The sequence below is a fragment of the Notolepis coatsorum genome (genome assembly GCF_963971535.1).
Source record: "Notolepis coatsorum genome assembly, chromosome: 9".
Taxonomy (NCBI): domain Eukaryota; kingdom Metazoa; phylum Chordata; class Actinopteri; order Aulopiformes; family Paralepididae; genus Notolepis; species Notolepis coatsorum.
Window position 1 is genome coordinate 60,906,706 of NC_140173.1, and position 288,358 is coordinate 61,195,063.

The window sequence follows — 288,358 nt, forward strand, 5'->3', positions numbered from 1 at the left end:
AGTTAAAACATTTAAATAGTTATTAGTAAAACAAATAAAATAAAATACAGAATAAAAATAAGATAAAAATAGAACATAGTTAATTAAAAACATAGTATAAACAGAAAGTTTAAAAATCAACAGCACAAGAAAATAAAAATAAAAAGCGAACAGTCAAAGGCCTTTTTGAACAGATAGATTTTCAGGCCTGCTTTAAAAGAGTCCAGGCTCTGTGGTGCCCTCAGCTGGATGGGGAGGCTGTTCCACAGGCGTGGTGCAGCCGTGCAGAAGGCTCGGTCAACAATGTCAGCATCACACTTTTTGCAAAACAATACACACAATGATTTGCAAAACACTAAACACACTTGCATTACATTAGACACAGAATGTCAAATTACCACACATACTGTATGAACCAATTGGCTAAACACAGCCATCAGGTGCACAAACATATGATTGCATAATTATAGACACAATGTGTTATTTATCTCGCTTTTATTCTGTTCGTATTGCTAACCCTTTTTTTACACATGATTTTAGCCTGTACCTGTACCTTCTGGCAGGGGGACTGCCAATGGAAATGAGCCTTTTGGCAAAAATTGGGTGCATTTACGTTTTTAAAATGTTTATTAATGTACACTATCCCCCTTGAACAAATAAAGTAAAAGTAAACCTAAACCTAAACCAATCAGGTTTAAGCACTATAAAAATGCAGCAGGTGAGTGCACCTGTCTTCAACCAAAATCTAAGGAGAGTGAAGTACACAGAGAATGTGCAAACTGCAAATATACAATAATAATGGGTGGGCGGGTGGTGTAGCGGACTAAGCGTCTGTCCACCACCACAGAGACAGTGGGATCGAATCCAGCTGTGGTGCTTCCGGGTTGGCCGGCCGTCCATACTAACACGATTGGCAGTGTTAGAGGGTGGGAAACCCGGTGAGGGTGGGTCCTGGTCGTTGTAAACAGCGACTCCTACAGTTCGGTCAGGGCGCCTGCACAGCAAGGGAAGGATCTAAGAGAGGTAGTGTGACCTTCCACATGTTACACTCTCTCAGTGAGAGTCCGCGTTGCCAGGTGAAAAGAAGCGGTGGGCTGGGTACACATGTGTCGGAGGAAGCATGTGATAGTCTCCGCCCTCCCCAACCGACGGTAGGGGGTAGAGTGCGCAACGTCCAGGAAGGGGATTGGGAATTGGCATAACGACTAACATTGGGATGGGAGAAAAACGGAAAAAAGGAGGAAAAAGATAATTAATTTTTTTTTATATATATACAATAATAATAATAATAATTCATTTATTTTGTATAGCGCTTTTCAATGACCCAAAGTCGCTGCAATACAGTCACCAAACACTACACAAGACCAATGATGCAGACTGATGAAAATATAATTGCTCTCTCCATATACCCAAATCAGTCAACATGGAGAATAAAACAAAACATGTCCCAGTTTCCCATAAATTCTCTGGCCAGATCCAGCTAGGCGAAGAGATAATGTCTATTATACAATGGCATGCAAATTTCTCGATTCTGATTGGCTGAAACAGTCAAGTTAGGGTTAGACGTTGTTATTTATCATAACACACGCTTGTGATCCCAGAATGTTGGATTATGTAATTGGTTGGTCATGACTCATTGTGGAGCAAAATATTAATTGCGCGAAGTGTGCTGTTAGATGCCATTTGTCAATAACTGTTAATACAAATTTAAATCAATCAATCAATCAATCCAATAACACACGCTCACTTCACTGTTAGATGGCATGCTTTGAAGCCTTGTTGTTTCGAACTGGTTATGCTTTGGCCCTCTTTCGAGGTCGGTTATGCTTAGAGTTTATCTTTAGAGCAGGGCGATAGACCACCAGCCCTGATTCCAAACTCTAAGCATAACCGACTTCGAAAGAGAGCCAAAGCATAACCAGTTCGAAACATTAATAAAAATGTCAATCAATCAATCAATCAATCAATCAATCCAATAACACACGCTCACTTCATTCTTAGATGGCATGCTTTGAAACAGTGCACCTCCGAGCTGCTTCTATAGAATGTAGGTAAAAACAAAAAAAAGAGAAGTTGCCTCCCTATCTGGGGATGGTTTTGTGAATAAATCTCCATTATGCTTCAATTAATGTGTGTTTATTGTATAGCAATAAGGTTGAATGAATTCGGCAATTGTATAAAGATGTAAGCACTGTCTATCTGTAATAACATTTTCAATCAATCAATCCAATAACACACACTCACTTCATTCTTAGATGGCATGCCTTGAAACAGTGCACCAACTTCTCTTATTTTTTTTTTGAACAACTTTTTCTGCGGATGGTTTTGTTAATAAATCTTCAATTAATGTGTGTTTATTGTATAGCAATAAGGTTGGATGAATGCGCCAATTGTATAAAAGCCATTACACCACTTGTAGTCATGTGTTATGAGAATTAGAGCATGCCTAGGCGGGTCTAACAACCCTCGGCTGCGCATCGGGCCTAACAACCACCCCTAGGCATGCTCTAATTCTCATAACACACTCCTGCGCGTGATGTAATGCTTAAGTATTTTCTGTACTTAATAGTTTTTTTTTGTTTTACTGTAATTGTAACCTGTAATGGATACAGTATTTTATGTTTGTCTGATATTTGCTGAGCTTACAGTGTTCTGTTCCATTAGGGGCTCTGCTTGGCATCAGACGGCCGCTGCAGCCCTTGACCTCACCTTGTGGTGAAAGCTTGGGAAGGAGGAGAGCATGTGACCACACACCTGCTTATGAAGGTAAGCTGATGAGGGGTGTGGTCAGACTAATACTGGTATTAAAGGTACATTTGTGGAATTTATTCAGTGCGCATGCACGTACGCGAGATAGTGCAGTGTGATGCCAAGCGTCACCCCTAATTAACAGAACTTGGTTATAGTCATAACCTAACGTTATGCACACTACTGTAGTAGCATGAGAACTGGGACATGTTTTGTTGTGATTCTCCATGTTGACTGATTCGGGTATATGGAGTCTGCAGCATTGGTCTTGTGTAGTGTTTGGTGAATTGATTGTATATTTGCACATTCTCTGTGTACTTCACTTTCCGTACTCTAATCACTGAAAAGTATAATTGCTAAAAGTGTTTTAGATTAAGCACAGCAGTGTTTAACTGGTTCAAACTGAATTAAGTAGGGGTGTAAAGGTACACATATCCGTACCGAACCGTTTCAGTGTGTACTGTACCGTACCGAACGGCTGTGTACCGAAAGAATACAACGGTATGTTAACCACTAACGACTGCCGTTTTCACAATCTAATATAATTATTATTATAATTTTTTTAATTTACAAGTCGATTATTAATTTCAATCTAGAATAATCATTGACAGCCCTACAAGTACAATTAGTACTACACTACATCACCACTGAGTGGAACATGGAAAGCCAAACTTTCCACCACTGTACCAAAAACCCGTACCGAACCTTGACTTCAAAACCGAGGTAAATTTTTTTTTATTTAAAAAAAAAAAAAATTGAGATCGATGTCATACTGTGACACTGAAATGAAAATATTTCATCAACTAAAATATTTAGTCAACAAAAATATTTCTTCAACTAAAATATACAGTACGTTACACCCCGCGCCTCTCCCTGCCGTCTGCAAGTGGCTAATCTTGAGTTTCCGACCCCCCAGTAAGCTAACCATAGATAAATCCAAAAAAAGGAAAGTCTGAGGAAAATAGAGGGTTTAATTCAGTGTGGACAGATTAATTTGCTTTCACGACTAACGATGCAGGCTTACCTGTATGCAAGAACATTATTCATCTCCCCAAGGACACAATGTTTGCTTTGCTATCGTGCTGCTATCATGCTGCTATTGTGGTGCTATTGTGCTGCTATTGTGTTTCTACTATTGTGTTGCTATTGTGCTGCTATTGTGTTGCTACTATTGTGTTGCTATTGTGTTGCTATTGTGTTGCTATTGTGCTGCTATTGTGTTGCTATTGTCTTGCTATTGTGTTGCTACTATTGTGTTGCTATTGTGTTGCTATTGTGTTGCTATTGTGGTGCTATTGTGCTGCTTTCATGCTGCTATCATGCTGCTATGGTGGTGCTATTGTGCTGCTATTGTGTTGCTATTGTCTTGCTATTGTGTTGCTATTGTGCTGCTATTGTGTTGCTATTGTGTTGCTATTGTGGTGCTATTGTGTTGCTATTGTGTTGCTATTGTGTTTCTATTGTGCTGCTATTGTGTTGCTATTGTGTTGCTATTGTGTTGCTATTGTGTTTATATTGTGCTGCTATTGTGTTGCTATTGTGCTGCTATTGTGTTGCTATTGTGTTGCTATTGTGCTGCTATTGTGTTGCTATTGTACTGCTATTGTGTTGCTATTGTGTTGCTATTGTGCTGCTATTGTGCTGCTATTGTGTTGCTATTGTGTTGCTATTGTGCTGCTATTGTGTTGCTATTGTGCTGCTATTGTGCTGCTATTGTGATGCTATTGTGTTGCTATTGTGTTGCTATTGTGTTGCTATTGTGTTGCTATTGTGCTGCTATTGTGTTGCTATTGTGCTGCTATTGTGCTGCTATTGTGGTGCTATTGTGCTGCTATTGTGCTGCTATTGTGCTGCTATTGTGCTGCTATTGTGTTGCTATTGTGCTGCTATTGTTCTGCTATTGTGCTGCTATTGTGTTGCTATTGTGCTGCTATTGTGTTGCTATTTGTGTTGCTATTGTGCTGCTATTATGCTGCTATTGTGCCAACTCTGAGTCTGAGATACATGGGGTGAAGGGAGGTGCAGCTGAGGGGTGTCTTCATCAAACCGTCTGATCTGCCGACATCATCATCATTTAGAAGATCAGGGTCATATTGTTGTTTCATCTTACTTCCCTGCTTTTCAGAGACACCTATCTGTGTGTGTGTGTGTGTGTGTGTGTGTGTATTTGTGTCTGTGTGTGTGTCAGTGTGTGTGTGTCAGTGTGTGTGTGTGTGTGTGTGTGTGTGTGTGTGTGTGTGTGTGTGTGTGTGTGTGTGTGTGTGTGTGTGTGCGTGTGTGTGTGCTCGTGCGTGCGTGCGTGCGTGTGTGTGCGTAAGTGTGTGTGTGCGTGTGTGTGTGTGTGTGGTTGGTGTTCACAAGCAGCTTGGCTGCTCTGCAGTGTAAGACAGCAGCAGCAGTTCCTCAGGGAGGATGCTGAGTGTGTGACCTCACCTGCTGTCACCATCTGTCATCCCATGTGTCAACACACAGTATCGTGACCCTTGACCCTGTGACCATGGTACAGAACAGTTGAGCCTGCATCATTTAGCAGCTAGGTCAGAGGTTAGAGGTCACAACAGTCCGCTTCCCTGCTCTACCCCGAGCTGAGAAAGGGTGAAAAGTTCAACCTGGCTGTTTGGAACGCTATTAGTAGATTTAGATTACAGTATGCAAAAACACAAAAGCACCCATGGTGCAGTCTGTTAATATCCATAATGAAGGAAAACTAGCTGGAATGAATACAAAAAAAATAAAAAATAAATTGTTGGTTATACAGTCTTTAGGATTTTCTATTTCTATTCATATCTGTGATATAATCATCCCTCGCAGGAGTCCTCTTCCTATCTAGCGTCTGTGTAAACATAAACAACCGAGGCCAATATTATTCAACCTTGTGGAGCCTGTGTGAAGTGAGCTCTCCTGAAGGCAGAGGCGGAGGTGGCAGCCTGTGGTGGGGGTGGTGTGTTGGTGGTACTAGTGGTGGTGATGGTGGTAGTGGTGGTGTTGGTGGTAGTAGTGGTGGTAGTGGTGGTGTTGGTGGTAGTAGTGGTAGAAGTGGTGGTGTTGGTGGTAGTGGTGGTGTTGGTAGTAGTAGTGGTAGTAGTAGTGGTGGTGGTAGTGGTAGTAGTGGTGTTGGTGGTAGTGGTGGTGTTGGTGGTAGTAGTGGTGTTGGTGGTAGTAGTGGTAGTAGTAGTGGTGGTGGTAGTGGTAGTAGTGGTGTTGGTGGTAGTAGTGGTAGTAGTGGTAGTATAGTGGTGATGCCGGTGGTAGTGGTAGTAGTGGTGTTGGTGGTAGTGGTGGTGTTGGTGGTAGTAGTGGTGTTGGTGGTAGTAGTGGTAGTAGTAGTGGTAGTAGTAGTGGTAGTAGTAGTTGTAACTGAGGGGTACAATTCCCTGACTGTATTGTTAGATATGATACTTACTACCACTACCTCTTGTACTTTAGACTCTGGCCACCCAGTACTAGGCATAAATAATTATGGTAAACACTCCCACGTAGATGAAACGATCCAACACAAATGTACCAAGTCGAAAGTCTGCGTTTAATAATAATTAATACATAGCAAAAGGTATGTAGAGCAATCACTTAATTACATTTATGATTTGAAATAGGATGCACTTTTATGGCAAATGAGTATTCGTTGGTATATCAATAGAGAACGTCCAATCTCTGGTGGCGCAGGCGGTAAATATACAACCTGGAATATTTAAGGAATAATAGCAATGATACTTTAATGATTATAGAACTGGATACACTAGGGGGGGATTCCGGTCGCTTGTAAGACAACTGGAGAAGGGGGGGGGGGGTAGAGTCTGGCTGTATCCGTCTGGCCGAGGGTATCCTGGGAGAACCCACGGTTGTGCGGCTCGGTGCCTCAGCGATCCTCGATCCACAGATGAAAGCAGTTGGACTCTCTGTGGGCCGGCTTCCTCCGGTCCACGATGGAGAGACGTGAAGCGACCTCGTCGTGTAGAGCGTCTCCTCACCTGTCGTCCTCTCCGGGGGGGGGGGTTCCAACACACGGCAGTGTTGGTCTTTATCCATAGAATAATCACTGTATACAAAGCATAATCCGTGCCTGGGAAGGCGGGCTGTCGTCGGTAGAATAATCCGGTATGCAGGTCCACTCGCTCGTCGGCTCTGGGGCTCCTCGGGTGCAGCCTCACATGGGGTCGGCCACCCTGGATAAGCAGCCAGTTCTACCCGAAACGATGGGGGTACTGACTACGATAGTATTCTCACCGCACGAAGCACTACATATGAATAGACTATTATTAGCTTAATAGACTACGTCCAACTCGACGATATAGTGCCAAATATGACTATTCCAATATTAATATACACGATGTCTCAATACCGATGGTAGGCCGAACTTGGCCTTACTCCCACACGTGGCGTCGCGGGGAGGCTTTACGTCTGTCACTCTATTGGAGGGTAAGAAACTGGACTAAAAAGGAAGTCCTACTTTAGTAGCGCAGTATATATACGCACTATGAACAAATAGTACCATTAGTGGTGCGGTAGCCAGATTCCTACGCGGAACTAGGACTTGTTCGTACATGTTGAGCGGTACGTTTGAACTGGGTCTGGGGGGTATGGCAGCCTGGCACCAAGGTCTCGACCAATAGTAGAATGGAGACTATTATGGGATGTTCAGTAGGCTAGAATGGATATTCAATGCATATTGTACAAGGAATATACAAGGGATATCAGGGAATATTAGAGAATATACAAATACAATTAAATATATATATATAAATAAATATATATATTCGGTTTAATCTGGCCCTTCACAACAGCCACCCCCTGATTGGTCCCAGACCTAATCAGTTAAGCAGAGACAGATTAATCGCGTTGTCTATTTACACATAAGGGTTTGCTGTAGGGGTCAGTCAACTTCACAAAGTCATAGGGTTATAGGGTCATGGTCATCATCGATTGTGTCTGGGAGTCGGGGCAGTTCTATGAGCCTCGCCACGGGACGGGTGTAAGTGCGACCCTGGACAAGCACTTCAGCTGCTCGGACCTTGCCGTCGGCACCGGTGATCACTTTGCTTACGCGGCCGGCCGGCCACATAGCTCTGGGCAGTGATTGATCAATAATCATGACGACTGTTCCTTCTGTCAAATTGTCTCTCTCCTTTACCCACTTCTGGCGGGTCTGTAGAGACGGTAGGTAGTGCAGTAGGAATGTCCTTTGTTGTGCACTCTCTATGGTAGTGCAATCATCTATGTTGGGGTCTGCGGAGATAACAGTGCTCAATCCACAGAACATAGGTTTCTTATTCTCAGCCTCCTCTTGACTGGCTTCCCTCGGGATAGGCGTGGGCCACTCTCCTTCCGGGAGCTTTAGGAATGCTGGGCCGTCACTGTAGACATTGCGACGGGTGAGGTCATCTAGGGGCATTCCCCGGGTGATGACGTCAGCTGGGTTCTGTTTTGTATCAACGTAGCGCCACTCTGTTTCTCCGGTTAACTCTTCGGTTAAGTCTTGAATCTCGGTGACTCTGACTCCCACGAAGACTTTGTACTTGCAGAGTCCGATTTGATCCAGGCGAGTACTGTCGTGGAATCTGACCACAGGATTGTTCTAGACACCGGTATGGTGAGCTCACGTTGGATGAGCGTGGCTAGGTGCGCTCCGGCTAGGGCTGCGCAGAGCTCTAGACGTGGGATAGATTGTTGCTTGCGTGGGGTTATTCTCGAGCGGGCGAGGACAAATGCTGTGTAGATCTCTCCCCCCTCTTCTTGGGCCCGCAAGTAGGCTACTGATCCGTATGCGACCTCTGAGGCGTCACTGAAGACGTGTAAGTCCATTTTACATGTCTCTGGCCTCACCGTGGGTGGGAAGTAGCTTCGGCGCATGTTAACGCCTGGGAGTGAGTGGAGCTCCATCTCCCACTCTCTCCAGGTGGATGCAAGGTGTGCGGGAATGGGGTCGTCCCAGCCCTGGTCCTTGTCCCACAATGCTCGTACAATCATTTTTGCCCTGGTGGTGTACGGTAGAATACATCCTAGCGGGTCATATTGTCGGGCGAGTGTTGTGTACACACTCCGTCTGGTGGTCGGCGCCGCCGCCGGCCTTCCCTGCTCCGTAGTCAGGGGCTTGTGTCTGTAGTGAAGCGAATCTGTTTTGAATCGCCACACCAATCCCAGGGTCATCTCCTGGGCTTCTCCCGGGATTGTAGCCATCCAGGTCTCGCTGCTGGCTGCCTTGTCCTCGGAGGAGAGGCTGCGCAGTACTTGCGGATCGCTGCTGGCCCACTGCCTGAGATCAAAGCCGCCTTTGATCAATGAGGCACGGAGTTTAGTCAGGAGAGCCTCGGCTTCTTCCTGGGTTGAAAGGCTTTGTAGACAGTTGTCTACGTAGAAGCTGTTCTTTACGCTGTGTCGGACCTCTTCGTCCGCTGCTGGGTCCTCTGCTACATGTTTCTGTAGTGCAAATGTAGCACAGCAGGGGCTGCACGTCGTTCCGAAGGGGAGGACTTCCCATTGGTAGATGGCTGGGTGCTCATCTCCTGGCTTCTCTCTCCATAGGAACCGTAACAGGGGCTTGTCCTCCTCTACTAATCTCACCTGCAGGAACATTCCTTTAATGTCCCCGCTGATGGCCACCTTTTCCTGGCGGAAGCGGAGTAGAACGCCGAGTAGGGAGGGGCCGAGTGTGGGACCGGGCAGTAACTCTTTATTCAGATTTTGGGATCCGATCTGGTAGCTGCAGTTAAATACTATGCGGTCTTTACCGTTGTGATGGACCTTGTGGTGAGGCACGTACCACGATTCAGTGGTCTGGTCAGCCTCTTTAATGTCCATCTTTGTGACGTGTCCCGCTGTGATGAGCTTCTCAATCTCAGCGCGGTATACACTCTCTTGGGCGGGGTTCTTGGCTAAGCGCCGCTCCGTGTTCAGCAGGTACCGTTCTGTGGCGTCTGTCTTGGCGTGGAAAGTAGGCATTCCTTCTCGCCGCAGGAGTGGCGTGGCGTATCTCAACACGCCGTTGACCGGGACTCTCTTGGTCCCTGTCTCGAGGAGGTGAATGGCGTAAATGTCATCTTTAGAGCGAATGTCTTTCTTTCCGTTCTTAAAGGGCATTTGTTCCAAGGTCCATAGCCGCTCTACGTGTTGCAGGAGTGCGGTTTCTCCCTCTGTGACTCGGGAGTGGAGACATCTAGTGGCTGTACTTCGGTTGAGAGATTTGGCGAGCGGGCCTTGGAGAGTCCATCCCAAACGGGTCTCGACTGCTGCAGGACAGCCTCGGGGTCCGGTATGAACCCGGTCTATCGGGACAATGAGGTCTGCATGGTCGGAGCCTATCAACAGGGTCGGCATAGCATTGTCTATGAGCGGGATCGGTAACTTGCGCAGATGTGCATATTTCTCCATCAGCTTGGCGACGGGGTATGTGTACCGCGACAGTCCTATTTCTTGGCTGGTGAAAGCGTCTGTAATCTGGTACCGTCGCTCAGGCTGGCCGCTTGCTGCGATAGAGAATGAGACATTCTCGCCCTTTATCGTCTTCAAATCTCGTCTTATTGTCCGAATTGTCATTTGGGTTTCGCTTCCCCGCAGCCCTAGCTGGGCCGCAGCGGAGGCGAGCAGAAGGGTCTTCTCTGACCCGTCATCGAGGACTGCGTAAGTGTCCAGGACTTTATTCTGGTAGCTTAGTGTCACACGCACTACTTTTAGGAGTACTCGGGCTCCACTGCTGCTGGCGGGATCGATGTACATGACGCTCGCTTTGCTGCTGGATGGTGCGGGTGAAGGGCGCCGTCTGTTACTGTCGTGAAGTATGTCCAGATGGGCTCCATCGCACTTGGTGCACCTTTTCTTTAAGCGGCATTCGGCTGCCATGTGGGAGCGCGCACAGCGAAAACAGCGCTTGTTGGACTTTATCCATTGACTTGCTTCCTCCGCGTTCAGCTTGGGGAAGGAGTCACATTGCGCTAGCCAGTGTTCTTTCTCACAGTAGGGGCACACTATCTTCCACTTCTCCGTTCTGGAGGGGGTACTGTGGCTCCTGCTGCTCGGTACTGACTCCGATTGGTGCATCACAGTCACCGATCTTCTTCCATCATTTAGTCGTCTGGTTCCTTCTCTGGAGCCAGGGGTGCTCCGTCCGAATGTATCTAGCCGTAGGCTGCTGACTTCTCTCGCCAGGAAGTCTGCTAGATCGAGGAGGTTCGGTTCGGGGCCATTCGGGTCTCGGTGGTCTCTCTGCCGCCTAAAACGCTCCTGTCGAGCGGGCGGCAGCTTCTCCAAGATCCTTTCCACATTTGAGTTGGCGTAAAGTTCATGCCTCCCCTTCTCTCTCTGCGCTCCCAACATCCCTACCAGGGACTGCACTCTGATGGACAGGTCGTCCAGTGCTCGATTGTCTATTGCTGGGGGTAAGCGGTCGATGTGTCGGATCTCCTGGATCACGTAATCCCATATGCGCCCATACCTCTGGTCCAATGCTACCAGCGCTGCTGTGTATGGGGTGGTGGAAGTCGCGTAGGCGAGCGCTATATTATGTGCGCGGGGTACCTTTAAGTGCTTCAGTAGGATGGCGTATTTATGGCGTTCATCCAATACATCCACCAACATGGTCTCCAGACACATGCGGAGGTCTGTATACTGGGCCCGGTTCTCTTGGGTGAAGTCGGGTACCATAGGCGTGCCAATGTATGACGCTGACTGTGGATACATCGGCGAGCGTTGGGGGAGAGGCCTCCTAGGCGAGTCTCCTCCCGCTCCTTGGTATGGGCTGGTACCGGCAGTGTACCATGGCCCGCTTGTCCAGGTGCTGTTCCTCGGTGCGGGTCGTGCGTCGTGCTCACCCGTGTATAGAGTCGGGGGTCTGTAGCGCAGCTCCGCGGGAGTATAGCCTGGGCTGTACCGGACCTCCTGGTCCGGTAGAGTACTGTGCTGTCGTCGGGCGCGGTTCTCCTCCTCTTCCTCTTCGTCTTCAGTTAGGTCATCCAGTGCTTGTAGTCTCTGGTTTAGCCTCTCCACAGGATATGCTGCTCCTTCCCGGTTGCTAGGTCTCGCTTGGACCGGTGGGGGGAGGTGGTCTGTGGGGGGTATAGACCTCGTCTGTTGGTCAAGTTCAGGGTTGTTTACTCGGCTAGGGGATGCCGCCCTGGAGGTGTGTCTAGACGAGTTCCTGGAGCCTCTGGCGGAGGGAGAGGGTGTTGTCCGTCTGATCAGCTGTTCTATTAGTTGCGCTTGCTGTCTGTCGCGCTCTGCGTCCCGTAGAGCACCAGCAGCTGCTCGCTGGCTGTCTGCTCGGTCTCGGGCCACATTCTCTTCCATCTGAATGCGTCTTATTTCTAGACGTATATGCTCTTCTTCGCTCCGCTGCTGGATCTGCAGTCGGTCGCGTTCAGCAGCGGCGTTCAGGCTGATGAGGAAGGCCTGCTGTAGGGTCCTCTCTGCCTCGCTGGGAGAAGGCGGTTGTATAGGGGAGCCTTCCCTCGGGGTACTCCTTGCGGAGCCTTGGAGCTCTATCTCCACGGTGCTCTCCCCGTCTTCTTCCGTGCCGAGTTCTCTCTCGGTAGCGTTGTATTCCTCCCGGGACTCATCGGGGACTACTTCTTCAGTACTGGCGGGGTGTGAAGTCATGTCTGGTTCCCACTGGTCCCCACCGTGAGCTGGGTCAGTTACATTAGAACCTGTAGGGGCCTCTATGGTCGGGGTAGTCTGGGCGTTGGGGTTAGACATACTTTTACATTCTAGTTTTACCGCGTTTACTGTTAGTAGAAGACTAGGTTGTTGACTGACAGCGTAAGCCTCTAAGTACTGAGGGAGCCGTCGTTCGCGCTGCGGGCGTTGGTTAGGAGGATCGTTTCGTGGAGTGTTCATCATAGGCCATTTCAATATTAATAACACTATATTAATATTACACTAATTACCCTCCGGCTCGAAGGACCAATTGTAACTGAGGGGTACAATTCCCTGACTGTATTGTTAGATATGATACTTACTACCACTACCTCTTGTACTTTAGACTCTGGCCACCCAGTACTAGGCATAAATAATTATGGTAAACACTCCCACGTAGATGAAACGATCCAACACAAATGTACCAAGTCGAAAGTCTGCGTTTAATAATAATTAATACATAGCAAAAGGTATGTAGAGCAATCACTTAATTACATTTATGATTTGAAATAGGATGCACTTTTATGGCAAATGAGTATTCGTTGGTATATCAATAGAGAACGTCCAATCTCTGGTGGCGCAGGCGGTAAATATACAACCTGGAATATTTAAGGAATAATAGCAATGATACTTTAATGATTATAGAACTGGATACACTAGGGGGGGATTCCGGTCGCTTGTAAGACAACTGGAGAAGGGGGGGGGGGTAGAGTCTGGCTGTATCCGTCTGGCCGAGGGTATCCTGGGAGAACCCACGGTTGTGCGGCTCGGTGCCTCAGCGATCCTCGATCCACAGATGAAAGCAGTTGGACTCTCTGTGGGCCGGCTTCCTCCGGTCCACGATGGAGAGACGTGAAGCGACCTCGTCGTGTAGAGCGTCTCCTCACCTGTCGTCCTCTCCGGGGGGGGGGGTTTCCAACACACGGCAGTGTTGGTCTTTATCCATAGAATAATCACTGTATACAAAGCATAATCCGTGCCTGGGAAGGCGGGCTGTCGTTGGTAGAATAATCCGGTATGCAGGTCCACTCGCTCGTCGGCTCTGGGGCTCCTCGGGTGCAGCCTCACATGGGGTCGGCCACCCTGGATAAGCAGCCAGTTCTACCCGAAACGATGGGGGTACTGACTACGATAGTATTCTCACCGCACGAAGCACTACATATGAATAGACTATTATTAGCTTAATAGACTACGTCCAACTCGACGATATAGTGCCAAATATGACTATTCCAATATTAATATACACGATGTCTCAATACCGATGGTAGGCCGAACTTGGCCTTACTCCCACACGTGGCGTCGCGGGGAGGCTTTACGTCTGTCACTCTATTGGAGGGTAAGAAACTGGACTAAAAAGGAAGTCCTACTTTAGTAGCGCAGTATATATACGCACTATGAACAAATAGTACCATTAGTGGTGCGGTAGCCAGATTCCTATGCGGAACTAGGACTTGTTCGTACATGTTGAGCGGTACGTTTGAACTGGGTCTGGGGGGTATGGCAGCCTGGCACCAAGGTCTCGACCAATAGTAGAATGGAGACTATTATGGGATGTTCAGTAGGCTAGAATGGATATTCAATGCATATTGTACAAGGAATATACAAGGGATATCAGGGAATATTAGAGAATATACAAATACAATTAAATATATATATATAAATAAATATATATATTCGGTTTAATCTGGCCCTTCACAACAGTAGTGGTAGTAGTGGTAGTAGTAGTGGTGGTGGTATTGGTAGTAGTGGTGTTGGTGGTAGTAGTGGTAGTGGTGGTGGTAGTAGTGGTGTTCGTGGTAGTAGTGGTGGTAGTAGTAGTAGTGGTGGTAGTAGTGGTAGTAGTAGTGGTGTTGGTGGTAGTAGTGGTAGTAGTGGTAGTAGTAGTGGTGGTAGTAGTGGTAGTAGTAGTTGTAACTGAGGGGTACAATTCCCTGACTGTATTGTTAGATATGATACTTACTACCACTACCTCTTGTACTTTAGACTCTGGCCACCCAGTACTAGGCATAAATAATTATGGTAAACACTCCCACGTAGATGAAACGATCCAACACAAATGTACCAAGTCGAAAGTCTGCGTTTAATAATAATTAATACATAGCAAAAGGTATGTAGAGCAATCACTTAATTACATTTATGATTTGAAATAGGATGCACTTTTATGGCAAATGAGTATTCGTTGGTATATCAATAGAGAACGTCCAATCTCTGGTGGCGCAGGCGGTAAATATACAACCTGGAATATTTAAGGAATAATAGCAATGATACTTTAATGATTATAGAACTGGATACACTAGGGGGGGATTCCGGTCGCTTGTAAGACAACTGGAGAAGGGGGGGGGGGGGTAGAGTCTGGCTGTATCCGTCTGGCCGAGGGTATCCTGGGAGAACCCACGGTTGTGCGGCTCGGTGCCTCAGCGATCCTCGATCCACAGATGAAAGCAGTTGGACTCTCTGTGGGCCGGCTTCCTCCGGTCCACGATGGAGAGACGTGAAGCGACCTCGTCGTGTAGAGCGTCTCCTCACCTGTCGTCCTCTCCGGGGGGGGGGGTTCCAACACACGGCAGTGTTGGTCTTTATCCATAGAATAATCACTGTATACAAAGCATAATCCGTGCCTGGGAAGGCGGGCTGTCGTCGGTAGAATAATCCGGTATGCAGGTCCACTCGCTCGTCGGCTCTGGGGCTCCTCGGGTGCAGCCTCACATGGGGTCGGCCACCCTGGATAAGCAGCCAGTTCTACCCGAAACGATGGGGGTACTGACTACGATAGTATTCTCACCGCACGAAGCACTACATATGAATAGACTATTATTAGCTTAATAGACTACGTCCAACTCGACGATATAGTGCCAAATATGACTATTCCAATATTAATATACACGATGTCTCAATACCGATGGTAGGCCGAACTTGGCCTTACTCCCACACGTGGCGTCGCGGGGAGGCTTTACGTCTGTCACTCTATTGGAGGGTAAGAAACTGGACTAAAAAGGAAGTCCTACTTTAGTAGCGCAGTATATATACGCACTATGAACAAATAGTACCATTAGTGGTGCGGTAGCCAGATTCCTACGCGGAACTAGGACTTGTTCGTACATGTTGAGCGGTACGTTTGAACTGGGTCTGGGGGGTATGGCAGCCTGGCACCAAGGTCTCGACCAATAGTAGAATGGAGACTATTATGGGATGTTCAGTAGGCTAGAATGGATATTCAATGCATATTGTACAAGGAATATACAAGGGATATCAGGGAATATTAGAGAATATACAAATACAATTAAATATATATATATAAATAAATATATATATTCGGTTTAATCTGGCCCTTCACAACAGCCACCCCCTGATTGGTCCCAGACCTAATCAGTTAAGCAGAGACAGATTAATCGCGTTGTCTATTTACACATAAGGGTTTGCTGTAGGGGTCAGTCAACTTCACAAAGTCATAGGGTTATAGGGTCATGGTCATCATCGATTGTGTCTGGGAGTCGGGGCAGTTCTATGAGCCTCGCCACGGGACGGGTGTAAGTGCGACCCTGGACAAGCACTTCAGCTGCTCGGACCTTGCCGTCGGCACCGGTGATCACTTTGCTTACGCGGCCGGCCGGCCACATAGCTCTGGGCAGTGATTGATCAATAATCATGACGACTGTTCCTTCTGTCAAATTGTCTCTCTCCTTTACCCACTTCTGGCGGGTCTGTAGAGACGGTAGGTAGTGCAGTAGGAATGTCCTTTGTTGTGCACTCTCTATGGTAGTGCAATCATCTATGTTGGGGTCTGCGGAGATAACAGTGCTCAATCCACAGAACATAGGTTTCTTATTCTCAGCCTCCTCTTGACTGGCTTCCCTCGGGATAGGCGTGGGCCACTCTCCTTCCGGGAGCTTTAGGAATGCTGGGCCGTCACTGTAGACATTGCGACGGGTGAGGTCATCTAGGGGCATTCCCCGGGTGATGACGTCAGCTGGGTTCTGTTTTGTATCAACGTAGCGCCACTCTGTTTCTCCGGTTAACTCTTCGGTTAAGTCTTGAATCTCGGTGACTCTGACTCCCACGAAGACTTTGTACTTGCAGAGTCCGATTTGATCCAGGCGAGTACTGTCGTGGAATCTGACCACAGGATTGTTCTAGACACCGGTATGGTGAGCTCACGTTGGATGAGCGTGGCTAGGTGCGCTCCGGCTAGGGCTGCGCAGAGCTCTAGACGTGGGATAGATTGTTGCTTGCGTGGGGTTATTCTCGAGCGGGCGAGGACAAATGCTGTGTAGATCTCTCCCCCCTCTTCTTGGGCCCGCAAGTAGGCTACTGATCCGTATGCGACCTCTGAGGCGTCACTGAAGACGTGTAAGTCCATTTTACATGTCTCTGGCCTCACCGTGGGTGGGAAGTAGCTTCGGCGCATGTTAACGCCTGGGAGTGAGTGGAGCTCCATCTCCCACTCTCTCCAGGTGGATGCAAGGTGTGCGGGAATGGGGTCGTCCCAGCCCTGGTCCTTGTCCCACAATGCTCGTACAATCATTTTTGCCCTGGTGGTGTACGGTAGAATACATCCTAGCGGGTCATATTGTCGGGCGAGTGTTGTGTACACACTCCGTCTGGTGGTCGGCGCCGCCGCCGGCCTTCCCTGCTCCGTAGTCAGGGGCTTGTGTCTGTAGTGAAGCGAATCTGTTTTGAATCGCCACACCAATCCCAGGGTCATCTCCTGGGCTTCTCCCGGGATTGTAGCCATCCAGGTCTCGCTGCTGGCTGCCTTGTCCTCGGAGGAGAGGCTGCGCAGTACTTGCGGATCGCTGCTGGCCCACTGCCTGAGATCAAAGCCGCCTTTGATCAATGAGGCACGGAGTTTAGTCAGGAGAGCCTCGGCTTCTTCCTGGGTTGAAAGGCTTTGTAGACAGTTGTCTACGTAGAAGCTGTTCTTTACGCTGTGTCGGACCTCTTCGTCCGCTGCTGGGTCCTCTGCTACATGTTTCTGTAGTGCAAATGTAGCACAGCAGGGGCTGCACGTCGTTCCGAAGGGGAGGACTTCCCATTGGTAGATGGCTGGGTGCTCATCTCCTGGCTTCTCTCTCCATAGGAACCGTAACAGGGGCTTGTCCTCCTCTACTAATCTCACCTGCAGGAACATTCCTTTAATGTCCCCGCTGATGGCCACCTTTTCCTGGCGGAAGCGGAGTAGAACGCCGAGTAGGGAGGGGCCGAGTGTGGGACCGGGCAGTAACTCTTTATTCAGATTTTGGGATCCGATCTGGTAGCTGCAGTTAAATACTATGCGGTCTTTACCGTTGTGATGGACCTTGTGGTGAGGCACGTACCACGATTCAGTGGTCTGGTCAGCCTCTTTAATGTCCATCTTTGTGACGTGTCCCGCTGTGATGAGCTTCTCAATCTCAGCGCGGTATACACTCTCTTGGGCGGGGTTCTTGGCTAAGCGCCGCTCCGTGTTCAGCAGGTACCGTTCTGTGGCGTCTGTCTTGGCGTGGAAAGTAGGCATTCCTTCTCGCCGCAGGAGTGGCGTGGCGTATCTCAACACGCCGTTGACCGGGACTCTCTTGGTCCCTGTCTCGAGGAGGTGAATGGCGTAAATGTCATCTTTAGAGCGAATGTCTTTCTTTCCGTTCTTAAAGGGCATTTGTTCCAAGGTCCATAGCCGCTCTACGTGTTGCAGGAGTGCGGTTTCTCCCTCTGTGACTCGGGAGTGGAGACATCTAGTGGCTGTACTTCGGTTGAGAGATTTGGCGAGCGGGCCTTGGAGAGTCCATCCCAAACGGGTCTCGACTGCTGCAGGACAGCCTCGGGGTCCGGTATGAACCCGGTCTATCGGGACAATGAGGTCTGCATGGTCGGAGCCTATCAACAGGGTCGGCATAGCATTGTCTATGAGCGGGATCGGTAACTTGCGCAGATGTGCATATTTCTCCATCAGCTTGGCGACGGGGTATGTGTACCGCGACAGTCCTATTTCTTGGCTGGTGAAAGCGTCTGTAATCTGGTACCGTCGCTCAGGCTGGCCGCTTGCTGCGATAGAGAATGAGACATTCTCGCCCTTTATCGTCTTCAAATCTCGTCTTATTGTCCGAATTGTCATTTGGGTTTCGCTTCCCCGCAGCCCTAGCTGGGCCGCAGCGGAGGCGAGCAGAAGGGTCTTCTCTGACCCGTCATCGAGGACTGCGTAAGTGTCCAGGACTTTATTCTGGTAGCTTAGTGTCACACGCACTACTTTTAGGAGTACTCGGGCTCCACTGCTGCTGGCGGGATCGATGTACATGACGCTCGCTTTGCTGCTGGATGGTGCGGGTGAAGGGCGCCGTCTGTTACTGTCGTGAAGTATGTCCAGATGGGCTCCATCGCACTTGGTGCACCTTTTCTTTAAGCGGCATTCGGCTGCCATGTGGGAGCGCGCACAGCGAAAACAGCGCTTGTTGGACTTTATCCATTGACTTGCTTCCTCCGCGTTCAGCTTGGGGAAGGAGTCACATTGCGCTAGCCAGTGTTCTTTCTCACAGTAGAGGCACACTATCTTCCACTTCTCCGTTCTGGAGGGGGTACTGTGGCTCCTGCTGCTCGGTACTGACTCCGATTGGTGCATCACAGTCACCGATCTTCTTCCATCATTTAGTCGTCTGGTTCCTTCTCTGGAGCCAGGGGTGCTCCGTCCGAATGTATCTAGCCGTAGGCTGCTGACTTCTCTCGCCAGGAAGTCTGCTAGATCGAGGAGGTTCGGTTCGGGGCCATTCGGGTCTCGGTGGTCTCTCTGCCGCCTAAAACGCTCCTGTCGAGCGGGCGGCAGCTTCTCCAAGATCCTTTCCACATTTGAGTTGGCGTAAAGTTCATGCCTCCCCTTCTCTCTCTGCGCTCCCAACATCCCTACCAGGGACTGCACTCTGATGGACAGGTCGTCCAGTGCTCGATTGTCTATTGCTGGGGGTAAGCGGTCGATGTGTCGGATCTCCTGGATCACGTAATCCCATATGCGCCCATACCTCTGGTCCAATGCTACCAGCGCTGCTGTGTATGGGGTGGTGGAAGTCGCGTAGGCGAGCGCTATATTATGTGCGCGGGGTACCTTTAAGTGCTTCAGTAGGATGGCGTATTTATGGCGTTCATCCAATACATCCACCAACATGGTCTCCAGACACATGCGGAGGTCTGTATACTGGGCCCGGTTCTCTTGGGTGAAGTCGGGTACCATAGGCGTGCCAATGTATGACGCTGACTGTGGATACATCGGCGAGCGTTGGGGGAGAGGCCTCCTAGGCGAGTCTCCTCCCGCTCCTTGGTATGGGCTGGTACCGGCAGTGTACCATGGCCCGCTTGTCCAGGTGCTGTTCCTCGGTGCGGGTCGTGCGTCGTGCTCACCCGTGTATAGAGTCGGGGGTCTGTAGCGCAGCTCCGCGGGAGTATAGCCTGGGCTGTACCGGACCTCCTGGTCCGGTAGAGTACTGTGCTGTCGTCGGGCGCGGTTCTCCTCCTCTTCCTCTTCGTCTTCAGTTAGGTCATCCAGTGCTTGTAGTCTCTGGTTTAGCCTCTCCACAGGATATGCTGCTCCTTCCCGGTTGCTAGGTCTCGCTTGGACCGGTGGGGGGAGGTGGTCTGTGGGGGGTATAGACCTCGTCTGTTGGTCAAGTTCAGGGTTGTTTACTCGGCTAGGGGATGCCGCCCTGGAGGTGTGTCTAGACGAGTTCCTGGAGCCTCTGGCGGAGGGAGAGGGTGTTGTCCGTCTGATCAGCTGTTCTATTAGTTGCGCTTGCTGTCTGTCGCGCTCTGCGTCCCGTAGAGCACCAGCAGCTGCTCGCTGGCTGTCTGCTCGGTCTCGGGCCACATTCTCTTCCATCTGAATGCGTCTTATTTCTAGACGTATATGCTCTTCTTCGCTCCGCTGCTGGATCTGCAGTCGGTCGCGTTCAGCAGCGGCGTTCAGGCTGATGAGGAAGGCCTGCTGTAGGGTCCTCTCTGCCTCGCTGGGAGAAGGCGGTTGTATAGGGGAGCCTTCCCTCGGGGTACTCCTTGCGGAGCCTTGGAGCTCTATCTCCACGGTGCTCTCCCCGTCTTCTTCCGTGCCGAGTTCTCTCTCGGTAGCGTTGTATTCCTCCCGGGACTCATCGGGGACTACTTCTTCAGTACTGGCGGGGTGTGAAGTCATGTCTGGTTCCCACTGGTCCCCACCGTGAGCTGGGTCAGTTACATTAGAACCTGTAGGGGCCTCTATGGTCGGGGTAGTCTGGGCGTTGGGGTTAGACATACTTTTACATTCTAGTTTTACCGCGTTTACTGTTAGTAGAAGACTAGGTTGTTGACTGACAGCGTAAGCCTCTAAGTACTGAGGGAGCCGTCGTTCGCGCTGCGGGCGTTGGTTAGGAGGATCGTTTCGTGGAGTGTTCATCATAGGCCATTTCAATATTAATAACACTATATTAATATTACACTAATTACCCTCCGGCTCGAAGGACCAATTGTAACTGAGGGGTACAATTCCCTGACTGTATTGTTAGATATGATACTTACTACCACTACCTCTTGTACTTTAGACTCTGGCCACCCAGTACTAGGCATAAATAATTATGGTAAACACTCCCACGTAGATGAAACGATCCAACACAAATGTACCAAGTCGAAAGTCTGCGTTTAATAATAATTAATACATAGCAAAAGGTATGTAGAGCAATCACTTAATTACATTTATGATTTGAAATAGGATGCACTTTTATGGCAAATGAGTATTCGTTGGTATATCAATAGAGAACGTCCAATCTCTGGTGGCGCAGGCGGTAAATATACAACCTGGAATATTTAAGGAATAATAGCAATGATACTTTAATGATTATAGAACTGGATACACTAGGGGGGGATTCCGGTCGCTTGTAAGACAACTGGAGAAGGGGGGGGGGGTAGAGTCTGGCTGTATCCGTCTGGCCGAGGGTATCCTGGGAGAACCCACGGTTGTGCGGCTCGGTGCCTCAGCGATCCTCGATCCACAGATGAAAGCAGTTGGACTCTCTGTGGGCCGGCTTCCTCCGGTCCACGATGGAGAGACGTGAAGCGACCTCGTCGTGTAGAGCGTCTCCTCACCTGTCGTCCTCTCCGGGGGGGGGGGGTTTCCAACACACGGCAGTGTTGGTCTTTATCCATAGAATAATCACTGTATACAAAGCATAATCCGTGCCTGGGAAGGCGGGCTGTCGTTGGTAGAATAATCCGGTATGCAGGTCCACTCGCTCGTCGGCTCTGGGGCTCCTCGGGTGCAGCCTCACATGGGGTCGGCCACCCTGGATAAGCAGCCAGTTCTACCCGAAACGATGGGGGTACTGACTACGATAGTATTCTCACCGCACGAAGCACTACATATGAATAGACTATTATTAGCTTAATAGACTACGTCCAACTCGACGATATAGTGCCAAATATGACTATTCCAATATTAATATACACGATGTCTCAATACCGATGGTAGGCCGAACTTGGCCTTACTCCCACACGTGGCGTCGCGGGGAGGCTTTACGTCTGTCACTCTATTGGAGGGTAAGAAACTGGACTAAAAAGGAAGTCCTACTTTAGTAGCGCAGTATATATACGCACTATGAACAAATAGTACCATTAGTGGTGCGGTAGCCAGATTCCTATGCGGAACTAGGACTTGTTCGTACATGTTGAGCGGTACGTTTGAACTGGGTCTGGGGGGTATGGCAGCCTGGCACCAAGGTCTCGACCAATAGTAGAATGGAGACTATTATGGGATGTTCAGTAGGCTAGAATGGATATTCAATGCATATTGTACAAGGAATATACAAGGGATATCAGGGAATATTAGAGAATATACAAATACAATTAAATATATATATATAAATAAATATATATATTCGGTTTAATCTGGCCCTTCACAACAGTAGTGGTAGTAGTGGTAGTAGTAGTGGTGGTGGTATTGGTAGTAGTGGTGTTGGTGGTAGTAGTGGTAGTGGTGGTGGTAGTAGTGGTGTTCGTGGTAGTAGTGGTGGTAGTAGTAGTAGTGGTGGTAGTAGTGGTAGTAGTAGTGGTGTTGGTGGTAGTAGTGGTAGTAGTGGTAGTAGTAGTGGTGGTAGTAGTGGTATTAGTAGTGGTGGTAGTAGTGGTAGTAGTGGTAGTAGTAGTGGTGGTGGTAGTGGTAGTAGTGGTAGAAGTGGTGGTGTTGGTGGTAGTGGTGGTGTTGGTAGTAGTAGTGGTAGTAGTAGTGGTGGTGGTAGTGGTAGTAGTGGTGTTGGTGGTAGTGGTGGTGTTGGTGGTAGTAGTGGTGTTGGTGGTAGTAGTAGTGGTAGTAGTAGTGGTGGTAGTAGTGGTGGTGGTGGTAGTAGTGGTAGTAGTGGTAGTAGTGGTGTTGGTGGTAGTGGTGGTGTTGGTGGTAGTAGTGGTGTTGGTGGTAGTAGTGGTGTTGGTGGTAGTAGTAGTGGTGGTGGTAGTGGTGGTGTTGGTGGTAGTAGTGGTGTTGGTGGTAGTAGTGGTAGTAGTGGTGGTAGTACTGGTGGTGGTGGTAGTAGTGGTAGTAGTGGTGTTGGTGGTAGTAGTGGTAGTAGTAGTGGTGGTGGTAGTGGTGGTGGTAGTAGTGGTAGTAGTGGTAGTAGTGGTGTTGGTGGTAGTAGTGGTAGTAGTAGTAGTAGTAGTAGTAGTAGTAGTAGTAGTAGTAGTAGTGGTGGTGGTAGTGGTGGTGGTGGTAGTAGTGGTGTTGGTGGTAGTAGTGGTGTTGGTGATAGTAGTGGTGTTGGTGATAGTAGTGGTAGTAGTGGTGTTGGTGGTAGTAGTGGTGGTGTTGGTGGTAGTAGTGGTGGTGGTAGTAGTGGTGTTGGTGGTAGTAGTAGTGGTGGTGGTAGTGGTGGTGGTGGTAGTAGTAGTGGTGTTGGTGGTAGTAGTGGTGTTGGTGATACTAGTGGTGTTGGTGATAGTAGTGGTAGTAGTGGTGTTGGTGGTAGTAGTGGTGGTGTTGGTGGTAGTAGTGGTGTTGGTGGTAGTAGTGGTAGTAGTGGTGTTGGTGGTAGTAGTGGTAGTAGTGGTGGTGGTAGTAGTGGTGTTGGTGGTAGTAGTGATAGTAGTGGTGGTGTTGGTGGTAGTAGTGGTGTTGGTGATAGTAGTGGTGTTGGTGGTAGTAGTGGTAGTAGTGGTGGTGTTGGTAGTAGTGGTGTTGGTGGTAGTAGTGATAGTAGTGGTGTTGGTGGTAGTAGTGGTAGTAGTGGTGGTGTTGGTAGTAGTAGTGGTGGTAGTAGTGGTGGTGTTGGTAGTAGTGGTGTTGGTGGTAGTAGTGGTAGTAGTGGTGGTGGTGGTAGTAGTGATAGTAGTGGTGTTGGTGGTAGTAGTGGTAGTAGTGGTGGTGTTGGTGGTAGTAGTGGTGGTGGTAGTAGTGGTGTTGGTGGTAGTAGTGGTGTTGGTGGTACAGTAGTAGTGGTAGTAGTGGTGTTGGTTGTAGGGTGACCAGGTGTCCCCCTTTTGGTTGTACTGTCCCACCATTTGACCGAACGTCCCACATATTGAGAGGATGTCCCTCTTTTTGAAGCAAAAAAAAACATTGGTCTCGGTGAAGACCATGTTATTCTAATAAAAAAAATTACATTATCTATCTGTCCCACTTTGTCCCACTTTCTCCCACCAAAATCTTACTGTTGTCCTGCTTTTGGACTTTTTGCATCTGGTCATCCTAGTTGGTGGTAGTAGTGGTAATAATAATAATAATAATAATAATAATAATAATAATAATAATAATAATAATAATAATAATAATAATAATAATAATAATAATAATAATAATAATAATAATAATAATAATAATAATAATAATAATAATAATAATAATAATAATGGTGTAGTGGTGTTGGTGGTAGTGGTGGTGTTGGTGGTAGTAGTGGTGTTGGTGGTAGTAGTGGTAGTAGTGGTGGTAGTAGTGGTGGTAGTAGTGGTGTTGGTGGTAGTAGTAGTGGTGGTGGTAGTGGTGGTGTTGGTGGTAGTAGTGGTGTTGGTGGTAGTAGTGGTAGTAGTGGTGGTAGTAGTGGTGGTGGTGGTAGTAGTGGTAGTAGTGGTGTTGGTGGTAGTAGTGGTAGTAGTAGTGGTGGTGGTAGTGGTGGTGGTAGTAGTGGTAGTAGTGGTAGTAGTGGTGTTGGTGGTAGTAGTGGTAGTAGTAGTAGTAGTAGTAGTAGTAGTAGTAGTAGTAGTAGTAGTAGTAGTGGTGGTGGTAGTGGTGGTGGTGGTAGTAGTGGTGTTGGTGGTAGTAGTGGTGTTGGTGATAGTAGTGGTGTTGGTGATAGTAGTGGTAGTAGTGGTGTTGGTGGTAGTAGTGGTGGTGTTGGTGGTAGTAGTGGTGGTGGTAGTAGTGGTGTTGGTGGTAGTAGTAGTGGTGGTGGTAGTGGTGGTGGTGGTAGTAGTAGTGGTGTTGGTGGTAGTAGTGGTGTTGGTGATACTAGTGGTGTTGGTGATAGTAGTGGTAGTAGTGGTGTTGGTGGTAGTAGTGGTGGTGTTGGTGGTAGTAGTGGTGTTGGTGGTAGTAGTGGTAGTAGTGGTGTTGGTGGTAGTAGTGGTAGTAGTGGTGGTGGTAGTAGTGGTGTTGGTGGTAGTAGTGATAGTAGTGGTGGTGTTGGTGGTAGTAGTGGTGTTGGTGATAGTAGTGGTGTTGGTGGTAGTAGTGGTAGTAGTGGTGGTGTTGGTAGTAGTGGTGTTGGTGGTAGTAGTGATAGTAGTGGTGTTGGTGGTAGTAGTGGTAGTAGTGGTGGTGTTGGTAGTAGTAGTGGTGGTAGTAGTGGTGGTGTTGGTAGTAGTGGTGTTGGTGGTAGTAGTGGTAGTAGTGGTGGTGGTGGTAGTAGTGATAGTAGTGGTGTTGGTGGTAGTAGTGGTAGTAGTGGTGGTGTTGGTGGTAGTAGTGGTGGTGGTAGTAGTGGTGTTGGTGGTAGTAGTGGTGTTGGTGGTACAGTAGTAGTGGTAGTAGTGGTGTTGGTTGTAGGGTGACCAGGTGTCCCCCTTTTGGTTGTACTGTCCCACCATTTGACCGAACGTCCCACATATTGAGAGGATGTCCCTCTTTTTGAAGCAAAAAAAAACATTGGTCTCGGTGAAGACCATGTTATTCTAATAAAAAAAATTACATTATCTATCTGTCCCACTTTGTCCCACTTTCTCCCACCAAAATCTTACTGTTGTCCTGCTTTTGGACTTTTTGCATCTGGTCATCCTAGTTGGTGGTAGTAGTGGTAATAATAATAATAATAATAATAATAATAATAATAATAATAATAATAATAATAATAATAATAATAATAATAATAATAATAATAATAATAATAATAATAATAATAATAATAATAATAATAATAATAATAATAATAATAATAATAATAATAATAATAAATAATAATAATAATAATAATAATAATAATAATAATAATAATAATAATAATAATAATAATAATAATAATACACTTTATTTGTATAGCACCTTTCATACAGAAACTGCAGCTCAAAGTGCTTCACAACAGAAAAAAGACACATAAATAAATGAGCACATAAAGTGCAGACATATAAAATCACAGTTTTTCACATTAGGATCTAACATCCCAACAGGCCTAGTTTATGGTTTGATTCAGTTTTAAATAGACAATAATAAAAGGAGCAAGATAAAATAGACAGAGTAAAATAGTGCAATAGTGCAGAAATCCGCGATAATATCCCTTTAGTGGGGTCCTACTAATCACCCCAAAGTACCACAAAATACCAGAAAATACCAGAAACTACCCCAAAATACCCCAAAGTATACCCCAAAATACCAGAAACTACCCCAAAATACCCCAAAATACCAGAAAATACCAGAAACTACCCCAAAATACCCCAAAGTATACCCCAAAATACCAGAAACTACCCCAAAATACCCCAAAATACCAGAAAATACCCCAAAATACCCCAAAATACCCCAAAGTATACCCCAAAATACCAGAAACTACCCCAAAATACCAGAAAATACCAGAAACTACCCCAAAATACCCCAAAGTATACCCCAAAATACCAGAAACTACCCCAAAATACCAGAAACGACCCCAAAATACCCCAAAGTATACCCCAAAATACCAGAAACTACCCCAAAATACCAGAAAATACCAGAAAATACCCCCAAATACCCCAAAGTATACCCCAAAATACCAGAAACTACCCCAAAATACCAGAAAATACCAGAAAATACCAGAAACTACCCCGAAATACCCCAAAGTATACCCCAAAATACCAGAAACTACCCCAAAATACCCCAAAATACCAGAAAATACCAGAAAATACCAGAAACTACCCCAAAATACCCCAAAGTATACCCCAAAATACCAGAAACTACCCCAAAATACCCCAAAATACCAGAAAATACCAGAAAATACCAGAAACTACCCCAAAATACCCCAAAGTATACCCCAAAATACCAGAAACTACCCCAAAATACCCCAAAATACCAGAAAATACCAGAAACTACCCCAAAATACCCCAAAGTATACCCCAAAATACCAGAAACTACCCCAAAATACCCCAAAATACCAGAAAATACCCCAAAATACCCCAAAGTATACCCCAAAATACCAGAAACTACCCCAAAATACCCCAAAATACTAGAAACTACCCCAAAATACCCCAAAGTATACCCCAAAATACCAGAAACTACCCCAAAATACCAGAAAATACCTGAAAATACCAGAAACGACCCCAAAATACCAGAAAATACCCCCAAATACCCCAAAGTATACCCCAAAATACCAGAAACTACCCCAAAATACCAGAAAATACCAGAAACTACCCCAAAATACCCCAAAGTATACCCCAAAATACCAGAAACTACCCCAAAATACCCCAAAATACCAGAAAATACCAGAAAATACCAGAAACTACCCCAAAATACCCCAAAGTATACCCCAAAATACCAGAAACTACCCCAAAATACCCCAAAATACCAGACAATACCCCAAAATACCCCAAAGTATACCCCAAAATACCAGAAACTACCCCAAAATACCCCAAAATACCAGAAAATACCAGAAACTACCCCAAAATACCCCAAAGTATACCCCAAAATACCAGAAACTACCCCAAAATACCAGAAAATACCAGAAACTACCCCAAAATACCCCAAAGTATACCCCAAAATACCAGAAACTACCCCAAAATACCCCAAAATACCAGAAAATACCAGAAAATACCCCCAAATACCCCAAAGTATACCCCAAAAAACCAGAAACTACCCCAAAATACCAGAAAATACCTGAAAATACCAGAAACGACCCCAAAATACCAGAAAATACCAGAAAATACCAGAAAATACCAGAAACTACCCCAGAATACCCCAAAGTATACCCCCAAATACCAGAAACTACCCCAAAATACCCCAAAATACCAGAAAATACCAGAAAATACCCCAAAATACCCCAAAGTATACCCCAAAATACCAGAAACTACACCAAAATACCCCAAAATACCAGAAAATATCAGAAAATACCAGAAACTACCCCAGAGTATACCCCAAAATACCAGAAACTACCCCAAAATACCAGAAAATACCAGAAAATACCAGAAAATACCCCAAAATACCCCAAAGTATACCCCAAAATACCAGAAACTACCCCAAAATACCAGAAAATACCCCAAAGTATACCCCAAAATACCAGAAACTACCCCAAAATACCAGAAAATACCAGAAAATACCATAAAATACCCCAAAGTACCCCAAAGTATACCCCAAAATACCCCAAAATACCAGAAAATACCCCAAAATACCAGAAAATACCCCAAAATACCAGAAAATACCCCAAAATACCCCAAAGTATACCCCAAAATACCAGAAACTACCCCAAAATACCAGAAAATACCAGAAAATACCAGAAAATACCAGAAACTACCCCAGAATACCCCAAATTATACCCCAAAATACCAGAAACTACCCCAAAATACCCCAAAATACCAGAAAATACCAGAAAATACCAGAAACTACCCCAAAATACCCCAAAGTATACCCCAAAATACCAGAAACTACCCCAAAATACCAGAAAATATCAGAAAATACCAGAAACTACCCCAAAGTATACCCCAAAATACCAGAAACTACCCCAAAATACCCCAAAATACCAGAAAATACCAGAAAATACCCCAAAATACCCCAAAGTATACCCCAAAATACCAGAAACTACCCCAAAATACCAGAAAATACCCCAAAATACCCCAAAGTATACCCCAAAATACCAGAAACTACCCCAAAATACCAGAAAATACCCTAAAATACCCCAAAGTACCCCAAAGTATACCCCAAATACCCCAAAATACCAGAAAATACCCCAAAATACCAGAAAATACCCCAAAATACCAGAAAATACCCCAAAATACCCCAAAGTATACCCCAAAATACCAGGAACTACCCCAAAATACCAGAAAATACCCCAAAATACCCCAAAGTATACCCCAAATACCAGAAAATACCCCGAAATACACCAAAGTATACCCCAAAATACCAGAAACTACCCCAAAATACCCCAACATACCATAAAATACCCCAAAGTATACCCCAAAGTACCAGAAAATACCAGAAAATACCCCCAAAATACCCCAAAATACAGTATTGTATATTTGCACATCTTGTATGTCACAAATGTAACAGTACTGTATATCTGTATGTCATGTATGTCATAAATGTCATGATTAGATTAGATTAGATGATTAGATTAGATTTTTATATCTGTATCTGTATGTTGTGTATGTCATAAATGTCATTAATGAATTGAAAATGGGGGATCCTGATATAAACAAGACGGTCTGCATCCCCTTAACAATTGTGTGTATTGAGTTGTTATTTTGGGGTATACTTTGGTGTATTTTGGGGTATTTTCTGGTATTTTGGGGTATTTTGGGGTAGTTTCTGGTATTTTGGGGTATACTTTGGGGTATTTTGGGGTATTTTGGGGTATTTTCTGGTATTTTCTGGTATTTTGGGGTATTTTGGGGTAGTTTCTGGTATTTCGGGGTAGTTTCTGGTATTTCTGGTATTTTGGGGTATTTTGGGGTAGTTTCTGGTATTTTGGGGTATACTTTGGGGTATTTTGGGGTAGTTTCTGGTATTTTCTGGTATTTTCTGGTATTTTGGGGTATTTTGGGGTCGTTTCTGGTATTTTGGGGTATACTTTGGGGTATTTTGGGGTAGTTTCTGGTATTTTCTGGTATTTTGGGGTATTTTGGGGTAGTTTCTGGTATTTTGGGGTATACTTTGGGGTATTTTGGGGTAGTTTCTGGTATTTTGGGGTATACTTTGGTATTTTGTGGTATTTTGGGGTAGTTTCTGGTATTTTGGGGTATACTTTGGGTATTTTGGGGTATTTTCTGGTATTTTGGGGTAGTTTCTGGTATTTTGGGGTATACTTTGGGGTATTTTGGGGTAGTTTCTGGTATTTTGGGGTAGTTTCTGGTATTTTGGGGTATACTTTGGGGTATTTTGGGGTAGTTTCTGGTATTTTCTGGTATTTTCTGGTATTTTGGGGTAGTTTCTGGTATTTTGGGGTATACTTTGGGGTATTTTGGGGTAGTTTCTGGTATTTTCTGGTATTTTCTGGTACTTTGGGGTGATTAGTAGGACCCCTTTAGGGTAATACACAAAACACGTTGTCATTTTTCGGCAGATTTTATGAATAGTTTTCAAATAAATTCTAGATTATCAACATGTGGCCTTATGCATGCTAGAGAAGCGGGCTGAAAAAATCGATTATCCGTGCCTTGGTCAGCGCTAACGGCACGCGCACACACACACACACACACGCGCGCGGAGAAAGGAACATCTGATTAACCCAAGACTGGTAAAATAGAGTCCTTACCTCACATCAGATGTTCTGTAAAAAGATTAATCCAATTTCTGATCGCCATTCCAAATATTGATCGCGTTTATTGATCCAACGTTATAGTCCAAAACAGATAATCAACGCTGCTCCCAGCCTCCCCAGTGAATGTGGTAACACGATACTGCTTGCCCGAGAAGGGAAACCCCTGGACCGGATATTTTTTTCTGATGCACAGTCCCAGCCAATCCAATCCAATGATGTGCAATACCATCCGGGAGACGATTGGCGGCGGTATTTGCCCTTTGCGAGCTCAGACCCATTCCCAATGATAACGTCAGGCTGGATGGATGAAAAATGAATGGATATCGCTAATAAAAGAAATAACGATTAAAACCCGACTATACTCGTGATTGGCACGCAACGCATGGCGAGTTAACCCGACTATACTCGTGGTTGGCACTGAATGGGTTAATCAGCTGTGATCTGGCAAATGGTAAATGGTGCATCTATTTTATCCAAAGCGCTTTACAATTTGTTCCTCATAACCTAAAGCTAACTCATTCGCTCACACATTCACACACAGACCGGTGGAGGTGACCATGCAAGGTGCCAATCTGCTCATTGGGAGCAGTTAGAGGTTTAAGTGTCTTGCTCAAGGACACTTCGACACCCTGCCATAATCGAACCGGGAACCTTCGGATTACCAGGCGACTACTTTACCTCCTGATCCACTGTCGGCCCAAGTGCGGATGTATAGACAGCAAAACAACAAAGGAGATGATTGTGGACTTTAGGAGGTCGGGGTCAGGGACTACAGCCCCCTCAGCATCGACGGGACACCGGTTGAGAGAGTGCACAGTTTTAAGTACCTCGGAGTCCACATATCCGAGGACTTGACATCGACCACACACATTGACAGTGTAACAGGGACGTGCACAGGACTTTAGAAAGGCAGGTGCCGAAAAAGGAGAAAAGGGCATCAATTATTAAATGCAATGCGAGCACGCATAGCGCGCAAGCCCGATTTTTTAGGTTAATACAAGTCTATGGTACATTCAGTTTCACCGATAGATGTCACCAAAACTACATAGTGTCCCTTTAATAACACAATATGCGCTCCAGACCAACAGCTGCGGGCGCTGTGTTGAGAGAGCAAGAGAGAGAGAGAGAGAGAGAGAGAGAGAGAGAGAGAGAGAGAGAGAGAGAGAGAGAGAGAGAGAGAGAGAGAGAGAGAGAGAGAGAAAGAGAGACCGCATTAACTCACTTGTTAGTTGAAATGTGGTCCAGGTCAGGAGGGCTTGATGAAGTATTATGTCCACTGTCCCACAGTCACAGACTGTTGTCTTGATGTATATCCACTGTCCAGACTGCATCCAGCCAAATAGCTTATTGTTAGCAGTTAGCACAACACAAGTACTGATGAGCTGTGTCTACTGTCTGTCTTTGCCCATTTCCACGTCGAACAGCCTGCAAACTACCTGGCGTTCTATCGCCATGCTCTAAGACAAACTCTAACCTTAACCTACTTCGAAGAGTGGCTAGGCTAACCAGTGTAGAAACTGGCGTCGGCCAATCAGAGAGCGTCTGCCAGAAATGCGACTACGGAAAGTATACAGGCGTCTGGCAGCGCGCGTAAATAATAGGTCCTTCCAGTTCCAGGAGAGGGGTAGGGGCATTTATCTCTCTTTCTTTACCTAATATTTAGATTCTATCATGACATCTTTCATTTGGAAGGGCAGGGCAGTCTATCTATATGTGCAACAGTAAAAAAAAAAAAATTTAAAAAGGGGCATAAAAAGGGCACTTTCTAATGAAAAATGAAAAAGGCAGGTGCCCGGGCACCCCTTGACGTCTATGTGTGCACGTGCCTGCAGTGTAATCAAGAAGGCACAGCAACGCCTCTACTTCCTTAGGCGCCTAAGGAAGTTCAAAGTGAGTCCGAAGATCCTTAAGAACTTCTACTCATGCACAATAGAGAGCCTCCTGGTTTGGGAATAGCACCGCACAAGACCGTAGCAGACTATATTAGAGAGTGGCCCATTCAGCTGAACGCACAATTGGAGGTGGGCTTCCCACTCTGAGAGAGACTCAGAAGGAGCTTCTATCCCCAGGCCATCAGGATGCTCAATGACAATAACACCATGTAACAAACCATCAAATACACTCACAGCACACACATCCACACGCACACACTCACTTAAATAAACAACTCACTGTAGCACCTACTTTACCCACTTTAGACACTTTAACACACTTTATATTTATATTTATTGGTAAAGAGATTTGCACTACAACCCATACATCATACCTCATTGCACCTTACCCTAAGTTGTACCTCATCCCATTTCTGCATTTTACTTTATATTGTATTGTAACTCAGTTACAAAATTGTTTCTACTCTGTATTGTACAGTATATTGTATGTATATTGAAAACTTTTTTTTGTATCTACTTTTTCTCCCAATTTTTCTATTTTTCTCCCTTCCCCAATTTCATATTGTCCAATTCTCGAACGTTGTTAGGCCATGCCTCCCACAAGCCAGCTGCAATGTGGACGAAGCCTTGCATCACGTGTCCCCTCCGGTACTCGAGGAGGCAGCCGTCGCATCTTTTCACCTGCACAGCGCGATCTCTCAGCGGCGAGGGTCTGCGTGAGAGGGACACGCCGCCCCCGTCGCTTCCTGATTCTACTGCGCAGGCGCACAAACCGACCTGTAGGAGTCGCTGTCCACAACGTCCGATCCCCACCCACCAGCTTCCAATACCAATTGTATTAGTATGAACGACCAGCCAAGCTGGTAGCAACGCTGAGAGCTGGGCTCGAACCCAGCATCTCCTGCGTTGGTGGCAAGCGCATTGACACTGGATGCGCATTGCCTTATTGAACACTTTTGTTGAACACTTTTGTTTACACTTACAACTCTATTTTTTACTTATCTTTTTTATTTTTATCTAGCACACTAGCAGAACAGGAAAAAGCATTTCATATAAAAGTATTCTGTATTTTTGTATGACAATTAATAAAGAAACTTGAAACTTGAAACAGCAGGGAGCCACTTTGTCGATGGCAGACGGCGATATACACACAGGAATATAGTGGCTCTGTCTTAGCAGAGAGGGAGAGACATACACACACAGGAATAGAGTGCTCTGTCTGAGCAGAGAGGGAGAAACACACTCATGAATAGAGTGGCTCTGTCTGAGCGGAGAGGGAGAGCTCTTCCTTCCTCTTTCATTGTGACAGATATAAGCCTGAGATAGGAGCTATCTCGCTGAACACAATGGACCGGTGCAGGTCTTTGATGCAGATAAGGCATCAAACCAACATCCTTTCATCTGGGCTTATCCAAGAGGGACAGCGGCCCACTTTTCACTGTGCCGGACACAGTCGATCCAGAAAGTACGATTAGGCAGGCGGAACGTATATGGAAAAATTAAGCACTGCGATACGAATACACTATTCCTTATTAGAGCCTACTGTGCTTACAGAATCGTGGCTGAATGATAACACCCCGGACAGTATCATTGAACAAGAGGGCTTCACGGCGGTGCGCGCCGACAGGGGTAAACAAAGCAGCAAGAGTAGAGGCGGAGGGCTTGCTGTCTTCGTTAACTCCAAATGGTGCCACCCTGGGCACATCACGTTAAGGAATGCATCTGTTCCCCCGACATCGAACTATTGGCACTGAGTCTGCGTCCATACTATTTACAGCAAGAAATAACACATGTGCTGGCTCTGACTGTTTACATTCCACCGAGCGTGGTGGCGGCGCAGGCAGGGAGCGAAATTAACTTTTTTACTCACCGGCCAGTGGCGGGTAGATGGGAAGAGTCTACCCGCCAAGCATATTTCTTACCTGCCAAAATTTTTTTGATTAAAAAAAATATATATATATTTTATATACATTTTTTTTTAAATAACATATATATTATATAATCATACTTGTAGTTGTATTATCTGCGAGACATCGCCACCACGCAATAAGTCAAAATGCTTGCTATCTGCAAACAGCTCCACTGTCTGTGTGTGTATACTTGAGTAGCCTCCAGCTCCAGCAAGGATTCTCCGGCCCTGCAGCTAGACCCTATATTCAGCTAGACCCTACATTCAGCATGCAAGGATTCTCCGGCGATGCAGCTGGACCCCAATTATAACGTTACTGTTCTTGTGTCAAATCACATTCAACATGCCCTCAGCTAGAATACGCATTCAATCAATGTTATAAGACATTGATATCAGGAGCTATCTGTAGCTACTGCTAGCCCGGTAGATAACGTTAAGACAATTTAGTTTACTGGGACAGATCGACTAACGTGAGCTAGCTAACGCGAGCTAACGAGGGAACGGAGGTATTATGCACTCGACTATTGCTGGAGCATTTGTTGATATCAGCAGCTATCAGTAGCTAGCCAGCTAGATACCGTTAGACAATGCCTCGTCATGTATTAAACTAAAAGTGAATAGTTGACTGGGTCATTGTTTAAACAGTAACGGAGGTCCGCTCTTCTAGAGCAGACTGCCTGTGTTGACATGAGCACTGCGAGCAGAAGCCCTTAGCCAATAGTATCCCGCTGCAGGGCTGGGCGGATATGACTCGTTGCCACGTTTTTTTTTCAAAATAAAAGTATCATACGAACCTAATTGTTGCTAACTGCCAGAGCCATCGATATTATGACTGGAGATGCGCTTGGGGCGGAAATGAGACCCGCACAGATTTTCAAAATAAGAGTATCGTTATGAACTTGATTGATTACACGTCACACGGCGGGCAGCCCTCTAAGTGTCAAGCGCCAACGGTAAAAACTGACCGCCCCTGGCGGGCGGCGGGCTTTAGTTTCGGTCCCTGGGCGCAGGCGAGTGACGTCATACACTCCACAGTCACTGGACTTCAGACAAAACACCCGGACGCATTTATTTTTATCAACGGGGACTTCAACCATGTCAGACTGAAAAAGACCCTGACAAACTTTACCCAGTATGTCACCTGCAAAACCAGGGCAGACAAAACACTGGACCTCCTGTATGCTAATGTCAGGAGGCTTTCAGCGCGACTCCCCTGCCCCCCCTTGGCCAGTCAGACCACAACCTAGTGAGGCTTGTACCTACATACAGGCCTATCATTAAGAGACAGCCACGGACCACCAGGTCTGTCCCACAGTGGTCTGACGATGTCGAGGAGGAGCTACGGGAGTGTTTCAGGTCGACAGACTGGGACATGTTTGAGAGGGTCCATGGAGATGACATTGATGGACTATCCCACTGCATCACAGACTAAATCAGATTATGTGAGGAGAGCATCGTACCCACAAAAAAGGTATGTTGCTTTTCAAACAACAAACCCTGGATTAACAAGGACATTAAACACCTGCTAAACAGAAAGAAGAGGGCCTTCATGGCAGGGGACACTGAGCAGGCCAGGGCTGTCCAAAGGGATCTAAAAAAAGAGCTAAGGGCAGCCAAGGACAATTACAAGGACAGGCTGGAGGGCAGACTACAGGCCAACAACACCAGGGAGGTGTGGGCGGGTGTCAGGAAGATCACTGGGTTCAAACAGCAGGGCATGGCTGTTGAGGGCCCCACAGAGCGTGCAAACGACTTTAACATGTTCTTCAACCGTTTTGACCAGAGTGGCCTTTCTACACCCCTCCCCCCACCCATCAACACCAGCACCGCTTCCCACCTATCAAGTACCGCCCCCCCACCCACACCCATCAGCACCGGCACCCCACCCCCAACAGCAGCAGCAGCAGCCTGCCCATCACCCACAAACTCCAACCCCACCACCCCAGCCAACAGCACACTACCTACAGAGACATCAGCCCCAACCCTGACCATCACTAACAGCCAGGTCAGGAGGCAGCTCTCCAAGATTAGTGTGAATAAGGCCAGAGGACCGGACAACACCAATCCCAGCTGGCAGCACCGCTCCAACATCTCTTCAACCTCTCCCTGGAGAGGGTGCCCCAGCTCTGGAAAACCTCCTGCATTGTCCCGGTGCCCAAGAAGGGACGACCCAGCACCCTCAATGACTACAGGCCAGTCACTCTGATGTCACATGTCATGAAGATGTTTGAGAGACTGGTCCTGCAACACCTCAAGCCCCTGGTGAAAGACTCCCTCGACCCCCTGCAGTTTGCATACCAGGCAAACATCGGGGTGGAGGACGCCATCATCTATATGCTCCACAGAGCGTACACGCACCTGGAGAAGCCGCACAGCTCAGTGAGGATTATGTTCTTTGATTTCTCCAGTGCCTTCAACACCATCCAGCCATCACTGCTAGTGGAGAAGCTCTCTGTGATGCAGCTGGAGCACGGCTTGGTGGCCTGGATCAAGGACTACCTCACTGAGAGACTGCAGTATGTCAGACTAAAGGACAGTCAGTCTGACATACTGGTGAGCAACACCAGCACCCCCCAAGGAACTGTGCTGTCACCCTTACTCTTCACCCTCTATACCTCAGACTTCTGCCGCAACTCAAGCGGGTGCCACCTGCAGAAGTTCTCTGACGACTCCTCAATTGTAAACTACATCACAGACGATGATGAGGAGGAGTATAGAGCCCTGGTGGAGAGCTTTGTGGGGTGGAGCGACAGCAACCACCTCCAACTCAACACCAGTAAGACCAAGGAGCTGGTGGTGGACTTCCGGAGGGGCAAGAAGAGGCCCCCCCGATTCCCATCACCATCCGAGGGGAGGAGGTTGAGGTGGTGGAGTCATATAAGTTCCTTGGGGTACACCTGAACAATAAACTGGACTGGTCGGACAACACAGAGGCCCTCTACCGGAAGGGACAGAGCAGGCTGATCTTCCTGAGGAGACTCAGGTCCTTCAACGTGTGCAATAGACTGCTGCAGTCATTTTACCAGTTTTACCATTATAGCTATGGATACAATACTATGGTCATTTGACAGTCAGTAACTATCTTCTGTCCAAGATGCAAAAAAGATAATTTTTTTCTTGCATACGTTTGCGCGTTATCCCGTGGTGAATATAAGTATAGTTTCGGAATGATCCGGGCTCATTCCTGGGAAACTGAGTTAAAGCATGCTACGTGAATTATATTGTCTTAAATGACTTGATTTCAGCTGCTGATGCAGGTAACCCATCCCTACTACACAGTACATTTCACAAAGTAAATTTTACTCAAACTGAGTCCATTTGAGCCCAAGTGAGAACATTTTTACTCAGTTTGAGTCAAATTTACTCTGTACTACTCCTTGACCTCACAGCCGCCTTTGATACGGTAGATCACAACATCCTTTTAGCTCGCCTCGAGCATCATGTAGGCCTTAGACTGGTTCCAGTCATATTTAAGCAACCGGACCTTCTCTGTCCAACTTGGTGACTTCACCTCCTCTGTGGCCCCCCTCACCTGTGGGGTGCCCCAAGGCTCGATATTGGGTCCCACCCTCTTCCTCTTATATATACTCCCCCTAGGCCAGATCCTGGCAAAACACAACAACTCTTTCCATTGCTTTGCCAATGACGTGCAGGTCTACCTCACCTTGATTGCCTGGCAGAGATCAAGTGCTGGATGTCTGAAAACTCCCTGACACTGAACGAAGGGAAAACAGAGGTCATTGTTTTTAATAGCGCCCCCCCCGGCCCCCCTCATCGGTGCACTTGGTCCCTTGGGTCCAAACCTCTCCACCTCTGTCAGGAACCTCTGAGTTATTTTTTACAGCAATTTTAAATTCGATAAACAGGTCAGCGCCGTAGCCAAAAATAGCTTTTACCACCTCAGACTCCTGGCGAAGACAAAGGCATACCTCTCTCAAAACAACCTAGAGACGGTGATGCATGCCTTTGTCACCACCCGCCTCGACTACTACAATGCTCTCTACACAGGGATTGACAAATCCCTGCTCCGCCGCCTACAGCTGGTGCAGAATGCAGCCGCGCGCCTCCTCACCAAAACAAAAAAAATACAAGCACATCAGCCCAGTTCTGACCTCGCTCCACTGGCTGCCTGTTCATTTCAGGATAGATTTTAAATTAGCCCTAAGTGTTTTTATATCACTTAACACTTTGATTGCCACGCAGTATGCCCATCATTATACCCAGTCTGCCACCGCTGTAAGCCTATGGAGATGTTTACCTTCTTTGCAGGGCTATAACTTTTAAAATGTTATAGCTAAATTGACATTACTATGGCCCATTCATCATCGGGTATCTATCGTTCCGGATGTGGGAACATTATATTTTTTCATTCATACATTGTTGTGTTAATAGCCCTGCTTTACCCCCCAGGGTCGGTACCGACCCCTAAATGACATTATGATCATAGATCCATATATTTCAGAGTGATGCAAAAAATGTGCGATTTTAAAATCAAACGTTTTCAAGTATTAACATCACTAACATGACACAAAAGCATGTAGAATGTATATTATCATCAATACGTTAGTTTAGCAATAGGTTAAATGTGTTAAAAGATAGTTTTAAGTTTTCGTTTTTCGATCGCCATTCCAAGCTTGAAAAAAATAATTATATTATGAACCATGGGAACTGTAGTCTTTTTGTGGCCATTTCGTAGAGGACATGCACGGCTGTCGACCAGCGTTGGAATTTTTCCGAACTACATTTCCCTTCAAGTTCTATGGGGGTTCAAAGTTCAGAGTTGAATTATGAATATGTCAATAACTGTTATTATTCGCGATAATAAGCCACAAAAGGTAACGTTTTTGACAAATATTGAAATGCAGTTAGTTTCTCCTCCATATTGTTAGCATGTAGGAACAATTCGATCTGAAATTAGTTTCAAAACGGTTGCACTATGGGGAAAATAAAAAAGTACACTAGATTACAGTAGATATCATTATCTGTTCTTATGCACGCCTGGTGATACTAAATCCAAATTGAACTCGGGCATTTGAAAGATAATATATGTATATATATATATATATATATATATAAATGTGCGAATTGGCTATAATAAGGTAATGTATAAGCATCTATTCTATATTCTATAATAATATTTCAAATTGCATTGATCCGGATGGGAGAATTCAGTACTGTATCTACAGAACCTTCGGTTTTATCATCTTCCCTTTATTAATTTCCTTTGATTTATTTGTACACATGATCTCAAGAGGGTACTGAACGAGGTCAGTGGCAGTTTTTTAAGTTTGGTCATTATTATCATGGTGTTATTCACTGTCAAAGATGCAAAGAAAAATCATAATTCATATTCTCCTTTGTTTCATCAAAATTTAAGCAAGCCTAGTAATAGACACAATATTTCTGACACTGTGAATACATTCCCTGAGGTCCATAGATGTACCTAGATACCAAGAATATGCAAATAGCCCTTGTAGAAGTGGAGCAATATTCCATTTACCTAGGTATATATTTTATGCAGATTTTCACATCGTGTGGAACAGGTTTTAATAGCGTCGAGAATATAAGTATGTTTTTAAGCTTTTCTGCTGTAATTCCAAAAACGCAAGTTATAGGCCCTGAAGCATATGATAGATTATCGATTGGCGTTTATTTCCTATACATGCTATATTAAAAAATATACATTATGCTTCATCATGCGTGAAGGAAAGGGGGGGGGGGGGGTCGTTTATAAAACGGCTTTATTTAGTATGGGTTGATATGTTGAGCAGATGGTTTGCAGTGAAATGAATAAACAATCGGGCTGAAAATAACCTTATATTCCTCTTACCGTTCGCCGATGAGACTGGAGGCAAAATATTCCAATTATTTGACGTCAATCTGCTAGATCCATTTCCCATTTGTATGACGCAATAAACGCCGAAATCATATAGATTATTGCGTTTCAAAAGTGATCCCATGCACTCGATTGTGTCTCTTGATCCACGTAACAAGATAGTACTGCCGGATGGATTTCCTCGATGCACCAGCGCCACTTCCGGTTTGGTGTGGAGTGTAACTCGCCCGATCATCGACCAGGCAGGGTGCCGCTGCAGTCCCGGAGGGAGGCTGGATGAATTATGAATGCCATGGTGGAAAAAATGATATTGATCCCAACAACGAATTACGCCATTGTTGGCGTTCAACGCATGGAGGGCAATAACGAATTACAACGTTGTTGGCGACCAATGTGTTAATGGCACGGCTCCTCCCTATTTATCCGAGCTCCTGCACCGCCACCCCCCCCACAGATCAGCTGACCAGCTGCTATTGGTGGTGCCTAGAACTAGGCTCAAGATTATGGGAGATAAAGCCTTCTCAGCCGCAGCGCCTAGACTGTGGAACAGCCTCCCCCTCAAAATACAGGCCGCTCAGACCTTGCAGGTTTTTAAATCACTTTTAAAAACCTATCTGTTCTCCCTGGCCTTCCCCCCCACTTAATCACCACTAGACCCCTGGCCCCTTTTTATCTTCTTTGCCTTACTGTGTCCTACCTGGTTTTATTACATTCATTGTTTTACTGTGTTTTTTTATTTTATATCTTGCATTGTAATATTTTTGTCTTTTATCAACCTGCCTGTGAAGCACTTTGGTGCCAGCTGCCCCTGCCTAGAAATGTTCTATATAAATAAAATTGACTTGACTTGACTACTAAAAGCATTGGCGTTTCATCCATGGACACGCTACTATTTCAAAATCAACTGTATATAATAGGTATTATGTTTCATCATGAATGCATGAAAGGGGGGGGGGGGTCGTTTCTGATGCTTTGATTACCAGTAACGGCATTCATTATAAACACCACACACGCCGATCAGCCGGATCGGTACGAAATCCTCTTATGATCAGGCTGGAATTTACATCAGATAGTCCTTACCTGTGGTCGGGGGTATTCCAAAAATAATATTCCAATAGTTTGATCGCCATCTGGTCCACGACATAATACGGCACAACACATGCATCGTGGGGCCCGGACCCGTTTCAATGCGACCGAGTGAATCTCTAGGCTTCCCTGAAAAGACTGCGCCCGGAGCGGTTTAAACGTAACACCCGGTCTGGAACAGGGTTTACTGCACTCTCGATACTGCCACCTGGCAGGATCTGGCCGGTACTGCACCCTCGGGATCCCAGTATGCCTTTTAACCCATTCAGTGCCAACCATGAGTATAGTCGGGTTAACTCGCCATCGCTTCCGTGCCAATCAAGAGTATAGTCGGGTTTTAATCGTTATTTCTTTTATTTGCGATATCCATTCATTTTCATCCATCCAACCTGATGTTATCGTTGGGAATGGGTCTGAGCTCGCAAAAGGGCAAATGCCGCCGCCTATCGTCTCCCGGATGGTATTGCACATCATTGGATTAGATTGGCTGGGTATGTGCATCAGAAAAAAAACTCCGGTCCGGGTTTCCATTCTCGGGCATGCAGCTGGATACTATTGCAGCTTGGTCGAGTCAGGGGGGCAGCTTGGATTATGTGTTTTGGACTATAACGTTGGATCAATGGACGCGATCGATATTTGGAATGGCGATCAGGAATTGGATTAATCTTTTTGCATGACATCAGATGTGAGGTAAGGCCTTTATGTTACAAATCTTGGGGTAATCAGATGTTCCTTTCTCCGCCATCGGAGCGTGTGTGTGTGTGTGTTTGAGGTTCGCGCCGACCAAAGTACGGAGAAGCGATTTTTCAGACCCGCTTCTCTTCGTGCATGAGGACACATACTATCGATAATCTAGCTGTTATGGTTTGTAACCGACCCCAATCGCACAACACAAGACAGGTATGAGAGTAAGCCAAGAACGGGTATTTATTGAAAACAATCAGAAAAAAAGGCACTGTCCCTTTAAGGGAGAACAAGAAAAGGGAAAGGCCCAGTGCCTTTAAGAGGCGAGCTGGCTAAGGGGAAGGCAAAGGGAAGGCTAAAGGAAACAGGGCCGGGGCAAGGGACAAGGCAGGAACAGGGAGGAACTAGGAGGAACTGGACAGGGAGGACTAGGAGGACTAGAGAGGGGAGACAGGGACAGAGGCCCGCGGAGGCGGGCTGGGGACAGGGAGGACTGGGAGGACTAGAGTGGGGAAAACAGGGAACAGAGACCCGCGGAGGCGGGCTGGGGAGTGGGATGACTGGGAGGACTAGATAGGGAGGACTAGGAGGACTAGGGAAAAACAGGGTAAGGCCTTGGAACAGGGCGAGGGCTGGAGCTGCATACTGGGACAGAGAAAACAGGGTAAGGCCTAGGAAAAAGCATTAATGAAGTTGCTGCTCTGCAGCTTCTCCCGGGATGGTAGACTGGGGAAGCAGGTGGGAACATCAGAGCCGCTCTGCAGACTTCTCTCGGCAGATCTCCGAGGTGGGTAAACGGGACCGAGAGGGAGAGAGGGAGTGGGTTAACTCAGTGCAGTTGGAACAGAGCAGGTGACAGGAGAGGTGACTTGTAACCAAAAACAGAGTTATCCAAGTGAGAGAATCTTCGGTGTATATACACACTGTGAGTAAACGTCCCAAACACAAATCCACGTGATGAATATCTTCGGTGTGTAAACACACAGTGAGTCAACGTCCCAAACACAAAACCACGTGATAAATATCTTCGGTGTGAAAACACACAGTGAGGCGATGTAAAGGCCAAAATATTATCCCAATGAAAACAATCCAAAAAAGGCTAAAACGCTGGGTGAGTGACTGTCTAATAAAAAGCTGGAAATCTTCAGTGTTTTATAAACACACGAAAAACGGAATTGGATCAAAGACAGTCATAAAAAACTCACCCAGGCGTTGTGCGTAAAGAGCGTTGGAACAGAACGGGGCGAGAGCGTCGCCACCGGGGAACCGGTTGTCCAAGCGGAGGTCAGAGTGGTGCGCGACTGCTTGGAGTGCACGCCGGTACAGAGGACGCATCTGGAGTGCGTCTGCGCGGAAGAGCGTGCCAGGCTCGGAGGTCTGGATGGTGCGCGTCTGCTCCGTGGAGGTCTGGATGCGCGCCTGGAGTGAAGAGCGCATCAGCTGCGTCGAGGTCTGGATGCGCGCCTGGAGTGACGAGCGCATCTGCTGCATGGAGGTCTGGATGCGTGCCTGGTTGGAAGCTGCGCGGAGGTCTGGATGAGCATCAGGACGTCTGCTGCGCGGGGGTCTGAAGTGGAACACTGGGAAGCCTCCCGTGGAAGTCTAGAGAGCGCAGTCCAGTGTCTACCTCAGGCAACGGCGACAGGAGGCGAAGGCTGGAGCGCATGTCACGCCGGAGATGAAAACAGCATAAACAGACAGAGGACCTCCCGAAGGAGTCCTGGTGATAGAGAATATGATACCGAATGAAACGGCATGTTATGGCACGACCCGACGAGGAACAGAGGGGAAGAGCCAGGTACTTAAAGCCCAAAGGGGTGCTAATTAGAATACACATCAGGTGCGGGAGGTAATTGATAATCGAACTAGAAGTGAGAGTTCGGCACCAGACCAATCAAACACATAATGACAGGTAGTACAAGGGTGTGGCTGCTGAGAGCAAACGAGAGTAACGAACGCGAGGGTGGGGGCTAGTGAGGTGAGTGAGAAGGGAATTCCTTAACAGTAGGCTTAAAGGAACAGAGAGAGTAGGTGAGCAGCGGACAAAACCTCACAGTACCCCCCCCTCAACGGGAGCCACCCGGCGACCCAAAAATACAGACAGAGTGGCAGGGGACAAAACAAGGCAAAAAACAAAAGGTACTGGGCCAAGCCAGCAGGGGAAGCCACAACAAAAGTGGGGCTAGCAAAAGAACAGGGTAGCCGAGGGGTAACTAGGGTAGCAGAGGGGCAACTGGAGGAGCTGAGGGGTAACCAGAGGAGCTGAGGGGTAACTAGAGGAGCAGAGGGGTAATCATGGTAGCTGAGGGGTAACCAGAGGAGCCGAGGGGTAACCATGGTAGCTGAGGGGTAAGTAGGGTAGCTGAGGGGTAACCAAGAGGAGCACCGGGAAAAGGGCTAGCAGAGGGAAAGGGTAGCTGCCAGGGCACTGATAGCTACAGGGCCTATGCTAGCTGTACTGCTACATCAACATAGAGGCTGCGCTAGCTGCCGGAGCTAGGCTAGCAGAGGGAAAAGGTAGCTGCCAGGGCACTGAATAGCTACAGGGCCTATGCTAGCTGTACTGCTACATTAACATAGAGGCTGCGCTAGCTGCCGGAGCTAGGCTGGCAGACAGGGCTGGACCAGCATGAGAGAACAAGCTAGCTGGAAGGACAGTCCTAGCTGTGGGGAACTGACCTTGCTAGCTGAAGGGGCAGTCCTAGCAGTGGGAGAAAAACTGACACTGCTAGCTGAAAGGGCAGTCCTAGCAGTGGGAGAACAACTGACCCTGCTAGCTGAAAGGGCAGTCCTAGCAGTGGGAAAAACTGACCTTGCTAGCTGAAAAGGCAGTCCTAGCAGTGGGAAAAAACTGACCATGCTAGCTGAAGGGGCAGTCCTAGCAGTGGGAGAACTGACCTTGCTAGCTGCAAGGGCAGTCCTATCAGTGGGAAGGCTACACAAAAAGTGGAGGCCATGCAGAGGGACCGGGTTAGCTGCCTGGGCATGGCTAGCTACAGGGCCTATGCCAGCTGCAAGGACTGCATTAACATAGAGGCTGTGCTAACAGCCGGGGCTAAGCTAGCTGACTGGGGCCATGCAGAGGGACTAGGTTAGCTGCCAGGGCATGGCTAGCTACAGGGCCCATGCCAGCAGCAAGGGCTGCATTAACATACAGGCTGTGCTAGCAGCCGGGGCAAAGCTAGCAGACAGGGGCCATGCTGGTAGTAGAGGCCTAACAAGCTGCAGGGGAGCTAACGAGGCTAACAGGGAAGCAAACAGGGGAGTCAACAGGCTAACAGGGGAGCTAAACAGGGCTAACAGGGAAGCTAACAGGGCTAACAGGGGAGCTAGAGGGGAACTAGAGGGAACAAGAAAAAAAAAGGCAAACTCAACATACACCGTCTGTGCTGGCTGGGGTCGTCGATTTGGTCGGGTCGTACTGTTATGGTTTGTAACCGACCCCAATCGCACAACACAAGACAGGTATGAGAGTAAGCCAAGAACGGGTATTTATTGAAAACAATCAGAAAAAAAGGCACTGTCCCTTTAAGGGAGAACACCAATACTGGAGAAACAAGAAAAGGGAAAGGCCCAGTGTCTTTAAGAGGCGAGCTGGCTAAGGGGAAGGCAAAGGGAAGGCTAAAGGAAACAGGGCCGGGGCAAGGGACAAGGCAGGAACAGGGAGGAACTAGGAGGAACTGGACAGGGAGGACTAGGAGGACTAGAGAGGGGAGACAGGGACAGAGGCCCGCGGAGGCGGGCTGGGGACAGGGAGGACTGGGAGGACTAGAGTGGGGAAAACAGGGAACAGAGACCCGCGGAGGCGGGCTGGGGAGTGGGAGGACTGGGAGGACTAGATAGGGAGGACTAGGAGGACTAGGGAAAAACAGGGTAAGGCCTTGGAACAGGGCGAGGGCTGGAGCTGCATACTGGGACAGAGAAAACAGGGTAAGGCCTAGGAAAAAGCATTAATGAAGTTGCTGCTCTGCAGCTTCTCCCGGGATGGTAGACTGGGGAAGCAGGTGGGAACATCAGAGCCGCTCTGCAGACTTCTCTCGGCAGATCTCCGAGGTGGGTAAACGGGACCGAGAGGGAGAGAGGGAGTGGGTTAACTCAGTGCAGTTGGAACAGAGCAGGTGACAGGAGAGGTGACTTGTAACCAAAAACAGAGTTATCCAAGTGAGAGAATCTTCGGTGTATATACACACTGTGAGTAAACGTCCCAAACACAAATCCACGTGATGAATATCTTCGGTGTGTAAACACACAGTGAGTCAACGTCCCCAACACAAAACCACGTGATAAATATCTTCGGTGTGAAAACACACAGTGAGGCGATGTAAAGGCCAAAATATTATCCCAATGAAAACAATCCAAAAAAGGCTAAAACGCTGGGTGAGTGACTGTCTAATAAAAAGCTGGAAATCTTCAGTGTTTTATAAACACACGAAAAACGGAATTGGATCAAAGACAGTCATAAAAAACTCACCCAGGCGTTGTGCGTAAAGAGCGTTGGAACAGAACGGGGCGAGAGCGTCGCCACCGGGGAACCGGTTGTCCAAGCGGATGTCAGAGTGGTGCGCGACTGCTTGGAGTGCGCGCCGGTACAGAGGACGCATCTGGAGTGCGTCTGCGCGGAAGAGCGTGCCAGGCTCGGAGGTCTGGATGGTGCGCGTCTGCTCCGTGGAGGTCTGGATGCGCGCCTGGAGTGAAGAGCGCATCAGCTGCGTCGAGGTCTGGATGCGCGCCTGGAGTGACGAGCGCATCTGCTGCGTGGAGGTCTGGATGCGCGCCTGGTTGGAAGCTGCGCGGAGGTCTGGATGAGCGTCAGGACGTCTGCTGCGCGGGGGTCTGAAGTGGAACACTGGGAAGCCTCCCGTGGAAGTCTAGAGAGCGCAGTCCAGTGTCTACCTCAGGCAACGGCGACAGGAGGCGAAGGCTGGAGCGCATGTCACGCCGGAGATGAAAACAGCATAAACAGACAGAGGACCTCCCGAAGGAGTCCTGGTGATAGAGAATATGATACCGAATGAAACGGCATGTTACGGCACGACCCGACGAGGAACAGAGGGGAAGAGCCAGGTACTTAAAGCCCAAAGGGGTGCTAATTAGAATACACATCAGGTGCGGGAGGTAATTGATAATCGAACTAGAAGTGAGAGTTTGGCACCAGACCAATCAAACACATAATGACAGGTAGTACAAGGGTGTGGCTGCTGAGAGCAAACGAGAGTAACGAACGCGAGGGTGGGGGCTAGTGAGGTGAGTGAGAAGGGAATTCCTTAACAGTAGGCTTAAAGGAACAGAGAGAGTAGGTGAGCAGCGGACAAAACCTCACACTAGCGTTTATTTGAAAACGATTCATAAATCAAGCGACAAATGGCACGCTTTCTAAGGAAATACATTTAAGCTCGATTTGCTGGAGTTTATTGAGATGAGACAGAATGCCCTAGAAATATATTGATATTCATCATGGTATAAAATGGAAATGTATGTATGAAAAAATTATCTGTTTCGTGCATGTTGACTGGAAGCAACTCATTGGCGATCACGTGTTATTTAGATCTATTGCTATTATATTTGATATGTTTTATGCACTCGCAAATAAGTCCTATTCTCCATTGGATAAAGCGTTGGCACGGAAAGGGCCATCAGCAGAGGGCGCTGTTGGCCCGGAATGAGTTACCGGCAACATACAGGTCCGTGACATTGAATAGAATATTAAAATCGAAAAAAAGGAAAAACAATCAAATAACGAGTATACTCATTGTTGGAGTTCAAAGGATGGCGTCCAATAACGAGTATAATCTTTGTTGGCGGGGAATGAGTTAACATGCACATACACTATACGCATGACACTTTCTCTTCACTTTTCTTACTTAATTTTATATTTTATATTTTATTTGATCCTACTACTACTACTTATTGTTACCATTCTTGTATTCATTGTTGTTTCTTAACTGTGCACTGTGACTATAAATAATAATAATAATAATAATAATAATAATAATAATAATAATAATAATAATAATAATAATCTTAATTTTATATAGCACCTTTCATACACGGAGTGCAACTCAAAGTGCTTAACAGAGACACGTCTTCTTTAAACAAGTCAAGAAGAAACAACACAATAAGTCAAAAAAAAACAAGAATACCATAAGGTCCAAAAAATTATAATAAACTCAAAATAAATAAATGAATGCATGCATGCATGCAACACTCCCAGACATACCCCACGAGAAGGTAAGGAAAAACTCACTAAAACCTAACAATAGGAAAAAATGCACCACAGGCAATGTGGAGGAGAGAAACCTTAGAAGGGCCGTTCAAGGGGGGATCTCCCTTCTTAGATGTCGGTGATATTAGTGTTGCATGTTGCATTAAAAACAGGCGAACAGTTGGTAAGCATGCACCCATGTGTGTAGTGAAACACAGATGAGTGCATGCGATAGCAACTGAACATTTTGAAAAATTTAATATAGAGCTGATAGTGATAACAACTGAACATTTTATAAGATTAAAGATAGAACCTACCTATAATTTATGTGGGTTTTATTTCATCTTTCTGTGAGGGATGGCTGTCTATTTCGTCTTTCTATGAGGGATGGCTGTCTATTTCATCTTTCTGTGAGGGACAGCTGTCAATCACTGGCCTCTGCAGTTAATTGCCATGCGGCATGGCAGGTGTGTGGGCTAGATTGTGTGTATTGAGCTGTACTGTATTGTACCCATTCTGCAATCTGTTAATACAATTTTCGGGTCGGACTGTGATCGCAGACGTTACTGTAGCCTTTAGTAGGCCTTGTGTTGTGTATGTATGTATGTATGTATGTATGTGACAAATAAACCTCTTGAATCCTATCATATATTCAATCAGTTTCAATAACTACAGAACACATAAGACAACTCACTTGTTGATGTAGTTGTGGTCCGGCCGTCTGCACAGCACGTTCCATGATAAAAAAAAGTATCCATTTAGTTAGATAGATGATAGATCCAACACTGTCTACAATTATTTCTACAAGTATCTCGTGATTATCTCTCAGACTCCTGTTCTGATACGACCGCAGCAGGTGCCGGTGTTCTGCAAAATTCTACTCTTCCTCGAATTCTGCTGCCAGCAGTCCCCACCACCGCAGCAGCAGCAGGTGTAACGGTGTCGCCTGTAGATGATCCCGCCTCCTGCTGCTTCACTTTCATCGTGAAACCAAAATTGGTTAGGCTTACTTGTTGCATTTTTCGTTTAGACATTATCCATTCCTGAATGACCTTATTTACCTGTCAAAACTATCACTGTCAAGTCAACAAGTCACAGGTTACAACGTGCGGGTCAAGTTTGATTTGTGCCGTGCGTGCAGGCTGCAGTGCCCCCGCGCTCCGAATGGTAATTGCAAGAATAGCATGCATGTTGCCATAATACGTGTGTGAATTAGTGCGCAAATCATTAATCATACATCCAAAATAGCATACGTTTATTATTATACACGATGATGATACAGAAAATTACAGAAAAATGAGAAATGCATGGCAAAAGTAGCATTTATTTTCAGTAATTTAGAGACCCCCCAAAAAAATCACAAATCATGTTTTCAGGGGAGCTGATGTCTGATCTAAGGGAGCCATGGCTCCCCCAGCTCCCCCGTGGAACGCACCCTGTATCTATATACTTACCTTTCAGATACAACCCATGCAAGCCAGTTAACAGTTGCACACATGATGCAATGAAACAATCAATATGCAAAGAATGAAATTGAGCAGACATTACCTTGTTAGTTACCTGGAGGAAATGAGACAGAAGGGAGATAGATAGAGGCGGTTTTGAAGGAGATAGCGAGGGAAAACTGGCAGAGCGCCAAGCCGCCAACAGAACAGCGTGAGCTGTATGGCAGATTGGTTGGACTGGTTTGGTTGACACGGTGTTGGGCATACTCCTGAAATGTATGTATAACACTTCTTTGAAGGGAGTGGGTTAGGGGTTAGGGGTTAAGGGTTAAGGGTTAAGGGTTAGGGTTTGGAGCACCCTCAGACGATTATTAGTTTCTCCTACAGAATGGGTGATGATTTGAAGGAAGATGGCGCGATGTCAGAACAACATGAGTCATTATTCCCAGGTTTTACATATCGGAGATGATGGCATAAGAGGTTTCTTTTTTTCTTAATTTAAGATCCTATTTTAAAACTACAAGGCATCTGGCATATCTGAATTGGATTCTTGTCACAAGTATGTTACCGATAACATTTAGCAAATGCACGGAAAACAATTCAGTATCTTGATTTTTTATTATTGTATTTTGCTCAATACAATGCAACCGCATGCTCTAATATTACCATGGATAACTTTGATTATGTCACCATCCTGGCAGGTGGTGGATGGAGGGCGTATGAGAGCATGGGGGGGTGCTAGCACTGTATTCATTCCTTCAAACCATTATTTATTCTCGAAAGGGACAATTGAGGTCACCCTCATTTTCGAGACTTACCAGACATGTCAATGCAAACCTTTTACAATATGTACATAGTGATACAATAAAATAAATAGTTTACTTAGTAAACATATACTGTACATAGATGAAGTGCATTAAAAGGAAGAACACCATATCACTTATATAGTGTACTAAGTAAGTTATAAACAGTTACAGACTGTTTGGAGGCAGGCATGCAAAGTAAACCTCTAAGCTTCCCCTGCGTTATAAGCAGTGTTGGGCAAGTTACTTTAAAAACGTAACTAGTTACAGTTACTAGTTACTTCTTCCAAAAAGTAACTAAATTACTTACTCAGTTACAAATTATAAAAGTAACTAGTTACTTCAGAAAGAAACTATTGCGTTACTTTCAAGTACATTTTTAACAAACAATGTACACAAATCTAAACTATTTTAATGTTGCTGTGGGACAAAGTGAGACTAGCCTCCAATCAAATGCCATGTATGTAGATATTATAATTACTATGTTTATATAGTGGATCATACAAATACAAACACAATAGATCTTTTGGAACTTTTGATATGTATTGCCCCTCAACAGGCTACAACTGGGCAACATTAAATTATGCTTGTTAAGCACTATACCAAAAATAAATAACAAATATATACTCATTGATTGATTGAACATTTTAATTAACAGATTGCAGAATGGGTACAGTACAGTACAGCTCAATACATACAATTGTTAAGGGGATGCAGACCAGAGAAATTCTTTTGTCTTGTTTACATCAGGGTCCCCCATTTTCAATTCATCATGACATTTATGACATACACAACGAACATACAGATACAGAAATAATAATCGAATCGAATCATCTAAACTAATCTAATCATGACAATTAAGACATAGGCTACAGATATACTCTTTGTAGTGCAAATAAAACAAAAAAACAGATGTGTCGTGTGTGTCTCTCTCTCTTTCTGTATCTCTCTAGTTCTGTCTCTCTCTCTGAGCACCTGAAGACTGTGCTATTAAACCAGGAAGTGCAGCACTATGTTGATAAGGCTGTCAGCAGTAGAGCCTCCACTACTGTAGTGCCCTGCGCTGCAACACAACAAACACAAGAGTGAACAAAAAACGGTCATGGACCCGTCTCTCATTGACTGACTCGCTTGTGTTGTTCGTTGGATTCGTTTTGGATTATTTGGGCTTGCCAAACAAACTATCAAAACGTACACGGACCCGCGGACCGCGGTCTCTCGACTCGCTTGTGTTGTCGCTGTGTGTCAGACTGTGCATGCTTTCGAACACCCGCCCAACTCTATCTCTGATTGGCTTACCATGAAATTGTAAGCACGTATGCGCTTGTCTCGCGCACTGCCCACTAACCAAGGAAGAACAGTTAAAAAAAAGTATTGCCTCTCAGCACAGAGATCTAGTTGGTCTGATGAAAAAAACTGCTTCAATCATAGTAACGCGCCACATTTTTTGGCAGTAACAGTAACAGCGTTATTAAGATTGGAAGAGTAATCCGTTAGATTACTTGTTACTGAAAAAAGTAACGCCGTTATTTATAACGCCGTTATTTCCATCACTGGTTATACAGTAAGTCGTTTTATCTTCAGCGAGAGCGCCATGTAGTAGGGGCACTATAATAAAAGGATGATTTTCCAAGTTGGGTCTGTATATGGGGGACCTCCAGTGTAAACCAGCCATTTGAGTGTGCTATATAGGGTCTAGAGTTCCAAACCAGTAGTGATGTGAGATAAGGAGGTAATTTCCTGTGTGTGATTGTGTGTGTGTGTGTGTGTGTGTGTGTGTGTGTGTGTGTGTGTGTGTGTGTGTGTGTGTGTGTGTGTGTGTGAGCCTGTGTGTGTGTGTGTGTGTGTGTGTGTGTGTGTGTGTGTGTGTGTGTGTGTGTGCGTGTGTGTGTGTGTGTGAGCCTGTGTGTGTGTGTGAGCCTGTGTGTGTGTGTGTGTGTGTGTGAGCCTGTGTGAGCCTGTGTGTGTGTGTGTGTGAGCCTGTGTGTGTGTGTGTGTGTGTGTGCAGTGGCGGACTGGCCATCGGGACGTTCGGGACGAATCCCGATGGGCCGGAACCAAAGTGGGCTGGTCCAAAAAAAAAAAAAAAAAAAAAATATATATATATATATATATATATATATATATATATATATATAATTTTTTTTTTTTTTTTTTTTTTTTGGGGGGGGGGGGGGGGGCAGTGCGTGGGCCACTAATGTGGGCCGGTGTGTGGGCCAGTGTGTGGGCCAGTGTGTGGGCCACTAATGTGGGCCAGTGTGTGGGCCGGTGTGTGAGTCGGTGTGTGGGCCACTAATGTGGGCCAGTGTGTGGGCCAGTGTGTGGGCCAGTATGTGGGCCGGTGTGTGGGCCGGTATGTGGGCCAGTGTGTGGGCCAGTGTGTGGGCCACTAATGTGGGCCAGTGTGTGGGCCGGTGTGTGAGTCGGTGTGTGGGCCACTAATGTGGGCCAGTGTGTGGGCCGGTGTGTGGGCCAGTATGTGGGCCGGTGTGTGGGCCGGTGTGTGGGCCAGTATGTGGGCCATTGTGTGGGCCGGCAATAAAACAATAAACAAGTTGCATAAACTAAATCAGATTAAAAATGATCACAGTTCTGGTTTGCCTTAAGATGCAGTTTAAGATGGGTCTTGAACATGGAGTATGTAGGGCACTCTCTAATCACAACTGGTAGGCTATTCCAGTAGTTACCACCTTTAACAGAGAACACAGTTTTTGCAAAGGTAGTATACCGAAAAGGCACCTTACAGTCCCCTCTACTGATGGCCCTGGTGGTAATGCCAGTGTCTGCTTTCTGTTGGATGAACTCATTCAATGGGGGAGGGGCAAGTCCATGCAGAACCTTGTTGCATGTTATGTTTTTCTAAAACATTACAGTGATGAAATGAAATTGGTTTCCTATCAAATACTTTTATGGCTTTTTTGTAGAGTAATTCTATTGGTGTAAGAGTAGTGACATATGAAAGAGACCAGTTGATAAAACAGTACTCGATGTGTGATAAAATCATTGAATGCAGAAACATCCTTGCAGCATTAACTGGCAGGCAGGGCCTGATCTGCCTGAAGTTTTCGATGTTAAACTTGACTGTTTGTCACTTTCTTCACATGACTTTTTGAAGGTCAATGTAGAGTCCAATGTGACCCCAAGATACTTGAATTAATGGGATCATCCTTATGTTCCCCGGGTCCTATGTTCCCCGCTTGATTGATTAATAGATTGACATTTTTATTAATTTTTATTATTTTATTAATTATGAATGTCCGCCTTGTTTCGAACTGGTTAAGCTTAGGCCCTCTTTCGAACTGGTTACGGTTAGAGTTTGGAATCAGGGCTGGTGGTCTAAAAATTTCAATCAATCAAAGCGGGGAACATAGAACCCGGGGAACATAGGACCCGGGGAACATAGGACCCGGGGAACATAGACATGCTCCCGAATTAATGTACAATGTCCAGCTCCGCCTCTCCCAGAAACACATTAGAGTGAGTGACCTCTACTGGTGACTTTGTGAACATCATAGACACTGTTTTCTTGGTGTTAAGTGAAAGACATGCTTTTGTTTTTGTCTTGAATGAGACATGAGACATCAGTGAATGAGATTCACGTTTCCTCCCAACCGCGAGTAGGCCTAGAAGCGCAGAAATGAAAAAAAAAAAAAAAAAAAAGTGGAGCTGAAAAAGCTAGAATAAAAAAAAATTGCTAGTAAAAGACGCAGAACAATGTTCTAAAATTACAGACATGTTTAGTAGAGGAAGGGCTCTCATTAGAGTAGCTGCTGCTGCTAATAATGATGAAGTTCAAGTGGAAGGAACCAACAGTAACATGACAGGTGCGTGCAGTAGCCTAGTGCATATTCTACTGTTGGTGTCTGCCGGTTCATGAGGGCTAGCTAGCCTATACTAGCTCTTGCAGTGATTTCAGTCATTCTATTACAAGACAATGTGCTTTCCGTATTCCTGATTCCTTACAGCACGTGGACATAAATAGTCGTGACTCGTGAAGTTTTTTCTCTGACTAAAAGTTTAGTTAGCAATGTTAGGACTAGTGCCCACCACAGCATCAGAAGCTAAAGTGCTAACCTAGAGAGCCAATCAGAACCTAGGACGGGCTGCAAATTAATCGGCTACTAATATTATAATAGTAAATACTAAAATAAAATACTATTATGTTCCCTTCCAAATTTTCATGTTGATATAATATTGGTAATCTAATTGATTGAATTGATTAGTTGCCATTTTACATGCTTAAATAAGATGTACCTTAGAATTCCCAACTGTTAGCCATGTTCTCGATATGATTAGTCTCATCTACATGTTTGTAAATAACCACAGCTAACTAGCTTAAGCTAACAACTCGGTCAACTACTACCCCGTAGTTAAACAAATGTGATTGCATATAACAGCTAACTGCTACAGCTAAGTTGGTAGTTAGCCTATTCCATTAATGTTGAATGTATTTATGAAGGTTGTTGATGGTGGTTGGCGCTGAATAGCAGACATGATTCCGTCAGTCTGCCACAGGGCAGCTGTGTTTGCTGATGCTGCTCATGACCACCAGTAGCGTGTGTGAGTGTGAATGCAGAGAGAGAGAGAGAGAGAGAGAGAGAGAGAGAGAGAGAGAGAGAGAGAGAGAGAGAGAGAGAGAGAGAGAGAGAGAGAGAGAGATGGCAAGCAGCCATGATGAAGTTGAGCTTCATCCAGTAGAATGAAAACGTTTATAAAAGACACCTAGATCATGACATTACTTTTCAAATTGTGTATTATAATGTGTATATTTTAGTGATGTCCGATATTATCAGCCTACCGATATTGGCATTAAAATGTGATATCGGAAATTATCGGTATCTGTTTTCAAAAAAAGAAAAATTAAATATTTTTATTTTTTATATTTATTTAACCTTTATTTACCCAGGCAAGCAAGTAAGAACAAATTCTGATTTTATTTATTGTCAAAAGTATGCATAATGTTGTGTTAATTCCACAACAAGAGATATGTAATGTTAATTACCTGAAATTATTCGTTTTTTGGGGGGGAAACCCTGCATATATTGGTATCTGTTGATATCGGTATCGGAAATTTAAGTGTTGGACTATATCGGATATCGTTAAAAAAGCCAATATCGAACATCCCTAGTATATTTAGCCAATATCGAACATCCCTAGTATATTTGTATCTTCTTCCTTACTGCCCCCACTACTGGGTCCATCACTACTAGCACAGATTTCAACTTTATTTTCAATTCTAGTGAAGATAACATGTTTTTCTCTATTGGATGAAATGGTGCAGCGATAAAAACATTGTATTCAAACATTTTATTCAATAAAGCCTCAACAAAGAGTTGGAACAGCATACAGAATATAGATGTGATGTCAGTCTGAATCAGAGCATTCTCTGCCTCATTGAATTCTGAATAATCAGATTCCAATGAACCCTCAAATTCTGAAAATGGGAGTAGTCACCACTCACCAACTTCCCCATCTTCTCTAGTCACCCCCACACCTTCTATTTGACCCATGACTTCTCAGCAGAGCCCAGACAAAACTTCCCTTTTCCTATCAACTCTGCTAATACTGAGTCACTATTGAGGAGAGAGAGAGAGAGAGAGAGAGAGAGAGAGAGAGAGAGAGAGAGAGAGAGAGAGAGAGAGAGAGAGAGAGAGAGAGAGAGAGAGAGAGAGAGAGAGAGAGAGAGAGAGAGAGAGAGAGAGAGAGAGAGAGAGAGAGAGAGAGAGAGACTGAGACTCTCTTGGAATGGGTGTCTGGGAGGAAGTGGGGGGTCTTTCGATGTTGATTAAACGGCAAGCGACTAATGTCATGAGTGCCAAATTAAAGGACAATAAATCCAATCTAACTGAAATTGTGTAGCACAGACCTTTCTATGGATCAAAACCTCAATATTATTATGGTGTAGTTAATACTTCATGTATCCTTAATCCCTAGGCTAATGAGGCACTAAGATGTTACTAAAAAGTAAAAAGCCAAAGTAACGGTATATGTATGTGTGTGTGTGTGCACTGTGCACGAGTGCACATCTAGGGGCGGGGTGTAGATTTGGTCTCCCTGATGTTGACTCCTTAGCCACAGCCTTGGGTTGTTTAATACTGGACAAGTGTTTCATAACGGCCGTTGTGTGGGCCGGTTTCGGGGCCGGTGCGTGGGCCGGTGTGTGGGCTGGTGCGTCTGAATGTCCCGGGCTGAATTTGTGTCCCAGTCCGCCACTGTGTGTGTGTGTGTGTGTGTGTGTGTGTGTGTGTGTGTGTGTGTTGTGTGTGTGTGTGTGTGTGTGTGTGTGTGTGTGTGTGTGTGTGTGTGTGTGTGTGTGTGTGTGTGTGTGTGTGTGTGTGTGAGAGCCTGTGTGTGTGTGTGTGTGGGTGGGTTATCCTCCTGAGGATGTGATGCTGTTCCTGCGAGGACCAACATGCTAATTGCTTATCTAATTACAGAGCAATGTAGTATTTACTGTCTGACCTAATTTAGCTGAAAGTGAGGCAGGCAGATGTTTCCCCCTCTCTCTCTCTGGCTGCTGCGCATCATCATAATCATCATCATATCATCATCATCATCACCATCATCATCATCATCATCGTCGTCGCATCTGGCCATCTGTTGAACTCAGTCTGGAGTGGCGTGGTCATAGTTCAGAGGAGATTTATGAATATGGATGGAGAAAGTGACTCCTCTGGTGTACTGACCTTTGCTCATGGAATAAATTAGCCCCAGTGTGCATTATTGCTCATTATTGGGCTCTTTTCTTAATGTTGGAGGAAGTTCATTGGGTGTTATTATACAGTATGTACCCCCAATGCTGTAATGAAAAGGCTGCATTGATTGAGAAAATAAGTGCATGGATCAAAGAGTGTGAGTGCCACGCCCCTTCCGGGAAGTGACCTGCCGTCCATTAACCCCATGTAAACGTAGTTGTAGTTTGTAGAGCTAAACCTATATTTTATATTATAGCTATGGGTCTAATAATGCCGTTGAGTGTCAGTGAGTTGCTTCCAGTCAACCTGCAAAAAACAGATTTTTCATCCGTACATTTCCGTTTTATACCGTTTTGAATATGAATATAGTTTGGGTGCTTCTGAGTCATTCCAGGAAAAAGACGCGAAAACAGCGTTTTTGTGTAATTCAATAAACACTAGGGGTGTAACGGTACGTGTATTCGTCCCGCGAATTTACGGTACGGCCATCACGGTGCGCGGTGCGGTACATCCAGCCATATGCCGAATACGTCTCAGATGACAAGCGGACAGAATTAACAACAGCGCGCACTGACACTCTGCACTCGGCTCCCCTCCTCCTCTCCTGTTTACTACAGCCTATTTGTCCCTAAAACAAAACATGATGAATTAATTAAATGTTTAACACAGCAGGGTCATTACAATTTTGCAGTTTTCTTTAGTTTCTTGTTTGCCCAATAATGTTAACCAAAAGACACACACGCGCGCGCGAACACACTTTTCCGGCGGACCGCGGAGTCTCACAGCTGATCGGAGAAAAATAAAAGCACAACATACCACCAGATCATCTGAGCTCCTCTCCAGTTGCTGCTGCCTGCTACTGTTTAAATCCAAAATATTGATAATCCTCTGCCATTGTTGTGTAACATCTAGAATTCTTCAGTCTCGGCTTCACGTGAAGTTAAATCCTCTCTATAAGTGAAACTGAAACTAAGTTGTTGTGCAGTAGGCAATTAATTAATTAATTTACTCTGTGGATGCCTGAACACAGAATGACACCAGTAGCACTGACTACTACAGCAAGCCTATAGAATAGGCTTAATAATAATAATTATAATAATTATTATAAATATATAATAATAAATATTTTTTTCCTGTTGTACCGAAATCGTACCGAACCGTGACCGCAATACCGAGGTACGTATACCGAACAGTGGCTTCTGTGTACCGTTACACCCCTAATAAACACGTTGTCATTTTTCGCCTGATTATCGAATCTTCCTGAAATCGACGCTAGATCATCATTATTATCCTTCCTCGTGCAAGCATGCAATGTGGTTTTGACCGGCGCCCCCCCCCCCCCCCTCCCTCCTGCACCCAACGGAAAACAGCCACAAACATAAAACACAGATAGCTTCAATCGGGGTAGAAATAAATATCAGATCAATGATCAAATTTATATATAGTGTTCTTACCTTGTATCTGATGTAATGCAAAATAAATAATCCAATGATCTGATCGCCATTCCAGTTATCCACAGCGATCCTGTCTCCGACGTTGTTGGGCATTGTAACATGAACGGGGGGGCGGGGTCAGTTGTCCAAACCATCCGTACAAGCGTGTGTTTTGCCGGAGTGTTTAGGACCCGCCCCCATGCCACAGCTCGGTAGAGAAAAGAAACTAACCCGTTTCTAATGGGGTGCAATAATGGCCGAAGGCGTTAGAGGGCAGTATAAGACCGTCTGCCAGCTCAGACACACTCAGAACAGTATGCACAAGGTGCCCCGCTGAATTATGAATGGCAATAGCGATTAAAATAAATACCGTGAGAAAAACGTAGATCTACGTTTCCGGCACTCAACGGTTGGGCGACAGAAACATAGATCTACGTTAACGGCACCCAACGTGTTAAGAGAACCAGGCCGTTGTCAAGGCAACATGTCATCGTTCCTCCTGCCCTGTGGATGGTGTGTGACAGGTGGATGAAGCATCCTACTACCATGATCTTACAACAGAATAAGCCCTGACCCAACCAACCCAGCCACGCTGTGCCGTCTAAATGGTTTGCCCTGACAGAATTCAATCTGATTGGGTCTTTTTAGATATGCCTTTTTAGATACAGTATATGATTGGACCAACGCACTGAGCCATTTCTAACTTCTGAACAGCAGCGGCTCAGGAGGTTAGAGCGGTTGTCTGGTAATCGGAAGGTTCCCGCTTCGATTCTGGCTGTTCCCAGTAGGGCTGACCCCTATTAGTCGATTAGTCGACTAATCGGTCGAAAGGAGCCGTAGTCGACTGGCCAACCTCTTAGTCGAATATATATATTACATTTTATTATTATTTTTTTTTACATTCTTTCCAAAAGAAAAGAGGCCTAGAAGCGTGGCTAACGCTAATGGCACGCATACCAGAGGCTAACTGCCTACGAAAACAGGCACAGAGGCACTGAAAGAGGATTTCACCCATCTAATGAACACACTAGACTAGACAAATATCAAGATGTATCCATCAGTGGACCAATTGCATGCTTTTGCAGAGGACAAGAAGCCTTCAGTCGACTCCCTCAGACATTAAGAACCCCCCACAGCCCAAATGGAATGATACAATTTAAAAAAGAAATAATAATATTATACTTGTTTTTTTTATTTTTATTTTCGGCCAATAGTCGACTAGCGGCAAATTTTGGCCAATCATAGTCGACCATCCAAATCCTTAGTCGGGGACAGCCCTAGTTCCCAGGCAATGTGTCAGACCGACAAGCAGTTTAAATCAGTGTCAGAGGGGCGAGAGTGGCTCGGAAAGTAGAGCAGTCGTCTGGTAATCCGGAGGTTCCCGGTTCGATTCCCGCTCCTCCCGGGCAGCCGGTCGATGTGTCCTTGAGCAAGACACTTAACCCCTAATTGTTCCTGATGAGCAGGTTGGCACCTTGCATGGTTGCCTCCACCATCGGTCTGTGAATGTGTGAGTGAATGGGTCAAATGTGAGGAACAACTTGTAAAGGGCTTTGGATAAAAACGCTATATAAATGCAGCCATTTATAGGGAGTAAAATCGTTTTAATCATATATACCCTTCTCACCTAACCACCTAATCTTCTCACCTAACCACATAATCTTCTCACCTAACCTTCTCACATAACCTTCTCACTTAACCTTCTCACCTAACCACATAATCTTCTCACCTAACTTTCTCACCTAACCTTCTCACATAACCTTCTCACCTAACCTAACCACCTAACCTTCTCACCTAACCTCCTCACATAACCACCTAACCTCCTCACATAACCACCTAACCTTCTCACCTAACCACCTAATATTCTCACCTAACCTTCTCACCTTCCCACACAACCTTCTCACCTAACCACACAACCTTCTAACCTTACCACCTAACCTTCTCACCTAACCACACAACATACTCACCTAACCACCTAACCTTCTCACTTAACCACACAACCTTCTCACCTAACCTTCTCACCTAACCTTGGCCCACAACCGTTGAATGCCAACCAATGCCAACCAATATTTTTAATTATTTATCCAGGGACCTCGGTGTTACCATAGGGCAGGGATCGGCAATAGGCGGCCCGCGGGCCGACATTGGCCCGCCAGCAATAATTTCTGGCCCGTCAGATTATTTTGAGAATATGATATTTATGTGACGCGCAGGAAATATTCACTCGGGACGCCAGGGTGTCTTTTATTGTGAAGCTGCATCTATCTACCGGTAGTCATCATGTCTGTCACTATAGCCAATTGAAATGCTAGAAATGGTCACGTGGACTGGGAGAACCAATGGAATAGTCCCACCGGGCCTGTGTATATTTCCCGAACGCACGTTCACTTCCGCGTTCGAGATGCGAGCGAGTTAAAAAGAAAACGGGGAAATATAACGCTTCTTTTAATAAACAGGAGCAATACTTAAAATACGGGTTTATCGCAACAGGTCGGTGATTCTTGCGTGCCGAGCCGACGTCCTCTCTGCATAATATGTGGCGACAACAACAACAACAACAACAACGAGGCAATGATGACAACTGTGTTCAAGTTGGCAGATAAAGTTCAGATAAAGCATTCAACGCCAATCTGGAATTGGAGGGCGGCGAGTGGATATGACATGTTTCAAACATTAGCAGGGATTTTGGAGGACTTAACAACAAACAAGGTATGGTGAGTCGTGTTTTCATGCATTTTGATCTGTGTTCATCACACGCCGCTGTGATCTGCAACAGCTGATCTGCTGTTCATGATGAATGAATGAATGAATGAATGAAAACTTTATTTAACAGATTGCAGAATGGGTTATGGGTACAATACAGTACGGCGCAATACACACAATTGTTAAGGGGATGCAGACCAGAGAAAAACGTTTGTCTTTTTTCAATATCAGTATATTAAATTAGCCATTGTTTTTGATCCTGGCCCGTGAAGCAACGGCTTGGGGAAAATCTGGCCCGCGGCCAAAACTAATTGGCGACCCCTGCCATAGGGAATGAGTCTGAGATTGCCAAATCCAGCTAGATGGCGGTATCGAGCACCCTTTGAAACCTTGTATCTTGGCCTGTACAACGGTCAAATGTCACCGGGCTCACTTTTCTTTGTCGGGCGAATGGAGCGGTTATAACGATCGGATTGAGACGCGTCAAATGCTCCCGATGGATGATGTGTGGTGGATTATGTTGGCGACACGATCGACACCAATACTGGGACTCGCAATCAGATAATTGTAATATTCTTTTTGGAGTACATCCTAGTGAAGGTAAGGGCTATATGATATCAATCCTGCGTTAATCCAACCATGTCTTCACCCCGATCGCAACATATGTGTGTAACGTTACTCCACAACGTATGCCGTTGGTGACGATCAAAGCATCAAACCCCCCCCCCCCCCTCCCTTTCATGCATGCATGATGAAACATAATACCTATGATATAGATTTGATTTGGGAATAATAGCGTGTACAGGCAAGAAACGGCAACGTTTATAGTAGAATTGACGTATAAGCCTATTACTCAGCCTTTCGGGAATTACCCCAGACCACGCTATAACGATACTTATATTCACCACGGTATAACACGGGAACGTATGGATGGAAAAATGTATTCTTTTTCACATATTGAATGATAGATAGGTGATGTCAAATGGGCCATAGTATTGTATCCATAGCTATAATATAGAATATAGGGCTTGACGTTGACACCTGCCCACCTGCCCAATGCGGGTAGAATTCGTCATTGGCGGGTAGATGCGTCATTCTACCCGCCAATCGGGAAAAAAAACATTGTAGTCTACAAAAGGCATCTGGAATAATGAAGTCAATCCAGCTCATACTATATAAATACTACAACTCCCACAGGACTGGGTGCGCACAGTGTGCTCATTCATTGGCCCATCCACTTCGCCCGGACCCTATCGCGCGCGTCGTGTTGCTTCCGTGTTGTGTGTCTGGCAGCTGACAGCTGAACGAACGCTGTTAACATTAATAGCTCAACTGGTTACAATACAGACAGTTAGCTAACGTTACGTTACAATGTGGCGGCATATTGTGGGTGTGAAAAGACCCGGTGAACCAAACCACCAACAAACAAAAAAATAGAAAAGATAATGAGACAGAGTCCGAAAACACGAACAAAGTAGAGGAGGCGAATAAAAGAAAGCGGGTGTTCATTGAAAAGTGGCACTCAGGTCGCGAGTGGCTAGGATATGACAAGATCTCTCTGCTAATCTACCAGGGGAATCCGACTGTTTAATTAAAACAAAGCATTGCGAAGGCCCGAGGTGGGTGTTGACGCAATGTGATTTCTGCCCAGTGCTCTGAATGTCAAAGTGAAGAAATTCAATGAAGCGCGGGTAAACGGCGGTAGTAACTATGACTCTCTTAATACTAGCCAAATGCCCCTCTTATTTTATCACACACCACACTACTGACACTTTGGATTAGATATTATTTTAGCACACACCACACTACTGACATTTTGGATTAGATGTTATTTTAGATGTTTCTGTTCAAATAAAATCATATGTCCAAACAAATGCTTGCAGTTACATTGTCCAATGACCTATATTTATAACTTTTTGGGTGGGGGCGCGAGTGCGGGGATTTTTGGCTGGTGAAAATGCTGAGTGGCTACTGGCTAGTCACTTTGGAAAACCACTAGCCACAGTGGCTAGTGAGCCAAAAAGTTTACGTCACAAACAAGGTGACGCACTCCTATCTTTTAAAGCGTGGTAGTGCTAGAACGAGGCCCCATCTAATCCCCGGCGATCAATGAGTTAATTAAGATTCGAATTCCAACGTAACGAACGAAGGTCCGAACGTTCAGCCCTACCTCATTCTACAGTTTACCCTTATACTCTTTATGATAGCATGTACAACAGTGCTGTATATACCACATATTTACATTTCTATTTTTACTGCATATATATATATATCCATATTCATCTGAATATCCCTGCATATAATCATTCTATATATTTACATATACGCCTGCATATAACCCATAACTCTGTATGATAGCATGTACAATAATGCTGTATATATATATATATTTATTCTCACTGTATATATATATATATTATATATATGTAGAAGGGTGGATTATCCCTGCTTGTGGGAGTAGTAGTACACAGCCACTGGGTAGCAGGATACTATAGAATTGGATCTATATGTACCCCCGTCTTTGGCCCGGAACGTCGTTCTGGAGGGCTTGCAGCAGGAGTGGATGGGGCCCAGGATTTACTAACCTGGGGAATGGTACTCTGGTCTCCCTCGCCTTCCAAGGCGGTCAGCAGTAGCTCCCCACACACTCTCATTTCCCCCAGTACCTCCGACAGCCCTCCCACACCCGGTGACTGTCAGTTCAATAGTATTATTGGGCTTCCCTGTAAGCAGTACCCTTCCTTGACCACCTGTATAGATCCTTCAAATGCTATTCTGTGAATGGGGTGTAAGGGTTAAATAATTATGCAGTCACAGTATTACCCAGGGGTTAGGTTAGCAAATGGAAGAAACAGACACACACACAGTGCTCCCAATTATATCTACTTTGTATTTAAGCCTGGGCAGGTTATCAGTTACAGGTTGTACTTCAGATTTATTCAGATAGCACTTATTCATAAATGGCACCGGGTGCTCTCACTGCAGTGGCGGCTGGCCACTAGGGGCGCTCGGAGCGCCGACCCCCCTGCTTAACCCTGGTTAAAAGAGAGAAGAACAAGAAATATTTTTGTTTTGTTTTTTGTTTTATAGCCCTATAAATAATATAAACATGTTTAAAATGAATAATATTTACTCATTTTAAGTATGTTTGTGTTTCCAATGCACTATATAACGTTAATATATCAAATATAAATAATCGTTTTCCTGAACAGGAAGTGACTCACTGTCTGTAGCCGCATTTCTCCTAGCCGTATTTCTCTCGTCTCGGGCTAGACGCAATAGCGCTCTGAGTGTGCGTGCACGCCGTGCACTGTTTCATCGCTGTATCCGTCGCAGCCAATCAGTGCGTAACGCGCTGTGCGTTGAAATATGATGTTTATGATGGAAGCCGGGCGCGATTTGAAGCGGTCTAAGCCAGCAGCCTTAGCAGCGTCTATAATTTCCGTAGCCGCATTTCGTGGAGACGCTCTCTGATTGGCCGACGTCAGTTTTTTTTCCGTAGCCGCATTTCGCGGAGACGCTCTCTGATTGGCCGACGCCAGTTTCTGTTGTGTAACTTGTGTTGTTGTGAGATGCAGCTATTTGTCTCAGAGCGTGACGGCAAGTTTTTTCGACGGTTAAGCTTAGGCACTCTTTCAAAGTTGGTTAAGGTTAGAGTTTGTCTTAGAGCAGGGCGATAGAACGTCAGGTAGTTTGCAGGCTGTTTGACAAGGAAATGGGCAAAGACACAGCTTGTCACTCACACAGTACTTGTTGGCTAACTTGGCTAACAAGAAGCTATATATGGATTGCAGTGTGGACATGCATGGACATCAACACAGTCTGGACAGTGGAGTGGATATACTTTATCAAGCCCTTCTGCCTGCTGGACCACTGTGCGTTTCAACTTAACAACAACAAGGTAGAGTTGCGATATCTCTCTCTCTCGCTCGCTCTCTCTCTCTCTCTCGCTCTCTCACTCTCTCTCTCTCTCTCTCTCTCTCTCTCTCTCTCTCTCTCTCTCTCTCTCTCTCTCACTCTCTCTGATTGTGTAGGGCATATTGGCTGCATTTGACTGACTGTGATCATAATTGATTGATGGCAATGGTGACAGTTGTACCCAATTAAATATTCGCTAATGCGTGGTACATGTTTGCAAAATGTTTGGTATAGCGCCCCCCATGGAGAAGAATGTACGGGCCGCCACTGTCTCACTGATAATGTAGGGGAACACTATTCCCACCATAGGCACCGCGTGCTCAATACATTAATAACACCCCGCTTGTACTAGGGGAGACCCAGGCATAAAGTAGAGAAACATTGGGAATTCAAACAACAAGAATAATAAAAATACAAAAGAAACCAAGCAAATGTGGGCCCACGTTACCAAAATAAAACCTACACTAAAGCCGGCTTATATTGTTTGGGGTACCCCTTAGACACTGGTTGTTAGCGTTCACTTGAATGGACGTTGATGTGGATACACGAGGTACCGTTCGTACTTAGCCAAGATGGCGGACCCACTCTTATCACCTCTCGTCCAGGTGACAAGATGGCGTCAGGCGATCCCGCGAGCACAGCCAGCGGGCTAGGGCGAACAGCATGGGCAGTGGTGAACTGGAGGAGCGTGCTGTGATGGCGACCTCTGCTGGTGGGAAGAGGCGTCCTCTGCGACGTCGGGGAGACGTCCACTGCTGGCTGTTGCTTGCTGCTGTCGCGCGAGCTAATACTGTTGGCTACCCTAAACACAGCTAAACTTTGGGTCTGGATGCACCCTCCTGCTATATCGGTTGTACTAACGCAACGTGGCTGACTGTACCACCGGTATTCAGCGCCGCGCGCCCTGTAGTCTACTGGAGTCAGACGGAGCCGTTAGCAGCATGCTAATACACCGCACACTTACTACTATAACCCGTTAACTATAGACGTTAGTCCCGTTAACTATGGACGTTAGTCCTTCGTTCTGTATCGCTTACTCACACACTATCACTGGTACTTCTAGGATAACACGTCAACTAGCAAGTACTTCTTATCACCCGTCGCTCTCCAACGGGGCTCTCTTCTTATCACCCGTCGCTCTCCAACGGGGCTCTTCAACAGCACTCCTTCAACGGGGCTCGTTTGAGCACACGCCCGCTGCGACTGTTCACGGTCGAGTTCACTGCCGAAGAGAGCTTCCTGGTCCTCTCGCCCCCAGGTAATTCCCTCTTCCTCGTTGCTTCCCTCTCTCCTCCGCTCCACCTGCCACCACTGCCACTCCGCCCCCTGCTGGCAACCGCCACTGATCCCACTCTAGGACCACTCCAGAAAGGGAGAAAGGTGCTTCAATGTTATTGTTAGTGATCCATACTGAAGCCAGTGGCGTCGCGTGGGTAAAATAACAGGGTAAGCCAAAAAAAAATTATTAAAAAAAAAATTATTAAATATTTTTATTAATGTTTTTTTTTTTTTTGTCAAGCAGTCACCATGTACACTACAGTATGGCTCGGCGGCCAGTCAAACTTTCTTTTTATTTATTTAACAGATTGCAGAATGGGTACAATACAGTACGGCTCAAAGTCAATACACACAATTGTAAGGGGATGCAGACCAGAGAAAGACGTTTGTCTTGTTTACATCAGGGTCATTAATACTGCTGGAGCATTGGTTCATTTTTGGTCCGATCTTTCCTTGCACGATTTTGCGCGCCGCGTGGGAGCAAATTCGAGACACATATTCGGTTGCAAAAAGGTGTCCCACGGTCTCCTCTATGGCCGTGAATATTTTCACGCGGATCGGAATCACAGCGCGCCCGTGGGACACTTTTCCGTTTTGGCGAGTTTATTCCACGCTTTCGGCTTTCCTTTTCTAAGCATTTACGGGGCTACATGTGAATGAGTAAAAGTTGCGGGACGCCCAGATGTTTCCACGATAGAAAGCTCGCGTGGATCCCATAATAGGCTCACTTAATACAGCGTTTTTAAAATCACTCAACATTTTCAGGGTCGCGAGCCGACCTTTTCCCCTCGTTTTCGATGATGGAAGTGATTTAGGAAGAGCTTCGGCACGCCGAGAGGTACCCGTGGATTTAATCTCGCGAGGATCGGGGCAATATTCGGCCCGTGGGAGCAGTCACGGGTTAATACAATTTTCAGAGTGCAGAGGGGAGGTGTGCAGAGGGGATGCCAGACTAATTATTCTGCTCACAGCCCCGTTTTAAACTTTTAAGGTGTGGCAGTCAGCTCGAATCTGATTGGCTAGTATCGGTTTTGGACTCTACATACATGAATCACATGGTTGAGGCTGGAGAAAGACACCTACCCCCTGCCTCTCCTCTAGCTGCAGTGAGCATAGTGAGTCTGACCAGGGGTGCAGTCGTAATATGGGCGGAGGCCAAACGGTATCCTATTATTATGCAAAGTCTAGGCACTTATCACCTAGACTTTGCATAATAATAGGATGCGCGCACTTCGAAGCCCAAACGCTGTTTGACCGCGGTTGCCCAGCACTGCACCACTGAGTCTGACAGTGTGTTAGAGAGAGTGAGAAGGAGAAGAGGGAGACATTAAAAAAATAAAAATAAAAAATTATAACACAGATGAAAAAGAATGTAAACTATATTAAAAAAAAATTATATATATATATATTTTTTCTTTTTTTCTTTTCATATTTCATATTTGATATTAATTCATATTTTGATAGGGAGGCCTGGCTTCCGTTGGCTTCCATAAAGATTCGCCACTGACTGAAGCCGGAGAAGAGTAGCACCTCACCTCGTTATTAGACCGGGCGAGATATCAAAAGAAACACTGTTTATCACACTTTATACACACACAGGGAAAGCAACAGTTAGTTAGCACTTCTGAATACTTAGTAGAATATTCAGGCTGCTACATATATATCCACACTTGTCTGTACTTTTGTTCATCCGGTTGAATTATTCCAATTCTAAAATCACACACATACTGTACAGTATTGCATGAAGTCTTTTAAATGGAAGAGGCAGTGTGAGTGGGTCTGAGAACAGCAACGCTGCATTTTACAAATAATTTTTTTTACCAGCTCCTCTGCGTGAAAGAAGGGGTTTTATAATGGAGTCTACCGTCCCTTCCTTTAATTTGCCCCAGGCCATATCGAACTCTAGCGTTTTGTAAGGCTAAGGAAATGTGGCGATAGTCGCCTATTCTTTTTTTTCTTCTTTTTTTTCCGATTCTATTTAAAAAAAATTATCATTCCATTTGGGCTGTGGTTAAAGTGCTTAACACTTTCAGTGCCAGGGACGTCATAACTCGTTTTATTAGCCCCCCCCACTGAGTGCCGATGACGACAAATATAGTTTTATTGTTTTATTAGCGATCTGAAATCATATTTCATCAACCGAGTCTCCCGTTGGTACAGCAGCCCCTACAGGAGCTCAGAATGGAGAAAAGCGCCCCCTATCGTCTATCCCTGTGTAACTGCAGGTCAGTCGCTTAGACTGACCTGGGATCTGTAGATATGTAGGGGCGGAGCCAGCTGGTTCCTTGTGCTGGCGAGCAGTCTGATCAACATGGAAGTCATCGCAGGACGGGAATCAGCCTGGAATATATATTTACAGCAGCCAATACTCAATCAATAAGCGTGATCGATATTTGGAATGGCGATCAGGAATTGGAATGATCTTTTTGGAGAACATCTGATCTGAGGTAAGGAATCTATTTTACCAGTCTTGGGATAATCAGAGTTGTATTCGCTGAGATCTCAGCGTTTGCCCTATGTGTGTGTGTGTGTGTGTGTGTGGGCGATCGCTTTGAGGAAATAAGAGAATCGATTTTTCAGATCGCCTCTATACCGTGCATACGTACACATTATACTATCGATAATCTAGCGTTTTATTTGAAAACGATTCATAAATAGGCCGAAAAATTACAACGTTTTTGTGTATTCTAGAATATTCCAGTAAATGTCTTTTATCATGGAATCTTTATATTTTCCTTGAAAACGAGGGCTTTTCAAAATGCTATAAAACGAAAATGAACCGATAAAAAAACAATCCGCTTCGACAATGTTGACTGGAAAACAAGTCATTGATAAGCGACGGGCAGATTAGACACATAGCCATAATTTAAAACATAGATTAGGCGTTTTTAATGCTAACATTGAAGTGGGTCGCAGCATCCAAGGAGGTTCCGGGGCACCGAGCTCCGGCACGGAAAGTGTTAATGTCTGAAGGAGTCGACTGAAGGCTTCTTCTGCATTCGACTAAGAGGTTGGCAGTCGACTACAACTCCTTTCGATCGATTAGTCGACTATTACTATTCAACTAATCGGGGTCAGCACTAGCATTTTGCCCCCCCAGCTCTTCTGTCTGACTGTCAGGCTGACCTCCGTACCATCCCCTCCTCCTCAGTGACAGGGATACTGATATCCTGTCAAATGTTGGTCTCCACCCGTCGCTGGACTTTATCCCACTGACTTTATCAAGAAGTAGTGATCAATGCGGCCAACCAGCACTCCCTCAGCCCTAACCTCTACCAAGACTTCTTCCTCCCCTGATGGATTATAAGGCCTTTTACTGATGTTACTTTCTGCTTATTTCCCTCTACCGCTCCACCCCTGTCCTCCATTGACACATTCAATGAATGAAGAAATTATAACAGAAACACAAGTGTGTACCCACAACCACACATGAAGAGAGAGAGAGAGAGAGAGAGAGAGAGAGAGAGAGAGAGAGAGAGAGAGAGAGAGAGAGAGAGAGAGAGAGAGAGAGAGAGAGAGAGAGAGAGACTGTAGTGGAATTCTCAGTCCAAACTGTCCAATCATTATGGAAATATTATGTTGGTTGAATATTGAGTCCCACAGGTCAACAGCTGTTGGGAGATGGTAATCGATATGGTCAGAACACCCACACATAGGCTAGTCTCATAAAGTAAACCCAGAAAACATTCTGATATAGTTCAATATAACTCTGGCCCAATTCTGCTGTGATTCAATAGATTCACTCTGTTATTGATATATAAAGTTCTGATATTCTCCCCAACAGTTAGTTAAAATACATGGGTTTTAGAAGTCTCACATTAGATCAGTGGTAAGTGATTGATTAAATTAGGCACTGGAAGAATGTCAGTTGGTCTGGGTAAACTGAACCTAACACTATATGTAAATACGACAGGATACTGGTCACGCTGGTCGGCCAGCTTTGAAATGAGAACAAACGGCTGTGTTTACCAAAAACAGGATGCTGAATAGGGCTGTCAGCAGACCCCCGTTTATTACTATACAAGCTTCCAAGTTTCTATTTAAAACCAGAGATAACATCTCCCTGAGAACAGTTGGTTATCTCACTTCAAAGGAGTATCGGGTTAGGGAGGGGATTAGGCACCCCGAACCTCTAGCCCAAAACAGGCGGCAGTGGGCTCGCAAGAGTCTGGGCGCACGTTAAACACAATCCTATAGTGCTGGGGAGTTACTGAAGGCCTCCGTGCGTAACGAGGTATGAATTAACATACAACACATGGCCGCCTAGTTATAGTTGAAAGTGGGGGTGCAATATATTTTCTTTTTTCTTTTTTTTAACATGCAAGGGGTGGTTTGGCACGACCCCCTCCACGGCAGATATTTTTTTCATTTAATGAACCTGTACGTGCAATTTCCTGCAATATAGAGCCTTCAATCTTGACCAATAAAGCTGCTCTTTTCACTATAAAACTCAGTTTATATTGCAGTATGATAGCCAATTACTATAATAATAATATATTAATATATATATATTTATATACTGTATATATACTGTATTTTTTTTTTTGCTCTTTTATTTTTATTAAATCAATCTCCTTTCAAATAGGCCAAGTTTTTAATAAGAAAGAGAGAAAAAATACCAACAAGGAACAATAACAGGGTCTGCTGTAAATATAGCCTATTTTGTGTCTTAATTTGTTATGTTATCCTACACTTTAAGCTGTCTGATATTTCCATTACCTGTAACTCTTGGGTCTCTTTCTCTCCTTCTCTGCCTCCTCCCTGAGTCTGCACAGTCACCATATCATTCTACATTAAGGAGAGCAATACACTTATGAATACACTGAACATCATTATGAAACATTTCTATTGCACCCTTACTTACAATTCATTATGAATTGAAAATGGGGAACCCTGATGTAAACAAGACGAAAGTCTTTCTCTGGTCTGCATCCCCTTAACAATTGTGTGTATTGAGCCGTACTGTACTGTACCCATTCTGCAATCTGTTATTGATTGATTAAAAATGTTATTAACATATTGCAGAATGGGTACAATATAGTAAGGCTCAATACACACAATTGTTAAGGGATTGCAGACCAGAGAAAGACTTTTGTTTTGTTTACATCAGGGTCCCCCATTTACAATTCATAATGAATTGTAAGTAAAGGTGCAATTAACACCGTGCAATCCATTATTTGTGGAGCCCGCCCTTTAAGTCTTTGAGCTATTAGGCTACTAGGGTTCTTACTTTGCGTTTTGGTGTACTGAAAAATGCTCCGATGTCTGTATTCTTTCTTTTTTCTGCCATGTTACCTGGTTGGCTGGACACACACACACATTTTCATTTCAGGTATTGTACCTTAAGATAATTGAACATCTTGATTTACCGTAAATCCTCAAATATAGGACGGGTCTTCTATTTACCTCAGCTGCAAAGAGCACCAGGCCTTTATTAGAGAGGCTTATATAAGAGGCAGGCCTTAATTTCAAAAAATGACACTCATGGACATAATCCCTTCATTTTCAGACTTTTATTGCATTATTATTATTATAAAAAAAAAAAAAAAAGTAAAATATATATATATATTTTTTTGTCACTAAAGGCCCACGGGCCGCGGCCGTCGTTAATCCGGCCCTGCTCGCGAACGTTAAAATTTGCAAACGAAGTCAACGTTATCCAGCTGACGACATATATCTAGATATATGACAACGTTAGCTAGCGGCTAGCACTAAAGCTAATGCCAACCAAATTCATTCTAAATTCATGCTATATTATGTTATTATGTTATTTGATACTATCTTGTCTAGCACAGTCTCTGGAGCGTAACAGTAAGAAGCATTTTGTATGAAAGTATTCTGTACTTCTGTATGACAACTATTAAAGAACTTGAACTTGAGAACTTGACACTCTGTTATTATTATTATTATTATTATTGGTATGACCAGATGGCATTTCGGGATGTGAAACACTTTTATTGTATTGCGTGGTAGAACCTCTACCACTCAATAGTAAACGACATGTCTAACATAAATAATCTTAACAATCATAAACAACTTACTGGAAAATCCTGCCTGCCACCAAATGACACACTTCTGTGGCCTTTGAATTTACACTCAGCCTACCTGCAGCCCAGCGCCGTGCGCCACTACTGTCTGCTCTGCTGGGGGTTGGACTTGGAGAGGCACTGGATCAAACCATATGGGGGAGCAGGGGGGGGGTCGCAATCTTTGGAAACTTAAAAACTTGCTATTAAGTGTCATTGCGTATTATTAATTTGATTGAAATTACGTAGTTATGGTTAGATTTATATATGGGAGGGGGGGGGGTATATCATATTTTTCATATGATCAAAAAGTGGGGGAGCAAAATCAGACGTTTGCCCCCCCATGTTCAATAGTCGTAGAGCAGCTGCTTCCCGTGCTCTATTGCGCAGGCGTCTATGACTGTGGTACCGTCTAGTCGGCCCAGGAAACGTTGCACGTAAGTTGGTGTGGGCACTGGGTGGTACGTGGACGACAGTCCACACCTAGGAGCAGGGCGGTGCACCGGAGGGGGCACGGCTCCTGCCGTGAACAGGCTAGGCTGGCGAAAACTGTCAATATTTCCATGCCCAGAGCAAGCGGGGTGGGGACAAGACCGTCGGTTTCTAAACTGAGTGGCTGATAGGTACTACGGACATCAGCCGCTTGGGGTCCTGACTTGATGATGGACTATGAGGTCGCTATCGACTGGGTCGCCAGCTGGTCAGGAGAGCGTTATGACCCCTGCTTATAGTCACAGAAACGCAGGAAGTGGGACTGTGAGGTGACTGGACAGTATTGGCATAAATGCACTTGGCTCAATGTACAGTCAGGCCACAGTAACCTTACTAGCCGGTACAGGGTTAGTAGGCGAGTTGTGCTTCTGTGATCAGTGTTTTTGAAAAGAAAATGCTGGGAAGCAGAGGGATGAGGGGTGTCAATTCAGAGGAATCTGGATTGTCTCTCCTAAGATTGGAAAGGGACCCAGCCTTAAACTGCACCTGAAGGTAAAATAAGGGGACTTCTTCTGTTCATGAGAGGAGACCTTAGCCTGGAAGTGGAGGCCTGTATCCCTGTTGGGTGAGAGGGGGTCCGGTGTAGGAGGCAATGCGGCCCTGAAAAGCCGGTTTCCCCACACTTTGCACCTCCTAAACTTGTTTGGGGAGAGGTGCATCTGAGTAGGGCAAGGAGTGCATCCGAACGGGAGGAGGGTACTCTTAACTGGAAGGAGGTTAAAAGGGTCAAATCGGTCCCAACAGACGCACCGGCATTTTCATGTGACCACCTGGTTTTCTCCTGTCTTGCTGGGCAGTGAATAGTGTGTGTTCACTAAACAGTGGAGGTGCCTGTTAAATCTTGCAAAAACATCCTGTGGGCTCTGTAGAAGAGACCACCTCTAACTGATAAGGGATAATGATTAAAATACACTAGGAGGTCACCATTTGGCTTGTCTTAGGAAAATTAGGCTCTTCTGAGTCTAATGATATGAAATATGCAATGTTTATGAATAAGAATCACAGAGTTTGAAATTAAACCACTTCTGAAACTTCATTGGGAAAATACTTACCGTGCTGAATAATACCTGTATAAAATAGATATTGATGTAAGTTAAAAGAATATGATTAGGACACTATACAAGTGGAATTAATGATAAAAGACTGTGATTCTGGTCAAGTATAAAGCTGTTTTGAGTAGAAAATGGTATCCATGTGTTCATCTGGTTATCCCCGATTCAAAAATACACATCTTGAATTATGAAACCGAACTGTACCGTAAATATAGACAATGAAACTATTCTTTGATTGGAAACAAAGTGGGCGCCAGGGGACGGCCCTTCTTTCGAATTCAAACTCAGGGGGCCCATGATTGGAGGAACACATCTGCTTGACGTCACTCCGGTGACATCACGCAGACACTCCAGGCTTTTGATATAAGGGGGGGTGTTGTGACTGTGGAGACACTCTGAAACGGAACAACACAGGACAACACCCACCTTTTCACACGAGACACGGAACAGAACGAGAACACGACAACAACAACACGGCCAGCAAGCAGGGCGCTTGCTTTTTCCTCAGATCCCCACTAGAGCTGATGTCGGCGAGCATCAGCGAAACCAACGAGGAGGAGCCAAGAAGAACTGTTTTAATTATAGTAAATTAGTCTGATTTTCTAATGATCCCTCGGCATAGAGATTGCAACCATTGGAAATCATTGCACACTTTAAGCTTACTGTTATTTCACTCTTTGATGGTTTAAAATAAACAACCATTCCTACAGTAGCAAACTCTCCTCGCTTCATTTCAATTCTCCTGCTGCCGCCGTCGTGTGTAACAGAAGACCATTTATAGCTCTTCTTTGAGTAACAGGGCGTTTAGACGGAGACACAACACAGAGTAGTTTAACTGGTTCTTTATGCAGAACCATCGAGCCCTGTTACCTCAAGAGAGAGAGAGAGAGAGAGAGAGAGAGAGAGAGAGAGAGAGCCATGGGGGATAAACAAAGCTGTTTATCAAAGACATCATGGTTTCGTTTGTATGTAAACACATAACACAGATTTATGATTCACTGCCCACCTATCACTATACTCAAATGTTCCATTCAGAAGTAATAGCCTGCCATGAAATACACAAATCACACCTGTCTCAACCCAGGGATCCGGGAGGTCGATTGAGATGTTCTGACATGTGGAGACTTCAGTAATGGATCAACCTTGAGACCTCAGTAATGGATCAACCTTGAGACTTCAGTAATGGATCAACGTTGAGACTGTGACCTTAGGGACTACCGTTCCTGCACATGTATGCCCCCCACCTCTCTCTCTCTCTCTTTCAGGATGACTTATTAGAGAAATTTGGTAGACTCTGTGATGCATGTTGCAGAGTTAATTAATAGTCTCATATCATCTAATTTCCCACACAACCACACCTACTCACAATACCAACAACCCACATGTGAAGGCAGCATTAAGGCTCTGAGATGAGGCTGTTTCTCACCCAGACAAATCTAGAAACGGGATAGCTGGTATTGCACTCCATTGGGAATGGTGTAGTTTCTTTTCTGGGACGATCCGAGCCGTGCGGGCGGGGTTTAAATACTCAGGCGAGGTATGTCTATACAATGATGGCATGGAACAGTAAGCCCGCCCGCCCGCCCATATGTAACGGTCGGTAATGTGGTACGGACCTCCAGGAGCAGTATTTGGAATGGCGATCAGATAATTGGATTATTAATTTTGCATTACATCAGATACAAGGTGAGAACACTATATATAAATTTGATCGTTGATCTGATATTTATTTCTACCCCGATCGAAGCTGTCTCTGTGTGGGTGTGTGTGTGGCTGTGTGCCGTTGGGTGCAGGAGGTGGGGGTGGGGCACTGCGGTCCAGGGCTCTTTTCATTCTTGCACGAGGAAGGATAATAATGATGATCTAGCGTTGATTTCAGGAAGATTCTATAATCAGGCGAAAAATGACAACGTGTTTAGTGTATTCCACTAAAGGGCTATTATCCCGTCTTTTCCTGGAATTACTAAGAATCACCAAAACTATACTCATATTCAAAATGGTATAAAACGGAAATGTATAGATGAAAAAACAATCCGTTTTGTACATGTTGACTGGAAGCAACTCACTGATAATCGACGGGTGTATTAGACCCGCTTAAAATATATCTTAAATTATAGCCATGGGACCCATAGCTATAATTTAAGATATATTTTAAGCACTCGCAAATCTCGCAGTCCCCCCATTGATTAAAGCGGTGGCGTTCTAGCGCCCTCTCGCACACTTAAGCAATGGCGCAGAATGATTTAATCCATACAGTCTGTAGACACGGATAATAATAATAATGGATTGGATTTATATAGCGCTCTTCATGACACCCCAGTGACCCCAGAGCGCTTACAGAGTCCATTATTCGTTCATACACAGTCATACCAGTGGTGGTAAGCTACAATTGCAGCCAGAGCTGCCCTGAGGCAGACTCACGGAAGCGTGGCAAATAATCATCGCCTACGGCCCCTCCGACCACCACCAACATTCATTCACATGCATACACATTCATACGAGGCAAGTAGGTTAAGTGTCTTGCCCAAGGACACAATGGCAATGGGATGGACATGGGCTTGAGCGGGATTCGAACCACCAACCCTTCGATCATTGGACGACCCGCTCTACCCCTGAGCCAAAGCCGCCCCACAGGATGTATGATGTGATGTAATCTGCGGTCCGCCGACGGACCACTCGGGCTAAAGAGGTTAAAGTGTTATTTAGTGAAATATGAGTTGTGGAAATCTCAGGGCATTGAGTCTGAAAAAGGAGAGGTTTGACACGGGGATTTGGCGCAACATAACTTGAGTGTAGTCTTTTGAGAGAAGAGACTACACTTCCCAGCTCACGCCAGCCCCTGTCAATCATCTGACTTCTTTTTCAGGTTTTTCTTCCCTCTTCATTTTCGGGATCATATCTCATGGTGGCTACAAACCTGAAAGTTATTGCCATAAATTAGAACGCGGATAGTTTCTCTACCTTTCTGTAAACGTATAGCAAAAACGGTGTTGCAATACGATGAAAATGGCAGAGAAATGTACATTATAAAAAAGTTACTGTACTTACAGTAGATTTCATTCACGGTTTTTTCTGCACGCCTGGTGATACTAGATCCAGATTGAACTCTGCGATTGGAAAGGGGAGATTTGGCCTGATCCATAGATGTGTGACTTAGCCATAATAAGGTAATTTATAGGCCTGATATTCTATATTCTATAATAATATTTCAAATTGCATGCGTCCGGATCGCATAATTCAGTACTGTATCTACAAAACCTTCTGTTTAATCATCTTCCCTTTATTCATTTGCTTAGATTTTTTTGTACATGTGATCTCAAGAAGGTGCTGAATTTTTCATGTCTGGTACATTTTAGCATAGTGTTATTCACCATCAAAGATGAAAATAAATGTATATTCTCTTTTGGTTCATTATAATTTACTCAAGCCTAGTAACAGACACAGTCACTGGGAATACATTCCCTGAGATCCATAGATGTCCCTAGATACCTGCAAAGAACATGCAAATGGACCTTGTAGAAGTGGAGCAATCTTCCATTTACTTAGGTATGTATATTTAGGCGGATTTTCAGAAAATAGGGCTAGGGCTTAACTCAATGGACGCCACGCAGTTGAGCATCATTTGTACTTACCACGCCAAGCTCTAAGAGATAGGAATAAGTGGCGGTGTTTGCAGGGCTATAACTATATTCTATATTATAGCTATGGATACAATACTATGGCCCATTTGACATCGACTATCTATCGTTCAATATGTGTTAAAGAAATAATTTTTTCATCCATACATTCCCGTTTTATACTGTGGTAAATATGAGTATAGTTTTTAGAGTAATCCTGTCTAATCCCAGAAAACGACGCTATGCAGCAATACTCTCAATACTCATTTCACTAAAAACGTTGCTGTTTCTCGCCTGCACACGCTACTATTTCTATATCAATTCTATATTATCGGTATTATAGTAGGGTCATCTGTGGCACTTCCGTGACCGTGGAGAGCGAAGGTCCGTTTCTCAATGGATTTGTCATCTAGGAGGGTTAACACTATGGTCGCCGAAAACGCCTTTGGACGTCTTTCCTAGCCATGCTCATTCTGCCGAAGACGCCGTAACTCGTCTTTGATGTCAATATTTCAAAAATCTGTGATCGAAATCATATTTCTCCTCTGGGGACCTGAGATGTACAGCTGAGCTCCACTCAACTCTCTAGCGGTTCAAGAGCGCCATCTGGTGGCCGATCGGCAGATCGCCAACAGGAAGTGACTCGTCAAACAGGAAGTGCTCATCCATATTTCGTCCGGGCACTCGCGATCATTAGCAGGACTCTATCTCAACACACTGGATAATCAATCGCTCGCCCTAACTCAATAAACAACGTTATTTGGACGTATATAGTATTATACAACCTGGAAATGGTTTATCAGGATCAACATCCCATAATCGAAAACTGTCTACTCCACGCTGATCGCCCAACGGCCCGAGGAGACTGGGGTGAGTTTTAGCGTGTATTATTACCGTGTTCGATATAAACTGCTATGATGATCATATGACCCACACTAGATGAATCATCTAACGCTGCCCACGGAATTATAAACGACCCCCCGCCCATCCGGTCAATATCAGATGATACGTAGTAACTTCTAGAAGTACCTCCAGTTGAAATTTTTCATCTGGCACCGATCGCTACCAAACTGTATTTGATCATCAATATAATGCATTTGGGGCTATAAATCAAGTTCTGGAGAAAGCTGCAGAAAACGATAAAAACATACTTATACTTTAGACCATATTTTAGTATGAATATGTGAATGAAAAAGTTTAACGTTGCTACACCCTGAACAATGGATATAGGACATTGCATGGGCCATAATAATGTCAATTTAGCAATAGAATTAAAAAAGTTATAGCCCTGCAAAGAAGGGGAACTTCTCCATAGACAAATAGAGCTGGCTAGGGATGGTAAATTATGAATTTAACCATGGCGATCAAAGTGTTAATAAACAAATTTAGCTGGGGTGTATTTTTTAAAAAGGCGGGGGAAATTCGTGAGACACCAAAATCCAAAATGGCTGCCGTGGAAATGAACTTTTTAATGGTTTTGATGGTAGATGGCATAGATGTAGGACATCAGCTGGTGGAAATATCTGAGGATTGGGATGATGTCCTTGAAAATTTCTGGATACTCCGCCTTGAGCTGAGTGATCGTCTTGTAGGTGGGCAGGTCACCAACAAGAAAGAATGGAATATTCTTCAGCCGCATGGCTTCCACATGTTTCACCATGATGATGTCATTCACCACTGACTTGCTTGGAGGTTCATTGTATGTTGTGTGGTAGTAAGTCTTGCTCTTGTTGGGTGGTGGATGACAGCAGGACTGGGCACCACTGTATCCTGGAACTCGCTGCTCTTCAGGTGGTGGTCTTGTACCATGATTGTCTACACGAGACAGTGTATGTATCACAGAGCGAGCACGCTGCGGAGCTGACCCATCCACTGGTGGATCTACCCTGGGACGAGCAGGTGGCTCACTCTTGCTACCAGGGGGGCATCTGTACTGGCAAACCTTTGTCAGTTCTGCACACTTCTGCTTTAGCTGTGCAGAGATTTTCTTCGTCTTGGTGAGCGTTTCAGCAGTCTCTTTGCCTGGTTTCTTTTCATAGCTCTCTGGCTGCACGTACATGACATTTGTTGGATGGGCTCCTGTAGAGTCACCTGTCATTGTGTCAATCTTCGTCATCATTGTCGATGATCACGATAGCTGGCTTGCTGTCTGCGATCTCCTGTGGGCAGGTTGCTGATGCCTCCACATCCATCAGAGCCCAGTGGTCATAGAGGAGCAGTATAATTATCTGCATAGCTGATGCAGACACCACTCTTGTGCAGAGTGTCTACCAGATCTTTACTCCTTGTCATGCCATGGACATTTACGCCCAGGTTGATAGCAGTGGTAGTGCGCTGTCCAGTGATGTGGTACTGGATCATGGAGGCCAGACTGAGTGTGGCTGAGCTGAGGTCAGCAGTTTTTCTCTCCGGCTGTTTTAGCCAAGTCAAAAGCTTCAACAGCAACTCACACAACTGTTCGCCTTCCTCAAGATGATCAATGCGCGGTGGCCAGGGAGCAGTAGGAGTATCTTTGATTTTCTTTGATAGCCGTGGTGCCATGTTCTGGAGGAGCTGCTCATCGCTGATGCATGACACTGCAGCCTCTATGTAGTCACCACCACCCTCAACATCATAGACCCACTCGCTCTTTTTAAGTTCACTCCTGTCTTTGAAGCCAATTTTATCTTGATACTCATTAATGAGCAGACTTTTGACGTAAGATGATTTGACCCCGCCCACTGGATAGTCACTGACGATGCGATGCGTCTGTAGTCTGCTAAAAGAGACTGCAGTGAACGGATCTCGCGCTCATCAAAGATGACAGTATCAACGTGTCTAAAGAACAAATGATTTGCCTCTGAGAGAGACACGTGTCGTATATTATGCTATTTAAGCTCATAAAACATGTTGAGAACATGTCCTTAAGGAAATACAACTGTGTGAAATATGAAGGCATTATATTTCTCGTTTTAAAACAATCAATGATCACCTCAATTATATTAAGGAATGCATAGGTAATCAGGAACAGCATAGTGTGTGTGTGAATACAGACTGTGGCTGTGGATCACCCCGAGCTAAATTTACATTTAGGGTGTTGGTCACACAGCTGGAACAGTAGTGGGACTTCAGTTGCCATAGAGTGTGTGTGTGTTCAATTTACATATAGTCAAGAACTTTATTTACAACAGGAACTGCGGCCCAGCTGCCTTGCAAAAGTCAAGCCTTAAGACAATAGGCTCTGTTGATCAAAACAAAATACCAATAGGTCACATGACTCTGTTATCTCGCTGGGGTCTCTCGTGACACACAGAGATAGGCAGCTGTTAGAAGGATGGCCTAGTTTCAGGATTACAGAAGAACTCATATACTCTCTTGCCGAAAATTGATTTTGTTCTAATGTGGGCACAGACAACGGGAGCTGATATCATTATAATTTCCGAGACTTGGTTAAACAAATCTATTTCTGATAACGACATTTCCATTGATGGCTATAATTTAAGTCGTACTGATCGTCCTAAACATGGTGGTGGCATAGCTGTCTATGTTAAATCCAAATACCACACCAAAGTGTTAGTAACGAAATCTATACCTAAGCAGTTAGAAATAATCGCCTTACAAATTGAATTATCAAAGGGTTGCAATGTCACGGTTGTCGGCTGTTACAGACCTAATTCTGCTGTAAAGGAAACGTTAGCCGCAATATCTGACATTATTTCCCAATTAACGGACAATGAAATAGTCATAGTTGGTGATTTCAATTGGGACTGGTTATCTCCGGCGTCAGATGAATTTAAAGCATATTGCAATTCAATTAATTTTTACGCAATTAATACACTCCCCAACTCGCCCAAATCTGAAATGTCCTGAAAAATCTACACTTATTGACTTGTTCTTAACAAATAATCCTCATAAGTATACCTCGATAGGCATGTTTCCTAATGACGTGAGTGACCATTGTGTTATTGCGGGTGTTAGGGATACAAAGATATTAAAGTCAAAACCTCGCTACATTATTAAACGTGATACAAAGCACTTTTTTGAACAGGGATTTTGGCAGGATATGTACCTAAATGATTGGAGCAGGGTCTCTTTAATACCTGACGTTGAATTAGCATGGAATCTCTTCCTGGATATGTTTTTGCCAATTGTAGACAGACACGCCCCCTTTAGGAAGTATAGAGTTAGGGGCAGGGATAACCCCTGGTTTTCTAAAGATTTATCCAACCTCATACGAGAAAGGAATCTCATCTGGGCCAAGGCAAGGAAGGCAAACTCTGAAGCTCTCTGGACCACTTTTAGATGTTTAAGAAATAAAAGTACTTCCTTAGTAAAGAAGGCCAAATCAAGTTTTTATCTCACTCTCACAACAGAAAACCTAAATAACCCACAGAAATTTTGGCAGACAATAAAATCCTTATCCCCAAATAGCACATCTGGTCTTCCACCCTGTATTGTATCTGGTCTATCTACTGTGTATGAGAAAACTGAGATGCTCAATTGCTTTAACAAACACTTTGTTTCTTCTGGGTTTCTCTTTGATCAAGTAACAAACAATACCACAACACAGGTCCCACTTGAATCTGAGCCCCCTTCACATAATACATTTGATTTTTCAGCTCTTCTCTATTGGTGAAGTGCATAAAGCCCTTAATAATTTGAATCCTAAAAAACGGGCTGCGCCAGACAAACTGGATCCCTATTATTTAAAGCTTTCTGCTGATTTTATTGCAGAACCTCTAACTTATATTTTTAACTTAACCTTGACTTGTAATGAAATACCCAAAATTTGAAAAAGGCTCATGTTCTACCCCTGTTAAAAGGTGGTGAGCCTTCAAACCCCAACAACTACAGGCCAATTTCTAATTTGTCAGCTTTAGCCAAGATACTGGAAACTCTGGTAAGTAATCAGCTGAAGGAGTTCTTATATAACAATGCTATTTTATCTTGTGATCAATCTGGTTTTAGGAAATGTCACAGTACCGTTACAGCAGCTACAAATGTAGTAAACGACATAATTGGGGCTTTAGATAGGAAACAACATTGTGCTTCCCTTTTTATTGATTTTTCAAAGGCATTTGATACTGTGGACCATAATATAATGAAGCATAGGCTAATTAATGTAGGACTGTCTGACTCTGCTGTTGGCTGGTTCTGTAATTATCTTACTGACAGGACTCAATGTGTTCAGGCTGATGGTTTTTATTCTGATGTTTTATCTGTCCACAAAGGGGTGCCACAAGGTTCTGTTCTAGGACCATTGTTATTTACAATCTATATCAATAATCTAGGCAAAAATGTTCCAGATGCAAACTTTCATTTTTATGCTAATGACACTGTAATTGACTGTTGTGCTAATACTTTGACAAAAGCTCTGGAAAGTTTGCAAAATACGTTTAAAGAAATAGAATCCCAACTTCAGCAACTAAAGCTTCTTTTAAATCCGGAAAAAACAAAAATTATGATTTTTACTAAATCCAAAACAAAAGTGCCTTGTCTTGCCTATATACACACATCGCAAGGCATTCCAATTCAGATTGTGTCGACTTTTAAATACCTTGGCTTTTTACTTGATGACAGCTTGTCTTTTAAACCACACGTTGAAAGCCTGCATGGTCAAGAGGCTAAAAGTGAGGTTGGGTTTCTTTTTCAGAAACAAATCTAGGCCTGAGTCTCTTGCTCCTCAGAACCCCGAGATAAATGACGCAACAAACAGATATTGTCAGCAACATTTAACGAGTGAGACGGTAAGAAGTCTAAAGATGAGCCAGAAGAAACGAAATGCTAAAAGAAAGACCAAAACCGACTCTGGAAATGAGAAAGATGTCACGCCTGAACAGGCTTGTCAAACCAGCTCTTCCGACACCGACGAGGAAACAGAGAGAGAGGAATCCGCGATTCTAAAATAATTAAAAGATCTAAGGAGAGAGAATAAAGAATCACATAATGCCACTCAGTCTTCAGTGAGCAAACTTGAAACATCTATGTCGCAAGTAACTGAATGGATTGACAAAACAGAAGGTAGAATTACGTACATTGAATCAGAAATCACTAAACTGGATGATAGAGGAATGAGACACCAGAGGGCGCTCAAATACCTTGTAAGAAGAGATGCAGAGATGACGGCAATATGTGAAGATTTGCAAAACAGACTCAGATGCAACAATATCCGGATCTACCAAGTCCCTGAAGGTAGCGAGGACAAGGATACTAAAGAGTTTCTGAAGCAGCTATTGACAACATCCCTGAAAATAACACCTGAACTTGAGTCTGAGATTAAGATAGAAAGAGCGCACAGATCACTGATGGCCAAACCGAGAGATTCTAGCGCCCCCCCCGCGCTCTATCATTGTGCGCTTTCTAGATTTCAATATCAAAGAACAGGTATTACAGCTAGCATGGGGACAACCCGTCACGTTTCAAGGGAAAAGGATCTATTTTGATCACGATTACTCCCCAGACCTGCAAAAGAAGAGGGGACAGGTGCGTCACGTCATCAAACAGCTGAAGGAAAAAGGGATACGCGCTAATTGCCCATACCCGGCACGACTCAGGATGACAACAGAATCGGGAACGAAGGTGTTCGACTCCCTGGTGGATGCAATTCCAACACTGAAAGAACTGGGAATTCATGTCCAAATCGACGACAGAGAGAAACTACAAAGAGAACTGACAAGAGACAGGTGGCGAACACAAAGAAGCGGGCGAGAGCAGCGAACGAAAGGAGCCATGATGTCACTATCTGGCGCAGACCTAAGATCATTCATGGACGATAAAGATCAGTAAACCAGTTAGATATAGTAGACTCTGACTCACGAAATGTTTACAATAAGTGTAAAACACAAGAAATAATGGACATGCTGCTGACTAATATGATTATTCTTTACCCTGAGTATTAATTACCTGTTGGGAAAATTTAAATATATCAAATCTACTTTAGTTTATATGTGGTTCTGAGGCCAGAGACTGAGCCATAGACGGATCACACTTAGCCTGTGTTATCAGGCAAAGGTTAACCCTATACGTTCGTGGTTAGCTTCTCTGCACTTAGTGCAATATGCTCCCTGAGAGAGAAAGCTACACCTCTCTAGAACATCAGGAGATTATTTCATTTGTGATTTATGTAAAACAGCTTACTGGAAAATTGGAAGCCCTAGGTTTTCCCTTACAAGTGAATAGGGGACCATTTTGTTTTGTTTTTTATGTTGTATACTCTTTGACAAATGCCTCAAGCTCATATTTTACATCATTGGGGGACCCTGATGTAAACAAGACGAAAGTCTTTCTCTGGTCTGCATCCCCTTAACAATTGTGTGTATTGAGCTGTACTGTATTGTACCCATTCTGCAATCTGTTAATAAAGTTTTCAATCAATCAATCAATCAATATACTATGGAAGATAGATCTATGTTGTACATAAGAAATACAATGACATTATATCAAGCCTTAAATGTATTAGTTACAATGTAAATGGTCTTAACAACCCAATAAAGAGGAAAAAACGTTTTGGACAACTTAAGAAAATGCAGTGCTCTATAGCATTCATTCAAGAAACGCACTTATCAATAAACGAACACCAGAAACTGAAGAGAGAATCGGTGGGCCAGGTGTATAGTGCGTCCTGTCAAACAGGGAAAACGAGAGGAGTGGCTATTCTATTTAACAAATCAGTATACTTCACCAAAGAAAAGGAAATTGCAGATGACCAGGGCAGATATGTTATGGTCCTGGGGTCAATAGGAGGATCAATCATAACCTTTCTAAATATATATGCACCAAATGAAGACTGCCCCAATTTCTTTAAAGGTATAGCCTCACTTTTGGCAGGTAACGCCAAAGGAATTATCCTTATGGCCGGTGATTTCAACTGTGTACTAAATCCAAAAGTAGACAAACTTCCTGTAGATTGTGGACCCATTTCAAAAAAATCTAGATCACTGAATGCAATGATAAAAGAACTTGGACTTATAGATGCATGGCGTTTCCACCATCCTAGGCAGAAAGACTTTACCTTTAGGTCTGGGGTCCATGGTAGCTACTCTCGGATAGATTACTTCTGTATTTCCAAGCAAGATATTTACAAGGTTGAATCATGTATCATTGAACCAGCGACCATCTCAGATCATGGACCTCTAACTCTTCAACTTAACCTCAGTACCAATAAGATCTTTAAATATTGGAGGCTCAATGTATCCATGCTGTCTGACTCTCACACACGGGAGAGGATAAGTGAAGAACTGAAGAGTTATTTTGATCTCAACAATAAGGGGGATGTCTCACCATCAATTTTATGGGACGCGGCAAAGGCTGTAATGAGAGGTAAAATTATCTCAATTTCAAGTGCACTAAAGAAACAGCGAAATGAAAAACAGCAGAACCTAGAAAATAAGTAAAAAATACTAGAAAGGAAACATACACTGAACAGAGATGAGGAAGACTTAAAAGCTCTACTAACCTGCAGACAAAAACTAGATGACCTGTTGACATACAAAGCGGAAGGAGCCCTTAGATTTGCTGGTAGGAATTACTATGAGATGGGAAATAGGGCAAGCAAGCTACTGTCATTCCAGCTCCACAAAATACAGTCAAGTCGGATAGTTCCAAAGATTAAACACCCCAGCACACACATGGAAGTAATGCAAACACAAGAAATTGCTAATGCATTTGCAGATTACTATACCGACCTCTACAAAGCACAGCAATTGGAAAAGAAGAAAGAAAAAATCAACAACTTCATAGATAACCTTAAACTTTCTAAACTATTCCCAGATGAGGCGGATGAGCTGACCTCCCCTATTACGGAGAAGGAGATAGGGGAAACTATTCAGATGCTTAAGAACAATAAATCACCAGGTACAGATGGGTTTTCAAATGAATTTTATAAACATTTCACTGAACAGTTAACACCAGTATTAAGTGTAGTTTATAACTATGCCCTATCTGTGAGAGACCCACCAGGAAGCTGGTCAGAAGCTATTGTCTCGGTAATACATAAATAAGGTAAAGACCCCACAAGATGTAGTTCCTATAGGCCCATAAGTCTCCTTTGCAACGATTTCAAGATATTGACATCTATACTTAAAAAAAGAATACAGAAACATATAATAAAACTGATCCACCCAGACCAGACTGGCTTTATCACTGGTCGACAGGGTGCTAACAACATCAGAAGAACTTTAAATCTGCAAACAGTGGCTGGATCTCGAAAAGAACCATCAATGCTTCTCGGCTTAGATGCCGAGAAGGCATTTGATAGAGTTGATTGGCTGTACCTTGAACTAACATTGAAAGGTATGGGATTCAATAACACATTTATAGATTGGATAAAATGTTTATATAAAAATCCTAAATCTAGAGTAAGGGTGAATGGTCACTGCTCTCACTTCTTTGAGATACAGAGAGGGACACGCCAAGGAGACGTTTTGTCTCCGTTACTATTCGCGATTGGCATAGAGCCACTAGCGGAGATGATTAGATCAAACCCTCAGATACAGGGAATAGATGACCAAAAAGGCATTACACACAAGATCTCGTTATTTGCTGATGACATTTTACTTTATATCAAAAACCCTTTAGAATCAATTCCAAACATAATGATGGATTTAAGAAATTACGGCAAACTGTCGGGTTATAAGATAAATGAGACCAAATCAGAAGCCATGATGATAGTGGGAACATGGCCAACACATCTGAATAGTATAGCACCCTTCCATTGGGCTAGAGACGGATTCAGGTATTTAGGAATCATTCTGACTCCCAGCAGCAATCAGTTATATCAAGCAAACTACGAAAAGTTGATTGTACAAATCAAATCAGACATGGCCAGATGGGACATTTTACCTCTCTCCCTAGTGGGAAGAATAGAATCAATTCGAATGAATGTGCTACCTAGACTTATTTTCCTCTTCCAGTCTCTACCTATACCAATACCTGCCACTACCTTTAAAAGGTTAGATAAACTCCTATCCAAATGTATCTGGCAGAGGAAAAGACCTAGAGTAAGGCTCAAAACACTATGTTTGCCAAAGAACAAGGGTGGTCTTGGTCTGCCAAACCTAAGAAACTACTACTGGGCAGCTCAATTACGCATACTTGTGCATTGGATACAAAAGGACCTAGACTCTGGATGGGTACAGATTGAGCAAAACTCAATTCCAAAGACTCCTCTCAGATCCATAATATTCCTGGGGAAAGCATACTGGAAAAAAATTAAGATTGGTAACAAATGGATTACAAATACATTAAAGGTGTGGGAAAGTGTAAGGAAAAAGGGGGGAGGTCCATGATCAATATCTAGGGCCATGCCAATAGCAGACAATACAGAGTTCCGGCCAGCTATGGAGGATGGGGTTTTTAAAAAGTGGGCGGATTTGGGCCTGGTTACTATCAATCAATTAATGGAAGGAGACTGTTTTAAATCGTTTGCACAGTTACAGCAATGTTTTGATCTACCTTCGAAAGACATGTTTAGATACTTTCAAATAAGACACTATGTAATGACTCACAGTGAGTGGGAAGCAATTAAGAGACCGCCAACAAATGTGGAGCGGTACTTTATTAACACAATAGAAAAAAACTTGATGGAAAGAAAGCAGATATCCAATATTTACAACATGTTACAACTAGACGATCCAGGAGACACCACCTATATTAAAGAAAAATGGGAGTTGGAAGCTAATGTGATCATAGAAAATGAAGAATGGGAGGACAGCCATTCAAGCAATCATAAAATCACAAATAGCCCAATGTGGAAGGAGTTTGACTGGAAGGTCAAGGTCAGGTACTTTAGGACTCCTCAAGTTCTCTCCGGATTTGCTGGTGGGTCCTCACCACTATGTTGGAGAGGATGTGGAATGATCGGAGATCATACACATATTGTCTGGGACTGTCCAAGGGTGCAGACATTTTGGGTGAATATAAAAAATGAGCCATTCTAGATCTTGACTTACCGCTGAATCCATCGTACTATATCTTGGGATGTATACCGAAAGTCACATACTATGGAGATACATTATACATCTTGAGAGTGATACTATTAATAGCAAGGAAAATGATAACTATGGCATGGTTACAAAATCAACCACCGACAATCAAACAATGTACCAAGAGACTGAGACAGATGTATACAATGGAAGAAATGACTGCACAATTGCAACTGAAAAAAGATATGTTTATGCAAATGTAGCAGGGTGGATTATCCCTGCTTCGTGGGAACGGTTGCTGGCAGTCAGGAGGTAGCTGGACACAGTAGAACTCTGTCTGACTGCACCCTCGTCTTTGGGCCTGGGGTGTCGACTGGAGGCTGGTAGTGTGAGTGGATGGGGCCCGGGATTTACCAACCTGGTCTGGTACTCTGGTCTTCCTTCCCTGCCGCAGGGCGGTCAGCAGTACTCCCCAACACGCTCCCACTCCTCCCAGTTGCTCCTTAGACCCTCCCACACCTCGTGACTGAATTGTAATCAAATACTCTGAGTTCCCCCCGCAAGCAGTACCCTCCCTCAATGACCCTAGAAACCTTACAATGGAGATGGAAGGTGGAATAGGAAAGGGTTAATTATATTAACATTACCCACACCAAAAGGGTTAAGATAGGCTCAATAAAAGACACACACACCGTGCTCCCATTCACTATGATTATTATTGTATCATTGGCCTAGTTACACAATAGCTACGTCTGGTGATTATTGCACCATAGTTATTGTTACACAATAATTACAGTCTGATAATTATGTAATCACGCCTAGGCACCAAGTGCTCTCGCTATACCCAGACTAAATGCTGCCCACGTCTGGGCTAGTCACAGTATCACTACCTTCCCTAAGGATTTATATATACTGCTCTCGTACTCCGTAATATGGGGAAAGAAGGGGGAACATAGAGGAGGAAAGACGGATTCACTGAATGGGAAATATTATTACATCACACATGTTATCACGCTCAAAGGAAATGAAAATAAAACAAAATGTGAGCCCACAATTACCAAAACAAAAGCCCTATGCTAATGCCGGCATGTAATGTTTGGGGTCTGTCATTAGCAACGTTAACTTCGCCCGCAGGCTGCACCACACTGTGTATGGTGTAAGGATCCGGAGCATAGACGCTCGTTTATACTCATCGAAAATGGCTGCCTCGCCGCGCCACTGTTGTCCGTGAGGCAAGATGGCGTCGAACACTCTCGGCGAGGACACCAGCGGGCGGAGCTGTAGCAGAGAGGCAGTGCTGGCTGAGCTTGTGCTGGGCGATGACGACCTCTGCTGGTGGGAAAGAACTCCCGTGTCCTGCAGGCAGCCAGGAGCAGGTCTGCTGTAGAACGCCGGTGCAGACAGCTGTTGACGCCCGGGGCAGACGGCTTGTAGGTCCCGCACGTATCTGGGTTCGCAATCTATACCGGCACAGTAACTGCTATGACCCGACTACTGTGCACTCAGACATATTATTAGCCGCACGCTACCTATACCGCTCACTGTAACTGCTATAACCCAATACTGTTAGTCCTGTGTTCTGTACCGTTTGCTCTTACACTATCACTGGTACTTCTAGGATATCACATCCACTAGTAAGTACTTTCTATCACCCGTCACTATTCCACGGGGCTCTTCAACAGGGCTCGTCCAGAGCACACGCCTGCTGCGACTGTTCGTGTTCCAAGTTCACTGCCGAAGAGAGCGTCTTCCGTTTCTCTCCTCCATATATCTCCTTCCATCTCCCTCCGACACTCTCTGCCTGCTACTGCCCCCTGCTGGTCCCGCCTGCCAGTCACAAGGGAAAAGCATTGTAGAATATGATCCAATAATGTCGTTTATAATCCATATTCCAGTGCTCTTCGGAAGGGGACGCTTGTGTCATTGTTCGTGTGAATATCAATGAAACTAGTTAGAATGTCTTTGTGTACAAAATGGATATAAAACACCAGTCAGCAGTTCTGAATAATATACCATATTTTCCAGACTGCTACACAGAGATGGTCACTTGTAACCTTGTACCTGGAGATACACTAGCATGAGTCTGACCGTCCTGACTCCCTCTTTTTTTTTTTTTTTTTGTTAAATATTTTTTTTTTCCTTTTGCTAAATTTATTTTTCTATTTATTTTTTCATTTCTTATCCTACTGTATGTCCTTAAAAAAATGTAAAAATCCCCCCCCCTGGGTTGTTCATGAGGCGTACTCGGATTATACAGCTTATTTTGATTATGCTGAATACTTTGAAAACAAATTGAAGAAGATGGAAGAGCCTGAGTAACAAATGTCATTGACTATGTGAATCAAGTATATTATACTGTATGATTAATGGAATGTGATGTTCATTATGACACAAAATAAAAGAAAGTTAAAAAAAAACAAATCATGCTTTTCTTTTAATGCAAAGAAGCAACTAGTTGCTGCCACTTTTTTACCAGTATTAGATTATGGTGATGTTTTATACATGAATGCCTGTTCCACCTCACTACACATGTTGGACACTGCTTACCATGGTGTATTAAGATTTATTTCTGGATATAGATCACTTACCCATCATTGCACTCTGTATGCTAAAGTTAACTGGCCGTCCTTGACTGCCCGTAGACTGCTTCATTGGTACACATTCATTTATAAAGCAATTATTGGTCAGCTCCCTTTTTACATCAAACCCATTTTACAGCTTACGATCCCAGGACTATTTATATGCCTCAGTACCCAGAACCCGCACAGAGTTTGGGAAAAGGGCCTTCATGTTCTCTGCTCCCTCTGCCTGGAATGGACTTCAAAAAACTTTGAAACTACAGGCCCTCACTACCATATCTGATTTTAAAGTTCAAATTAAGGGCATTTTAAAGAATGAGATGGGAGAATGTCGCTGCTTCACTGCATAATGTGCTGTTATATTTTATATTTAACCTGACCTTCTCTCCCCAGCAACCTCCTGCAAAGCCTCACCTTCCATCCTCTTTCTACCTTTTTACCCTACCCTCCAATCTCCCCCAATCCCATTCAATCTAATTTGCTGCAGCTCAAATGTATCCCCTTGCCCCACTTTGCCTTTTATTTCTCTGTCTGTGTTTTGTGTATTTTGTATGTTTGTTTTTGTTTTTGCTGCCATTTTGGCCAGGTCTTGCTCGAAAAAGAGATCTTTGATCTCAAGTGACTACCTGGTAAAATAAAGGTAAAATAAAGTAAAATAAATATCCTCAATGAAGCTGTTTTGAGTCTAATGATATCTTTGTGTTTATTTGGTCATCCCTGATTTAGAAATATACATATTGAATGGGAAAACAGAAGTAATAAGCTTATTTGGTAAAACAGAAGTAATAAGCTTATTTTAGTGTAATCTATTTCTCTAAGTTGGAACAATGCCAGAGAAACGGTTGGGCTGCTAAGCACCACCTACTTTTAGATTCAAACTGTGAAAGCTTGTGATTGGTGGAAACCGTCTGCTTGACGTCACGAATTTCCCCAAGGGGATTAATAAAGGAATATCTTATCTTATCTTATCTTATCTTGGTGACATCACGCCGAGATCCTCTACTCATTGATAAAAGAACAGACTGAGCAAGGAGGAAACTAAGACTCTGACTCCGACACGCACATCCAGGGAGACCACACGGAGGGAAACCCCTCACCATGGAAACCTGAACCAAAACAACAACAGATCAATCGAGGAGAGCTTCTGGCTCCACGAGAACAAAGAACTTTATGACTTAGCTAGAAGATCCAATGCTGCTGTGAACATTCTCTTGATGGACTCCTCTCAGTAGAAACTCATGCTGAGTTTGCTGAAAGCCTAACCTTTAGATTAGTTATGTGTTGTTTTTGATGCAATTAAACGCATTGATGTTTGATTTGAGCTGCGATCCGTCTGCCAATTCATTCCACCGCCGTCCAAGGCCTGATTCTTCTCCTGTATCTGGTAAATGCAGCAAGTAGAATATTGTACACAACAACGGCAGAGTACTCATAATAGTATGACTATAGATCACAAGACAAACTAGTTCTGTTACGAAACACACTCTGGAGATGCATAGCATTCTGTCTTGAAGACTGTGTGGTGGATATGCTTCATCCAACAGGCATAGTGGTACATTATATAATTTGCATAATGATCTGACAGTGTTGTCGTAGACTCAATTAGTCGTGTGAGACGATCCCTGAGCTCCTCATCTTCTATGAGGATTGTGTGGCGCTTGAAGGAGTGCTATGCTGACGGTGTGTTGATTCTTAACAGCTTGCCTTGTTTCCTGTTCAGGTGGCTCATGTCTGTACCTTGCATACACCACACATTTAGTTTTGTCATGGAGAGGCCCACCCACTGACGAAGGTGCTTTGGTGACGGTCCCTCTGCCTCTTGTCCTGATTAATTGAAAATGGGGGACCCTGATGTAAACAACACGAAAGTCTTTCTCTGGTCTGCATCCCCTTAACAATTGTGTGTATTGAGCTGTACTGTATTGTACCCATTCTGCAATCTGTTAATAAAGTTTTCAATCAATCAATCAAGCAATCTTCATCACATAAAGCACTCTGAGCAGGCATTTCAGATCTTGAACACTGAGCATTTTTACTTTAGTTGTCTTTGCGTCGCCTGGCGTGCTTAAGCACCGCTGAAGATGAGATAGAAATATAACATGACAAATGCATGTAGTGATTGGTTGGCCCATCTTCCCAGGAGGTGGTCGTGTAAACATCACCAAATTTATCAAGTCCTGGCCAGTTTTGGGCTTTTAATTGTATGCTGTCCCATTTGCCTTGATTTATAGTATCGGTGGGCTTACAAGGCTTGCCACATTTTAGGACAAATTTTATAGGACATTGTGTGCTTTGTCTTTCATTGGGAGGGAAAGCAACTTGCGTAGCCGCTGGTGGTAGCATTTCTAACACATTAGGAGTGAATGGGATCCTTTAACAATTAAATAGGCTTACACTTTGAGCAATGCAGAATTAGTAACGTTAGGTTTGATATGTTCTTGATGGTAGAACTATCTTTAGACTAGTGAATAACGTTGATATCCAAGTGTCTTAAAGTGTGTAACGCTAACGTTAGTTAGAGAAAAAGCGAGTTTGCGCAAGTGCTGACACTCTGACTGCTTCACAGACTGACTGAGCGGGAGCATGTCTATGTTCCCCGGGTCCTATGTTCCCCGGGTTCTATGTTCCCCGCTTTGATTGATTGATTGATTGATTGATTGATTGAAAATGTTAGACCACCAGCCCTGATTCCAAACTCACCAGTTCGAAACAAGGCGGACATTAATAATTAATAAAATAATAAAAATTAATAAAATGTTCAATCTATTAATCAATCAAGCGGGGAACATAGGACCCGGGGAACATTATAGGACCCGGGGAACATAGGGATGATCCCGACTGAGTTTGACTGAAAAAGGGGCGTTGCAACAAGGTCAAGATTACACACTCGTACACACACAGAGACACACTTACACACATGCACGCACACACACACACACACACACACACACACACACACACACACACACACACACACACACACACACACACACACACACACACACACACACACACACACACACACACACACACACACACAAGTTCATTCTGATATATTGATTTATTTCCATAATACAGTTCTAAAACCCACAAGGCAGTTTACTCAATAAAGTGTCTTCATATATTAGCCTGTTATAATCAGATTGCATAAATATTTACCCATTTTCTTCAATATGGGGAACAGCATGAATGAATATAATCCTATTTTCGATTGAATAAGGCTGTGTCCACTCAAAGCCTTTTTTTCAAGGCGGACCGCTTTGAAAAAAAAAAAAAAAAGCTCAGAGCGTTTTTTCTGAGGCTCGCGCCAGCCGCGGCTCCACCCCTTCCTCGATGAGTTACATTGATGAGCGCGCTCCTTTTCCAAAAGTTGAACTAGTTTCAACTTTATGAGCTGGGAGCGCTCCGCCAAAAACGCTGCCGCCCAGAGCTCATAAAACGCGAGGCGCGTTGCTGGGAAGAGGAGCGCGCCTGTCGCTTCTCCAGCATAGAAATGAATGACAGAAAAGTGCTGACAACTCATAAAACGTCGGCTATGGACACAAGCCCTAAATGGATATATTGTGTCTTGGGGCTATATGGGGATATATAAAATAAGGTTTGATATGGGGACTGGTTATGATAAGTTAGTAATGAAGTACAAAACTGGATAATAATCCTTCTTTTTGGTACTGAGTTACACAGCGGGTCCATTCGGACCGAGAGTTTTTGTTAACACCAAAGTAAGATAAATAAATAAGCAGTGCACAAGGGTTAAATTCAGCTCAAGCAACTAACCTTGCTAGCTTTGCATACAGAATACTATTTTATGTTAGGCTACAGTGCAAAATTATTTTTGGTTCATTATGAAAATGTGATGGGATGAACTGGACACCATATTCTCAGTAGCCTACCCTATTTAACACTTTGATTGCCCAAGGTTAAATTCATGATATACCATCCCTTGCCAGCTCTATTTAACATGGAGAAGTTCCCCTTCTTTGCAGGGCTATAACTTTTTAAATTATATTGCTAGATTGCCATTATTAGGGCCCATTCAATGTCCTATATGTATTGTTCATGGTGTAGCAACGTTAAACTTTTTCATTCACATATTCATACTAAAATATGGTCTAAAGTATAAGTATGTTTTCATCTCTTTCTGCAGCTTTCTCCAGAACGTGATTTATAGCCCCAAATGCATTATATTGATGATCAAATACAGTTTGGTAGGAATCTGTGCGAGATCAAACATTTCAACTGGACGTACTTCTAGAATTTACTACACGTCATCTGATGTTGAGCGGATGGGCGAGGGGGCGTTTATAATTCCGTGGGCAACGTTATACCATTCATCTAATGTGGGTCATATGTTCATCATAGCAGTTTATATCGAACATGGTAATACTACACGCTAAAACTCACCCCAGTCTCCTCGGGCCGTTGGGCAATCAGCGTGGAGTAGACAGTTTTCGATTATGGGATGTTGAAATGCCCGATCTATTTCCAGGTTGTATAATAGTATATACGTCCAAATCATGTTGTTTTTTCGAGTTATTTCCACCGATCGATGTTCACTGTGTGAAGACAGAGTCTCTCTAACATTAGCGAGTGCCCGGACCCCATATGGAGTGAGTCCTGCCGGGTTAAAGGTTGATATCCGGTTTCGATCTGCCGATCGGCCACCAGATGGCGCTCTTGAACCGCTAGAGGGTTGAGAGGAGATCAGCACTGTGTGTCAAGGCTCCGGAACGGAAATATGATTTCGATCACAGATTTTTGAAATATTGATATCAAAGACGAGTTACGGCGTCCTCGGCAACTTGAGCATGGTGGGGAATGACGAGTTCCGGCGTTTTCGGCAGTTAAAGTGTTAATGGAAAACCGCAAATCAGCAACTGTTGTTTACACACAACATTGACTTTATTGACCTCAGAGATTACTTCTGTGTACTATACTGTATATTATTCAACTCATCATGAGCAGAGATTTCATTAGAGCCTAATATGAAGGCTCTGTGACGATTTTGAAAAAAATTCTTTTTGGAGCTCAAAATTGGCAGCCATCTTGCATTTGAAGGTCAACAATAGGTCAAATCATTATATAAACAACAAATATGTATTCCTTGATCAAAATAAGCTCTGAAACCATGTATTGTGCATCATTGTAGATCAAACCATTAAAAAGTTCATTTCCATGGCAGCCATTTTGAATTCTGGGGTTTCCCCCACCCTTTAAAAAAATACATCCTAGCTAAATTAGTTTATTAACCCTCCTAGATGACAAATCCATTGAGAAACTGACCTTCGCTCTCCACGGTCACGGAAGTGCCACAGATGAACCTACTATTATGTTTCATCATGAATGCATGAAAGGGTGGGGGGTCACAGTCATGGTTGGATCACAGCAGGATTGATACCATATAGTCCTTACCTTCACTAGGATGTACCCCAAAAAGAATATTCCAATTATCTGATCGCAAGTCCCAGTATTGGTGTCGATCGCGTCGCCAACATAATCCGCCACTTTTGATTGATGCACAGGCCAAGATATAATGTTTATACGGGTGCTCGATACTGCCACCTGGGTGGATGTGGCCGGTATTGCACTTTGGCATTCTCAGGATGATTCCCCATGTTAACTTTCGATATGGAAATATCGAATAAAAGAAATAACAATGAAAACCCGACTATACTCGGGTCTGGCACTGACCGGTTGGCGAGTTAACTCGACTTTACTCAGGCCTGGTGCTGATTGAGTTAAGAGGTTAAGTTCCGCACACCGAAAAAAGTTCTGCATGTGCGTTCCGTTAACGTTGCATTTGTTTGGTAGACCGTGCATACTGAATCGAAGGTCCCGTACTGAAGCGGTTTGGTATGAATACGTGTACCGTTACACCCCTAGTAGATACCGAGTGTTTTAGCCTAGTATCGTTTTAATAAGTTGGACCATTTCAACAACTTTCGGGTAAGTGTTTGACAAATAAGTGGCCCAGATTTTATGATTAGGTAATATAAAATGCTTCTGAGTAAGTCATGTAAAATTACATGACATACTGTTGCCCGGGAGATTCTCTAAATTTCACTTCAGTCTATGTTAATTTGCCTGGCTGTAATATGACGTGATAAAAGTGTAGCAGTACATATACGACTGTGATATGAAGTGAGCAAAGCATAGCAGTGCATCTATACAGCTGTAATATGAAGTGAGCAAAGCGTAGCAGCACATAGCTGTGATATGAAGTGAGCAAAGCATAGTGGTACATATATAGCTGTGATATGAAGTGAGCAAAGCATAGCAGTGCATATACAGTACAGCTGTGATATGAAGCTAGCAAAGCATACCAGTACATATACAGCTGTGATATGAAGCCAGCAAAGCGCAGTGATACATATACAGCTGTGATATGAAGAGAGCGTAGCAGTACACATACAGCTGTGATATGAAGAGGGCAAAGCGTAGCAGTACACATACAGCTGTGATATGAAGAGAGCAAAGCGTAGCAGTACACATACAGCTGTGATATGAAGAGAGCCAAGCGTAGCAGTACACATACAGCTGTGATATGAAGAGAGCCAAGCGTAGCAGTACACATACAGCTGTGATATGAAGAGAGCAAAGCATAGCAGTACACATACAGCTGTGATATGAAGAGAGCAAAGCGTAGCAGTACACATACAGCTGTTATATTAAGAGAGCAAAGCGTAGCAGTACACATACAGCTGTGATATGAAGAGAGCAAAGCGTAGTACACATACAGCTGTTATATTAAGAGAGCAAAGCGTAGCAGTACACATACAGCTGTGATATGAAGAGAGCCAAGCGTAGCAGTACACATACAGCTGTTATATTAAGAGAGCAAAGCGTAGCAGTACACATACAGCTGTGATATGAAGAGAGCAAAGCGTAGCAGTGCATACAGTATCCAGCTGGGAACTTGCAAACCTTCATGATGATATTGTCACACATTCCACCCATTATAATTCAAGCATTTCCATTTGAATAGGAAGGCCATTCTGCACATTCCAGCTCTATGGATGTACCCCAAGAGAGCAGGGACCTTCGGCACACGGTACACCACCTCTCAGCAATAATGAGTGTCCGGGATCTTTTTCCTTAACGAGTTTCCTCCACGGTGAATGCCTCCCTACCCAATTAGTAGCTGGGGCTGGCTAGCTAATGAGGGTGAAGGTTTGGTTAATCCCATTTGCACAAGAGCGATGGAATTATAGGCCTCAATGCATTAACATAAGTAGACATGGTCATACGTAGCGGTTTGCCCTGTCTTGGGTTGTCATCGCACTTGTCGCCAACGTGTCATCATTATGGCAAGTTGGCAGTACGGTGAGAACACTGGTAAAGTGATGCAGGTTGGTGTCTTGCGTTCCCTGCCAGACAGGAACAAAACTAGTAATCCATTCCTTACCATGATTTCTACTGCGCTCAGTATTCCTCTGCAGTCCTCTTCCCCTGAGTCCTGTTCATTGTTTAATTCATACCATTTGATGGGATTGCATTGGGAGATTATTAAAATTAGATTAGATTAGATTAAAATCAACCATCACTGTTTCGTTGTACTGTACAGGTACAGTACAACGAAAATAAGTTTGGCCTCCAGAGTGCAAATGTAACAGTAAAGTGCAATAGTAATATACAATGTAGGCTACAGGTGAAACTGGGTATAAAATATATTAGTACTACTAATTACAGTGATACAGGTATAAAGACAACAAATAAATATATCTATGTGGTATACAGCATTACTGTCCTACAATAGCAAGGCTTTAGGTCATGTACAAAATGTACAACACTGGTACTAAGCGTCTTACAGGAATCAGAACATAATTACTGTATGCTCCATCTACGGCCAGCTGCTTACCAGCACGCTTGGAGGGCTTATTGATAAATTGGTAAACTTGCCACGTCCGGATCTGGCAATGTAATTTCAGCGCTTTTGTGTTCCAGGAAATGTGGCAGCACATCAGTTGGTTGTTTAAATGATAGCGAGCCAGGCGGCTGTGGAGGCTTCAGTCTTGATCTCACCGCCTGTCCCAATACTGTGATCACTGCTGGGGGGACCAGAGAGGGCCGTCATGCAAACAGACCCTGAATGCTCCACCAAGCCATTTCATTTCCACTGCTATTGATTGCTTAGAGTCCCACTGGCACCGCAGGAAATAGCTGCTTCAGCACAATCTCCAGCCCTGATTGGGTTCTTGAGAGACAAAAAGCAAACAAAAAAGGTTTGACCTTCATGGCCCTGTAAACAATTGCACCGTGTTCAGAACCCATGCGACGAGATAAAGCCCCTCTTTTGAAGGATGGAGGTAATACAGCCTTTGTACCTCGGCTGGCAAGAAGAGTGTGAAGGCCTCACAGATATGAAATGTAATAGTTTTGCCCCATGCTGTTCAAATGCCCCATGCTGTCTGTGTTTAAATGCCCCATGCTGTCTGTGTGCATGTTAGGCAGGGACTACAGATGCTCATTAGCTAATTCTGGCACATTTACATTGATGTGGAAACGGAAGATGTTGATTAATGTGCACTGTGCCTGGGTAATCTTTTTTTAATTAAACTTGAAATGCCCACGGTAATAGCAGCTAATAAGCTAACAGATCCCTGTGAATATAAGTAGTTAGATAGACAGTCAGAGGAGAGGAGAGAGAGGGAGAGAGAAAAGATAGATAGATCAATAGATAGATATATTGATTGATTAAAAGAAAGAGCAGAGATAAAGAGATAAATAAAGTGTCAAAGAGAGAGAAATAGGTGGAAAGAGAGAGAGAGAAAGAGAGAGCATTTTAAGCTAATGATTAGAGGTGGAAAGAGAGAAAGAGAGGGAGGGAGAGAGAGAAAGAAAGAGAGAGCATTTTAAGCTAATGATTACTGTCAGATTGTGTGGTTGATAATTACCATGTTGTTTTCACACATAATTCTGACGGTTCCTCATGACAGGAACAACAGGAGGACAGACCATGCCCACCAATAATGTCAGTGTGATACTGAGGCCTATCAGTGACGTGGTGTGCTGCCGGTGTAACCACGGCGACGTGCCACCGGCACAGAGAGTGATAGGCAGCGCTCCTGCTGAGCTGGAGACGACTCACGCCCCACATGCTCCATTTAGCAGCGAGCACAGAAACTTGCCTGGGAAGAGGTTATGGATTTTGTCATCTGACTATAATCCTGAAATGAAATGAGGAAAACTTAGTGTCTCTGTCTGATTGATTGATTGATTGATTGATTGATTGATTGATTGATTGATTGATTGATTGATTGATTGAAAACTTTATTAACAGATTGCAGAATGGGTACAGTACATCTCAATACATACAATTGTTGAGGGGATGCAGACCAGAGAAAGACTTTCGTCTTGTTTACATCAGGGTCCCCCATTTTTCATCATAACATATATGACATACAGTCATACACGACATACAGATAGACAGTACTGCTACATCTATACATTTATGACATACCAGATTTGCAAATACAGTACTGTTTGTGATACAAAAAGAGTCCAGAAAAGAGAGTATATACATTTGACGTAGAAACTGTACATTGGAGGAGGTTGGGTAGGTGGGGTGGGGTTGGGGGGGTGGGGGGGGACTGTACATTGGAGGTGGTTGGGTGGGTGGGGGTGGGGGTTGGGTAGGAGGGGTGAGTGGCTGCGGGACACTGTACAACTGTACAAGCAAAACTGTATACATTGGAATATTGACAAAACCATAGTTGGTAATTTACTGTACATTGGAGGGGGTTGGGTTAGGACATTTACAGGGGCCAGTTTCGAATTGCAGTCTCCCGTAGGTGTTCTTTGAGAGTGTTTTTGAAAGTGGGTAGTGATTCACATTCCTTTACAGCTTTGGGTAGGGCGTTCCACATTGATGTGGCATAATTGCGAAACGTGTTTAGTCCCTTGTTTGAGCCGAATCTGGGTTCACACATGATTTGTGGAGCTCCCTCTGGTGTTGTGGTCGTGGTATTCACTGACCTTTGGGAAGTATTTTGACATGTACATGGGTACCTTGGTCATGTAGTGTATCTTGTAGACCAGGCCCATTGCAAGTTGCTGTACTCTGTCGTCTACTCTAAGCCATCCTAGGTTGTCAACAAGTGGGCAGGGGTGAGGTGGGTTCTAGGAGTAAGGTCAAGCAGTAGTCTGACCAGTTTGTTTTGAGATGTTTGTAATTTTGTTTTTAGCGCCTTTGAGGTGCTTTGGTACCATGAGGTGCAAGCATAGTCGTAGTACCCTTGAATGAGTGCTCCTGCCAGAGTCTTCAGGGTATTCTTGTTTACCAGTGAGGAGATCTGGTACAAGAATCGAGTTCGTTGGTTGACTTTTTTTTATTACATTGGATGCCATTTTGTCACAGGAAAGATTTGCCTCTAGGATGGAACCCAGGTAGGTAATTTCTTCTTTCCTTGTGACAATATTGTCACCCACTGTAACTGAGAAGCCGTCGGTCCTGCTGAGTTTGTTATTTGAACCGAAGATAATGGATTCTGTTTTGCCCATGTTTAATGATAGTTTGTTATCAGCGAGCCATATGCAGATTTTGCCTAGTTCCGAGCTGAGGGTTTTTTCAACCTGTAACTTGTTATTGTCAGAGACCAGCAGGGCTGATTCATCCGCAAACAGGAACAAGTTGCAGTCACAAGCTGACGACATGTCATTTGCATAAATTAGGAACAGTAGCGGTCCTAGTATGCTTCCTTGTGGAACACCACAGCTCACTGTGAGGGGGGGGGGGGGGGGGGGGGGGGTAGAGTACCGTTTACCTCCACCATCTGTTCTCTCCCCTCCAGGTAGGATTGCATCCAGCTCACTGATAGACTATCAAAACCAATTGCTTTTAGCTTGTCAATCAGAATGGTGTGATTGACAGTGTCGAAGGCCTTTTGTAGGTCCAGCATGACCATGCCGCAGTCTGCATCTGTCTTCCCTTTCAATGGGTTGGCCCCTCAATCTGAAATTGCACATGGGCATTGAGTATTGGCATCGTCAGGGACTGATGAATTCTATTTGACCATTTACCCAAGTCACGCTGTTTGAAGAAAACTGTCCGTCTGTATCCATTTTCCTCCTGAATGAGTTGGCCACTCAATCTGAAATTGCTCATGGTTGACAGAACCTCATCCGATGCCCTTGTTTTTTCTTTTACTAAGACTGTGGTCGATTTTTGCCCAGGTTGTGTGAAGGCCTGACTGAGAACATTAACATTGAACCTTGATTTCCATATGAGAGCCAGCTGGACTATGTAATTGGACTAATTGGGGATGTTATTGTTTAGGGCCAGGGCCGCCTCAGGGTGTGTGCGAGCAGTGCGGTCGCACAGGGCCTCGCGGGAAGGGGGGCCTCGCACAAAAACTAAACTAAACTAAAATCTAGTTTTGCTTATATGCTTATATATTTCACATTAGACACGTTTGTAGAATGTGTCTGACTTGTTCCTGGCTCTGCGGCTCTGCAGCAGACATACTCACTATTGGAGCTCTGGGGCTCTGCAGCAGACATACTATTGGTTTCAACGAAGGGAGGGGTTACGTTACATGTGTACAGATGGCCGGCGTGCGTCAGCTGCGTTTGACTATTTTGCACGTGCAGCATTGCTTAGTTATGCCAGCCAAGACGAAGAGGACGGTCATTCGGCAGATGGACTGAAGATGAAAGTTGTTGCATGTTAGACAGTTCAGTCAGGCTAGCCATGTCGGCTTAGCTAAAGGCAGGGACAGCTAGTTAGCTTTAGCTACGTTATAATATCGAGTGCTAACGTGTGGTTCAGTCGGGATAGCCATGATGATGTCGGCTAGTAGCTAGCTTAGCTAAAGGCTAACTAGCGTTAGCCAACCTAGAGAGAGCGCGTGCAGCATTGTTATGCCAAGATGAAGAGGACGGTCATTCGGCAGATCAACTTCGTCAACTCCACGAGGTTGTCTCCATCCTCTTGGACGTTTGGTGAGTTTTTAATGCACTCTATTCTATTCCCGCCGTGGATATATCTCTCTCTCTCTCTCTCTCTCTCTCGGGAGCCAAACGGGCCAGCTAGCTGTTGTAGCTAATGTTATATTCAGCCAAGCGGGCCGGCTAGCTAACGTAGCTAATGTTATATTGAGCCAAACGGGCCGGCTAGCTGTTGTAGCTAATGTTATATTGAGCCAAAGCGGGCCGGCTAGCTAACGTAGCTAACGTTATATTGAGCCAAACGGGCCGGCTAGCTGTTGTAGTAGCTAACGGTGTGTGGCCTCGTGTCAGTACCTGGCTACTCTATTTGCAGTTAGCCTATTTAGCTGATGTCGGCCATTGGCTCCTTGCTACTTTGTTTTCTCTGGTATAGACCCTCTTCTCTTTGGATTTAAGTGTTGATCTTTGTCCTTTTGGATCTATGTATATTCATGTTGCCTTTGTGAAGTTATCTTTTCCTTCTGTTTTGTTCTTCCATTAAAAGTTGAATATCCTTTAGTTTAGGGGCTCATCTTTGCTTATCTCTCTCATACATGCTCTCTCTCTAACACACACAGACATGCTCTCTCTCTCTCTAACACACAAACACACATGCTCTCTCTCTCTCTTTCTAACACACACAGACATGCTCTATATCTCTCTCTAACACACAAAATGACATGCTCTCTCTCTATATTTCTCTCTCTTTCTAACACACATATACATGCTCTCTCTCTAACACACACACACAAACAGACATGCTCTCTCTCTATCTCTCTCTTTCTAACACACACAGACATGCTCTATCTATCTCTCTCTCTTCAATTCAAATGGGCTTTATTTCACATTCTTGTATTTCTCCCAGTAGGTATGGGAGTTTTGAGTTATTGTCCATGTTTTCAAAGTCTCTTTGGGTGTTTGCAATTTGTGGGAAGTATATGTCTTGGTATAGTGGGCAGGTTGTTAAGAAGTGGAGCTCGGTTTCCACCTCATCTTGTGTGCAGTGGGTCTGTCTTCGCTTGGGAGCCAGGTCTGCCTATGGCGGCCTTTCTCGATGGCTAGGCTGTGCTCGCTGAGTCTGTACCTAGTCAAGGATCTTCTTAGTATTGGGTCAGTCACAGTGCTCAGGTATTCTGCCACTGTGTACTCTCTGTTTAGGGCCAAATAGCATTTTAATTTGCTCTGGTTTTGGGTTGTTTCTTTCCAATGTGTCTCTCTCTCTCTCTCTCTCTCTCTCTCTCTCTCTCTCTCTCTCTGGCCTTGCTCTGGTGGAGGTTCAGGGGCATTGCCGGGTCTGTGCAGCGATAACACTGTATATTGACTGTAGAACGGGAGCTCTCTCTCGCTCTCTCGCTCTCTCTCTTGCTATATGTTGACTGTATCATGCCCAGCCTCGGGCAGCGCTATTATTTAAGAATATGTTGACTGTATGAAAAAAAAAAAAAAAAAAAAAAATAATATATATATATTTTTTTTTTACCTTTTAGGGGGGGGGGGGGGGTCGCGTTTAAATCTTGCACAGGGCCTCGCATTTCTCCCAGGCGGCCCTGTTTAGGGCTATTGGCTATTATATTTGTATGCCTGCCTCTTTCCCCTCCTGCTGTCTCTCTAAGCATTACCATAGGAAGATGATGACATCACAGGCCTAAACCTTGGAAATAAAAGCAGGGAGGAGAAATGGAGTGGCAATCTGGTTCCCACAGGAGGTCTCCTGCTACATGACGTATCTTCACATGATCGATTGGTTCCAGATGCAGAATTACATGTGGCCTACTGTGTGTCTGCATGCTATGTAGCACAGCTGATATTTGAGTGTTCTGCCTTGTGGCTTCCTGGCGGATGCTTAGATGTCATGCCCCTAAGATACTAACCCACACAGTGCAGTTAGTGGGCATGATACTATTTGTGTGTTACTGTCTCATGTTAGCTGCCTAGCCTAGTGCCAGGTCCTATAAAGCAGTATGGGGACTGTAGCCCACACACACTACTGCTGCCTGTTCACCAGGTCGCCCTCCCCTCTGCTCCAAACGGGACATTACCCCCAGTTGTTTAATTATGTGTAAATAAAGTTGTTATTCCATTTTCTATCTGTTGTGGCTGTGTACTCTGTTGGGAACCTACTATGGTCATCTGGATTTGATTGCCTTGACTTGTAACATAGGCAGGGACAGACTAAGCACATTTTCCCAAATTTGTTCTTTATGAGCATTGTTGGCAAGTCTGCACAGCATTGTGGTGCACACATCAACAAGTATGCATGCGCACCCCCAGACTAGTATGGACTAATTATGGTTTATCAATGGTTTGGTTGTGTGGCGAAGGTTGAAAGTTACTATATTACTATTAATGAGGGTTGTTACTTGTTAGACACTACAGTAACCCACATACATTAACATGTTATGCCCTAGCCCTATTTTCAGAAAATCCGCCTAAAAATACATACAGTACCTAAGTAAATGGAAGAATGCCACTTCTACAAGTCTATTTGCATGTTCTTGGTATCTAGGGACATCTATGGATCTCATGGAATGTAATCCCAGTGTCAGAAATATTGTGTCTGTTACTAGGCTTGAGTAAATGTGATGAAACAAAGGAGAATATAAATTATGATTTTTCTTTGCATCTTTGACAGTGAATAACACCATGCTAAAAATGACCAGGCATGAAAAATGGCCACTGAGTTCGTTCAGCACCTTCTTGAGATCATGTGGGGCGGCGTGGCTCAGGGGTAGAGCGGGTCGTCCAATGATCGAAGGGTTGGTGGTTTGAATCCCGCTCAAGCCCATGTCCATCCCACTGCCGTTGTGTCCTTGGGCAAGACACTTAACCTACTTGCCTCGTATGCATGTGAATGAATGTTGGTGGTGGTCGGAGGGGCCGTAGGCGTTGATTATTCGCCACAATAATCTAAGCAAATTAATAAAGGGAAGATGATTAAACATAATGTTTTGTAGATACAGTACTGAATTCTCCCATCCGGACACATCCGCAATTTGAAATAATATTATAGAATATAGAATATCAGGCCTGGTTTGGAAACAGCACGGCCCAGGACAGGAAGGCCCTACAGAGAGTGGTGCGCTCAGCAGAGCGTACTATGGGTATTGCACTACCACCCATGCAGGACTTACTGTATATAACAGGAGGTGAAAATCCAGAGCCTGCAGAATAATGAAAGACCCCCACCACCCCAACAACAGCCTGTTCAAGCTGGTGGCAAGCACCTACGCACACACGCAGATACACTAAGGCTCAGCTTCTTCCCCCAGGCCATCAGAACATTGAACACTGATCTCTCCATACACAAGTACACATGAGCACACACATACACACAAGTACACATTCTGCACTCGCTCACACACAAACGGTCACTTTAAACACAAGAAAAGGACACTTTAAAGGAAGGAGAAAAAAAAGGTCACTTTAAGGAAAGAACTGTTGTGGTTCTTGTATAGTATAGTCAGTAATAGCAAGTATATTGCTAAGTATATAAGTATATAAACTATATATTGTATAGTAGTATACTAGGGCTGTCCCGACAAAGGATTTGTACAGTCGACTTTGATAGGCCAACATTTGCCCATAGTCGACTGTTAGTCGACTATGAAAAAAGAATAATAATAAAAAAAAGTGTAATTGTTTTTTATTCCATTTGGGCTGTGGCCGTGCTTAATGTCTGAAGGAGTCTACTGAATTCTTATTGTCCTCTACGAAAGCATGCAATTGGTCCACTGATGGATACATCTTGATATTTGTCTAGTCTAGTGTGTTCATTAGACAGGTGAAATCCTCTTTCAGTGCCACTGTGCCCGTTTTCTTAGGCAGTTAGCCTCTCTGGTATGCGCACCATTAGTGTTAGCCACACTTCTACACTGTAAGAAAAAAATCGGTAAAAAAACAGTAAATGTCTGGCAGCTTGGCAGCCAGAGATTTACTGTAAAATTACATTGAAATACCCGAATTAAAATAAAGTGGAAAAGCAATAAATTTACAGAAAATTCTGTTTATTATTTTTGCAGAGAACCACTGTTCTGTATCATAGTGGATCCGCTCGGCGTCACTCATGCACTGTCCTCGCACACGTGCACGCGCACTGAATAAAGACCACAATGTACCTTTATATCCCAATATTTGTCTGACCACACCCCTATCAGCTTACCTACATAAGCAGGTGTGTGGTCACCTGCTCTCCTCCTTCTCGCTTTCACCACAAGGTAGTGCCTCGGTAGATCCCCACTTGACGTGATGTGATGGTAGGAGAAGAGTTGGAAAACAAGAGACGTTGACATCATATCTTTATTTTCTCTCTCACTTTTTTCGAGAAAAAACGGCGATATTGTCTTCGTCACTGGAGTGTCTGGAAGATGATGATCATTCTAAAAAACCTCCACCGGTTTTCGTATTGGGAGTTTGCGCCGCTACATGCCTTCCAACTGCAGTCCTTGCTGTGGCTGGTTGCGGTAAAAGCACAGCTGGACTGTAGGACGCGCCGCTGTTGTGAGAAGCGGTGGGTTCCAGGTTGGTGAGTAATGTTTTGCTTGCGAGCTCCACTTGTCTGTTAGTGCTATGGGGGCTAGCTGACAATGCTTTTTCTTAGGCAACGGCGGAAGACCTTGGTCTGAAGCCCATTATAGTTAACTAGTGGGCCACGGCCAATAACACTGGTGATCCCTGTGTTTTCTGGACGAGTGGATGTTTCTCTGTCACCGTGAGGCCCCGTCTTTCATATACAAATGAGAGTATTCCCTCACGAGGAAATATGGGCATGGATGTTCGTTAGCGGAAGATCTGTGTTCAAGTCAGCTACAGCCCAGATGGGAATTGTGCTGGCTCCATCGGGTGTTTGTAAAATCACTGTTGTAAACTGTGTTAACATCTTGTTTCTCTTTTCTCTTAAAAAGTGAGGAGGGTTTCAGAACGGCGGCCTGTCTGAGTGTCTTCTTGTATCGTTGTGTACGAGTTCTGGTGGTAGCTAATTAGCTTGCGTGCTAGTTGTGGCCTACTGTGTTAGCCAGTCAGCTGTTAGCTGCGGCGCTAGCTCGCTGTGTTTACCAAGCCTGTTGTGCTTGCTGCTATCGGCCGAGAGCGGCCGTTGGCTTAATGCTACACTGTTGAACGTGCTGTGACGATAACATGTTTTTAACACTCTTGACTACGACGTCATCTTTGACAGAGGATGTTCGTCGAACCTGCCCTGAGCCAGGCCGGCGAGGACTGCGTCAACAAGGAGCACCGTGGCGGCGGGTTGGAGCAGCGAGCTGCCCGTGTCGTCAAACACAGGAGGCTGTGTTTACTTCGGTGCCATGTTAGAGACTGCAAATTGCTTGATCTGCGCTCCTGGTAGGCAAGGTCCTGACCAGACCTTGAACACTTCTTCTTGCTTTCCCTTCTAAATGTTTTGTAAATAACGATGTTTTCCAAAACGAGTGTTGCTGCACTACATTTAGGATACGATGCGAGTTATGTGTGAATTGTCTTGTCACTGGTATTTAGCTTCTCCATGCAAATCGGGTTGTTTGTTACAGATGTGAAAATGATCTGGTTTGTTGTGTTGAGAAACATCATGTGTGTTTATGTACTGTGTACTCACAACTAAGGGGGTTAAACTAACCTATAAAGCTATGCTTAGTGACATATGAGTAAAGAATGATTCTTTTCTCAGCCTGTAATGACAATGAACAGTGTGTTCACATATTAACAGGTTTACCTGTTTAACTGGCCGTATTAAGGGTAAAGTAGGAGGGTTGTGTTTCCCCCCGGTTCCCTGGGGACTTCTTCATCCTCCTCTCAGACATGTTGTTACACTATATTGTGTCACTGTGTGGTAGGGATACGATGTAACCCTTAGCTTGATTGCTGAGGTTGTGCTAAAACTGCTTGAGAAACTTTATTTTCCTAAAAGAAAAGATTGTTTGGTCGCTTTTCGTGTGTATTCTCTCATTATGAAAAACGGCGTTCCTCTGTAGAGTGTTTTTGCCATTTTTTGTAGGTGATAATGGGTTGTGTGTGTCGTGTGACCTACAACTGGGTTGGGCTGGCCACAGAAGCACATGTGTAAGTTTGGTACCGGGGCTCTTGGAGGGCCCTCTCTATTCTGTGTTTTTTCCTTAGTAAAAATCAGATAGCAGGTTAGCACATGCGCTGTGTGAAGCTGTTAGACGCTTCATGGAGCTGACTATGACTGCGTCATACTCTTTTTGTCATTACATCGTATCATGGGTGTGGGGTCGTAAAGGGGTGAACTGGTAACCTTTCCTCCCCCTTTTTTCTGTTGGTCAGGGGTAAACCCACCTGTCCTTCAAGGTTCCTGTCACGTTGCGGTTCGGCACGTTACAGGGTGAGGGGGGGGGGGGTTTCCTGGTCCCACGCCCTGGAATATTGGGCGTGTGCACCGCAGAAATTCCCCCGCCATAGAGTACGTCACTGTGCGCGTCTCTGTTGGTAGGACTTCCGTGTGCTGTTCAGGTCCATATGATGGATCTGTTTCGGGGGGTGGTCAGGGCTCCTCCTCACGAAGCTCCTATTCAGGCCTTCTGTGAGTTGGGACTCTCCTTCCATTTGAGGGAGCCTCCTCAGAGTACAGAGCCTCCTCCTCAGATTGTCAAGGTGAGTGGAACCTCAAGAAGGAGTCCTACTCTATTGTGTGTGTATTCGATTCAATTCGATTATTGAGTGTGTATGGGTTCAGTGCGTCCTCCCCGGAGAGCCCTAAAACCAAACTTTTACATGGCTCAAGGTGCAATATATTCTTTTCAATCTGTACAGCTCGCGTGGGAAGTCTCTCTGGGGATTTCCGTCTCCTTCCTATGGGAGGGTGGTGGGATGTAAAAATGTGAAATTTTTTTACCCCCGGCTGTGTAGACTGGGATACATACTGTTGGAAGTGAATATCAAGAAGGCAGCAGGACCGGACGGCATCCCCGGCCGCGTCCTAAAAGTCTGTGCCGACCAACTGACCCCGGTATTCACTGACATCTTCAACCTGTCCTTGGAACAGGCTGTCATCCCCACCTGTCTGAAGAAGTCCACCATCATCCCTGTACCCAAAAAATCTACGCCCGCTTGCCTCAACGACTACCGCCCTGTAGCCCTCACCTCCATAGCCATGAAGTGCTTTGAGAAGCTAGTGAAGGGCTACATCTGTTCCTCCCTCCCCATCAACCTCGACCCTCTGCAATTTGCATATCGCCCCAACAGGTCCACGGAGGACGCCATAGCCCATGTGCTGCACACAGCAGCATCACACCTGGACAAGAGGCAGGGGAACTATGTGAGAATGCTGTTCATCGACTACAGCTCAGCATTCAATACCATAGTCCCCTCCAAACTCATAGCCAAGCTCAGGGACCTGGGCTTGAACTATGACCTCTGCCAGTGGGTCTTGGACTTCCTGACGGGCAGACCCCAGGTGGTAAGAGCAGGCAACTGCACCTCCTCATCCATCACGCTCAACATAGGGGCCCCCCAGGGCTGTGTTCTGAGCCCCCTCCTCTACTCCCTGTACACACATGACTGCGTAGCACAGCGGAACAACAACACCATCATCAAATTTGCTGATGACACAGTAGTGGTGGGCCTGATCTCTGCCAACGACGAAAGGGCCTACCTGGAAGAGGTAGAGAACCTGTCACAGTGGTGTCAGGAGAACTGCCTCTCCCTGAACGTCAGAAAAACAAAAGAGATGATTGTGGACTTCAGGAGGTCGGGGGTCAAGGACTACAGCCCCCTCAGCATCGACGGGGCACCGGTTGAGAGAGTGAACAGTTTCAAGTACCTCGGAGCCCACATATCCGAGGATTTGACATGGACCACACACACTGACAGTGTTGTGAAGAAGGCACGACAACGCCTCTACTTCTTCAGGCGCCTAAGGAAGTTCCAAGTCAGTCAGAAGATCCTTAGGAACTTCTACTCATGTACAATAGAGAGCATCCTGACCGGCAACATCACCTCCTGGTTTGGGAATAGCACTGCACAAGACCGTAGCAGACTACAAAGAGTGACACGTTCAGCCGAACGCACAATTGGAGGGGGGCTTCCCACCCTCCAGAACATTTACAACAAGCGGTGCAAGGGGAAGGCTAAGAGAATTATTAAGGACTCGAGCCACCCGAACAACTGCCTCTTTGAACTTCTGCGGTCAGGCAAGCGATACCGGAGTCTTAAGGCGAGCACAGAAAGACTCAGAAGAAGCTTCTATCCCCAGGCCATCAGGCTGCTAAACGAACAATAAACACTATGCAACAACCATCAAATGCACACAGCACACACACCCACATGCACACACTCACTTAAACAAACAACACACTGCAGCACCCACTCTCCACACTTTAGATCACACAAACACACTTTATATTTATTGATAAAGGATTTGCACTACAACTCGTACACCTACTGTAAATTGTACCTAAATTGCACCTCATCCCATTTCTGCCTTGCACTATATATTATTGTATATTAGTACACTGCACAGTATTGTATATTATATGGTAACTCAGTTACGTCTATTCTGCATCGAACATTGTACATATGTCTAAACTGAACACTGTGACCTCATTTTTTTTTACTTCTAATTTACATGCTATACTACAGTATGTTATTTTATTTCATACTTATCTTGTCTTGCACAGTCTCTGGAGCGTAACAGTAAGAAGCATTTTGTATAAAAGTATTCTGTACTTCTGTATGACAACTATTAAAGAAACTTGAAACTTGTTGCTTCCTTCTTTTCTATTAAAAATAGTTGGAGTTAGGAAGTATCACACCCCTCTTGTCGTTCACCTGGGCGCCTTCGGGATTCAATAACAGGTCTAAATAGCCTGTTCATTGATGTGGTTGTGTCCCGACGGCGTGTACCTGTTCCGCAACAGTAAGTGACTTCCGGGGTAGGCCTGATTGGCCCCGACAGGCACGTGACGCGGCAAACTCAGGACGCGCAACGAGGCTGCTGAGAGCTGTCGCGTGGAAATAGGCTGTCTATTGCCATTCTCTAACACAAACTCTAACCTTAACCAGCTCCTTAACAGCGCCTAAACTTAACCGTTCTAACCTTAACCAACTCCGAAACAATGCCTAACCTTAACCTTAACCTTAACCATGCCTAACCTTAACCATAGAAAGAATATTGCCATTCTCTAAGACAAACTCTAACCTTAACCAGCTCCTTAACAGCGCCTAAACTTAACCGTTCTAACCTTAACCAACTCCGAAACAATGCCTAACCTTAACCTTAACCTTAACCATGCCTAACCTTAACCGGCGAAAGAATACACGTTAAAAAAAAATCACGTTAAAAAAAAAAGATTTGATGGGATTCGAACTGACCAACAACGGACCGCAGGATCGCAGGACCGCTGCTCTGCCAGGTGAGCTATAGCGCCGAATGAGAGTCATGGCGTATTTGGACGGTTACGTAATTCCGTAAGCTCTGCCGCTCGGCTCCGCGGAGCGTGCCGCGCGGCAGAGAAAGTTGCGCGTCACGTGCCTGTCGGGGCCAATCAGGCCTACCCCGGAAGTCACTTACTGTTGCGGAACAGTTACACGCGTCCCGACGCACGCATAGTGCTAGCTCGGGGTGTTCTGTAATCAGGCGACTGACTGGCACGCCTTGGTTGCTTGAGGTTAAAACGGCGTTTTTATAAAGCAACTGGGATGGAGGATTTTCCGTTTTGGTTGTCGACGGATTCTCGTTCATATCTGGGGGATTATGACGGAATGGATCTGAACATATGTAGAGGGGTCTCATGCCCTGGGGGTGGGCCACCGGGCGCGGTTCGCCCCGAACGTCTGGGTGGCGCCTTCTTTTCATGTTTAAGATCAACACGCATATCTGCCCCTTCTCCTGGAGTAGGCATGTCGGCGTGGTTAGGGCACGGGCCTGGTTCTGGTCACGCTGGTCCGGATCAGTTAAACCCGTTGTCCGCCGGGGATGCAAATCTGCTGTTCTGGTACCCTGAGGGACTTGGGCTTTTTTCAGGGGGAAAAATTCCAGGTCGTCCGGGTGTCACAGGGTTAAGCGCTATGGAGACCCTGGTTGGGTACATTTTGTACTCTGCACTGTCGTAATGGCTTACGGCCATGCCAACCTGTACACGCTCGATCTCGTCAGATCTCGGCCGCTACGCAGGTTGGTCCTGGTTAGTACTTGGTTGGGAGACCGCCTGGGAATACCAAGTACGGTGTGCTTGGGGCTGGTTCTCCATTCTTTTCGCTCCTCTCTCACGCATGGCAAAGAGGGGCCTGTTGGGGTGGTCTTTGACCTCCTCTGGTGACCCTGTGCTTCCCGTATCGCCGGGCCCGGTCCGAAGTAATGTTTCGTCGACCCGTAGGCCTGGGTTAACCCTTTTTTGAAAACTGAAACACTTGTACTGCGGTATAGCCGGTGTATACCCGCAGGTGTGTTTTGGAGTTTTTTCTTGAGGGGTTATAGGAACAACCACCGCATTGGGTAACACCAAGGTGGTTGATTCCCTGGTGTGTTGGAGCAGTGTCGACTCCCGGGTTACCCGGTTGAGGGTGCCCCTGCACGTTCATGACGTCTGCCAATCGTGTCAGCCTTCTCTGCCTCAACCCCTCTGGGTGGGTTTTTTTTAAATGGAGGCTTGGTCATGCAACAACGCCAGCATACGCCCCTTCCGCCGGGGCGGCTGTGTTCAGCTGTCCCCTCTGGCGCCTGTCTCGTCCGCAGTCTCCAGGCTCGGGTTAACAGCCTGTTGCCTGGTTTTTCCCCGGTGCGCTGCCTGCTTCCGTTGGTTAACCTTTTTTGTGTGCTTACGGCCATGCTGACTGCCTGTTCTGCAGGGTCAGTGTGCTAGGCGGTGTACTATTGGGGGGACAGGGCCCGCTCGGCTGAGGGGCGTTTGTCCGAATACGCTGGCGATGTGGGGGGCGGGGTCACTAAGTGCCCACCGGGTGGGGTCTTGATGCTGGCATCATGGACCACTCCGGGCCCCCGTTCCAGGGGGTCCAGTCCCTTTGGTGGGTCTGGGCCTTCCTTCGCGCTCCGCTGCTACGGCCTTGCCATGGGGTTGGGTTTGCCCTTGACCCTGTGATTCTGGGGGCAGTAACGAGGTTGTTCCCTCCGTTCGTTCCCGGGTGGCATGCGGGTTGTGTGTGTGTGTAGTCGTGGGGTCAGGCCACGGTCTGCTCACGCTGTGCGTTGAGTTGCTTGAGTGCCTCTTCGCACGGTCGGGTCCGTCGCCCTCCCGGGAAACCTCCAATAGGGGGGGTGCCCTCCATTAGGGGGGGTCGGGGGGGCTCGGCCCTCCCTGTTCTGATGGTTGTGGGGGGCCTTCAGCGGGGTGTATTTGTCGGCCGGTGGCTCCGCTCGGCCTCCCTTGTGCATGAGTGACGCCGAGCGGATCCACTATGATACAGAACGATAGGTTATGACTATAACCAAGTTCTGTTAATAGTGGTGACGCTCGGCGTCCGACGCCGCTGCAGCCCTTGATCTCACCTTGTGGTGAAAGCTTGGGAAGGAGGAGAGCAGGTGACCACACACCTGCTTATGTAGGTAAGCTGATAGGGGTGTGGTCAAACAAATATTGGGATATAAAGGTACATTGTGGTCTTTATTCAGTGCGCGTGCACGTGTGCGAGGACAGTGCATGAGTGACGCTGAGCGTCACCACTATTAACAGAACGTTAATTGACAGGTTAGGTTCAGCAGTGAAACACTGTTATTTTACAGGTTTTTTCCTACATTATTATGATCAAACACCTTCAATAAAGTGACAGAACTTAAAGTTCAGCAGTGAAACACTGTTATTTCACAAGTTTTCCCTACATTTACGATGAAACACCTTCAATTAAGTGACATAACTTAAGTTCAGCAGTGAAACACTGTTATTTTACAGGTTTTCCCATAATTATTACAATCAAACTCCTTCAATTAAGTGACAAAACTCAAAGTTCAGCAGTGAAACACTGTTATTTCACAGGTTTTTCCTAAATTATTACGATCAAACTCCTTCAATAAATTGACAGAACTCAAAGTTCAGCAGTGAAACACTGTTGTTTCACAGGTTTTTCCTAAATTATTACAATCAAACTCCTTCAATTAAGTGACAGAACTCAAAGTTCAGCAGTGAAACACTGTTATTTCACAGGTTTTTCCTAAATTATTACGATCAAACTCCTTCAATAAAGTGACAGAACTTAAAGTTCAGCAGTGAAACTGTTATTTCACAGGTTTTTTCTAAATTATTACGATCAAACTCCTTCAATAAAGTGACAGAACTTAAAGTTCAGCAGTGAAACACTGTTATTTTACAGGTCTTCCCATAATTATTACAATCAAACTCCTTCAATTAAGTGACAGAACTCAAAGTTCAGCAGTGAAACACTGTTATTTCACAGGTTTTTCCTAAATTATTACAATCAAACTCCTTCAATAAAGTGACAGAACTTAAAGTTCAGCAGTGAAACACTGTTATTTTACAGGTCTTCCCATAATTATTACAATCAAACTCCTTCAATTAAGTGACAGAACTCAAAGTTCAAAAGTGAAACACTGTTATTTCACAGGTTTTTCCTAAATTATTACGATCAAACTCCTTCAATAAAGTGACATAACTTAAAGTTCAGCAGTGAAACACTGTTATTTCACAGGTTCTTCCTAAATTATTACGATCAAACTCCTTCAATAAAGTGACAGAACTTAAAGTTCAGCAGTGAAACACTGTTATTTGGCCGGTTTTTCCAAAATTATTACAATCAAACTCCTTCAATAAAGTGACAGAACTTAGTTCAGCAGTGAAACACTGTTATTTTACAGGTTTTTCCTAAATTGTTACAATCAAACTCCTTCAATAAAGTGACAGAACTTAACGTTCAGCAGTGAAACACTGTTATTCCACAAGTTTTTCCAAAATTATTACGATGAAACAGTGAAACACTGTTATTTGGCCGGTTTTTCCTAAATTATTACAATCAAACTCCTTCAATAAAGTGACAGAACTTGAAACACTGTTATTTTACAGATTTTTCCTAACTTATTACAATCAAACCCCTTCAATAAAGTTATGCCACTAAAAACTCAGCAGAGAAACACTGTTATTTTACAGATTTCTCCTAAATGATTATCAAACATATTTAATAAAGTGGCACCACTAAAAGTTAAGCAGACAAACACTTTTATTGTACAGATTGTTAGAAACAAAAAGCTTCAAGTGTTAACAAGTGTTTATTTTGGAAGCAAGTGTGCTGTATAAAACAGATTAAAATGATTTCAACCTTTAGCTTGCAGTGTTTGTTCAAATGTAATGTTTAAATACAGTATGTAAAGTTAAAAACCTATAGAAGTACAATCTAAACACACTATTTATGGATCAATATGCATGGCAGCTGCCACCATTGGTGTGTGAATGTGTGTGAATAGGTGAATGAGAGGCCATACGCACTTTGGATAAAAGCGCTTGTGAGAACTGGAGTCTGGAGCACAGCCCAATTGCTGAATACACGAGAAGAGAAAGGGAGCGGTTTCAAGGGTGTTTAATTGAATTTAGCAACACAGGAATTGGGGGGGAAAATAGAACGGGGTTAATGTTCTGTCCTGTGGCTGCCACGGCGGCAGTGAGCGAGCAAGCGGTCCTGGTGCTTGTCGGGGGAGCTGCTGGGGGGGCAGCGGGTGAATAGGGGTTCCTCTCGGGAACAGGTGACGTCCAGCAACTCCCGGACCACGTAGGCCGGGTGGTCGTCTATCACCAGCGGAGGAGGGGGCTCTGGAGCAGGGGGAGACAGGGGACTGGAGACCACCGGTTTGAGCTGGGAGACATGGAAGGAAGGGTGAATGCGCATATGGGGGGGGGAGCTGGAGCTTGACAACAGAGGGATTAATGAGGGACAGGACCTTGTAGGGCCCCACGAAACGGGGGGTTAGCTTTCGTGAGACTGATTTGAGAGGCAGGTCCCGAGACGAGAGCCATACCATCTGACCTGGCACATAGGCGGGAGCCGGGGTCCGGTGGCGGTCGGCGAAGCGCCGGTTCTGGTCCGCAGTCCGGAGCAACGCAGCCCTCGTCTCCTCCCAGATCGTCCTGCAGCGACGGAGATGGTCCTGCACCGATGGTACGGCGATCTCCTCTTCCTGGGCAGGGAACAGCGGGGGTTGGTAGCCCAAAGATGACTCAAAGGGGGACTGACCTGTGGCCACCGAAGAGAGGGAATTGTGGGCGTATTCCACCCACGGCAGGAAGGCGCTCCAGCCGGAGGGGTCCCGGGCTGTCACGCAGCGGAGTGCGGATCCCAGGTCCTGGTTGGCCCGCTCCGACTGGCCGTTGGTCTGAGGGTGGAACCCGGAGGAGAGGCTGACCGTGGCCCCCAGAGCCCGACAGAACGCCCTCCAGGCCTGGGATATGAACTGAGGGCCCCTGTCGGAGACGATGTCAGCTGGGATCCCATGGAGCCGGAAGACGTGGAGTACCATCAGGTCAGCAGTCTCTGCAGCAGAGGGGAGTTTGGGGAGAGCAACGAAGTGCACAGCCTTTGAGAAACGGTCAACAATGGTGAGGATGGCAGTGTTACCGTGTGAGAGGGGAAGGCCGGTGACGAAGTCCAGGGCGACGTGCGACCAGGGCCGACCGGGGACTGGGAGTGGACGAAGGAGTCTGGCGGGCGGTCGGTGGGAGGCCTTCGCACGAGCACACACGGTGCACGCCAGCACGAAAGCGCGGGTGTCCTCTCTCATGGTGACCCACCAGAAGTGCCTCTTCAGCAGAGATAGTGTCCGGTCGATCCCCGGGTGGCACGTGAACCGGGAAGCGTGAACCCACTCGAGCACCAGGGAGCGGACGAGGTCAGGGACAAAAAGCCGGTTAGGTGGACCGTTACCTGGGTCCGGCTGGGCACGCTGTGCCTCCCTGACGACGGACTGGATCTCCCAGGTGGCGGTGGCCACCAGACAGGAGGTAGAGAGGATGGTGTCGGGGTGTGTGGACCCTTCCTCAGGGACGAACTGCCGGGAGAGGGCGTCTGGCTTGGTGTTCTTGGAACCAGGCCGGTAGGTCAGGGTGAAGTTAAACCTAGCGAAGAACAGCGCCCAGTGAGCCTGGCGAGAGTTCAGGCGCTTGGCCGTTGAGACGTAGGCGAGGTTCTTGTGGTCCGTCCAAACCAGGAAGGGGACCTCCGATCCCTCCAGCCAGTGCTTCCATTCCTCCAGGGCTAGCTTGACCGCGTCGATGAGGTTCTCGTCGGCCCCTGTGTCAACCAGAGCAGATAACGGGAGTGTTTGGTTATTCAGACACAGCGTGGCGCGGAATAGCATGTTTGGGCCAGAGCTGGGAGCGATATCTAAACTCGAACAGACGCCCAGCGCTACTGTCGAGCCCCGTCGTTTGGGCGAAGCGAGCAGGAGGCAACTGAGTGACCCGTTTGACCGCAGTACAGGCATGCTCCAGTAGCGAGCCTGTGTCGGCGTTCGCTGGGAGGGAGACGTGAGCGGTCGAGATCCATGGGCTCGGAGGACCTATTTTCTTCGGCGCGGGCAGCGCAACGAGGCGGACCGGTTACAGGCGGACGAGTGGTGCTAGCTTTCTCCCAACGACGTTCCCGAAGGCGCAGGTCCAGTTCTCTGGCCAAATGGATTAATTCGCCCAGGGAGGTGGGTCTTTCTTTGGACGCAAGCTCGTCTTTAATAGTGTCGTTCAAGCCCTGGCGAAAGGCGCCTCGCAACGGTGTGTGTCCCCAGTCGGAGCCGGCGGTGAGGATGTGGAAATCGATAGCGTATTCGCTTACGCTGCGGCTTCCCTGGTGGATAGAAAACAAGCCGGAGGCCCCCTCTGAGTCATCTGGAGGGTGGTCAAACACCTTACGCATGTCGTCGACGTATTGTGAGTACGAATTGCAGAGGAAGGAATTGTTGAAGTGGAGAGCGGTGGCCCATCTCAACGCCGCGCCTCTGAGCAGCGCCGACAGGTAAGCCACTTTAGACCTATCGCTGTGAAATGTGTGGGGTTGTTGTTCGAACACTAATGAGCACTGGAACAAAAACGCACGGCATTTGGAGACGCTTCCGTCATAATGTTCCGGTGCGGGGACAGGGTGTTCCCTATGCGGGGGGCTTGGTGCAGCGGGGGTAGCGGCTGATGAGCCCTGCTGTGACAAGTGTGCCTCGATAAGTTGACACTGTTTCTCTCGCTCAACGGAGTCGAGGGCGAGAGCGGCCAGCTGTGCCGTGACGGCATCTAGGGAGTGGGCGAGTTGGTCTACCCGGACGGTCTGGCCGTTAATGATACTCACAGACTGCTTCTGAAACTTTTTCCATTCCTCGGTCTCGTGTACAGCTGGTGCTGTCATCTTGGTCGTGGTATTCTGTGAGAACTGGAGTCTGGAGCACAGCCCAATTGCTGAATACACGAGAAGAGAAAGGGAGCGGTTTCAAGGGTGTTTAATTGAATTGAGCAACACAGGAATTGGGGGGGAAAATAGAACGGGGTTAATGTTCTGTCCTGTGGCTGCCACGGCGGCAGTGAGCGAGCAAGCGGTCCTGGTGCTTGTCGGGGGAGCTGCTGGGGGCGCAGCGGGTGAATAGGGGTTCCTCTCTGGAACAGGTGACTTCCAGACAGGGACGCTGGAGCTGCTGGGTGGCAGCGGGAGATAGGTGTTCCTCTCGGGAACAGGTGACGTCCAGACAGGCACGCTGGAGCTGCTGGGTGGCAGCGGGAGATAGGTGTTCCTCTCGGGAACAGGTGACGTCCAGACAGGGACGGCGGTCCTGGGCAGTGGTAATTAATACCACGACAGCTTCTGGTCAGCGTCGAGGTGTAGATATAGTCCCCTCATCAGGGGAGGATAGGGTGCAGCTGGTGGAGTGGTGTGCTTGCCCGTGTGTGAATTAGGGGGATGGAATACAGCTGGGTGAATGAGGGTGAAGGAAGGGGTGACTGAAGAAAGAGAGGATGAAGAGGAGCGTGTGGAGGACGTGAGGGGAAAAGGAGGGGGAGTGAAGTAGGCCCGTGCTGTGATTATGACAGCGCTATTGCTATATATAAGTGCAGTCCATTGAACATAACATAATGGCCAAGTAGTAAATTAAACTTTATGTCCACAATTCTGAACTATCCCTTCAATGTCATCAGATGATTTCAACTTTTAAAAGCAGAGAAAGCAACATATTGTGCTGTTGAACCGAGGGGGTTGTGGTCAGGTCTACAGTTTTTTAGCTTTACCATTTCAGTTTTCCACAATATTCTCCCGACCCCTGGGGGCTCCATAATATGTGTGAACATTATACTTTTAATTTAAGTTTAATTCAGAATCCCAACTATACAGTGTATTACTAAGTCAAATCAAAACATACCACACCACAAAAGGTCAATGAATCGGTGGCACAAGTGAAGAGCATAATCCTCCAGATTGGCAGTAATCAGCTGGATCCTTGGTGCATGGTGCATCTGGGAAAATGAAGAAAAAGGACACTATGATTCACTGGAAAGTCCTTGAAAAGTAGGATTTAATGGGTTACCATTCCTCAAACTTTATTCAATAGTCTGTACCGACATTTGCCACTATTACACATTTTGTAAATGTGAACAGAGTACCGTCAGCTTTGAGAGTGCTAGTTGCATGTTTGTTTAGCAATAAAAACATGCACCTAATGCACGTCCTTGTCAGATAAAATTGAATCACCAAAAGAAGGAAGACGTGGATTCACAACACCGGATACCAAGCCACCGGGGCTGTCAAACATTTTGAGCGAGTAGCCAATCTCGGTATTGATCGTCACATGACACTTTTAGGGGCAAACATACCTTTTCCCATAGACATACATGGGTAAAGAAACGGCTGGGGAAATCACTCAGGCGTCGCACAAAGTCCAAAACTACTCTTAACCCTTGTGTCTGAAAACTAAAGCGTTACTCAATTGTCCTCTTCAAAAACACAATACAAATATTATACTATGTTGAAGGTGATAGTGGTGTATTTTTTAGACCCTCTTGCTTTGCTGCTGGGAGGGGGGCTCCTTCATCTCCTCTCACTACCGCAGGTGAGACACCACTAGGTTGCTCGTGGTAAACAGGGCTTCTACCACTAGTGGGACGGAACCATGGACTAAACTCCTCTGATGCTGCTTCCACTTTCACTTTTGAGGTTAGCTCACAGGAAATTCAATTGAATAGCCTATATTAATATAAATTATATTAATAATGATTTGAAGATGTTTACACTTTTTTTTACAACCCTACTGTTCTCCCAAGAATTAAATAAAGGTTTGATGATGATGACATGTGCTCGAAGAGAGATATAGATAGAGTGGGTGTGTTTGTACATGCAAGTTATACTCACATCAGCTTAAGGGAGATGCCATCCATGTCAATTCAGCATAGGATGATTCAATGGCCTTGTGGTCAGCAGGGTCCCCCCCTCTGGCTGCTGGCCTCTGGTAGAGGTGTAGATCACCAGTGGCATCCCTCTGAGAACACAATTAGACTTTAGACGGTGGCTTGCGAGCACGATGAGCCTCATTTTCTAATTTTGAGATTGCTCTATCTATCCGATCTCATTACAAAATACTTGCCTCCTAGATCACTAAATGCGGGGCTCCTATCGATCCCTAGGGTAAAATGCATGCATGGGCTGAGCTCCCAAAGCGCCATGTGAGTTGCAATACCAAGCTTGGCCTCTAAGCCCTTGTTGCTTTAACACTGGACCATCTGTCACAAAAATTACAGGGGATCTGGGGGAGATAGTGTGAACCTCTGCATGCGTTACGTTCCCCCAGTGAAACTCCTCACTGTCAGGTGAAAAGAAGCGGCTGGCGACTCCACATGTACTGTACCCTCCCCAGGCCGACAATTGGGCAACGCGTGCAACGACCAGGAAGGGAATTGGCATAGCAACTAAATTGCAATGGGTGAGAAATAAAAGGAAGCCCAAAAATGGAATTAAAAAAGAAATGACCATTGTATATAATTAGAAATAATCTTCTCTAAAGTGTTATTCAGTGGACTTCTCCTTTAAAAAGGAACACACCAACTTTGTGGGAAATTTGCTTATCCCCTGGAGTTAGACAAGCAGATTGATCAGTTAGCCTCATAGCAAAATTGCCTAAGTAATTTTTTGGCCAAATTGATATTTCTGCCTAACTCTACTCTCCTCACTGCTGCACCACCCTGGCTTAGTGGCTGTGTCCTCAGCCAATCAGGACCTTGATAAAAAATGGGCTGTTTAAGGAATTCCAGGCCTTGACTTTTTTATTTTATTTTTTTATCAAGCATTTTAAGCACTTCAAGGACCTTGTGCGAACCCTGGATATATACTCTGAACTATTTTTTGCCGAACCGCTGCTGCCTGACCGCAGTGATTTCATCACCTCAAAAGCCCACTTAAAAAAAAAAAAAAGCGTATTTCGTGACTGTTGGGAACTAGGCTACACTGACACACCTACTTCCAGTGAATGACGCTAAGCTAGGCTAACAGCGCCGTTGTTCCCTAAGCCTAATGCATGTACAGAGAAGAAAAGGGTATCTGCTTGTCCAACTCTAGGTAGATGGCAAATAAGCTAATTTCCCAAAAAGTTGCCGCGTTCCTTTAAGCCTCCAAAGAGACCTTTGCTGGAGTGGTCACAGCTAAAAATGTCAACGCATACTGTACACTTTTAATTACTACACTCTCCTGGAACAGGGCAGGCCAGTTGAACTCAGACCAGGGGCCTCTCCTCCACAATCTGCATTCGCCTGTAGGATAATGTTTTTTCCATTTTCACTTCAATGACGACTTCATTGTCATGCTTTTTCCTATAAGATCACTCATGTTTGGAAAAAGACACATTCTTGGAAAAATACACATTCTTGATTACTTACCATCATAGTAGGAGGCTGCAAAAGCTGTTTACTGTGTTATTTGGACTGCCTGAAAAGGAGAAGAGAACATTGAACACATTAGAAGAGCTTCTTGTTCCTGCATTGAGTGTTTAGTGCAGGGGTCAGCAACCTTTACTATCAAAAGAGCCACTTTTCCCCCCTCCCACAAAATAAAATGCTCAGGGAGCCGCACAACCTATTTACCCTTAAAATGAAGATAACACAGTGTATAACGTTTTATATATCCCCAAGCATACCCCACATTTAGCATAAAACGTCTGACAATTGCCCAAAGTCATTTGCGATTTATTATACTTTATACTTATAGGCTATAGCACACAGTTTGTTGCATAATTTTGACTTTTTATTGCTGTTTTTACCTGTTATAACAAAGGAAAACCTCAAACTCTTATGAAGAGGAGACAAAATACTGGCTGTGTAGACCTATTTTTAAATAAAACACAGAGGAGGAGACAAAACACTGGTGTCTATAGACTGACTTTGAAATAAAACCCTGAACTATTCGGGTATATTTGAGTCCTTCCCTTATTTGTGGAACATTTATAAAATAAAAAGTAGTCCACTTTGAAAAAAGACTACCATGTGTAGACCTACTTTGAAATAAAACACAGAAAAGGAGAAAAAACACTGGCATCTCACAGTGTTTAGAGGGTCTATCACAGTGTTTAGAGGGTATATCACAGTGTTTGTAGGGTTTGTAATCACTCGTTTAGCATTTCAAATATTTAAATAAATAAAACGTACATCAACTCCGAGCAGCAGTTTCTCTATAGGCTCCTTGAAGTACACCATAAGGAGTCTTCTCTGAAGCCTCTGGATCATATCTGGCCAGAACTTCCCTGATCTCCGGGTTGTCCAGTTTCTGGCAGAACTGCAGGATGGTCCGTCCTCTCTGACCCAGGGCATCTTGGATCTTTTGAAGGGCATCAGTGTCTGTCAGGAGGCCAAAGTGGGAGAAAAGCCCCACCAAAAGTAAAGTAGATTGCATGCCTGAGTAGATGTTCCGCAGATCCCTTTTCAAAGCCCCCAAGGCTTCCTCTATCTCCCCGTCCGGTATGTCTGCTGGGCCCCACCTCACACACCTAGGGATAGGAAGGAATCATAGGTTAACTCAATACTATTGGGGGAAATTATATTTTACAAAATCTATACATAATTTAAACATTCAATCCAAATAACCTAAGTTAGTCTAGCATGGCAGTGCCCCTGTAACCCCTAATTGCTCCCAATGGAGTGTGAATGGAGAGGACACTGGCGCTGTTTTGCCACCCCTACACATACCCGTATTGGTTGACAGGACCTCTCGTCAGTCTGGACTCCCCTGCCACTCCAGTGTGTCGTCTTCCCTCTCTGCGGCGTCTAGCCTTCTTTAAATACAAGGAGACTAACACTAAACAGCAAAAAAAATTATGATGCTGTTAAATGATAAGTTCACAATTTGACTTTAGACCCCTCTACCATGAACCTGAAACACAGAACCAATAATTTCACTCATCACTGCAGTGTTGAGCTTACTTCTGTTCATCACCTATGGGACATAAGATCTCTCCCTGTGCAACCTATTAAAGAAAAGAATTTTTTTTTTGAATCAGTGAAGCAAATGTGACCACTGTGTTTCTGTCCTGTGTAAATAATGGACACAGGAGTCGAGATGGATGCAGCACTTACTGAGCTGTGAATGGGACACACAACCAGCAGTTTAACCTGTTCCACCCGAGTGTTGCATAAAATTTGCGTTTTTAATATCAAACGTATTCAAGTATTAACATCACCAACATGTCACAAAAGCATGTAGAATGTATATTATCATCAATACGTTAGTTTAGCAATAGGTTAAAAGTGCCATTAGATAGATTTAACTTTTCGATTTGCTGAAGTATATTCTGAGAGGGCGACCATTTTGAAAATTTTGAACCGTGGGAATTTTTCTGAACTACACTTCCTGGAAGATTATAATGGGATTCAAGGTTCAGAGTTCTATATCAATTATTTCAATAACTGTATTCGGGATAATCAGGGTTTGTACACCTTTTCCAAGGCAAAATGCAAGCACTTTTCAAGCATTTTCAAGGTGCATTTTCAAGATTTTCCAGCATCTTATGCGGCTGTGGTAAATTAAATATTTACTCAAAATGATTATTTCAATTCTTCCATCACATTAAATCAGATGTTATTGTGCTATAAACAACCAAAAGTATGTAGACTTGGCATCATATATAATACATTATATTAACTTGTCAACCTACCTCGGGTAGCAACAGAATCCAGCAGCATTCGTGATCTGCTTTCGCGGTGCAGCGAGAACACTAGGGTCAGCAGCTGGTTCAGGCGGTTCTTTAGCTGCTGGGCCAGGCGGTTCCTCAGCTGCTGCTCCTGGCGGTACCTCAGCTGCTGCTGCCGGGCCAGGCGGTTCCACAGCTGCTGCTCCCAGCTGTACCTCAGCTGCTGCTGCTGGGCCAGGCGGTTCCTCAGCTGCTGCTCCCGGCGGTACCTCAGCTGCTGCTGCCGGGCCAGGCGGTTCCTCAGCTGCTGCTGCTGGGCCAGGCGGTTCCTCAGCTGCTGCTCCCGGCGGTACCTCAGCTGCTGCTGCTGGGCCAGGTGGTTCCTCAGCTGCTGCTCCCGGCGGTACCTCAGCTGCTGCTGCTGGGCCAGGCGGTTCCTCAGCTGCTGCTCCCGGCGGTACCTCAGCTGCTGCTGCTGGGCCAGGCGGTTCCTCAGCTGCTGCTCCCGGCGGTACCTCAGCTGCTGCTGCTGGGCCAGGCGGTTCCTCAGCTGCTGCTCCCGGCGGTAACTCCGCTGCTGCTCCGGGGACAGACCCTGAACCACGGCCTCCCACTCTGGTAGGACCTGCTGCTGCTTTCCCTCATAAATATACCACTATATACATTCATTTCTTATATTAGTTTTAAAATGACCATTTAACAGTGCTCTGAAAATGCTCTGACAACATCATTCACTGTTTTAAGCACGAACACATAAGGGAGGGAAGGAGAGAGACAGGAGGGAGAGACAGGCCCTGCATGCCTGCACCCTCCACAAATCATGTTAAACCCAGATTCGGCTCAAACAAGGGACTAAACACGTTTCGCAATTATGCCACATCAATGTGGAACGCCCTACCCAAAGCTGTAAAGGAATGTGAATCACTACCCACTTTCAAAAACACTCTCAAAGAACACCTAAGGGAGACTGCAATTCGAAACTGGCCCCTGTAAATGTCCTAACCCAACCCCAGTCTGGCTGGAGACGGAGCTACAAACTAACATGGAAGCTAACACGATGAATAATTATGCAAGTTAGCATTCGGATCAGGCTAGTAGGAACAATACAGAATGCTAACGATGCTAACATGCAAATCAACACGCAGGCTGGAATCGATGCAATTCAGAATATTCAGAGGAACATGGAGGCTAATTCATAAGAAATAAAAACGTTAGACAACAGCGAGGCTGGAGACGAAGCTACAAGCTAACATGGAAGCTAACACAATGAATATGCAAGTTAGCATCAGGCTAGAAGCAATACGGAATGCTAACAACACGCAGACAGGACTCGATGCAATACAGAATATTCAGAGGAGCATGGAGGCTAATTCAAAGCATATAAGCATAAGCCTTCTGACAACATTTTGAAACCTTACTCATAACATAATACTCATACAACATAATATCAACATTATTGGCAGTACTACCTACTTGTTCGATGCAACAGACACACGAGGTGGAACGCAGGAAGAAGCCACACAGGTGCAGTGCAGTCTGGGAGGCAGAGGCGGAGCACAGGTGCAATGCATTCTGGGTGAACAAGTCTGAACTCACCTTTGATTGATTGATTGAAAACTTTATTAACAGATTGCAGAATGGGTACAGTACAGTACAGCTCAATACATACAATTGTTAAGGGGATGCAGACCAGAGAAAGACTTTCGTCTTGTTTACATCAGGGTCCACCATTTTCAATTCATCATAACATATATGACATACACGACATACAGATAGACAGTACTGCTAAATCTATACATTTAGGACATACCAGATTTACAAATACAGTACTGTATTTACAAAAAAAAGAAAAAAAATAGAGTACATTTGACGAATAAACTGTACATTGGGGGAGGTGGGTGGGGGTTGGGTATAGGTGGGGTGGGGGGGGGACTATTTTATTGTGAAATAATAATTTAATTATGTGAAATATTCATAATGCTACTGTGAGATTACAACATCTGATGTGATATTACAGAGGCTAGCTGGAGTGGCTAGCAGCTGGTGTGGCTAGCTGGTGTTGCTAGTGTGGTGGATTTCTCTGTCCAAACTGTCCAACCATTATGGAAATATGGGTATGTTGGTTGAATCTTGAGTCACACAGGTCAACAGCTACTGGGAGATTGAAGGGGTATGATCAGTACAAACACACGTGGGCTAGTCTCATAGTAGTCGGAACAACATAACAATACTAGGGGGTTTGACTGTTAAGAGTGGCCCTGGGGGAGAAATGGATTAGCATTTAAACCTCTGTTCCCCCTGGGGGGAAGTAGGCCACCTCACCAGTTCAAAGGCCGGTGATATTTACACAAGCCGATGGAGACACTATTTAAAATAGGGTAACAGCTGAAGACAGTTGGTTTCACCAAGAGTCCATTGATAACATCTCACTGAACGAATTTACATACAAGTGTCACAAAGCAGGTGGGGCAATAGACCGTTTGGTCACAATGCCTGTTAGATCTTGCAGGCATCCTGTAAGGCCCCAAGTAGAGACGAGATGTCTAGGGCGGAGTTAAGCTTCACTACTTCAGTAATTAAAGTAAGTTTATAGTCATTAAAGAAACTCCAAATTAAACTACAAATATTACAGTTATGTTGTGCTAATGAGGCTGGACGTAATGATATGAAACATGCATTGTTCATACCCAAAGTGAGCACCAAAGTTGCCATAAAACGCTTTCTTAACCAATCTTTAGAATAACCATAAATACTGACAACTAGCTGTTTATAATAAGCATTACTTTTGATTGATAACTTGATAAATCTAAATGCCAGATACATTTAAACGTTAAACTAAAGAATTCTCTAATCAAGAAACAGTCTATGTACATCTAAGCAAAGATATGCCCTCATAAGGTGGTATCCGGTTTTAGACGACAGGCCTGCTCAAAATGGCCGCTTTAGGGGTTCAACCAATCGGCATCTCTCTCTCTTCTTAAGAGGGCCTCCCATCTGACGTAAGACTAGCATGAGCAGAAGGGGAGGAGTAAAAGCGTTAAAAATAGCAGTTTGCGAGAGCAGAAGCAGAACGGACAGGAACGAAACTACAGACACATGCTTTTTCCCCTCATCCCCACACGGAAGCTGATGACGACGAGCTGAGAGGAAAACCAACAAACAGCGAGGAGACGAGAAGAGATACTTTAATTGTAGTGAATTAGTCTGAAACAAAGGTCTGAGGGCATAGTCTCGGGAATCTATTGTTTCATTGCACGTTTTTGAATTCAAGCCTTTTTGTTATGGTTTGTAACCAACCTCAAACGCAACGGCACAGACAGGTAGTTCAGAGTTAGCCAAATACTAGGGCGTATTTATTTACAGAGTCAAAAAAAGGGTAAAGTACAATTATCAAACAAACAGGGAGACTGCCTTCGGCAGAGTCATCTGCGGCTCTGCAGAATCCTCCTGGTGATAGCGGTGGGGAAATGGCATGTGACATTGTAGCGGCTCTGCAGATACTCCCAGCTTTTACTCAAGGTGGAAAATGGAGAGAGAGAGAGGTATCAGAAACAGTCCAATGAAACACAGAGGCAGTGTGGTTCCCTCCTCCCTTAGCTGTGTCCAGAACCAATTGACAGTGACAGTCTTCAGTGTTCCCCACAACACACAATTAGAATAATCCAGAGGGGTAACGAAATCTTCAGTGTCTCTTCTAAAACACACAATCAGAATAATCCAGAGGGGTTTGGTTCCACTCACCCAAGCGCAACGCGTAAAGCGGGAAAACGAGGCGCAGCTCCAAACGGGGAACAAGGTTCTCAACAGCGGTTCTCCACAGAAAGGTCCTGGAGAGTAAGTAGACCAGGAACAGCAACGGGGAAAAAGCAGGCAAATGCAGTTGTATTCCAGAACGACCCGACAACGATAGAAGGAAGGTCCAGGTATATAAATCCCTCTGGGGCGCTAATCACAAACTATGACAGCTGCGTGATGAAAGTGGCAATCGCTCAAAAAGCATGTGGCGGGGAATGCACCAATCAGCACCGTAACTCAGGAGAGCGTGTGACGGGGAACGAACCAAACCTCACAGTACCCCCCCCTCCACGGGAGCCACCCGGCGACCAGCCCGACCCGGCTTGCCCGGATGGGCACGATGGAAGTCGGTGATCAGGCCGGGATCCACGATGAGCTGGCGGGAGACCCAGCTCCGTTCCTCCGGGCCGTACCCCTCCCAGTCCACCAGGTACTGGAACCCCCGACCCCGCCGTCGAACGCCCATCAACCGGCGGAACTGCCACTGGGGGTGACCGTCCACCATCACGGGAGGAGGTGGTTCCGGAGCAGGAGGCATCAGGGGACTGAGAGAGACAGGCTTAACCCGGGACACATGGAAAACGGGGTGAATGTGCATGGACGCAGGAAGCTTAAGACTCACCGCCGCCGGACTGAGTACCTTCAGAACCTCAAAAGGACAGACGAACCGGGGGTTAAGCTTCTTGGCCGAGGACCGAAGCGGAAGGTCCTTTGCGGAAAGCCACACCCTCTGCCCAGGGTGGTACGTCGGCGCAGGGACCCGGCGCCGGTCAGCCCCACGACTGGCGCACTCCGATGACCGGAGCAGCGCAGTCCTGGTGATCTCCCAGACCCGACGGCACCGGTCGAGGTGGTCCTGTACGGAGGGAACTGCCACCTCCGACTCCTGTGCAGGGAAAAGAGGGGGTTTGTAGCCCAGGGATACCTCAAAAGGTGAGAGGCCGGTGGCGTAACTGACCATGGAGTTGATGGAGTACTCGACCCAGGGAAGGAAACGGCTCCAAGAAGCGGGTTTCTCGGCAGCCACACACCGAAGAGCAGTCTCCACACTCTGGTTCATCCTCTCCGTTTGTCCGTTAGTCTGGGGATGATAACCAGAGGAAAGACTGACCGTTGCCCCCAATCCCTTGCAAAAAGCCCGCCATACCTGGGAAGTGAACTGGGGCCCCGGGTCAGAGACGACGTCCTGGGGAAACCCATGGAGGCGAAAGAGACGATGAACCGGTACATTGCCTGGAGCGCGATGGAAGCATAGGGCACGCCTTACCACGCCCTCGATGCCCAAGGTGACTACTCCTACCACCCTGGCCTCTGGGAGGATGGGAGTCGGGTCCTCAGTGGTTGGAGCCCCCTTGGAGTGTAACCGGGACAGGGAGTCGGCCTTCGTGTTGCGGGAACCAGGGCGAAACGTCAGCGAGAAGTCGAACCGACTGAGGAAGCTGGCCCATCTTGCCTGCCGGCCATTGAGGCGCTTGGAAGCACGGATGTACGTCAGGTTCTTGTGGTCCATCCAAATGGTAAATGGCTCCTCTGCCCCCTCTAGCCAATGACGCCACTCCTCCAAGGCAGCCACAACCGCCAGCAGCTCCCGATTGCCGATGTCGTAGTTCTTCTCGGCAGGGAGGAAACGACGCGAGTAGAAGGCGCACGGATGTACCTTCTGGTCCGTTGCCGACCGCTGGGATAAGATAGCTCCTAGTCCAGTATCCGAGGCATCCACCTCTACGATGAACTGTCTCTTGGGGTCTGGATGGAGCAAGACCGGGGCGGAAGTGAACCTCTTCTTGAGGGAGCGGAACGCAGCACACGCCGCTGAGGACCAGTCGAACGGCAGGGCGGGAGAGGTCAGCCTGGTAAGTGGTTCCGCCACCTGACTGTAGTTCCGGATGAATCTTCGGTAGAAGTTGGCGAACCCGAGGAAGCTCTGTAACTCCTTCCGAGAGGTGGCTTCCGGCCACTCCTCCACGGCCCGGATCTTGCGAGGGTCAGCTCGGGTCAAGCCTCTCTCCATGATGAAGCCCAGGTAATCGACGGAGTCGGAGTGGAATCGGCACTTCTCTGCCTTGACGAAGAGCCGATTGTGGAGGAGGCGCTCCAGCACACGGCGGACATGCTGGATGTGTTCCTCGAGGGTCTTGGAGAAAATGAGGATGTCGTCTAGGTATACTACCACAAACTCCTCCAGCATGTCACGAAGGACGTCGTTCATGAGCGCCTGGAATACCGCCGGAGCGTTGGTGAGGCCGAACGGCATTACCAGGTACTCGTAGTGGCCCCTGGGAGTCTTGAAGGCGGTCTTCCACTCATCGCCCTCTCGGATACGGACCAGATGGTAGGCACTCCGGAGGTCCAGCTTGGTAAAGACGGTAGCCTGGGTGAGAGGCTCGAAGGTGGAGTTCATGAGAGGAAGAGGGTACTTGTTCCTAATGGTGATCTTGTTGAGCTGGCGATAGTCGATGCAGGGTCGAAGGTCTCCGTCGTTCTTCCCAACAAAGAAGAAACCGGCCGCCACAGGGGAGGAGGAAGGCCGAATGAGTCCTGCTTCCAAGGACTCAAAGATATATTGATCCATCGCTGCCTTCTCAGGGACGGTCAGACTGTAGAGGCGGCTGCCGGGAAGGGGAGCCCCTGAGCGGAGGTCGATGGCACAGTCGTAAGGCCGGTGAGGCGGAAGGGCCTGAGCCCTGGACTTACTGAAAACCTCCTCGAGGTCGTGGTACTCGGGGGGTATGGTCGAGAGGTCCGGAGGCGGCTCACAAACGGATCTCCGGGGCGAGGGACAGGACGCCGCCTGAAGACATGACAGGAGGAGCTCCACCCCCTGATGGTACCGGAGGACCAGGCGATGTGGGGCTCATGCAGCGCGAGCCAGGGCCGGCCCAGGACTACTGGGACAAGAGGGGATCTGGTGATAAAAAACTGGAGTCTCTCAACGTGGTTACCAGCAATGGTGAGCAGGACAGGACAGGTGCGTTGAGTGATGTCAGCCAGGCGGTGTTGGTCCAATGCGAACACCTCCAATGGCCTCACAAGGTCCTCTAGTGGAATGTTGGCCCGGGTAGCAAACTCGAAGTCTAGGAAACTCTCGTCAGCACCCGAGGTCAATGAGGCCAGGGTGACGCTCATCAGACGGCTAGGTGGTGCACGGCTCTGGGAATGAGAAAAACTGCTCACCAGGATCTCCCGGGGTCCCGGCGAGCCTGGTCTCTTTTGGCCGGGTGGGGCAGTTGGAGATACGGTGTCCATCCCGACCGCAGTAGAGGCAAAGGCCGGACCTGAACCTTGCCTCCTGTTCAGCTAGGCTAAGATGTGAACGTCCCAGCTGCATGGGTTCCTCCCCGGGCACCGAACGGGAGGGGAAGGAACCACCAGTTGTGTTGGGAGCAGGGCGGACCGCAGTACCGTCACGAGTACGGGGGGTCTGGGGAACCTCTGGAGGTCCCGGTCGGGTTCTCTCACGTCTTCTCTCCTGGAGGCGTCCGTCGATGCGAATGGCGAGGCTGAATAGGTCATCGAGGGACTCAGGTTCCGCACGGGTCGCGAGCTGGTCCCTGACAGCGTCGTTGAGCCCCCTCATGATGGTGAGACGAAGCGCTTGATCGTTCCAACCGCTCTCCGTTGCCACCAGTCTGAACTCCAGCACGTAGTCAGTGACCCCGCCACTGCCCTGCCGGAAGGTGCCCAACCGAGCTCCAGGGTCCTGGCCACGGGCTGGGTGGTGGAAAACCCTGCGGAGCTCAGCCACGAAGTCTGGGTAGGAAAAACAGAAATCAGCCCCCATTGCCCAGGAGGCAGTAACCCACTGTGCTGCCCGGCCTGAGAGCAGGTTAGTCATGTAAGCCACTCTGCTCCCCTTGAAGTGAATCGGCTGTGTTGATGACGAAAAACCAACTCACATTGCATGATGAATGTGGCACAATCCTCGAAGTTACCATTGAACAACCGTGGTTCGGAGAGACGGGGCTCCCGAGGTGCGGGATCGGGAGGCGCGGGGCCTGCCACGGCTGCGGGTGATGCTCCGGCCGAGGCTCCTGTAGTAGGTGGGGTTACAAGCAAGGTGTTAACGGCTTCACTCAGCGCTTGTAATTGGTGGAGAATATTAGTCTGCTGATTACCCTGGGCTGTCTGCAGGCTAGCCAGAGAGCCAAGGGACTCCTGAATAGGCAGGACCTGGTCTCGGAGCTCCTGTACAGCAGCCGCAGCCGCACCTAGCTGTAGGCTGTGGTCGTTGGTTAATTCAATCTGGACCGCCAACGCTGTTCTGACCCTGTCTGTGTCGGCTGAGGTCGTCATGGTCGGGTCGTAATGTTATGGTTTGTAACCGACCTCAAACGCAACGGCACAGACAGGTAGTTCAGAGTTAGCCAAATACTAGGGCGTATTTATTTACAGAGTCAAAAAAAGGGTAAAGTACAATTATCAAACAAACAGGGAGACTGCCTTCGGCAGAGTCATCTGCGGCTCTGCAGAATCCTCCTGGTGATAGCGGTGGGGAAATGGCATGTGACGTTGTAGCGGCTCTGCAGATACTCCCAGCTTTTACTCAAGGTGGAAAATGGAGAGAGAGAGAGGTATCAGAAACAGTCCAACGAAACACAGAGGCAGTGTGGTTCCCTCCTCCCTTAGCTGTGTCCAGAACCAATTGACAGTGAGAGTCTTCAGTGTTCCCCACAACACACAATTAGAATAATCCAGAGGGGTAACGAAATCTTCAGTGTCTCTTCTAAAACACACAATCAGAATAATCCAGAGGGGTAACGAAATCTTCAGTGTCTCTTCTAAAACACACAATCAGAATAATCCAGAGGGGTTTGGTTCCACTCACCCAAGCGCAACGCGTAAAGCGGGAAAACGAGGCGCAGCTCCAAACGGGGAACAAGGTTCTCAACAGCGGTTCTCCACAGAAAGGTCCTGGAGAGAAAGTAGACCAGGAACAGCAACGGGGAAAAAGCAGGCAAATGCAGTTGTATTCCAGAACGACCCGACAACGATGAAGGAAGGTCCAGGTATATAAATCCCTCTGGGGCGCTAATCACAAACTATGACAGCTGCGTGATGAAAGTGGCAATCGCTCAAAAAGCGTGTGGTGGGGAATGCACCAATCAGCACCGTACCTCAGGAGAGCGTGTGGCGGGGAACGAACCAAACCTCACACTTTTGTTATTTCACTTTTGAAATAAAGCTGCATCTGAGAACAAGCAAACTCTCATCTCTTCATTTCAGTCTCCTGCTCTCCGCCGTCGTTACAAGGCCATTTCCTGGCCTTTTTGAGTAACAGGGAATTAGTAACGGACAACACACAACGCAGAGTAGCTTAAAGGGGAACTCCAACATTTTGGGAAATTAGCTTATTTAGCATCTTCCCTGGAGTTAGACAAGAAGATACATACCTTTTTTGTCTCTGTGCGTGCATTTTAGCTTTGGGAATAGACGCTCCGTTAGCATAGCTTAGCTTCATCACTGGAAGTGAGGCAGGACAGTAGCCTTACAGTGCCTTACAGTGTATTGCAAGGTCTGACATTGACCAAATCTGATATGCATGACCTTGGTGGGCTCTAGGTCAACTCCTGAAAAGGGGGTCAATGTCAGACCTTGCAATCAAAAGTTAGGGGGCGCACTGAAATTATGGCAAGGGTTATTAGCCCCCTAACTTTTGATTGCAAAGTCTGACTTTGACCCCCTTTTCAGGAGTTGACCTAGAGCCCACCAAGGTCATGCATATCAAGTTTGGTCAATGTCAGACCTTGCAATACACTGTAAGGCACTGTAAGGCTACTGTCCTGCCTCACTTCCAGTGATGAAGCTAAGCTATGCTAACGGAGCATCTATTCCCAAAGCTAAAATGCACGCACAGAGACAAAAAAGGTATGTATCTTCTTGTCTAACTCCAGGGAAGATGTTAAATAAGCTAATTTCCCAAAATGTTGGAGTTCCCCTTTAAGCTGGTTCTTTATATCAGAACCATAGACCCTTGTTACTTCACTAGATAGATAGATAGATAGATAGATAGATAGATAGATAGATAGATAGATAGATAGATAGATAGATAGATAGATAGATAGATAGATAGATAGATAGATAGATAGATAGATAGATAGATAGATAGATAGATAGATAGATAGATAGATAGATAGATAGATAGATAGATAGATAGATAGATAGATAGATAGATAGATAGATAGATAGATAGATAGATAGATAGATAGATAGATAGATAGATAGATAGATAGATAGATAGATAGATAGATAGATAGATAGATAGATAGATAGATAGATAGATAGATAGATAGATAGATAGATAGATACTTTATTAATCCCCTTGAGGAAATTCAGGGTATCTCGCAGCTCATACATAGAAACTGTACATTGAAGGAGGTTGGGTAGGTGGAGTGGGGGGGGGACTGTACATTGGAGGTGGTTGGGTGGGTGGGGTGGGGGGGGTTGGGTAGGAGGGGTGGGTGGGGGACACTGTACAACTGTACATAAATATTACAGTGACAGTCCAGTTGAGTTAATGGATGGAGGGGGGGGGGGGGGGGGGGGGGGGGTTGACTTGCAATGGATGGAATAGTGTATAGTGCAGCAATGCAAGTCCGGTTCACAGTTATTGTTGTAATGGAGGAGTGGGAGTTTATGTCACGGGGGTTGGGGACAGACGGTGCGAGGGTGTGTGTGTGTGTGTGTGTGTGTGTGTGTGTGTGTGTGTGTGTGTGTGTGTGTGTGTGTGTGTGTGTGTGTGTGTGTGTGTGTGTGTGTGTGTGTGTGTGTGTGTGTGTGTGTGTGTGTGTGTGTGTGTGTGTGTGTGTGTGTGTGTGTGTGCGTGCGTGCGTGTGTGTGTGTGTTCTGTATGTGAGTTCCAAGGCCTCGGCAGAACGGCACATCAAATCAGCCATTTCCCCCTCTGATAAGCATCTTCCCAGATCTCATAGTTGCTCCCTACTGCTTCCAGTCCTTGTGCTAAGCTAGTACAGGGTGAATAAAAAGGGTGCCAATACAGTTCCCTGGGGGGCTCCAGCGTTGCAGATCAGCACGTCGGAGTGGCACCCCTGCAGTTTGACAGACTGTGGTCTGCCAGTGAGGTAGTTGAAGATCCAGGCCACCAAGTCGTCCTCCACCCCCATCACTGACAGCTTCTCAGCTAGTAGTGGAGGCTGAATAGTGTTGAAGGCTCTAGAAAAGTCAAAGAATGTTACCCTCACTGAGCTGCCCGGCTTCTCCAGATGTAGATAGGCCTTGTGGACCATGTAGATTATGGCATCCTCCACACCGATGTTCTGCTGATATGCAAACTGCAGCTTGTGCTAAGCTATAGGCTAGCTGGTATGCAAACTGCAGCTTGTGCTAAGCTAGGCTAGCTGGTCCCTACTGCTTCCAGCCCTTGTGCTAAGCTAGACTAGCTGCTCCCGGGAGCATGTCTATGTTCCCCGGGTCCTATGTTCCCCGGGTTCTATGTTCCCCGCTTTGATTGATTGATTGAACATTTTAGACCACCAGCCCTGATTCCAAACTCTAACCGTAACCAGTTCGAAAGAGGGCCTAAGCTTAACCAGTTCGAAACAAGGCGGACATTAATTAATAAAATAATAAAAATGTATTAAAATTTCAATCTATTAATCAATCAAGCGGGGAACATAGGACACGGGGAACATAGGGATGATCCCCTGCTCCCTACTGCTTCCCGTCCTTGTGCTAAGCTAGGCTAGCTGCTTCCTACTGCTTCCAGTCCTTGTGCTAAGCTAGGCTAGTTGCTCCCTACTGCTTCCAGTCCTTGTGCTAAGCTAGGTAGGCTAGCTGGTCCCTACTGCTTCCAGCCCTTGTGCTAAGCTATAGGCTAGCTGCTCCCTACTGCTTCCAGTCCTTGTGCTAAGCTAGGTAGGCTAGCTGGTCCCTACTGCTTCCAGCCCTTGTGCTAATCTAGGCTAGCTGCTCCCTACTGCTTCCAGCCCTTGTGCTAAGCTAGGCTAGCTGCTCCCTACTGCTTCCAGTCCTTGTGCTAAGCTAGGCTAGTTGCTCCCTACTGCTTCCAGTCCTTGTGCTAAGCTAGGCTAGTTGCTCCCTACTGCTTCCAGTCCTTGTGCTAAGCTAGGCTAGTTGCTCCCTACTGCTTCCAGTCCTTGTGCTAAGCTAGGCTAGCTGGTCCCTACTGCTTCCAGCCCTTGTACTAAGCTATAGGCTAGCTGCTCCCTACTGCTTCCAGTCCTTGTGCTAAGCTAGGTATGCTAGCTGGTCCCTACTGCGTCCAGTCCTTGTGCTAAGCTAGGTAGGCTAGCTGGTCCCTACTGCTTCCAGCCCTTGTGCTAAGCTAGGCTAGCTGTTCCCTACTGCTTCCAGCCCTTGTGCTAAGCTAGGCTAGCTGCTCCCTACTGCTTTCAGTCCTTGTGCTAAGCTAGGATAGCTGGTCCCTACTGCTTCCAGCCCTTGTGCTAAGCTAGGCTAGCTGCTCCCTACTGCTTCCAGCCCTTGTGCTAAGCTAGGCTAGCTGCTCCCTACTGCTTCCAGTCCTTGTGCTAAGCTAGGCTAGTTGCTCCCTACTGCTTCCAGTCCTTGTGCTAAGCTAGGTAGGCTAGCTGGTACCTACTGCTTCCAGCCCTTGTGCTAAGCTATAGGCTAGCTGCTCCCTACTGCTTCCAGTCCTTGTGCTAAGCTAGGTAGGCTAGCTGGTCCCTACTGCTTCCATTCCTTGTGCTAAGCTAGGCTAGTTGCTCCCTACTGCTTCCAGTCCTTGTGCTAAGCTAGGCTAGCTGGTCCCTACTGCTTCCAGCCCTTGTGCTAAGCTAGGCTAGCTGCTCCCTACTGCTTCCAGCCCTTGTGCTAAGCTAGGCTAGCTGCTCCCTACTGCTTCCAGTCCTTGTGCTAAGCTAGGCTGGCTAGCTGGTCCCTACTGCTTCCAGTCCTTGTGCTAAGCTAGGCTAGCTGCTCCCTACTGCTTCCAGTCCTTGTGCTAAGCTAGGCTAGCTGGTCCCTACTGCTTCCAGCCCTTGTGCTAAGCTAGGCTAGCTAATAATTTAGGAAAAAACTGTCAAATAACAGTGTTTCACTGCTGAACTTTAAGTACTGTCACTTAATTGAAGGTGTTTCATCTTAAATGTAGGAAAAACCTGTGAAATAACAGTGTTTCACTGCTGAACTTTGAGTTCTGTCACTTAATTGAAAGGGTTTGATTGTAATAATAATGGGAAAACCTGTAAAATAACAGTGTTTCACTGCTGAACTGTAAGTGCTGTCACTTAATTGAAGGAGTTTGATTGTAATAATTATGGGAAAACCTGTAAAATAACAGTGTTTCATTGCTGAACTTTAAGTTCTGTCACTTAATTGAAGGTGTTTCATCGTAAATGTAGGAAAAACCTGTGAAATAACAGTGTTTCACTGCTGAACTTTAAGTTCTGTCACTTTATTGAAGGAGTTTGATTGTAATAATTTAGGAAAAAACTGTCAAATAACAGTGTTTCACTGCTGAACTTTAAGTTCTGTCACTTAATTGAAGGTGTTTCATCTTAAATGTAGGAAAAACCTGTGAAATAACATTGTTTCACTGCTGAACTTTGTGTTCTGTCACTTAATTGAAGGGGTTTGATTGTAATAATAATGGGAAAACCTGTAAAATAACAGTGTTTCACTGCTGAACTTTAAGTGCTGTCACTTAATTGAAGGTGTTTCATCTTAAATGTAGGAAAAACCTGTGAAATAACAGTGTTTCACTGCTGAACTTTGAGTTCTGTCACTTAATTGAAAGGGTTTGATTGTAATAATAATGGGAAAACCTGTAAAATAACAGTGTTTCACTGCTGAACTTTAAGTGCTGTCACTTAATTGAAGGAGTTTGATTGTAATAATTATGGGAAAACCTGTAAAATAACAGTGTTTCACTGCTGAACTTTAAGTTCTGTCACTTAATTGAAGGTGTTTCATTGTAAATGTAGGAAAAAACCTGTGAAATAACAGTGTTTCACTGCTGAACTTTAAGTTCTGTCACTTTATTGAAGGAGTTTGATTGTAATAATTTAGGAAAAAACTGTCAAATAACAGTGTTTCACTGCTGAACTTTAAGTTATGTCACTTAATTGAAGGTGTTTCATCTTAAATGTAGGAAAAACCTGTGAAATAACAGTGTTTCACTGCTGAACTTTGAGTTCTGTCACTTAATTGAAGGGGTTTGATCATAACTTTTTTTAAATACTGAAAGTTGCCTTATTTTCACATACAGTAAAATGATGAGTATCTTATGTGTTTTTACATACAATTCAATGTCATTTAACATTCAACACAATTAAGCAAATACATGTATTTAAAAAGAATTACCTGTAGAATAACTGAAGGTTTTTACTGTTTTTTAATTATATTATTTTCTTTTTTAACATTATTTAACATTACATTTAAAGTTTAACAGCAAAAAAACAGAAAGTTGCCTTATTTTCACATTCAGTAAAATGATGTATATTCTAGGTGTTTTACATGTAATTTAACATTCAAGACAATTAAGCAATGGAATAATCCTGTAAAAAAAAGATAATTTCTTATTAAATCAATTTACAGATTACAACCTTTATTTAATGGTTAATATTTGTATTAAAGGTTATTTACTGTATTTTTATGGCATTTACTGTATTTTTATGGCATTTACACTTAAAGTAGAAAAACAAAAGTAATCTGTAAAATAATACATTGAAAGTCCCGTAAAAATACATTTTTTAAGAGTGTAGGCCTCTTTGCTTTTAGAAAGAATGAAAACAAAATAATAATAATAATAATAATAATAATAATAATAATAATAATAATAATAATAATAATAATAATAATAATAATAATAATAATAATAATAATAATAATAATAATAATAATAATAATAATAATAATAATAATAATAATAATAATAATAATAATAATAATAATAATAATAATAATATTATAATAATATAAAAAAGAAATTGCATTAGACTAAGAGGTTGGCAGTCGACTACGGCTCCTTTTTATCTATTAGTCGACTATTCGACTAATGCGGGTCAGCCCTATAGTGTACATAGGACCCAGTGCCTTCAATTCGTATTGTTGGATCCTCTGTAATCAGCCAATCTCATCTCGTCATCTCCTTCGTGACTCTCCCCATCTGCGTTGTGTTTGTTTTCAATACTTCACATTGGCTGTCACACCCACTGTATCAACCCCTGTTAGTACATCCGTGGTCAGAAGAAACAACACTGCAACGTGATCTCTTTCCTTAGATCCTCATGTTTATTTTGATAAACATAGCCTCATACCAGATGTAACTAATTCTGTAATGTCCTTGCACAGTCTTAATTCATTCTTCTCCACCGTCTCTTATGCTATTAGTCCAATGGTTCTGGGCCTCGTTGTCGGCCAAAACCTCCCCTGTTAGCCGAAGCTAGCGATGATGTGGCATATTCCCCTCCCCCACCCAGCAAAGGGTGAGGAGGGATCTCGAAGTCTCTGATCAGCGCGTCTGCTCGATTGTGCGTTGTGTCTCAATCTAACTTACCCCGGAAGGAACTCACATCTTATAACGGTTTCCCCCTAGGAACGGGCCGCACCCCCTCTTCTCGTTACTACGCGACACGCTACCATGGCACCGGCTGGTCACCTTTAACACACTAACTGTCCGTCTCTATCGATGTCAAACTCCCCGTAGCTCTGACCAAACCTGCCTCCACCAGTGCTTATCAGTGTTTATGTTAACAAGCTGCCGATGACCTCAGAGCCCAGGGCTCTATTAGAACTGGCTTCTCAGTCTAACTTGAAAACACACACCACTAAATACTGTCCTCCTCATGTGAGATCTAATAGCAGATGCTGTCATCCACCATATATTTACATTATATACACATTGAAAAACATAGATTCCTTCAGTATCTAACATTGCATTGCATTTATCTCAGACGTTTAACATGTCTATTTTATCATGTCTATTTTATGTCAATTTTTTTATCTTCTACTTATTGTATTAATAATTATTTACTATTGTATTATTGCACAATCGAAGAGGGCATAGCCACCCGCATTTCACTGTATGCCCTGGTATGTACAGTATGTGACAAATAAACCTCTTGAATCTTGAATCTTGAATCTATAAATTACCTTATTATAGCCAAGTTGCACATCTATGGATTGGGCCAAATCTACTCGTTCCAATGGCAGAGTTCAATTTGGATTTAGTACCACCAGGCGTGCAGCAAGAACTGTGAATGAAATCTACTGTATGTGTAACGGTTGTGACATTGTCACCTTAAACTTCGATGCCCCGAGGGAGTTTCGAACCTGTGGTCTTCCACACTGCGGGAAACAGGGCAGACCGCTATACCAAGAAGTGAACTCACTGCTTTGTAACGTGTCTATGTGTCTTTTGAGGATGAGAGTGAGTTTAACCCATAGCACCGCTACTTGCCCCAGTCACTTCACAATATTGGAAGTCCATCGTGACTGCGCTTTGCGGTACCATCTGTTACACTCACCCTCCTTAAACTCACTCCACTCCACCCAAGGCATGCGGGTCACAGCACCAATGTAACGGTTGTGACATCGTCACCTTAACTTCGATGCCCTGAGGGAGTTTCAAACCTGTGGTCTCCCACAACGCGGGCAACAGCACAGACCGCTATACCAAGAAGTGAACTCACTGCTTTGTAACATGTCTCTGTACTACATTCTGTTGTGGAAGGACAGCTCATTCACTGAGAGACTTACACTGCATCAGGGTAAGACATTTTAAGTAATTTAGTAATATCTTTAAACTGAGACTTGATTGCTGACTTGACCAGCTGACTTGATTAAGACATTTTAAGTAATTTAGTAATATCTTTAAACTGAGACTTGATTGCTGACTTGACCAGCTGACTTGATTAAGGGGCGTGTTTAAAGCGGCCATTTTGTTTCCTTAAGTGACCCATTAAGGGCCAGGTGTTAGAAAGCACTAATTAGTGATAGGGATTTAAAGGCCTGCTGGCTTAGCGTCAGCGAAGCGTCGAGAAACGAAGAGGGACAAAGAGGAGTTTTCCTGGAGTTATCTGCAGAGGGATCCAGGGATCCACCCAGTGCTAAGTACATCATAATCCTATCTTACACTCCACTCTGAAAAATCTCCCTTTCCCTCCCACTCTGCTATTCCTCTACTTCCTCCCTGCCACTCTTGACACCACAATGTGTCTCATATCCACAATCTGCTCCCCCAGAACAGACTCAACCCACCCACGGCAGTTTGCTAGCAACCCGGCTAATCTATCCTACCCTCCTACAGCCACTAATACACCTGTCACAGTACAGGGAGGCCTATGGAATTGTCAATCAGCAGTCAAGAAAGCTGACTTCATTACTGCCTACGCCCATAGTCAAAATCTGCAGCTCCTGGCTCTAACTGAGACCTGGATAACCCCCAATAACTCATCAACACCTGCAGCATTATCTACAAACTATAACTTCACTCACACACCTCGACCTTCCAGGCGGGGTGGAGGCACTGGCCTCATGACATCTCCTTCATGGACTACAAACGTAACACCCCTCCCAGCACTGTCACTCTCCTCTTTTGAATATCATGCAGTATCTGTCTCTAATCCTTTCAATCTCACCATTGTTACACTCTACCGCCCTCCAGGTCCGCTCGATCACTTCACAGATGAGCTGGACATGCTTCTAAGCTCCTTACCGGAAGATGGTACCCCTCTCCTTCTATTGGGCGACTTCAACCTGCCTGACTCATCTCAGTCAGTCATAGTAGTCTCCCTCCTACAATCATTTGACCTGACTCCCACTGCCATGCCTCCCACCCACAAAGCAGGCAACTCCTTGGATCTCATATTTTCACGTAACTCCAGCATCATTAACACCACGGTAACTCCCCTACATGTATCTGACCATTCCTTCATATCCTTCTCACTAACTCTCATGCTTAACCGAAAGGTCTTCACCCCAACTCAAACCGTCTCACTCAGACGCAACCTGCCCTCCCTATCCCCCTCCACCCTCTCCTCTGACATACTATCCACTCTACCTTTGAGTGACACCTTCTCTGCTCTCTCCACAGAGATGGCAACCTCCACCCTCCTCTCAGCCCTTGCAACCTCCTTCGACAAGCTCTGTCCCCTCGTTGAGAAACCTGCCCGCCGTTCCCCACCCAGTCCATGGCTGACAGATCCAGTGAGAGAACAAAGACAGGTCCTGAGAGCAGCTGAAAGGAAGTATAGAAAGTCACGCCTCACTGCTGACATCGACACATATCACAACCTCTTGTTAACATTCTCCAAAACCATTACTAATGCCAAAGCTTCTTTCTTTCACCATAGGATCGAGGCCTCTGCCAAGAATCTTCGCAAACTGCATGCTACCATGTCCTCCCTCCTCACTCCCCCCCCACCCCCCCCTCCCTCATCTTTCTCTGCCGAAGACTTTGCGATCTTCTTTGAGGAAAAAGTGGAGAACATCCGCAGCTCCTTCTCCCAACCCCCACCCATTCCAAATGCTGAATCGAGAACCTCATCCTTCACTCTGTCATCTTTCTCTCCCATTACAGAAGCCGAGACCCTGACACTGGTAACGTCGAACCGTCCAACTACATGCCAGCTGGACCGGCTACCTTCCCCACTCCTCCAGTCCATAGCACCAGACATCCTCCCATTCCTAACTGCAACCATCAACTCCTCACTCAACTCGGGGGTGGTCCCCACCTCCCTAAAACAAGCCAGAGTCACGCCCCTCATAAAAAAACCATCCCTGAACCCTACCGTCATAGGCAACTACCGTCCTGTCTCTCTTCTCTCCTTCCTTTCTAAAACACTTGAACGTGCTGTATCCAACCAACTTACTGCTTATCTCTTACAGAATGACCTCCTAGACCCTAATCAGTCAGGCTTCAGGACTGGTCACTCCACAGAGACAGCCCTCATTGCGGTCACAGAGGCACTTCACTTAGCAAAAGCGAAAGGCCTCTCCTCTGTCCTGATTCTCCTAGATCTATCTGCAGCCTTCGACACAGTCAACCACCAGATCCTCCTCGCGGCCCTCGCAGGAATGGGAGTGGCTGGCTCTGCGCTGACATGGTTGTCATCATACCTCAATGACCGCTCCTACCAAGTGTCATGGAGAGGGACCCTGTCGGCCACCCGCCCCCTGCGGACGGGTGTCCCCCAGGGCTCGGTTTTAGGACCCCTTCTCTTCTCCCTCTACACTAAATCACTGGGTAACATTATCACGTCTCATGGCTTCTCCTACCACTGTTATGCCGACGATACTCAACTCTTCCTCTCCTTCCCTCCCTCAGATATCCACGTCTCTGAGCGGATCTCGGCCTGTCTGTCCGACATCTCCGCCTGGATGACGACCAACCACCTCAAACTGAACCTAAGCAAAACAGAATTGCTCCACCTGCCGGCCAAATCCTCCCCCCTGACCGACCTTTCCATCACAGTCGAGAATGCAGCTGTGACCGCGTCCCCGACCGCCAAGAACCTTGGTGTTGTCCTCGACGACCAGTTGAACTTCTCTGCTCACATCGCAGCGACAACCAGAACCTGCCGATTCCTCCTGAGCAACGTCAGAAGGATACGCCCCTTCCTGACAAAAGAAACCACCCAACTCCTCGTCCAATCAACAGTCATCTCCCGCCTCGACTACTGCAACGCACTGCTCGCTGGCCTCCCGGCCACTGCCACTAAGCCTCTTCAACTCATTCAGAACGCAGCGGCCCGCCTGATCTCAAACCTACCGAAGTCGGCCCATGTCACCCCACTTCTTAGGGACCTGCACTGGCTCCCCATTGCTGCACGAATCCGCTTCAAGGCCCTTGACCTAGCATACCGTGCGGCAAAGGGAACTGCTCCCGCCTACCTCCGGTCAATGGTCTCTAACTACACACCCTCAAGACCCCTACGCTCTGCATCTTCTGGCCGCCTCAGACCTACTCCTATCCAAGCTCCGGGAGGGTCATCAAAGAGAAGTCGCCTATTCTCAGTCCTTGCCCCACAATGGTGGAATGAACTACCCACCCCAGTTAGGACAGCCGAAACACGTCCAATCTTTCGCCGTCGACTAAAGACTCACTTCTTCAACCATTATCTGAATAAAAAAAAAAAAAAAAAAAAAAAATCTAACCCTAACTAACCATACTGTCATGCACTTGTCCTAATAAACTAACCTACACTGTAGCACTCAACACTTTGATGAACATTGTTACTCAGCTGATAGAGTTGTGCTCTTCCTGATGGCTTGTCGTACAGAACTTGTAAGTCGCTTTGGATAAAAGCGTCAGCTAAATGACTAAATGTAAATGTAAATGTAAATGTGTCTTTTGAGGATAAGAGTGAGTTTAACCCATAGCACCGCTACTCGCCCCAGTCACTTCGCAACAGCGGAAGTCAATCGTGACTGCACTTCGCGGTACCATCCGTTACATATGTACAGTTCCTTTCTTATAATAGATATGGCTCTGCCATTTTGCAACTCGGATTCTTGCTAAACGTCCACAGAAGGTAGACACACTAACTGTGCTCCCATATATGCCAATAACATTCAGTTTTGTGGTAGATAATCCAGAGAAATAAGATAAATTAAAAAAGAATTAATCGACAAGTAATTTGCTTGCAGGAAGCTGAGCTGTGTAATGTAGTTTTTCGAAATTTCAACGCTCATTGAGAGCTCTGGATGTCTTCTCCTCATATGACTACAAACCAAATTGTGACGCATTTATGGGTGTCGCCGATGAAATTTCGTCTCTGCACTTGACCGGGAGCAGACATGGGTGGATGGTGCCCACCAAGAGTTACAAGCAATGAACAAAGGGGTTTCTAGACCCCCTTTACACAAGGCATTAAGGGGGCTTTCACACTTGGGACCCAGGCCTGGATCCAAGTACTCTTGACTCTAAAGTCCAGTTTGTACTCAGCCACGGTATGAAGCAATCGTAACCTAATATGAAAACACACACATATAATGTGTGTCTCGAGTGATCGGATTGCAACCTCATAGACTGAACTGCTGAAACACACAGGTGGAAACGCCTCATAGACTGAACAGCAGAAAGAACCAAGGGAAACGCCTCATAGACACATTGAGGACTGATTTCAATCTGCAATATTTATTACATTTATTTTATTCTCGAAGAGACATTAATTAAGGTTTCCCTCATTTTCCAATGCATTGAGATTACAGGCATATTAAAACAAAACACAAAATAAACACGAAGGACATTTGTTAAGTTTAATAAGTTACAAACTGAAGCAGGGAGATTTGTAATCATGTTTTTAAATTGTCCATAGGATAGTGGGGTATTTCTTTTTAGCATATTAAGTTGAAGATCATTCCAAGACGCCAGAGGATTAAAACAAAAGGCTGACTTTTCAAGTTCAGTCTGTTACTCAGCAGACCTTTGAGAAGGTCAGACAGGGTCCTGGTGATGCGTTGGAGTTTTCACCACCCTCTCTACAGTGCTTTCCGATCAGAGGCAGTGCAGTTGCCATACCAGACTGTGATGCAGTTGGTGAGTATGCTTTCTATGGCACATCGGTCAAAGTTCAACAGAATATGAGGAGACAGGTGGGCTTTCCTCAGTCTCCTGTTGAAGTGTTGAAGTTCCAAGAGAGGTCCTCAGAGATGTGCATTCCCAGGCATTTTAACCTGGAGACATACTCCACCTCCGTCCCGCTGATGTGGACAGGGTCATGCACGCTGGCTCTAGTCTTTCTGAAGTCCATGATGAGCTCCTTTTGTTGGTGTTGAGGGCCAGGTTGTTGTTGACGCACCACGCCACCAGTTACTGGACCTCCTCCATATAGGCTGACTCCTTGTTGTTTTTGACGAGGCCTAACTTGATCATGGTGTTGGTGCTATGTATAGGAGTCCAGTCGTGGGTGAAGACGAAGTAGAGAAGGGGGCTCAGCACGCAGCCTTGAGATTGGCCGGTGTTCAGGGTGAGGGTGGAGGCCACAGCAGTGCTTCCTGGGGTCCAGGCGCGGACTGGCCATCAGGAAATTCAGGAATGTTCCCGATGGGCCAGTGTTCTATGCTACCTACCGAGCAGTGCTACCAGCGGCCCTGCACTTGCGCACGCATGCGCATGACCCACAATCGTTTTCAGTTTTTTCACCCATAAATCTATGCTACCTTGCTGTCAAGAGTCTCGCTGATGTTGAGCAATATCTTAAAATATTTTTTTCATTGCACCTTTTGAACTGTAACGGAAACCCATACGGTTGCACTTTTTGACAACACAAATCGACAGAACACCGGTCGATCTCCACTTGTGAGTTTTTCCTTTTTCTTTTTTACAGACATATTATTTCTTGCCGGTTTCTATGTATGATATGTCTACATCAGGGGTCCCCAATAGGCGGCCCGCGGGCCACATCAGGAAAATAAAAAAGACTATGCACGTTTCTCCTATGACAATAGCGGACACTTTTATTATGAAATTTGTAGCGCAGAGAACTTTTATTATGAAACAGGAAACATCTCCACCAATGCCTCCGCCTCACCACTGCACATCAAAACACCCACCACAAGGGAAGCAGATGAGATTTGGCTTCAGACCAATCAAATGGCATTAAAAGCTAAACGTCATCATAGCCTTCGTTCTAGCTAACGGAACGTAGACCAATCTCGGTCACTCTCTTTGTCTGGGAACGCCCAAAACCAAATTCGGTCACGGCCCATTTTGCGTGACATCCAGGCTTTTTTTTACTGTCAGCGTTTGGGAATTTCATGTCGACAGGTAGGTGAAGTTAAATTATACTTATTTTAGAATATATATATCAAATTTCATGAGTATTCATCTATATTTAGTCATCTAAAGACTATTAGATATGAACGTATGTACCAGTAAAAAGTGGGAATCTCTAGAATGTGTTTTGGGCGACGGTGTAAAGTGCGGGTAGACTATCAACTTAACGTTATACAGAACACTTTCTGTTGTCAGTAGATGGCAGCATTGGTTTAAAAGGTGAAAATGTTATGACTACAAAATTACTACAAATCCCAAGACCTTTAGCACCTAGTTCACAGGTCAGCACCGGATTAGGAAAACGTGATCTGAACACGCAGCGTTAAACTATTAATGCAACCTGAATATAGTGACCGAGAATGGTCACCTAATTATCTTAACAAAAGTGCATCATTAGCATTATGTTTGTTGTCTGAAGGGGAACATAATGGTACAATTTAAGATTTTAATGTTATCCGCATATAAAGGACAAATAAAACATTGTTAATTTGTAAGAAACCCCAATGAAAACGGCGCAGGGTAAATTATATTCGCTATTGTTATGAAAATGTAATCGAATCCTATAAAAATGGGGACGAATTTGGTCACTGTGACGTTAGCTAAACTATCCATGGTGACGGAGATGTAGAGTTTCTGATAGTAAACAATTTCATAAAGTTACGATTTGAACAACAATTGAAAATTTAAGAAAATGGAAGGCAGACACCGCAATTGTTCAGACGAGAGGGAGTAGTAAGGGACACCGTTCTTTTAATATCAAAAACTACAAACAGAATGGCTAACTGGATCGGCTAAGAGAGGGAAGCTATTTTGCTATTGAAAGAGAGAAGGATGTCATTCCTTCTTAGTAGCATGGGGTGAGTGATTTTATTTTATGTTTTTAAACACACACACAAACTTGTGTGCTTTAGCTCGGTTTATTTTATGTTTTCTTCCATCTTTGCTGAAACTGATGGTTATAGGCATGGTGGGATAGGAAGGACATTTATCTAGCCTTGACTGGGGGCATATTCTGCAGATTCATTAAAGTTTGTGATATTTGTAACTGTGAGGGTTTCTGCTCCTTCACCTGCCATGTTCATATGCGGTATACATCTTCCTCCACACAAATAAAGCCTGTTCGTTTAGTTCCTTTCATGTGAATAGTTTATTTAAGCGTAATTCATAATACCAGCTAACTTCTCCTTCACTGCAACAAAAGACATCCTCTTACGGTTCGCGCCACAATGATGCAGCCAACGTAAACATCACGTTTTTCATGAATTGCACTTACAAAAATAAACCTAAATCTTATAATAGAGGTGCACCACATTTCAATAAAAAACATGTACTATGAGCGCATACTCATTTGAACATAAACATAATATCATAACAAACATAACATATGATCTTTTTATTTGACATTATGAGAACATATATCTCAATACCCCCAGTTATTCTCATCATCTCAAGCTGAAAATGACAATACTCATGTTAGTCCCCCCCCCCCCAAAAAAAATCTTGCATTTACTAAAGTTGAACTTAACTACCGGCTTTGAAAGTATATCTGCAGCCATATCTTCTGTTGGGCAGTAAACAATATATTTTTTCCCTTCGCTGAGTGCCTCACGAATAAAGTCATACTTTATTCGTCAATGTGTTTGGACCTCTGTCTGTTCACTGGGTGCTTACTGAGTGCGATACATGCTTTCCTGAGTAGTAGTTCCTGATGTATTCAGCCTCACATGTTGAGAGTGCTACTGTGGGTTGTTTCTTTGACTTCCAGGATATTGCAGGGCCTTGTTTAGTCAGGCTAAACAGTATCCTGTTGTACTACATCTATCTTCCACAGAAGATGCCCACTCAGAATCACTGTAAGCTATATAAGACTTGAGTCTTCATCAGATTTCTTGAAGCACAACTCGTAGTCACTGGTCCCATTTATGTATCTCAAAACATGTTTAGCAGCTACTAGGTTCTCTGCTTTTGGCTTTGCCAGTGTTTGTGATAGTTTACTAACAATCCAGCTAATATCTAGATAAAACTGCCTATGATCTCATGGTATTCTTTGGTAACATTGTTGGTGTCACTCTCCTCATTTCGATCACCTTCCACTTTTAATTCACATGGTGTATATCTAGGTTTACAGTTTGACATTTCAAATCTATCAAGCATTTTTAGAATGTATGTTTTCGGATTCATTTTGATTTCTTCTCCCTCTTGTTCAAAATGCCCAGGAAGGATGATATTTTCCCCAGATCTTTCATGTTAAACTGGGCTTTCATGTTTTCTTTGAAACTGTTCAGAAGTTTGTTACTGCTAGCGGCGATGATTAAATCATCAACCCAGATGAGTACGATAATAGTTTAATCTCTTTTAATTTTTTTTGTATCTACTTTTTCTCCCCATTTTCTATTTTTCTCCCATCCCAATTTCGTATTGTCCAATTATACCCTCCCCTGTCTCGAACGTTGTTAGACCATGCCTCCCACTGGTCGGCTGCAATGTGGACGAAGCCTTGCATCACATGTCCCCTCCGGTACACGAGGAGGCAGCCGTCGCATCTTTTCACCTGTACAGCGCAATCTCTCAGCGGCGAGGAGTAACACGTGGGAAGCTCAAGCTGCCCCCGTTGCTTCCTGATTCTGCTGTACAGGCGCACCAACCTACCTGTAGGAGTTGCTGTCCACAACGTCCGATCCCCACCCACCGGCTTTCCCACTCCCTAATACTGCCAATTGTATTAGTATGAACGACCAGCCAAGCCGGAAGCAACGCCGAGAGCTGGGCTCGAACCCAGCATATCCTGCGTTAGTGGCGAGTACCTTGCCCACTGCGCCACTTAGCCGGCCCTCCCATCTCTTTTCTATATACACAGTGATCACATAGATTTCTTGTAAAGTTGTCTTTCTCTAGATGATCATTTAGGAGTTTGTACCAGTTCCTTCCGGAATGTTTCAGACTGTAACGGGATTTCTTTAACTTACATACCAACTTCTTCCCAGTCTCCGACACCTCTTCATAACCCTCAGGTTGTTCTAGGAATATGACTTCCTCTATATAGGAGCATGCAAGTATGCTGTTTTGACATCCATCTGATGGACAATGAGGTCATATTGTACTGCGACCTGCATCAACGCCCGTACTGAAGTAAGGTTTGCTGTTGGGGCAAACGTCTCATGGTAGTCTATGCCTTCTGTTTGGTTGTAACCCTTAGCAACATATCTAGCTCTATATGTTTTGCCTCTTTCAGCATTTTCTGTAATGGCATAGACCCATCTCCCTCCACTGTATTCCTGCCCTCAGGCAAAGAGGTCAGTTCAAAAGTGTTGTTTTCTCTCAGTGAGTCGATCTCATCGCTCATCGCTTGTTGCCATCCGGGTGCCTCTGGTGACATCAGGGCTTCTATAGGTTTGAGGGACTCTGGTGACCTCAGGGCTTCTATAGGTTTGAGGGACTCTGGTGACCTCAGGGCTTCTATAGGTTTGAGGGACTCTGGTCCCATCAGAGCTTCTATAGGTTTGAGGGACTCTGGTGACATCTGAGCTTCTATATGTTTGAGGGACTCTGGTGACATCAGAGCTTCTATATGTTTGAGGGACTCTGGTGACATCAGGGCTTCTATAGGTTTGAGGGACTCTGGTGACCTCAGGGCTTCTATAGGTTTGAGGGACTCTGGTGACCTCAGGGCTTCTATAGGTTTGAGGGACTCTGGTGACCTCAGGGCTTCTATAGGTTTGAGGGACTCTGGTCCCATCAGAGCTTCTATAGGTTTGAGAGACTCTGGTGACCTCAGAGCTTCTATAGGTTTGAGGGACTCTGGTGACATCAGGGCTTCTATAGGTTTGAGGGACTCTGGTGACATCAGGGCTTCTATAGGTTTGAGGGACTCTGGTGACCTCAGAGCTTCTATAGGTTTGAGGGACTCTGGTGACATCAGGGCTTCTCTATAGGTTTGACTCCACATACCGCCCCCTGCAACAATAATCAACACATGCATCGGTTACATCCTCATCTGTAAAGTCTGATGAGTAGTCGTTTAAGTATTGTGGTTTCCTCCTCTCTTTTTGGATAGCTGTGTTTTTTACTATGATTAGGTTGTGGATCTGCATTGTTTTCATCCTGTTTATCTGTATTTAGTCTTGTCGCTCCTCTAGAACCTCCCTGTGTTCTCTTCACCCTGTGGAAAATGAGTGCTGTTCTCACTACCTCTCTGTGTTCTCTGTGGTACATGAGTGCTGTTCTCACTACTTCTCTGTGTTCTCTGTGGAACATGAGTGCTGTTCTCACTACCTCTCTGTGTTCTCTGTGGAACATGAGTGCTGTTCTCACTACCTCTCTGTGTTCTCTGTGGTACATGAGTGCTGTTCTCACTACCTCTCTGTGTTCTCTGTGGAACATGAGTGCTGTTCTCACTACCTCTCTGTGTTCTCTGTGGTACATGAGTGCTGTTCTCACTACCTCTCTGTGTTCTCTGTGGTACATGACTGCTGTTCTCACTACCTCTCTGTGTTCTCTGTGGTACATGAGTGCTGTTCTCACTACCTCTCTGTGTTCTCTGTGGTACATGAGTGTTGTTTTCACTACCTCTCTGTGTTCTCTGTGGTACATGAGTGCTGTTCTCACTACCTCTCTGTGTTCTCTGTGGTACATGAGTGTTGTTCTCACTACCTCTCTGTGTTCTCCTTCTCTGTTACATGAGTGCTGTTCTCACTACCTCTCTGTGTTCTCTGTGGAACAGGAGTGCTGTTCTCACTACCTCTCTGTGTTCTCTGTGGTACATGAGTGCTGTTCTCACTACCTCTCTGTGTTCTCTGTGGAACATGAGTGCTGTTCTCACTACCTCTCTGTGTTCTCTGTTCTGACATTGCTCAGAAGGAATCGGCAGGTTCTGGTTGTTGCGGCGATGTGAGCGGGGAAGTTCAGCCAATCGTCAAGGACTACACCAAGGCATGAGGCCACTAAGAAAGTAATTACAGCTGACATTGAAACGGAAGCCATGAAAACAGTAAAGTCTGAAGGCTTTCTAGTTATCTTCCTCTAGACTTTCAGTAAAATTACTTTTAAATTTTAGTTTTGCAGCATGGCAACTAGGATTATAAGAAGAGGACAGGTCATAGCCCCAATGTTCTCAAGGTATTCAGCGCTGTGAGTCAACACTTCTTTTCCAGTGATTTTCCAAGGGAAACCATTTTCTATTGCGACACTAAACCATACTTTTCTTAGTCTATTATATCTAGGAAGGCAATATGAACCCAAATCCTGACTGGGGTGTATGATGTAATTTCCAGTCAAAGGCTTAGAGCTTTTGAGTTTACACTTGTTTTTCCGCGTTTCAAAAGAGCTGTCCTGATTATAAAAGCAACGGATCATAAATTGTGTCTCTATTCATGCCGGGGAATGCAGTCAAAATAAGCTGAAGACCAAAGACCAAAACCAGCAATGCATTTCTTACTTACAAGTATGATCCATCCAGCCATCACCAGAGTATAGCTCATACCCAGTAATCACCTCCAGTCTGAACCAGAACTACTGTATGAACCAGAACTACTGTCTGAACCAGAACTACTGTCTGAACCAGAACTACTGTCTGAACCAGAACTACTGTATGAACCAGAACTACTGTATGAACCAGAACTACTGTATGAAGAGACAGTGATCTCCAGTCTGAACCAGAACTACTGTATGAACCAGAACTACTGTCTGAACCAGAACTACTGTCTGAACCAGAACTACTGTCTGAACCAGAACTACAGTCTGAACCAGAACTACTGTATGAACCAGAACTACAGTCTGAACCAGAACTACTGTCTGAACCAGAACTACAGTCTGAACCAGAACTACTGTCTGAACCAGAACTACAGTCTGAACCAGAACTACTGTCTGAACCAGAACTACTGTCTGAACCAGAACTACTGTATGAAGAGACAGTGATCTCCTCCAGTCTGAACCAGAACTTCTGTAAGAAGAGACAGTGATCTCCTCCAGTCTGAACCAGAACTTCTGTAAGAAGAGACAGTGATCTCCTCCAGTCTGAACCAGAACTACTGTATGAAGAGACAGTGATCTCCAGTCTGAACCAGAACTACTGTATGAAGAGACAGTGATCACCTCCAGTCTGAACCAGAACTACTGTATGAAGAGACAGTGATCTCCAGTCTGAACCAGAACTACTGTATGAAGAGACAGTGATCACCTCCAGATCACCTCCAGTCCATGTTCTGGAGGATTATCCGGTTGCTCTGTGGATTACCTGTGTTTTCTCCCCATGGCTGTGTGGCCAGGACTGTGATAATGAACAGATTAGTGAACAAGTGGCCACAGCTGTGGGTTGTAGTACTGTAATACACAATGTACCTAGTCTATCATAGGCGTGGGCGTGATGATGTAATGACCTGCACACTTGAGCTTTATCATGGCAGCCCAGTCAAGGACAGATGATACCTGGGTGGACTGAGGTCTCACGATGCTGCACGGTCAGATCCAGTGTCCACCATCCATCTTCCAGCTTCAAACCATCTGTGCTGACAACGCATCATCACCCCCCCCCCCCCCCGTTAACCCTTTCACTGCCACACGACAGCCGGTTAACCCTTTCACTGTGACAATACAGAAGGTTAGCCCTTTACTATCACACAACCGACGGCGATGCTCCATCATTAGCATCATTAGCTCCGTGGATGCGGAGCTAATGATGCTAATGATGGAGCATCGGCGTCGGTTGTGTGATAGTAAAGGGCTAACCTTCTGTCGTGTGGCAGTGAAAGGGTTAAGTGTCTTCTTGGTTGGTTGGATATGGTTGGATATTAAACTGTGAACAGCAAGCTATTTACTGAGGTATTTTCCCCAGCTAGATTGCCTCTGTGACCAGGTGTAGCCGGAACCAATGGTACCGGTTTCACACAGAGATTACACCACAACACACTGTTGTTTTGGTAGTCTGCCCTGTGTGAGCTAGCTGTGCTGTGCTGACTGAGCTGTTACACAAACATCATCTTCTTTGCTACACTGCCTGGCTACGTATTACAATAGAGATGGAACTAAATAACTGTCTGGCTACTTATTACAGTAGATATGGAAATAAATAACAGTCTGGCTACTTATTACAGTAGAGATGCAACTAAATAACAGTCTGGCTACTTATTACAGTTGAGATGGAACTAAATAACAGTCTGGCTACTTATTACAGTAGAGATGGAACTAAATAACAGCCTGGCTACTTATTACAGTAGAGATGGAACTAAATAACAGGCTGGCTACTTATTACAGTTGAGATGGAACTAAATAACAGTCTGGCTACTTATTACAGTAGAGATGGAACTAAATAACAGTCTGGCTACTTATTACAGTAGAGATCGAACTAAATCACACTGTTTGGCTACTTATTACAGTAGAGATTAAACTAAATCACACTGTTTGGCTACTTATTACAGTAGAGATGGAACTAAGTAACACTGTCTGGCTACTTATTACAGTAGAGATGGAACTAAATAACACCTTCTGGCTACTTATTACAGTAGAGATGGAACTAAATAACACCTTCTGGCTACTTATTGCAGTAGAGATGGAACTAAATCACACTGGTTGGCTACTTATTACAGTAGAGATGGAACTAAATCACACTGTTTGGCTACTTATTACAGTAGAGATGGAACTAAATAACACTGTCTGGCTACTTATTACAGTAGAGATAGAACTAAATAACACAGTCTGGCTACTTATTACAGTAGAGAATAAACTAAACCACACTGTCTGGCTACTCTATCTAATCTATTATATTTTATTATTTGTATTACTGAAAAACTGTGATTTACCTTACCTTGCTACCTCTCTATCTTTTTGTATTTAATTTTTTATGCTCGCTTATGCCGCTTATGCCAGTATTTTTTACTGTTGTGAAGCACTTTGAACTGCAATTTCTGTATGAAAAGTGCTAACAAATAAAGTTATTATTATTATTACTTATTAACCAGAGGTGGGACCAAGTCATTGTTTTGCAAGTCTCAAGTCAGTCTCAAGTCTTGGTACTCAAGTCCCGAGTCAAGTCCCAAGTCAAGACTGACAAGTCCCAAGTCGAGTCCCAAGTCCTAACCTTTGAGTTTCGAGTCCTAAGTCATAATGCAAGCTTCACCAAATGTAGTACAATTTTAATTACCAGAGTAATAATATATTACATTTACACAATGTAATGCATGAATGGTTTTTTTTTTTATTTGTATTTTATTACTTTCCAAATAAACTTCCATGGAAATACATGGGTAGCCATGAGAACATCAATATGACAACAAAATAAAACTGTCATATAGGCTAATTACAATAATTTAGTCAAAGGTCTGTTAAAACAAGTGTGACTGAACTTAATAAAAAAAACAAGTAGTGCAAACAAAGAAGCAGCATTTTATCTTATTTTCCAAATAAAATGTATTTTCATTCAAAAGGTATCAATGACCCCCCCCCCCCCCATACCACACTAACCAACTCCTATATTCTCCCTTGTTCTCTAATGATATACTCTAGACACCTAAAACAAGTTCCTGCCATAAAGTTACATTTATTATAAGGCACATCAAAACAACTGCTACTGACCTTCAAGTAGGCCTACAATTTGAACACCAGCCTGAAATGTATGAGAAAAACCATGCAGATCCCAGATAACCTGATTCATGGGGGGGGGCAAGCGGACAGCTGACCAAGTGGACAGCTGACTCGACATAACGTTACCAACGTTAAGTCGAGTTAATTCATATTACACTAGTACACGTATGATCAATGCAATAATGAACACATATATATATCTTGTCATTTTAAACAAGTTACCATTCATTCATTCATCCATTATGCGTCACCCGCTGCGAAATTAACAACAACAGAGAGAGAGAGAGCGAGAGAGAGAGAGAGAGAGAGAGAGAGAGAGAGAGAGAGAGAGAGAGAGAGAGAGAGCGAGAGAGAGAGAGCGAGAGAGAGAGAGAGAGAGAGAGCAAGAGAGAGAGAGAGAGCGAGAGAGAGAGAGAGAGAGAGAGAGAGAGAGAGAGAGCGAGAGAGAGAGAGAGAGAGAGCGAGAGAGAGAGAGAGAGAGAGAGAGAGAGAGAGAGAGAGAGAGAGAGAGAGAGACCGCATTAACTCACTGTTTAGTTGAAACGTGGTCCAGGAGGGCTTGATAAAGTGTATATGTCCACTGTTGTCCCACAGTCCCAGACTGTTGATGTATATCCACTGTCCAGTGCTAACAAGTAGCTTCTTGTTAGCACAACACAACAGTACTGTGATGAGCTGTGTTACTGTCCTTGCCCATTTCCGCGTCGAACAGCCTGCAAACTACCTGGCGTTCTATCGCCCTGCTCTAAGACAAACTCTAACCTTAACCAACTTTGAAAGAGTGCCTAAGCTTAACCGTCGAAAGAACTTGCCGTCACGCTCTAAGACAAACTCTAACCTTAACCAACTTCGGAGAGTAACTAAGCCTAACCAGAAACTGACGTCGGACAATCAGAGAGCGTCTCCGAGAAATGCGGCTACGGAAAGTACTGGCGTCGGCCAATCAGAGAGCGTCTCCGAGAAATGCGGCTACGGAAATTACTGGCGTCGGCCAATCAGAGAGCGTCTCCGAGAAATGCGGCTACGGAAAGTATAGACGCTGCTTGCTTAGATGATAATAGATCGCTTGAAAACGCGCCCGGCTTCCATCATAATACATCATATTTCAACGCATATCGCGTTACGCACTGATTGGCTGCGACGGATACAGCGATGAAACCAGTGCACGCCCACTGTAAGCGCTATTGTGTCTAGCCCGAGAGAAATGCGGCTACGGCTAGCCCGAGAGAAATGCGGCTACGGAAAGTATTCTCTATCAGACAGTCACTTCCTGTTAATGAAAACAATTATTTATATTTGATATATTAACGTTATATTGTGCATTGGAAACACAAACATACTTAAAATGAGTATATATTATTCATTCATTTTAAACATGTTTATTTTATTTATAGGGCTCTAAAAAAATATATATCTTCTTTTAACCAGGGAGGGCGGCGCTCTAGCGCCCACTATCGGCCGGCCGTCACTGGTGTGTGTGTGTGTGTGTGTGTGTGTGTGTGTGTGTGTGTGTGTGTGTGTGTGTGTGTGTGTGTGTGTGTGTGTGTGTGTGTGTGTGTGTGTGTGTGTGTGTGTGTGTGTGTGTGTGTGTGTGTGTGTGTGTGTGTGTGTGTGTGTATGTGTGTGTGTGTGTGTGTGTGTGTGTGTGTGTTTTTCTGTTATCCTAGGACCTAGGGCATGATGCATTGCATTTGCAAAAGACCAAATTGGCCAAAAGTCTGTCACTCATTTGTGCACGATGGGGCCGCAGTATGATGCCACCATGGCTGAAAACCCGCTCCACTGGAGCACTGGAGGCAGGCACTGCCAAGACCCTGATGGCCACTCGGAACAGTGAAGGAAGAGCCCTCGTGTTCATTGCCCAGAACAAGAGGGCGTTCTGTCCTTCGGATATGTCAAAGTAGTGACTTAACTGTAGTGCTGGAGTGGTCCCAACACCCTTCTTCTGCCTCTTATGGTATGCAGCAAACAGGCCTCCCACTTGTCCAAGGGTATCTCTCGCTCTTCCTCATCCTCATCAACAAGAGGCACAGGTGGCTCAGTCTCTGCAGCATCTTGCGGGATCAGTTCTGGCAAAACATGTAAACGCATAGCAGAAACAAAAGAGCCCTTATTACTATTAAGAGTGTTGGTGATGCAGTGGGTTAAACTTAAAAGTATTATTGTTGCAGTCCTTTAGTTTATATCATAATTCATAATCAAATTATGAGGGGGAAAAAAGTTACATTAAACTCAATAACACTTACCTTTCACTGTTTGTGCCACCTCTGCTTTGACCTCACGATTGACCAGCACATGGTGCTCCACCCACATCAGAGTAAAGGCTGGATCCAAGGCCACTGCTTTGAGGTAGACTGGATCTGAAAAGGGGCCAGTGATTCCATCTTGTGTCCTGGCCATTTTCACATTGATGAAGATTCCAAGAAATCTTTTGTTCAGGGATGCCTGGAGACTTCTGAGTTTAGGCTTCAGCTTCTCAAGGTGGTGATTCAGGGACAGGATAGATGGAACAACAGCACTGATTGTGACTATCTTCTCCCCCTGTGTCAAATCTGTTGCTTCTCCAAACGGCTTCAGGATGTCCACCGCCTCCTTCAACAGATTCCACTCCTGTGCTGTGAACAACAACTCCTTGTGCCCAGCCTTTTCTACAACACGACAGAGCTTTAGATTATCACATTGGAGAACTGCCTTCACTTGTCTCAGTGTTGAGTTCCATCTTGTGTTGACAGCAGCAGGGATGCCTCTTTCCCCAAACTCAGCCTCAAACACATCTTTGAATGTTGTGCTTGTGTGCAGCAGTGAGCTGAGTTTTGATAACTTTGAAAGAGAAGGAGTCATCACTTTAGTTTCTTTCAAACCATCTCCCACAACCAGCTGGAGAGTGTGGGCAAAACACTGCAAGCGTTGTTTTTTTTGCCATAGCTGCATCTACGGTTTGCTGAGCCTCCAGGGTTAGGTCATTCCAGAGCTCTGGGTCATCAAGATGATCGTCGTCATGTACTTCATCTTCTTGTTCAGTGGGGAAGCACACTGTGAATGCTTTCCGCATGTTGGCGACATTGTCACTAATAATATAGTCCAATTTATCTTTGATGTTGTACTCATCACATATAGCCTCAAATTGCTCACAGATTCTTTAGGCTGTGTGTGAGCCTTTGAAGCGGTCACAGGCCAAGAGATTGGACTTTAGCTGTATCCTCTCTGCATCTTTCTCGGTCCAGTGCACAGTGACCCCAAGGAACCCCCTCATCTTTCGGTCGGACCAAATGCCCACTATCAGTGAGCTGGATGCAATCCTACCTTGAGGGGAGGGAACAGATGGTGGAGGTAAACGGTACCCTATCCCCCCCCCCTCACAGTGAGCTGTGGTGTTCCACAAGGAAGCATACTAGGACCGCTACTGTTCCTAATTTATGCAAATGACATGTCGTCAGCTTGTGACTGCAACTTGTTCCTGTTTGCGGACGACTCAGCCCTGCTGGTCTCTGACAAGAACAAGTTACAGGTTGAAAAAACCCTCAGCTCGGAACTAGGCAGAATCTGCATATGGCTCGCTGATAACAAACTATCATTACACATGGGCAAAACAGAGTCCATTCTCTTCGGTTCAAATAACAAACTCAGCAAGACCGACGGCTTCTCAGTTACAGTGGGTGACAATATTGTCACAAGGAAAGATGAAATTACCTACCTGGGTTCCATCCTAGAGGCTAATCTCTCCTGTGACAAAATGTTATCCAATGTAATAAAAAAAAGTCAACCAACGAACTCGATTCTTGTACCGGATCTCCTCTCTGGTAAACAAGAATACCCTGAAGACTCTGGCAGGAGCACTCATTCAGGGGTACTACGACTATGCTTGCACCTCATGGTACCAAAGCACCTCAAAGGCGCTAAAAACAAAATTACAAACATCTCAAAACAAACTGGTCAGACTACTGCTTGACCTTACTCCTAGAACCCACCTCACCCCTGCCCACTTTGACAACCTAGGATGGCTTAGAGTAGACGACAGAGTACAGCAACTTGCAATGGGCCTGGTCTACAAGATACACTACACGACCAAGGTACCCATGTACATGTCAAAATACTTCCCAAAGGTCAGTGAATACCACGATCACAACACCAGAGGGAGCTCCACAAATCATGTTAAACCCAGATTCGGCTCAAATAAGGGACTAAACACGTTTCGCAATTATGCCACATCAATGTGGAACGCCCTACCCAAAGCTGTAAAGGAATGTGGATCACTACCCACTTTCAAAACCTCTCTCAAGGGACACCTACGGGAGACTGCAATTCAACACTGGCCCCTGTAAATATCCTAACCCAACCCCCTCCAATGTACAGTCATTTACCTAGTATGGTTTTGTCAATAGTCCAATGTACAATTTTGTTTGTTTGTACAGTGTCTCCCCCCCCCCCCCCCCCTCAATGTACAGTTTTGCCAATGTACAGTCATTTACCTAGTATGGTTTTGTCAATAGTCCAATGTACAATTTTGTTTGTTTGTACAGTGTCTCCCCCCCCCCCCCCCCCCTCAATGTACAGTTTTGCTTGTTTATACAGTGTGCCCCCCCCCCCCCCCAACCACCTCCAATGTAGATTACCCAGTATGGTTGTCAATATCCCAGTGTACCCAACCCCCCCCACCCAACCTCCTCCAATGTACAGTTTCTACGTCAAATGTATATACTCCCTTTTCCTGACTCCTTCTGTATCACAAACAGTACTGTATTTGCAAATCTGGTATGTCATAAATGTATAGATGTAGCAGTACTGACTATCTGTATGTCATGTATGTCATATATGTCCTGATGAATTGAAAATGGGGGACCCTGATGTAAACAAGACGAAAGTCTTTCTCTGGTCTGCATCCCCTTAACAATTGTGTGTATTGAGCTGTACTGTATTGTACCCATTCTGCAATCTGTTAATAAAGTTTTCAATCAATCAATCAATCAACTGAAACATGGTCTGTGTTGCTCAACTGAGTTTTAAGTTTTGAACGTTCTCCACTTTTGATGTCAATGTTCTGCGACACACTGGGCTGTACTTACTGTCAACTACTGTCAGAAAGTGCCGAAAACTCTTGTTTTCCACAATAGACAGGGGCAAGTTGCAATCAATAACCAAGTCGGACAGTATTGCATTGGTGATGGCTTTCTGCTGTGGATGATTCATGCTATACTGCCCTACGCGGATCCCCATGAACTGGGAGATTGAAGGCTGTTGTGGTTCATCTGTGATGCTTTTGTTCATCTGGTATTCTTCAAATCTGTAAGAGGTAAGCATATTAAACAGATGTCAGAATGTGTACATGTAACCTGTGATCTCTCTCTTGTATTGTGATACTGAAGTGCATACATTGTCTACACTGGCTTCCTTGATTCTAAACATGTCCAGAACATACTAGTTTAAATGTTTAATTCAATGATAATCTGACAAAATTGTACAATTATTAAAATGATAATACTTTTAATACTTTTATTAATATTAATTAGGCTACTGCTGGCCATTCATCAAGCGAGACATTGCTGATTGTTTATGTATTTTATAAGACAAGACTACAGCAGCCGTGTATCTTGGATGTAATGATTGATTGAAAATTGTATTAATAGATTGCAGAATGGGTACAATACAGTACAGCTCAATACATACAATTGTTAAGGGGATGCAGACCAGAGAAAGACTTTCCTCTTGTTTACATCAGGGTCCCTCATTTTCAATTCATCATTACATTTATGACATACACAACATACAGATAGACAGTACTGCTACATCTACATTTATGACATACCAGATTTACAAATACAGTACTGTTTGTGATACAAAAAGAGTCTAAAAAAGTGTATGATAGATTTATGAAGAGTATGATAACGTTAGCATGTTTGCCATGTTACGTTGTCGATGGTTCATTGATTTAACTGTAGCAAGCCAAGTTACTTACATGATATGTATCTGTATGTCATGTATGTCATAAATGTCATGATGCATTGAAAATGGGGGACCCTGATGTAAACAAGACGTAAGTCTTTCTCTGGTCTGCATCCCCTTAACAAATTGTGTGTATTGAGCCGTACTGTATTGTACGGTACCCATTCTGCAATCTGTTCAATAAAGTTTTCATTCACTTACCGATCTTTGTACAGCTTTAAGTGTCGAACGAAGTTGGACGTTGTTGCGTCTCCGTCAGTGATCCTCGAACCGCACATTTTGCATACTGCGATTCGTTTTTTGTTTCTCACCATATAGTTTTTATAACCAAATGCAACAATCCTGGGTATCATTTTACATTTCCAACTGGATGCGGCGTTCTGAATGAGTGAACTCAGCTGTAACGTTACTTCCTGACTGTGGATCGCTCGTGCTATTGTAACCCAGGTTTCAGATTCATAACTATTTAATCATAGGAACATAAATAGTTAATGCCATTGAATAAGAACATAAATAGTTATTGCTATTATGTAACAACATAAGTAGTTAATATTATTGGGTACCAAGTCCTTTGAATTACAGCACTGCCCTTTAATTTACTTCATGACGCAAGATAGATATCACGACAGCCACGCCTTGCTTTACAGCAGGTGAGTCTTGCACTACGCGCAGATGAGACACATAATACACCTCCTGATAGACACCATGTCTTTTGCGAGGTAGTGTTATGGCATTCTTTATCTCACGGTGCCTTTGTGAGCCCTTTTCATGCGGTGTAACAGCCACGAACGACTCTGAAAAAATTGTTTGCTTAACGTTATACTGGGCTTGAGGACTTTCATTTAACTTGTTAATGCTTCTGGCCGTGCACTCGTCATATGCTGATACAGGTTTGTGGTGTTGCCTCGCGAAGTAGCGACTGTTCCACGACAAATTGTGCACTGTAGTGACTACAGTATTGGTTCGTGTTCATCTTCTGACTATGTTGTGTAGTGGGAGGGAACTAATGATCTGGCACCGCGGCCAGAGGGGACATCTATTGCGGTTGCACTGGCTGTTATTCATTCATTACTGTGCTGGCGATTCATGTGCTTGTGTTCTTGTTTACTGACGTGGCTTTGTACATTAAACAAACATTACGTTACCTCCGTTTATTCCTCTTTCCTCCGGGCACTACACTGGTGACCCCGATGTGGATTTTTGTTACGGCGAATTGTGTACAATAATCAGCGAACGAACATTCTTTCAAAATGTCCGGACGAGGAAGACGTTCTGGCCATCGGCAGCCATCACCATCCCCCGTCAGGGAAGCGCGTGGTGCCTTTGAGAATGGCGCTGCAACGTCCGGCTGCCTTTCTGTTCGCTCCGTCGAGACTGTGCTTACTTTTGTTAATATTTATAGTTTTAAGAGTTTTGTCTGTACCAACAGTAGGTGCATTTAATGTGTATGACCGTCAGTCACTTATAGACATCGGATTATGGGAAACTTACCGATTGGATTACTCACTGGACCAGCTTTCCGAACCGCAACAATGGCCTGAGGAGATTCTCCGGAGAATGGGACCAGAGCCTTTGTTCCTTTTGTCCCAGGAACAAAGGAACCAGACGGCGTGGGAAGAGAGCTGGGATCCGTAACAGGCTGAGATCCAGACGCCACCGAACGCCATTGCCCAGTATATTGCTAGCCAATGTACAATCAATTGACAATAAACTGGATGACATCCGAGCAAGGATTCAATACCAAAGAGACGTTAGGGACTGCAACGTTCTCTGCTTCACCGAAACGTGGCTCACGTCGGACGTTCCAGACCACGCAATCCAACCAGCTGAACACTTCTTTATCCACCGCAAGGATCGACAGCAGAGTCCGGTAAACAACGTGGAGGAGGTATTGCCTTCATGTTTAACAACAATTGGAGCGATCCAACTAACGTGAAGGAATTATCCAACCACTGCTGCCCAGACCTGGAATATATAACCATCAAGTGTCGTCCTTTCTTCCTCCTTGTAGGAGTGTATATTCCACCGCAAGCCAGCAACAACGTCGCGCTCTCCAGACTCCACGACGAGGTAAATAGAATACAAGCGGCGAACGTTAACGCCGCCATTTTAGTGCTGGGTGATTTCAATAGCGCCAATCTGAGAAAGGTATTACCTGACTTCTATCAGCATGTGACTTGCAACACCAGAGGCGGTAACATCCTAGATCACTGTTACACGCAATTTAAAGGTGGCTACAAGGCTCATTCTGATAGTGGCTTTGGTAAATCAGATCACGCGTCCATCTTTCTTTCACCAATGTACAAACAGAGAATCAAAAGTACTCCTGTAGTCTCGCGAGAGGTGCAGAAATGGGATTTGACGTCAGAGGAGACGCTCCAGTCTGCGTTTCACTGCACAGACTGGAATGTGTTCCGCGACACAGATAACATTAATGTCTACACGGAGACAGTGCTGGACTATGTTTGTACTTTGGTGGAAGAAACAATCCCCACTACCAAAATGAGAGTTTACCCAAATCAAAAACCCTGGGTAGACAAATCCGTCCGTGAAGCTCTGAGAGAGCGCACCAAAGCATACAACGACGGCCTAGTGGCAGGCAACATGAATGACCACAAGGTGGCGCGATACAACGTAAGGAGGACAGTGTCAGAGGCCAAACGGCGCTACAGGGATAAAATTGAACTCCAGTTTGAACAAGCTGACTCTAGAGCTATGTGGCAGGGGCTCAAAACGATGACAGACTACAAAGGCGCCTCCCTCAAACTGAACAGTGACATCTCCTTAGCAAATGACCTCAATACCTTCTATGCGAGGTTTGATGCTGGTAATAACAACACCAGCTCACAAGCCACGGCAATGGGGGGGGGGGGTCGGCTGCTGATGGAGGCGCAGTGTTCAGGGTAACAGAGCATGAGGTGAGGCGGACCTTTAAAAAAGTGAATATCAGGAAGGCAGCAGGTCCGGACGGCATCCCCGGCCGCGTCCTAAAAGTCTGTGCCGACCAACTGGCCCCAGTATTCACTGACATATTTAACCTGTCCTTAGAACAGGCTGTCATCCCCACCTGCCTGAAGAAGTCCACTATTATCCCTGTACCCAAAAAATCCAAGCCTGCTTGCCTCAACGACTACCGCCCTGTAGCTCTCACCTCCATAGCCATGAAGTGCTTTGAGAAGCTAGTAAAGGGCTACATCTGCTCCTCCCTCCCCATCAACATGGACCCCCTGCAATTTGCATACCGCCCCAACAGGTCCACGGAGGACGCCATAGCCCATGTGCTGCACACAGCAGCATCACACCTGGACAAGAGGCAGGGGAAATATGTGAGAATGCTATTCATCGACTACAGCTCGGCATTCAATACCATAGTCCCCTCCATACTCATAGCCAAGCTCAGGGACCTGGGCTTGAACTATGACCTCTGCCAGTGGGTCTTGGACTTCCTGACTGGCAGACCCCAGGTGGTGAGAGCAGGCAACTGCACCTCCTCATCCATCACCCTCAACATAGGGGCCCCCCAGGGCTGTGTTCTGAGTCCCCTCCTCTACTCCCTGTACACACACGACTGTGTGGCTCAGCGGAGTAGCAATACAATCATCAAATTTGCTGACGACACAGTGGTGGTGGGCCTGATCTCTGCCAACGACGAGAGGGCCTACCTGGAAGAGGTCAAGGTCCTGGCGGGATGGTGCCAGGAAAACAGCCTCTCCCTGAACGTCAGCAAAACAAAGGAGATGATTGTGGACTTCAGGAGGTCGGGGGTCAAGGACTACAGCCCCCTCAGCATCGACGGGGCACCGGTTGAGAGAGTCAACAGCTTTAAGTACCTCGGAGCCTACATATCCGAGGACTTGACATGGACCACACACATTGACAGTGTTGTGAAGAAGGCACAAACAACGCCTCTACTTCCTCAGGCGCCTAAGGAAGTTCCAAGTCAGTCAGAAGATCCTTAAGAACTTCTACTCATGTACAATAGAGAGCATCTTGACCGGCAACATCACCTCCTGGTTTGGGAATAGCACTGCACAAGACCGAAGCAGACTACAAAGAGTGACACGTTCAGCCGAACGCACAATTGGAGGGGGGCTCCCCACCCTCCAGAACATTTACAACAAGCGTTGCAAGGGCAAGGCTAAGAGAATCATTAAAGACTCCAGTCACCCGAACAACTGCCTCTTTGAACTGCTGCGGTCAGGCAAGCGATACCGGAGTCTCAAGGCGAGCACAGAAAGACTCAGAAGAAGCTTCTATCCCCAGGCCATCAGGCTGCTAAACGAACAATGAACACTACACAACAACAACCACCAAGCGCACATAGCACACACATCCACACGCACACACTCACTTTAAACAAACACACTGTAGCACCCACTCCACACACTTTATAGCACACACCCACTTTAAACAAACACACTGTAGCACACACTCCCCACACTTTATATTTATTGATGAAGGATTGCACTACAACTCGTACACCTTACTGTAAATTGTACCTAAATTGTACCTCATCCCATTTCTGCTTTGCACTATATAGTACTGTACATTAGTACACTGCATAGTATTGTATATTATATGGTAACTCAGAACATTGTACATATGTCTATACCGAACACTGTGACCTCATCTTCTTCTTCTAAATTACATGCTATACTATGTTATTTGATACTATCTTGTCTAGCACAGTCTCTGGAGCGTAACAGTAAGAAGCATTTTGTATGAAAGTATTCTGTACTTCTGTATGACAACTATTAAAGAAACTTGAAACTTGCGCGCACGCCCACGCTCAAACTACCTGAGTTCTGGGAGGCGGCTCCGGCTGCATGGTTTGCTATTGTGGAGGCAAACTTCAACAAGAGCAACGTGGATGACGACGACGACCGGTACAACCACACGGTGGCAGTGTTGGGCTGCTCCACCGCAGCTCGAGTGGTAGGTTTTTTGTCTGATCCCCCGGCGACGAACAAATATGAGCGCCTCAAGACCCTACTGCTAGATACATTTGAACTGTCCGCTGCAGAGAGGGTGCGCCGCTTATTTGCTATGTCGGAATTGGGAGACGAGAGACCTTCTGCCCGCATGGAGAGGATGCTGAATCTGCTGGGGACAGAAGACCCCATGATCCTCTTTACGGAGCTGTTCATGCGCACGCTGCCGGCACAAGTGAGGATGGCACTGGCCAACACCGACATCGTGGGCCCCCGCGCCCTGGCCAGGGAGGCGGACCGTTTCGTTTTGGCCATGCCTCAGCGGTCCACCGACCTGCTCGCTCCCGCGACCGCCCCGCCACCGGACCGTCGCAGGAGAGCGAGGGATGACGCCAGGCCTTCTGGTCAGCACAGTAACGCAGCGGGCCATTGCTTCTTCCATGCCACGTTTGGCGCCAAGGCCAGACGGTGCCGCTCACCCTGCACCTTCGGACCTACGGGAAACGGCGGGGCCGGCGCTCAGTAGTGGCCCTGAGCGCTGGCGTAACCAACAGGCTGCTCTTCATCCGAGACACCGCCTCTGGTCGCAGTTTCCTTTGCGACACGGGTGCCCAGTGGAGCATCATTCCGGCAGAGAGGTCGGATGTGGCAAAAGAAGAGCGCGGTCCGCAGTTGGCGGGTGCGGACGGCACGCCCATCCGCTCTTACGGCACAAGGGCGGTGGACGTATGCTTCGGAGGACAATGTTTTTCGTGGGATTTTGTCGTTGCGGCTGTCACATTCCCCCTCCTTGGTGCGGATTTTCTGTGCGCCCACAACCTGCTAGTGGACGTGGGGTGGAAGCGGTGTACGAGCAGTGGGTTGGGGACGCCTGGCAGCCGCTTGCCTTCTTCAGCCGCCAGCTGTCGCCCAGGGAACAGAGGTACAGCACGTTCGACAGGGAGCTCCTCGGGCTGTGGCTTGCTGTCAGGCACTTCAAGTTCAAGTTCAAGTTCTTTAATAGTTGTCATACAGAAGTACAGAATACTTTCATACAAAATGCTTCTTACTGTTACGCTCCAGAGACTGTGCTAGACAAGATAGTATCAAATAACATAATAACATAATATAGCATGAATTTAGAAGAAGAAAATGAGGTCACAGTGTTCGGTATAGACATATGTACAATGTTCTGAGTTACCATATAATATACAATACACAATACTATGCAGTGTACTAATGTACAGTACTATCTAGTGCAAAGCAGAAATGGGATGAGGTACAATTTTAGGTACAATTTACAGTAAGGTGTACGAGTTGTAGTGCAATCCTTCATCCATAAATATAAAGTGTGGGGAGTGGGTGCTACAGTGTGTTTGTTTAAAGTGGGTGTGTGCTATAAAGTGTGTGGAGTGGGTGCTACAGTGTGTTTGTTTAAAGTGAGTGTGTGCGTGTGGATGTGTGTGCTATGTGTGTTTGGTGGTTGTTGTTGTGTAGTGTTCATTCATTGTTCGTTTAGCAGCCTGATGGCCTGGGGATAGAAGCTACTTCTGAGTCTTTCTGTGCTCGCCTTGAGACTCCTGTATCGCTTGCCTGACGGCAGCAGTTCAAAGAGGCAGTTGTTCGGGTGGCTCGAGTCCTTAATAATTCTCTTAGCCTTCCCCTTGCAACGCTTGTAGTAAATGTTCTGGAGGGTGGGGAGCCCCCCTCCAATTGTGCGTTCGGCTGAACGTATCACTCTTTGTAGTCTGCTTTGGTCTTTTGCAGTGCTATTCCCAAACCAGGAGGTGATGTTGCCGGTCAAGATGCTCTCTATTGTACATGAGTAGAAGTTCTTAAGGATCTTCTGGCTGACTTGGAACTTCCTTAGGCGCCTGAGGAAGTAGAGGCGTTGTCGTGCCTTCTTCACCACACTGTTAATGTGTGTGGTCCATGTCAAGTCCTCGGACTTCCGTTTCTTGCTGGAGGGACACGAGTTTACGGCCTACGTGGACCATAAGCCGCTCACGCACGCCATGTTCAAGGCGGTGGAGCCGTGGTCCGACCGCCAGCAGCGCCAGCTCGCCTACGTGTCCGAGTTCACCACGGACATCCAGCACGTTGCTGGGAAGTCCAACCAGGTGGCGGATTGTCTCTCCAGGGCGGTGGTCGGTGCGGTGCAGCTGGGTTTGGACTACGTCAGCATGGCTGCGGACCAGGCCGCCGATCCTGCCGTCCAAGCTCTCAAGTCGTCGGACACTGGACTGCGACTGGAGGAGGTAGTGTTTGGTGACGCGGGGGCTACGCTCTTGTGCGACGTCTCCATGGGTCAGCCACGGCCGGTGGTCCCCGCCAACTGGAGGCGCCCTGCCTTCGAGGCCATACACGGCTTGTCTCACCCTGGCAGGAAGCCGTCCTTGCGACTGGTGTCGGAGAAATTTGTGTGGCAGGGGCTCAAGAGGGATGTGAGAGCCTGGGTCGACACGTGCACCGCCTGCCAGCGCGCCAAGGTGCATCGGCACATCAAGGCCCCCCTGGAACAGTTCTCTGTGCCCGAGCGGAGGTTCGACCATGTCAACGTGGACCTGGTGGGACCGCTGCCCCCCTCGCACGGATACAACTACGTTTTCACCATGGTGGACAGGACGACTCGCTGGCCGGAGGCGGTCCCGCTCTCCTCAACGACGGCCCCCGACCTGGCCCGGGCATTCATCGCGGTGTGGGTCTCCCGCTACGGCACCCCGGCTGATCTCTCCTCTGACCGTGGCTCACAGTTCACTTCGGAACTGTGGGCGGCGGTGGCGGGGAGTCTGGGGGTCAAGCTCCACCGTACAACCGCCTACAATCCGCAGGCAAATGGGCTCTGCGAGCGTTTTCATCGCTCCATGAAGGCCGCCCTTCGAGCCAGCCTTACGGACGGCGACTGGCTGGACAAGCTCCCGTGGGTCATGCTGGGGCTCAGGACGGCGCCAAAGGAGGACCTCCAGTCGTCGTCGGCCGAGCTGGTTTTTGGACAACCGCTACGGGTCCCCGGTGACTTTATTCCCAGGTCGACAGAGCCCTGGTCTGCCGCTGCTCAGCGCGCCTCGCTGCTGGACAGCGCCAGGACTTTCGTCCCGGTCCCGACTACGCAGCATGGGGTTCCTACGTCGAGGATGCCCCCGGAGCTGCACTCGGCGAGGTTCGTGTTCATCCGTCACGATGGCCACAGGACTCCGCTACGCCCTCCTTACGACGGACCCTTCCGCGTCATCGAGGCCAGGGCCAAGAACTTTGTGGTCGACGTGGGGGGTAGGCCTGAGTGTGTGTCCGTGGATCGCCTCAAGCCGGCACACTTGGACCTTGAACTGCCCCTGGACTTGGCCCTGCCGCCGCGCAGGGGCCGGCCCCCGGTCCTGCCTCCCCTGCCACGCCGGGGCCATTCCCCCCTGCGACCCCTCGGACACCCTGCCGCTCGTGAGCGTCTGGTCACTGACCCCCATCCTGCTCGGCAGGAGGATGTGACAGACGCTGTCACACCCCCTCCCGCACCTCCTGACTTTACCTACAGTCGTAGGGGCCGGGCCATACGCCCTCCTCACCGCGAGGATTTCGTATATTGAGGTGAACACTGGGGGGGCTGGTGTAGTGACTACAGTATTGGTTCATGTTCATCTTCTGACTATGTTGTGTAGTGGGAGGGAACTAATGATCTGGCACCGCGGCCAGAGGGGACATCTATTGCGGTTGCACTGGCTGTTATTCATTCATTACTGTGCTGGCGATTCATGTGCTTGTGTTCTTGTTTACTGACGTGGCTTTGTACATTAAACAAACATTACATTACCTCCGTTTATTCCTCTTTCCTCCGGGCACTACAGCACGATACCTGCTTTTGTTGCACATCTTGAACCCGAAATACTTCCATACAACCGAAGTGCTACTTTTCTTTGGAACTAAATTGTCCAACGTTGCTTCTGGCTCTGTTGAAGCCATTCATCCGCACCATGAAAGTTGTTGCTAGCTAGTAGGCAGTAACGTCACATGCTGTTGTTGTTGGGCGTATACTACAGTAGCTACTGTTTCAGTATATCTTTTATTAAACTGAGGTTACAGCAGTGCGCATGTCAACACATCACATCCGGTCAAGCACCACTAGGTGTCCCTCTAACACAGGCTATAAACATATGCCTGTAACATCTCCTTTCCTTTAGCTGTTTGCAAATAATGATATGCTTGCATCTTGTTTATCAATCACAACTTCAAATGACATTCTAACATAACATTGCCCAACTGTTTCCTTTTTTTCTCTTTTTTTTTTTTTTCAAAGTCCAGTCATCATAATAACATTACTTCGATGACATTCTAACATAACATTGCCCAACTTTACTCTCAAAAAAAATTACAAGTCCAGTCGTTGTGGTGGCCGTGACAGGCGGCCACTCCGTGAGTAGACACCATGGCCTGCCGTGTCAGTACCCCTTGTCGTCACGCCCGTCACCGGTGTCCTCGGTGCGTGTGGCGTGCAGGGATGTTCCTCGCCACCTACCTCCCCTTGACTTGGGACAATCTGCGTCCCGGCAGAGGCTGTCACTCCAGTGACATGAGCTTGGTCAGGACTGCTTTGCTCCGGCCGTAGTATGTCCGACTGTTGTGCTTGGGCTGAGCGCTCCGCAACACGCAGATCCACTCGGTTGCGTCTGTAGTGTGTGCCGTCCACATCCACCACAAATGAGCGAGGAGCGACCCTCTGGAGGCATTGGCCCAGGCGCCACCTCCCTGTGCGATCACCGGGCAGAGGCTTCATCCTTATGTGATCTCCAACATTAAGCTCTGGAAGGTCCCTGGCAGCCGTGTCGTAGAATGATTTTGCGATCCGCCTTTTCCACCGCAGCTTCTCTGCTACTCCGTCCACCACCCGTGGTAGAAGCAGGCTGTCTGTGACCGGCAGTGAAGTCTTGAGCCTGCGTGCCATTAAGCGCTGGGCCGGGCTGCTGTCCATCCCCTCGGTGGGTGTGTTACGCCAGTGAAGGATGGCCAACCATGTATCCGTGCCATCCAATTTTGCCCGCTTACAGAGTGATTTGACAATCTTAACGGCCGACTCCGCCTTGCCGTTGGATTGAGGATGTCGGGGTGAAGACGTGACATGGGAAAACCCCCAGGTCGCTGCAAACCTCCTGAACCGCTCGCACGCAAACTGTGGGCCATTATCTGAGATCACCCTGTCTGGCTGTCCATAACGTGCAAACTGAGCTTTGCATCGTGTGATGAGTGTGTCAGCAGACAGATCCGGCAGATGATCGATTTCCCAGAAGTCTGAGTATTGATCTACAATGATAAGATAGTCCTTTCCCGCATATGAGAAAACGTCCATGCTTACTGCTTGCCACGGGCGTGCTGGTATGTCATGCGACATCATAGATTCCTTCTGCTGGACTTGTGCATACTCGTTGCATGCGGAGCAGTTTGCCACAAAGTCCTTTATTTCCGCTCTCATGTTTGGCCAGAAAAGGGTATCCCTGGCACGCCTGTAACATGCCTCCCCACCAATGTGGCTAGTGTGTATGCGTTTGAGCAGTTCAGACCTCATGGCTTTTGGTATAATGACACACTGTCCCCTGTATAACACTCCATCTTGAACACTCAGCTCGTCTCTGAAGGGCCAGTATTCCCGCACTGCCAGTGGGGTGTCCTCTTTAAAGTCTGGCCAGCCACTGAGAATCACAGACGCCAGCTCCTGGAGCACATCATCTGTCTCTGTGTGCTGCACAATCTGGCCAAATCTAAAAGCCGTAACATTCAGGTGCTGCGCCTGGTCCAGTTGTGAATACTCTGCCTGGGTGCTGTCCACAGCGCACACAGCATGCTGCACGTACGGGGTGTCAGACCCATGGCACGGCAGGGTGGCCCTGCTCAGGGTGTCGCTGACATACATCTCGGGGCCAGGCTTGTAGACCACATCAAGATTATAGTTCTGCAGCTGCAGCAACATACCCTGGAGACGTTTCGGTGCACTCAGGAGGGGCTTCTTGAATATTGTGATCAGCGGCTTATGGTCAGTCTCTGCGGTGATAGTGTTCCTGCCATATAGGTACTGGTGGAATCTCTGGCAGGCGAAGACTATGCTCAGACACTCTTTCTCGATCTGAGCGTAGTTTTGCTCTGTCTGCGTCAGTGCCCTCGAGGCGAAAGCCACGGGCTGTCCCCCTTGCAACAAACAGCCCCCCAGCCCGGTCATGCTGGCGTCGCTCTGGATCGTAACAGGCTTTGTGATGTCATAATATTTGAGTACAGGTGTGCTGGTGACCATTCGCTTCACTTCACGCACCGCATCTTCGTGTTTTGGCAACCAATGCCACATGACGTCTTTATCCAAGAGCCTGCGGAGCGGCTCACAGACCTCAGAGAGTTTTGGCAGAAACCTTGCTAGATACGTCACAAATCCAATAAAGCGCTGTACCGCTTTCACGTCTGTGGGCATCGGCATTTCCAGCACGGCACGTGTTTTCTCTGGGTCAATTTTCAGTCCCTCCGCAGACAGTATGTGGCCGTGGAAGTGTACGGCCTTGAGTTTGAATTGCAGCTTGCGCTCACTCAGCCTGAGTCCCACTGCTCTGCATCGTTCCATGAGAGCACTCAAGTTTTTGTCGTGGTCCAGTTCGGCTTCGGCATCCGTATCGCCACATCCGACCACCAGGATGTCATCAGCGATCGGTTCGATACCGGCCAAGCCCGTTAGCAGCTCATGTTGTTTGCGCTGATATATCTCAGGCGCAACAGAGACTCCGAAAGGGAGCTTGAGCCATCTCATCCGACCCCACGGCGTCCAAAAGGTCGTCAGACGGCTGCTCTCGTCGTCAAGTTTGCACTGTAAAAAGGCATCGCGAGCATCCGCCAGTGTGAAGAGGCGGGCCTTTGGTAACTTGTACAACACATCTTCCAGTGTAGGCATATGGTAGTGAGACCTCCGCAGCGCTTGGTTGAGAGGCTTCGGGTCGATACAAATCCTTATTTTATCTGGCTTTGCCACCGTCACCATGTTACTTATCCATGGTGTGGGCTCAGTCACAGGCGTGATGTTGCCGACCCTGACATGTCTGTCAAGTTCCTCCTTGACTCTCTCCTTCAGAGCCACTGGGACATTCCTTGGTGCGCACTGCACCGGCACCACTTCAGGATCCAGCTCAAAGTGTATCACTCCCGGGACCGACTCGATTGGGTCATTAAAAACATCATGATAGTCTCTCAGCAGCTGCACTTTTGTGAGGGGCATAGGTGGACTTATATCAACTTTATTAAGTTCATCCGGAACCGTGAAGCTCACGAGGCCCAGACGTTCGCACGTGCTCCCCCCGAGAAGAGGCTTCTGCTCGGTGTCGACTACCTCAAATGTGAGATTGTGCTTTTCTCCACGGATGACACATTCAGTGTGAAATTTTCCCAGTGATGGCATGATTTCCCCAGAGTATAGTTTCAACCTGGCCGTGCTCTGGTGTAGCGCCGCTCTGGGTGACAGCTTCTCTTTAATCCTGCGGCCCATGACATTGCAGGTAGAGCCTGTGTCCAGCTGGCACTGCTGCTTTTTTTTATTTAGGCTTAGATTCACAAACCACTTGCGCCCCTGCTGGGCCTTTGCAGTATTTACACATTCAGTGACTTGAAACAGTCTATCATCTGTATCTGAGTATTCCCCCTTCTTGTCATCATCTTCAAGCACATTTATCTTTTTTGCTCTGTCAGACCTGCTACCAGCCTGGCATACCTTGGCAAAGTGATTTGCTATGCCACATATCCGGCAGGTTTTACTATAGGCTGGGCACTGCTCTCTGCCCCGTTTGTGGCTCCCCCCACAATATTTACAGCTCCACTGGGGCTCCCTCTCCGCTGGCGCCGCCCTCCTTTGAAATGCGCGCCTCTCGCTCTGTCTGTCAGCGGCATTCACACTGTCTGTCTGCGCTGGCGGGGCCATCACCCTTATATGTCTCTCGGTCAGTTCAGCGAGCCGACAGATTTCAGTCGCCGCTAGTAACGTTAACTCACGTTCCCGCAGTAAGCGCCTCCTGGTGCCTTCATTTGCGACACCCAACACGAGCCTGTCCCGAATCAGCTCGTCCTTCAGTGCGCGGTATTCACATGCTGACGCTCTCTCCTTTAGCCTCGTCAGGAAACAGTCTATTGGCTCATCAGTCTCCTGTTTGCAACATCCAAACATGTATCTTTCATAGATCACATTCTTCGCAGGCTTGAAATGATCCCTCAATGCGCGCAAAATATCAGCTGGGTCCTTGCGTTGATCATCCGTCAACGCGAGGCTGTGTGTATAAACATGACGGCACTCACTTCCCATTAGCCGTCTCAGCGTGGCTGCTTGAACTGGCTTCGGCTTTTCATTCAGACCGGTAGCTAGCAAAAAATCATCAAACTCTGCCCTGAAAACATCCCAGTTCTTAGCCAAATCCCCAGACATGCGCATGCCCTCGGGCGCTGGGATGCTGTTGCTCGCCATGGCGTGGTTTTATTCCTTATACGTTTATTTCTTTCGGAGCTCCCGCTTCTGACACCATGTTTCAGTATATCTTTTATTAAACTGAGGTTACAGCAGTGCGCATGTCAACACATCACATCCGGTCAAGCACCACTAGGTGTCCCTCTAACACAGGCTATAAACATATGCCTGTAACAGCTACCTTGGGCTAATTCTGATTGGTAAGCAATGGCTGGTACACGTAGAGCAAGAAAAAACATTGAATCAGACTCGCCATATAATGTCTCCCAAATCGCAGGCTTTGCGATTTGCTAACTGCATCATTTCAAATTGCGATTTCAATAAAGAAAACGATTAATCGTTCAGCCCTAATCTACTGGTACCTACAACCAACAACACCACCTCAACATCTACAAGTACCTACAACCAACAACACTACCTCAACATCTACAAGTACCTACAACCAACAACACCACCTCAACATCTACAAGTACCTACAACCAACAACACTACCTCAACATCTACAAGTACCTACAACCAACAACACCACCTCAACATCTACAAGTACCTACAACCAACAACACCACCTCAACATCTACAGGAACCTACAACCAACAACACCACCTCAACATCTACAGGAACCTACAACCAACAACACTACCTCAACATCTACAGGTACCTACAACCAACAACACTACCTCAACATCTACAGGAACCTACAACCAACAACACTACCTCAACATCTACAGGAACCTACAACCAACAACACTACCTCAACATCTACAGGAACCTACAACCAACAACACTACCTCAACATCTACAGGAACCTACAACCAACAACACCACCTCAACATCTACAGGAACCTACAACCAACAACACTACCTCAACATCTACAGGAACCTACAACCAACAACACTACCTCAACATCTACAGGAACCTACAACCAACAACACTACCTCAACATCTACTGGTACCTACAACCAACAACACTACCTCAACATCTACAAGTACCTACAACCAACAACACTACCTCAACATCTACAAGTACCTACAACCAACAACACTACCTCAACATCTACAAGTACCTACAACCAACAACACCACCTCAACATCTACAGGTACCTACAACCAACAACACCACCTCAACATCTACAGGTACCTACAACCAACAACACTACCTCAACATCTACAGGAACCTACAACCAACAACACTACCTCAACATCTACAGGAACCTACAACCAACAACACTACCTCAACATCTACAGGAACCTACAACCAACAACACTACCTCAACATCTACAGGAATCTACAACCAACAGCACTACCTCAACATCTACAGGAACCTACAACCAACAACACTACCTCAACATCTACAGGAACCTACAACCAACAACACTACCTCAACATCTACTGGTACCTACAACCAACAACACTACCTCAACATCTACAAGAACCTACAACCAACAACACTACCTCAACATCTACAAGTACCTACAACCAACAACACCACCTCAACATCTACAAGTACCTACAACCAACAACACCACCTCAACATCTACAGGTACCTACAACCAACAACACTACCTCAACATCTACAAGTACCTACAACCAACAACACTACCTCAACATCTACAAGTACCTACAACCAACAACACTACCTCAACATCTACAAGTACCTACAACCAACAACACTACCTCAACATCTACAAGTACCTACAACCAACAGCACTACCTCAACATCTACAGGAACCTACAACCAACAGCACTACCTCAACATCTACAAGTACCTACAACCAACAACACCACCTCAACATCTACAAGTACCTACAACCAACAGCACTACCTCAACATCTACAAGTACCTACAACCAACAACACCACCTCAACATCTACAGAGGTACCTACAACCAACAACACCACCTCAACATCTACAGGTACCTAAGACACTACCTCAACATGTACAAGTACCTACAACCAACAACACTACCTCAACATCTACAGGTACCTAAGACACTACCTCAACATGTACAAGTACCTACAACCAACAACACTACCTCAACATGTACAGGTACCTACAACCAACAACACCACCTCAACATCTACATACAACCAACAATACTACCTCAATATCTACAGGTACCTACAACCAACAATACTACCTCAATATCTACAGGTACCTACAACCTCCCAGCCAACAATACCAATACTCAACATCTACAGGTACATGTCAGCAAACCGTCGTCAGCAATCTGTCTTCATCATCCACACAACCATACAGGAACAAAACATCCGTCATTGTCACAAATAATTGCAAATGTATTTCTTGGAGTTTATTTTTGTAGTGCAGACACATTCTACTTCACAAATATACTTTCCAGTCTCGTACACGCCGTCTCAGAACACAATGTTGTTTCCGATAAATCACATCAAGGAGAATCAAATGTGTACGCTGTTCATTGTCGATCCAGTGTCCCCGTTCAACAAAAATATCAATAGAGCTACCCAGACATAGTTAGTAATATGAGGATATGTATTTGAGTCACCACAGAATACAAAAAAGGCAGAGGGGAAAATGTGTTTGGAATAGAATAACAGCCCATCAGCATTCATTCACCTTCGCAACAGGCCACTCTAGTATGAGCAATATTAAATGAAAAGGTTGTTGTCTCACGTCCAGCCGGAGGTTTTATTAGCATCACCGGGAGAGAGAGCGAAAAACAACAGGCAGAATTTCGATAGCAGGGCCCCGGTCGCAACACAGAAAGAACCCCCCCGGATCTCATGAAGAAAGACCATGAATAATTCAATCTGAAATATGAGGTCATATTTTATTAAGGAGCTTTAAGTTTAGCTGAGGCTATGCATCACCCACGCTTCCCAGCGTAGAGAACAATGAAGTGACAGAGAACATGTCATCTGGAGCAGAATCATGAGGAGTGTGCCTCATAAAGGGATGTTCTGCTGATAACTCACCATGATATTGGTATATCTTCATTTGAACTTTACTTACATAACGTACATTTAATATATCTGCACTTGAAGTTGCGGCCAACAGTTTCAGAGAACTTGTTGTTGAAGAGAGCTGGCTACTAATTTGCCATGCAACTTGTGGGTGTGATATATATATAATAACTAATTCCGCGGTCAATATAAGTCTCTGTGATACTTTCTGAATATGATTTGGGAATGGGCAGGGTTATATTAGAAGAAAGACAGTGTAAACAATATAATTAACTCTGAATATAATAATGACGAAAAATAAACAGGATACACAACACAACAAGGTACACTACCCTGTTTATTTTTCCTCATTATTATATTCAGAGTTAATTATATTGTTTACACTGTCTTTCTTCTAATATAACCCTGCCCATTCCCAAATCATATTCAGAAAGTATCACAGAGACTTATATTGACCGCGGAATTAGTTATTATTAGTAAGACACAACATTTCCGTAGTAATTGACCACCAGACTCTTTCTCTTAAGGCATTAACTGGGTTAATTAATATAAATGTTATATTGTAACTGTCTAGTTACACATTGGTTCCGAAACATGTATGTTCCAGGCTGCAATTTTGAATCTGAGAGAGCTCTGGTCAGCGAAGCCGATGCCGTTCGCGAATCGCGACCTCCATGTTTTGGGGCTATTCATCAGAAAACTCGGATCCCGATTCGGCTCCCATCCGTCGGGCAAGAACTGCAGGTTTTCAGCCTCTCTCTCTGGAGCTTAACGGAGTTTCGAGTTTGGGATTCACGGTGTTGAATGGGGCGTCTGAACTAAGCGAGGACCTCATGCGCATGCGCGGCGAAGAATGCGGAAGCGCCCTTGCACTCTTCCGCTGTCATTAAGCAACACGCGACCCAACCACCTCCTATGTACAGTCCCCCCCCACCCCACCCCACCTACCCAACCCCACCTACCTGAAAAGACAGCAGGTGTCGATCGCAGAAATCCTGATTTTCTAACGGCATTGATTGATTGATTGATTGAAAACTTTATTAACAGATTGCAGAATGGGTACAATACAGTACGGCTCAATAGCCTCGCCGACAAATTAAATGCATAATCTATAGGCTAATTTTAAGTCCCTCATTACCCCAATCAATCAGATTATATTTCTTTAAATGTGCCTGCTGGCAGTAGGCTTAATGGAATGAATAATTGAATGAGATCTTGCTAGCGAAAATAATGAGTTAAACTATTTCAGATAAGTAGACAAAAACAAGCCCAAAGAGTATCTAATTGATACGAATTAATAGATACTATATATATAATATATAAATTAGTGCTGTCAATCGATTAAAATATTTAACTCGATTAATCGCATGATTGTCCATAGTTAACTCGCGATTAATCGCAAATTAATCGCATTTTCTTTCTTTTTTTCTTAAACTGATCTTTTTCAAGTTCCAAGTTTTAATAGTCTTATCAACATGTGAGTCAACAAATGCTTGCTTTATGCAGCCATTTAACACAAAAGGATGACCCTCATGCATTGCAAATTTGCATCAAATTCAAAACAGAGTGATGCACAAAATAACTTAAAAGAAAATAATAATTTAAAACAATGAATAAAGTGTGCATGAAATAATAGGGGAAATAAAACGTTAGAAACTTGTTACATTCACCCACACAAGGGCTGATTAATCACACACCCCCCCTCTCTCTCTCTCTCTCTCTCTCTCTCTCACACACACACACTCTCTGAGCTCTCTTTCTCTCTTGCCCCTTCCTCATCTCTCTCACCCCCCTCTCTCTCTCTATATCTCACAAAACACACACACACACACACACACACACACACACACACACACGTCAGAAACAAACATAGTATCAATGAGAGCATCAATAATACACCTGAGTGAAGTCTAGTAAAAAAAAAAAAGATTTTTTTTAAGTTAATCGTGAGTAAAAAAAAATAGTGCGGTTAATAGAATCGGGTGATAACGCGTTAATACCGCGTTAACTTTGACAGCCTTAAAGGATAACTCCACTATTTTGGGAAATTAGCTTATTTAACATCTTCCCTGGAGTTAGACAAGAAGATGCATACCTTTTTTGTCTCTGTGCGTGCATTTTAGCTTTGGGAATAGATGCTCCGTTAGCATAGCTTAGCTTCATCACTGGAAGTGAGGCAGGACAGTAGCCTTACAGTGCCTTACAGTGTATTGCAAGGTCTGACATTGACCAAACTTGATATGCATGACCTTGGTGGGCTCTAGGTCAACTCCTGAAAAGGGGGTCAATGTCAGACCTTGCAATCAAAAGTTAGGGGCGCACTGAAATTATGGCAAGGGTTATTAGCCCCCTAACTTTTGATTGCAAAGTCTGACATTGACCCCCTGTTCAGGAGTTGACCTAGAGCCCACCAAGGTCATGCATATCAAGTTTGGTCAATGTCAGACCTTGCAATACACTGTAAGGCACTGTAAGGCTACTGTCCTGCCTCACTTCCAGTGATGAAGCTAAGCTATGCTAACGGAGCATCTATTCCCAAAGCTAAAATGCACGCACAGAGACAAAAAAGGTATGCATCTTCTTGTCTAACTCCAGGGAAGATGTTAAATAAGCTAATTTCCCAAAATAGTGGAGTTATCCTTTAATATAAATACATGGTTCCCAACGTTTTCAGAGAGGCTTGGAGGGAGGCTATACAGTTTCACTATTAATCAGGTTTTAATCTGTTTTGGACATCATCCATACATGCATTGAATTGATAAACCTTTGGTTTATACCAGTGACACCTCATGTTAATCACCTTCTTGTTCATCATCAGATAACACTAACAGTGCTTGAACAGATAAATGCAATTTCTCAAATTCATCAAAACGTCAAAGGCTTGCAATTGCTCATTCATTTTCTCAAGTCACGTCCACATCATCAAATCAAACAGCGCATCTCCTCAAACATTTTAATCCCAGTTACAATATCACAATAACGTGTGAGTGACAATTCAACAATCCACATATTCCGATCCGTCGTAATTCATATCCACAATCCACGCATGAAGACGCTTCAATTTATGCTTGAATGAAACACAATCCGGGGCTATGAAACTAATCGGAGCCAAACGCCCGATAGGTTTCATTCATTAAAAACATCCCGCGGGATTCACATTTGCAATGCGCCGTTATTAAAATAACCACATAGTGTGTATATCGCACCTCGCGAGCGCCATATATATGACGTGCATTATTTAGGACAAAGTAAATTTATCATCAGAATTTTAGGTATATTATTTTACATTTCAAAAGCCCCCTCTAGAAAAACTAAACACAAAAACATAATTCAGAATGGTATAATGGGATCTAGACTGTGAGAATTATTTCAGGAAGGGAGCTGGAATTTCTTTGCGAGGGCGTGGCCATGGTTTATCCACTAACTGAACTAAACCCTGCCCTCGACCAGGTTCAAACTTTTTGATCTGTTGCCATAGGGATTTAGACAATCGCACGTTGGGGAACGGAAAGGTCTGACTTAAGTCAAGCTATCCTGAAAATGATCCGGCTAACTCAGTTAGCCAGGTACGAGGAACAGGGCCCTGGACAGATTTTCAGGACTTGTGACTCGTCTTGGACTTGAGCACTGATGACTCGGACTTGGACATTGACTTCAATCGGACTTGGAAGGTGCAGACAAGGACTTGTTAATTGATAAATACAGTTATTTATTATTTAAAAACATTTGAATAGGCCCTAATCATTTGGCATAAGCTATTGATGGCTAGTGCATTTGTTTGCTATTGTGTCACAAAGTAAATAAACTCGCTTTGAAATGGTGTCATTTATGTTTAAATTACTTGGACTCGGACTAGGGTAATGGGGACTCAACGCGGGCTCTTCTTTGGTGACTCGGACTTGGACTCGAACACTGGGGACTTGTGCTTCGTTTTTCTAGAGGGGGCTTTTGAAATGTAAAATAATAGACCTAAAATGCTGATAATAAATCATATTCAGCCTATGGATTTACTTTGTCCTAAATAATGCACGTCATAGCTATACGGTGCACGCGACACACACTATGTGGTTATTTTAATAGCGGAGCATTGCAAATGTGAATCCTGCTGGGATATTTTTAATGAATGAAACTTGGATCCTATCAGGCGTTTGGCTCTTATTCGTTTCATATTCTCTGCTGTGGATGTATTTGCTTAACCGGAGCGCCCGGATTGTGTTTCATTCAAGCATAAATTGAAGCGTCTTTACGCATGGATTGTGGATGTGAATTACGAGAAATCTGAATCTGTGGATTGTTGAATTGTATCACTGTCACACGTTATTGTGATATTGTAACTGGGATTAAAATGTCTGAGGAGATGCACTGTTTGACGGACTTGATGACGTGGACGTGACTTTTTCAAGCGTTTGACGTTTTTGATGAATGAGAAAAGGCATTTATCTGTTCAAGCACTGTTATCTGATGATGAACAAGAGGGTGATGAACATGACTGGTATAAACCAAAGGTTAATCAATTTAATGAATGTATGGATGATGTCCGAAACAGATTAAAACCTGATTAATAGTGAAACTGTTAATAGCTTCCAAGCCTCTCTGACACTGTTATTTCAGGTGTCGTGCCTTGAAAACTTTGGGAACCATGTATTTATATAGTACATGATACCTAAGCGCATACAGTACAGATATCCTCATAAGTATCTATTAATTCGTATCAATTACATACTCTTTGGGGTTGTTTTTATCTACTTATTCTGAAAGAGTTGAACTAATTATTTTCGCTAGCAAGATCTCATTCGATTATTCATTCCATTAAGCCTACTGCCAGCAGACACATTTAAATAAATATAATCTGATTGATTGGGGTAATGAGGGACTTAAAATTAGCCTATAGATATGCATTTAACTTGTCTGCAATATCTTCCTGTTAGAAAATTATGGTTTTCGGGGATCGACACCTCCCCCTTTTCAGGTAAAACGGCCATGCGCAATTATCCTGATTACTGAAGTCTGGTTCGAATTAACGAGACCGAATCAGCCTTCGAGAAACCGAGATAGCCTGACTTCAAACATCGGGTTATTTTAAGCTGGCTAATGGGACTTTTGATCGACTTAGTTGAACCAGGTACAAGGAATGGGGCCCAGGGCCCTCATTTATCAATGGTGCGTACGCACAGATATGTGCGTAAACCGTGCGTATGATCATTTCTAAGCAAAGTGTGGGACTTTGAACGTGTGCATGAAGGCTGCAGACGGACGGAATATGCTTTCATCAGTTTCATGCATTCGTTTCAACACTGACGTGTTCTGTATGACCCGTAATTCATTATAGTTAATTGTAAAATAGCGACATTAGTGTAATTATCGCCAAACCCTATAAATAGCATTTTGGAATAGGTATTTCCGAATGAATTCAGCCTGGTTCATAGCGTTATTATAGGAATACTTCTTGTGGTGTGCGCTCAGATGTTTTCAGAGATATAGGGCAGTCTATTTGCAGAGAGAGAACATAATAATATTAAGTAGAGTCCGCTACTTGAGACACATTCTCCTTGATTTGTACCGCAATTTGGGACCCAAATTGGAGCATGGAGCAAAACGCAGTGTTGGATGTCGTAATTTCCCCAATCCCCAACTACATACAAAATCCATATATCAATAACAGGAGGCCAAGAGAGGATTTTACGCCAGGTTACCCAACATCATCGGAGCAATAGACTGTACCCATGTAGCTTTCAAAGCTCCATCAATAAACAAATCCAGTTATGTGAACGGGATTCCAGTCGTTCAATGTACAGATAATCTGCTATGCGCATTTTGGCTGATAATGTCGTTGCCGGTGGCTGGGAGGAACACAATCATTCAGGCCTAATTGTATTTAATTCAATTATGTTATTAAAGGGCGGCTAAGTGGCGCAGTGGGCAATGTGCTCGCCACTAACGCAGGAGATGCTGGGTTCGAGCCCAGCTCTCGGCGTTGCTTCCGGCTTGGCTGGTCGTTCATACTAATACAATTGGCAGTATTAGGGGGTGGGAAAGCCGGTGGGTGGGGATCGGACGTTGTGGACAGCGACTCCTACAGGTCAGTATCGGGGGCAGCGTGAGCCTCCCACGCGTTACTCCTCGCCACTGAGAGATCGCGCTGTACAGGTGAAAAGATGCTACGGCTGCCTCCTCGTGTACCGGAGGGGACACGTGATGCAAGGCTTGGTCCACATTGCAGCCGACCAGTGGGAGGCATGGTCTAGCAACGTTCGAGACAGGGGAGGAAAGAATTGGATAATACGAAATTGGGATGGGAGAAAAATATAAAAGTGGGGAGAAAAAGTAGATATAAAAGAAAATGAAATTATGTTATTACTGGGGTATCTGTAATTAAACTCTGTAATCACTTACATGCAGATCAGGGTTATCCACTGAAGCCATAATGACTCTGACCAAAACCACAGGCTCACGAGCGTACAATAGGCATTGTAGAGCGCAGAGTTGGCCTGCTGAAATTGATTTCATTTCAGTTATTACAGTGCTTAATGTCGGGTCAGCTTGTCATTTATTTCTGTCAATGTGCTGGTTCTGTAGCAGGACTGGGTCAGTTAACATCCTTGGCACCGAAGATAGTCTACAGTGACTCTACACCAGTTCAAGTTCAAGTTCTTTAATAGTTGTCATACAGAAGTACAGAATACTTTCATACAAAATGCTTCTTACTGTTACGCTCCAGGGGTGTCAAACTCATTTTCACAGAGGGCCACATCAGCATTATGGTTGCCCTCAAAGGGCCAAAGACTGTATAAATGTTAATGTAATGTAAAATAAATGTAGCTACTCATTTACATATTGTTAAACATGTTGTTTCTGTATTTATTACTTATTCAAGTTATACATATTGCATATGCATTTGCATAGATGTAAAAATATATGTTAGCTTATGTTATTTTAACAAATAATTTTAGTTTATCAGAACCATATTACTCCATTAATCAATGATCAAACCATTCAAGTAAATAACAAAGAAGAAGATCATCAAATACAAGCTATGACATTAAGTTTGTTCAAAACCTTTTTGTCACAGTCAAGAGGGGCAGAACTAACAACTGAGCTGCAAAGAACACGTGGGACAGATGTAGCAGATGTTACAAAAACAAATGGCTGCACACAACCTTGCAGAGGCCATACATCCAACTAATGGAAGATAGTTTAATTAACTTTAATTAACAGATTGCAGAATGGGTACAGTACAGTACAGCTCAATATAAGGGGATGCAGACCAGAGAAAGACTTTCGACTTGTTTACATCAGGGTCCCCCATTTTCAATTCGTAATGAAATTGCTATTATGTGTCTGCATGAACACACAACTGTAACTGTACTCAAAAATAACAAAATAAGGGTTGTCTCAGTTTACAACTATATTGGTCAAGTTTTGGGTGGGACTTGTTTGCGTCCCTACAGCTTCTTATTCAATTGAGCGAGATGCTCGGTTATGTCACACAGCCAGTTTGCATCTGACAGTTCAGACAATATTTCTTCAACCCTTTGTTACCTATTCCGCCTGGATCTTTTTTGTATTTTGGGCTGTAAAATTGTCAAAGAATGTCTGAGGAGTAAGTGCTTTTGGCTTTTTTCCTTTGTTACTTCATCAATACCTCAGATGTTCAACATACATGTATGTGTAAGAATGTGTAATAACTAAGGCTGTCAAAGTTAAAGCTTTATTAACGCATTAACCCACAATTATTTTAACGCTGCTATTTTTTAACCCAAGATTAATGTTAAAAAAAATTTAGAAATAAAAAAATAATAACATTTTTACCAGAGCTCTTGGGGGCCACATCAAATGACGTGGCGGGCCACATTTGGCCCGCGGGCCATGAGTTTGACACCTATGCTCTACACGCTCCCTCCTCCTCAGCGGAGTTGTCTGTGAAATTGACAACTTCATTGGATTTATTTATTCTCTAAAAATATCTATAATCATACGATTAAATATTGTTTAAAATAAAACGCTAAATACTATTATTCTGTGTCCCAAATACGATTGTTCACAACGGGAAATGCTGTATACGTTCAATTTGTTGGTTACACCTCCGGGATCAACCGCGCTCTCAGTGAAGTTTCTCATAGTTTGCTCGGCTCAGGCTATGGTTAGACTAGTGTATTCCTGGCGTTTTTTTATACGTTTTTGACGATGTTTGATGTCCTATCTACACAGAAATGCGTTTTTTGGCGTTTTTTTGTGGATACGGCTGAAACGCAAAATTGTGTTTGCATTTGGAGATACGCAAAAAAAACGCTTCGACAACAGCGTGTAGTCAGCACGGAGCAGTTGTTGCGAAAACGCCCATGCGCAGTAGATACCATCTGCGTGCCCTTCCGGTGACAACAGTGTGTGTGTTTGGGACAGAGCTCCGTGTCCCAAATAGCTTCAGCTACCATGTGTTGTCAAGTTATTGTTATAAGGACCCCAGTCCAAGCTACAACAGTCTGCATTCCCTTAACAATTGTTTGTATTGAGCCGTATTGTATTGTACCCATATGCAATATGTTAAATAAAGTTTACATCCATTCATTCTGCTAGCATTACCGATTGCATGAGCAGCTGGCTAACGTGAGCTATCAGGATTCAGACCCTGTTAGCTCAGAGTTCCTCTTTCAACTTAACAAGCATTAAACAAAATGGCCCAGTCATCTATTCACCTTTGTTTAATACACACAGCGTTGTCTCTAATGTTATCTAACTACTGATAGCTTGCGATATCATCAGTTTCGTGCTGGCTAAGTAGCGTGAGCTAACGTTAGCTTCTAGCCACAATGCTATATTGTTATAATGGCATACTCCATTGACGTTAGCATGCAGCTAACAATGCTACCGATCGTTTTTTAGACTAAACTATCCGCTCTTGGTGGTCACTTGTGTTGATGTTAGTTTTGTTTCATCAACAAATGACAGGCAGAACACACAGTGAATGTATCCGTTTTGTTTATTGCACTTTTATTAGGCTTTGCTGAAAAATTATTGCTGCATTGAGTGCATCTTGCATTGCAAGATGGTGGCGCGGCATAGGCGCCTGCCTTATTGACATTTTCTTTGCTGGAGCTTCCACCAGGAAGTGTATTGGCACATTCGTTCTGATTGGTTGAAATTGCCTTCATGTTTGCCACCTACTGCCACCTACTGCTTTGGCAGTGTACTACATCAGTGTGCTCGGCTGACAAAAACGGAAAAAAACGAAAGTGTGACTCGAGGCGCATGACGTCGCGGCGATACGCGGCGATACGTATAAGAAAACAATACGAAATGATACGAAAGGTGTAACCTCAGCCTTAGTCCATTATTTCACATCCCATGGGGGTGTTTCATTACCATAATGGATAATCATGCACGAGCATAGATGGTAATAACAATGGTATTTATCAACACGGAGTGTGCGCATGACCTGTGCACGCACGGTTGATAAATCCCGATTTTTCTGTGCGTAGAGACATTCTAAATTCCAGGAACAAAAATAGAACACTTTCTACGCATTATTGATAAATGAGGGCCTAGGTCTCTGAGCTTGACGACAAGCTTGGAGAGGACTATGGTGTTGAATGCTGAGCTGTAGTCAATGAATAGCACTCTCAATAATAATAATAATAATAATAATAATAATAATAATAATAATATAATAATAATAATAATAATAAATTGTATTTGTATTGAACTTTTCATTCACTAGGATCCCAAAGTGCTAGGCTACAGGGAAAACATAGTTAAACTTTTTTAATTTTTATTAATAATAATAAAATAAAATACATAATACAAATTAAATAAAATAGAACATAGTTAAAACTAAAGCATAGTATAAACAGAAAATTAAAAACAACAGCACAAGAAAACATTTTACAGTATCACAAGAAAAAAAAGAAAGCTATCAATCAAAGGCCTTTTGAAATAGATAGCTTTTCAGTGGTTCTTCAGAACATAGGCTTCTCAGTGGTGTCAGTGGACTCATCCACAGCTATGGAAATGCACTGTGTATTTTTTTTTATTCTATCACAAAGCTGTTTAATCAAATTACCAGCCAGTATTTCAGTTATTCTGGTTGCTGTGCGATCTGAGGGGGATTTGCTTTTGTTTGCCTTCAAACATGGTCTCCATCACTTCAGTCATATATTATTTTATTATGTATGCATCAGATAGAGAGAATGGCTTCTTGCCACTGAGTGAGGACTTGGTTGCTTTTTCTCGTTGTGACATAGATTTAACAATAATTCTGCTTGCAGCTTGATATGATGATTTCATTCCATTTATTTTTGTGGTTCTTAGCACTGAATTTTGAGCAAAGGTTGCATTAAAATAACTTTTGTTTCGTAGTGGTGTTTCAAATTGCCACCCTTCACAAGAGCTACCGTTTCTTGGCATATTAGTCACATTGGTTTGGTGCTGGGACTCAGGATGAACGCATATTTTTCAGTCCATTCACCTTTGAATTGCAGTCGACTTTTCTTTTACTGACCATCTTTGAACATGCCATATTTTTCTGCTGGCTGCCTCTGCCTGCTGGCAAAACTAGGCTAATAGCTACATTTATCTCACAGAGATAAAACTGGGAGCGAGGCTACTGTAGATGCGCTGTCAACTCTGCTCGGACTCGGACTGTTTAAGACCCGCCCTACTCTGCATCTGATTCGCAGACTGTGGGTGAGGGGGGAAAACGCTGACGGGACGCTGAATGTGATTGGACCAGAGCAGAGTACACAGACACAGAGTGGCAGTGCAGCCGGACATGCAGAGCACTGCTCGCAGAGGAGATAGTGAGGATGCATTTGCCTTCCACTTTACTTGGTATCACTTCAGAATCACGTTTCAACCAAGTCACTAACGTAACGTTGCTGTCATGAGCCTGCGCTATGGTAGCCTACAAGTGATAAAAGAAATAAAACGTCCAACTCTCGCGCAACGACTCGGCAAACAGTTGCGCGCGGGCCGCTTAACACTAAACTTTGATGTCAAGTAGGGGGCCGCAAAATATCATCCATTGTGGCCCGCGGGCCGCGAGTTTGAGACCCCTGCATAACCTCCCTCCTCATCTCTAGTTCTAATGAACATGACACACCACTTAACAGGAGTATAGTAGCATAATATAGTAGTATAGTAGTATTTTTCTCTCTCTCTCTCTCTCTCTCTCTCTCTCTCTCTCTCTCTCTCTCTCTCTCTCTCTCTCTCTCTCTCTCTCTCTCTCTCTCTCTCTCTCCCCCCCATCATGGCCGTAGCAGGACAAGTGGAGGGCCCGGTGACTTTTGGACCCAGCATAAGCAGGACGTTGACCCCTGGGCTTCTGGGGGACTGGGGGGTATTTGCATTTAGATAGAAAGCCTGTCTCTCTTGTCCTTCCTCTGTAGTTAACATGCTCTGAGAAATCTGTCAAGCCTCAGTGTTCAGCTCAGTGCTCCAGAGTTACAGTGTAATGGTGGGTTCAGCAGAACCGTGTCAGGACACTGGAGAACCAAGGGGGGTCAAGTGGGTCATTGTGTGTGTGTGTGTGTGTGTGCGTGTGTGCGTGCGTGTGTGTGTGTGTGTGTGTGTGTGTGTGTGTGTGTGTGTGTGTGTGTGTGTGTGTGTGTGTGTGTGTGTGCGTGCGTGCGTGCGTGCGTGCGTGCGTGCGTGCGTGCGTGTGTGCGTGCGTGTGTGTGTGTGTGTTGCGTCTGGCAAGGAGGACACTAGTGCAGAAGAGAACTAGCACCTTGCCCTTGAATGTAACGGCAATTTTTCATTTCCAATGTCCTGCTTTCTCTTGCCCGTTACTTCACAGGTATGGTAGGGAGTGATCTTACGCAGTAGACACAGCAATGATGGATGTCCAGTCGCGATTCCAGGTTTAGGGGTGTTTATTGCTGAAGTTGCAGTTGTACATTCAATTTATTGCCAGTTTCTGTAGTAATTATATGGTATTCTATATTTTTTTGGTATTTCTTTCTGCTTCTGGCTGCTGAGCTGCTGAGCTTCTGCCATTGTTAGAGGCTTCACTGTTTAAGATTTAGTTTAGTCTCCACCAGGGTTCGAGTTATCACCCTGGTGGACCCTGATGTAAACAAGACGAAAGTCTTTCTCTGGTCTGCATCCCCTTAACAATTGTATGTTTTGAGCTGTACTGTAGTGTACCCATTCTGCAATCTGTTAATAAACTTTTCAATCAATCAATCAAAACCTGAGAGCTATGGGGGCCCCCTGAATTTTTTTTTTACTATATTTAGAGGAATATCTCATTAGGATTAGAGTCTAATACTAATGAAAACTAATGAAACTGGCGCCCGTAAATGTCCAAAGCCCCCCTCCCACCCACCCACCCCCTCCTAATGTACAGTTTCGTCCCCCTTGTATGTATATATTTAGTTAGGATCTCTGTTTAACAGTACTGTATATTTGTATATATTGTATGTCACAAATGTAACAGTACTGTATATCTGACTGTATGTCATGTATGTCATTGATGTCATGATATATATATCTGTATTTCTGTATGTTGTTTATGTCATATATGTTATGATGAATTGAACATGGGGGACCCTGATGTAAACAAGACGAAGGTATTTCTCTGGTCTGCATCCCCTTAACAATTGTGTGTATTGAGCCGTACTGTATTGTGCCCATTCTGCAATTCTGCAACAGTTTTCAATCAATCAATCAATCAATCAATCAATCAATCAAGCAAGCAAGCAATCAATCAATCAATCAATCAATCAATCAATCACATCACACAACAGTCTAATCATTAGACTATTGTGTGATGTCATTATTCAGTCTCATTCTTAACCATCAATTAATATATATATATTACTCACCTCTGATAATGCCATGTTTACTTATTTGCATTTTGCATCTGATCAAATACAACAATTTAATTTAAAAAATGAGACAAAATGATCTCAACTTGAATGAACATTTATTTGTCTCTGCACTTATAAATCAAGAAAACTAACAAAAAAATCGAATGGAAAATAAATAGTTGTATGGCACGTTAACAGCAGCATTTACCTCCATTTACCTCCTTGGCAAATAACCAAGAAACTTGAGACGGAGCTGAAAAATGAAGAGTACTATGCAACAACAACCGACTTGTGGTCAAGCAGGACGACCGAGCCGTATCTCAATCTCACCGTGCAGTTCATAAATAACGACTTTGTTGGCCACACGGGAGATAATATTGCCCATGGACTTAGAGAGTCATTGTCCAACTGGGGTCTTAATGAAGAGGATCAGACATGCGTCACCACTGATAATGGATCAAATGTTGTCAAAGCTATGGAACTGAATCAATGGAAGGAAGTCAGTGCTTTGGAGATTTCCTAGATGGTTGTGTGAAAAAAAACATCTGGGGGTATTCAGGTTAGTAATGCTCCATCACAAGTTTTAAATCTATTACAAGATGAATATTAAACTGAAACTTGACTTTAAAGCAACCCAACAGACGTTTCATGCGAGTATCATTTCATGCCGCATTTTTACAATACACCTCTGTTTGTCACAATCACGGCCTGGGCCTACCTCTGTCACCCCCCTTCCGTGCCCTTATATGGGCAGCTTCCTGCAGCAGCGTTCGCACGCTGTCAACTGGCAGCAATCAACGCGGCTGAGGGGGATCCGCTCATCAACCTCTCCCGATATACACCCCACGGATCCTGTCGCCCTTCGTCCAAGTGTTAACTAGCCAACCTAGGTACGAGGACGTATCTACCTTGCTGCTCTCTCCTAATGTTGCCTATCCTTCTCTAACCTTTGTTCTCCCTGTGCCCAGGATGATCCACTGCCGGCCTATGCTGTCTGTCGGGACACCGCCCGTCCGGACGTTCCCGCGGAGAACGAAGAATACTCCTGCTCGCACATTCCGATCATTCCGTTGTTGTACATGGCCGCATGGTAGACATTGGAATAAATATCCTAAAACGCTCCACTCTCTCTCTCCCTGTGTCTCTGCTATTGGGTTCAGTTACCGCAGCCATAACAGTGTTGGGCTGCTTAAAATTAAAAAAATAAAACACAAATTTATCGCTGTCGCGATATCTGTCCGAATAATTGCAATTAGATTCTTTCCCAAAATCGTGCAGCCCTACTGTAGATGTTGAGGTATTGTTGGTTGTAGGTATACCTGTAGATGGTATTGCTGGTTGGTTGGTATGTTGGATCCAGGACACTGACCTTCACTTTGAAGCCACTTTAGTTGTTGAGAGAGGGGCCCATGGTAACTACAATGATCAATGAAATAAGTTCATTAGTTAAATAAAGTGTTCACAGTAAAGACATATTAGCATAGTAGGTAGTAATATAGGCAAGGAATATTATTTAGTGGCAAAGTGCATGATAGTAAAAGACGGTACGAATGTTATTTATTAGAAAAATCTTCATTTCAGATATTGATTGAAGAAGTGTGTTTTTATTCAACAGTGGTGGGAAGTTTGTTCCGCCATTGTGGAGCAAGGAATGAGAATAGCCGGCTTCTCTTTGATGACCATCCCAGAGCTCGGATAGGAGGGGGTGTGAGGTGGGCAGATGATGTAGAGCGTAGGGGTCTTGAGGGTGTGTAGTTAGAAGATGCAGAACGTAGAGGTCTTGAGAGTGTGTAGTTAGAATATGCCGAGTGTAGGGGTCTTGAGGGTGTGTAGTTAGAAGATACCGAGCGTAGGGGTCTTGAGGGTGTGTAGTTAGAAGATGCAGAGCGTAGGGGTCTTGAGGGTGTGTAGTTAGAAGATGCAGAGCGTGGGGGTCTTGAGGGTGTGTAGTTAGAAGATGCAGAGCGTAGGGGTCTTGAGGGTGTGTAGTTAGAAGATGCAGAGCGTGGGGGTTTTGAGGGTGTGTAGTTAGAAGATGCAGAGCGTAGGGGTCTTGAGGGTGTGTAGTTAGAAGATGCAGAGCGTAGGGGTCTTGAGGGTGTGTAGTTAGAAGATATAGAGAATAGGGGTCTTGAGGGTGTGTAATTAGAAGATGCAGAGTGTATGGGTCTTGAGGGTGTGTAATTAGAAGATGCAGAGTGTATGGGTCTTGAGGGTGTGTAATTAGAAGATGCAGAGTGTATTGGTCTTGAGGGTGTGTAATTAGAAGATGAAGAGCGTAGGGGTCTTGAGGGTGTGTAATTAGAAGATGCAGAGTGTATTGGTCTTGAGGGTGTGTAATTAGAAGATGAAGAGCGTAGGGGTCTTGAGGGTGTGTAATTAGAAGATGTAGAGCATAGGGGTCTTGAGGGTGTGTGACCGGAGGTCAATGGTAAGAAATGGTAAATGGTACATTTATATAGCGCTTTTATCCAAAGAACTTCCAGATTACCAGATGACTGCTCTACCTCCTGATCCACTGTCACCTCTGAGGTAGGCGGGAGCCATTCCCTTCACTGCACGATATGCCAGGTTAAAGATTAAAATGAAAAAGATTAAGATTAAACTGGACATTGAAGAATTCTTTATTCATTGCACACATTGACAATGTTGTCATGCAGTCGCCGGGTTTTTGGGTCGCAGATGAAATTTCGTCTCTGCACTTGACCCATCCCATTGTCCTTCACCCCAAGGGCAGCCGGGAGCAGACATGGGCTGCGGCTCCTGTCCGTCTTCGTCAGGGACGCGACATCGCTAGCAATCTGTTCTGCATGTTTTTCCATTAGGTTTATAGGGGAAACCCTTGTGAGCACGGGGAGAACATGCAAACTCCACACAGAACGGGCCGAAAGATACCCCACCTGGGTACCTGGCAACGCGGTGACCTGGTCGCGTCTATGCTTTTACCAACGTGTTCGTGTTTCCGGGTTCCCGTTTTGCGCTCTGATTGGCCAGGTCATGTGACATGTGCGCCAATCGTGGGACGGCAAGTTCTGCGCCTATTTCCGGGTCGGAAAACCTGCAAACTACCTAACGCCTAGTTTATCACTGGTTAAGCTTAGGCGACTCTTTCGAAGTTGGTTAAGGGTAATAATAATTATAGAGAGTTTGGAATCAGGGCAGGCGTTCTATCGCCATGCTCTAAGTCTAAGACAAACTCTAACCGTAACCAACTTCGAAAGAGCGCCTAAGCTTAACCAGTGTAGAAACTTGCGGTCCCACGATTGGGCGTACATGTCACATGACCTGGCCAATCAGAGACGCGGAAACACGAACGCGTTGGTAAAAGCATTCAGGCGACCTGGTCCCCAAGCGGGAATCAAACCCTGGACCTTCTAGCTGTGAGGCAACAGTGGTAACCACTACACCACCATGCCTCTCAGGTCGAGGACATTGCAGCGGATTCGTGCGGGGATGGGGAGCCAGTGCAGCTCCCTAAGAAGTGGGGTAACATGGGCTGACTTTGGTAGGTTTGGTAGATCATGAGGGCTGCTGTGTTCTGAATGAGTTGAAGTGGCTTGGTGGTGGTAGTGGGTAGACCAGCTAGCAGTGAATTGCAGTAGTCGAGACGAGACATGACTTGTTTTTGCAGGAGGAGTTGGGTGGCTTCTTTTATCAGGATGGGGACGATCCTTCTGACGTTGCTCCGGGGAATCTGCAGGTTCTGGTTGTTGCAGCGATGTGAGCAGAGAAGTTCAGCCGGTCGTCAAGGACTACACCAAGGCTCTTGGCGGTCGGGGATGAAGCCACGGCTACATTCTTCACTGTGATGGATAGGTCAGTGGGGAGGATTTGGCCGGCAGGTGAAGTAACTCTGTTTTGCTTAGGTTCAGTTTGAGGTGGTTGGGCATCATCCCCTGGCGGACAATGGGCTGACAGGGTCCCTCTCCATGATAATTAGCAGGAGCGGTCGTCAAGGTAGCATGGCAAAATTCTCCTTTGTACACAATTAATAAATAAAATAAAATCCATTCCATAACTGTAATAACGTGACACACTACACAATAAAAAAAGGATTATACTACACTGATTGCAAACGTTTTTAGTTAAGAAAGAAAAAGCTATAGTTATTTCATAGCCATTGCTGTCATTTCCATATATTCTATACAATAAGTCTCTAGAAAGACCTGAAACTTTCTACAGTATCACTTAGGGGTGGAATGGTACGCATTCGAACCGTAAACCATTCTATACGACCTCCACGGTGTGTGTGGGTATTGTTCGGTTATAACGTAGCCGCAAGCTAGGCTAACGTTACGTTAGCCGCAAGCTAACACGTTAGCCCCACAAGCTAACTGGCGTTAGCCGCGAGCTAACCGTGGAGTCACTTCGCTGTGTTCCATTAGTTCCATTACTGGGGAAGGGGGGGTATATTGACGAGACTTGAGGTTCAAAGATAACTTCACATTTATTGGCTGTTGGTATATCATCAGGGCTTCTCCTTCCAACGTGTGTTACTGTTGACAATTTACTTCCTCGTGTGACGACACTTCAGATACGGCTACCAGGACACTCAAATAGTAAAAGCGAGTCGAGTCGATTAGGTACCATGCAGTGAAAAGCGGCATAAGAGAATACTTCATAATGTTTCATGCAATTAAAAAGTAAATATATATTTAGTACACATGATTTATTTATTTTAAATAACAGTGACTTTTCCTTTTTGATAAGAAAGTCTTGTGCTGGTTGAGCATATGCATACTTTATGTTGCCTTTGTCTATAATGTGGCCACAAAAATAGAAAAGGTTTAATTATTTTGTTTGTTTGCACTAAGTTAATACTTTGACAAATGTTGCCTATATTTTTCAGTCAGTTCGGTCTTTGTGTGCCAAACATTATTAACACTTTCTGCGCCAAAAACGTCGTACAGCGGGTTTCAAGTGGATATGGATCGCTGCCATACAGGGCCGCGGGAAGTCAGCGGGAAGTGGGGGTGCTGAGATATTGATTGTTTTTGATCAAAGACATTTTTTATTTTATATAATTTTTTTTTAATAAAATATATATATTATATAATTATACTTGTAGTTGTATTGTCTGCGAGACATCGCCACCACGCAACAAGTCAAAATGCTCGCTATCTGCAAACAGCTCCACTGTCTGTGTGTATACTCAAATCACATTTAGCGTGGGGCCTGAGAGTGCTGAGGCTGACGTTCTGCAGATGGCTACTATTGAGTCAGAGCGTTCAACAGGGTCTGAAATGTGTTAAGTTCAAGTTCTTTAATAGTTGTCATACAGAAGTACAGAATACTTTCATACAAAATGCTTCTTACTGTTACGCTCCAGAGACTGTGCTAGACAAGATAGTATCAAATAACATAATAACATAATATAGCATGAATTTAGAAGAAGAAAATGAGGTCACAGTGTTCGGTATAGACATGTACAATGTTCTGAGTTACCATATAATATACAATACACAATACTATGCAGTGTACTAATGTACAGTACTATCTAGTGCAAAGCAGAAATGGGATGAGGTACAATTTTAGGTACAATTTACAGTAAGGTGTACGAGTTGTAGTGCAATCCTTCATCCATAAATATAAAGTGTGGGGAGTGGGTGCTACAGTGTGTTTGTTTAAAGTGGGTGTGTGCTATAAGTGTGTGGAGTGGGTGCTACAGTGTGTTTGTTTAAAGTGAGTGTGTGCGTGTGGATGTGTGTGCTATGTGCGTTTGGTGGTTGTTGTTGTGTAGTGTTCATTCATTGTTCGTTTAGCAGCCTGATGGCCTGGGGATAGAAGCTTCTTCTGAGTCTTTCTGTGCTCGCCTTGAGACTCCTGTATCGCTTGCCTGACCGCAGCAGTTCAAAGAGGCAGTTGTTCGGGTGACTGGAGTCTTTAATGATTCTCTTAGCCTTGCCCTTGCAACGCTTGTAGTAAATGTTCTGGAGGGTGGGGAGCCCCCCTCCAATTGTGCGTTCGGCTGAACGTGTCACTCTTTGTAGTCTGCTTTGGTCTTGTGCAGTGCTATTCCCAAACCAGGAGGTGATGTTGCCGGTCAAGATGCTCTCTATTGTACATGAGTAGAAGTTCTTAAGGATCTTCTGGCTGACTTGGAACTTCCTTAGGCGCCTGAGGAAGTAGAGGCGTTGTCGTGCCTTCTTCACAACACTGTTAATGTGTGTGGTCCATGTCAAGTCCTCGGATATGTAGGCTCCGAGGTACTTAAAGCTGTTGACTCTCTCAACCGGTGCCCCGTCGATGCTGAGGGGGCTGTAGTCCTTGACCCCCGACCTCCTGAAGTCCACAATCATCTCCTTTGTTTTGCTGACGTTCAGGGAGAGGCTGTTTTCCTGGCACCATCCCGCCAGGACCTTGACCTCTTCCAGGTAGGCCCTCTCGTCGTTGGCAGAGATCAGGCCCACCACCACTGTGTCGTCAGCAAATTTGACGATTGTATTGCTACTCCGCTGAGCCACACAGTCGTGTGTGTACAGGGAGTAGAGGAGGGGACTCAGAACACAGCCCTGGGGGGCCCCTATGTTGAGGGTGATGGATGAGGAGGTGCAGTTGCCTGCTCTCACCACCTGGGGTCTGCCAGTCAGGAAGTCCAAGACCCACTGGCAGAGGTCATAGCCCAAGCCCAGGTCCCTGAGCTTGGCTATGAGTATGGAGGGGACTATGGTATTGAATGCCGAGCTGTAGCCGATGAATAGCATTCTCACATAGTTCCCCTGCCTCTTGTCCAGGTGTGATGCTGCTGTGTGCAGCACATGGGATATGGCGTCCTCCGTGGACCTGTTGGGGCGGTATGCAAATTGCAGGGGGTCCATGTTGATGGGGAGGGAGGAGCAGATGTAGCCCTTTACTAGCTTCTCGAAGCACTTCATGGCTATGGAGGTGAGAGCTACAGGGCGGTAGTCGTTGAGGCAAGCAGGCTTGGATTTTTTGGGTACAGGGATAATAGTGGACTTCTTCAGGCAGGTGGGGATGACATGAGGGGGTGCTGAGATAAGTGATATAATAATAACGTCATAGGTTTACCACTCTGGTAAACCAACACTCTCGTTCACTAGAGACCGCGCTCTCACGCTCAGCTCTGTGGAGCGTGCGAGACAAACATGTAACATCACAGCCCAGCTTACCCCAACTGTTGCGCCCTCCCTCTGCAATTCGTTCCCCGCATACATGATCGCCGACATGCAAAAGGTCTTCGACCACCCTCCCGGGGGCTCGGATAGTTCTGCTGGCTTGTTCACGCCAGGGAAACGGCATATATATTCCTTTACTGCGAATTCAGCGTCCCAAAACTATTCCAGGCTGAGTCTATTTTTTTTACCAACGGATTTCCAGTTCCGCGGTGACGCTTCCAGGCCGCGTCTATTCGAATCCCAACCGGTTCATGCGTCGGCTACACGCTGCTTTAATAACATTGCATTATCGAGACAGCGCCCCTATGAGGATCTGGCAATGAATTCCAAGAGTAGGGTAAATCTGCAGTGCCGCTCCGCTCTGTGACATTGAGTAGCCTCGGTTACAATGGAATAAAAGCCAAAACAACCTTGCAGTTGCAGTTACACTCCCCGCCAGCAGGGGGTGCTGCAGCCCCCGCCGCACCCCTAGTTGCCGCGTCCTTGCTGCCATAACTCAATAATCGACATGATTTGGGCGTGTATTAGTATTATACAAACAGGAAAGGGATCGCCTCGATCCCCATCAAATAACTGGGATCTGTTTGCTCCAGTATAATCGCCCAACGGTAAGAGGAGGCTGCCATGACTTTCAGCGTTTTTGTTTATTATTATCGATGCAAATTGCTCTGATCTATATATCACCCATACTACATAAATCATTTAACGACGATCACGGAATTATAAACGACCCCCCCCCCCCCCGTTCACCCGTGCATGATCAGTCATAACGTTTAGGACCATGTACAGTTGACATTTTTTATATAGCGTGGATCGGTATCAAACGGCATTTGATAATCTAATATATGCATTTATGCCTATATCTCACGTTCTAGGAATTACTGCAGAAAACGATAAAAACATATTTATACTCTAGACGGTATTTTTGTATGAATGTGTGAATGAAAAAGTAAAACGTTCCTACATCCTGAACGATAGATAATCGATGTTGAATGGGCCATAGTAATGTCAATTTAGCAATACAATTTAAAAAGTTATAACCCTGCAAAGAAGGTAAACATCTCCATAGACTTTGACTGGTGGCAGTGATCAAACATTGATGGATATAAGCGTGGCAGTTAATGTGGGTAAACCTTTTTTTTTACCAAATAAATGAGAAGCATGTTTATATCAGCAATGCCTCCCCTCTCTCTCTCCTAGCTCTAACCGTCACGCTCAAAATAATGTGCCTGATGTCAAACTGCCTCATTCTTTCAGTTTTTACATGACTACGTCCTTGAGAATAACTGAAAGGTTGGATTATCTTTAGGCTATATATCTTATGCTGATGTATATGGTATTTTTGGAGTGTAAAAAAAATGTAAAAATAAAAAGAACGTATCGAACCGAACCGAAAACCATGAAACCAAAACCGAACCGTAGATTTTGTGAACCGTTCCACCCCTAGTATCACTGCATCTATCACCTGGAATTGTATCTTTTTTAATATATAAAACTTGTGAACTAATAGCATGTCTGAGACCGGAGGAATTCAAAGTGCCAAAGGCAATAAATATCCTTGGAAATAAATTGATCTGAGGCTGGTCGCGGTGTCCCCAAGCAGAGATGCAGCCATAAACAAACTCCAGGTCCATGACGCAGTATACGTTATGAATTTGGAGGACGCTCCACACATACAGTACATAATTGAATGCAGGTAACAGTCCAGTCGTGACCAGAGTTGTGCTAGTGGGGTCATCCCTATGTTCCCCGGGTCCTATGTTCCCCGATTGATTGATTGATTGATTGATTGAACATTTTATAAATTTTTATTATTTTATTAATTATTAATGTCCGCCTTGTTTCGAACTGGTTATGCTTAGGCCCTCTTTCGAAGTTGGTGTGGTAACCTTGACTTCATAATTTCATAATTTCATAATCAAAATGTTAGACTAACCCAGAAAACTGAAAATATCTGTAGTGATGGTAATGTAGGCATTACATAGACTCTCAGAGCACATTTTGGAGAAAACCTGCAGGCCAAGCCTATAGGGTTGTTTACACAGTTGTACAAGAGCCATTCCAACCCCCCAAGAACCAAACACCTTCTAGACATGTGACAATAATAGATTACCATTTTAGGAATGCCAAAGCTGGTTCCTTTCATAGAATAATACAAAGTGTCAGTTTGGTGGATGGGGTTTGGTGCTGGCTCTTGTGGACAACACAAGCCCTATTAAGGAAATGTTAAAACTGCAAGAAGACACCAAAAAGACGCCACCTCATCAACATACCACGGGCCCCCCCCCCCCCCCCCCCCCCCGGTTGCGACAGGCACCCACACGACAAGGAGATGTTGGGGCAGGCAGCCCAACAAGGAGACCGCTTGTGTTTAGATACTGGTGATTGGTGGAACTAGGTTAAGAAAAGTGAGGTCATGAAATCTATAAGTATTGGAACAGTAAGGATAGAGGAGGAGGCCAGCCAGACCCGCCACACCACACCCAGGGGGTCTGAGTCTGCGTCTCCACCACCACCACAGACCATGGTCCAACTTTGCACTACGTGAGTAAAACTGTATATGGAATAATCACTGTTTGTGATAACTAGAGTATCTTAGACCCAGGTTTTAATCATGTAGGTGACAGGGAGTACTATGGTCTTATTTCATTAACATAACATGACTAATATTTATGTACAATACTGTCTTTGATGTAAAAAGCCAACGTGTAAGGGCTATTGTGATTTACCTCATCAATCCTTTTGTACAACTCATGTAGTATGCTTGAAGTTTCCTGTATGTAACCAATGCATTATTCCATTCTCGGCCCACGCTGCAATTAAATGAATATTGGACCATAGCTTCTGGTTGTCTGGTTGTACACACTTATTCTCTACTGGCTAATTTTGGGAGCCCAGATGAGGACCATGTTTTCTATCACACTGTGATCTTTCCCTTCCTCTAGTTAGCAACCTCACTGTGCTGTAATTAATAGATATTCATATAGGAATATACAACAATTGGTGCCGTTTTTAAGACCCGTTCTGATTTGTTCTCATAATGAGCATGCAGAAAAAGAGCCGGGAAGTTGGGGATTGCAGTACACAGTGGTTGGTGGCTGTCTAGAGGATGAAGGAAACGTGGGGTGAATAGGAATGTTAGGAATGGTCGTGTATAGCCACAGTAGGACCCAGGGTGGATATGTGTATTATTTGCTTACAGGACTGGTGGTGATGTTAGATTTAGGATGTCCAAAATTAACGGCGGCGCGTTTGTTGTTCAGTGAAGGGGCAATCATGAGCTTTTTGATGGTTGTGTTGTTATTAGAAACAGGAGGCCGCTGTCGACCTGCTTGCTTGGGGTTTTATTGCAGGAAATACGACCAGCGTATTTGTGCAGTGCCAGGGTAAACAGGAGGATGGAACTTGCGAATTTTTTTTGATTATATAAGAGCGGCAGCCGACGAAGAGTTATTAGTCATATTGTAGGGACAAGTTAGGGCTGATGTTAGGAGGCGCTGAGGAAGATGATTGACAAGATGTCGAGTTAGGAGGCTACGTGCAAGAGCAGGCCTAAGTGAGGGAAAGTATACGAATCTGTATGTCTGTCTGGTGAAAGCAAGGGTTTAGTTTAGGTAAAATATTTGAGGAAGATGGCGTTGGGTGGTAGAAAATGGAAAGTCACAGATATGCGGGAAGGAGAGACTGTGAGGTGGCTAAGTGGTTAAGGCGGGGTAGCCAGACATAATGAAAAGAATGTAGTGTAGAATTAGAGAAAAGGGGTGATGAGTGTGTGATAGTGGGAATTCTATACCCTGTTAGTGGGTCGAAAATTGGTATTATTAAGTATATGACTGGGCTTGCCGCTCGGAGGTACTGTGTATGACGCGGGAGGTTAGGAAAATATGGGGTATTTAGGTAAGGGACACTAGTGGATGTTCAGTGATACATTTTTAGATGGGAAGTCGGCTTACACAAGAATCCAAGGTTGATAGCGTTGCGCCATGTAATCGATGTCTCGTACGGGGGGTCGGTTTGTTTGTATTTATGTATTTGTGTATTTGTGTGAAATGTATGTGATTAGTAGCAAGCTTGACGAAGGTTGTTATGTTGTGACGTGGATCAGATCAATACTAGTCTGAAGCGAATCATATTGGAGATTGGGGCTAACTAGTTTAGCTCTGGGGAGGAGATGCGGTATTCTAGAGATGTTAGAGCGACGATGTGAAAAAATGTACGGAACACTGTGGGAGCGATTGTTGTTAGGTAGCGAGTCGAGGCGTTCGTTGCGGTGATTGGGGTCGTTTTAGTGGTTGTATATGATGCGGTAACAATTGTGTACGAGAGTATCGTGAATGAAAGAAGTCGCATGATGATGACGTCATGGTATTGAATGGAGAGTGTGTAACGTTCGCGGTGCGCGGGGCCAGGCAGAGAGAAGGGTAGGAGAAATGATTAATGTTGATCTGTGTAACGGCGTTGATATATGAGAATGTTTTTAAATTCTTTTACAATAGTTTGTTCTTTTAAAGTGGGTATTTGGACATGAGTAAATTGTTTATTGTTGGATTGGTACTGAGCGGATTGAATGAATGTACAAATTTCGGACGTGGCATAACTTGGGGCTTCCGGGAATACATGGAACCTCGCATTGAGGCTGGCTAGGATATTAGCTTGCATGCGGCTGTTTTGTGAGTTTGCGGGCGACATATGAGGTGAATTGAGAATGGGAAATAATGTTTGGGGAGTAGTAGGGGACGCGGTAAAATGTCGTGGCATTTTTAGGAATGTCGTGGCATGTTTAGGATGTCGTGGCAGATTTTGGTTGTCGTAGCAACGTTATCGGTTGCTGCTGCGCATGTGCGGATCGCTGTTTCGTTCATTTCGCTCAGGGGATGGTGGTAAGTGTGGATATTTTTGCTTTATGTTATATGAATAACCTGGAAGTGGTTCTGTTTATGGTTGTTATTGCTACGAGTATGTGTACGCGGGGGAAGAGATAGGTAGCGTTATCAGTGGTTGGTTTAAGGGAGGAAGTTGAGAATAGGTTGCGAACGTTGCGGTGTGCCTGTCAGTGTAGATGATTTAAAATGCATGCCCATAATTAAGCTGGGATTCATGAAACCGGCTATACTGGGTAGATTGTATTATTGTCTTTGATGCACAGGGGTATAGAGTAGTGATGATTAAAAATAGTACAGATAAAAACATACAGTTGTTAAGGGGATGCAGACCAGAGACGGAGTCACCCGTTTGAAATACATCATAACTTTTATTGCATACATGATACACAGATAAACGGTAGTTTGGGAGTAATAATGGGATGAGTTGATGAACGTTGCCGGTGATAGGTTAAGATTTCACAAAATTAACCTTATCAGTGACTATTGTTTGAGAAGGGAAATACTGTGTGCACTACACAAAACAAGTGTGTACATGTGTGATGTTGTAGATTATGGGAGATAGTCATTGGGGAGAAAATCAATGGGGGTTTATACTGCAAAACATTGCAGTGAGTCTATCAGTAGGGAATGATTGCGTTTGCCTGTGACCAAGTTAGACACACAATTTAACTACTCTGGGTCAATGTATCATTTAAAAGTGGGAACAAAATATATACATTAAGTCTGTGGGGGAAGCAAGGTTGTTTTACACAAGGGTATGCCCTTACCAAGGGGGGGAGTTGGTTGTAATTTTATTACATATAAGATGTTGTGTTAAAATGGTAGTTTTTTAATCTGTGTAACATGTACAATTGTAAGCTTAGAAATAATGATGTTGTGTTTGACTGGAGTTAAAATGTAGCTTGAATTAAAATGTATAGGATACATTGATGTTAGGATGTCAGATTTTGGTACACGGTTGGATTAATGTTGCTGCAAGTCCTTAGGTCATGGGAAACCCACAAGAGTGACCCGGGCTATCTTTACTAAGCAATTTAGGAACGGCCAAAGGGGGGTCAAGCAGGGAGTGAGATTGGACGCAACGGGAGAGAGGTCACAGAGGTGAAGATAGGAGTGTACAGCTGCAAACAGGGGCGGTTATACGACAGGGAGACGGAGTGGAGCTAGGCAGTTAGAAGCAGGGTATGTAGAGGTCAGAGGTGAAGATGCAGAAAACAGTTGTAAAATGAGATAACAGTTGGCAGTTATTTTTATGACGGGGGAAATGTTGAGACAGAAAGCAGCTAATTTAAGAAAAGAGGGTAGGAGACGGTTGAGTAGGAGCCAAATCAGATGAGGTTATTTACATTTGATTAGGGCGGCCTGTTTGATTGAAGGAATAACCGGGAGTGTCACAGTTCTAGCGGGCTGGGGTGACTTCAGGTTGAAAAAGGGGTTCCGCTAGACCTTTTGAGTGTAGAGGTTGAGTATAGATGGTATTAGCCTGAAAAGAGTGTAGACTGAGGTAGAAGTAGGAGAGGGAGAAGCAAACTAACCTTTGTTTGTCAAAGATGTGGAGTGATTAACGAGTGTGTTGAAAGTATATGTTTATAATATGAAGGATGTGTGATCGAAAGGACAAGGGAGATGATCTGTGTGGCTGAGAATGATGGAGAGTGTTGGTTATTTTGTGTGGTTGAGAGATTATGTTGTATAAAAGGGATTTTGATGCAGGAGTGAATGTTTTTTTCTTTGTGGGGATTTCGATGGAGTTGAACGGTGGCTGATTGAGATGCTGTTGGAGGAAGCATGGATGTCATTTTGATTTCAGTTCATATCATTTGAATGAAAGAGTTTTGTTTTGTTTAAGGTAACAGCCACTGTGGGGTGCTCAGGAGGTGTGGAGGATGTTGAATTGTGATGTTTGATTGGTTTTTGCTTTTATTTCTTTTCTAAGAACTCTAAGGTTCAGGATTGAATGTGTTGTGACACTGAGAAGTTGGATGAAAGCGTTTATTTTATGTCATATTATTTGGTTGAGTGTCAAGGTTTAAAGTTTTATTTTGGAAGCAGTGGTGGGTTCGGTACAGATACACTGCTTTCAGTTTAAGTTTGATTTTTGTATGTATGAGTGAGCGTGAATGTACATTTTTAAATTTATTTTCTAAATGTTTTGATCTGTGGTTGTGTGGACTGTAAGAGGGTTGAATAGGTCACGAGTCAAGGGACAGGATGCTGTTCCGTTTGAGGGTGTGTGTGAGAATTGATGATAGAGGGTAGATGGATGGTTTTGGAAAACGTGGTTTTTTATTTTCTTTCATGTTTTAAAAATTCGTGGATTTTTTTCATGTTTTTGGGTGTGCATGGTTGTTACATAGACTGGGGCCACAACAGACTGGAGGTGTTTGTTTATTGAAGTGTGTGGCTTTGTTTGATTTTTTTTCTCTTTTTCTTCCCAAATGTTTTTTTTTATATATGATCTGGGGAGAGGACTGTTGAAGGCTGGGATGCATTGGAACAGATCGAGGCTGGGATGCATTGGATCAGATCGATGACAGTTAAGTAGTGCCACCACGATTTGCATATGGAATTAATGGCTTCCCTTATTAAGTATGTTGACATATTGTGTAAAAGGTTTGCTCTGTGCTTGTTTCTTCACCAGCTCAGTAAGAGGAGGGGAAGGCAGATCAACGCTGGGAGAGACATGAATACATTACATTAAGAGCGGTAACGTAGGATTTCATTTTTCCCTGTTACTCTGCAGTCCAATGGTGTTCAATTACAGATTGTGGTGAGAGAATTCTTGTACACGGAGACCCCCGCCTATACAAACCCCATGCGGGTGGGGCCAGGTTGTAAAAACTGAACAGATGTAGTTTGGAGGACATTCCACGCTAAAAGAATCATCTGACGACGGGTTGTCATGAGATAAATAGATGACTAGACCTGGGATGACCTGGCCTGGGGGGGCGGAGCCAGTCTGAAGGCTGAGCGGAAAATGTGTGAACAAGGTTCTCTGGGGAGTTGTGGAGTTGTGGTTGGACTGTAGGGGACAGGGACAAGACTGAATAGGTACTGATGGGCTTTGTCTTGTGCACATTGATTTGGTAGGGCGCGCAAGCAAAGGGCGGATAAATTACACAACGCAGGGTCAGATAAAGATGCATTCACATAAGTGAGGAGATGGCCAGAGTGAGGAGAATGGGTGAAAGAAAATTTTCGTTGAAATTCTGCTTTCCTCTGCCAAAACTGAGCTGTGGAAACAAGAAGTGACAAGGTTATGACCAATATATGTGTGATAAAAGGGGGGAGGATAGGTGGGAAGCAATTGATTGATTATGCAGATGTGATTGTACTATCTTAAGGAATAAATTAGCAGAAAGAAGCAGAGAATGAATGTAAAATGAAAAAATTGTGATACTAATGGATCTTGTCTCCCCAGATCATGTAAACGGATACTGTAATTAAAAAAAAAATATTTGATTGATTATACTTTAAATGTGTAATGTTTAGATTAAATTGTTTTAATTGTTTTTAGCATATTCAACGTGCCCAGAGGAACGAGGCCTGATGAAATAGTGGTAAACACTGTTTCAGTTAAGGCAGAGTAGGTTAATTGGGGTTCTGGATGAATGAGTCATTTTGGATTCCCCGGGAGGGGGCCATAGTCAGGGGAAATGTGGGAAAGAAAAGAAGAAGACAAGAAGGCCAAAATTGATGAGATGTACCAAAGAAGAATGGAAAAAATTGAGAAGAAAAATTGAGAAAAATTCAAATTTTTATGATTTTTGTTATTATGTTAAATTGTATGGCTAGTATGTATAGAAATTAAGTCAAGATACTTGTAATATGACATTAGTAAAATGTCAAAGGGAGGAAATGTGGTAACCTTGACTTCATAATTTCATAATTTCATAATCAAAATGTTAGACTAACCCAGAAAACTGAAAATATCTGTAGTGATGGTAATGTAGGCATTACATAGACTCTCAGAGCACATTTTGGAGAAAACCTGCAGGCCAAGCCTATAGGGTTGTTTACACAGTTGTACAAGAGCCATTCCAACCCCCCAAGAACCAAACACCTTCTAGACATGTGACAATAATAGATTACCATTTTAGGAATGCCAAAGCTGGTTCCTTTCATAGAATAATACAAAGTGTCAGTTTGGTGGATGGGGTTTGGTGCTGGCTCTTGTGGACAACACAAGCCCTATTAAGGAAATGTTAAAACTGCAAGAAGACACCAAAAAGACGCCACCTCATCAACATACCACGGGCCCCCCCCCCCCCCCCCCCCCCCCCGGTTGCGACAGGCACCCACACGACAAGGAGATGTTGGGGCAGGCAGCCCAACAAGGAGACCGCTTGTGTTTAGATACTGGTGATTGGTGGAACTAGGTTAAGAAAAGTGAGGTCATGAAATCATGAAAGTCATGATCATGAAAGTATTGGAACAGTAAGGATAGAGGAGGAGGCCAGCCAGACCCGCCACACCACACCCAGGGGGTCTGAGTCTGCGTCTCCACCACCACCACAGACCATGGTCCGACTTTGCACTACGTGAGTAAAACTGTATATGGAATAATCACTGTTTGTGATAACTAGAGTATCTTAGACCCAGGTTTTAATCATGTAGGTGACAGGGAGTACTATGGTCTTATTTCATTAACATAACATGACTAATATTTATGTACAATACTGTCTTTGATGTAAAAAGCCAACGTGTAAGGGCTATTGTGATTTACCTCATCAATCCTTTTGTACAACTCATGTAGTATGCTTGAAGTTTCCTGTATGTAACCAATGCATTATTCCATTCTCGGCCCACGCTGCAATTAAATGAATATTGGACCATAGCTTCTGGTTGTCTGGTTGTACACACTTATTCTCTACTGGCTAATTTTGGGAGCCCAGATGAGGACCATGTTTTCTATCACACTGTGATCTTTCCCTTCCTCTAGTTAGCAACCTCACTGTGCTGTAATTAATAGATATTCATATAGTAATATACAACATTGGTTAAGGTTAGAGTTTGGAATCAGGGCTGGTGGTCTAACTATCTATCACTACCGGGGAACATAGGACCTGGGGAACATAGACATGCTCCCGTGCTAGTTACTGAAAAATAGTAACTCAGTTACTTTACTAGTTACTTCATTTAAAAAGTAACTCGGTTACTTTACTAGTTACTTACACCCAAAAGTAATGTGTTACTGTGAAAAGTAACTATTTAGTTACTTAATTTTTTTTAATAATTTGCTCCCATTCATGCCCTTACAGATACTTAGTCAAAATCTGTTGATCAACTTGACAGTTTCCATTCATTTGCATTCACATCACTGAACTCTGCTAAGCAATGTGGTCTATACAAACACAAATCTGACACAAACACAAAGATATGTTGTCCCGAGTCCTGACGTAATAAGAAATGCACTGTGCCTAATCAGACGGTTAGTTTGTATCGCCGCTTAGGTTGAAGGAACAGCCTTGATGTCGGAGCGTTTCATTATAACCGTATTGCAACGTTGTTTAAGATATCAATCGTGCATTGCAACGTTAGAATAGTTAGGATATCAATTGTGCATGAAAGGACTATATTGTTTGATAAGTATTGATGAGATTCCCTTGCAGATTCTTACAGTCATAATCTGCTGATCAACTTGATAGTTTCCATTCATTTGCATTCACATCACTGAACTCACCAAAGTATGCGGTGGTCGAGATGTAGTCCAGCCCCTCAAACATTTTCTTTAGCTCATTTCCATTTTGTATATTTTCTCTCCAAGTAGTTGGAAAAAGTGTCCCGTCCCATTTGCCGTGTGCCGCCTGGTATCATGCTAAGTAGATCACTGAAACTCGGGTGGCGAGTGGCTTCGGATGAGTCCTGTTAACGTTAGACTCAGCTACTAGCTTTGTTGAAGCATGGGCAGTAGATAGGATTTTTGAGCCAAGACACAAATACATTTAACTAAAACGTTCTTTTCTTTGTGCTCGACAAAAGAGAAATAGTGAGAATATCCATGTGTAAAAATGCGAGTAGTGGGCACCGCCATGACAGTCAAGACTTTAGTAAACAAAACACACCCACACCTTGTCCCCGCAGGTGAGGTGACACAGACAGGAGTCAGGAGGACTGTGCTGTATCGCTACCGCTCGCTACCAATCTACATAAAAATAACGCAGTAACGAACCATTCAGTAACGGTAACTGCATTACTGAATTTCAAAAGTAATGCGTTAGAGTACTAATTACTGCCAAAAGTAACAGCGTTTGATTTTATTTTATTTTATTAGACATTTAAAAAAAGACAAGATTCCAGAAAAACGTCAAGGATGCTACACAAAAAAGTCAAGACTTATTTCCATTGTGGTCCTTGGTCTCAGTCTCAGGGCTCTACATGCTCGAGCAACTGCGATGCGACTGCGACACAACATGGTTGCAGATGTTGCAGAGGGTGTTGCAAGGATGTTGCGTACCTATCCCCAAAATGTTACCCGAGCGACTGCAACACAACCGTTGCGTTGATGTTGCGTAGCATTGATTGGTTGGTTAGTGAATGGGGGCGGGGCTGTCATACAATAATATTGGTCCGCAGGCAGGAATACTATCCTCGATAGTTAGCGTAATTTATACAAATGGAAGTATTGATTTCTTCGTAACGAAGCATTCAAAAAATATACAGTCAACTGGAATATGTTAGTTTTTTACACATATGTTGGATTATGTAACTGGTTTGTCATGACAAACCAATAAAAAGTCGCAAATTAACCAGTGGTTTTCCTATAGCCCTAGTTATGTACATTTCAACAAAGTGGAGCTGCAGGGGAAGACTTCCATAGCATACACCTTCAAATCCTCTTACCTTGACGATTAAAAGCCTCCACAATTTAGTAAACAGTATTCCCATGGCTGGTGTTGATATTTTACGATGCCAGCTTGTGAGAATTCGTTGTAGCCACCCAACTAACGTTAATGCCATTCAGAATGTATTAACATAGCTACAACAACACACACTAACGTTAATATAATTACATGCATCATTGTTTACAATGAACGGGTGGGGCTAATCGAAAGGACCGGACACAGGGACAAGTTAAACAGCAATCAATTAATTTAATACAACAGGTAGTTTAGCATTTTCGTGCCTACGACTGCGTCACAGGGATATACGGCTTTGTCGAGCTCTCTCTCTCCTGCCGATTAAAATCAGCAGCTTTAACTCGAGTGCCTGTAGCTGCCTGCATTTGCACAACGGCGTCCATCCCTGCTGCTATCTTACTTACTCACTTAGGCCTTTAAATTCCCAAAGGAACATAGGCCATCGACGAAGCTCCTCCATCCTCTTCGGTCTTGTGCCTTCCGCTCCAGATCTTGCCAGGACAGCCCTTCTTTCTTCATCTCCTGTTCTGTGGTTCTTCTCCAGGTGGTTTTCGGTCTGCCTCTCTTCCTTCTGCCCTGTGGGTTCCATGTCAGTGCCCGCTTTGTGTGACCTATCCACTTCCACTTCCTCCTCCGGATTTGAATTTCTATTGTGTCCTGTTTGATGAGTTCCCACAGGTTGGCGTTAGAGATGGTGTTGGGCCAGTATATTCCCAGGAGGCGTCTGAGGCACCGGTTGGTGAAGGTCTGTAGCTTGTTGAGTATAGTGGTGGTGGTTTTCCAGGATTCTGAGCCATATAGTAGAGTGGTCTTTATGTTTGAGTTGAAGATCTGTAGCTTGGTCTTGAGTGACAGGTTTTTTGCCTTCCAGATAATGTTTAGCATGTTGAATGATGTCCTTGCCTTTCCAATCCTGGCTTGGACATGGTCTTCCGTACCCCCTTCCACAGAAATTATGGTTCCAAGGTAAGTGAAGCTGTTTACATCCTCTAATGGGTTTTGTTCCATGGTTATGGGTGTGTTGTTCTTGCTGTTGATACACATTACTTTGGTTTTGGATGAGTTTATTTTGAGCCCGAGCAGAGCAGCAGTTTCTTCCAGTTTTCCGATTTTTCCTGCATCTGTTGATGTGTGTGAGCCAGTAGTGCCAGGTCATCAGCGAAATCCAGATCTTCCAGCTGCTCTGTCAAGCTCCATTGTATGCCGTTTTTTCTGTTGCTGGTTGTTTCTTTCATCACCCAGTCTATGCAGAGGAGGAAAAGAAAGGGTGAGAGCAGGCACCCCTGCCGCACACCAGTCAGGACCTCGAAAGCTTCCGATATACATCCTTCATGGAGGACTTGACATCTCATCCCTTGGTAGGTGTTCCTTACAATGTTGATGATCTTTGCTGGGATCCCATAGTGGGCCATCAGTTTCCACAGCATTTCCCTATCCAAGCTGTCAAAGGCTTTCTCAAAATCTATGAAATTCACATAGACAGAAGAGTTCCATTCAATAGACTGTTCAATGATAATCCTAAGGGTGGCGATTTGGTCTCCACAGGATCGGTTGTTCCTGAAGCCAGCCTGGTTTTCCCTCAGTTTCTCATCGACCAACTTCTGGAGCCTTTCCAGCAGGATGTGGTTGAGCACCTTCCCCGGTGTTGAAAGGAGCATTATTCCTCTGTAATTTTTACATTCCCTGAGGTCTCCTTTCTTGGGGATTTTCACGATGTGGCCATCTTTCCAGTCAGATGGGACATTTTCTTTCTCCCAGATGGTTTGCATGAGGTGGTGGAGCATGCTGGTGGAGGTTTCAATGTCAGCCTTAAGAGCTTCTGCTGGGATCCCATCTGGTCCCTCTGCTTTCCCTCCTCTTAAGGTCTTAATGGCTTTTCTGATTTCTGTCTTGGTGGGGGGGTTGCAGTTTATCTCCAACAGATTTGGGGCTGGTGGGATATCTGCTTCCAGTTGAGGAGGCTGCCTGTCGAGCAGATCTCTGAAGTGTTCAGTCCATCTGTTCAACTGTTCTTCCTTGGTTGTGAGGAGTACACCCTGTGGGTTTTTGATGTGTGCCTGTGTGTGTCTGAATTTGCCTGTGAGCTTTTTGGTAGTTAGGTATAGGTCCTTCAGGTTGTTCTTTCCCGCTGCTTCCTCTGCCTGTTGTGCTAAATCTTCAATGTATTTCTTCTTGTCTCTCCTTACACTTCTTTTCACTTCCTTGTTTGCTGCTGCATATTCTTTCTGTGCTACCGCCTTGGTGGCTCTGGTTTTACTTCTATTTACTGCCTCTTTTTTCTTCCTCCTCTCGATCACTTTTCTGTCTGAATCCCCGGATAGCCAGGGTTTGTTGGCTGTCTTCCTTCTCCCTACCACTTTCTCACATGCGTCTTTCCACATGGTTTTCAGACCCTTCCATATCTCCTCCACTTCATTTACAGTTTCTATTTCTAACGCTTGATACTGGTTGTGTAGTGCCACTTTGTAGAGTTCTGATGTACCTATATCCTGAAAAAGCTGTATGTTGAATTTGACCCTTCCTTCCCTGTGCTTCATGCATTTTAACTTCAGCTGGATCTTTGCTGTAAGGAGGTGGTTGTCAGATCCTGCGTATGCTCCTCTTCTGACATCCAGCAAAGAGTGCCTAAACTTTTGGCTTATGCAGATGTGGTCAATCTGGTTTTCTGTGGTGTGGTCAGGAGACACCCAGGTGGCTTTATGGATGTTCTTGTGTTGGAATACTGACCCACCGATGACCAAGTTGTTGTCTGCACAGGCTGCTGCGAACCTCTCTCCATTTGCATTCATGGTGCCTAGTCCTTCTCTACCCATTACTGGTTCAAAGCCGTTGTTATTTCCCCCTATCTTAGCGTTCATGTCTCCCATCAAGATCATGATGTCCTTTCCTTTCCTTTCCTGGCCTGGAGAATGGTGTATAGATGGTTGTAGAATTGATCCTTGGTTTCATCATCAGTGTCATTGGTGGGTGCGTAGCATTGTACCACTTGGAGGTTTATTTTCTTGTGTGTGGTTTGGAATTTGGTTGTGATGATACGTGAGATGATGGGTTCCCAGCTTGTTACAAAGGGTCAGATTAAACCGAATATATATATTTATTACTTGAGATACCTTGTATAATATTTGTATATCGTCTGATATCCCTTGTATATTCTTTGTATATATACACGGAATATCCCTTTACCTAGGTACAAGCCAGACCATAATATTCGTTCTCCTATTGGACAGCGACCCCTAGGCGCCAACGGCCATACCCCCAATGGCAAGTTCAAAGCCACCGCCAAGGCATGTCTCAACATGTCCAGGTTTGCGCAGTAATACGAGACAGAACTGAGGTTGGCACTAGATTATTCACCTTACGTATAAATACGTCGCAGGTGGATACAGCAGTAGAGTATCCTAAAAGTTGAAGCCTTCACCACGATACAACGTGCCGTGAAGTGGGCCTCTTTGCCCCTGAATAGAGCCTTGAGAACCGCGTGCGAATAGATAGCTAAAGTGTCAGAGTTTAACGCTGTATCGTCGAGTTCGACTTATTCTATTGTGAAGTAATAGTCTATTATTTATAGTGTATCGTGCGGCTACCGTTCTACAGTGACCAGCATTACCACCGGTTCGTCGTACCTCTAGCTAGTGCACTTATCCAGGCTGGGCGGCCTAAACTCGCGCCACCACCCGAGGAGTCCTAGACGAGAACCGTTGGATATATACACCGGAGAACCTACACCGGCGAATGCAGAGCCTTTTCCGGCTGGATTATATTGCTTTGGTACTGTGGCTGCTGGAGCAGAGAACCGTCTACCCCACTGCTGTGTGGGATCTACCCTGTGAGGAGCACCCTCGAGCCCGCCTCTAGGACCACAGAGGCTGGCTAGCTTTCATCCATGCTGTCTTGCATACTGGAGTATAGCTGTTGCTTTGTCTACGGACCAAGGGAGTATTGCACTGGCTCCTGTATCTGGAGCCTCGTTATTCCGCGTTGATCCAGACTTTGCTCCCGAACATTCCTCTACCCTGCCGGCTTACAACCGGAGGGAACCCCCTAGTGTCTCCAGCTGACTACGAGTGTACCTTATGTAATTCTTATGCTACAGGTAGCGTCAGTTATACCCATCTTACTATTCTCATGGACTTACGCTCTTGACCTACTTTAAGTGTTCTTCGCCTTACAAGCGCAATCATAATTCTCAATCTGTAACCTACCGTTGCTGCTCTAATAATAAATACCTCTAACTAGAACTTTCTTTGTCATTGCCGTGTTCTTGTGTGGGTGTTCACCAGATATACCATGTACTGTATGGCCAGTAATTAAAGTACATAACTAAGTAGTGGTTTAATGATACCATACTCTCAATACAGTCAGGGAATTGTACCCCTCAGTTACAATTGGTCCTTCTAGCCGGAGGAATATCAGTGTAATATCTAAATATAATATTGATATTAACCATGGCCAGCGGTGAACACTCCCCAAGCGGCTCTCCTAAGCTAGAACGCCCGCAGCGCAGACGTCAGCCACCTCCCTACCTAGAGGAATACGCTGTCAGTCTAATACCTAGCTTTATACAGACGTTAAATGCGGAAAAAGCGGATAGTAAAAGCATGTCAAATCCTACCGACCAGGCGACCCTGCCAGTAGAGACCCTAGTGGGTTCTAACGTAACTGACCAAGCTCACGGGGGGACATGACATGACTATACCCCCAGACAACGTCAACGGGACAGTCCCCGGAGAGCTCCAGGATAAAGAAAGCGCTCCAGGGACAGAACCCGACCCACTACCAGAAGAGAAGCGCGCCCAGGAGATAGACCTCGGGGCGCGCCAAGAGAACAGATCTCCAACGAGCACTGTCAGAAGCCGATCACCTCCATCAGTGTCTTCCCCCAGCGAAGCGGACAAGATGCTGGCGCAGGCATTTATCGCCACCCTGGCAGCCTCCACTGAACGCGATCGACTCCAAGCACAGACGCTTAGTGAGCGCGAACATTCTTCCATGGAACAAGAGCGCCTCCGGGCGCAACAACTAAGTGAGCGCAAACACTCTACCATGGAAAGAGAACGCCTGCAGGCTCAACAACTGAGTGAGCGCGAACAATCTGCAGACCAACGAGAGCGCCTTCACGCGCAACTCCAAGCGCAAGCCCTTAGTGAACGCGAACACTCTGCAACCCAGCGAGAGCGCTTCCAGGCGCAGCAAAGGAGTGAAGACGACCGCATACGCCTGGAGACCAGACGCCTCCAGACGGAAGAGAATATTGAAAGAGACCGCGCCGATGCCCAGCGCGCCGCCGCCGATGCACAGCGCGACGCCGCCAATGCACAGCGCGACGCAGCCCAAGCCCAGCGCGAAGCAGAGCGCGACCGGCTACAGGCGCAGATAATGGAGCAATTGATTGCCAGGGCGACACCCCCTCTCTCCGCACGGAGCTCCAGGGCATCATCACGACAAGGGTCTAGGGCACCTTCCCCTACCCGACCAAGTGACCCGGAGCCCGGCCAACAGAAAGATCCTATCCACGTCTCCGAACCCCCTCCCCGACCGGTCCATACGAGACCCAGCAACCGGGAAGAACCGGCCTATGCCGCAGAGAGACTGAATAGACGACTTCAAGACCTAGAAGACCTAGCAGAGGAAGAGGAAGAGGAGGAAGGTCAAGCCCACCAGCAGCAACGTACTCCACAGGACCAGGAGGTCCAGTACAGCCCAGACTTCACCCCCGAGGCAGTGTGCTACAAACCCCCGACTCAACTCAAGGGTGAGTTTGACGCACAGCCAGCACCGAGGAACAGCACCTGGGTACCCGGGCCTTGGTACCCACCAAGTACCAGCCCACGACAACACGTATGGGGAGACTTGCCCAGGAGGCCTCTCCCCCAACGCTCACCGATGTGCCAGCCATCCATGGCATCGCACCTTGGCACACCGACGTTCCCGGACTTTACGCATGAGGACAGAGCACAGTACACGGAATTACGGATGTGCTTAGAGACTATGATGTCCGACGTCCCTGATGAGTCGTACAAATATGCTATCCTCCTCAAGCATCTCAAGGTGCCCAGAGCGCATAATATAGCGCTGGCATATTCCAACTCAAGTACCCCATACACCGCGGCTCTAGTAGCCCTCGACCAGCGTTATGGACGCATATGGGACTACGTGATACAAGAAATAAGGAATATTGACCGTCTCCCCCCAGCCACAGACAATCGATCATTGGATGACCTCTCTATCAAGGTGCAATCCCTGGTAGGGATGCTGGGGTCCCAAAAGGAAAAAGGGAGACACGAACTGTATGCTAACTCTAATGTAGAACGAATATTAGAGAAGCTCCCTCCAGCCCGCCAAGAGCGCTTTAGGCGGCAGAGAGACCACCGTGATCCCGACGGTCCCGAGCCATCCCTCCTAGACCTGGCCGACTTCCTCGCGAGAGAAGTCAGCAGCCTACGACTGGATACGTTCGTGCGGAGTGGACCAAGCCCAAGAGATGGACCTCGGAGATCCAACGATAACCGCCGGTTGGTGACCGTCATGCACCAAGCCGAATCAGTACCGCGGCACAAGAACCACAACACCCCCTCGGCGAAAGAGAAGTGGAAGATTGTATGCCAGTACTGCGAAAAAGAACATTGGCTGTCGCAATGTGACACCTTCAAGAAGATGACCGCCGACGAGGTGAGTCAGTGGATCAAAGCCAACCGCCGCTGTTACCGCTGTGCGCGCAGCCATATGGCAGCCGAGTGCCGCTTGAAGAAGAGGTGCAGCAGGTGTGACGGCGCCCACTTGGACGTCTTGCATGACAGCAACAGGAAGAAACTCGCACCCCCAAGCAGCACCAGAGTAAACGTCATGTATATCGACCCCGCCAGCAGCGGGAGCTCCCGAGTGCTCTTGAAAGTGGTCCGAGTGATATTAAGCTACGAGGACAAGGTCATGGACACTTACGCCTTCCTTGACGATGGGTCAGAAAAGACTCTCCTCCTCGCATCCGCTGCAGCCCGGCTGGGTCTGCGGGGGAGCGAAGAAACAATGACAATTCGTACTATAAGAAGAGACCTGAAGACAATAAGGGGTGAAAACGTCTCCTTCACTATCGCAGCAAGCGGGCAGCCAGAGAGGCAGTATAGGATTACTAACGCTTTCACCAGCCAAGACATAGGCCTGTCACAGTACACCTACCCCATCCCCAAGCTGATGGAAAAATACGTGCACCTACGTCAACTACCTATACCGCTCATCGACGGCGCCACCCCGACCCTGCTCATAGGATCCGACCACGCACACCTCATCGTCCCAACGGACCGGGTCCACATCGGGCCCAGAGGCCGTCCAGCAGCAGTCGAGACCCGCCTAGGATGGACACTACAAGGCCCCCTCTCCAGGTCTCCCAACCGACCAGCAGCCACTCGCTGGCTCCACTCCAGAATGACAGAAGAAGACACCACCCTCTTACAGCACGTCGAGAGGCTATGGACACTAGACACAATGCCCTTTAAGAACGAAAAGAAACACATTCGTTCAAAGGAAGACACTTATGCCATAGCCCTCCTCGAGCAGAGGACAAAGAGAGTCGAGGTCAATGGAGTGATGAGATACGCAACTCCACTCTTGAGGCGAGAGGGTATGCCCACCTTCCACGCCTCAAAAGAAGCGACGGAGCGATATCTACTGAACACCGAGCGGCGTCTAGCCAGAGACCCCGCTCAAGCCACTGTGTACCGCGCTGAGATTGACAAGCGGGACACATAAAGAAAATTGACATTCAAGAGGCCGATCAGACGACCGAATCATGGTAGGTGCCCCACCACAAGGTCCACCACAACGGCAAGGATCGTATTGTGTTCAACTGCAGCTACCAGATCGGACTACATAATCTGAATAAAGAACTCTTGCCCGGTCCAACACTCGGCCCATCTCTACTAGGCGTGTTGCTACGTTTCCGCCAAAACAAGGTGGCCATCAGCGGCGACATCAAAGGGATGTTCCTGCAGGTGCGACTAGTGGAAGAGGACAAGCCCCTGCTGCGGTTCTTATGGAGAGAGAGGATCGGGGATGAGCAACCATCCATCTACCAATGGGAGGTCCTCCCTTTCGGAACCACATGCAGCCCATGCTGTGCTACGTTCGCACTGCAAAAACATGTCGCAGAGGACCCAGCAGCTGACGAGGAGGTCCGACAAAGTGTAGAGAGGAGTTTCTACGTGGACAACTGTCTGCAAAGCGTCTCGACGCCAGAAGAGGCCGAGGCCCTCCTACTCAAGCTCCGCGCCTCCCTGATCAAAGGCGGCTTTGATCTCCGGCAGTGGGCCAGTAGCGACCCTCAAGTACTGCGCAGCCTCTCCCCAGAGAACAAGGCAGCAAGCAGCGAGACCTGGATGGCGACCATCCCAGGTGAAGCCCAAGAAATGACATTAGGACTAGTCTGGCGCTTCAAAACAGACTCGCTCCATTACAGACATACACCCCTGACCAAGGAGCAGGGAAGGTCGATTTCACTACCGACCACCAGACGGAGTGTATACAGAACACTCGCCAGACAATATGACCCGTTGGGATGTATCTTACCTTACACCACCAAGGCAAAAATTATTGTGCGAGAGCTGTGGGACAAGGACCAGGGCTGGGACGACCCCATACCCGACCACCTTGCTTCCACATGGAGAGAGTGGGAAAAAGAACTCAACTCGCTCCCAGGTGTCAACATACGCCGCAGCTACTTCCCACCCACAGTGCGGCTGGAGACGTGCCAGATGGACCTGCACGTCTTCAGCGATGCCTCAGAAGTAGCCTACGGCTCGGTGGCTTACTTGCGGGCCCGAGAGGAGGGAGGAGAAATACATACCGCCTTCATCCTGGCTCGTTCAAGGATAGCCCCCCGCAAGCAACAATTGATCCCGCGTCTAGAGCTCTGACCAGCCCTAGTAGGAGCGCAACTCGCCACGTTAATCCAACGTGAACTCACCATCCCGGTGCAAAGAACAATCCTGTGGTCAGACTCCATGACCGTACTCACATGGATCCAGTCCGATTCGTGTAGATACAAGGTCTTCGTGGGAGTCAGAATCACAGAGATCCAAGATTTAACAGAATCAGCATGCTGGAGGTACGTGGACACAAAACAGAACCCAGCAGATGTCATCACACGGGGGATGTCCCTAGATGACCTCACACGTCACAATATCTACAGTGACGGTCCCGAGTTCCTCAAGCTCCCGGAAGAAGAGTGGCCTAACCCCACCCCACGGGAGGCTAGTGAAGAGGAAGCAGAGATGAAGAAATCTATGTTCTGTGGGTTGACGCACACACCAGTCCCCACCGACCCTAACATAGACGACTGCCCCACCCTTGAGAGTGCGCAGTTAAAGACATTCCTGTGGCACCACCCTGAGGTTCCCTCCACTACTGACATTAATGCAGCTAATTACGAAGAAGCAGAACTCCTTCTGCTACAGCGAGCCCAAAAGAGACTCGTTCCCCGACGAGCTAGACTGTCTGCAGGGATCAAAGCCAGTCCCGTCAGACAGCAGACTGCTCCACTTGGCCCCTGAGCGCGACGCCCATGATCTCATCAGAGTGGGTGGTCGTCTGAGAAGGGCCCCGGACTTAGCGGATGACGTCAAGTTCCCTATAGTTCTCAACAGCCGACACAAGGTCACAGAGCTCATCATAAAGAAATACGACGAGAATGTGCACCACGCTGGGGCAGAGAGAGTCTTCGCTGAGATCAGACGTCGCTATTGGATACTGCAAGGAAGAGAAGCAGTACGACGCTTCCAGCGGACCTGTCTAGACTGTCGCAAGTGGCGAGCACAGCCCAGTATACCCAGGATGGCTGACCTACCTCCCTGTCGCCTCCGACTTGGCGACAAGCCCTTTCACTCCACCGGTATGGACTGCTTCGGCCCGCTGTATGTGAAGAAAGGAAGAGGGACGGAGAAGAGGTGGGGTATTGTATTCAAATGCATGACCACCCGAGCGATACACATAGAACTCCTTCCAACCATGAGTACGGACTCATTCCTTATGGCCTTCCGGAGATTCACAGCGCGGAAAGGAAAACCGTCTATATTATTGTCTGATCACGGGACAAACTTCAAAGGCGGAGAAAGAGAGCTGAGAGAGAGCTTCCAAGCTATGGGCCCAGAACTTAAGACCCACCTCGCTCCCTCTCAGATTGACTTCCAGTTTAACCCCCCGAACGCCCCTCACTTCGGGGGAACCTGGGAACGAGAAGTACGTTCAATAAAGACAGCCCTGTACGCCGTGCTTGGGGCCCAGACCGTGGCTGAAGAAGTCCTCACGACAGTCCTCACAGAGATCGAGGGAGTATTGAACTCAAAGCCCCTCGGTTACGTCTCAAGTGATGTAGCAGATGTCGACCCAGTCACCCCCAACACTCTCTTGATGGAGCGGCTGGACCCCGCGCTCCCACAGACGGTATACAGACCTGAGGAAGCGAACGGCCGAAGAATGTGGAGGTACAGTCAAGTATTGGCTGACAAGTTTTGGAACAGTTTCCTCCTCCACTATCTACCGTCTCTACAGACCCGCCAGAAATGGGTAAAAGAAAGAGACAATTTGACGGAGGGCACAGTCGTCATGATCATAGACCAGTCACTCCCCCCGAGCTATGTGGCCGGCCGGCCGCGTAAGCAAAGTGATCACTGGTGCCGACGGAAAGGTCAGAGCGGCAGAAGTTCTCGTCCAGGGACGGACATACACCCGACCCATGGCGAGGCTGATAGAGTTGCCAAGGCTCCCTGACTCCCTTGATGACGACCATGACCCACTGACTTTGTGAATTGCCCTACTCCCCACAACGGACATTGAGTAGTGGACAAGACGGTTAATCTGTCTCTGCTTATCTAATTAGGTGCAGACTAATTAGGAGGCGGCTGTTACAAAGGGTCAGATTAAACCGAATATATATATTTATTACTTGAGATACCTTGTATAATATTTGTATATCGTCTGATATCCCTTGTATATTCTTTGTATATATACACGGAATATCCCTTTACCTAGGTACAAGCCAGACCATAATATTCGTTCTCCTATTGGACAGCGACCCCTAGGCGCCAACGGCCATACCCCCAATGGCAAGTTTAAAGCCACCGCCAAGGCTTGTCTCAACATGTCCAGGTTTGCGCAGTAATACGAGACAGAACTGAGGTTGGCACTAGATTATTCACCTTACGTTTAAATACGTCGCAGGTGGATACAGCAGTAGAGTATCCTAAAAGTTGAAGCCTTCACCACGATACAACGTGCCGTGAAGTGGGCCTCTTTGCCCCTGAATAGAGCCTTGAGAACCGCGTGCGAATAGATAGCTAAAGTGTCAGAGTTTAACGCTGTATCGTCGAGTTCGACTTATTCTATTGTGAAGTAATAGTCTATTATTTATAGTGTATCGTGCGGCTACCGTTCTACAGTGACCAGCATTACCACCGGTTCGTCGTACCTCTAGCTAGTGCACTTATCCAGGCTGGGCGGCCTAAACTCGCGCCACCACCCGAGGAGTCCTAGACGAGAACCGTTGGATATGTACACCGGAGAACCTACACCGGCGAATGCAGAGCCTTTTCTGGCTGGATTATATTGCTTTGGTACTGTGGCTGCTGGAGCAGAGAACCGTCTACCCCACTGCTGTGTGGGATCTACCCTGTGAGGAGCACCCTCGAGCCCGCCTCTAGGACCACAGAGGCTGGCTAGCTTTCATCCATGCTGTCTTGCATACTGGAGTATAGCTGTTGCTTTGTCTACGGACCAAGGGAGTATTGCACTGGCTCCTGTATCTGGAGCCTCGTTATTCCGCGTTGATCCAGACTTTGCTCCCGAACATTCCTCTACCCTGCCGGCTTACAACCGGAGGGAACCCCCTAGTGTCTCCAGCTGACTACGAGTGTACCTTATGTAATTCTTATGCTACAGGTGGCGTCAGTTATACCCATCTTATTATTCTCATGGACTTACGCTCTTGACCTACTTTAAGTGTTCTTCGCCTTACAAGCACAATCATAATTCTCAATCTGTAACCTACCGTTGCTGCTCTAATAATAAATACCTCTAACTAGAACTTTCTTTGTCATTGCCGTGTTCTTGTGTGGGTGTTCACCAGATATACCATGTACTGTATGGCCAGTAATTAAAGTACATAACTAAGTAGTGGTTTAATGATACCATACTCTCAATACAGTCAGGGAATTGTACCCCTCAGTTACACAGCTGATAAGGGCCCTCTGTGCTTCTTTGGACAGCATGAACGCTACTCCCTCTGTGTGTGGTGCAGAGTCATCTGGATGTCCTGAGTAGAGTATGGTCTCTCCACTCGCCAGCTTGACCTGCCCTGACTGGAGCCACCTGGTTTCCCCCAAACCAAGGAGAGATATCCCGTACCTCTTCATCTCCTCCGCAATCACTGCTGCCTTTCCTCCAGCATACATGGTCCTCACGTTCCATGTTTCTATGGTGGTGGGACGCCTTGAGGTCAGAAGCTTCGAGCGTACAGTCTCCTTGCGGTTTTCCATGCATGCCGTCATAGTCTCTTTAGCTTGGGGCGCCGAAGAGGCTTCCTTCACAAGACATAAGGATTTTTTAAGTTTCGTCGACGTTTCTGTAGCTATAGGTTTTTTTTTTTTACGGGATGGGGTCGCTGGCCCCAAGCCCAACCCCCATCTCTGGGGGAGGGTTTTGGAGTTGGCTCGTTAGTCCTCTTCCCACGCCTATTGTCTTCCAGGTGATGGATTGCAGCCTCATACCACGTGAGGCCAGACAGGCTGAGGGTTGTGTACAAGCTGTCTTGGCACGTCAAGCCCAACCAACTGCTACTGTGTATTGAAATCTGCACTAGGCAAGCTAACCCTACCAGCAATGCAAGACAGACCTGCTGCTATAGCTAACGTTAAAACTAACCTAAAGTTAGTTGTTCACCAACAATCTCAACATTTGTATTTAGCGTCAGCTCAAAAACACTGAACCGGCAGCGGCAATAATACTTCCGGTCGGGGGTTTTCAAAATAAAAGAGCGACGTCTAAAACACCGGAAAGACGTTTATTTTGTACATTAATTTTACATTTATTTGTACAATGTTGCATAGGCTATACGCGTGGATGTTGCAGAAGCATAAAGGCAGAGTGTCTGCGACATTGTTGCGTTGCCTATGTTGTGGCGCAGTCGCGTCGCAGTTGCTCGAGCATGTAGCCCTTAACGTGTTACTTTGTAACACGTTAGTCCCAACACTGGTTGTGACCAGCAGTCGTGCTGCTAATCCTCTCAGGTGTACAGTCTCACATGTACAGTAGGGTAGCATTTTGAGGACCAATCTTTCTAATGACGATACCAGTCAACCAAACCTATGGAGCATTGAACTTGGTATGTCTCCTTTTATTTTGATGCGCCAGCTTCATGGAATGATCTTAAACACCCACTATGCTATGGACAGGTTAAGAACATGATCACAAACCTCCCTACCTCAGTATGTTTCAAGTTTCTTTAATAGTTGTCATACAGAAGTACAGAATACTTTCATACAAAATGCTTCTTACTGTTACGCTCCAGAGACTGTGCTAGACAAGATAGTATCAAATAACATAGTATAGCATGTAATTTAGAAGAAGAAAATGGGGTCACAGTGTTCGGTATAGACATATGTACAATGTTCTGAGTTACCATATAATATACAATACTATGCAGTGTACTAATGTACAGTACTATATAGTGCAAAGCAGAAATGGGATGAGGTACAATTTAGGTACAATTTACAGTAAGGTGTACGGGTTGTAGTGCAATCCTTCATCAATAAATATAAAGTGTGGGGAGTGGGTGCTACAGTGTGTTTGTTTAAAGTGGGTGTGTGCTATAAAGTGTGTGGAGTGGGTGCTACAGTGTGTTTGTTTAAAGTGAGTGTGTGCGTGTGGATGTGTGTGCTATGTGCGTTTGGTGGTTGTTGTTGTGTAGTGTTCATTGTTCGTTTAGCAGCCTGATGGCCTGGGGATAGAAGCTTCTTCTGAGTCTTTCTGTGCTCGCCTTGAGACTCCGGTATCGCTTGCCTGACCGCAGCAGTTCAAAGAGGCAGTTGTTCGGGTGACTGGAGTCTTTAATGATTCTCTTAGCCTTGCCCTTGCAACGCTTGTTGTAAATGTTCTGGAGGGTGGGGAGCCCCCCTCCAATTGTGCGTTTGGCTGAACGTGTCACTCTTTGTAGTCTGCTTCGGTCTTGTGCAGTGCTATTCCCAAACCAGGAGGTGATGTTGCCGGTCAAGATGCTCTCTATTGTACATGAGTAGAAGTTCAGCAGAAGGATCTTCTGACTGACTTGGAACTTCCTTAGGCGCCTGAGGAAGTAGAGGCGTTGTCGTGCCTTCTTCACAACACTGTCAATGTGTGTGGTCCATGTCAAGTCCTCGGATATGTAGGCTCCGAGGTACTTAAAGCTGTTGACTCTCTCAACCGGTGCCCCGTCGATGCTGAGGGGGCTGTAGTCCTTGACCCCCGACCTCCTGAAGTCCACAATCATCTCCTTTGTTTTGCTGACGTTCAGGGAGAGTAACTGTTCTTAATTTAAAACATGATCACAAACCTCCTGTTATGTTGGAAATACTTGGAATAATCAGACAACACGTTGTTGCAGCTTTAAACAGTGTTTACTCAACTGAAGACACATGCAAGTGTGTAACGTACATCAGAACATCAACGTCAACAGCACGTTCGGCCATTATGCCGTAACGTGAATCTCAACACATGAACACGACACTGTCTTTTATTTGTATTTGATCCCTTTATGTATTCTGAAGTATTTGTAATCTCAACGGCATTGCAAATGAGGGTCAAACCTCAATGTCCTTTTTGAGAATAAACAAAGGTTTTCCAATCATTTTATGTATTAAAGAAACTGAACATATGTCACAATTGCATCCTTCAACCAAGTTGCATGCAATGGGGGAAAAAAACATACATGGCTTCATCAGGGGCACGTCCCATGTATGTATTACCATATGGCACCACTTTGGTGCTATTACTTTGCTAATACTGTGCTATATGGTGCTATTACTGTGCTAATACTATGCTATTACTGTGCTATTACTGTACTATTACCACGGTATAATCCAACTCAAACCATCATCGTAGTGACCAAAATAATTATCTAAATACCACAATACTTTTTTAGGGGGAAATATCACGATACTAGGCTCGTTTTCCAAGAACCCCCTGAAGCGGTCGAAGGCTGCGGCTCCCCGACCTCTCTCTGGTCCCACTGCCCCCTGGTCTGATCACGCCGCCTGGTTTCACTGAGCCGAGAGCCGTCTGTGACTCGTATATTCTGCTGCACAGTGGAGGAATAAACACCGCAGAGAAGCCTCCTCTTTCCTCACATGAGCGACGCGTCTCTCTCTTGTCCACAGAGAAGAACCTCCACTCCACTCCATCATGTCACGCGGCAGCGTTCATCTGTCATGCGAGCCTCAGACCTGCAAACCCAAAAGCTGGCAGATGCCGGGGGGGGGGGGGGGGGGGGGGGTGCATGCATGTACATATACACTCGCTATGCGTGCACACACACACGCACAGCCGTACTACATGTTGCAAAGGGAAGGCAAACAGACACACATCTGCTCTAACAGGAACAAGCATTATGTGGTCACATCATGTACTGTAGCCAGGCTCACTCACTCGCTCACACACACACACACACACACACACACACACACACACACACACACACACACACACACACACACACACACACACACACACACACACACACACACACACACACACACACACACACTCCCGGATGCCGACACATTCATTTTATGCTGATGATTGGTGCTCCACTCTCTGATAGGGCTGTACCGTTAAGGTTGATAACTTTGACGGGTGTTGATTGAACGGACGGGTAGATAATTAACCAGTGCCGGGGTCCTGCGGCATGGTGTAGGCTGCCACACACACACCCACATGCACGAGTACCCACATGCACACTCACTCGTACACACACAAGATTCAATCGTTTAATTTCAAAACACAGTGTTAGTTTGGCTACATTTACCATTGTCCGGCAAAACAACATTTGAAAATAAATGAAATGGGAAAAGAGGAACCCCCCCCCAAAGTTTTAAAATAAAACAGCCAGAAACTATACACTGTTTGAAAAGGAGATGGAAGAAGCAAAGCTTATATGTTTCCACACACACATGTTTGAACTCGTTTCTGAGCTCTCACCACAGAGAGAGAGAACAAAGAGAAGAGAGGGTGTGAGGGATGGAGAGAGAAAAATACAGAGGGAGAGAGAGAGAGCATGGGGGTTGTCAGAAAATAACCTGAATATACTGTCATGTGAGAAATGGTGCACTGCTTTATCTTTAGACTTGATTGACTTCGAGGCTTTTTGGTCCGTCGCTCTAGGTTCATTTTATCATCATGTCTTTTTGTTCCTTCCTGTTCCATCCTGAAGGGCTGTTGTCTCCACCATGTGGGAGCCGGGGGAAGATCATGTCTGTCTGTGGGTCTCTCTGTCTGTCTGTATGTGGGTCTATATGTCTGTCTGTGGGTCTATCTGTCTGTCTGTATGTGGGTCTATATGTCTGTCTGTGGGTCTCTCTGTCTGTCTGTATGTGGGTCTATATGTCTGTGTCTGTGGGTCTGTCTGTCTGTCTGTGGGTCTATCTGTCTGTATATATGTGGGTCTATATGTCTGTGTCTGTGGGTCTCTCTGTCTGTCTGTATGTGGGTCTATATGTCTGTCTGTGGGTCTATCTGTCTGTCTGTATGTGGGTCTATATGTGGGTCTATATGTCTGTGTCTGTGGGTCTGTCTGTCTGTATGTGGGTCTATATGTGGGTCTATATGTCTGTGTCTGTGGGTCTGTCTGTCTGTCTGTCTGTCTGTCTGTCTGTCTGTCTGTCTGTCTGTGGGTCTATCTGTCTGTCTCTCTGTATGTGGGTCTATCTGTCTGTATGTGGGTCTATCTGTCTGTCTGTGGGTCTATCTGTCTGTCTGTGGGTCTGTCTGTATGTCTGTGGGTCTGTATGTCTGTGGGTCTATCTGTCTGTATGTGGGTATGTCTGTCTGTGGGTCTGTCTGTCTGTATGTGGGTCTGTCTGTCTGTGGGTCTATCTGTCTGTCTGTCTGTCTGTCTGTGGGTCTATGTGTCTGTCTGTGGGTCTGTCTGTCTGTACATCTGTGGGTCTATCTGTCTGTCTGTGGGTCTATCTGTCTGTCTGTCCTAGTATGACCTATATATATATTAATGTCTGTCTGTGGGTCTATCTGTCTGTCTGTGGGTGAACTATCTGTCTGTCTGTCTGTCTGTCTGTCTGTCTGCCTGTCTGTCTGTCTGTATGTCTGTCTGTCTGTCTGTCTGTCTGTCTGTCTGTCTGTCTGTCTGTCTGTCTGTCTGTCTGTCTGTCTGTCTGTCTGTCTGTCTGTCTGTCTGTCTGTCTGTCCTAGGATGACCTATATTGATGTTGCTGACCCTATTTCCACTAGTGCCAGCATCAATTCAAACCTTCACATTTAGAATTAGTGTTATCTCGAATACCTTTGGTTCAAATGTTTTTGAATGTGACGTGCTCATCCATGACCCCTAGAGGGGTTATCACTCGATTCCAAACAACATTGTGCAGCCATTTCTATTGATCTTGCAGAAGTATTTGATACAGTTGACTAATGGATTCTCATTGGTGTTAACCACCATTCCTTTACCTGGTTCTCCAACTATTTGACTGGTAGAACCCAATGCAGGGGTGTAAAAAGTACCCAGAAATTATACTAGTGAAAGTATGGGTACCGTCTCAAAATCTGACTCAAGTAAAAGTCAAAGTATCTGGCTAAAAACACACTTGAGTAAAAGTCAAAAAGTCCTACTTTTAAATGTACTTAAGTACTAAAAAGTAAAAGTACATTTTCTTTTTAAAGGGATAGACCAGGGGTCTCAAACTCATTCCATCATGGGCCAAGTTTTCATTTTAACTATACATTGCACCAGGTGAGTTAGTTGAAGAGGTGAGGCAATTAGTGAAATCATCAGCTGGTGTTTAGGCAAGGCTGGAATGAAACCAAGCATACACTCGGCCCACAATGGAATGTGTGCTGTGATAGACAATGCTGAAATGAAAGAACAGAGGAAACTTTTTTTGCATTAAAATGATTTAATGCACTTCTCCATTGAAGGTAAACTAACATGGACGGCATTCACATCACAGCATGAATAATATCACAATATTAAAAACAGAATGGTGTATCCTGAATAATATCACAATGTTAACCACAGCATACTGGATTATCCTGAATAATATCACAATATTAAAGGCAGAATACTGGAGTACCCTGAATAATATCACAATATTAAAGACAGAATACTGGAGTACCCTGAATAATATCACAATATTAAAGACAGCATACTGGATTATCCTGAATAATATCACAATATTAAAGACAGCATACTGGATTATCCTGAATAATATCACAATATTAAAGGCAGAATACTGGAGTACCCTAAATAATATCACAATATTAAAAACAAAATACTGGAGTACCCTGAATAATATCACAATATTAAAGACAGAATACTGGAGTACCCTGAATAATATCACAATATTAACCACAGCATAATGCAGATCTGACTGTCTATTCTTCTGATAGCAGGTGTTTAATCAAAGATCCCCGCTTTCTAGTGTTGCACAAGGACCAATCAGCATTGGTATGGGCGGGTTCATTTTCCATTGATGGGGATTTGATTGGCTGTTTACCTGCGGTCGCAGGATTAATAACGTTAATGTTAGTTCGGCCAGATAAACAATTAAAATATACTTATTAAAATGGTTGGACCTGTGAGATTTGTACTTTGTACTTTGTAGGTCTACATTTTAAATGTAAGGAGTAAGTATGTTTTTTTTCTCTGAAATGTAAGGGAGTAAAAGTACAAAGTATACAAACCTAATGATACTCGAGTAAAGTACAAATCCCCCAAAACAGTACTTAAGTATTGTAACGAAGTACAATTACTCAAGTACTTTACACCCCTGGCGTTAAATCAGAACACCACTTGTCGCAGCCCTTATCTGTCACTAAAGGTGTACCTCAAGGCTCCATTCTTGCCCCCACATTGTTCTCTCTATACATAAATAACATAGTTAATATAGTAGAACATCCAAGTATTCATTTGTATGCAGTACAGTACTCATACAGGCTGCCTTCTCTAGTCTTAACCTCTCTTCAAGACAGCTTCAGCAGTACAGTACTCATGCAGGCTGCCTTCTCTAGTCTTAACCTCTCTTCAAGACAGCTTTAAATAGTACAGTACTCATACATGTACATGCTGCCTTCTCTAATCTAACCTCGTTTTGAACACATCTAAAACCAAAGGTATGTGGTTTGTAAAAGGTCTGGTTTCCCTTGTGGAAAAATCACAACAACAAATGGCTCACTTCTGGATACAGTCACCTGTTATAAATACCTGGGTATCTGGTTAGATAATACACTTTATTTGTCTCAGCATGTGTTACATCTTCAATCAAAAATAAAAGCAAGACTTTGCTTCTTGTACAGGAATCGCTCCTGCTTTCCTCACTCTGCTAAACGCTCCCTAGTGCAAATGTCCATTCTCCCATTGTTTGACTATGGTGTCATTTACATGCATGCAAGCAAGAGTGTCCTTGATCGCCTTCATGTTTTGTATCATTCAGGTTTGCTACAAATGCCCCCTTTTCAACACATCACTCTGACTTATAAGACTCAGACTCAGAAGAAGCTTCTATTCCCAGGCCATCAGGCTGCTCAACGAACAATAAACACTATGCAACAACCATCAAATGCACACAGCACACACACCCACACGCACACACTCACTTAAACAAACAACACACTGCAGCACCCACTCTCCACACTTTAGATCACCGAAACACACTTTACACTTTTTTTTATTGGTAAAGGATTTGCACTACAACTCGTACACCTTACTGTAAATTGTACCTAAATTGTACCTCATCCCATTTCTGCTCTGCACTATATAGTATTGTATATTAGTACATTGCATAGTATATTGTATATTGTATGGTAACTCAGTTACTTCTATTCTGCATCGAACACTGTACATATGTCTATACTGAACACTGTGACCTCTATTTTTACTTCTATTCTACATGCTATACTATTTTATTTCATACTTATCTTGTCTAGCACAGTCTCTGGAGCGTAACAGTAAGAAGCATTTAAAAGTATTCTGTACTTCTGTATGACAACTATTAAAGAAACTTGAAACTTGAACTATACACATCTGTAAATTGGCCATCGTTACTCTCAACAAAAAAAATCCATTTCCTTGTATGACCTGTTAAAATGATCATCTATTCTTTATAACACCAGAGCTGCTCACCATATCCCGCTTGATGTTCCCAGTGTTAATCGCAGAGTTGTTTACACACCTGCAACTGTCACTGAGCCTTTTAACTGTAAATGTGGCTGTTCTGCTTCATGGATTACATAGCTTGTTATTTGTTTGATGTGTGTTTTAATTATTTCCCTTACCTCTGTGAAATTCTATTTTTATTTTGTCCCTTTCCCACTGGTCCTTTTGTCCTCTCGCCAAGCCATCATTGTGAATACAAATTTGTTCTTAATAATTGACCTGCCTGGTTAAATAATGGTTATATATATATTTAAGTGTAATAGTGTCACAGCGTAATTCTGTAATAGTGTGTGACAGTGTAATAATGTGTAATGGTATGTAATGTGTGTAGTTGTGTAATAGTGCGTAATACTGTAATAGTGTAATAGTCTAAAATGTGTTAAATATTGTAGGTGTGTGTTACGTGTAGCTTGGTAAAAGCCCGGCATGTGTATTATTGCACACCGCTAGTGTTTTGTTATCTCTCTCTCTCTCTACCTGCCTCCTCTAGAGGTGGAGCATCTGCAGGCAATCAAGCAATCAAAGTAAAAGGAGACTAGAGGAGCACTGCATGTGGGCACACACACACACACACACACACACACACACACACACACACACACACACACACACACACACACACACACACACACACACACACACACACACACACACACACACACACACACACACACACACACACACACACGCGCACACACACACACACACACACACACAGCATGCAGCAAGGCCCTTATCTCCTCAGTTGATTCCCCAGGATGTTATTCTGGTCTGTTGGTTTTGTTATTGTTGCTTGTTATTTTTTACTTTGGGTTGGAGATCTCCCGGACTCCAGTTATTAGTTAGAGAAGTTAGAGAGACGCTGAGGAAACATCCACCTGTAGAGAGACTCTGAGGAAACATCCACCTGTAGAGAGACTCTGAGGAAACATCCACCTGTAGAGAGACGCTGAGGAAACATCCACCTGTAGAGAGACTCTGAGGAAACATCCACCTGTAGAGAGACTCTGAGGAAACATCCACCTGTAGAGAGACTCTGAGGAAACATCCACCTGTAGAGAGACGCTGAGGAAACATCCACCTGTAGAGAGACTCTGAGGAAACATCAGCCTGTAGAGAGACTCTGAGGAAACATCCACCTGTAGAGAGACTCTGAGGAAACATCCACCTGTAGAGAGACTCTGAGGAAACATCCACCTGTAGAGAGACGCTGAGGAAACATCCACATGTAGAGAGACTCTGAGGAAACATCCACCTGTAGAGAGACTCTGAGGAAACATCCACCTGTAGAGAGACTCTGAGGAAACATCCACCTGTAGAGAGACTCTGAGGAAACATCCACCTGTAGAGAGACTCTGAGGAAACATCCACCTGTAGAGAGACGCTGAGGAAACATCCACCTGTAGAGAGACTCTGAGGAAACATCCACCTATAGAGAGACTCTGAGGAAACATCCACCTGTAGAGAGACTCTGAGGAAACATCCACCTGTAGAGAGACTCTGAGGAAACATCCACCTGTAGAGAGACGCTGAGGAAACATCCATCTGTAGAGAGACTCTGAGGAAACATCCACCTGTAGAGAGACTCTGAGGAAACATCCACCTGTAGAGAGACTCTGAGGAAACATCCACCTGTAGAGAGACTCTGAGGAAACATCATCCACCTGTAGAGAGACTCTGAGGAAACATCATCCACCTGTAGAGAGACTCTGAGGAAACATCATCCACCTGTAGAGAGACTCTGAGGAAACATCATCCACCTGTAGAGAGACGCTGAGGAAACATCCACCTGTAGAGAGACTCTGAGGAAACATCCACCTGTAGACAGACTCTGAGGAAACATCCACATGTAGAGAGACTCTGAGGAAACATCCACCTGTAGACAGACTCTGAGGAAACATCCACCTGTAGAGAGACTCTGAGGAAACATCCACCTGTAGAGAGACTCTGAGGAAACATCCACCTGTAGAGAGACTCTGAGGAAACATCATCCACCTGTAGAGAGACTCTGAGGAAACATCATCCACCTGTAGAGAGACTCTGAGGAAACATCATCCACCTGTAGAGAGACTCTTAGGAAACATCATCCACCTGTAGAGAGACTCTGAGGAAACATCATCCACCTGTAGAGAGACTCTGAGGAAACATCATCCACCTGTAGAGAGACGCTGAGGAAACATCCACCTGTAGAGAGACTCTGAGGAAACATCCACCTGTAGAGAGACTCTGAGGAAACATCCACCTGTAGAGAGACTCAACTCTGAGGAAACATCCACCTGTAGAGAGACTCTGAGGAAACATCCACCTGTAGAGAGACTCTGAGGAAACATCCACCTGTAGAGAGACTCTGAGGAAACATCCACCTGTAGAGAGACTCAACTCTGAGGAAACATCCACCTGTAGAGAGACTCAACTCTGAGGAAGCAGTCTATGGAAAACCTTTGGTAAGAGAATAAAATGTACATGTGGGAGGAAAGAGAAAAGGGTTGTACTGGTGCCGTAGTAGGACATATAATCTTGTGGTGCTATAGTAGGACATCTTCCTTAACCAGTCTTATGGATCGGGGAAAAATGGGGTTAGTATTTTTTATTTTTTTTAAAGAAACAAAGTAATTTGCGATTTATTATACTTTATACTTATAGCACATGCATGAGTCTGGTCTCTTTTGAAAGGTAACATTCTTAAAATTGTATAAGAAACTAATGAAATCGAGTAACAGAGGTTTGAACAAACTGAAGTGAGTAGGTTTTATGTACTCACATTTATTTTTACTGGTTGCCAGATGACTGTTTTTAAGTTCCAGCTGAGAGGTAGGAGCTGGAAAACATAATGGTTCCATAGCCTGCAGTCTTATTGTTATGGTTTGTAACCGACCTCAAACGCAACGGCACAGAGAGGAAGTTCAGAGTTAGCCAAAGCTAGGGCGTATTTATTTACAGAGTCACAAGATGGATGAAGTGCAGCAATCGAACAAACGGGGATCTGGCATGTGACGATGTAGCGGCTCTGCAGATACTCCCAGTAGGTAGTGGTGAGGAATTGGCAAGTGACGTTGAAGCGGCTCTGCAGATACTCCCAGCTTTCACTCCCGGTGGAAACGGAGAGAGAGAGAAATCAGAGTTAGCCCAACGAACACACAGAGGCAGAGAGGTGACTGGTCCAGTATTAATCCAAGTGACTTGATCTTCGGTGTACCACACACAAGTTAGCTGAGTCCAGAGAAAAACAATACGGTAATCTTCAGTGTTAATCTAACACAAAAAATAGGTGAGTCCAGTACAAACAAAAACGGGATTTCTTCGGTGTTCACCAAACATACAAAAAACTGATAATCCAAAAAGACTGTTTCCAAAAACTCACCAGAGCGCAACGCGAAAAGCGGGCAGATAACGAGGTGCAGCTCCGAACGGGGAACCAGGTTCTCCACAGCGGTTCTCCACAAAAGGTCCTGGAGAGCAAAAAGACAGGAACAGCGACGGGGAAGGCAGGTATATGCAGGTGTATTTCAGAACGACCCAACATCGATAGTAAGGAGGTCTGAGTATATAAAGCCTTCAGGGGCGCTAATTACAAGCTGTGACAGCTGCGGGATGAGATTGATACTTGCTCCAAAAGCGTGTGGCGGGGAAAGCACCAATCAACACGGCACCTTAAAGGAACGGAGCGCGTGGCGGGGAATGCATTAATCAACATAGTACCTTAAAGGAACGGAGCGTGTGGCGGGGAGCGGACCAAACCTCACAGTACCCCCCCCTCCACGGGAGCCACCCGGCGACCAGCCCGACCAGGCTCGCCCGGATGGGCACGATGGAAGTCGGTGATCAGGCCGGGATCCACGATGAGCTGGCGGGAGACCCAGCTCCGTTCTTCCGAACCGTACCCCTCCCAGTCCACCAGGTACTGGAACCCCCGACCCCGCCGTCGAACGCCCATCAACCGGCGGACCTGCCACTGGGGGTGACCGTCCACCATCTCGGGAGGAGGCGGTTCCGGAGCAGGAGGCATCAGGGGACTGAGAGAGACAGGCTTAACCCGGGACACATGGAAAACGGGGTGAATGTGCATGGACGCAGGAAGCTTAAGACTCACCGCCGCCGGACTGAGTACCTTCAGAACCTCAAAAGGACAGACGAACCGGGGTTTAAGCTTCTTGGCCGAGGACCGAAGTGGAAGGTCCCTTGCGGAAAGCCACACCCTCTGTCCAGGGTGGTATGTCGGCGCAGGAACCCGGCGCCGGTCAGCCCCACGACTGGCGCGCTCCGATGACCGGAGCAGCGCGGTCCTGGTGATCTCCCAGACCCGACGGCACCGGTCGAGGTGGTCCTGTACGGAGGGAACTGCCACCTCCGACTCCTGTGCAGGGAAAAGAGGGGGTTGGTAGCCCAGGGATACCTCAAAGGGTGAGAGGCCGGTGGCGGAACTGACCATGGAGTTGATGGAGTACTCGACCCAGGGAAGGAAACGGCTCCAAGAAGCTGGTCTCTCGGCAGCCACACACCGAAGAGCAGACTCCACACTCTGGTTCATCCTCTCCGTTTGTCCGTTAGTCTGGGGATGATAACCAGAGGAAAGACTGACCGTTGCCCCCAATCCCTTGCAAAAAGCCTGCCATACCTGGGAAGTGAACTGGGGCCCCCGGTCTGAGACGACGTCCTGGGGAAAACCATGGAGGCGAAACACGTGGCGTGTCAGGAGGTCCGCCATCTTGGCCGCCGAGGGAAGCTTGGGAAGGGCCACGAGGTGAACCCCCTTGCTGAACCGATCCACCACGGTCAGTAGGCACGTGTTCCCCTGGGAAGAAGGAAGACCCGTGACGAAGTCCAGCGCCACATGTGACCAAGGACGGCTCGGAATGGGAAGCGGCTGCAATAGCCCGGAGGGTGCCTGGTGCGAGGCCTTGCTGCGGGCGCAGACTGCGCAGGCCAGTACGAACTCCTTGACGTCGTTCCTCATGGTGGGCCACCAGAATCGACGAGCCAGGAAGGAGAACGTGCGATGAACGCCCGGGTGGCAGGCGAACCGGCTGGTATGGCCCCACTGGAGGACCCGGGACCGGACCGAGTCGGGGACGAAGAGACGATGAACCGGTACATTGCCTGGAGCGCGATGGAAGCGTAGGGCACGCCTTACCACCCCCTCGATGCCCAAGGTGACTACTCCTACCACCCTGGCCTCTGGGAGGATGGGAGTCGGGTCCTCAGTGGTTGGAGCCCCCTTGGAGCGTAACCGGGACAGGGAGTCGGCCTTCGTGTTGCGGGAACCAGGGCGAAACGTCAGCGAGAAGTCGAACCGACTGAGGAAGCTGGCCCATCTTGCCTGCCGGCCATTGAGGCGCTTGGAAGCACGGATGTACGTCAGGTTCTTGTGGTCCGTCCAAATGGTAAATGGCTCCTCGGCCCCCTCTAGCCAATGACGCCACTCCTCCAAGGCAGCCACAACCGCCAGCAGCTCCCGATTGCCGATGTCATAGTTCCTCTCGGCAGGGAGGAAACAACGCGAGTAGAAGGCGCACGGATGTACCTTCTGGTCTGTTGCCGACCGCTGGGATAAGATAGCTCCCAGTCCAGTATCCGAGGCGTCCACTTCTACGATGAACTGTCTCTTGGGGTCTGGATGGAGCAAGATCGGGGCGGAAGTGAACCTCTTCTTGAGGGAGCGGAACGCAGCACACGCCGTTGGGGACCAGTCGAACGGCAGGGCGGGAGAGGTCAGCCTGGTAAGCGGTTCCGCCACTTGACTGTAGTTCCGGATGAATCTTCGGTAGAAGTTGGCGAACCCAAGGAAGCTCTGTAACTCCTTCCGAGAGGTGGGTTCCGGCCACTCCTCCACGGCCCGGATCTTGCGAGGATCAGCTCGGGTCAAGCCTCTCTCCACGATGAAGCCCAGGTAATCGACGGAGTCGGAGTGGAATCGGCACTTCTCCGCCTTGACGAAGAGCCGATTGTGGAGGAGGCGCTCCAGCACACGGCGGACATGCTGGATGTGTTCCTCGAGGGTCTTGGAGAAGATGAGGATGTCGTCTAGGTATACTACCACAAACTCCTCCAGCATGTCACAAAGGACGTCGTTCATGAGCGCCTGGAATACCGCCGGAGCGTTGGTGAGGCCGAACGGCATAACCAGGTACTCGTAGTGGCCCCTGGGAGTCTTGAAGGCGGTCTTCCACTCATTGCCCTCTCGGATACGGACTAGATGGTAGGCACTCCGGAGGTCCAGCTTGGTAAAGACGGTAGCCTGGGTGAGAGGCTCGAAGGTGGAGTTCATGAGAGGAAGAGGGTACTTGTTCTTAATGGTGATCTCGTTGAGCTGGCGATAGTCGATGCAGGGTCGAAGGTCTCCGTCCTTCTTCCCAACAAAGAAGAAGCCGGCCGCCACAGGAGAGGAGGAAGGCCGAATGAGTCCTGCTTCCAAGGACTCAGAGATGTATTGATCCATCGCTGCCTTCTCAGGGACGGTCAGACTGTAGAGGCGGCTGCCGGGAAGGGGAGCCCCTGAGCAGAGGTCTATGGCACAGTCGTAAGGCCGGTGAGGCGGAAGGGCCTGAGCCCTGGACTTACTGAAAACCTCCATGAGGTCGTGGTACTCGGGGGGTATGGTCGAGAGGTCCGGAGGCGGCTCACAAACGGATCTCCGGGGCGAGGGACAGGACGCCGCCTGAAGACACTGGGCATGACAGGAGGAGCTCCACCCCCTGATGGTACCGGAGGACCAGGCGATGTGGGGCTCGTGCAGCGCGAGCCAGGGCCGGCCCAGGACTACTGGGACAAGAGGGGATCTGGTGATAAAAAACTGGAGTCTCTCAACGTGGTTACCAGCAATGGTGAGCAGGACAGGGCAGGTGCGTTGAGTGATGTCAGCCAGGTGGTGTTGGTCCAATGCGAATACCTCCAATGGCCTCACTAGGTCCTCAAGTGGAATGTTGGCCCGGGTAGCAAACTCGAAGTCTAGGAAACTCTCGTCAGCCCCCGAGTCAATGAGTGCCTCCACCGTGGCCCGTTGGTCCGCCCAAGCTAGGGTGACGCTCATCAGACGGCTAGGTGGTGCACGGCTCTGGGAACGAGAAAAACGGCTCACCAGGATCTCCCGGGGTCCCGGCGAACCTGGTCTTTTGGCCGGGTGGGGCAGTTGGCGATACGGTGTCCATCCCGACCGCAGTAGAGGCAAAGGCCGGACCTGAACCTCGCCTCCCGTTCAGCTTGGCTAAGATGTGAACGTCCCAGCTGCATGGGTTCCTCCCCGGGCACCGAACGGGAGGGGAAAGAGCCACCAGTCGTGTTGGGAGCAGGGCGGCCCGCAGTACCGTCACGAGTACGGGGGGTCTGGGGAACCTCTGGAGGTCCCTGTCGGGTTCTCTCACGTCTTCTCTCCTGGAGGCGTCCGTCGATGCGAATGGCGAGGCTGAACAGGTCCTCGAGGGACTCAGGTTCCTCACGGGTCGCGAGCTGGTCCCTGACAGCGTCGTTGAGCCCCCTCATGAAGGTGAGACGAAGTGCTTGATCGTTCCAACCGCTCTCCGTTGCCGCCAGTCTGAACTCCAGCACGTAGTCGGTGACCCCGCCACTGCCCTGCCGGAAGGTACCCAACCGGGCTCCAGGGTCCTGGCCACGGGCTGGGTGGTGGAAAACCCTGCGGAGCTCAGCCACGAAGTCTGGGTAGGAAAAACAGAAATCAGCCCCCATTGCCCAGGAGGCAGTGACCCACTGGGCTGCCCGGCCTGAGAGCAAGTTAGTCATGTAAGCCACTTGGGCTCCCCTTGAAGTGAATCGGCTGGGTTGATGATGAAAAACCAACTCACATTGCATGATGAATGTGGCACAATCCTCGAAGTTACCATCGAACAACCATGGTTCGGAGAGACGGGGCTCCCGAGGTGCGGGATCGGGAGGCGCGGGGCCTGCCAGGGCTGCGGGTGATGCTCCGGCCGAGGCTCCTGAAGTAAGTGGGGTTACAAGCAAGGTGTTAACGGTTTCACTCAGCGCTTGTAATTGGTGGAGAATATTAGACTGCTGGCTAGCCAGAGAGCCAAGGGACCCCTGAATAGGCAGGACCTGGTCTCGGAGCTCCTGTACAGCAGCCGCAGCCGCACCTAGCTGTAGGCTGTGGTCGTTGGTTAACTCTATCTGGACCGCCAACGCTGTTCTGACCCTCTCTGTGTCGGCTGAGGTCGTCATGGTTGGGTCGTAATGTTATGGTTTGTAACCCACCTCAAACGCAACGGCACAGAGAGGAAGTTCAGAGTTAGCCAAAGCTAGGGCGTATTTATTTACAGAGTCACAAGATGGATGAAGTACAGCAATCGAACAAACGGGGATCTGGCATGTGACGATGTAGCGGCTCTGCAGATACTCCCAGTAGGTAGTGGTGAGGAATTGGCAAGTGACGTTGAAGCGGCTCTGCAGATACTCCCAGCTTTCACTCCCTGTGGAAACGGAGAGAGAGAGAAATCAGAGTTAGCCCAACGAACACACAGAGGTGACTGGTCCAGTATTAATCCAAGTGACTTGATCTTCGGTGTACCACACACAAGTTAGCTGAGTCCAGAGAAAAACAATACGGTAATCTTCAGTGTTAATCTAACACAAAAAATAGGTGAGTCCAGTACAAACAAAAACGGGATTTCTTCGGTGTTCACCAAACACACAAAAAACTGATAATCCAAAAAGACTGTTTCCAAAAACTCACCAGAGCGCAACGCGAAAAGCGGGCAGATAACGAGGCGCAGCTCCGAACGGGGAACCAGGTTCTCCACAGCGGTTCTCCACAAAAGGTCCTGGAGAGCAAAAAGACAGGAACAGCGACGGGGAAGGCAGGTATATGCAGGTGTATTTCAGAACGACCCAACATCGATAGTAAGGAGGTCTGAGTATATAAAGCCTTCAGGGGCGCTAATTACAAGCTGTGACAGCTGCGGGATGAGATTGATACTTGCTCCAAAAGCGTGTGGCAGGGAAAGCACCAATCAACACAGCACCTTAAAGGAACGGAGCGCGTGGCGGGGAATGCATTAATCAACATAGTACCTTAAAGGAACGGAGTGTGTGGCGGGGAGCGGACCAAACCTCACACTTATGTAGTACAGGTCTGAAGTCCATAAAAATCCAACGGAAAATAAATGTTTTACAAAGGTTTTTGTAATGTCTGTACCGGTACAAATTCGGCATGATTATCCAAAATGGCAGAGGCTCTCGTAAAAACAATGGACTTCTTCATCTTCTTGTGTCACCTTCCCCCACACTGAGCGCCCGTCTGGGATCGCTTTCGGAGCAGACGCTCCTTGGCTACAACGGTGGTCAATAATTTTCACCAGCGGTGACTGGTCAGTTCAGGACCGCGCACAACCGGACATGGTCACTTGTTCGAGCGGCTTGTCAAATGACACTCGCCGGATGTTTTGTCTTGTAACTCGAGAATGGAATCACGCAATAGGTTGAGTGTGGTGACGACCGAAAGGCGGAAAATTCAAATATTCGGGCCGTCCGATCCTTAACCTCTTAAGCCAGATCGGTCCGGTACCGGTACGAGATTGATATCACGATTCACGCCATAAATCCATCTCTACAAATCAAATCTGTCTTGACTCCTGTGTTGTGGCCGCTAGGAATCTAATTTTATAAATAGCAGCAGCATCAAAATGAAAAGAATGATCATTAACTAGCCATGTGACTCGTGCTGTGGAATCTCTTATGGAGGCATTTTTGTCTTAGATCACTATGGAGGGAGAGAGGAGCCCTTAGTGGGGGAAGAGCCGCACACCTTAGCCAGCTTAAAGGCTGTTACCGGGGAGACCGGATGGCTGTTTGGGGCTTTGGGTGGGAGAGTGGAGCCCTTTGCGGTTCTTGGAGGCAGGGTGCCCTGGGTGCAGTGACTGAGGGAGAGAGTGACAGAGGGAGAGGGAGAGAGTGACAGAGGGAGAGAGTGACCGAGGGAGAGAGTGACCGAGGGAGAGAGTGACCGAGGGAGAGAGTGACAGAGGGAGAGACTGACAGAGGGAGAGAGTGACAGAGGGAGAGAGTGACAGAGGGAGAGAGTGACAGAGGGAGAGAGTGACCGAGGGAGAGAGTGACCGAGGGAGAGAGTGACAGAAAGAGTGACAGAGGGAGAGAGTGACTGAGGGAGAGAGTGGCCGAGGGAGAGAGTGACAGAGAGAGTGACAGAGGGAGAGAGTGACAGAGGGAGAGAGTGACAGAGGGAGAGAGTGACCGAGGGAGAGAGTGACTGAGGGAGAGAGTGACCGAGGGAGAGAGTGACCGAGGGAGAGAGTGACCGAGGGAGAGAGTGACTGAGGGAGAGAGTGACTGAGGGAGAGAGTGACAGAGAGAGAGAGTGACAGAGGGAGAGAGTGACCGAGGGAGAGAGTGACTGAGGGAGAGAGTGACCGAGGGAGAGTGACTGAGGGAGAGAGTGACTGAGGGAGAGAGTGACCGAGGGAGAGAGTGACAGAGAGAGAGAGTGACAGAGGGAGAGAGTGACCGAGGGAGAGAGTGACTGAGGGAGAGAGTGACCGAGGGAGAGAGTGACTGAGGGAGAGAGTGACCGAGGGAGAGAGTGACCGAGGGAGAGAGTGACCAAGGGAGTGGCAGAGGGAGAGAGTGACTGAGGGAGAGAGTGACCGAGGGAGAGTGACTGAGGGAGAGAGTGACCGAGGGAGAGAGTGACTGAGGGAGAGAGTGACCGAGGGAGAGAGTGACCGAGGGAGAGAGTGACACAGGGAGAGAGTGACAGAGGGAGAGAGAGAGAGAGAGAAAGAGAGAGAGAGAGAGAGAGAGAGAGAGAGAGAGAGAGAGAGAGAGAGAGAGAGAGAGAGAGAGAGAGAGTGAATCAACATGGCTGCTCAGAGAGAGAGCTCCTAGATTTGCATGTACTTTTTGTCATTTTAGATTGAGAAAGAATGAAGTAATTTGTAGAACAATGTAAAGACAAGCTCAACAGCAACTATACAATGGTAAAAAAATAAAATAAAAAAAATAAGTGGAAGCTAGCAGCAGCAATTGAAACAGAAACAGCTAAGCTAATCTTGGACCTTGGAAGCTAGCTGTGGATGCTAACTGTGAACTTTGGAAGCAAGCAGTGGATGATAGCAACTAGCTGGAAGCTAACAGTGGATGCTAACACCAAACTGCAAACTTTTGGAGCTAGCAGTGGATGCTAACTGTGAACTTTGGAAGCAAGCAGTGGATGATAACAACTAGCTGGAAGCTAACAGTGGATGCTAACAACAAACTGCAAACTTTTGGAGCTAGCAGTGGATGCTAACTGTGAACTTTGCAAGCAAGCAGTGGATGATAACAACTAGCTGGAAGCTAACAGTGGATGCTAACAACAAACTGCAAATTGTTGGAGCTTTGGAAGCAAGCAGTGGATGATAACAACTAGCTGTGGATCCAGATTCAGATAAGTGAGACAATTGGAAGCTCAGGTTTCAGGTTTCAGGTTTTTATTTAGACTCCACAACATAAACAGATCATTACTCCAGCTTACATTGCTGTCAAGGATAGTAACGTAAAAGCCTCTTGACTTATTTCCATCGTTGTCCTTGGGTGTCAAGGATGCTAGAAACACACAACTCATTACAGAATTAATCACAATTATTATCTTTGCATAATAATAATGGCACAACCCTAAATTAATACAAAACAAAGCACATTTGTTGATACAATGTTCATTTATGTCGAAAGTCAGTGAGCTTCAGGAAGCACCCTCGGGGGAGGGAATTTGGGGGATGGGAGGGAGGGCGGAGAGTGGGGGGTGGGAGTTAAGGAGAGGGTAGTGGCTTAGGGTTTTGGGCGTGTGAGGCAGTCGAGGGATCCGCCCCTCCTTCCGTGCACGTCGCCAGTCGTGCTCGTGGGGGGAGGTTTGCGTGAGGATGGGGAGGGGGGGGGGGGGGGGGGAGGCCATCCATCTTATCTTCAGACAGTCAGATACTGTCCCGTCCTTGGTTGCGATGGTACGGACGTCATAAACCAGGTCTTATCTTGACTTCTTCTCCTCGGCCTCTTTCATTGACCTCGAAACATTCCTTCTTTTCTTCCACAGACTTGAGTTACGTGGCGGGGGGGGGGGGGTGGGTTGAAACAGGTTACAATGATTCCTGTAATGCTTTAATTTAATCCAGATCTTGCATCCTAATGTCCTGCGCGACCCCCAACATTACTTGACCCCTACATTGTTCATCGGCTGTATGTTGAGCGAGCCGCTTTGCTAACCAGGAATACAAACACTAGCAGTTGAAATCATATATATGTGAACTGTGAACCTTGGAAGCTAATAGTTGCAGCTGAAACAGTTAAGCTAGAAGTGACAGCTAACAGTGGGTGCTAGCAGTACCAGTTGGAAAGCAACATGAGTGACCTAATTAACATACACTACCCACCAGAAATGAAAAATGACACAGAGAGGAGTACTTACAAACTGGACCTTCTTAAGGGACAACCAGAAACCCTCTTTGCTGATCTTTTTAAAAATGGAGAAATTAGTAATCTTATCTTCTATACGGAAAGACCTGAAATTTGGCACAGAGCCATTGCCAACCTCCACACTTTGGCAAAAAAGGGCAACAAAGAATATTGGCAGTTAAAGATCTCAGACCTAGAGGACCCTGACAGCACAATGACAACTGTCAATGTTTATAAAAGTGGTAAAGTCATGGTGCAGGGGTACTTCAAGTACTTCCAGAGCACTTTTCAGGCACTTAAATCTATGGTTGAGAAAAAAGACACCCCCCCTAGGGACCTCCAGCCAGGTGCCAGTAGGGACACAGACGACACACCTGTCTCTACACATGAAGACACCGCCCCTAGGGACCTCCAGCCAGGTGCCAGTAGGGACCCAGACACCACACCTGTCTCTACACATGAAGAGGAGCACCATGATGACACAGAGCAGACACTGAGCCCCCCACATCAGACCTCCGTCACAGAACTTAAGGAACACTTCACCAAGTTAGAAATAGAACTGGTGCAGCTCAGAGAAATTGTCATGAATCATACTGACAAACTCAGTGGGACTCTCACAAAAAGCTGAAATGGAACAAATCAGAAAAGAGCAAGAAAGCCTATGTGCAACCTGTGAAAAACAATTATCCAAAGACAGAGAACAGCACAATAAAGAACTGTACACTCTGACAGAACAAGTGAGAGTGCTACAAGAAGAGAAAGAGAGTCAGAGGAGTGAGCTTGTTGCACTGGCAGAACAGGTGAAAGAGCTAAACTGTGAGTATGCCAACCACAGGAGAGAGATAGCTGTTCTAAAAGACAATCATGGAGAATCACAGCAGGAGAGAGAAAGCCATACATCTCAACTTGTTGCTCTCACAGAGGAACTCAGGGAGAGAGACAGATCACTGGACACCTTGAAGCAACAGATGACTTCCCTCACTGAATCTGAGATACTAAGAACTGACCTCAGCCCGAACACAGCAGTGAGCCCAACCCAGAACAGACAACTGGATGATATCCTAGCCCCAACAGCAGAGAGAGAAGAATCCAGCTGCCACACACACACAGGTGGTCCCACCAGACCAGATAGCCCCACAGCAAAAGCAGATATTGTGCTACTGATCGACTCAAATGGAAAATTCATCGACGAGAAAAGGCTTTTCCCAAGGCACAAGGTGACAAAACTATGGTGTCCAAACACAGAGGCAGCCATGGGTATTCTCTCTAAGACTGACCTAGGATCCCCAAGCCATATCCTAATCCACACAGGCACCAATGACCTGGGGGAACAACAGGAGAGAGTGGCCCTGTCTCTTAGAGATGTCGTTGAGAAGGCATGTCTCACCTTCCCTAAAACTAAGATAGTGATGTCCACCCTGTTACCAAGGAGGGACTTCCACTCACAGACTATACAAAAAGTCAATGTCAGTATCTCTAGAGATTGTGAAAAATGGCCAAATGTGCACGTTGCCCACTATGACTCAATCACTGTACACGATCTTTATGATCATGTTCACCTCTACAAAGAAGCAGTTCCACGGTTTACAAAGACACTAAAAGATGCCACACTAAATCGACGGGCAACACTCAACAGAAGGAGCAACACGGGAGTCTCCAACACTCAAACGGAGAGGCACATTGCAGGACCAGCCGACAGCATGCAGAGGAGAGCCTTCCAACCCAGGCCCAAGCAGCGGCACCTACAACCTCCACAGCACAGACTGGAGAACATCAGACATATGGATGAGAACCAGCCTGCACACAGACCCAGGACATCACCACCTCATGTTGTACCACCACCACCACCACCACCACCACCACCACCTCCACAGCAGCAGCAGCCAGGCAGACTGTATGCAGAGGTGGTCCGAGGAGCAGCAGGCCCCGCCCACAGTGAACTGAGATCCATCCAGGACATGCTGAGAACGTTATGCTCTCATCTAATGGGCCACACTCAGGGTCAGTGGTAATTAAGTAGGTAGTACTAATTAAAAGGTACATACATGCCAGGTTAAATCCCATCACATTGTAAATGTATATTTTTTATGTTAAAAAACAGTTACTTCTTTCTTCTCCTTTTGAAATGACAACTTGTTACAATGTCAATGACATCATTTAGCATATCAGTTTGGAATATTCAGGGATTCAATTCTTATTTATTTGGTTTAAAAAGCAGAAATCTTGACTTCTTAGACAAGGTTACTGGTGTTGATATTGTTATTTTACAGGAGACTTGGTGTAAAGGAGACGTCCCTACTGGATGCCCTCCTAACTATAGAGAGATTATTGTCCCATCAACTAAACTAAATGGAGTCACCCAGGGCAGAGACTCAGGGGGGGTGTTGGTATGGTATAAGTCACAACTAGCAGACTCTATAGAAATAAAGAAGAAAGGGAAATATCACATTTGGTTAAAATAAAAAAGGTATAATTTCCAGCGGGAAAAGTATTTTTTTATGTGCAATTTATATTCCCCCAAATGAGTCTCCATATTTCGACGAGGAGATTTTCTCCACCATAGAAGAAGAGACCAGTCATTTCCAGGCCCAGGGATCTGTGCTGATCATGGGAGATTTAAACTCTAGGACTGGTCAGGAGGTTGACTTCACTAGTACCGAAGGTGACAGTTATATCACTGGAGATCACCTCAATTTCCCTATCCTTACCAACAGGAATAATTATGATAAAAACACAAACAAGAGTGGAAGACAAGTGTTGCAGCTTTGTAGAGCGTTGGGTCTGTACATTACCAACGGACGGTTGCGAGGGGATTCCTTTGGACGGTATACATATTGCTCAAGACTTGGTAGCGGCACCGTTGATTATGCTATAACAGATTTAGACCTAACCTCCTTGAGAGCCTTCACTGTAAAAGAACAAACACCTCTATCAGATCACTCTCAGATCACTTTGTATCTAAAAAGAGCAGACACAGGTAATATAATGCTCTCAACCCTGTAATCTGTACAACATAAAGATGAAATACAGATGGGCTCAAAACAGTCTGGAGCAGTACCAGGATGCTATGGTCAGTGAGTCAACACAGTCTCTTCTAGACTCTTTCCTGGCCCAGATTTACCCTCAGAATAATGAAGGTGTAGAGTGGTGTCTGGTACACATCAACCACATATTTGATAATTTGGCCTCATCATCAAATTTAAAATGTTAAAACAGAACAACCAAAGAAAACAAACAAGGAAAGGTGGTTTGATTCAGACTGCAAATCCATTAGGAAGACACTAAGAAATATCTCCAACCAAAAACACAGGAATCCAGATAGTCAGGAACTCCGTCTTAGTTACTGTGAAACTCTAAAGCAATATAAAAACACACTGAGAACAAAAAAAGAACAATATATACAAAACCAGTTACAATTAATTGAAGAGTCTCTGGGGTCAAATAAATTCTGGGAAAAATGGAACTCATTTACCAAGAAACATAAAAATGTACAATCCATTCAAAAATGAGATTATCAGAACCCACTGGACTACCCAATCAGTGAATTAGAATTGGAAGACAAATTAAAAGCTCTGCAGAACAAAAAAGCATGTGGGACTGATGGCATATTAAATGAGATGTTAAAACATACAAACAGAAAATGCAAATTGGCCATCTTAAAAATATTTAACTTGGTACTAAGTGTGGGATATTTCCCTGAAAGCTGGAGTGAAGGGATGATCACACCCATTTTCAAGAACGGAGACAAATATGATCCCAACAATTATAGAGACATCTGTGTTAGTAGTAATCTGGGGAAGTTATTTGGCAGCATCCTAAATTCAAGAATTATAGATTTCCTCAATGAGCACAATGTTTTACGCAAAAGTCAAATTGTATTCCTCCCAAACTATAGAACAGCTGACCACATTTTCACCCTACACACACTAATCAATAAATATGTAAATCAAAATAAAGGAAAAATTCATGCATGCTTTGTCGATTTCCAGAAAGCGTTTGACTCAGTCTGGCATGAGGGTTTACTTTTTAAATTAATGGAAAGTGGTATAGGGGGGAAGTCCTTTGATGTTATTAAATCCATATATGAAAATAACAAACAGATAAAGATAAACACACAGACTTCTTCCCACAAGGCAGAGGGGTGAAGCAAGGCTGCAACCTCAGCCCCACACTGTTCAATATTTATATAAATGAACTGGCATTATTATTAGAACAGTCAGCAGCACCTGGTCTCAATCTCACAGACACAGAAATTAAGTGTCTCTTTTATGCAGATGACCTGGTCATACTGTCTCCTACTAGAGAATGTCTTCAGCTAAGTTTGGACATTCTTCATCAGTACTGTCAGACCTGGGCCCTGACAGTGAATATGAAGAAAACCAAAATTATGACCTTCCAAAAAAGATCCCAGTTACAGAGAAATTACCCAGAATTCAAAATAGGTGCGACCCAAATAGAACAAACAAATAGCTATACATATCTAGGTTTACAAATCAGCTCCACTGGAAATTTCTGTTCAGCTGTAAAGGAACTCAAAGAGAAGGCAAAAGGGGCTTTCTATGCCATCAAGCGTTCAGTTCAAATCCAAATTCCAATCAGGACATGGCTCAAAATATTTAAAGTGGTTATAGAATCAATTGCACTGTACGGCAATGAGGTATGGGGCCCTTTATTAGTAACGGATTGGGCAAAATGGGACAAAAATCCAATTGAGATCCTGCATGTAGAGTTCTGCAAAACAATTCTCAGGGTACAAAGGAAAAGCCCAAACTCTGCATGCAGGGCTGAATTAGGACAATATCCGTTACTCATAAATATGCAAAAAAGATCAATTAAATTCTGGAGCTATATTAAAAAAAGTGACCCGGCCTGCTATCATCATAAAGCCCTGGCCTGCCAAGAGCTGGACCTACAAAGGAGTCCCTTTTGTCAACTCATAATGAAACTGGCTGACATCTCACACTCTGACATCACCCACCATGGGTCCTACTAATCACCCCAAAGTACCAGAAAATACCAGAAAATACCAGAAACTACCCCAAAATACCCCCAAAGTATACCCCAAAATACCAGAAACTACCCCAAAATACCCCAAAGTATACCCCAAAATACCAGAAACTACCCCAAAATACCCCAAAATACCAGAAAATACCAGAAACTACCCCAAACTACCCCAAAGTATACCCCAAAATACCAGAAACTACCCCAAAATACCCCAAAATACCAGAAAATACCAGAAACGACCCCAAAATACCCCAAAGTATACCCCAAAATACCAGAAACTACCCCAAAATACCCCAAAGTATACCCCAAAATACCAGAAACTACCCCAAAATACCAGAAAATACCAGAAACTACCAGAAACTACCCCAAAATACCTCAAAGTATACCCCAAAATACCAGAAACTACCCCAACATACCCCAAAATACCAGAAAATACCAGAAAATACCCCAAAATACCCCAAAGTATACCCCAAAATACCAGAAACTACCCCAAAATACCAGAAAATACCAGAAAATACCAGAAACTACCCCAAAATACCCCAAAGTATACCCCAAAATACCAGAAACTACCCCAAAATACCCTAAAATACCCCAAAGTATACCCCAAAGTACCAGAAAATACCAGAAAATACCCCAAAATACCCCAAAATACCCCAAAGTATACCCCAAAGTATACCCCAAAGTACCAGAAAATACCCCAAAATACCCCAAAGTATACCCCAAAGTACCAGAAAATACCAGAAAATACCCCCAAAATACCCCAAAGTACCCCAAATAGTGTGTAATAGTGTAATAGTGTAATAGTAGTAATAGTGTGTAATAGTGTAATAGTGTGTAATAGTGTAATAGTGTGATAGTGTGTAATAGTCTCCCTGTCTCCGGCTGTCCCTGAGCAACGACCGGAGTGTTGAATGTCCCGTGACTAAGACGGGGAGGACGTGACCCTCTTTGCGCCGCCCCTGTGCCTCAAATAGATCCGCTATCAACTCTATCTTTAATCTTTCAAAATGTTCAGTTGCTATCGCTATTAGCTCTATCTTTAATCTTTCAAAATGTACAGTTGCTATTGCATGCACTCATCTGTGTTTCACCACACACATGAGTGCATGCTTACCAACTGTCCGTCTGCAACACTACTATCACCAACATCTAAGAAGGGAGATCCCCCCTTGAATGGCCCTTCTAAGGTTTCTCTCCTCCACACCGCATGTGGAGCTTTTTTCCCTATTGTTAGGTTTTAGTGAGTTTTTCCTTACCTTCGCGTGGGGTATGTCTGGGAGTGCTTGCATTCTTTCATTTATTTGCATTCATCTAAAAATGTTTGGACCTTATGGTGTTCTTGTTCTGTTCTTGACTTATTGTTATGTTTTCTTCTTGACTTGTTTAAAGAAGACCTGTACGGCCCATGGGGACATTAACGTGTGTTGTCGGGCCCTATAAATAAATTTGATTTGATTTGATTTAGTGTAATAGTGTGTAATAGTGTGTAATAGTGTAATAGTGTAATAGTGTGTAATAGTGTAATAGTGTGTAGTGTAATAGTGTGTAATAGTGTAATAGTGTGTAATAGTGTAATAGTGTAATAGTGTGTAATAGTGTGTAATAGTGTAATAGTGTGTAATAGTGTAATAGTGTGTAATAGTGTAATTTTGTGTAATAGTGTAATAGTGTAATAGTGTGTAATAGTGTGTAATACTGTAATAGTGTAATAGTGTGTAATAGTGTGTAATAGTGTAATAGTGTGCTAGTGTAATAGTGTAATAGTGTGATAGTAGTAATAGTGTGTAATAGTGTAATAGTGTAATAGTAGTAATAGTGTGTAATAGTGTAATAGTGTGTAATAGTGTAATAGTGTAATAGTGTGATAGTGTGTAATAGTGTAATAGTGTGTAATAGTGTAATAGTGTGTAATAGTGTAATAGTGTGTAATAGTGTAATAGTGTAATAGTGTGTAATAGTGTAATAGTGTGTAATAGTGTAGTGTGTAATAGTGTGTAAAAGTGTAATACTGTGCTAGTGTAATAGTGTAATAGTGTGTAATAGTGTAATAGTGTGTAATAGTGTGTAAAAGTGTAATAGTGTGCTAGTGTAATAGTGTAATAGTGTGTAATAGTGTGTAATAGTGTGTAATAGTGTGTAATAGTGTAATAGTGTGTAATAGTGTGTAATAGTGTAATAGTGTGTAATAGTGTAATAGTGTAATTTTGTGTAATAGTGTGTAATAGTGTAATAGTGTGTAATAGTGTAATAGTGTAATAGTGTGTAATAGTGTAATAGTGTGTAATAGTGTGTAATAGTGTAATAGTGTGCTTGTGTAATAGTGTAATAGTGTGTAATAGTGTAATAGTGTGATAGTGTAATAGTGTGTAATAGTGTAATAGTGTGTAATAGTGTAATAGTGTAATAGTGTAATAGTGTGTAATAGTGTAATAGTGTGTAATAGTGTGCGTGTGTGTGTGTGTGTGTGTGTGTGTGTGTGCGCGTGTGCGTGTGTGTGTGTGTGTACGTGTGTGTGTGTGTGTCTGGGTCTCTAGCACTCAAGATGGATTCCAACTTGTATGGCATCTTGATGGAGGAGCTGTGGAACAAGGGAAACCAACCAGGGGGAGAGAGAGAGAGAGAGAGAGAGAGAGAGAGAGAGAGAGAGAGAGAGAGAGAGAGAGAGAGAGAGAGAGAGAGAGAGAGAGAGAGAGAGAGAGAGAGAGAGAGAGAGAGAGAGAGAGAGGAGGGGGGGAGATGGAGAGAGGGAGATGGAGAGAGAGAGAGAGAGAGAGAGAGAGAGAGAGGGGGGGAGATGGAGAGAGAGAGAAGGGGGATAGAGGGAGATGGAGAGAGAGAAGGGGGATAGAGGGAGATGGAGAGAGAGAAGGGGGAGATAGAGAACGGGGAGAGAGAGAGAGAAGAAGGGAGAGAGAGGGAGGGAGGGAGAGAGAAAGATGGATAGAGAGAGAGAGAGAGAGGGGGGAGATGGAGAGAGAGAGAAGGGGGAGAGAGGGAGATGGAGAGAGAGAAGGGGGATAGAGGGAGATGGAGAGAGAGAAGGGGGAGAGAGAGGAAGAGAGAGAAGAAGGGAGAGAGAGGGAGGGAGGGAGAGAGAAAGATGGATAGAGAGAGAGAGAGAGGGAGAAGAGGGGGAGAAGGAGCTATTTATATAGCTCTTTTATCCAAAGCGCTTTACAATTTATGCCTCACATTCACTCACACACCGACGGCGGAGGCGACCATGCCAAGTGCCAATCTGCTCACCGGGAGGAGCAGGGCTTAAGTGTCTTGCTCAAGGACACTCGGACACGCCGCCGGGAGGAGCCGGAATCGAACCGGGAATCTTTACTGCGTTAATCCCTTCCTGGATGCAGCCAGAGTACAGAGTGCCTCAGTCACTACAGCCATAATGTGGAGACACACACACACACACGCACACACGCGAGAACATATTAGACCATGTATACTCGCAATTTAAGAATGGGTACAAGTCACAGGCTCTTAGTCCATTCGGTAAAAGCGATCACGCTGCAATATTTCTTTTGCCAAAGTACAAACAAAGTCTCAAGCGAACGCCGGTGGTCTCGCGAGAGGTTAAGCGTTGGGCCGTGACGTCAGAGGAGTCACTCCAAGCTGTACTGGGAAGTACAGACTGGAGTGTATTCCGTGATAACACAGCCAATATTAACGAATACACCGAAACGGTGATTGACTATGTCTGTACTCAGGTAGAAGAAACAATCCCCTCCACCAAAATTAAAATCTACCCAAATCAAAAGCCCTGGGTAGACAAATCCGTCCGTGAGGCTCTGAAAGTGCGCACATCAGCATACAACACCGGGCTGGTGACAGGCAACATGGAAGAACACAAGATGGCAAGATACAACGTCAGGAGAGCAGTAATAGAGGCAAAACGGCGTTACAGGGATAAAGTTGAACTTCAGTTTGAACAGGCTGACTCTAGAGGCATGTGGCAGGGCCTCAGAACAATGACAGACTACAAAGGAACCCCCCTCAAACTGAACAGTGACATCTCCTTAGCAAATGATCTCAATTCCTTCTATGCGAGGTTTGAGGCTGTGAATAACAACACCAGCCTACAAACCACGGCAATGGGGGGGGGGGGGTCTGCTGATGGAGACTCAGTGTTCAGGGTAACAGAGCATGAGGTGAGACGGATCTTTAAAAAAGTGAATATCAGGAAGGCAGCAGGACCGGACGGCATCCCCGGCCGCGTCCTAAAAGTCTGTGCCGACCAACTGGCCCCGGTATTCACTGACATCTTCAACCTGTCCTTGGAACAGGCTGTCATCCCCACCTGTCTGAAGAAGTCCACCATCATCCCTGTACCCAAAAAATCTACGCCCGCTTGCCTCAACGACTACCGCCCTGTAGCCCTCACCTCCATAGCCATGAAGTGCTTTGAGAAGCTAGTGAAGGGCTACATCTGTTCCTCCCTCCCCATCAACCTGGACCCTCTGCAATTTGCATATTGCCCCAACAGGTCCACGGAGGACGCCATAGCCCATGTGCTGCACACAGCAGCATCACATCTGGACAAGAGGCAGGGGAACTATGTGAGAATGCTGTTCATCGACTACAGCTCAGCATTCAATACCATAGTCCCCTCCAAACTCATAGCCAAGCTCAGGGACCTGGGCTTGAACTATGACCTGTGCCAGTGGGTCTTGGACTTCCTGACGGGCAGACCCCAGGTGGTAAGAGCCGGCAACTGCACCTCCTCATCCATCACGCTCAACATAGGGGCCCCCCAGGGCTGTGTTCTGAGCCCCCTCCTCTACTCCCTGTACACACATGACTGCGTAGCACAGCGGAACAACAACACCATCATCAAATTTGCTGATGACACAGTAGTGGTGGGCCTGATCTCTGCCAACGACGAAAGGGCCTACCTGGAAGAGGTAGAGAACCTGTCACAGTGGTGTCAGGAGAACTGCCTCTCCCTGAACGTCAGCAAAACAAAAGAGATGATTGTGGACTTCAGGAGGTCGGGGGTCAAGGACTACAGCCCCCTCAGCATCGACGGGGCACCGGTTGAGAGAGTGAACAGTTTCAAGTACCTCGGAGCCCACATATCCGAGGACTTGACATGGACCACACACATTGACAGTGTTGTGAAGAAGGCACGACAACGCCTCTACTTCCTCAGGCGCCTAAGGAAGTTCCAAGTCAGTCAGAAGATCCTTAGGAACTTCTACTCATGTACAATAGAGAGCATCCTGACCGGCAACATCACCTCCTGGTTTGGGAATAGCACTGCACAAGACCGTAGCAGACTACAAAGAGTGACACGTTCAGCCGAACGCACAATTGGAGGGGGGCTTCCCACCCTCCAGAACATTTACATCAAGCGGTGCAAGGGGAAGGCTACGAGAATTATTAAGGACTCGAGCCACCCGAACAACTGCCTCTTTGAACTGCTGCGGTCAGGCAAGCGATACCGGAGTCTTAAGGCGAGCACAGAAAGACTCAGAAGAAGCTATCCCCAGGCCATCAGGCTGCTAAACGAACAATAATCGCTAAACGAACAATAATCACTATGCAACAACCATCAAATGCACACAGCACACACACCCACACGCACACACTCACTCAAACAAACAACACACTGCAGCACCCACTCTCCACACTTTAGATCACACAAACACACTTTATATTTATTGATAAAGGATTTGCACTACAACTCGTACACCTACTGTGAATTGTACCTAAATTGCACCTCGTCCCATTTCTCCATTTCTGCCTTGCACTATATAGTATTGTATATTAGTACACTGCACAGTATTGTATATTGTATGGTAACTACGTCTATTCTGCATCGAACATTGTACATATGTCTAAACTGAACACTGTGACCTCTTTTTTTACTTCTAATTTTACTATGTTTTTATTTCATACTTATCTTGTCTTGCACAGTCTCTGGAGCGCAACAGTAAGAAGCATTTTGTACAAAAGTATTCTGTACTTCTGTATGACAACTATTAAAGAAACTTGAACTTGAACTTGAAACACACACACGCACACACACACACACACACACACGCACGCACACACACACACGCACACTATTACACACTATTACACTATTACACTATTACACACTATTACACTATTACACACTATTACACTATTACACTATTACACACTATTACACTATTACACACTATTACACTATTACACTATTACACTATTACACTATTACACACTATTACACTATCACACTATTACACTATTACACTAGCACACTATTACACTATTACACACTATTACACACTATTACACTATTACACACTATTACACTATTACACACTTACACTATTACACTATTACACACGATTACACTATTACACAACATTACACTATTACACACTATTACACTATTACACACTATTACACTATTACACTATTACACACTATTACACTATTACACACTATTACACTATTACACACTATTACACACTATTACACACTATTACACACTATTACACTATTACACTAGCACACTATTACACTTTTACACACTATTACACACTATTACACACTATTACACTATTACACACTATTACACTATTACACTAGCACACTATTACACACTATTACACACTATTACACTATTACACTATTACACACTATTACACTATTACAGACTATTACACTATTACACACTATTACACTATTACACACTATTACACTATTACACTAGCACACTATTACACACTATTACACACTATTACACTATTACACTATTACACACTATTACACTATTACACACTATTACACTATTACACACTATTACACTATTACACACTATTACACTATTACACACTATCACACTATTACACTATTACACACTATTACACTATTATACACTATTACTACTATTACACTATTACACTATTACACACTATTTGGGGTACTTTGGGGTATTTTGGGGTATTTTCTGGTATTTTCTGGTACTGTGGGGTATACTTTGGGGTATTTTGGGGTATTTTCTGGTACTTTGGGGTATACTTTGGGGTATTTTGGGGGTACTTTGGGGTATTTTGGGGTATTTTCTGGTACTTTGGGGTATACTTTGGGGTATTGTAGGGTGTTTTGGGGTAGTTTCTGGTATTTTGGGGTATACTTTGGGGTATTTTGGGGTAGTTTCTGGTATTCTCTGGTATTTTCTGGTATTTTGGGGTAGTTTCTGGTATTTTGGGGTATATTTTGGGGTAGTTTCTGGTATTTTCTGGTGTTTTGGGGTAGTTTCTGGTATTTTGGGGTATACTTTGGGGTATTTTGGGGTAGTTTCTGGTATTTTCTGGTATTTTGGGGTATTTTGGGGTAGTTTCTGGTATTTTGGGGTATACTTTGGGGTATTTTGGGGTAGTTTCTGGTATTTTCTGGTATTTTCTGGTATTTTGGGGTATTTTGGGGTAGTTTCTGGTATTTTGGGGTATATTTTGGGGTAGTTTCTGGTATTTTCTGGTATTTTCTGGTATTTTGGGGTATTTTGGGGTAGTTTCTGGTATTTTGGGGTATACTTTGGGGTATTTTGGGGTAGTTTCTGGTATTTTCTGGTACTTTCTGGTATTTTGGGGTAGTTTCTGGTATTTTGGGGTATACTTTGGGTATTTTGGGGTAGTTTCTGGTAGTTTCTGGTATTTTGGGGTATTTTGGGGTAGTTTCTGGTATTTTGGGGTATACTTTGGGGTATTTTGGGGTAGTTTCTGGTATTTTCTGGTATTTTGGGGTATTTGGGGGTAGTTTCTGGTATTTTGGGGTATACTTTGGGGTATTTTGGGGTAGTTTCTGGTATTTTCTGGTATTTTGGGGTAGTTTCTGGTATTTTGGGGTATACTTTGGGGTATTTTGGGGTAGTTTCTGGTATTTTCTGGTATTTTGGGGTATTTTGGGGTAGTTTCTGGTATTTTGGGGTATACTTTGGGGTATTTTGGGGTAGTTTCTGGTATTTTCTGGTATTTTCTGGTATTTTGGGGTAGTTTCTGGTATTTTGGGGTATACTTTGGGGTATTTTGGGGTAGTTTCTGGTATTTTCTGGTATTTTGGGGTATTTTCTGGTATTTTGGGGGTATTTTGGGGTAGTTTCTGGTATTTTGGGGTATACTTTGGGGTATTTTGGGGTAGTTTCTGGTATTTTCTGGTACTTTCTGGTATTTTTGGGGTATTTTGGGGTCGTTTCTGGTATTTTGGGGTATACTTGGGGGTATTTTGGGGTAGTTTCTGGTATTTTCTGGTATTTTGGGGTATTTTGGGGTAGTTTCTGGTATTTTGGGGTATACTTTGGGGTATTTTGCGGTAGTTTCTGGTATTTTCTGGTATTTTGGGGTAGTTTCTGGTATTTTGGGGTATACTTTGGGGTATTTTGGGGTAGTTTCTGGTATTTTCTGGTATTTTCTGGTATTTTGGGTATTTTGAGGTAGTTTCTGGTATTTTGGGGTATACTTTGGGGTATTTTGGGGTAGTTTCTGGTATTTTGCGGTATACTTTGGGGTATTTTGGGGTCGTTTCTGGTATTTTCTGGTATTTTCTGGTACTTTGGGGTGATTAGTAGGACCCCAAACCATAGCCAGCCTCAGAAGATTAGACCTAACCAAATTATAACCAAAGAAAAAGATAAATACATTACATATTGGAATCAACTCACACAATCACAACACAAATTAGAAACATATTTGGCCCTAAACAGACAGTATACTGTGGCAGACTACCTCAGCACAGTAACTGATAAGAATCTAAGAAAGACTCTGACAAAGTACAGACTGAGTGACCATGGTTTGGCGATAGAGAAGGGCAGACACAGAAAGACCTGGCTGCCCAGAGAGGAGAGGTTGTGCTGTCTTTGTGATGAGGGAGCCGTAGAGACAGAACTACACTTCCTAACACAATGTGAAAATTATAGAAATATTAGGGAGGAATTCTTTCCAAAAATTGAAATAATTTTCCCAGAATTTCAAAGTATGACAGAAGTGCAGAAATTGCCATTCCTCCTGGGGGAACAGAAAGAATGTGCAGTTTTAGCTGCAAAATATGTCAATTCATGTCACAAGAAAAGGGACAACCAGTAGGACACATATACTGTATATACATGTACCATGTTTTACTCACCGCACCATCTCCTTTATTTCTTTGATCTTGTTCTGTTGATATTGTTGTTGTATTGTATAATGTTGTTTGCTGTTTATGTCATAATTGTGCTTTGGCAACATTTGTGAAATTTCATGCCAATAAAGCTTTTTGAATTGAATTGAATTGAATTGAGTGACAGAGGGAGAGAGTGACAGAGGGAGAGAGTGACTGAGAGAGAGAGTGGCCGAGGGAGAGAGTGACAGAGAGAGTGACAGAGGGAGAGAGTGACAGAGGGAGAGAGTGACAGAGGGAGAGAGTGACTGAGGGAGAGAGTGACAGAGGGAGAGAGTGACCGAGGGAGAGAGTGACTGAGGGAGAGAGTGACTGAGGGAGAGAGTGACAGAGGGAGAGAGTGACAGAGGGAGAGTGACAGAGGGAGAGAGTGAGAGAGGGAGAGAGTGACAGAGGGAGAGAGTGCCAGAGGGAGAGAGTGACTGAGAGAGAGAGTGGCAGAGGGAGAGAGTGACAGAGGGAGAGAGTGACTGAGAGAGAGAGTGACAGAGGGAGAGAGTGACTGAGAGAGAGAGTGGCCGAGGGAGAGAGTGACAGAGAGAGTGACCGAGGGAGAGAGTGACTGAGGGAGAGAGTGACTGAGGGAGAGTGACTGAGGGAGAGAGTGACTGAGGGAGAGAGTGACAGAGGGAGAGAGTGACAGAGGGAGAGAGTGACTGAGAGAGAGAGTGGCAGAGGGAGAGAGTGACTGAGGGAGAGAGTGACAGAGGGAGAGAGTGACAGAGGGAGAGAGTGACAGAGGGAGAGAGTGACTGAGAGAGAGAGTGGCAGAGGGAGAGAGTGACAGAGGGAGAGAGTGACAGAGGGAGAGTGACCGAGGGAGAGAGTGACAGAGGGAGAGAGTGACCGAGGGAGAGTGACTGAGGGAGAGAGTGGCAGAGGGAGAGAGTGACAGAGGGAGAGAGTGACAGAGGGAGAGAGTGACCGAGGGAGAGAGTGACCGAGAGTGACAGAGGGAGAGAGTGACCGAGGGAGAGAGTGACAGAGGGAGAGAGTGACAGAGGGAGAGAGTGACAGAGGGAGATAGTGACAGAGGGAGAGAGTGACAGAGGGAGAGAGTGACAGAGGGAGATAGTGACCGAGAGTGACCGAGGGAGAGAGTGACCGAGGGAGAGAGTGACAGAGGGAGAGAGTGACAGAGGGAGAGTGACAGAGGGAGAGAGTGACAGAGGGAGAGAGTGACCGAGAGTGACCGAGGGAGAGAGTGACCGAGGGAGAGAGTGACAGAGGGAGAGAGTGACAGAGGGAGAGAGTGGCAGAGGGAGAGTGACATAGGGAGAGAGTGGCAGAGGGAGAGTGACAGAGGGAGAGAGTGACAGAGGGAGAGTGACCGAGGGAGAGAGTGACAGAGGGAGAGAGTGACAGAGGGAGAGAGTAACAGAGGGAGAGTGACAGAGGGAGAGAGTGACAGAGGTAGAGAGTGACCGAGGGAGAGAGTGACAGAGGGAGAGAGTGACAGAGGGAGAGAGTGACTGAGGGAGAGAGTGACAGAGGGAGAGAGTGACAGAGGGAGAGAGTGACAGAGGGAGAGAGTGACTGAGGGAGAGAGTGACAGAGAGAGTGACAGAGGGAGAGAGTGACTGAGAGAGAGAGTGGCAGAGGGAGAGAGTGACAGAGGGAGAGAGTGACAGAGGGAGAGTGACAGAGGGAGAGAGTGAGAGAGGGAGAGAGTGACAGAGGGAGAGAGTGCCAGAGGGAGTGACAGAGGGAGAGAGTGAGAGAGGGAGAGAGTGACAGAGGGAGAGAGTGAGAGAGGGAGAGAGTGACAGAGGGAGAGAGTGACTGAGAGAGAGAGTGGCCGAGGGAGAGAGTGACAGAGAGAGTGACAGAGGGAGAGAGTGACAGAGGGAGAGAGTGACCGAGGGAGAGAGTGACTGAGGGAGAGAGTGACAGAGGGAGAGAGTGACCGAGGGAGAGAGTGACTGAGGGAGAGAGTGACTGAGGGAGAGAGTGACAGAGGGAGAGAGTGACAGAGGAAGAGAGTGACAGAGGGAGAGAGTGACTGAGAGAGAGAGTGACAGAGGGAGAGAGTGACATAGGGAGAGAGTGACAGAGGGAGAGAGTGACTGAGAGAGAGAGTGGCAGAGGGAGAGAGTGGCAGAGGGAGAGAGTGACTGAGGGAGAGTGACCGAGGGAGAGAGTGACCGAGGGAGAGAGTGACAGAGGGAGAGTGACCGAGGGAGAGAGTGACCGAGGGAGAGAGTGACAGAGGGAGAGAGTGACAGAGGGAGAGTGACAGAGGGAGAGAGTGACAGAGGGAGAGAGTGACCGAGGGAGAGTGACTGAGGGAGAGAGTGACAGAGGGAGAGAGTGACAGAGGGAGAGAGTGGCAGAGGGAGAGTGACAGAGGGAGAGAGTGACCGAGGGAGAGAGTGACAGAGGGAGAGAGTGGCAGAGGGAGAGTGACAGAGGGAGAGAATGACAGAGGGAGAGTGACAGAGGGAGAGAGTGACAGAGGGAGAGAGTGACAGAGGGAGAGAGTGACAGAGGGAGAGTGACAGAGGGAGAGAGTGACAGAGGGAGAGAGTGACAGAGGGAGAGAGTGACAGAGGGAGAGAGTGACTGAGGGAGAGAGTGACCGAGGGAGAGAGTGGTAGAGGGAGAGAGTGACAGAGGGAGAGAGTGACCGAGGGAGAGAGTGACAGAGGGAGAGAGTGACAGAGGGAGAGAGTGACCGAGGGAGAGAGTGACCGAGGGAGAGAGTGACAGAGGGAGACAGTGACTGAGGGAGAGAGTGACCGAGGGAGAGTGACAGAGGGAGAGAGTGACCGAGAGAGAGAGTGACAGAGGGAGAGTGACAGAGGGAGAGAGTGACCGAGGGAGAGTGACCGAGGGAGAGAGTGACCGAGGGAGAGAGTGACCGAGGGAGAGAGTGACAGAGGGAGAGAGGGACAGAGGGAGAGAGTGACAGAGGGAGAGTGACATAGGGAGAGAGTGACCGAGGGAGAGTGACAGAGGGAGAGAGTGACCGAGAGAGAGAGTGACAGAGGGAGAGTGACCGAGGGAGAGAGTGACCGAGGGAGAGAGTGACAGAGGGAGAGAGGGACAGAGGGAGAGAGTGACAGGGGGAGAGAGTGACAGAGGGAGAGTGACAGAGGGAGAGAGTGACAGAGGGAGAGTGACCGAGGGAGAGAGTGCAGGGGTGGAGAGCGGTCTCGCTGTTCACTGTGGCAGAGGAAGTGCCTTGTTCCTGGCTGGGAGCTATAGCCTTGGGTGCAGTGCTGGGGCCAGATCATAGGCCACAGACTGCTCACACACACACACCCTCATTTCAGGCTTTGAGCAGAGCAGCAGTGGGTCATATTATTGTCATCCAGAATGGAGAACCAGGGAGGGGAAGATAAAACATTTAACCCAGCCAATGTCAACTATTTCAGGCTGTGAATGAATCTAGTATTGGTAGTATTATTGTCATCCAGTATGGGGAACTAGGGAGGGTCAAATAAAGCAAATATGCCCAGAAAAGGGCCCTCATTTCAGGCTGAAATGAGCAAGCAGCAGTATTTGACCCTCACAACAAAACAATATTTGCTTGTTACTTTTGTGTTGACTTGTTGCCAGATTCCGGTTTTTGGGTTCCAGCTGAGAGGTAGGTGCTGGCAAACATAACGGTTCCATATCCTGGAAGTCTTATGTAGTAGAGGTCCAAAGTTTATAAAAATCCTACGGAAAATGAGTGTTTAACAAAGATTTTTGTAATGTGTGTACCGCAATAATTCACTGTGATTATCCAAAATGGCCATCCACTTCCATTCATTCAGACGTGCGAGTCAAAACAAAGAACTTGTTCGTCTTCTTCTGCCCCCTTCTCATTGCAATCAGCGCTCGTCTGGGATCGCTTTCGGAGCAGACGCTCCTTGGCTACAATGGTGGTCAATTATTTTCGCCATTAGCGGTGTGAGGATTCGCCTGTCCCTGGACCTTTTTCCTGTGTTTTCCCTGTACTCTCCTCTACTCTTCACCAGCCCCCACCCTTGCGATGATTTACTCTCCTCTACTCTTCACCAGCCCCCACCCTTGGACATCCTTGATCCTCTACCTTCACGCACCTGTTGGGAGTTTGCAATCACCTCGGGAGAGTACATAGGTTGCAGACTCCCCTCCAGTCCTGGTCGGGTCGTTCTGTGTTCTGGATTCTGTGTTCTGGACTCTGTGTTCTGGACTCTGTGTTCTGGACTCTGTGTTCTGAACTCTGTGTTCTGGACTCTGTATCTGTATCTGTGTTCAGTGTTCATGGAGTTCTGGACGTTACCATTCTGTACGTCACCATCACCTGCCACGTCTCCGGCGTGAGACGACGGCCCAGCCATCACCACCTGTCGCCGTTTGCCTGGAGTGGGACACCGTCTTCGCTCTCTAATTCTCTACGGGAGGTTTTCCAGTGTTCCCACTCCAGACGTCAAGGCGGCACGCCATCGCTCCCGATTCCACGGGAGGAAGGCGTCTCTTCGTGATCCTCGTTCCTGGGGTGAGGCTCGTCGTCGCTCCCTAGTATTCCACAGGAGGACGGTGTGTTTCCATCCCGGTCCCCTGGGACCCCCTTTGTTCTGCGCTGCCCGTCTGCAGCACCCGAGGAAGAGGAAGAGGATCTCCGTGCCTGGAGTGGGACACCGTCTTCGCTCTCTAATTCTCTACGGGAGGTTTTCCAGTGTTCCCACTCCAGACGTCAAGCCGGCGCGGCATCGCTCCCTATTTCCACGGGAGGATGGCGCCTCTTCCCCCCGGCCTCCGCTGTCGGGCCCCTGTCTCCGTACCAGGCCTCCGCTGTCGGGCCCCTGTTCCCGTGCCAGGCCTCCGCCGTCGGGCCCCTGTCCCTGTGCCAGGCCTCCGCCATCGGAACCCTGTCCTCATCCCTGTAAGCAGCTCTGGCCCTCGCCCTGTCCAAGGCCTTAACCCTGTTCTCTGTCCCTGTCTCCAGCCCGCCTCTCCGGGCCTCTGTCCCTGTCCCCCTCTCCAGTGCCCCTGTTCCTGGCCCTGACACTTAGCCCTGGTCCTTAGCCCTGGCCCTTAGCCTTAGTCCCTTAGCCTGTTCGCCCTTTAAAGGCACAGTGCCGCATTTTCCAGATTTCCTTGACTCTAGTGTTTTTGTGTTTTCCCTTAAAGGGACTGTGCCGCTTTTTGTTCTGTAATAAATAAATGCCCTGTTTTGGCTTACTCTCATACCTGTCTTGTGTTGTGCGATTGGGGTCGGTTACAAACCATAACAGTACGACCCGACCAGTCGACGACCCCAGCCAGCACAGACAGTGTATGTGAGTTAGCCCCTTTTAGTTCCCCTGTTAGCTCCCCTGTTAGCCTCGTTAGCTCCCCTGTTAGCTACTCTGTTTCCCCACAGCTAGGACTGTCCTTCCAGCTAGCTTGTTCTCCTTTGCTAGTCCAGCCCTGTCTGCTAGCCTAGCTCCGGCAGCTAGCGCAGACTCTATGCTAATGTAGCAGTACAGCTAGCATAGGCCCTGTAGCTAGCAATGCTCTGGCAGCTACCCAGTCCCTCTGTTAGCCCCACTTTAGGAGTAGCTTCCCCTGCTAGCATGACCCAGTTTTTTTTTTGTTTGTTGCTTTGTCGTGTCCCCTGCCCCGCTGTCTGATTTTTTGGGTCGCCCAGTGGCTCCCGTGGAGGGGGAGGTACTGTGAGGATTCGCCTGTCCCTGGACCTTTTTCCTGTGTTTTCCCTGTCTACTCTCCTCTACTCTTCACCAGCCCCCACCCTTGCGATGATTTACTCTCCTCTACTCTTCACCAGCCCCCACCCTTGGACATCCTTGATCCTCTACCTTCACGCACCTGTTGGGAGTTTGCAATCACCTCGGGAGAGTACATAGGTTGCAGACTCCCCTCCAGTCCTGGTCGGGTCGTTCTGTGTTCTAGATTCTGTGTTCTGGACTCTGTGTTCTGGACTCTGTGTTCTGGACTCTGTGTTCTGGACTCTGTGTTCTGGACTCTGTATCTGTATCTGTGTTCAGTGTTCATGGAGTTCTGGACGTTACCATTCTGTACGTCACCATCACCTGCCGCGTCTCCAGCGTGAGACGACGGCCCAGCCATCACCACCTGTCGCCGTTTGCCTGGAGTAGGACACCGTCTTTGCTCTCTAATTCTCTACGGGAGGTTTTCCAGTGTTCCCACTCCAGACGTCAAGGCGGCACGCCATCGCTCCCGATTCCACGGGAGGAAGGCGTCTCTTCGTGATCCTCGTTCCTGGGGTGAGGCTCGTCGTCGTTCCCTAGTATTCCACGGGAGGACGGTGTGTTTCCATCCCGGTCCCCTGGGACCCCCTTTGTTCTGCGCTGCCCGTCTGCAGCACCCGAGGAAGAGGAAGAGGATCTCCGTGCCTGGAGTGGGACACCGTCTTCGCTCTCTAATTCTCTACGGGAGGTTTTCCAGTGTTCCCACTCCAGACGTCAAGCCGGCGCGGCATCGCTCCCTATTTCCACGGGAGGATGGCGCCTCTTCCCCCCGGCCTCCGCTGTCGGGCCCCTGTCTCCGTACCAGGCCTCCGCTGTCGGGCCCCTGTTCCCGTGCCAGGCCTCCGCCGTCGGGCCCCTGTCCCTGTGCCAGGCCTCCGCCATCGGAACCCTGTCCTCATCCCTGTAAGCAGCTCTGGCCCTCGCCCTGTCCAAGGCCTTAACCCTGTTCTCTGTCCCTGTCTCCAGCCCGCCTCTCCGGGCCTCTGTCCCTGTCCCCCTCTCCAGTGCCCCTGTTCCTGGCCCTGACACTTAGCCCTGGTCCTTAGCCCTGGCCCTTAGCCTTAGTCCCTTAGCCTGTTCGCCCTTTAAAGGCACAGTGCCGCATTTTCCAGATTTCCTTGACTCTAGTGTTTTTGTGTTTTCCCTTAAAGGGACTGTGCCGCTTTTTGTTCTGTAATAAATAAATGCCCTGTTTTGGCTTACTCTCATACCTGTCTTGTGTTGTGCGATTGGGGTCGGTTACAAACCATAACAGTACGACCCGACCAGTCGACGACCCCAGCCAGCACAGACAGTGTATGTGAGTTAGCCCCTTTTAGTTCCCCTGTTAGCTCCCCTGTTAGCCTCGTTAGCTCCCCTGTTAGCTACTCTGTTTCCCCACAGCTAGGACTGTCCTTCCAGCTAGCTTGTTCTCCTTTGCTAGTCCAGCCCTGTCTGCTAGCCTAGCTCCGGCAGCTAGCGCAGACTCTATGCTAATGTAGCAGTACAGCTAGCATAGGCCCTGTAGCTAGCAATGCTCTGGCAGCTACCCAGTCCCTCTGCTAGCCCCACTTTAGGTGTAGCTTCCCCTGCTAGCATGGCCCAGTTTTTTGTTTGTTTGTTGCTTTGTCGTGTCCCCTGCCCCGCTGTCTGATTTTTTGGGTCGCCCGGTGGCTCCCGTGGAGGGGGAGGTACTGTGAGGATTCGCCTGTCCCTGGACCTTTTTCCTGTGTTTTCCCTGTCTACTCTCCTCTACTCTTCACCAGCCCCCACCCTTGCGATCATTTACTCTCCTCTACTCTTCACCAGCCCCCACCCTTGGACATCCTTGATCCTCTACCTTCACGCACCTGTTGGGAGTTTGCAATCACCTCGGGAGAGTACATAGGTTGCAGACTCCCCTCCAGTCCTGGTCGGGTCGTTCTGTGTTCTGGATTCTGTGTTCTGGACTCTGTGTTCTGGACTCTGTGTTCTGGACTCTGTGTTCTGGACTCTGTGTTCTGGACTCTGTATCTGTATCTGTGTTCAGTGTTCATGGAGTTCTGGACGTTACCATTCTGTACGTCACCATCACCTGCCGCGTCTCCGGCGTGAGACGACGGCCCAGCCATCACCACCTGTCGCCGTTTGCCTGGAGTAGGACACCGTCTTCGCTCTCTAATTCTCTACGGGAGGTTTTCCAGTGTTCCCACTCCAGACGTCAAGGCGGCACGCCATCGCTCCCGATTCCACGGGAGGAAGGCGTCTCTTCGTGATCCTCGTTCCTGGGGTGAGGCTCGTCGTCGCTCCCTAGTATTCCACGGGAGGACGGCGTGTTCCCATCCCGGTCCCCTGGGACCCCCTTTGTTCTGCGCTGCCCGTCTGCAGCACCCGAGGAAGAGGAAGAGGATCTCCGTGCCTGGAGTGGGACACCGTCTTCGCTCTCTAATTCTCTACGGGAGGTTTTTCAGTGTTCCCACTCCAGACGTCAAGCCGGCGCGTCATCGCTCCCTATTTCCACGGGAGGATGGCGCCTCTTCCCCCCGGCCTCCGCTGTCGGGCCCCTGTCTCCGTACCAGGCCTCCGCCGTCGGGCCCCTGTTCCCGTGCCAGGCCTCCGCCGTCGGGCCCCTGTCCCCGTGCCAGGCCTCCGCCGTCGGAACCCTGTCCTCATCCCTGTAAGCAGCTCTGGCCCTCGCCCTGTCCAAGGCCTTAACCCTGTTCTCTGTCCCTGTCTCCAGCCCGCCTCTCTGGGCCTCTGTCCCTGTCCCCCTCTCCAGTGCCCCTGTTCCTGGCCCTGACACTTAGCCCTGGTCCTTAGCCCTGGCCCTTAGCCTTAGTCCCTTAGCCTGTTCGCCTCTTAAAGGCACAGTGCCGCATTTTCCAGATTTCCTTGACTCTAGTGTTTTTGTGTTTTCCCTTAAAGGGACTGTGCCGCTTTTTGTTCTGTAATAAATAAATGCCCTATTTTGGCTTACTCTCATACCTGTCTTGTGTTGTGCGATTGGGGTCGGTTACAAACCATAACAGTACGACCCGACCAGTCGACGACCCCAGCCAGCACAGACAGTGTATGTGAGTTAGCCCCTTTTAGTTCCCCTGTTAGCTCCCCTGTTAGCCTCGTTAGCTCCCCTGTTAGCTACTCTGTTTCCCCACAGCTAGGACTGTCCTTCCAGCTAGCTTGTTCTCCTTTGCTAGTCCAGCCCTGTCTGCTAGCCTAGCTCCGGCAGCTAGCGCAGACTCTATGCTAATGTAGCAGTACAGCTAGCATAGGCCCTGTAGCTAGCAATGCTCTGGCAGCTACCCAGTCCCTCTGCTAGCCCCACTTTAGGTGTAGCTTCCCCTGCTAGCATGGCCCAGTTTTTTTTTTGTTTGTTGCTTTGTCGTGTCCCCTGCCCCGCTGTCTGATTTTTTGGGTCGCCCGGTGGCTCCCGTGGAGGGGGAGGTACTGTGAGGATTCGCCTGTCCCTGGACCTTTTTCCTGTGTTTTCCCTGTCTACTCTCCTCTACTCTTCACCAGCCCCCACCCTTGCGATGATTTACTCTCCTCTACTCTTCACCAGCCCCCACCCTTGGACATCCTTGATCCTCTACCTTCACGCACCTGTTGGGAGTTTGCAATCACCTCGGGAGAGTACATAGGTTGCAGACTCCCCTCCAGTCCTGGTCGGGTCGTTCTGTGTTCTGGATTCTGTGTTCTGGACTCTGTGTTCTGGACTCTGTGTTCTGGACTCTGTGTTCTGGACTCTGTGTTCTGGACTCTGTATCTGTATCTGTGTTCAGTGTTCATGGAGTTCTGGACGTTACCATTCTGTACGTCACCATCACCTGCCGCGTCTCCGGCGTGAGACGACGGCCCAGCCATCACCACCTGTCGCCGTTTGCCTGGAGTAGGACACCGTCTTCGCTCTCTAATTCTCTACGGGAGGTTTTCCAGTGTTCCCACTCCAGACGTCAAGGCGGCACGCCATCGCTCCCGATTCCACGGGAGGAAGGCGTCTCTTCGTGATCCTCGTTCCTGGGGTGAGGCTCGTCGTCGCTCCCTAGTATTCCACGGGAGGACGGCGTGTTCCCATCCCGGTCCCCTGGGACCCCCTTTGTTCTGCGCTGCCCGTCTGCAGCACCCGAGGAAGAGGAAGAGGATCTCCGTGCCTGGAGTGGGACACCGTCTTCGCTCTCTAATTCTCTACGGGAGGTTTTTCAGTGTTCCCACTCCAGACGTCAAGCCGGCGCGTCATCGCTCCCTATTTCCACGGGAGGATGGCGCCTCTTCCCCCCGGCCTCCGCTGTCGGGCCCCTGTCTCCGTACCAGGCCTCCGCCGTCGGGCCCCTGTTCCCGTGCCAGGCCTCCGCCGTCGGGCCCCTGTCCCCGTGCCAGGCCTCCGCCGTCGGAACCCTGTCCTCATCCCTGTAAGCAGCTCTGGCCCTCGCCCTGTCCAAGGCCTTAACCCTGTTCTCTGTCCCTGTCTCCAGCCCGCCTCTCTGGGCCTCTGTCCCTGTCCCCCTCTCCAGTGCCCCTGTTCCTGGCCCTGACACTTAGCCCTGGTCCTTAGCCCTGGCCCTTAGCCTTAGTCCCTTAGCCTGTTCGCCTCTTAAAGGCACAGTGCCGCATTTTCCAGATTTCCTTGACTCTAGTGTTTTTGTGTTTTCCCTTAAAGGGACTGTGCCGCTTTTTGTTCTGTAATAAATAAATGCCCTATTTTGGCTTACTCTCATACCTGTCTTGTGTTGTGCGATTGGGGTCGGTTACAAACCATAACAAGCGGTGACTGGTCAGTTCAGGACTGTTTACAACCGGACGTGGTCACTCGTCGGAATGGCTTGTAATATGACGCTTGCCGGATATTTCATCCTGTAACTCGAGACCCAAAGCACGCAATAGGTTGAGTGTGGTGATGATGGAAAGGCAGCAAATTCAACTTATGTATGGGATGATCGGCGAAAAATGCAGCCCATATACGGTACGCCAAATGTTAAGAGGTTAACCCAACCAAAGATAACTATTTCAGGCTGTGAATAAATCTAGTATGGGTAGTATTATTGTCATCCAGAATGGAGAACCAGTGAGGGAAGATAAATTAAAACTGGACTTTGAAGAAGTCTTTATTAATTGCACACATTGCATGCAGCGACCCACACTATTGCGATGGGCAACACACATAGGAACATACTCATGGATTTTCTTGGGGGAGGGGGGGGGGGGGTGTGCAACAGTGTTAGCGATCTGTTCCATTCACAGTTAGGGAGGTTTTAAAGTGGAAATGAAGCAGTGCGATAAATACATATTCATAGCATCACATTAGTATTTAGATAAGCCACAGAAGAAATCACGTTATAAAAATAAGCAGTTTCTAAGAAAAAACGATTTGTTGTGTGCATTTCTGAAGCATTTATCATTATGGGCGCGGCCATTTTGTTGCTGACGTCATGGGGGTTGTTTGGTGTACACTGCTGGTTAGCTGCCTATAGTGAATGGGTCAGTAAGTAAATAAAATGTTGCCTACAAAACAACGGGACCGCGGTGGTTCTGTTTGTATTGCTTCTGGCTGTTCAAACTAATTTTACCATGTGAGAGAGAGGAAAGTTGGTTAATTTCCACAAACTACCAGTGAAAAAAACAGTGTTGTTGGCATGTTGGCTCAGGCTGGCTGCACTCAGGCGGCGTGATCAGCCTGTTGGACAGGGAATGAAGATCCCCAGAGAACACTTCATTGCCTCGGATTATGTTGTTGGGGGTGGAAGGTTTGTCCAGAAGACCACTAATCAGCTGAAGCCTGATGCGGTTCCCTCGGTCTTCGACAGACAGACCGGCGTTAGCTCTCGGGAGCGATGGCTAGCTAGTTGGCACCAGCCGGGGACCGGCGTTAGCAACCGGGAGCGTCGCGGAGCATTCAGCCTGCTGGCTACCTAGATCCACTTCAACCAGCGTTGCGGAGCATTCAGCCTGCTGGCTACACAGCTTGTCGGTGTGCTAATAGCCTCTGCAAGCTAACGGTAGCTGGCTACACAGCTTGTCGGTGTGCTGGAGCCTCGGCAAGCTAACGGTAGCTGGCTCCAGGCTATTAGCACATCGACAAGCTGCTGGAGCTCCCGACGCTCGGCTGGTTGAAGTGGATCTAGGTAGCCAGCAGGCTGAATGCTCCGCGACGCTCCCGGTTGCTAACGCCGGTCCCCGGCTGGTGCCAACTAGCTAGCCATCGCTCCCGAGAGCTAACGCCGGTCCCCGGCTGGTGCCAACTAGCTAGCCATCGCTCCCGAGAGCTAACGCCGGTCCCCGGCTGGTGCCAACTAGCTAGCCATCGCTCCCGAGAGCTAACGCCGGTCTGTCTGTCGAAGACCGAGGGAACCGCATCAGGCTTCAGCTGATTAGTGGTCTTCTGGACAAACCTTCCACCCCCAACAACATAATCCGAGGCAATGAAGTGTTCTCTGGGGATCTTCATTCCCTGTCCAACAGGCTGATCACGCCGCCTGAGTGCAGCCAGCCTGAGCCAACATGCCAACAACACTGTTTTTTTCACTGGTAGTTTGTGGAAATTAACCAACTTTCCTCTCTCTCACATGGTAAAATTAGTTTGAACAGCCAGGAGCAATACAAACAGAACCACCGCGGTCCTGTTGTTTTGTAGGCAACATTTTATTTACTTACTGACCCATTCACTATAGGCAGCTAACCAGCAGTGTACACCAAACAACCCCCATGACGTCAGCCATGACGTCAGCAACAAAATGACGGCGCCCATGTTGAAAACAGGGATATTATATTTGATTTTTCAGACAAATAAGATAGATTTCACATTTGATTATAGAACCCTGTCTTACACAAGGTACACAACAAACAAACTAGGATCACATTGCTCACTGCTTCATTTCCACTTTAAGGGAGAACTCAAAATACACAGGTGAATCTTCTAGAGTCCATGAATGAAATGAAAGTTCTGAGTCTGATCCTGTTCAGACTCACCAGAACACTTGCCGACGGGCAAGTGTGCAAACAGGGGTCCATGAAAAAGGAGTGAGAACATAGGCATCCTCCCGTGGAAGCATAGAGAGCGATGACGATGTCTCACACCAGGAACGAGGCCCATGGAGGGAGAGTAGGCCAGTAGATGGCACGACGTCTCACCCCAGAGACGCGGCGGTAGATGGTAGCAACGGATGGCACAACGTCTCCCAGTGAGAACATAGGAAATCCTCCCGTGGGATTATAGAGAGCGAAGATGATGTCTCACCAGGAGCGCGGCAGTTGATGGTAGCATACAGAATGACCTGGCAAGGAGTGAAAGGTAACCAGCAGTATTAATAGTCTCCCGAGGAGCTAATTACCAACCACTCACAGGTGCGTGAAGTAGAAAAGCGACACACCCCCTCGTTGGGTAGCATGCAGTCCTTTCCAGCCCTCACACTGATAAGCTTACATTCTCTTTATATGTCAGAACCCACCCACCCACACCAGTGGCGTCGCGTGGGTAAAATAACAGGGGAAGCCAAAAAAAATTTATTAAAAAAAAAATTATTAAATATTTTTATTACATTTTTTTTTTTTTTTAAGTCAAGCAGTCACCATGTACACTACAGTATGGCTCGGCGACCAGTCAAACTTTCTTAACAGATTGCAGAATGGGTACAATACAGTACGGCTCAATACACACAATTGTATAAGGGGATGCAGACCAGAGAAAGACGTTTGTCTTGTTTACATCAGGGTCCCCCATTTTCAATTCATAGTGACATTTATGACATACAAGACATCATGACATTTATGGCATAGGGACATACACAACATACATGACATTTATGGCATAGGGACATACATGACATACAGGTATTTAGTACTGATACATTTGTGACATAAACGGTATTCAAATATACAGTACTTGTAACTGAGGGGTACAATTTCATGACTGTATTAAAGAGTATGATATATTAAACCACTACTAGTTATGTACTTTAATTACTGGCCATACAGTACATGAATATATATGGTGAACACCCACACAAGAATACGGCATTGACACATAAAGTACTATTTGGAGGGTATTTATTATTATTAAGCAACGTTAGGTTACAGATTGAGAATTAGGCTCGCGCTTGTATGGCGAAGAACATGCGTAAAGTAAGTCAAGAGCGTAAGTCAATGAGAATAGTATGAATACTAGGATGGGTCTAAACTGACGCCACCTGTGGTATAGCAATTACATAGGGCACACTAGTACCAGCTGGAGACACTGGGGGGTTCCCTCCGGGTGTAAGGCCGGCAGGGGTAGAGGAATGTTCGGGTACAAAGTCTGGGTCAATGAGGAATAACGAGGCTCCAGATACAGGAGCCAGTGCATGTACTCCCTTGATCAGTAGACAAAGCAACAGCTATAATCCAGTATGCTCGACAGCATGGAAGACAGCTAGCCAGCCTCTTCCTAGAGGCGGGCTCGAGTGATGATCCTCACGGGGGGTAGATCCCAAACGACAGTGGGATCGACGGTTCTCTGCTCCAGCGGTCACGGTCCCAAAGCAATATAATCCAACCAGAAATGGTTCTGCAGTCGCCGGTGTAGGTTCTCCGGTGTACATATCCAACGGTTCTCGTCTAGGACTCCTCGGGTGGGGGCACGAGTTTAGGCCGCCCAGCCTGGATAAGTGCACTAGCTATATACACGACGAACCGGGGGTAATGCTGGTCACTGAAGAACTGTAGCCGCACGATACACTATAAATGATAGACTATTACTTCACATTAGAATAAGTCGAACTCAACGTTACTGCGTTAAACTCTGACACTTTAGCAATCTATTCGCACGCGGTTCTCAAGGCTCTATTTAGAGGCAAAGTTGCTCACTTCACTGCACGTTGTCTCGTGGTGAAGGCATTACTAGTAATGAACGAATTGCTGCTGTTTACACCTGCACCGTATTTATACGTAAGGTGAATTATCTAGTGCCAACCTCAGTTCTGTCTCGTATTACTGCGCAGACTCTGGACATGTTGAGACATGCCCGGAGTTGCCTTTGAACTTGCCGTTGGGGGCTTGGCCGTTGGCGCCTAGGGGTCGCTGTCCAATAGGAGAGCGAATATTACTCTGGTTTGTACCCAGGTAAAGGGATATTCCGTGTATATATACAAATAATATACAAGGGATATCAAACGATATACAAATATTATACAAGGGATATCAAGCAATAAATATATATATTCGGTTTAATCTGACCCTTTGTAACAGCCGCCTCCTAATTAGTCCGCACTTAATTAGTTAAAGCAAAGACAGATTAATCGTCCTGTCAACTACTCAATGTCTGTTGTGGGGAGTAGGGCAGTTTACAAAGTCAGTGGGTCATGATCGTCATCAAGGGAGTCGGGGAGCCTTGGCAACTCTATCAGCCTCGCCACGGGTCGGGTGTAGGTCCGTCCCTGGACAATAACTTCTGCCGCTCTGACCTTTCCGTCGGCACCAGTGATCACTTTGCTTACGCGGCCGGCCGGCCACGCAGCTCGGGGTAGTGACTGGTCTATGATCATAACGACTGTGTCCACTTTTAAGTTGTCCCTGTCCTTGACCCGCTTCTGACGGGCTGGAAGGGATGGTAGGGAGCTTAGGAGGAAGCGGGCCTGAGACTGGTTGATCTGTGCTTGGCTGTGTCTCCACATCCTCCGTCTATTCCTCTTGTTCGGTCTGTACCCCATCTGAGGAGGGGCTGGTTCCGGCCGCCCCATCAAGAAGTCGCTTGGGGTGCTGGGTTCGAGGTCAGCTACGTCGCTTAGAGCGCAGCTGAGGGGGGTGGAGTTCGGAACTCCCTCTTCTTGGGCCCACGGTTCTTTCACAGGCCTCTCGTCTAATGTCAATAGCCTCTCAACGGGCTGTACGAGAGAGTGGCCGGTGTCGCTCACCTTTGTGTGCAGGCAGCGTGTAGACGTGGGTTGACTGTCAAGTCCGTAGAGGGGGCCCTGGAGCGTCCACCCCAGTCGGGTCTGAACCGCGACTGGGCATCCTTTGGGTCCGATGTGGGCCGCCTCAATTGGGAGAATGAGGTCCGCGTGGTCGGAGCCTATAAGCAGGGTCGGTGTGGCGCCGTCGATGAGCGGTATAGGTAGTTGACGTAGGTGCACGTACTTCGCCATCAGCTGTGGGATGGGGTAGGTGTACTGTGACAGGCCTATGTCGTGGCTGGTGAAGACGTTAGTGATGCTATACTGCTTCTCGGGCTGCTCGATCGCGGCTATCTTGAAGGAGACATTTTCACCCTTTATGGTCTTCTGGTCTCTTCTAATGGTACGGATTGTCATTGTTCCTTTGGCACCCCGCAGGCCCAACTGGGCTGCGGCGGAAGCGAGGAGGAGAGTCTTTTCAGACCCATCGTCTAGGACGGCGTAAGTGTCCAGGACCTTGTCCTTGTAACTCAGGAGCACTCTGACCACTTTGATGAGCACTCGGGGGGTCCCGCTATGCTGGTCTATGTGGAGCACTCCTGTTGGTGGGTTGCCTTGGATCTTCTGTAGTGGTGCCGACTCGCGGTAGTCCGAGTAGCACCGTGACTCCCAGTGTCTGCTGTAGCAGTCAGGACACCAGGGGGCGGTCCTATGGATCTTCGGTAGTGGTGCCACCGCCTCGGCCTGATACATCACCATGACGGGCCCACTTTGGTTTCCTGGCGGACACTTGTTGATGTCGTGCAGGACCTCCAGGTGGGCGCCGTCGCACTTGCTGCATCTCTTCTTTAAACGGCACTCAGCTGCCATATGGCTGCGCGCGCAGCGGAAGCAGCGGCGGTTGGCTTTGATCCACTGACTCACCTCGTCAGTGGTCAGCTTCTTGAAAGTGTCACATTGATACAGCCGATGTTCCTTTTCACAGTACTGGCATACAATCTTCCACTTGATTGATTGATTGATTGAAAAGTTTATTAACAGATTGCAGAATGGGTACAGTACAGTACAGCTCAATACATACAATTGTTAAGGGGATGCAGACCAGAGAAAGACTTTCGACTTGTTTACATCAGGGTCCCCCATTTTCAATTCATCATAACATATATGACATACATGACATACAGATAGACAGTACTGCTACATCTATACATTTATGACATATCAGATTTGCAAATACAGTACTGTTTGTGATACAAAAGTGTCCAGAAAAGGAGTGTATATACATTTGGCATAGAAACTGTACATTGGAGGAGGTTGGTTGGGTGGGGTGGGGTTGGGTGGGTTGGGTGAGGGCTGTACATTGGAGGTGGGGGGGGGGGGGGGGGGTTGGGAAGGGGACACACACACATTTTACACTGTACATTGGAATATTGACAAAGCCTTACTTGGTCATTTACTGTACAACTAGGTTAGGACATTTGTAGGGGCCAGTTTCGAATTGCAGTCTCACATAGGTGTTTTTTGAGAGTGTTTTTGAAGGTGGGTAGTGATTCACATTCCTTTACAGCTTTAGGCAGGGCGTTCCACATTGATGTGGCATAATTGCGAAACGTGTTTAGTCCCTTGTTTGATCCGAATCTGGGTTTTACATGATTTGTGGAGCTCCCTCTGGTGTTGTGATCGTGGTATTCACTGACCTTTGGGAAGTATTTTGACATGTACATGGGTACCTTGGTCGCGTAGTGTATCTTGTAGACCAGGCCCATTGCAAGTTGCTGTACTCTGTCGTCTACTCTAAGCCATCCTAGGTTGTCAAAGTGGGCAGGGGTGAGGTGGGTTCTAGGAGTCAGGTCAAGTAGTAGTCTGACTAGCTTGTTTTGAGATGTTTGTAATTTGTTTTTTAGTGGTCGGGGGGTTGCTGTGGTTCTCGTGCTGCGGCACTGACTCGGCCTGGTGCATAACAGTCACTGACCGGCGGTTATTATTAGATCTCCGAGGTCCATCTCTAGGGCTAGAGTCACTCCACACGAATGTGTCCAGTCGTAGGCTGCTGACTTCCCTCGCGAGGAAATCAGCTAGGTCTAGGAGGGATGCTTCTGGGCCGTTGGGGTCGCGGTGGTCTCTCTGCCGCCGAAAACGCTCTTGGCGGGCTGGAGGGAGCTTCTCCAGTATTCGCTCCACATTAGAGTTTGCATATAGTTCATGTCTCCCCTTCTCCTTTTGGGACCCCAGCATCCCCACGAGGGATTGTACCTTGATAGAGAGGTCATCCAGTGCTCTATTGTCTCTGGCTGGGGGGAGGCGGTCGATATCTCTTATTTCTTGTATCACGTAGTCCCATATGCGTCCATAACGCTGGTCGAGGGCCACTAGAGCCGCGGAGTATGGGGTGCTTGAGTTGGAATATGCCAGCGCTATATTATGCGCTCTGGGCACCTTGAGATGCTTGAGGAGGATGGCATATTTGTACGACTCATCGGGGACGCCGGACATCATAGTCTCCAAGCACATGCGTAATTCCGTGTACTGTGCTCTGTCCTCGCGCGTAAAGTCTGGGAACGTCTGTGTGCCAAGGTACGATGCCATGGATGGCTGGCACATTGGTGAGCGTAGGGGAAGAGGCCTCCTGGGCGAGTCTCCCCGTACGTGTTGTCGTGGGTTGGTACTCGGTGGGTACCAGAGGCCGGGTACCCAGGTGCTGTTCCTCGGTGCTGACTGTACGTCAAACTCACCCGTGAGTTGAGTCGGGGTTTGTAGTGCAGTGACTCGGGGCTGACGTCGGGGCTGTACTGGGCCTCCTGGTCCAGAGTACGTTGCTGCTGGTGGGCTTGACTTTCCTCCTCTTCCTCTTCTAGGTCCTGGAGTCTTCTAGTCAGTCTCTCGGCTACGTAGGCCGGTTCTTCCCGGTGGCTGGGTCTCGTATGGACCGGTCGGGGAGGGGGGTCGGAGACGTAGACAGGATCCTCCTGTTGGCCGGGTCCCGGGTCGCTTCGTCGGGTAGGGGAGTCGGAGACGTAGACAGGATCCTCCTTTTGGCCGGGTCCCGGGTCGCTTCGTCGGGTAGGGGAAGGTGCCCTAGACCCTTGTCGTGATGATCTCCGGGAGCTCCGTGCGGAGAGAGGGGGTGTCGCCCTGGCAATCAATTGTTCTATCATCTGCGCCTGCAGCCGGTCGCGCTCTGCTTCGCGCTGGGCATGGGCGGCGTCGCGCTCTGCTTCGCGCTGGGTATTGGCGGCGTCGTGCTGTGCATTGGCGGCGTCGCGCTGTGCATCGCGCTGGGCATTGGCGGCGTCGCGCTGTGCATTGGCGGCGTCGCGCTGTGCATTGGCGCGGTCTCTTTCAATGTTCTCTTCCATCTGAAGGCGTCTCTCCTCCAGTCTTATGCGGTCGTCTTCGCTCCTTTGTTGCGCCTGGAAGCGCTCTCGTTCGGTTGCAGAGTGTTCGCGCTCACTAAGGGCTTGCGCTTGGAGTTGCGCGTGAAGGCGATCTCGTTCCGCTGCAGATTGTTCGCGCTCGCTTGCTTGTTGCGCCTGGAGGCGCTCTCGTTGTTCGCGCTCGCTCGTCTGTTGCTGCGCCTGGAGGCGCTCTCGTTGTTCGCGCTCGCTCGTCTGTTGAGCCTGGAGGCGCTCGCGTTCCATGGCAGAGTGTTCGCGCTCACTAAGCGTCTTTGCTTGAAGCCGGTCGCGTTCACCCTGAAGTCGGTCTCTTTCGGTGGAGGCTGCCAGTGTGGCGATCAAGGCTTGCGCCAGTATCTGGTCCGCCTGGCTGGGGGATGACACTGACGGAGGTGATCGGCTTCTGACAGAGCTCGTTGGAGATCTGTTCTCCTGGCACGCCTCGAGGTCCATCTCCTGGGCGCGCTTCTCTTCTCTTGGTTGTGTGTCGGGTTCTGTGTCTGGAGCGCTATCTTTATCCTGGAGCGCTCCGGGGACTATCCCGGTGATGTTGTCTGGAGGTATAGTCATGTCATGTCCCACCTGGTCCCCCCCGTGCGCTGAGTCAGTTTGGTCTGAACCCACTGGGGTCTCTACTGGCTGGGTCGCCTGGTCGATAGGATTTGACATGCTTTGACTATCCGCTTTATCCGTATTTAACGTCTGTTTAGATAAGCTAGGTAGTAGAACGACAGCGTATTCCTCCAGATAGGGAGGTGGCTGACGTCTGCGCTGCGGGCGCTCTAGCTTGGGAGAGCCGCTTGGGGAGTGTTCACCGCTGGCCATGGTTAATATCAATATTATATTAAATATTACACTGATACCCTCCGGCTCGAAGGACCAATTGTAACTGAGGGGTACAATTCCCTGACTGTATTAAATAGTATGATATATTAAACCACTACTAGTTATGTACTTTAATTACTGGCCATACAGTACATGAATATATATGGTGAACACCCACACAAGAATACGGCATTGACACATAAAGTACTATTTGGAGGGTATTTATTATTATTAAGCAACGTTAGGTTACAGATTGAGAATTAGGCTTGCGCTTGTATGGCGAAGAACATGCGTAAAGTAAGTCAAGAGCGTAAGTCAATGAGAATAGTATGAATACTAGGATGGGTCTAAACTGACGCCACCTGTGGTATAGCAATTACATAGGGCACACTAGTACCAGCTGGAGACACTGGGGGGTTCCCTCCGGGTGTAAGGCCGGCAGGGGTAGAGGAATGTTCGGGTACAAAGTCTGGGTCAACGAGGAATAACGAGGCTCCAGATACAGGAGCCAGTGCATGTACTCCCTTGATCAGTAGACAAAGCAACAGCTATAATCCAGTATGCTCGACAGCATGGAAGACAGCTAGCCAGCCTCTTCCTAGAGGCGGGCTCGAGTGATGATCCTCACGGGGGGTAGATCCCAAACGACAGTGGGATCGACGGTTCTCTGCTCCAGCGGTCACGGTCCCAAAGCAATATAATCCAACCAGAAATGGTTCTGCAGTCGCCGGTGTAGGTTCTCCGGTGTACATATCCAACGGTTCTCGTCTAGGACTCCTCGGGTGGGGGCACGAGTTTAGGCCGCCCAGCCTGGATAAGTGCACTAGCTATATACACGACGAACCGGGGGTAATACTGTAGCCGCACGATACACTATAAATGATAGACTATTACTTCACATTAGAATAAGTCGAACTCAACGTTACTGCGTTAAACTCTGACACTTTAGCAATCTATTTTCACGCAGTTCTCAAGGCTCTATTTAGAGGCAAAGTTGCTCACTTCACTGCACGTTGTCTCGTGGTGAAGGCATTACTAGTAATGAACGAATTGCTGCTGTTTACACCTGCGCCGTATTTATACGTAAGGTGAATTATCTAGTGCCAACCTCAGTTCTGTCTCGTATTACTGCGCAGACTCTGGACATGTTGAGACATGCCCGGAGTTGCCTTTGAACTTGCCGTTGGGGGCTTGGCCGTTGGCGCCTAGGGGTCGCTGTCCAATAGGAGAGCGAATATTACTCTGGTTTGTACCCAGGTAAAGGGATATTCCGTGTATATATACAAATAATATACAAGGGATATCAAACGATATACAAATATTATACAAGGGATATCAAGCAATAAATATATACATTTGGTTTAATCTGACCCTTTGTAACAGTACTGTTACCCCTAGATCCTGACAGAGTATATACATAATGGGGAGGGGACTGTACATTAGGAGGGGGTGGGTGGGTGGGAGAGAAATATACATACGGCTGGGAGGGAATATATATATGCGGTGGGGAGGAGACTGTCTATTAGGAGGTGCTTACCTGGTCAATAATGTGGTCCTCCTCTTGCCAGATAGATTTGTTAAATCATAATATCCACAGTGGTGTGCTCTGCTGGTCCTCAGTAAATGTCCCGCCGGCGAAAATAAGTTGCTATTAAAGTGCTAAATGTTAGATACACTAATAGAGGATTCGAACGTGCCCGCTCTGTTAATAACATTTTCAATCAATCCCGCGAGGGGATGACGTTCAGAAGTGTTCTGACATGCCCCGCCTCCAGGGGGGGAAATGAGTGCAAAGGGGAGGCCACACTCAGGATTCTTCTCACAGCCCCGTTTTAAACTTTTAAGGTGTGGCAGTCAGCTCGAATCTGATTGGCTAGGATCGGTTTTGGACTCTAGATACATGAATCACATGGTTGAGGCTGGAGAAAGAGACCTACCCCCTGCCTCCTCTCCTCTATAGCTGCAGTGAGTCTGACAGTGTGTTAGAGGCAGGGGTGCAGTCGTAATATGGGCGGAGGCCAAACGGTATCCTATTATTATGCAAAGTCTAGGCACTTATCACCTAGACTTTGCATAATAATAGGATGCACGCACTTCGAAGCCCAAACGCCATTTGACCGCGGTTGCCCAGCACTGCACCACTGGTTAGAGGGAGTGAGAAGGAGAAGAGGGAGACATTTAAAAAAAATAAAAAATTATAACACAGATGCACAGATGAAAAAGAATGTAAACTATATTACATTTTTTTTTTTTTTTTCATATTTGATATTAATTCATATTTTAATAGGGAGGCATGCTTCCGTTGGCTTCCATAAGGATTCGCCACTGACCCACACGCCAAAAGAATAGTTTTTTACTATGCACTCAGAGTGAAGTACTAAAGAGGTGTACCCCTCTTGCTGACTTGGAAAACAGTGTCAGCTAAATTACTAAAAGTAAAAGTAAAAGTAATGTAGAAGGGGGGGGGGGATTACTAGCCAATCAAGACATATTTTAAAGTTATTTTGGAAGTGGACCATAAAAGAAATTGAGTTCCCAAATGAGACTTTTGGACTGAGTCTCGGCAGAAGATAAATTGAACGTTTTTTTGTGTGTATTATCTGTTGCCAACAGTGAGTAGGCAATCCGCTGCATTGTCTTCCTGGAGGGGTGCACTGCACTAAAAAGCAGGATCATAATCAATATGAACTAATAGCCTCCTTCCCTGGTGATGCCTTATCTGCAATGATGGCAAAGTGCTTTGGTGACCCCTGTTGGTAGCTGTTATTACCAAGAACAAAACATTTAATAAGATACAAGTCAGTGAGAACTTTCAACTGAATATCCATTTGGAAAGGATATGATATGCAGGGAGCACTATTGACACATGCTTTAAGTATAATATTAAATCAGCTGATTTACAAACCGATAAAACGGTTCAAAAGAAAGACTGCACACTTCTCTTTTGCAGTTAAAGAATATTTATTGGACTATGTTAGCATCACCAACATGTTTTGGCATCTGCCTTCATTGGGGTGTAAACTCTCAAGACAGCATAGGTAAGATTCACAGACACCTGTGTGCGTTCTCCTATCAGGAGCCACAGAAGACATTCCAGACCAATCAGTCATAACAATGTGTCATATCAACTCCATGTCAACAGTAAACCATTACAATAGACAGTGTGTCTTAATGAATCATGAAAAACAGTCAAATACACATGAAATTCAAGTGAGTACATTTCAAGAAAATCATCATCATCATTGGTCATTCCGCGCACCAGGTTGATCACCAAAGGTGACAGAGCCTTTCAATATGTAGCGCCTAGACTCTGGAAATGCCCTTCCTCGTGGCCTAAGAGCTGCAGCGTCTGTTGACATTTAAAAAAATCAGCTAAAAACATTACTGTTTAAACAGGCCTTTGGGTAATGTTTGAGCTTCTCCTCCAGGTATAAAATATGTCTTTTTTTTAATCTTTTTTTTTTATGCATTGTGTTTTTGTTCTGTCTCTTGAATGGTTCTTGCTTTTTATTTTTATATTTAATTTCTGCTGTATGTAAAGCACTTTGTGAGTTCTCTCTGTGAAAAGTGCTATATAAATAAACTTTACTTACTTACTACTTACATCATCATCATCATCATCATCATCATCATCATCATGGCCTCCTCATACCATATTGTTCGCCCCATCATCTATTTTAACATACAAGAGTGTGTACATACACAAGGGTTTCCAAGGAAAGATGAATACATGGGAGGATTAATCTTTTAGATTATAATAAAATGGTCTTCAAGGAAGAGATTGACAACCTGGCACAATGGTGCAGGGTGACCAACCTCTGAACAAAGGCTGGACCCCATCAATATCAACAGGCTGCTGTGGAGAGTCAGCAGCTTCACGTTCCTCTGTGTTCACATCACAGAGGACCTCACCTGGGACGAGCACACCAGACATCACAGAGGACCTCACCTGGGACGAGCACACCAGACATCACAGAGGACCTCACCTGGGAGGTGGACAACAGACATCACAGAGGACCTCACCTGGGAGGTGGACAACAGACATCACTGAGGACCTCACCTGGGAGGTGGACAACAGACATCACAGAGGACCTCACCTGGGAGGTGGACAACAGACATCACTGAGGACCTCACCTGGGAGGTGGACAACAGACATCACAGAGGACCTCACCTGGGAGGTGGACAACAGACATCACAGAGGACCTCACCTGGAGCAGCACACCAGACATCACTGAGGACCTCACCTGGGGCGAGCACACCAGACATCACTGAGGACCTCACCTGGAGCAGCTCACCAGACATCACTGAGGACCTCACCTGGAGCAGCTCACCAGACATCACTGAGGACCTCACCTGGAGCAGCTCACCAGACATCACTGAGGACCTCACCTGGAGCAGCTCACCAGACATCACTGAGGACCTCACCTGGAGCAGCTCACCAGACATCACTGAGGACCTCACCTGGAGCAGCTCACCAGACATCACTGAGGACCTCACCTGGAGCAGCTCACCAGACATCACTGAGGACCTCACCTGGAGCAGCTCACCAGACATCACTGAGGACCTCACCTGGAGCAGCTCACCAGACATCACTGAGGACCTCACCTGGAGCAGCTCACCAGACATCACTGAGGACCTCACCTGGAGCAGCTCACCAGACATCACTGAGGACCTCACCTGGGGCGAGCACACCAGACATCACTGAGGACCTCACCTGGAGCAGCTCACCAGACATCACTGAGGACCTCACCTGGAGCAGCTCACCAGACATCACTGAGGACCTCACCTGGAGCAGCTCACCAGACATCACTGAGGACCTCACCTGGAGCAGCTCACCAGACATCACTGAGGACCTTACCTGGAGCAGCTCACCAGACATCACTGAGGACCTCACCTGGAGCAGCTCACCAGACATCACTGAGGACCTCACCTGGAGCAGCTCACCAGACATCACTGAGGACCTCACCTGGAGCAGCTCACCAGACATCACTGAGGACCTCACCTGGGACGAGCTCACCAGCCAGGCGGCTCAAGCAATTCTGCATGGGGCCCCACAACCTATGGGCTCCTACAAAGGCACAACCCAGAGCATCACCATGACTGGATGCGTACCTGGTATGGAAACTGCTCTGCCCTCAACCATAAAGCACTACAGGGTTGTGAGGAACAGCCCAGAACATCTGTGATTGTGAGCATCTCTCCATCCAGGATATATATACAGTACAAAGGGGTGTCATCTACCTCCTGTCCATGTTCCCTTGTATACAAGTATTTTTTTTCTTTTTTTTTGTTACGCATATAGACTGCCCTTCCAACTGAAAAATGTCAGGATAGAATCAAAATATTAGGTAAAAAGAGAGAGATGCCCCGTATTCCATTGCAGTTTGCACGGCCTCCTCAGCGTGCCTCTCCGCGGACCTATATATTTTATGCATAGCGTGGGTGGTGATGATGATGATAGAAGCCGCTGTGGCGCATACAGTTGAATACCGGTATTACACTCACTGAGGGACACGAAGAAGTCAAGTCCGATGGGATTTGGGAATCTCAAATACAAATCGGGATTGGAATAAAAAATGCCTTTATATTAAACAATACAGAATATACAGCACTTCTTGGGGTCTGTAGGGTAAGCACTTATTCCCTCCCCCCTTGTTGAGATATATGTTCTCATATGTTGAAAATGGGATCATATGTTATGGTTGTTATGTTTTGTAGTGAGTAGCCTAGACGTTCATAGGCATGTGTTGTATTGGAAATGTGGTGCAACTCTATTCTAAGTATTGTGTTTTGTTCTTGTACTTGCAGTACGTAAAGACATGACGGTATGACGCAGTGGCGGGAAGCCGAGCACGTATATCTAGTCAGCTGTCATCGGTCAGCTGTCAGTGCGCACAGGGGTGAAAGGGGTGTGTCACAGCTGGGAATGTTTGGGGTGTTTGTAATGGAGGAGAAGTTTGGTTCACTTATTGTAAATAAACTATTCACATAAAAGAAACAAAACGGATCAGGCGTTCTTTGTGTGGATAAATACATATGATAAGATATGAGCCATGGTGACAAAGAAACAGAACCTTCTACATTGAACGACACTGATGACGAAGCAACAGAACCCTCTACATTGAACATGGAGAGCGAAGGAACACGGAACTCTACAGGTTATGGGCCCAGACGTGGTGGTACCGCAGGAGGACGATGGCAGAGATTCGTTTTCGACGGAGATGAAAACAATTACGAGCTTTGGGAAGTGAAGTTTCTCGGCCACATGAGAATGATGGGACTAAAAGACACGATACTCTGCACCAGTGAGGACGGTCCAGATGACGACAAGAACGAAAAATGCTACGCAGAGCTAATACAATTCCTGGATGACAAAAGTCTATCGTTGGTTATGAGAGAGGCGACAGATGACGGTAACAAAGCACTCGAAATACTACGAAGTCATTACGCAAGTCAGGGTAAGCCAAGAATTATTGCCCTGTACACAGAACTAACGTCACTGAAGAAAGAGTCTGGTGAAACGGTGACAGATTATATCATTCGAGCTGAAAAGGCAGTAACTTCCCTAAGAAATGCAAAGGAAGTTATTAGTGACGGGCTAATTATAGCCATGATTCCAAAAGGACTTCCAGATACGTATAAGCCTTTTGCCATCCATACGACACAGAGCAGTGATGAACTGACGTTTATCCAGTTCAAGAGGAAACTATGGAGTTACGAGGAGACAGAAAAGTTTGACACTAAAGAAAAATCCGACAATGTGATGAAAGTAAACGTATCATCTGTGACATGTTACGGATGCGGAGGCCGTGGTCATATAGCAAGAGAGTGTCGGCAAAAAGGAACCAGTGTAGCGAAGTGGTGTAACTACCATAAAAGTTCTACACACAGCGATGAGACATGCAGGAGAAAACCCCAGCAGAGAGATGACGCAAAACAGACGGCGGACAGAAAAGAACGTGAAGAACATACATTTGTATTCACAGTCAGTCAAGGATTCCTCCCAGACACTATCAGAAGAAACGGACTAATGGTAGACTGCGGAGCTACATCCCATATCATAACAGAGGAAAACAAGTTCATAAGATTTGACGAGACATTTGACCCAAAGTCACACTACATGGAACTAGCTGACGGGACCAGGATGAACAATGTGGCAATGAAACGAGGCGACGCAGAGGTGTTCCTACAGGACTCAGATGGAAGATGCGTCGGAATCACACTGAGGAATGCGCTGTTCATCCCATCGTATCCACAGAGCATACTCTCCGTGCAAGCAGCCACAGCAGACGGAGACAAGGTGACATTCCAAGAAGGACAAAACCTGGTCACCAACAGAGATGTCGCTGTTTTCCGCATAGAGCAGCATGAGAGACTGTACTACCTGGAAACGGTAAATAATGAAACATGTGTTGATCATTCAATTAATGATATGATGTCCAGAGACAAAGTGAGCTTAACTTGTGATGTAAAAACTTGGCATGAGATCATGGGACATTGTAACGTAGATGATGTGTTGAAATTACCAAAGGTGGTAGAGGGTATGAAGATAACAGGTAACACTAAGATAGACTGTAGTGTCTGTACTGAAGGAAAATTTACCAACAACAGAAATAGGAAACCTGATGCAAAATCTAGTGCCCCCCTAGAGTTAATTCACACTGACTTAGCAGGTCCCATTGACCCAACTACTCAAGATGGACATAGATATGCAATCGCATTCACAGATGATTTCTCAGGAGCAGTGTCTGTTTATTTCCTCAAAAACAAGGGTGAAACAACATTGGCAACTGAAAAATTCCTGGCAGATAGTGCACCATATGGTCAAGTCAAGACCATACCGTCAGATAGCGGTACGGAATACACAAGCAACTCCTTTCAGTCACTGTTGAGAGATAGAGGGATAAGACATGAGACATCATGCCCCTATTCCCCCCATCAAAACGGCACAGCTGAGAGACAGTTTAGGACTTTATTTGAAATGGGAAGGTGCCAATTATTAGAAAAGAGATTACCAAAGACACTGTGGCCTTATGCTGTACAAAATGCAGCTCACATCCGAAATAGATGCTACAACGAAAGGACCAAAAATACCCCTTACTTCATGTTAACAGGAAAGAAACCAGACCTCTCAAAAATGTGGGTGTTCGGCTCAGAGTGTTATGCATATAAACACGATCATAAGAAACTCGACCCCAGATGTGAAAAGGGGATATTTGTGGGATACAGTAAAAACAGCCCGGCATACCTAGTATACAAACCGCATACAGGAAAGGTATCAAAACACAGGCTAGTAAAATGCATTAGAAAGAACAGTGTGGAACAACAGACTCAAACTGATGAGGATGATACAGAATTCCTGACACAAGGCAGAGAGTCTGGTAGTAAGAACAGCACTCATGTACCACAGCCACAGGTTGAGGAGAACACAGAGAGTCAGGTTCTAGAGGGGAGCGACGAGACTGTAAATACAGATACAGATCAACAGGATGAAAACGATGCAGATCCACAACCTAGTCCTAGTGAAAAATGCCGCTATCCAAAAAGAGAGAGGAGGAAACCACAATACTTACACGACTATGTATCAGATTTTACAGATGATGATGTAACCGATACATGTGTTGATTACTGTTACAGGGCGGTTTGTGGAGTCCCTCAAACCTATAGACAAGCTCTGAGGTCACCAGAGTCACCCAAATGGGAACAAGCGATGAACGATGAGATCAACTCACTGAAAGAAAATGACACTTTTGAACTGACCTTTTTGCCTGAGGGCAGGAACACAGTGGGGGGTAGATGGGTCTATGCCATTAAAGAAAATGCTGAAAGAGGCCAAATATATAAAGCTAGATACGTTGCTAAGGGTTACAATCAAACAGAAGGCATAGACTACCATGAGACGTTTGCTCCAACAGCAAACCTTACGTCAGTAAGGGCATTGATGCAGGTCGCAGTACAAGATGACCTCATTGTCCATCAAATGGACGTCAAAACGGCATACTTACATGCTCCTATAAAGGAAGACATATTCCTAGAACAACCTGAGGGTTATGAAGAGGTATCAGAGACTGGGAAGAAGTTGGTATGTAAATTAAAGAAATCCCTTTATGGTCTGAAACAGTCCGGAAGGAACTGGTACAAACTCCTAAATGATCATCTAGAGAAAGACAACTTTACAAGAAATCTATCTGATCACTGTGTATACAGAAAAGAGATGGGTGATGAAACTATTATCGTACTAATCTGGGTCGATGATTTAATCATCGCCGCTAGCAGTAACGAACTTCTGAACAGTTTCAAGGAAAACATGAAAGCCCAGTTTAACATGAAGGATCTGGGGAAAATATCATACTTCCTGGGCATTCAGTTTGAACAAAAGGGAGAAGAAATAAAAATGAATCAGAAAACATACATTCTAAAAATGCTTGATAGATTTGGAATGTCAAACTGTAAACCTAGATATACACCATGTGAATTAAAAGTGGAAGTTGATAGAATTGAGGAGAGTGACAACAACAATGTTAATCTCAAAGAATACCGTGAGATCATAGGCAGTTTGATCTATGCAATGACTTGTACCCGACCAGATATTAGCTGGATTGTTAGTAAATTATCACAAACACTGGCAAATCCAAAAACAGAGAACTTAGTAGCTGCTAAACATGTTTTGAGATACCTAAAGGGAACCAGTGACTACGAGTTGTGCTTCAAGAAATCAGATGAAGACTTAAGTCTTATAGCTTACAGTGATTCTGACTGGGCATCTTCTGTGGAAGATAGACGAAGTATGACAGGATACTGTTTTAGCCTGACTAAACAAGGCCCTGCAATATCCTGGAAGTCAAAGAAACAACCAACAGTAGCACTCTCAACATGTGAGGCTGAATACATCAGTCTAGCTACTACTACTCAGGAAAGCATGTATCTAACTCAACTATTAAATGGCATGGATAAGAGAGTCTACCATTGTACAAAGATTCATGAAGACAACCAGGGGGCCATTGCACTCAGTAAGAACCCAGTGAACAGACAGAGGTCCAAACACATTGATGTAAAGTATCACTTTATTCGTGAGGCAGTCACCGAAGGGAAAATCGATATTGTTTACTGCCCAACAGAAGATATGGCTGCAGACATACTTACAAAACCGGTAGTTAAGTTCAAGTTTAATAAATTCAAGAGTTTCTTTTTTGGAAACTAACATGAGTATCGTAATTTTTGGCTTGAGATGATGAGAACAAGTGGGGGTGTTGAGATATATGTTCTCATATGTTGAAAATGGGATCATATGTTATGGTTGTTATGTTTTGTAGTGAGTAGCCTAGACGTTCATAGGCATGTGTTGTATTGGAAATGTGGTGCAACTCTATTCTAAGTATTGTGTTTTGTTCTTGTACTTTCAGTACGTAAAGACATGACGGTATGACGCAGTGGCGGGAAGCCGAGCACGTATATCTAGCTGTCAGCTGTCATCGGTCAGCTGTCAGTGCGCACAGGGGTGAAAGGGGTGTGTCACAGCTGGGAATGTTTGGGGTGTTTGTAATGGAGAAGTTTGGTTCACTTATTGTAAATAAACTATTCACATAAAAGAAACAAAACGGAGCAGGCGTTCTTTGTGTGGATAAATACATATGATAAGATATGAGCCATGGTGACAAAGAAACAGAACCCTCTACATTGAACGACACTGATGACGAAGCAACAGAACCCTCTACATTGAACATGGAGAGCAAAGGAACACGGAACTCTACACCCCTGAACATTTATGGAGATGTATGGGCCTTTTAAGTCAGTGATAAAAGTGTCTTTCAAGGATAAGTGAGTTCCTGTATAACCAATGCGTTGTGTACTTTTTTAATTGAACGACAGACACCTGGTTAGACAGGTTATGTGGTCGGCTCATCAGACCCCTCGAACACCGCTCACATGGGCTGCTTCCTCATGTAATGGTTAATATAATAACATGAAATAATAAACAATGTACAATCAAATGACAATATTTTGTACCTGGTAACACACAAAAGATCCTGGTTAGACAGGTTATGTGGTCGGCTCATCAGACCCCTCGAACACCGCTCACTACAGGAGAATTAGGAATAATTAGCCTACCAGCATGTGGGCTAGTTATATACATTTTCGACACAATCTCACTTAATTATTATTTTAACAGATTTACCATACGGTCGCTACCTTCTACAATTTATTGTCAACATGCCTACATTAATACGTCCAACTAGTAGTGAGAGTTAAACATTTAGGAACATTATGTTCATTCTGGGTGTACGGTCTGTGAACCTACCATGGGCTGCTTCCTCATGTAATGGTGCCACGCTAACGTGAACACTTGGGTTGAAGCCCACAAGGAAACGCCCACCAACCAATAAGAATCCCTAGAACCATTAAGTGCCATGCTATTGGGTCTTAGTTACCCTCCCAACAGAAAAGGAAAGAAAACAAAAAAATGATCTAAACCAGGCACAAAACACTACAGCATAATACAAATCACATTAAAAGAAAATCACATCTTATATAAAAAGAATAAAACAATTCCAAGTCTAATTTGAGGATGCAGACCATGCAATAAAACAGTCACACGTAGTCCAGTCAAAAGACTATTCTTCACAAGAATTAGAAAAGCAATTGGTCGGCCAAACCCCTTACTCCTCATAGGCGAAACATGCCTGTTACATGTTAAATATACACTATGACTGTTAACAGCTCAAACTAAACCCAAAACATCCAGAGACCGGATCCCTCCCCAGAACCCAGCCTCCCATCAACACCATGTGAGACTCCCTCACAAAAGGCACGGTCAAAAAAAATTCTCATCTCTTTCCTCTGACTAGAATAAAAATGATAACAAATAAAACAGAAATACCCTGAACCCCAACTAAGTGAAAAATTCAAACTATCTCATATCTATGATCCATCATCTCAATTAACCGTGATACCGGC